Here is a 288,358-nt window from a genome sequence, read left to right as displayed (position 1 = left end):
GCTGGCGGCGAGGGGGGGGGGGGCCGCTCCCCTCTCCCCTCCCCTCCCCTGCCCTCCCTCCCTCCCTCCCCTCCCCTCCCCGCCCCTCCCCTCCCCGCCCGGCCGGGCCCGGTGCCGCCGCTCTCCGGGGAGGAGGCCGGAGCCGGCTGGCGCGGCGGGGCCGGCACGCGAGGGGCCTTATAGCGACATCCCCGGGCGCGTGCCAGTGACCGCCGCCGGCAGCCAATCAGCGCCGCGCGGGGGAGACGCCCCCCCCCCCTTGTCCCCCCCCCTCCTTCCCCTCCCGTCCCTCCCCGTCGGGGCTGGAGCCGCCGGGGACGCGGGGACCCGTCGGGGCTGCCCGCGGGAGAGGGGCGGCGCCGTCGGGAGCGCCGAGGGGGCGGGCGGAGGTGGGGGGACCCTGCTGCAGCCCCCCTCCAACAGCCCGGCTCCCGCAGCCCCGGGGCTGAGCGGGGGTGCGGGAGCCCCGACGGCGCCCCCCGCGCGTCGAGGGAGCGGCCCCGCGGCGCCCCGCGGTCCCCCAGCGGGCGGCCGGGCACGGAGCGGCTCCCGAATGAATCCCCCCGGCTCCTGCAGCCCCGGCGCGGAGGCTTTCGCCTTTTCCCCCCCGCTCCGATCGCCCCCCTCGGAACTCGGAGCTCGTTCGGCGGCGGCTCGGTTAATAATTCCCCGAGCGACTCTCACTGATGAAAGCGCTGCAAATTCTCACCGGGGTGAAATGGATTACCCGGCAGATTAGGGGAGGATTATCTCTGGCATTAGCGCCGCGATATTCCGCCCGGTAAAGGCTGTCGAGGTTGATCGAAAGCGACTTCCCAGCGCTCTACCAGCGCGGGCAGAGATCAAACCCCGAAGGGAAAGGCACCCCGCTCTATCAGCAGAGCAAGACAGGGCCAGCTCCGCAAAAATAATAAATGACCCGACTTCAAAGCGCCTGACAGCACCGTGATAACGCCGGGGAAAACGTGTGAGTCACAGGGGGGGAACAAAGAGCTTTGCACGGCGACTTCTTGGAAAGCCCTGCCGTCCGACGGGCCGCGCTAAAAAACCGGGCCGGGAGGGAGGAAACCTCCCCGAGAAGCCGGGGCATCCCCCGAGAGAGGGGCCGGGCAGTGGGCAGCCTTCGTGCTCGCCTGGAGGCAGCCTCGACCCCGCGGAGGGAGGCTGGGACCCCGCGGGAGACGCCCGGCTCCGTGCCCCGACGGGGCGCACCCGGGCTCCGGAGCCCCCGGGACAAAGCTCCGGGGGATTTCCTGGCCACGCCGCTGGCGCCGGGCCCTCTGCCCCGCGGCCCCGCGGGTGGCGAGCCTTCGGGTCGGTCTTTGAACTGAAGAAGCGTTCAAGGTCGTGGAGCAAACGACTTCGAGTGGCCCCTGTCACCGCACACTCCTGAGCTGATTCACGTCTTGCAGCGCGCTCCGTGTCCTGCTGCACGTCACGCAGCCCGGGATCCAGAGCGGGGCCAATCCCCAGAAACAGGCTTTTTTTTCCTCCTTTTTCCCCTTTTTTTCCCTTTTCCCCCTTTTTCCCCTTTTTTCCCCTTTCTTCCCCCTTTTCCTCCTGCCACCAGCCTTCTCCCAGCGCTCTGTCCCTGTCCCCTGCCGGGACATTTCTCCTTGACGCGGTGGCGAAGCATCTTCCCGACAGCCCAGCCCGGCGGCTGCGGGAGGTGATGGAGAAGGAGGAAAAAAGCAGGGTGGCCGCCGCTGCCCGGCGCGGTCCCGGTGCGCGGGGGCTGCTCGCGTCCCCCCGGTGCGCGGCCGCAGGTGGCCGGGGTGACCCCGCCACGCTGGGCACTGACTGTCGTCGCACCGTGATCGTTGCACGACACCAGAGGGACATAAAACGTAGGTGGGGTGCTGGAGAGACCCTGTAGGGCCGCTCCGTCGGGAAAGGAGGGCATTTTGGGGAGGCAGTGGGTGTCCCAAAGCCACTCCGGGGCCCTCGGGGCGAGCAGAGGGATATTTTGGAAACGCGCTGAGCTGCCAGCATTGAGAGCACCCGAGTCCAGCACTCACGGGCTGCCAGGGAAAAGGTTTTCGGGGACTATCGCTGGAAGGCAAACTGCCGGGGACTCCCCAAACCTCCAGCACCCAGCAGATCTCTGCCCACAGCGGTGCCCCGGGGGCGCTGGGGGACGCGTGGTGCCGCTGCCTCCTCTCCCTCGCCGGGACACCTGCGTGTGCAGGGCCCGGTGAGGGGACGAAACCTCTGTCCCTGGGGGCTCAGCTCGGGGACAGCGGCACCCGGGGCCGCGCCGAGCTCAGCCGTGCCCGCGGGGCGCTGCGGGGGCAGCTCCGTGCAGCAAGGACCCAGCCGCATCCCCAGCGAGCAGCCTGACGCGGGGACCTCTCCCCTCGGGTTGCCCAAGACTTTACGAGAAGGAAACTCGCGAAAAAGCAGGAGGGAGAGGCAGCAGCAGCGCGGCCCCGGCCGGGCCGATGCACCTGGGCGAGCACCGCCGGTGTGGCAAACGCCGCGTCCCAGCCGTCGCCCACCGTCGGGACACCGGGGCGGCAGCGAGGCTGCCCGGCATGGCCCTGCGGCAAAGAAATTGTTCGACGGGCGCCCAGCACTCCACTATTTCTATTCCTCGGGTGCAGGAAGGGGCGAGGGGTTCCCAAAGGGCCACGCTTGCTCCCCTTCAAAAGGCAAGGAGCACAAGAGGAGCCCGCCCGGCAGCCCCCCCGACGGGGCTGGCCAAGTGACCAGGAGGTCTTGGGGTGGGGCTGGGACAGGGGACAGGGACAAGGGACAGGGAGAAGGGCCTCGGAGGAGGGAAGCAGCACCGCTCGCCCTCGCTGCCTCTCGCCGGAGGCTCCCCGAGGATGCTGCGCGCTCCCCGAGCTCCCCCCGCAGCTTCGACTTCAGCCCCCAGCTGCGCGCCCACCGTGGGACCGCTTTGGGCACTGTTGTGTCCCGAGGGGCTGGGAGACCTGTCCCGACTGCGGGTACCCGTTTTGGAACCACAGGTGGAATGGGGCGAGCGGCAGCGAAGCCCAAAGGGCAGCAGAACCACAAGTGTCGGGGCCAGGTCCGTGGCCCGTCCACTGCCTTTTGGTCCAGAGCCTTCTGAAGCACTTCCAAACCCGTGTGATATTCCAGGATAACGAACCCTCTTGTCTGGAGCTAAGGTAAGGCCCCAGGCGTCCTAAGAGATGTCTGTGGGGTTACCCATCCAGCTCCTACTCCTGTTACCCGCACGTGTTTCTGACTCCCATCGCAAACCCAAAGCCACCAGGCCAGGGCCGTGGCAAGACCAGCGGGGGCAGTTCCCCCTTCTCTCGTGCAGGCTCTGCCTCATTTCCTTCTGCAGACCTTCACCCTGCCAGACCCTGCTTAGCTCAGAGGTCCGGAGGCCACAGAGACGCAATGGGGCAAACACAGAGTATGACTTTTTTTTTTTTTTTCTTTTTCACTAGATTATAAAACTCACCGGCTCCTATTGTGATTCCTTGGGCTCTTTCAGTGGTACACTTTGTGATGCAGAAGGGAAGCAGGGGTCTTTTAAAGGACTAACCCAAAGCTGCCCCAACACCTGTACGAATGGCATTTTGGCAGGAAAGGGTAACGCAAAGCAATCCCTGATTTCAAGCGGCACTTGGGCTAATTGAAAACACAGCATCTCCCCCGTCCCCTTTCCCCTTAAAACAGCGATTTACCGCAGCGCACCACCGGGGGGGCTGCCTGCCTCCTGCCGCTACACTTTAATACCCCCCCCTTCCCCCGTCCCGAGGGGGAGGCGAGCGGCCCCACGGCCACCAGCGCAGCCCTCCCCGTCCACGCGTGGCCGCCGGCCCCGGCAGGGCGCAGAGGCTGCCGAGCCCTCCGCCGCTGCCTGGCCGAGAGACGAAGGCTGCGGGGAGCCCGCCCCGTCCCCCTCCACCGCGGGAGGGCCATAAATAAGGCGGGGACGAGGCGCTCCCCCCTCGGCGCCGCTCGTGGGGGCGAGCGCTGCGCCGTGGGGAGGAGAGGAGGCACCTGCAGCCGGGGTCGGGCTCCCCTCGGCGCTGGTACCTGGGCGCCTGGCTGGTAATGCAGCGTAAAGAGCCTCCTTTCAGGCTCTTTCAAGGCGAGATCGCGGAGGTCAGCGAGCCTACAAACCCCCCTCTGTCGGCCGCACGGCCCGGGGTGCCAGCGCGGCAAGCTGGAGAGCAGGCGCAGCCCATGGGAATCCCAACACTTGTGCCGGCGGCGGGCGGCGGGCGGGGGGCGGAGGGAGGGCTCCCCCGGCCCGCCTTTCCCCCCCGCTCCCCCGCCCCGAGGAGCCGCTGAATGTAACAAATGAGCTGCAATCGATCTGCGGGCACGGGGGAAAATCAAATTATATGGTGCGGCCGGCGAGGTGCGGCCGGGCGGCTCGCTCCCCGCCGGCTGCCGCTGCTCCGCTCCAGCATCCCCCGGCTTTCCTCCTCTCCATCCTCCTGCCTTCCTCCTCTCCATCCTCCAGCCTTCCTCCTCTCCATCCTCCTGCCTTCCTCCTCTCCATCCTCCTGCCTTCCTCCTCTCCATCCTCCAGCCTTCCTCCTCTCCATCCTCCAGCCTTCCTCCTCTCCATCCCCGGCCTTCCTCCTCCCCACCCCCGCACTCCCTCCTCCCCAACCCCTCGGCGCGGCCGCGGTGCCCACCCTTGCCCTGCTCCCCCTGGGGTGGCTCCGGGACCACCTGCCCGTGCCCGGCCGGGGGTGGCTGTCGCGGCTCCCCGAGTCCCCGGGAAACCCATCTCAGTCCCCTCGGAGCCTCCCGGCCCCGGGCCGCCCCTCAGCCCCCGCCGTCGCTGCGAGCACCCCCGCCCCGTCGGGCAGCCGGGGGCGCCGCGCCCGCCGCCGCCTGGGAGGGCAGCACCTGCCGGGGCGGCGAGAGGAGGGGGCTTGGCAGCGAGCTCGTACCTGAGCCCCCCCCCCTTTTTTTTTTTCTTTTTCTGCCCCCAGACGTGCGAGTCGGGCCCGAGCAGCCCGTCCCGCTTGGGAAAAAACCTCGGCCGAGCCCGGCGTTTGTCTGCGGCAAAGCTGCCGTCCATGGGAATCTCGCCACTTGTGCCGCCCGCAGCCGGGAGGGGGCTGTGCTGCCTTTACAAAAAGAGACACAATTAAGCAAAATGCTCAATGAACATTATAAATGATGTGCAATCGCCTCGCAGATTGCTTAGCAAATCAAATTATATGGTTGCCCACGGATGATTTCCATGCGCTTTAAAACGCAAACAGGTACTTTCTGATTTTGTTTTCTGCCTCTTTTTTTTTTTTTTTTTTTGGACCAAAAAAAAAAGTGCTTTAAACATTGCGGAGAAATGCCACACGCTGAAAGGCGGCTGTGTGAATATTCACGTTCTCCTTTGTTCGCCCCTGGATTTCACAATAGCCTGGGGAGGGCACGTCCACTGCGCTCTTGTAAATTTACCAACCCCTGACTAAAACCGCCAGGCACCTGCTTGGCAGAGCACAAAGCTGCCCTACGTTTCCACCAACAATTTACTGTTTCGTCGGCTTCTAAATCGGCCTGACAACAGAGGGGCGCAACGCTAGTTTCATCTAAAGCAGGGGGGGCGGCCGAGCTCGGGGACATTTCGATAAGGAGCCCCGCGCACGGTAGCGCTCCAGAGGGGGAAAGGGTCCCCGCGGCAGACCCCGGCCGCACTCCCCTCTCCTCTCCTCTCCTTTCCTCTCCTTCTGCAGGATCCCCCAGCTGAGGACCTGCACAGGACCGCTGTCGTGCCTGCAGGAGGGTTTGCTGACGACAAAGCAAAGCAGGTGACGGCTGAAAATGCGAAGCCGGTGACAAGGGGAAGCGCAAGCTCCGTGCTGTAGCGTGTTCAGTAGCGGGTAGCGAGGCTCCCTGGCATCAGCTGGAAGGAGGCACGGTGCATGGGCTTCACTTTTCCTATTCCTGACGATTTCTCCAGGCTGAGCCCTGTCCCAATGGATGATAGGACATTTTTCCATTCCTGTAAACAACCACTGTCATTTCCACAAGTATATCAAGCACTAAATTAAATAGAATTAAGTTTTTCCTCTCATCGCTCCTCTTTGTGTGCCAGAGACTCTTTCTGTTCTCTAATTTCCTCCCTCATTTATGATCATTTGTTCTTGTGCAAGTGTGGGTTCCCATTAAGAAACCCATACTCTGCGCCCACAGGACGTCCCTTAGGTTTATTTACAGTTTCTTCCTGGCTCTCATCTTGACAAGGTAAGCAAAGCATACTCGGTATTAGACAGATTTAAATCACCTTTCCCTGACCTTTCCTAAGATCTTCTGGGACAACCAGATCTGTAGTTTTACGCATTTGTCCATGAGAGTCCTCACAGCTCCTTGGAGAATGCCGTCAGCCCTTGCTTTTCTGCCAACAGCCCTCATGTACCACGAGGGTAATATTTACTCTTGCCATGGCCATGTTCCTTCAGTGGCTTATAGCCACTTGGTCATTAACTAGTGCCCCAAGGTCTTTTTTTTCTTCTCTGCCTGGCAAGGACTACAGACACCACAGCCCTCGTACGTGTTCTTATCACACTCCCAGAGTGCATGACCTCAGTACTGGATTTACTTTCTTCTTTGTCATTCTGCTACTCGCAGCCGTAGACTTCCTCCTGATGATTTTTTCAAGACTCCTCAGCGCTGAGATGCCCTTCCTGCTCTGTGACTTTGTTAGATGTTGTTAGCAGATTCCTTCTTTTGTTCTGAAAGTGTTCAAGAAAATTTTCCGTTGACTCCATAAGAACAAAGAGGTGACTACCCTGGGCCATGGCATGGGTCCATCCAGTTCCCTCACCCCTCTGAGACAGTGGTAAGAGCTCGGGGACTTCTTTTGCAGAGACTGCTTCTGTGTGACTAAGAGCTCTTAACAGATCTCTCTCCCTTCTGTGAATTTGTCTAATGGCTGTTAGAACTTAAGCAGCAAGTAGTTTTATTAAAATTATTAGGACCTATTCGATAGAGTTGAGTTTTGAATGGATGATTCCAGTTTTGGAAACGGGTACAAGACTTAGAGGTGCAGGAAAAGCCTGAAAAGGCCTAAAAGCACCTGAGGGGTTCATATTCCTCTGGATTCTCTCATCAGCTAATGTTGCACCCCACCAGTGTTGCTCCTGAGGAAGCATCCTACACAGGTGGTGTTTTGTTGAATAGTCACGGCTGTAACAAGACATGGAAACTCTCCTGATGACTTTTAGCTACGAAGACCTGCCTTGGTCGTTGAGTTCAAGGAAAGGATTTCCAGTGGAGATCCCTCAGTCTCCACTTCTAGGTGCAGTGAGGCTCTTCTCCAGCCCAGAGTTAGGTGCCTTCAAACCCCTGGCTCCTTGCTAAGCCCGCTGGCTCTCTCTTGCATTCTTTGTTGATCACCTGCCTCTCACCATCTCGGGAGCCTTGGGGCTGGGTGCCCAGCACCTACAATTCAGGCATTGCAAAACCACATCTCGGCATCCATTTAGCCCTGAGGCTTTTATCGCTGTGGCCAATTATTAACCAAGCCAGGGACATGAAAAACATCTACACGAGGAGATGCTGCATTTTCTTTGGAAGTTGTCCACACATGAATTGTGCTGTTTACCTCGCCTGGCACCTCTTCTCCTCTGCCCACCTTCTGCTAGGCACAGGAGAACATTGTTCACTCCTCTCTCGAAGCACCTTTCTCATCATGAGGATTGCTATCCTGTCACCTCGCAACAATCTCTTCCTGAGACGAAGCAAGACCCCTTCCCTTCAGAGTGTGCTTTTTAAACATCTGAACATTTTTTGCTGTTCTCTGCTGTTTTCCCCTAGTTTTTCTTCAAATGTAGTGCCCACAACTGGACACTGTACTTAAGCTAAGCCTCAGCAGTGCCAAGTAGAGCAGAATAATTACCTCAGTGTTTTACCCAAGACGCTGCTGCTAATATATCCCCAAACAACATTTGTTTTTCTGCATGAGTTTTATCTAGCTTTACTTACTGGGTGGCTCACAACAGCCAGTCAACCCATCCCGGCAGTATTGCTGCCTTACCAGTTATTCCCCATTTCACAACCCATGCATTTGGTCTGTCTTTTGTCTTAAAACTGTATTTCGCATTTGTCTTTATAACACTCAGGCTTATTGATTTCAGACAAGCTCTCCAATCTGTGAAGATCAATTCGAGTCCTGATCCCGTTCTCCAAATCAACCTTTCCCGGCCTGTCCCAGCCAACGCTCCCAGGAGTTGCATTATGTACTCCCTTTTCCAGCAATTTACTGTCGAAAACATTGGGGCCACAACAGATGCGTGCAGGACCCCACTTGGTATGTCCAGCTTTGACTGTGAGCCACGGATCAGTGCTTCCGTATGATTCAAACATGATGTGCTCATTCTAATCCCTATTTCATTTAGATCTCATTACACAATTTTGTTTATAAGAAGAGCAAGTCTTTTGACGCTAACAAAGTCAACACACATCACGTCTACCCCTTTACACACTTGGCTAGTTAGTCCTTCAAATAAGGACACTGAATTAATTTGAAGTGATATGTTCTTGATTAATCCCTTTTGATATGTGTTACTGCCTTCTTATCGCTTTTGTGCTTACAAATTGATTAATAATTGACTCTCATTATCATGGTTATGCTGATAGATTTACACTTCCCAGGATCCTCTTCTTTGCTCTTTTTTGGGATTGTAAACACATGCTTCTGGCATCAATGTCCTGTGGGACCTCAAGCAAGTGACTTAGGTTTGGAGTCATTATTGCCTATAACTTCAGTCACTCAAAAGCTGGACACGAATTAGGAGACAGATTCAGGTCCTTACACACAGGAATATGACACACGCGGTCCATCATCATGTTAAGTACTATACAGCATCCAAGACACCTCCCGAGGCTCACAGATATGACACAGGACCCACAGGAGACTTGCACCTTTCTGGACGCTCAGCTGGAGACCATGCATACCTTGAGAGCATTAAGAATGGGATAGGACAACTGTGTTAAAATAAGTGAATCCCTAAGTTGTTCATTACAAGTCAAGGAAAAAAAAAAAAAAAAAGAAGGTTGTAACAAAACATCTTCAGTCAGGAACTTTCTTTAGATGGAGTCATTTGGGCTTTGGAGATGCCACTTCCTTTTCCTAGGCAATACAAGGAACCAAAAATTTTTAGCTTCAGGTTAGAGGTCTCATCTTTAGCCAGCTGCATGTTTTACAAGGCATTGTGACATTTAAAGGTTCAAATGCCTAGTAAAAGCTTTGTAGTATGTAAGTGCCTAGCTTGCAGACTGGCCCATGTTTATTCTCTCTGATTTTCAGTACTACTCAAGGCGCACAAGGTAGAAAGTTAATTGCTCCAAAGCCTACTGAAATCTGGAGTACCTTCTTTACACACTTATCGCTCTCTAAAAGTTACCAGGAGAACCTGCACTGATTAAACTTTAGTTTGGGTGTTTCTGTTCATTGAGAAGAATCCAGATTTATAATTCAGCCCTACCTATTAAGTGCAGAGAACAGACTTTTGACTCACAGGGTGTTGTGAAGTAACCACATGAAAGCTTGCAAGGCACTCAGATCTGTGGTAACACAACCATGTGTACCCAAGACAGAAGGTTTTGATGTACCCCTTAGTACAGAATGCAAAACTGGAAACTCCCCCGTGCTGCCCACAGCCTCAAAATGTATTATGACCTTCCACGAGATCTACAGATAGGTCACTGATGTCCATGGGCTCATAAGAGCCCATAAAACATCAAATTGGATAACAGCTGCCTCCTATTTGTTACTGAGATACTCAAGATCTCTTCTAGATATCATGAGTCCCAAAGGTTCATGACCACCATAAACCCATGGGTTTGAGCTGCATGCATACACTCATGTTCATCTCACGTGCAAGATCTCTATGATCAATTATAACTAAACAAAAAAGTGTTTGTGCCTTTATCTGCAAGCTGTCCGAAATTTGCAGGAATAATTCCACTGCCAGTTACATATGGGCTGTTTGATTTAATCCATGCCTCCATCGGCTTCCACATCAGTAGAGCCACAAGGAGTTATCATGTAATAGTTCAGATCCAAATGAGCTGCTGCAGTTTCCCACCCCAGCATGAGGACTGAACCCGAATTACCCTAGGCCACCTGTCCCTGCTCACCACTGCAATGTACAGTAGAGGGATTTAGCCCTTATTTGTAATCTTTTGTCTGCAGCGTTGTTGTTTGGGTGGGGCTGCACCTGTTCGTGGGGAGTGGGAATCTCTTAATTAATGCTGTGGGGCTGGGTAGCAAGAGCTGGCCCTGTGCACTGGCACACAAAGGCTTAGGGGAACGCGTGTGAATTCAGTGCCCTCTTTATGCCATGCCAACATTCATTTCAAATCCTCTGCCTGCCTTTATGGCTCAGCTCCTGCATTCCCAGGACTTTTTCCTGGTATTTCACACAATGGATTTTCCATCATTTAGACGGTAGAGATGCTGCCTCCCTGTATTTTGGATTCTAGGGGTCTGCAATTGTTTGGGAATAGCTGTTGAAGGACAATAATACATTTTAGGATGTACTTTTGTCTATGGCATCACCGGTTCTTCCCTGCTACCAAAAGCAAATTGAGTTCATTTGGTGAGCATATCTCCAATGCTTTGAAGTGTCATGTTAGCAAACAGCCTGAGCCATAAACTTCATCCAGGTTATACACGCTACTGAATGCTCCCAGATAATGCAGCCCCAATTTCTTCCCTCACTAATCCCAGTTACCTACTAAACTTCTCATCCATGTCACTTTATTTTGGTGACCCCTCATTCCCTCCCTCACCTGTCTTAGACTCCTCTCTGCCCTTGACACTCAACCTCCCAGTGCCCAGAGCTGCCATCTCCTTTTGCTAGCCATGCTGTTCCCTCCTCTCTCTCCTTACTCAGGCTCTGCCTTTCAAATCAAATGTTGTCTTCTACCATCAAAATGCCAGCAGATAAAATGCAGAGGGTGTGGGAAGTCTCCACCTTTTACCTCCAGAGGCCAAGTCCAGAGACTTCTGAAGATGGGAAAACAGACTGTAAGTAAATTCATGCCTAAAACTTGCAGTCCTGTGCTAACTGGTACTCTGTTCAGAAGGAAACCATGGTGTACTTGGCTGGCAAACTCTAGCAAGCTTCTGTTACGTGTGAATAGAGACATACCCAAACCTCACAATGCACCCAGTTTATTCTAGCCATCTTATTAAATGTACTCTTTTTCCTGGACAGCTCTCTGCCTGCCACTTTTGGTGATTCCTTGGAAACTGAGTCTTTGCTTCTAAGGTGCAGAGTAGAAGGGAGCACGCCAATTTTCAAGTGGTCAGTAAACATCACATTGTATTTGGGAGACCTATAAAAGATGCTTTTGCTTCACGTCCCTTCCTCAGGGGATGGAAGCCAGGCAGGTTTTCCAGCCGAAGTCCATGGAGCCCTGAGGATCTTCTCTTGTGCTAAAGGGAATGTATGAGCAGCAGACCTGTGAGGCAGTTCAGCCACATGTAAACCTGCTATTATATATATATATAATATATAAACACTTATTATATATATATATAAACACTTATTTTCCTGACATTTTCCGCCCCCATCGGCCAAAGCTCCTGCCCCTGGGCGCAGGCCTCTTGGCTGTGCCGCTGGTCGCCCTCAGGAAATGGCGCGTTTCTGGCGGGCAGCCAGGGAAGTGTGGAAAATGTGGCCGAGGTTCTGGCCACGAACCCCGTGTTTTGGTCCCGGGACGTGCCACGGCACCGGGTTCCCTGAAAATCGCCCTGCTGCCCTACCGGCCCGGCGGCGCTCGCCCCGTTACCGGCCCCGGCAGCGCCGCGGCCCGGGCTCGGTTCTCTGCCGCCATCTCGCGACGCCGAGCGGAACGGCGGCGGGCTGGGATGGCGCTCGGCCCCGCCGCCCGGCCGGCTCCTGGGGGGCCCTCGGGAGGTGCTGAGGTTCCCTGTGAGGGCCCGGAGGGGTTGGCAGTGCGGTGGGGACAGCAGCAGGGTGTCCCCCGGTGCTGCCCGGGTGCTGCCACCTGCCATCGCCCTGACAGGCGGGGTGCGCCGGAGGGAGCCTGCCCCACCGTCCCCGTGCTGCCCCTCGGGGAACGGCCACCCTCGGCCTTTCCAGCTCACTGCTGTCACTAAAAGCGCCCTGAAAAGAGCCCACATCAGCTCTCCCTCCAGTCGTCCCAGCCCCAAGGCTGCACCCAGGACCGGTCAGCTGCACCAGCAAGCGAATGCTGAGCCCTACAACAAATCATTCCTCTTGAGCAGGGTGACACGGGCGCTTAGCTGGTGCCCTGGGCGTGCTACCTTTGCTCCTTGCATCAGGACATACCACCTGTACTCCCCTCTCCGAACTCATCCCAAATTGCATTGTCCGCCCTTGGCAGCATGCGAATGAGGATCTGACACCCATACCTTCTTTGAACCCATCCTAATAACCATGAAGATAAACAGGGTTGAGAGCCAGCTGTAGGGAGTTTATGTGGCAAATGAGAGGTTCAGATATAAGACTGATAGCAATTAGATTGCCACCTGCTATCTCTTTAATCCGTATCCTGGATTTTTAATTGGGGGGGAAGGGTGGGCTGTCGACACATGAATACATAAGGACTATCTTAAAAGGCACAAAACATTAGGATTGCATCCCTGTCATCACAAGTGGGGCTGCCCCAGTTTTTAGTTTTAGCTTGTACTGTGAATTTTGGCCTGCTTTTTCTACAGTTTTGCCTTGAGCTTTCTAGGATTTTTGTACTCTAGACTCCCATACATAAGTTTATTTATTTACTTATGTATTTTGCAAATGCAGATGATTTCATTTTAGGTTTGGCCAGCTCTTTCCCAGTTTGGCTTCCTGACAACCTTCTGCTGTCAAGTGGCCTGCATTCATTTGCATTGTGTGTGATTTTCAGCAGGTCCCTATCTGAGGCCTATTCCTTCTGGCTGTTACCCAGGTGAGCAGTCCTACTGCAGTCAGTGTGATAATAGCTTCCAGTAATTGGTACTTCCACAGGTTTGCAGGGTCAGGGCTTGCTTCTTCCCCCGCTTTGGATAGCTCTAATCTGCTTTCAAGTCATGCTTCATCAGAAAAAGGGAATGCCAAGAATTTTGAAAGGTTTGCTATCAGGTTCCACAAAGGGATATGCTTGGGAGAAACATGTTGATTTTGTTGGAGAGATACACAAAATAGACTATGATTTGCATAAGGAGCTACTGAGAGAGGGGAACTGAATGAGGGGCTGAGGGAAAGGTTTTCATTGACTTCAAAGAGTATTGGATCAGATCCACACCGAGCATCTGCAACTTCCTTTGATGCAACAACAAACTGTAGATAACAAATCTCTTCTCTCCATACGTGCCCTACCTAAGGAATTATGTGGAGAAAGACTTCAAGACTGGCAATGGTACCAGTGAGTTTCAGAAGAGAAAGTAGGTATGTATAATCTACTTGGGAGAAGCTGTTGTTTCTAAGTGATCTAGGGTTGCAGCAGGTCTCAAAGCAAACATACCCTAGAGGTCACTGCAGAGCAGCTATCAGTGTCACTGCGTTCTGAGAGAAAATTGTCAGATTATTCTGGAATATAAAAATAAATTTAAAAAAAAATGTATTTTCAGGTAACCCTGAGTAGTCACTGTTCATCCCTCTCCAAAACTATCTAACTATATGCTATACCTCCACAGAGCAGGATCACAAAACCTTACCCCATTGTCTTTCTCATTGAGAATACCACCTTCTTCGTGTTACACCCTCCACCTCATACTCACACTTACTCCCTGTACAGCACCTCACCCCATAAGGTCTTCCTGCTGTGGTGCAACCCAGCCTCATCATCATGCTTGTATCACATCTCCCCAGCACCCAAAAGCTGCTGCTCCACCGCAGTCCCAACAAATGGTTTCATTTGTCCTTTTCCAGCCAGTAGGTTAGTTTTGATAGCAGACAGGTCCCTGCAGCCACCGCTGTGGGTGCTGCAGGCTGGGAAGTCATCACAGGCAGAGCTGAACCCTTCTACTTGGCTGTAGTTACCTCTGAGGGGGTGGTTAATGGCTTAGTTAAATTCCACTGCAAAGTGGAGGAGTTTTGCTATGTCTCTTTGGAGTGGTTCATTTGCCGTCTCTGTTGTACGCAACACTTTTACCAGCACTTTCTGCCTATTCTTGAGGCAGGTGTAGAGCAATAAGGTGAAACCTTGCAGAAAAGAAGATAAACTGGGGCAGGGGTGACAGAAATAAGAACAGCAATGGGGCCAAAGTAATAAGCCATCACAAACATTTCTACATGCCTTTTCAGCTGTGGATTTCAAACAATTTGCAAGAGTTGAAAGAATAAGCCTCTCAGCAGTGCTCATAAGTCCAAAATACATGCCGTTTCTTTCACCTACTGCTTAACTGCTGTCACCCCTGAATTCTGTGTCCTGAATTAGGACACAGAAGCTGTTCATTGCTCAAGGCAATGACGCCTGGCAATTTAGGGTGTGAGAGGCTAACTCAAACTGTAAGACAAGGCAGCATTTAGAGTCTAGAGTTGGCCAGGCCACTGCCTTACAAAAAGAGCCATGGATCTTTAAAACCAAGTGGTCAGGCCCTCAGTTTGACGTCCTAGCTGATAAAACAGGAAAGGTGAAAGCAGGGGCAGAACCAATCTTTTAACAGCTGGCTATAGGAGAAGACAAATTTGTAAACTGAAAGAGGGACAAAGAAAAAACATTTACCCCCTGCTTTTAATAGAGATTCATTCATAAAAGTAAAGCGAAAGCTACAAGGTCATAGAAAGTTACATGTGATCAGTTTTTGGAAAATGCTCGTCTTACAGACCAAGCCCAGAGGCAGCGGCTATTTGGACTATTGCCAAGGAGAAGTGTCATGGAGGCCCTTTTTTTTTCCTTCTCTGGGGGGCTAAGGAAACTCCAGCTAGACATATTGTACATGACAAGGTTTAATGACCTTTGTTCGTAATGGACCCAAGCGTGAATACCCAAGTGCATTCAGGAGAGGCCCAGGACTAAGAGGTAATGTAAAGCCTAAAATAGGGAGGGAAGATTTTCTGGATTGGGAATAGGGTCATTCCTGGGGCAGTGGATGTGTGAGGGTTCATTTTGCACCTGGTATTCTGATTAACAGTGCGGTCAATCTCCTAAATTTCTTAAGCTTGAACACCTGCTTCTAGTTCTGCTCAGATCCTGGCCCGTCACAAGGCTTTCTCCTTCAGCAATCCAAGAAAATGCATTGGTATCCCATGGCTCCATCAGAACTGTCCCCAAGAGACTGCCACCTCAGGGAGGATAGATCTCGGCTCACCCATTCCTGAGAGCTCACTGTGACCTCTTTGGCTGCCATCTTCTGTACACTTTCAGTCCACTAGCTATATCCTCATCCTTTAGCACTGACTCCTGGAAAGAAAAGCAGTGATGCTGACAAACCGTGTGTGCAGGGAAGGCAAGCTGGGTGAGCACACCAGATGCTGCTTCCCCAAAGCCTTCAGGCCAGGTCCCCACAGCCACCCCCAGCACATGCAGGTAGCTGCTGACTCAGGTGTGGGCACACGGCTGGTGTCTGATCGTCTCTCTGGCACCAGGAGGGGCAGACTGGGGAAACCAAGAGGGCTCAGGCACAAGGCAAGTGCAGTCTGGAAAGCCAGCATCAGGGGGATATTACAAAGGGATTTCTGGGGAGGAGAGAGGAAGGATACCACAGAGCAAAGGGAAGCTGGAGGGAGGGTGAGGGGGGAGGAGAGGGAGAGAGAAGACAGTATAAGGGAGGATAATAATGAGCATGAGTTTCTCTTTCTTCTGCCCAGTGGCAAGCTGCCAATCCCTTCCACACACATTCCTCTGCGCTACTAAAACCAATCCCCATGGACACACCTGCCTTGAGACAAATTCTTTCAGTCTTGAAAAAATCTGGGCACTTCTTCAATAAAGAGCTTTGCTTTTAAACTACTTTGCCTTTGTGAATTTTGGCAGCAGCTCACACTTGGAGAGCTTTTGAGAACCCTTTCTGTAATCAGATTTCCCTGCCCTGCCGCGGGGACTGCGGGCGAGTCACTTCCCACAGCTGTCCCTCAGCTTCCTATTCTGTGACATGTGGCTCACCACTGCCTCAAAGGGCTGTGGCGAGGCATCATTTGTGTGTAAAGAGCTGTGAAATCCATGAGGCTGATGGCTGATGGGGTGCTGAGCATTACACGGCATGCTGTGAGTGTAGCGTTACCACAGCTCGTGGCTTGGGTACAGCAGGAGGTGGGACAGGCACAGGAGTATGGCTGGAAAACACTTGGCTGCCCAGTGCAAAAAGTCACTAAGTGAATGGAGCGAGAGACAGTTCGGTTGTGTGCTGGCAGGACTCATTTATTCTACACAGTAGGGCCAAGGTTGAAGACCAGGACATACCAGAACATGAGTACTAAGCCCTCACCATCTTGCTTGAAACCACAAAACAGAGCAAAACCCAAACAGAGGCTTTCTTGGTTCCTTCCCAGGCACCACCTACAGACTGCCTCCTGAGCCACCTCATGCTGGGATGTTTGTTCTGGGCTGGCAAAATGCTATGTTTGCTCTGAGAAAAGTCTTCCTTCTTCTGCAGTTCTGACCAGAAACAGACCAGGTTGTCAACAAGCTTGAAGGACAAGCCAAATGATTTGCAGCATGGTGCCACAGGAAAGAGCGTCCCTACAGTCCTGTGGGTACATGGCTAAAGTAATGGACATCTCTGGTGAAAGGAGGGTGAAGCTGCTAGTAATACATGAGTAACTTGCTCCTTCCCTCCCAGTCTTCTCTCTGTGCTCACAAAGAAAGCCATTCTGCCTCTCAAACAAAGAAGTTACTGTTAGCAAGCTGTTTTGCACCATATCTATCTAAAGCTGGCTTGGAACATAAGAACATCAGTTCATTTTAGGCTGCATGGCAATACAGAGCACAGCCAGAGGCTACAACCGCCCATTTCCTAACCAAGCCTGTGCCACCTTTGCTCTGAAAAAGAGGGCAAGCATTGCTCTTTATGTGCCAACATTGCCCTACTTGGCTCAGCTCTGGTTTTAATACCATAGCTTGAAAAATGTGTGCTAATTTTACCTCCTCTCTTTCAATAATCCACCCCTCAAAAAATTACCAAAAGAAGTTTTAGAAAAAGTAGGGTCTGAAAAGTCTAATTCTGGCTTGGCTGCAAATTTAATTTGTAGTCTTGAGCAAGTCAATTAAATTATACTTATTGAGTCTTCCCTCAGCAAAATGGAGAATAATTGCTTGTAGAGATGTTACAAAGACCATGAGAGGCTTGGAATAGTTTATTTAAGATGTTAAAATCTCCTCAGAATTATGTAGAAACATAAATTAGGGTATGCAAAAAGGTTATTTAAAACACAATGGGAGAAAAATTATCATCGTTGAAACTAATTAACGAAATAGCAATGTTGAAAGACTTCTCACATGTAGAGAATGGAACACTGACTTAAAATCACCTGGTAGAGTATATTCATGTCAGAGAAGCAACTGTTCTTTATTTGCTATGGTGGAACAAAGTCTGCAGATGCACAAGGCAACTCTTGTAGCCTATGACACTGTTTAATAGCATCTTCCATTATTATCATTCATTCATGCTATCAAAACACTTTGGGTCTTTAGCTGGGTCTGTCCTGCTGTGGTCGGTACCACAAGCACAGAAGAAAATTAAGTTCTCACCCCAAAGAGCTTGGGGTCAGAGATCTTGAAAGTCCAACGGTTGACATCACATGGGGATGAGACCATTAAGGCCAACAGCTCTGTTCATAGACATAAAATTAGTTTGTGTAAATATGTCTTTGTGGGAAATAAGCTCAAATACATGATGATAAATATCACATGGATTCCCCTGGCAGATGCATGAAGCAACAGGTAACAGTGGGACCATTATGGCTGGTGTAATCCCATCGGTCAGAGTACACCAGTTGCTTAGATGTGCTGTGTGTGCATACTGAGAGATGTAAATTTTAGAGAGGAGGCCAGAGAGAGGCAGGGTAATCCAGTGGCCATGCAGATTCTTGAATGGATCTCCTTTTTAGTTTTGGCAGCCCAAGATAAAATAAAAATATATTTGAATAAAAATTGGCCTTAGACTTACAGAAGCAGATGTTAGTGGAAGAGCGTAGGCCAGTACCTAATTTAGCCTAACAATACTGCTCTGCTTAAATGAATTGTCCTGTACCTAAGAGAACATGGTCACTCATCCTGCTCTGCAAGAGAAACAACAGAAAACAAGGTTGTCAAATAGGACACGCAGGAGGAAAGGGATGCCATCCAGAGCGACCTGAGAGGTGAGCCCCTGAGAACCTCATGATGTTCAACCAGGCCAAGCAAAAGGTCCTGCATCTGGGTCAGGGCAATCCCAAGCACAAATGCAGGCTGGGTGGAGAATGGATTGAGAGCAGCCCTGAGGAGAAGGACCTGGGGGTGTTGGTTGACGAGAAGTTCAACATGAGCCGGCAACATGCGCTTGCAGCCCAGAAAGCCAGCCAGATCCTGGGCTGCACCAAAAGCAGCGTGGCCAGCAGGGTGAGGGAGGGGATTCTGCCCCTCTGCTCTGCTCTCGTGAGACCCCATCTGGAGTGCTGCGTTCAGCTCTGGGGCCCCCAGCACAAGAGGGATGTGGAGCTGTTAGAGCAGGTCCAGAGGAGGGCCACAAGGATGATCAGAGGGCTGGAGCACCTCTCCTACAAAGACAGGCTGAGAGAGTTGGGGTTGTTCAGCCTGGAGAAGAGAAGGCCCCAGGGAGACCTTATAGCGGCCTGCCAGTGCCTGAAGGGGGCCTACAGGAAAGCTGAGGAGGGACTCTGTGTCAGGGAGTGGAGCGATAGGACAAGGGTAATGGTTTTAAATTAAAAGAGGAGAGATTTAGATTAGATTTTGGGAAGAAATTCTTTACTCAGAGAGTTGTGAGAAGCCCTGGAACAGGCTGCCCAGAGAAGCTGTGGATGCCCCATCCCTGGAGGTGCCCAAGGCCAGGCTGGATGGGGCTTTGGGCAACCCGGTCTGGTGGGAGGTGTCCCTGCCCATGGCAGGGGGTTGGAACAGGGTGATCTTTAAGGCCCCTTCCAACCCAAACCATTCTGTGATTCTATGACATTTTATAAAGGACTAGTGAAGAGTAATCCATTTGATCCAGATCATTTTTTGCAAGTGATAATGTAACAAAAAGGCGGATCTTTTAAGAGATCCCTTTCTTATGTCCAGAGCACTACTCAAGATCGCTGTGCAACCAGTTCCAACCACTGATATAGCAGGGGATGTAAGAGTCAGACATTGCCAAAGAAAAACAAAATAAAACAAAACAAAAAAAGAAAACCACACACACACACACACAAAAATAAATAACAGCATCAACAACAAGTCAGGAGCGCTAATTCAAGAACATTGTACTCATTTCATCCACTCATTCCTCCCTCACTTACCGCCTCCATTTTTCTCTGCTGAATCCTGCATCATTTATTTGTATGGATGTGGTTTAATAGGTGACCCTCCTTACAAAGAAAAAGTATTTTCCCTGTTCCTTTACTGATATATACACATGGATACATGCAGACATCTAAACACATTTAGAGGTACGGTGAAGCATAAAGGGTGAGGTATTCAAATACTTCTTAGTGTAGCTCCTCCAAACTGCAAGACACGGCCACACTAAAAGGTGATGTGCCATTACTCCTATACACATAGTGGAAGTGAAAACATTTTTTTTTCCCCACTATTTCCACATGAATAAGCAGAATAAGGTATCTTCCTGGGGCAGTAGAATTATGCTTTATGCTCCTTGTTTGGTGACATACCAAAATACTGCAGGCCAGGTGCTCTTCTTGAAGATATGGTTTGTGCACGTACTTACATAACTGCAGTTAAGGATGCACAGTCAAAACCCAAGCCTTACAGGACTCTTTCCTCATTTTTTGGCCATTTAGCTGTATGGGAGAGGAGGCACCAGCTGCCTAGCTCAAACAGCCAGTTGCCTACCATGATGTTCGGAGGTGAAAGCTAAGTGCTCTCTGGGCTCAGGCAAGCTTCTCCACGCAGTAATAGTTACTAACTTGTCTGCTCACTGGGAGGTGGTCTCTGCCAACCGTTCACATCCCAGGTGCTAAACCGAGTGCAGTTTGCATGCAAGTCTGTGGCATTCGCTCTTTCATCCTCAGAAGGTGTCAGTGAGATCTAGTATCTGCGAAGATGGGTAAGAAATATTTATTTTGCCAGTTCCCATTCTACTTACGTTGATCTGAAAAAGAACCCTTTTCTTCACAAAATGACTGTGCATGTCTTAAGGAAAGCGTAGGGACATTTAAAACCACTGTCACCACCCTGATGTAAACCTACCCAGATGAAGTGAAACTCCACATTGACAAGCGACAGCAGGTATCCAGCTCCACTCCAAGCTGCTATCTGCAGACACAAAGAGCACTCTAGCTTGGTATCCCACCCAAAATCTCCACACTTGGGCAGGTACTGTCTGGTCTACCAGCACCTGGCTGAACACAGGAGTCCAGCTAGCTCTGATGACAACGTAACCCTCACCGTCTCCAACACTACATCAGACCAGTAGCAGCATCTATTTGCACTGCTTCACACCTCTGAGGACCTCTGTGCAATTCTGTTTTAGGCTGGCTGTGGTTATAACAGTGCCCATATGATGTTCGTATTAGAGTTATGAAATTGTAGAGTTCTCCCCTAGAAAGCACCAGGAGAATGAAAAACTGCAAAGCTCTGAGACACAAGATTAAGAGCAAAAGTAATAGAGCTCTGCTTTCTAAAGACATTGAACACTTTTAAGAATACACTGGGCCACAGAAGTCTAAGTAAATGAACACACCCTTTTTATTACTGAGGCAACCGAACCAGGGAGAATGGAAACAGCCTGTTATAGGTGAAGCCAAATGAGATGTTGCCTGGTAACTCTCAGCAGGGAGGCATTTAAACCCAGCCGGTTTCATGAAGCTGATGTTCTGACTCGGAGATTATTTTCTCTGAAAAATAAATAAATAAATCTGAAAGCAGGAAAGCTCATTTTAACAAATATATGATTTATTTTCCTGTTACAGAAAACCATGGTGATAATGCTTGGAGGAATTCAAAAGTATTTACAAACTCGTACAAGGAAGACCAGGCATGTTTTCAACAAAAGGATCACTTTACTGAACATGTTTTTTGATGTTGCTTTTTTCCCCCAAATACAGAAAACTTCACATTATTATTTTTTTTTATTTATTTTCGGATTCTGAAATACCCAAGTGATAACAGAAGTCTGGAGATATTACACAGATCATTATATTATTATAGTATTATTTCTGTAAAAGGAAGTCCCTAGACCAAAGTCTACTTCATCTCTGCTATTGGACAGAGAATCAAAGTCATTGATTTAAAAGAAGAAAGACTCCATGTCTCCACTGGTTCCATTTCCCGGAACAGTTTTAATTAGGGTCTCCTTTAGGACTTTGGCTTTTATGGGTTCCCAGAAAAGTCATTGACTTGGGTAAAGGTCTCTTGCATCAAGGGAAAATAAGCCTCAAAACTGATTTGGATGTTCATGTTATTTTTGTTCTATTTAGGAAGATTTAATGATTTTATAGAAGTAAAAGCTCTGGCATGATCTGTCGTGTTCCTGGGTGCCACAACTACAGTTTAGCATAGGCAAAGTACAGTTTAGGAAAGCATTTCACTTGAACCTTCTCCAGACAGTTAATGATGATATTTATGAATGTGAACTATTGCATAGTATTTTTTTAATAAAAAAAATACAATAAACAGATCAATGCTTACATCACACTAACCATGAAAAGGCAGGCTGCCAAAGAGCTGTCATAAAAATGTGTATTTTATAACCCCCAATAGTAGCTAGAAAGCAAAGTTGCAACAGCATAGCTACAAAAATTTGAGTTCTGTGTTAAAAGCATGTTTTTCACAATCCTGTTGTATGAGCAGTGACAAGAATATCTATGAGCCACAGAGATCCACTTCTTACTGACCTGAGCTCAGTCTGAAGCTTAATGAAACACTGTTGGTACAGATCCTCTGATGTGTGACCATCACCAAAGACATGGCCTAGATGGCCATCGCACTGCAAGAGAAACAACCATCTTCAGCTTCCCAGGCACACATCTCCCTCCAGCCTCAAGAAGACGGTGTTGTAGTTTCTACGGAGGTGCTCCATGATCAAGGCTGAGCACTGGAGGTGGAAGGGGGAGAGAGCCAGCTCCTTCACCTCTCCTCGTCAGCCATACAAACATTCCCAAAAGGACCTCCTTCTTTCAGAGGATGAATTCACAACCAGAGTATGACTCACAGGAAAAACCCTCAGTTCACAGATCGCAGTGACAGGATGATCTAAGAAGGAGAGCAAAGCAGATACGGAGAGTGTCTGAAGGTCTTTCTCTGTAAGATGGACACTGAACATATAAGTAGACTGGAAAGGATGGGAAAGATAAACCCCTTGGGGGATGGGTCGGTTTGTGATCAATTCAAAGATCTGTATGCAGTTAATCAAAGCATGCTCTCAGGACCTAAAAGTGTATCTTTTTAGAGTAATATTCATGTCAGTGCACCTGAAGGAGGTGAGGAGCATGGCTTATTAACAGGCAGGCAGTGGACAGCATGGGTAATGGAGACCTACACAAAGACCTCTGGCACCGAACACAGGAGGTAGACAGACCAGAAATGCCCATGAGGAGCATTTAAAGATAAGGCAGCATGAACCAAATGTGTGGTATTAACGACGGTGTGGAGCCCGATCATGGACACCACATAAAACACAGAGGCTAACACATGAGAAGGTAAAGGATAGATACACAACTGGAGATGATAACGTGTAAGGGAACACACAACACAATACAAGGAACTGGTTACATGTTTATAAAGGAGGGCTGTAGTATCATTTGTTACACTTGGTAGCAATGATACTTCAGACAGTCACTTGAACGTAGTGTTATGCTGGTACCTACTGTGCTGTCCTGGATGAAGATGAATCCACTGGCGAGATGGGTGGGTGGGAGAGTCTTTGGGAGAGGTAAGACTAGAAATACATTCAGAAGTAATCACTTGTGGCCAGCGGGTAAATGTCGGACCCCAAACAAACATATCCCAGAAGACAAATTCAAAATATTTTAATGCCAGAAAGTATAGGAAAAAAATGGGAGGATCTAAAAGTCTCAATATATAATGAAAATTACAAGTTAATTGAGACAGTTGCTGTAGTTGCCTCTCACAGGTCAACTGAGGATCCCCCCCACCCTTCTGCCAAAATTATCGATGGGAAAAAAAAATCAGACCCCGAATAGCTGTCAGGGGTTCATTATAAAGTTGGAAGGTTGTCTGATGTTTGATGCAATTCATTAAACGCAATTGCATATGTTTACACCTTAACAGAAGTGATAAAGAGTGGAGATTTAGTATTGGGAAGAAATGGCTGGGGTGTCAGTTCTTTAGAAAAGCATCTGGATGTTACAGCAGGTCACAATACAAGTGTGGGTCATGGGCTGTGAAAAGGTGAAGTGCGTAAGACAGGAACATTAGACACAACCTCTAATCGCTCAGGCAGCTTAGGCCCAGCTGCTGCACGATGTCCAGCTTTGTGCTTTACTTTAGGAGACAGGATTGATTGGAAGGAGTGCAAAAAAGAGCTGCTAGAGGATCAGCCCTTGAAAACAAACAAACAAACAAACAAAAAAAACACCACATAAATGGGAATGACTGAAGGGACTGGCCATTTCTAGTCTAGGAGAGGGATGACTGAGGGAGTCAAAGCAGTGGCCATGGAAGGGAAACTTCTCTGAAGGAAGAGAACCCCTGGAAGGCAGCTTGCGAGGATGCAGGGAGCACCACTGCTGTTCAGGGTAAATAGTCGTAAGCTCACACTGCTGCAAAGCAAACCTAGTTTTTTTCCCCAGTGCCTGACCAGCAGTAGGAAGACCTGAGCATTGCACCTCATTACCCAGTGGGGATGTGGAGTCTCCATCACTGCGGAATTTATGAATGGCTTAAGGAAACATTCAGTAGGTCTGAATTAGGAAGCAGTGACCCTGTGACTGGGCGAATGGGTGGACTAAATCTCAGAGTACCTTCTGTTGTCTGTTGGCACACACTGCAGTTCACTTGAGGGCCTCTGAATAAATTATCTGTCCAAATTCCAGCCCTTAGCTATAATGGAATAACTACACTCTCCCCAGTCACATCATTTTCTTCATCCAAAACCATCTATATGTACTTGTTACCTAGAACTCTACTCATGTATTTCATACCAAGAAGTGAGACTGAAGGTTTCCAATGATACCGCAATTCTCTGTATTTAGGTAGATTCATACATTGACGCAAAGAAAACCTATCTGTTAAGATTTGGGTCCCTGGGTATCACCACCAAAATTAACATACCTGATTGCAAACATCTCCAGTTCTAGCTGATTTCAGTGAGCTATCTGGTCATCTCATGGTATTGGTATTACTTTCGTCTTTGTCTCAAGTACCATAAGCCTTGGAAAACGATGGCCCTCCAGTCCCAGAACCATACTTCTTTTCTGAACCATAGCGGAAAACAGATCTTTATGTTAATTAAGAACAGAGATATAACAAAAACATCTGTTTTTAATAAGAACACCAGCTTCTTTCCTCATCCTTCTCTTGTAGTACTATTAATAATATTTGGCACTGTAGACATTTTCTCACTGGCACCAAACTGTGCTAGAACCTCTTTCCCAAAGGGAATTCTTGATCTGCCCACAATGGGAGCTTTTGCCTCCCCATTTCTATTTCACCAATAGTCTGGCACTTTATAAAGCTTGTAAAAAAAGTGGTTTCCACTAACTAGACACATTGATAGCTAAACTACACCTGTAAAGCTATAGTTTAAGGCCTGGCACAATACAACACAACCTCAGAGAGCAGAGTTTACAAGAAGAAATTAAATGTAAGACAAAACCAGAGTGAGTATGGAAAAGGGCTGAGTTGGCCCACCAAAGCAGCTTCTTGGGTGATGGTGGCTTCTGCATGCAGTCAGCAAAGCCCCACAGTCAGCCAAGCAGGCTGGTAAATCAACCAGAGAGAGCCTCGCTCAAAACTTCAATCAACCAATGAAAAATTAACGACAGCACAAAGATCTGCTTTTCCCAAGAGATGATCACAGCCGTCACAAAAAGTACGATAGGTTGTTCCCTTGTGGGTGCCTCCTCTTAATACACAGGATTACCAGCACTCCTTAGTTGCATAAAACCTAGAGCGTGTTGTAAATAGGATCAGAAAATATTTTGGGGTTTTAACACATAGAAATGTGAACATCCCAGGAATTACAAGTGAAGAATTCTTCTTCACTTCTCACTAGCATAGGGTGACTTAGACTGACTCTGAGACAGAAATGAAGGCAGACTTGCATGTGGGTCCTTTCCAACTCGGGATATACCATGATTCTATTCAGTGCGGTATTATAAAGTTTAAAAACCTCACAGTACAGGGCTTTCTGGTTATGTGATGCTTTCCTTGTTACTATTAGGATAAACCAGGTTGCCCACGTTCAGCCTCCGTCCCCCTTTCACAAACGCAAGGCTCTTACTGGCACCTAGTGGTGGACGGGGGCACCGACACCAGCCATGAGCCTTGCCGTCATTAAGGCGATGATTATATTATTCGATGTATGATTTAAAGCAAAATATCTAGTGAAAAGAGCCATGTGTATTTTGGTGCGATATTAATACCATGAAGAAAAATCTGAGAATCTTTCTTGCCATACATTTTAGAGAGACATGATAAACAAGATGGCCCAAAAGCTTAAATAAAAAAAATCCAACCTGAAAATCAGTATTACAGCTTCAGAATATATTTTATAATTAACTGTACGTGGCTTTCTTGGAGCAGTGTAACTATGGAGACAAAAGAGGATTTGCAAACAGAGAATGACCAAAGGCTAGTGTTTGCGTGGGCTGTTGCTCCGTCTGTTACGTTAATCCATGAAGACAGGTGAGAAATGCTCTCCTACCTCCTCCCCCTCCATAAAACCAGGGAGAAATAGGACACAGAGGCAGGCAGCACCAAAGCAAACACACCCTGCGGATTGTACTTTCTCATGAGAGGGTACCTAGAGGTCCAGGCCAGTTTCTTTTCAGCTCTCTGCCATCCATGCCACAAAACCTCTCAAACACCATTCCTGCCAGGCACATGCCCCCAGAGAGTCACCTGGGTGAGCACAAATGCCCATAGAGCACTTCTGAATGTCCCTGACATATACCTGTGCAATCTCCTTTCTATTTTCAACAGATTTCAACAGGAATTCTTTGTTTACAGACACGAGGATCCTTCTGCTCATCCAGACATGGGGAAGACGTACCAGGTTCCTCCCTGAAACTCCGCAGAGCCAGGAGGGGTCTTTCTACTGTAACACTGTGTGGGTTTTGCTTCTGACCCTGACTGACTCTGTCCCTTACATGCCGCCCACAATACTTGAATTTAATGTAGATGTTTTCCACTGCTAAAGGATCAATCTTCTGAGCTGTTAAACCAGCTCTCCACAGAAATGGTCTCTGTGTGGTTTTACTAACGGTAATATCACTTAGATTCCCTAATAGAAACATTTTAGTACCCCAAAATATTGCTGTTCAAGATCATATTTGTCCTTTGAAGTATTTCACCACTTAATTTATGGATAAATGGACTTTCCCTAAACATATGCATTAGATTAGCCTTCGACACACCATTCCGCCAGCACATGTCATTTACTTTGATCCCTATTTCAGTCGTCCTGGATGGAATCCAGATAATTCTAAAAAGTGCTTTTTGCTGTATGAATCTCAGCTGTAGGTTTATGGTTCGCTGAGGGTTTAAGATTTCATTAAACCACCACAATTTGCTATCTATAATGGTTAGGGGTTTGTTGCATGTATTTCTAACTCTTTCAAATGAATATTTGGTAGCAGACGGTAATAAATTATGGCATAAATATATACACAACCATGTATACTTTGAAAGAGAGGAGGAAATGCCTTACATTTACCTGTAGCTAATGACCTAATGCATTTGAAAAAGAGAGGACATTTTTAATGCACTGGGAAATAAATGTGATGAATGAATCTCTTATCAAACACCTTTTTATTTTTTTCCTCTGTGATTGTTAGTGTCCTTCACAACATAATACATTCATGGAAAAAAGTATTTTCTGACCATTTTGCACATTTAATCATTTTCCATTTCCTTAAAAGGTTTTTTTCTTTCTTTTTTTTTCTTTTTTTTTGTTGTTGTTGCTTTTTTGTTGCTTCCTACACCCCCCCCCCCCCCCCAGTATCAGTCTTTAAGGGTTTGCATTATTTTATGCTTTAAACAAAAGTACCTATATTCTCTGAGAGCTGGATATTACAAAAAGCAGCATGACTGTTTGGTTATATTGTTGTTTTGTTATTAGTTTAGCAGCAGAAGCAATTCCCTTCAGCACTCACCTCTCTTCATGTCTGCCTGTCAATATCCATTGTCTAACACAAAGAATGCTTAAATTGAAGGAACATTTGAAGGTATTGAAGGAACTCTTCCACAGCTGAATAATTTTAAATTTCTCTAATTAATCTGAATTTTCCACAGGTATTTTTTGGTTTTGTATTTCTCCTTAGAATATTCTGCAATGCTGCACCAGCTTCTGAAATCAAAAAAAAAAAAATGTTTATTACCAAGCTTCTAAAGAAAAACAGACATTACAGCAAATATTCATATGTATAACAACGGTTTTCTGTGCTCGACCAAAGGAAAACTAACTGTTTACAGTTATCTCCAATTTTACCAATTAATTGCTTAGTTTAAGTTTATTTTTTAATACAGCCATTTTAATACAGTTTCCCCCCCTCTTATTTTCCAGGTATCTTGTCCCTCAGCGTTCCACTTGAAATTCTGATCTGTGATGCATCCTTTAAAGTATTCATAAAAAAGATCACACACACAAAAAAAAGGTGAATCAGCCGTATTCCGTTGGACTCTCAGTTGGAAAGGTATAAAGGCTATTTTCTAGATCAAAAATGAGGAACTGTCCTTTCTGGTTCGGTTACAGAGAACAGAACACCGTCTGCATGTCCTACTCTGAGGCACTCTATTTCCTTTTACTCAGACTTCAATGAAGTTGCAGAATATATAGTATTGTAAAGAGCACAGAGGTTAATGGCAGAGTTATTCGCAGCCAGGGTTTTAAAAGTAGAGGAAGCTAAAAAGGCAAAAATAGTGGAATTTAATTTAGGGAACAAGAAGGGAGTGGGGGCGGAGAGGGGGGTCTCAGCTCCAGCACGAGGGACCTGGCAATGAGACCATGACAAGAGCTGTGCTGGGGCAGACCAACGGCTGGTGGTGTTCTGCATGCCAGGAGATGGCTACAGAAGAGCGCCAGACCAGAGCAAGCACACGGTGATACTCAGCACAAAGTATTTTGTGGCAACCCATGCCTTAAGGACTTCTTAAACGGATAATTATTGTCAACCAGAGAGAAATGCAGACCCAAATGCAACAGCTCTGCTGGCCACTGGAGACCTTAAATGCTCAAGAAGAAGGCATGGCAGGTACCTATAGCACTACAAGTGTCCTGGAAGGGCCACACAAAGCACTCCCACTCCAGCACCAAAGAACTGTTCTTCTCTCCTAACTGAGCTTTGCATTCCTCCCAAACAGACGCTGCACCTCCTGGCACAGTCGGGATGTTTTTCGGGATGCTGTGAAATCTGAAGGACATTACCTGAACAGGGGGTAGCACACACAGCAGTACCTTCCTGGTTCTGCATTGTTCAGATAGATCCCACTAAATGGCTTCTAAAAAGGGATGAAAAAAGGGAAGTTAATATTGTAGGTCTTTAAAAGCTCACCATCTGGAACAAGCATGTAGGAATCAGATTCAAAACAGGAGAAAAACCATAAAAAGAAGGCTTCACAGGGGGGCTTTGAAGAACAAACATTAGAAGCCCAAAGAAACGAAGGGGAGGATGCCTTTGGATTAATAGCAAAGACTACTCCCTGCCCCCAGAAACTTCGAGAGCAGTCAGACACATAAATCACCCAGGTACCAGCGCTGGAGTCACGACCTCCGAGGAACTTGCAAAACGCACAGGATCCCAAAGGGTGAGCCTTCGGTACGGGGCTCCACAACTTCAAAGTTGCTCCGCAGAGGGACCTTGTCCTCCCTGCACGGTCTGGAATGAGGATCCTTGCTGTTGAGATAAGGACCTGGGCGCAGCTCGCATGGTTTCATCCCACGGTGCACACTTTCTGTGCAGAGCTGCAGGCTCCGGGCTGCAGAAGGCCTGCACTCCCCCAGGGCCGCACTGGAGAGCAAGAGGAGGTGAGCGGGGCGCTGCTAGACGAGGGATAACCCGCATCCTGAACACGGCATGCCTAACCTGCATATGGTTAAAGAAAAGGACAACAGTACAGTCTTCCTTCCCTCTGGAAGGGCCTACCATATCCCCAGGAAGAAAAAAAAAATAGTAATGAAAAAATCATAGAATCACAGAATGGTTTGGGTTGGAAGGGGCCTTAAAGATCAACCGGCTCCAACCCCCTGCAATGGCAGGGACACCTCCCACCAGACCAGGCTGCCCAAAGCCCCATCCAGCCTGGCCTTGGGCACCTCCAGGGATGGGGCATCCACAGCTGCTCTGGGCAGCCTGTGCCAGCGCCTCACCACGCTCTCCCCTCTTTTAATATAAAACCACTACCCCCTGTCCTAACCCTACACCCCCCTGACACAGAGTCCCTCCCCAGCTTTCCTGTAGGCCCTTTAGGTACTGGCAGGCCGCTATAAGGTCTCCCTGGGGCCTTCTCTTCTCCAGGCTGAACAACCCCAACTCCCTCAGCCTGTCTTCAGAGGAGAGGTGCTCCAGCCCTCTGATCATCCTTGTGGTCCTCCTCTGGACCTGCTCTAACAGCTCCAGAGAGGGAAGAACATGCTACTTCCGAACCCACCGGGCTGAGAACCAGGCACACCTGTGTCAGTGCCACACGTCTCACTCCCAGCCCCAGGACGGCAGAGGAAAGCCTGTGAAGAAACCGCATGACAGCAACTCCCCGAAACAAGTTTTTCTGTGGTCCTCACCAGCTGTGCTTTGGTTACTAGCTCTGTTCCCTTTTCTCTTGTAACACAGAAACGTTCTGGAGTCAGTTTATTTATTGATTTTTTTCCCCAGCCTGTAGCAGCAGTTGCTCCAGCTTGTTTCATCAGAGACCCCACATCTTCAATCAGATAAAGAACGAGAATATTTATCGTGGGGTCTGGCAGTTTACCCCTTGGAAGCCCTCACAATTAATTTAGGGGCTATCAAAGACCAGCAGCTTCTGCAGGCCTCAGGGGTGGCAGGGGCACAGTGGGAGAGCAGCAGCCACAGCCCTAGGGAAAGGGGGACACGGTTACACGGGGGGACACGCAGCAGCCTGGCAGAGGTTACCCACCACAGCACAAACCTCCAGCAACACCTGCTATCGGTCTGTACACACCAAGCAGCGGATTCATGATCCGCCAAGAATTATTGGATTGGCTGAAAAACAATGAATGGAATAAATTGGTTTCACAGATTCTTTAACCAGGTGTGTGCTAGAAGACTGAGGCTTACCTCCATGCTCATCCGCCATCAGCACAGCCTAAACCTTGGGGAAAAAGCTCCCGTGTTGTGCCAGAGGTGGGGTGTTCAAAACAACGAGCCTGGCAGGTGTCAATCGCTTCTCACTGCCACGGGTTTCAAATTGAATTAGCACTGCGGCCAGAAACTGCAGCGCGTACGCTAATTTGTGCAAGGGAAAAAGAAATCCTGCCGAGGCGTTTATCCGTGGCTGTTATGGATTGTTCTTAAGGAGAGCAAGGCCAGTATTTGCATGCAGAAACACTCGTGTTTCTTCTCTCCTAAATGCATGTTACATGCATTACTCTTAGTTGTATCGATTGAGTAATTGCAAGGGTGATGTGCTATCTGGACATCTAAGTGGCTGCTTGTTTACAGGGCGAGATTTGCAGCCGCAGCTGCTTTGCCTTTCACTATAAATACACCTGTAGCAGTACCCACAGTTTAATTTGGCCTCCAGTCCTTAAAAGGTAGACCCAAATACAAGTGCTTTTGCCAGTTTAAGCCTTGATGCCGTTGTCTGCTTTTTCTGATAGCTTCATTTCTGGTTAGGTAGTTAATACTGTATGATACAGAACGAAATATTCTGGTTGCGGGGTAACAAAGCCAATAATATCATTTAATACAAGGTAACTTTGTTTTTAGTCTAATTCTTCTAGCACGAATTCTAAACCAAAGACAAAAAATATTGTGTGATCGGCCCTGTGCGTGCACACCCTTTTCATTGCAGCAGCCGCGTGTCTAAGGCGCTGAGCTCAGCGGCAGCCGAGGACATCCAGCGCACGGCGTGGGCAGCGCCACGGCTGTCATCGAGCACCCTGCTCAGCCCCGTGACGCCGCGCACCGCGAGATGGATGGCAGGAAGGCTCCGGGATGATCACCTCTGCTGTCTGCAGCGGCAGGGAGGGGGACACGCAGGTGATTAATGGCTTTGTTCTGTATAATAAGACACGGTGCAGTGAAGCCAGAGTACCGTGATAAAAATGCTGGAGATGTGACGCCTGCAAGTCCTAGGACAACAATTCCAGGCTGGGGGGAAAGTGCTGCTGGACACGGAGGAGAGGCTGAGCCCTAGGGGCTGGCAGGGCACAGCGCCTCTCTCCCCCTCTCCTGGGCAACATTTTGCCACTTGGGGAAGATCTCTCCAAACCCTTCCAGTTAATCCCTGCCGCAGTAATTTAGTTGAGGAGGGAACTGGAACATGGTAGGGAGGCTTTGGAGGTGGGGCACCCAATGTGATGGTCCCCAAATGGCCTGGGGACAAGGAGCATTGGCAGGCACTGGTGCTGCTGCCGGGCCGGCCGCGTCCCTAGGCTATGCCTGCTGCTGAGGCAGAGCAGGTAATCAATGCAGCTCTCCCTTAAGTATCCAGAAAATGAAGAACAGTAAGAGAAAGAGATTAGTCCTGCAACTTGCATGTTTTAATGTAATTGACATTGATTTAACTGCTGGTTGTTGTGTTTTTTTTTTTTTTTTAAAGACAAAATTCAATAAAAAATGGACTGTGAATATCTTCCTTACAGCCGTCTGTCGCTGTTGCTACTCCAAAACGCAGCAATTTTGAGGCAGCGAGAGACGAAACCAGGTGGAGCAGTCGCTCTGTCCTCTTCCGTAGAGGCGCGCTGTGCATGGGGCATGCAGGCAGGGCAGCAGCAGGAGCAGAAAGCTTTGGGTTCATCAGCCATAGACGCCTCCTCTACCTCATTGCCCATCTCGTTGCAAGCTGCTCCTTGACTGCAAAAAGCACAGGAGTGGGACAGGCAAATCCAGCTGACACCAACGTCTGTAGCCCACGTTTGAGGGCTCACACTTAATGCTGAGTTACCCTCTGCCATGGCGTGGCGTTCCTGACCCCCGAGCAGGGATGCTGCAGGCCACTGCGCTGCTGCACCTCGATGCCCCCCAGCTGCTTTTGGCACACGTGGGGTGCAGGTGTGCAGAGGCAGCAGCAGGCCAGCTCCTCGGCCACCTCACCAGCCCCGTGCCTCCAACAAAAGCCCGACCTGCCATCCTCCCAGCCTCTGCGACAAGTCTTCCTCGAGTGGAAAACAGCCCCCTCCCTCCCCGGTTGGAGGTGTTTCATTTTTCTGATCTTCAGTGCTGAAAAACAAAATCATTGTCCTGTCATGCCTGTAATATTGCCTCCCATGGTTACAGCACATACCAAGCTTCGTAGCTAGGCAGAGAACAGGCCTGCATTTCTCCCCATAGACTGTTATAAAAGCCAATTAGGCTGTTACTTAATTTTCCTCCTTTTTTCCCCCCCTCCCTGTATGCACAAGGGGAAGCAGTTGAAAGTCTCCCCTAGCTACAGTATGCAAATTTTAAAGTAAATTCTCCCCGAATTGTAATTCGGCTGGTTTATTGTTAAAAAATGTCATCGGCAGGAGCTGCACACGGGGAAGGGTCGCTGCTCCGAGCAGAGCTCCTTGCCAGAGGAGTGCAGGGGGAGCAGCCCCCTCCCTGCCTTCCCTGCAGTCACCCCGTGCATGAAGCCCCAGCACCGCGTGTGTAGGCGGGCGGAGGCGCGGGTGGGAGGGAAGCGGTCACGGTCCAGGCTATTCTGCTAATATTTATTCAGGCTCTCACCATTTCCCAGCCCAGGCTCTGCCTTGACTGACAGCTCTGGGGACAGGCAGAGCATCACATCGTGCCTACGCCGGCAGATACTGAGCAGTCAGGCAGGAAGCGGTGAGGTGCGGAAATCAAATGAGCCCTTCTCGAATTCAAACCTCTGTTTAGGCAGCTTGTGTTAATAAAGCCTCTCGATGTTACTACATATGGAAAAAATACTGAAATGGCGGCGTTTTTATTTTATATGTCTGTATGTACTCAGTTTTCCTCTGCTCATCTTATCATACCTAATGCACGTTCCCTCCTAGGGGACATTCCCATTGAAAGCTTTGGGAGCTCGGCATACAAGGATGTGGCTTGGACCTGTCACTGGTAGTGGTGCTGCACGCCCAGCTCCCAGGAGAAGGAAGAAGACGGACCAGCGTGAGTATTCGGTGGGTAGGCTCTATCTGTGCCTGCCTCTGGCTTCCCCACAGAAATCCTCCCTGCTTTTGCAGGAGGTGGCCAGAGGAGCTCCACATCCATCCTCAGTAGTCTTGCATTTCCCCTAACAGCCTTGCTACAACTCCACAGCGTGCCTCTACCTGCTCAGATGACATAAACTGAGCTCCTGGTACATGCAGGTGCTGTTTCCACACACAAATGCTCTCCAAAGACACGCGGTAATGTTCCAGTGCTGGCTTCCAATGCTGGAAAGGGATTTCAGCAAAAAATATTTTGGAGTTGCTTTGTGCATCTTTACCCTGGGCTCCAGCTGGGCCCAGCAGCAGAAGTGCTGAAGCATCATGGAAAAGGTAACGCCGGTTGCTGGAGGCACGGAGACTTACACAGATACAAAACCCCCTGAAGCTGACCCATGGATCCTGCTGAGCTTCTTCTGCAGAGCAGCCTGAAGTGATTTAGGTCAACGCCATCATCAGAAACACACAACTGCTCTGCCTATTTGGTTTGCAGCTTAATATATCTTTTTGCTCATCACATGCTAAAGCATACCTAATTATTCTGACCTCCGTTTTTAGAGAAAAAAAAATAGTTCTTACCTGTGGAGAAGCTTAAGGAGGAGCCTTCTGCTGGAGTCTGAGGCTGGAATTTGGCCCACCATGACAAATGCTTGGGCTGGCTTTGACCAAGTGCTCTCCAGAGGTCCTGCCCAGCCGAGGTTATTCAAGGATGTTAAATGCAGTGAGAAGTTTCTTGCAAAATGAGTGAGGACGTGAATTCAAAGTGCAATGGATATTTTGGAGCTATTCCTTGCAGTAAGGCCCCCTGTTCAGCCAAACTTCATCCTCTCTGAAAGCAGACGTGCCCTATGCCAGGCATCAGCTGGGAAGCAACAACTCCAGGCCATTTCCCTGGGCTTCCCCTTGCATGCCCCGTATCATATCATGAGAGTTGCTTGAGTCACGTGGACAGAAATAACACATTCCCCAAACCTGTCTGTGTTATTTCTTATCCCCTGTACCTCAAGGCAGCGAAGAACTGTGGCAGCTCTCCTTCTACCCAGCGCCCAGAGCCTGAACAAAGCATCGAACGAGCAATTATTTGGCAGCAACCGCCGCCGCGGCAGCTTCCTGTAGGTTATCTGAATGGATTTATCACCCTGAACTAAGCCCTGACCATCTGTTCTACCCTCTAATCACAAATGCAGAAAGAGCTAATTCACGGTTGCATCATAAAAAAGTAAAATATAAATGATTTAGGAGTGGGGTACGTTATGCTCCACACTCCGGCGGGGGGAATGGCTCTCCCTTCAGTAGCTTTCCCCAACAACAGTTTGCCTCCTTCCCAGCAAGTGGGAGGTCCTGAGGAACTGGGCTTACCAGAGCAGGTTTGGTTCCAGCTCATTCGTCTTAGGTATATCGAAAATCTGGGATTCACGAAAGTGCAGTCACGAACCTTCTTTCTTTCTCTCTCAGATGGGCCCCTAAAGGTGTGGTTTTAATGCATTTTCTGATCAGGAGAAGCCTAAAAATCTCCTAAAATTCTGCATTTCCTCCATCTCAGTGCACAAACAGCCCTTTTGCTCTGGCGAAGGCATGTCTGGCAGAGTCATCCGCCAGTTTAGTGCCGGCAGCTCATCTCATGTAATGCTGCCGGGCTGGAGGAGAGGCAGAAAGTGGGGCCGAGTGTTCATCACCAAGAGTTACCCGCAACCCTGTCGTAGTGCTGCTGCAAGCAGGCAGCAGTGGTAATGCTTTAGCTGTGAGCTCAATTCTGGCAGTGTCTGTCTTCCTTTGCCCTCTGGAAATCTACGGAAAAAATTGATGCAATTGAACAGCTCAAGGGGCAGCGTGGTGATGCCTTGGTCCCCCATCTCCTATAGGGCTCATCCTGCTGCCACCAGACCCGCTTCCCAGAGTGACACAGTCTGCCCTGGGTCTGCAGCAGCTCGAGCAGCCCTGGGAGCTGTCAGCGGCCCACAGGGGAATGTGATGGAGCACTTGAATGAGCTCTCAGCTGGGTACCTTGGCCCTGAGGCTGGGCAAAGGCTGGGGTCCCTCACTGCCCCACTGGAGTGAGAGCTATGGAGCAGTGAATGGGGCCATCGTAGAGTAGATGGGCAGTGGGGAGGGGGAGAGGTGGGGGGAAGTATGTCAGAATGGATCATTTGGCACCTGGGGTTTTGGAGGCTTTTTATTTGTTTATTTATTCATTCATTCATTCCCCAGTTATCTAAAACCAGATTGCAATTTTCTCAAATGCATATGTTATTTGAGAAATAAGGAACGTTGCAGGGTGGGAGCAGTGCAAGAGGTCACTCTAATTAGAAGGATTGCCTGAGGGATTCACAGACGTACAGCATGCAGGGCTGGCCTGCCTACTGCGATTTGCTTTCCTTAAGCTTATTCTTTCGGCAGTACGTTGAGATTTTATTATCATCTTTGGTCTCCAAAATGTTCACCAGGTATTTGTTGGTAAAAACTATCCTTCTGTCCTCCAGGAACGAGCTGTTTTTCCATTTCACGACCTTTTAACTTAAATTTTAGGATATAAATTATTATTACTTATTCAAAGTTGCTATACGTAAATATGCTGCTAATGTGATGCTCCCGTGGCAAACAAACATAAAGGAAAGGGAACCCAATGCTGGGGAATGTGTCGAACAAAGTTTGGCTGTGGAGTTTTATTGGAGCACCTCCTCAGCTCTAATTGCTATCATGAAAATGGGTGAAATTAAAAATACCTCCTGATATCTCGTTACCCCCAAGATAAGAGTCACAGCCCTTTCCTGCTGGCAGGGCTTGCAGCTGATGCTATGGGGACTTTAAGCTCCAGCTTGGTAGAGCCTTTTAAAAGGCAGAGTGTACTGAGCTGGTGGTGCTGCTGGAAATGTTCTGGCCCATATTTGTTATGTAGGGGTAGGGTAGGAAGGGCAGAGCAGGCTCCAGAAGGCCTTACACAGACCTTTCCACACCATGCTGTTGCCAATCCAGCAGCGCAGGCCAGGAAAAGTACTAGCAGGTCGGGCAGCACCGGCATGTTCATTGGCATGCGTTGCTTTAATTTTCGAGTGGCAAGCAGAGACACCTTTCAAGCATACCTAGTGTTCAGAGGCATATCAGTACCAAAAATGAGCAGGAATCTGGCTTGTGTTTGCTAGTGTATTTCCCCTGTGGCAGCAGCACGCTGAATTGTGGTGGCCCCTTTCTTGTCCCTCCCCTGCCCCACAGTAACCAAAGCTGCAGGCTGACCCCGAGTGAACGACCACAGATTTCTGGCTCAGAGGTCTGGCTGTGATGAGGGCGCCCCACACCTGAGCACACCCCGTATGTTGTGTTACCTCTGCTTTTGAAGCATACCACATGCTACACGAGCATGGGGCTTGTGCAAAGTGCCATGAGCTATTAGCACTCAACGCAACATTTGGGCCAGCGCTGCAAAGCCTCAGCCCCAGTTAATTCCTTATACTCAGCTGTCCTGTTTGGAATTCCCAAAGGGATTTAATATCTGAATATCTCTAAGCTCACCCAATCTCTAGTATTATGGCCCCTGACTTGTTTTTTTATACCCAAAGGCCAACCTGGAGACCTCTAACTCTCTTTTTGGTACCACAGCTCCTATTCATAGCAAGCAGATCTAGGATTAAACTCATTTATATCGGAAGTCAACAGCAAAAAGTGTAATGGAAAGAAATCAGGACTCGGTGCGTGATTCTTCTGCACAGCAGCAGCACAGATATACTATGTGTCAACATGCTTATTCGTCAGAGCTTACTCTAGTTTTCCAACTGTAGATGTCATTACCAAAATCTCCGACATCTTGGGACATGGAGCAGAACTACATCTATATCCTCTCATAATTTGTTCCCTAATGCCAATTAAAATTAATGACTTGACATTTCGAAAATCCTTTTGACTCCTGAATATCCTTTTGGCCTTTAAGGCCTCATCTTTCAAAATCAGTCACTAAAATCATCTTGTTTAGAGAAGTTGAAATTAAAAAGTTGAAATTAATACACCTCACAGTGATAATACTTTTTGTTCCTTCCCCTCTCCCCCCAGTACTTTTATAAGTAGGAAGTGCCGCTGACCTGCAGAAGGACAGGGATTAACACAAGAAATTAATATCAGAAAACAGCGAGACAATCTAAGGCCATCTCCTTTTGTTGTTTCTTGGCCTAGATTAGGCCTTTGGCCAGCGTGGCCCAGCTCAGGGAGGTAAGATTTTCCAGCCTGCTACCTGTCTTAAATACACTGGCAAGATCACAGAATCACAGAATTGTAGGGGTTGGAAGGGACCTCCAGAGATCATCGGGTCCAACCCCCCTGCCAAAGCAGGTTCCCTAGAGCAGGCTGCCCAGGTAGGCGTCCAGACGGGCCTTGAATATCTCCAGAGAAGGAGACCCCACAACCTCTCTGGGCAGCCTGTTCCAGAGCTCCGTCACCCTCACTTTGAAGAAGTTCTTCTGCATGTTGGTGCAGAGCTTCCTGTGATCCATTTTGTGGCCATTGCCCCTTGTCCTGTCCCCACAAACCACCGAAAAGAGGTTGGCCAAATCCCTCTGTCTCCCACACTTAAGATATTTGTAAACATTGATAAGATCCATTCTCAGTCTTCTCCTCTCAAGGCTGAACAGACCCAGGTGTCTCAGCCTTTCCTCACAGGGAAGATGCTCCAGGCCATGTATCACCTTTGTGGCCCTCCGCTGGACTCTTTCCAGGAGATCCCCGTCTTTTTTGTACCGGGGAGCCCAGATCTGGACACAGTACTCCAGGTGAGGCCTGACCAGGGCAGAGTAGAGGGGGAGGATCACCTCCCTTGACCTGCTGGCCACGCTCCTTTTTATGCACGCCAGGATCCCATTGGCCTTCTTGGCCACCAGGGCACGCTGCTGGCTCATCCAGCACAGACCACGCGTGAGGGTTGCTGGAAGACGGGGTGAAAACAGCCCCTGCTGGGCGCTCCGCGAGGCAGGGCCCAAAGGAGGAGAGCTGCTTGTGAGGGGCAGTCGGGTCGGTGGGGATAGCTCGGGTGGAGGCTGCGTGAGCCCCAGGATCTGTTGCACGCTTTGATATGATGGCTTTTCTCATCTCCCTGCATTTCCCTCAACGTTTAGCCAACTTCAAGCAAGAACTGGCTTCAATTATGCTTTGCACGTGGTTTCCATAGATGACATCTCAGCATGTCAGTGAAACATCAATGAGCTGGAAGAACAAGCTGGTTAATTAGCATGCAAATAAGCTCACTCCTTAATGAGAGAAAAGCTTTTTCTAGCTCACTGTGTCTCCAACACGCTAGTTTCTGCTATGTCCTACAAATAACATGTTTATAGGTCAAAGACACATAGGTGTGTGCATTTTCCCCCTACATTTCTGGCATTTCTGCATGTAATCTGCCTGTGCCTGAAGCCTAAATTCTGCCTGGGTGACAGTGGACAAGGAAGGCCAGGTGAAGTTATCCCAATATGCCTGATATCTTTCAATGTCAGAGGCAGCATTTGTATAATAGAAAAATAATTAGCTCATTAAGAGGGCTAAAGAGCTTTTCATTTATCTGCAAAGTTCTGCTCTAATAGCTGTACTGGTAAAGAGTGAAAAAACCATGCCCTGTGTCCACACAGCTATATTGCAAAGCCCTTGGAAAAATGCTGGAGCCCTTTGGCCTTCCTCTTTGCAGCACCTGGGTGAGGTGCAGCTGGGGTCCTGCTCCCTGGCACAGGAGGAGATGCGTCAGCACAGCCCCAGCGGTAGAGGCTCTGCTCTCTGGACACCCAGTGGGTGTTTGTACCTGTGCCTCTGTGCTGTGTTATGTGTTCCCATCCCCGTGTAGTGCTTCTTCCGGGTGTTTTGGACGCATTGATGGGCACTCAGCAGTTGGCACATTTCTGCTGACCACTGATTTTCCCCAGGGCAGCCACTGCCTCCAAGGGCACGGCCAGCCCACCACCCAGCACTTGGGTGGCGGCACCGGCCTTTAGGAATCCCCAGCTCTTGCCACAGAGCAATGCTTTATATTTTCTAAGGGTAAATATACCAAATCGTTTTACCAGTTCAAATCAGTTGTCATAAAACCCACCCCGTGGCGTGTGGTGTCATTATTACGAGGATTAATTTTGTTTTGCACCTCATTCCTCCGTGACAGCTGCCACCAAACAGGACGTGCTGGTGACTTGGTTGTATCTCAGAGCAGAGCCTGGCCTCGTGTCCCCTTCTGCAGCTCGGGAACTGGCCACGGCCCCATGCCTGCTGTGCAGCGGTGCCACGTAAACCACATTTAGCGCTGTCCCCCCACGAGAGCAGACAGTTTAGGAAATACCTCTATGGATGAACGTGCCAGGTGGCCCCAGGCGAGGCTGGTCAGGGCCATTAATGCCTATTGCTTCACTCAGTGCCCGACAATTGGTCATTAGAGCAGGATTTTGTAGCCTTTATCTCATCCCGTAGTTCCAAATAGCCCAGGGATCCAAACCCGCTCTTGCTGCCTGAACCATCATCTCCCCTCTGGCTACAGCTGTCACGTCCACTGCGATCCATTGTTGCGGGGAAAAGATGGCTTATGAGGAATTAAATCCTTTGTAGTACAAAATCAATTGATCTGAATGACTAAATCAATACAGGCTGCTTTGCCGACTGCTCATTTTCATATACCATTGAAATTCTGGAGCTTTTAAATGAAGCTGCCACTGAACCTTCATTCTGGAAGTGCAGTTCTGCAGCACCAAGAGCTGTGGCACAGGATTAGAGACCCCCTTTTCTCTGTCTTTGAGGGCAGAGAAGGAATAATAACTGGAGAACACCTTCTGGAGCTAGTGGGACCCTACAGACCAAAATATTGAAGACTTCCATGGAAGACTCTCCCATTTTGTCCAGCTAGCCAGTCCTTACTCCACGGGAATGAAAACATGGGATTGAAGGAAAGAAGCTTTCCACATGTGTTCTTCTAGTTAATCAAGGAACATACCACAAGCAAAAGAGCTGTGTATTTATTGTTTAACTTGAAGTTTGGACTTGTCTTTATTGGATAAGTCCTATTCTTCAGACTCTTTCCTCTAAGATCAGAACAGAGCAAATACACGAAATGGGAGTCCGTTTTTGAGTCCATGGACTCAAAAAGGGTTTTCCTGGAAATCTGCGCTTTCTAGCTAGTGGAGCATAACAGCTGTCATTTACGGTTGTAACACAGGATGGCACAAAGGCATCGTTATATAAGGAAGTTGTGTATTTTGAAGGCCTGGAGAATGAACCACAACACCATGTAGACGGTAACATTTCCAGGACAATCTTTTTTTCTGCTCGATGATGAGCCAACTTAGTACCTCCTAGTTGTTCACCTTGCACATGGCAATGGTATCTGTCAGGGAGTCATAAAGAAACCTTGAGTCATGTTCGGGCTCAAGAAGAGCATGGAGCTAGACAGAATATCCTGAGCTCTAGGATACTGATACAGTTTAGGATTAGGTTAGTCAGTGATAACCACTGCTTTTGCAGCTAATCTGAAGAACTTTAAAGACATCTCATTAGACCTTGCACAGCATGTTTCTTGAAATGAGCTCTACCTACTCCTCCATATCATTTCATTCAAGGAAACTGTGTAGCTAAATGATCAGTAATTATCTCTTGTAAATGGTTTGTTAGGAACTATTAGGAAAAAACAAACCTCTAGAATGCATCACAAACTCTTGAATATTACATGCAGATTACATTACATCTATTCTCCTCTCTAAAAGTATTGTATAAATAAAAGAGATACAAATATGGAACATCATAATGACCAAAGGCATGGATGGGAATCCACACAAGGTGGAATTAAATATACCCTGCAGCCCAGAGAGCGTGCTGAGAGATGACAGGATACAAACCCACAAGATCACAAGCCCTGTAGTGAAACTAAGTAAGAAATGAATGTCCACTGCCTCTTCTACTAGAAAGAATAGGACATATGAAATGAAACCAGCAAATGACAAGTTCAGAATAAATAAAAGGAGATGCTTTTTTGCACAACTGTAGTGAAGATAGAAAATCTGATGAGCTACTATGTACACAGAAACATAGAAACTCCCTGAACTGCAAACTGGTCTGGAAATGTAAAAATGTATTTGTGCCACATTCTTAACCTTTGTTATATTAACCATTGGTGGAGATGGGCTGCTTGGGTAGACAGACTCTTGGCTTGAGCCTATACCTCCACTCTTATGCTTTATTCTGCTACTTTGCTGTGATGGTATATACAAGGGTTTGAATATATGCAGGCTTTGGGCTTTGTGTTGCCTGGGAAATTTTTTGCTTATTTTCATTCTTCTGAAGAAAAACAGGTACTGCCAGTGAGTTGTGGGGGAGAAGACTCTTTTACAAACCAGCAAGAGAGCTATGAATACAGTGAATGTATCAATGCAGCTTTCTATTTGAACTAAGTGGGCATGTTAGCCAATAAAAGCCTGCTGCCTCTGCACAGTCTCCATTTTGACACTGTGTTTGGGGATGTTCAGCCTGGAGAAGAGAAGGCTCCGGGGAGACCTTATTGTGGTCTTTCAGTACTTAAAGGAAGCTTATAAAAAAATGGAAAGTGACTTTTTATACAGAAAGATAGTGATAGGACAAGGGAGAATGGTTTTAAAATAAATGGGAAGATTTAGATTAGATATTAGGAGGAAATTCTTTACTTAGAAGGTGGTGAGGCACTGGCACAGGCTGCCCAGAGAAGCTGTGGATGCCCCATCCCTGGAGGTGTTCAGGACCAGGTTGGATGGGGCCCTGGGCAACCTGGTCTGGTGGGAGGTGTCCCTGCCCATGGCAGGGGGTTGGAACTGGGTGATCTTTAAGGTCCCTTCCAACCCAATCCATTCTATGATTCTGTTTTTCTAAGATAGTGAGCTGGATTTGTGGAGAAATGAGTCATGTAGTAGAAGAGGTGCAGATTCATGCAATGGAGCTATGGATGAAATAATACATCACCATCCAACATCCATATTCACTAATAAAAGACTTTCTTGTTTGTTTTTCTCTGAAGCCAAGCTTGATGTCAAAAAAAAAAAAAAAAGTTCCTCTTGGATCTGAAAAGCAGCACCTGTTTTGCTCCAAGACCCTTGGATCCTTCTCAGGACTGGTAACAGATTTACTGGAGAAAGAGTTCATTTCAATTATTTCTACTGTGCAAGGGAGTACACAGTTTGAGGGAGTGACATACTGGCAGCCTTCTGCTGTTGCTGTAGTGTAGCAATGGGAAATCAGAATCTATCTGAAATGTATTCATTCCATAAATTACACAGCAGTTGTTCCTTGCTAACATAAAGATAAAACAAGTGGAAGTTAACCTGGATGCTCCCACTGATCAGGGATCAAGGGCAACAGAGGGGAAGCATGGAAGTGTAGGTACTGCTGCTGCCAGCAATCTTTACTGCCTCTGCACCTGCTTTGGGGAAAAAATGAAGAATCCATTTCTGTAGCTAGAGGTTTATCTGAGCCAGCAAACTGGTCTGAAAAGTCTGGAATTATTCATTTAGGACCCTATTAGTTGTGATGGTCTAAACACATGAACACCAAGTAAATGCAGAGTAGTGTGCGGGGTCAAAGCATTAGACCTTCTCATACCAAAAGCTCTATTGCAACTCAAAATCACATTGACAGCATCACCAATTTCAGTCCGCTGCTTTGCTGGGTCACATTCATTACGAAGGTTGAAACCATGTCTGACCTTTCATCAACACAATCCAGTTTTGTATTTCTTGATATGAAGATGTGCTGTAAATTAAACATGGTGTTTTTCAATTCCAAATCAAAGGCAATTCTTTTTTATGAAAATGAATAGCAGTTGTGTGCATGCATGCACGAGTGTGTATGAGGTGTGCCTTGGAACAGACTCTGCAGTAAGCAGCACGCTGAGCAGGATGCTACCTAAGTTCGGCAGAAGCAGTTTGAAGCTGGCTATTTGCAGTGAACTGGAGGAACCAAGACTACAATGTCTTTGTCCTAGCTTCTCTCAGAAGCACAGACATCACAATAAGGATGACTTAGAGGTGCCTCTTTCAAATCAGGATCTGCAGTCCACAGCACTGTCCTGGGATAATCATCTATATACTCTTTGTCTGTCGTGAAGCTGCACAAGTCTCATTTGGTTTTCAGTCTGTACAACTGCTGGTCATGATGCTTTCATGTAATTGCCCAGTGGTTACAGCTATGGAGGAATGAACCTAGTTTCACTTGCTGTCTTTGCTTAGGACAGACTTTTACATTGCAGGGCAGTGCCTAACCAGGACAGTGTTGGTTGAGGTAGGGTACAGTTTCTAAGTGTTACAGTTGACACTCAGTAAACTGTAAGAACACTTCTGGCAGCAGGCACTCGAGACAAGGACCCTCTTCTCCCAAGTAATACTGTTACCCCTAATAACACATTGAAGAACCCCTAGCAGCGCAGGGAAATGGGGGCTGAATGTCAGTCCATGACGCTTTGTCTCCACCGTTCCCTCACGGTCCCTCTCTGCCCCTGCTCCCCATGGGGTCCCTCCCACGGGATGCCATCCTTCCCGAACTGAGCCTGCGGGGGCTGCCCACAGGTAGCAGCTCTTCAAGAACTGCTCCCACACGGCTCCGTACCACGGGGTCCATCCCCCAGGAGCAAACTGCTCCAGCACGGGTCCCCCACGGGCGGCAGCTCCCCCCAGACCCTGCTCCTGCGTGGGCTCCTCTCCACGGGCTGCAGCTCCGGCCCGGGGCCTGCTCCTGCGGGGGCTCTCCATGGGCCGCAGCCTCCTCCAGGCCACATCCACCTGCTCCACCGGGGGCTCCGCCACGGGCTGCAGCGTGGAGATCTGCTCCGTGTGGGACCCATGGGCTGCAGGGGGACAGCCTGCTCCACCAGGGGCCTCTCCACAGGCCGCAGGGGAACTTCGGCTCTGGTGCCTGGAGCACCTCCTGCCCTCCTGCTGCACTGACCTTGGGGGGTGCACGGCTGGTTCTCACTCCCCTCTCCCAGCTGCTGTTGTACAGCCGTTTGTTTTTTCCCCTTCCTTCAATCTGTTCTCCCAGAGGCCCACCCAGTGTAGCTCCCTGGCTCGGCTCTGGGCAGCAGCAGGTCCCTTCTGAAGCCGGCTCTGATCTGACATGGGGCAGCTGCTGGGCTCTGCTCACAGAGGCCACCCTTGCAGCCCTTGCTACCAGACCCTTGCCACATAAGCTCTATAAGTCTATATAGTCTATTATTCTATTAATCCTGCATTATTTTCTATGATAGCAGAGCTTCAACAAGAGAGATAAAGAATATATATATGTATATACTAATAATTCATTAATATAATAACACTATTAATAGTAATAATAATATACACTACTACTACTATTACACTAAGCAGTGGCTAGAATATAACCTGGCAATTAGGTAGCTGCAGACTGTTTTGCTCATCCTTAGGACGGCATCAAGCCTGATTCCTTCCATTTCCTGAGTGACCCATCTGCCTCCTGAACTATTATGTAGAAGGAAATATGAGGTCCTTCCCCCTCTGCTCCTTAAAATACGTTGAGCCATCACTCCACTTATGCATGGCCCAAGCCAAATAGTGTGCTCTGGGCATGTTCTGGGAGTATTTACCCAGCTGAGCAATGCAAAAATTTTTGAATATTTTGTTGTCTGATTCAACTCTGGAATGAGTGTGATGGACTGCTTTTGTCAAGGCTGGGGGAATTCTTGACTAGATAGTGTGGGCATACTACAGGTCTCTGAGAGGCATCAGATAAAAAAGTGTGGCATCGCTTGATTTACGTGACAACTGAACTCCAGTTTTTTCAAAACAACAATTTTGGGGATTTAAATATTTACTTTCTACCTAGATCTCGTTTCTGACACCCAAGTCAGAAATGAAGTGACAGAAACTCAGCTAATACAAAGCTAAAAACTGTGCAAGGCATAAACCTACCCCCATCCGATATTTTTGGATCAAAGTCTGCAGTATACAAGGTTGTGCAGTATTCTTTTCATTTCGCTAGCTAACCATTTTACATAAAGTAAGCGTATGTATCTAGAATGGATGTTTCACACTTATTTTGAATAACTTACTTTTTAAATTGACTTCTATTAGAAACAACTGAAATTGCTTTGTTTTTCAAGACCTTCTCAAACAAAGAGAATGTCGCAATTTAATGCTATAGTTCCAACACATAATAATGAAATTCTAATGTAGGAAATCTATACAAAATGATAGGTAATAGGAAATGAATTCTCTGCCATTTACTGCACTCTCAAAGTTGCACATTTCTATATCCAATCATGTCTGTCAGTGAGAGCGTATCACTTTTCATCAGTCTCCTGCCAGCACCATAGCAATGATAAGAAGCACATCCTCACCTTCCACTCGGCTCTGCTAGTATATTCTATGTTTTGTTTCCAGAGTTCTTTCATTCTGATTTCTGCATTACTGCTGAACACAAGGTAAAAATTGTACATAACATAAATGTGAATTTACAACAAAAAGGTAAATTTTTCCCCAAAAGGCTAAAAGGCTACCAAAAAATTATGCTGCTTGTCAATGGAAGAAGGAGGGAGTATTGTGGCATCATACTCATAAACAGTATTGAATATGACAGGTATAAACCTCCTTAAACCAAAATAGACTATACAAGTGACTGGGCTTACACAAACATCAAAAAAACTAAACAAACACAGACTGCAAATTTATCTTTCTTTTTTTTTTTTTTTTGATGGTCACGAAGTAGGTCAGGAAGTAAATGCCTCGTTGTCATTCTCTTCTGAAATTCAGTTTTGCACAATATTGTCTGCATTGGCATAACTTTTGTACAGGGCTTTTTGTCACTTTCCTACAATCAAGTAAACTCATTTGAATGATGCTCCTTTAAATACTACAGTACATTCCTGACTACTTCACCAGAAAGTGTTTACTGGAGTGTTCTAAGCAGTGTTTTACCTCTGTTAGGTGCAGCATCACACTTCGGCAACACCACGTTACCCAAGGCTGTTAGAAATACAAATTCTCCACCCAGAACTGCTCCCTTCTCATAGTCCATTTTATCTTCAAGTGAAAAATGAAGAATTTAAAGGGAGATTGAATGCAGTAACTTATCAGTCATCTGTCTTCGATGTGTCAGGACGAATAGTATTTATGTTCATCCAGACTATGTTTCTATCCATAATTATTAACTCTGGCAAGTTCCAAGAAATATAAATGGGGTATTTATATTTTAGCCTCTTCAGAGGTTGAAAGTACACTGTTATCCTAATTCTTCTAATTCTCAGTTCTTGGGTTATTTCACACTGTTGTGGTTTAACCCAGCCGGCAGCTAAACACCACACAGCCGTTCACTCACCCTCCCCCCTCCCTCTCTGGGATGGGGGAGAGAAACGGGAAAGTGAAGCCTGTGAGTGGAGATAAAGACAGTTTATTAAGACAGGAAAATAATAATAACAATAATAATAATAATAATGATAATAGTATTACTAATAATAATGTGTACGAAACAAGTGATGCACAATGCAATTGCTCACCACCCGCTGACCGATGCCCAGCCTATCCCCGAGCAGCCAGCCCCCCCACCCCGGCCAGCCACCCCTATATATTGTTTAGCATGACGCCAGATGGTATGGAATACCCCTTTGGCCAGTTTGGGTCAGCTGTCCTGGGTCTGTCCCCTCCCAGCTCCTGCTGCACCCCCAGCCTGCTCGCTGGCAGGACAGAGCGAGAAGCTGAGAAGTCCTTGGCTTGGTGTAAGCACTGCTCTGCAACAATTAAAACATCAGCATGCTATCAGCACTCTTCTCATCCTAATCCAAAACACAGCACCCTAACAGCTACTAGGAGGAAAATTAACTCTGTCCTAACTGAAACCAGGACACACACACACAAAAATGTGCAATTGTTTTTAGACGACTTGTTATTTCACCAGACATCACATTTTCTTGCTTCATGAACACATAATTCATGTAATTGTGCATGGGGGTTGAAGGAATGTAAGAAACAAACAAAAGAATATACTGTATTTTGGAAATAATTTAAACCTATTTAATAAGTAGTATAATGTTAACACATATCAAATATTCTTGATCTACCAAATTTTAATCTATAGTTTTACAATTTCATCTTAAAATAGTGCCACCTCCCACACCCAAGTCTCCACAAATATCTAAGAATTGAGATTGGCTATGTAAAGTATGTTTAATTCAATGCTTAGGACAATATACCAGATGCAGATATCTGAAGTGAGTTCTCAGAAAAAAGAACATCTTTCAGCAAATGACTATAGAAACATATGCTTCTTTTTGATAACCGGATGGCAAGCCCCTTTTGTTTCATAAGAAATAACATTGCAATCATCTTTAAAATGCTTATTTTGGAGAAATCTGGGGATGATTAAATACGTTTGTACCGATCTGCCTCTGCACTTCCCTGTTTCATCAAAAAGCCTGGCTCAAACATTAGATCTACAATATACTCTTGAGGAGGAAGCAGAAGCCCAGTTACTCCTTGTGGAGAGTCATCAACCAATTTAACTTCATTCCAAGCTCTGTTATACTCGCCACGAACTAAACTACAGCCAATGCCAATTCTGTCTGCTATCACCTAAAAAGGAAAGAAAAAGGTGTTAATCACACTTAGCTTGTGCAATATACAGCAAGTGATGCTTAAAAAGAAAAGAAATACTTCAAAGGCCAAGAGCTTTCTTGATACAGACTGTGTAAATCTCTAAGGTGTTTTGAACTACAGATCTTTACTGTTGGTTCTGCTTAGACAGTGCAGGCTTATAAATACTATTTCTACCATATTCTATGCACAACATAAAAAAAATATATTTTTTCTCTTTTCTGACATCAGGAAAGATATCAGGCAGTCCTTCAGATCTCAAACGAAGTGCAGTACCCATAGTCCCCACAATGTATTCTTCTATCTGGAAGACTCGGTTCTGCACGACATTCTGAAGAACTGTCTACACAAGCAATGAGGTGTAGGTACCTTGCACACATATACTCAGTGCAAATAATTAAGGGTAAAAATGTAACATTTTTATCAGTGTAAGTTTAGGATTACTGCTTCTCCTTGAAGTACACTTCTTGCTTTTGAGCCCCATGAACATGGAAACCAATGAAATGCGAGGCGAGCGCTAGCTGGATGGGACGCCTGCACTGCCTCAATGCTGTACCATCCCCGAGAGCGCTGTGATGGCTTCCAGATACAAAACTGCTTTCTCAGAATGCATCCACTGTGAAGAAATGAAATCCTGAAAGATTTTTACATTTTTACAAATGGACACAGATATCCTGTGCTTAGACTGATGTGTCTCTAAGAGAGATGATCTGTCCCTACAAAGGTTTCTTTGTAAACATCACAGTAAGAGAACAGTGGAGAGTAAGAGAACACCAGTGCTGCTTCAGCACAATTAATTTATTCCCCCAGACCTCCACAAAATACGTCAGGAATGCTCTCTCCCCATGTATACCATAAATTTCAGATTGTACTCTTTCTCCCAGGCTTAGTGTCCTAGGCCTTTGTTTCTCTTCTCCTTTCCATGCAAGAAGGAGTAAAGTCCAGTTAACCAGCAGCCAAGGAAGGAGGATTGGACAGATAAGCAGGCATACATAAAGTCAGAAGAAGAAGTGAAGCTTCCCAGTCCATGAAACTAGAGCATAAAAGCTGTTACGTTCTGTCACAGAATACTGGACAGATACTGAATAGAAATTGTCCCGAGAAGCTTACATTTACAGCATGGGAAAAAAAAATCAGGAAACTGCATAATTCAATATTTTACAGTTTACAGAAAATGTAAAATGTTTTGACTACCATTCAAATAACTTGGCTTTTTGCCATTTATCAAGTATTCTGCTGATATCACTTAAGACAATTTAATGACAACAAGAATGTTTACAGAATGAAGCGATGCTGGCTTTCATTCACTGGGAAATCAACTTTGCCAGTAAAAAATGACTTAAATATATACACAAGATTTTACATTAATATAAATATTATATTATACTGATGCAAGTATACTTTAGTTTATAATATACATTTAGCAGAAATAACTCTATGTTGTAAAATAAATGTTAATGTACCTTGAAAAGTAAAGCCCTGTGGTAAAATGTCCCTTTTTTAACTTTCCCAATAGGCACAACATTGGATTTCAGTTCATATTCTATTTCACTTATATGAAGTTCCCAGCTGAAGTCATGTAGTTTGTCTCTTTCAATTGCACCACCCATCTTGTCTGCAACAAACCTGCAACAAATTTACAATTACAACAATTAAATCTATAATGTCTCTTGAACTTATTACAAAAACGTATCAGCAAAATGAAAGGTACAGAAGCAGTAAGACAATGATATATAAAACTTTAAGACTGTCTACGTGTGCTTTAATTGTTCAATTCAGTAGCTGATATTTTACATATGCTCACTATTAAATCCAGATAAACCTAACTCAGGTCATTCACATTTGTCACAGACCTAAGCCAAGGTGCAGCAGCTGCCAGCAGCAATTCTAGAAATGTCTAATGTAGGAACCAGCTACTCAGAGAAAATCATCAATAAAAGTGAAATTACTGAGGAAGTAGTTCAGAAACTAATGTTCATCTTCACAGCTGCTGGATTATGTGAGCTATATATTACAATCCTTAACCCTAGCATTCATTTGAAATAATAATAAAGACATGAGAATATATATGACAAAAATAAAGCCATAGGTAATGATCCCAACTGAGGAAAGCAATGATATCCAGAAAGGGTACTTCGACCTCTACATGTGTTTTCTTACATCAAAGCCAACATCTGGGGGCAGGGGGCTGTCTTTATCCATAAAAGAGAATAGCTCCATCAAAGAAAGAGAATATCAGAATCCACAATCTGTGCAAACACTGCCCAAACCATGCCTTTGGGGTGATCGTGCACAGATAGGATCAACCCCCAGTTGTCGCTAGCTCCTCTTGCACACACCTTCACCCCCTCCTGCACAGCCCCTGTATGTACAGACCTTTGTTCCTCACAGTGTCCTCAGCCAAAGGCACGGGCACTACTGAGGGCTGCGACTCCAGACAGGGTGTCGCAGAGCTGACACAGGAATCACAAGCCACTGCCTCAGACTGGGAGAAAACCTGCACCATCACATCTCCATTATAAACTCTCTGTGAGCAGGTTCTGGCCTCAGTAAATGTGAGGCACTAGCAGGGGCCTTATTTCTGAAAATCTAGGGCCTACGGAGGTGCTGGTACCAACAGCATGGGCACAGGGAGTTATCGCTGAGCAGACTGGATGTGGTATCCTGAAGCTAGGGATTACTGGGTGAGCCTGAGGAAGCGAGGGGCTCCAAGCACTCATTTGCACTGCTCGTGCCTGCAGCCAGCCCTCAATAAAGGGAGCAAAGCTTCCCGAGCCTGCATGCACACCACTCCCATGCATGCACAACGATGTACTGCGTTTGTTTAAGAGGACACAGCCAGCACCACAGCGTGTCCCCTAATCCACGCCAGCTCCCTCCTGGCAAGTACAGCAGGAGCCCTGCCCAAGCTGCCGGGGGCTCGTCAGCTGCCTCCTCCTGCCCTTCCCATTCAGCACACGCCACCCAGGCAGCCACCGAAAATGCCACATGCGTATAAAAATCCCCACAGAAAATATACTACTTCGGTTCCTGATGATTTTTTCACTGGGTTGTGTATCTGCAAATATTTCATTGGTGTGTGTGAAGAGCGGATTTGAAAGAGTATTTTACAGATTCCACCTTGACAAAGGCAGCATAATTTATACACAGCTGGATAGTTAAGGATGAATACCTGTCTTGTCAAATTTTGCAATCAACGGAAAAGTCATTCCTCATATCATAGCGGACCACTTCATTAAAAATGAAGGTTAGTAGAAGAAACAAATTTTGTGAGACTCAGCGGGATCTGACGCCAAACTCTCCAGATTCAGGAGGCAGCCAGGAAACTGGTAAGATAGTAAAGGTTAAACTAAGGAGAAGATGAAAGCAGCCACACTGCTTGGAGATGACAGTGATTGGTGCCCAGGCCGAGCAGTCGGGGTAACTAATGAATCACACATTGATAACAACACTCTGTACACACATCAGTGCAATGTTCTTGCGCTACTTAACCACCAGGATGTTCATTACAGCAGCACCTAAAAATTATATTTAAAAATGTCTTGTACTTTTGGGTTTACAGAAAAAAAAAAAAAAGAAGAAAGAAAACAAAAAAAAAAAAAAAAAAGAGAGTTTTGTCACGAGCCCCAGCTGGGCCCAAGCCCCAGGAGAGCCAGGCCCTCCATCCTCTGCCCACCACGGGCTACAGCAAGGCAGGCACATTCCCCAGATGTGAACGGCTGCTGTGCTGTCTCGGCTACTGGGAAGGCCTACATATGCTGCTGTGAAGTGCCTGTGAAGGTATAGGAAGGAAGAAATGGAGAGGAAAAGAGCTGTCTGGGGAAGGTCCAGCAGAAGGTCACGAAGGCCTCTCAACACCTGACAATCATATGGCTGACTAAAAGTAAATGCAAACTGTACAAAGTTCCAGGTGCAAGGAACTAAAAGGACATCTCCTGGGAATCTGGACTTTCTCCTGCATAGTACTGAATTTTTGCATTTTGGTCAGTTTTTCAATCCTTATCCAAAACTCATTGGAGTCAACAAAAATGCTCTGGCACTCCTGTTTGGGCTGGGCCATACCCAAGTAGCAGTGACAAAAGAATGGCTTTATGTGCTTCCTTCTAGTTCTTTGCTTTAAAATTCAGGGCGTGGGGGGAAAGCATTAATTACCAATGTCTGATTGCTGTTCAGCAATGTTCAGGGCATTATCACAGCCAAGATCACAACCAAGAATAAAGGCAATCTGAATTATCACAAAATAGGTGGAATGTGAGGAGGAATGGAAGTGGACTTAGTTCATGAAACAAGCTCTCTAATAACACTGGGCCAAAGCTGATTCCAAGTAAAGATGAGAAAAATAAAAAAGTTGTCCTGTGATGAGAAAGCTAGTATTTTACCAAATGAACTTATCAGCATTACTTATGGAAATATAATTTGGTACTCACTGTGCAAGAGCCACAACCTGTTCCCGCGTAGTAGTGAGTGGTAGGATTGTTTTAGAAGCATCATTAATATAATCCAGTAAAATGAAGTCAGGTGGTGGTTGCCATTGTGCATTTTCTTGATTTATTTCATCCTGGACTTTGGATATAATCTGAGTACCATCTATCATTTTTTCCTCTTCTTTTTTCCCCTTCCCTTTTCTTATATAGAAAACAACGTACATTTATTTAGAGTACTGTAACCTCTGAAGTCCAAATCCTGAACAGGTACCATAACCAAATAGCAGAAGTACAAATTAAATGCTTGTTTTGCTTAGATAAAATACTGTTCATTTCACAACTTTCATAGCAACTACAAAATCAGTGTCTTACCAGGAGTATTGTTAAGATCTATACAATTAGATTAGGATTTTTCATTTCTGGGAACATGTAGAACTTGTGTTTTGTAAGCATCATGTCGTTTTTCAACATGGGTCTTGAGTAATTCTACTGGGAAATCTGACATAATTTCTTCTATTTCTTTAACGGGACTGGCTTTTTTAAAGAAAAAAAAATACAGAATATTTCCAGTATTCTTGGAAGGAAAAAGAAAAGAAATAAAGGGCCACCAGAGAGTAGTGTGCTTGAGGGCACAATATCATTATTGTATGGTCTTCAAATTATTCTTGATTTTTTTACAATGAACAGCACTCTTAAGAAGGTATTGTACAAAGCAGAAAGGCATATACCATTATCAGTAGTCTAATTCAAGCAATTTGTCTTCAGACTACTTTTCAAACTTTTCTTTTACCTATTGAGATTCATCATATTCACAAAAAGACCTTTTCATAGATTTTATAATGCACATTTTTTAGAAGGACAACCAATTAAGATTTAATCTTCAAATTATAGAAAATTCACCACCCTGTTAAATAAACTGTTCTGGTTATTAATTACACGTATGCTTAAAAAAGCAGACAAACTGTTTTCCTTATCTAATTTGACTCTAGCTAACTATAGCTACGGAACCTTATAATGGCAGATTAAACCACTACCTACTTGTCCGCTTAAAGAGTTAGGCATAATGCTTGAGAATAACCTGTTAAAAACAACAACAAAATTAACTACTCCCACCTCTCTGATGTCTGATTTAATAAGTTTTCAAAATAACAGACTTCTATAGACAGTATAATTCTTGTTCCTTGACCATCTCGTCTCTTTCTCCCCTGCTCTTCCCTTTTGTAGACCCAATATTTTATCTTCCCTATGAAAACTGCACTGCTAAGTGATTGCACTCTTTGCAAATGCAGAGGAGCATAGAAAAGGAGAACTAATGGCAATTAATAGTCTCCAAGCTGTTAGGATTCCTGCGGTAAGTTCAGTACAAATGTCCTGCGACACCAGAGAACCAGTGTGAGGAAGACGGCAGCCAATGCACCATCCTACCACCAAAAGACAGCCATGACACCTATTTTCTTCCCTTTCTTGCATAATTTAATCTCTCATCTCTCTTTCAAAATGGAGTAAACGAGCATTGGAAAGTATTTCCTTAAATGCTCTACGAGAACATAGCGTGGAAGAAATACATATATATCAGTCTACATTAAAGATAACATTTTAGCCCAGTCATTGTGTATATCAGATACACAACTGTTTGATCAAAAATGTTGCTATCTGTCTATGCAAATACATGTCAAACTATCAACTAGGCACTTCCTCTACATCTAATTCAAACACTTCCAGCAGACAATTATAACTCTCCTTTCTCTTAGCTTTCAACTACAGTTTATATAAACTAGTATCACTTTTCAAAAACAATGGTTTTAAGCTGTGTTCGGTGGTACTTTGCAAAATAATGATGAACAGAAATGTATGATCAAAGGAAAAAAGTATCTAGAAAAAAGTCTAAGCATGTTTGAGACTTGGAGTCAGCTATTGACCTTCAAGTAACTCCCATATATCTCACAAATTAATAGTAATAATGGTGTATGAATTATGGATTCAAAATGAATGACAATGGGGTTATAAATCATACAACTTGATCATGACATTCAAAAGCAATTATTTCATACTTGAAGAAAGAAGGCTTTGTATCCCTGCAAGTTTACTATGGGGAAATGGAGCCAGGCATTTGTTTTTTCCTATTTTTTTTCTTGCTTTCTGGAACAGTTATGATCGCTAACAATGCAGTCACTTACTGTGTAATTGACATAAATTACATTAAAAAGCAACTATCTAAGGGTATCCTCACCTTACACAATAATAAACAAACACATGATCTTGTCAGAACAGGTCTATGTACTTTGAGACTATGCAAAATGGTCTAAGTCTCTAGAGCATCTTCTGAAACGAAGAAATCCCCCACAAGTACACAGCAAATATCATTGGCTTGATATCTCCCCATCTCTCCTGCTGTATTTAAGTAAACTGGCATATGCTTAGTGTGTCATGGCCAAAACATGCTGAGCATCAGGAGGACCTTCCGAATGAGCAGAAGTTAGAATAGGCCCAGTTAGACACTCAAGATGCAGAATTTATTCTTTTGCATCCCGAAACAGGAACCTTCCACAATGTGATTCATTTCAGGTATTTAATAAGAAATTGTTTAAACTGAATTCCAGAAGTGCTTGCAGCACAAATAACCAGCCAAACGTAAATGTCTGTCCTGTAACTCAGTAACTTTTGGCTAGATTAATCTCACAGTTTGGATCCTGGTTCAAAGTCAGAACCTCAACTCTTCACCTTCAGTAGCTATTACCTGTCAAAAATTTGTATTGCAGTTCTAAATGAACCTATACATACACAATTCAGAATGTAATACCTTAAGCCTTTTTCTTTACTGCTGCTTTTACTGAACGAAGATCTCCTTCCAGGTGGCTCCTGCTTTTCCTCTACTGGGGACACCATTAAGCTATTCAGAACACAAAGCAAGGTCAGTTCCTATTTTCTCTCATCTTTCTTATTGCAGATTTCATCTCTCAAGCACACACATATATACATATACAGAAATATATAAGCAGTGTAAGAAATCAACAATTATCTCTATTAATTAAAGGTCTGTATAAACAATAGCGTATCATAGTTCGTAGATGAGCTTCAAGCTGAAAATTGCAAACATAGTACCTCAGTTCCTATGACAGACATTCTTTATTCAAACCCTGCAGCAGATAGCATTTTGTAATGCCATCACTCTGTAGAATTCACAGCCCTGAGGTATAGCCAAGAACCCCTGTACCACAAAACAAGGAGAATTTGGAAGTCAGGACTGGGTCCCACAGAAACCAGCATGATGCATGGTTGGCTCCCTAAGTGAGCTAACAGGAAACCTGAGTAGAGTTGTAGGCTGCATCACATTACTATCAAGGATTAGATACCATCCCTTTGTTTGCAAGGAGGCTGTATTTGGACTGGTTTTGCTATCCTGAACAATCCTCTGGAACTAGGTGTGTACTCCTGCCTTCTCTGAAAGGCACCCTTGCAGTGGTGACTGTGCTGCTGTTTTACATAGAGCTCACCGGTTCAGTTGGAAGACCATGGTTCAGTTTTCTTTTCCAGAGGAACAAGGTCAGGGTTAAGTATTTTATATTAAAAGTCATTAAGATTGGGACTACAACTTTGGTCTCAGCTCTGTCAGATAAATGCCCGAACAGCTGAAGTAGAAAGCTCTGTTCATTATGCTTCGTCATTAGTGAAGCTACAACGAAACAGAGACTGCTAAACCCCAAGTACGCTATGATCAAGTGTGTGCAGGTGGGAGGTGTAGGCTCAAATCCTCTTTCTGTACAGGAAGGAAATTAAATTTACCACAACATTAGAGATTCAGATCTATTTGGTACCAGCAGACATGCCCACCAGATCAGTCCCACAAAAAAGCCTGCTAGGACTGTACCTACTGAATTGTATGGATCAGAGGGAGCCTTGCAACTGTGAGGCATTTTTAGCCTCACTGCTGTCAAAACTGGGACAGTATTGAACACATCCTTTTCTGCTTTTAGTCATCCGTGGAATTTCACTGGAAGACATTTTACCTAGAAATAAGGTTGGATGTAGGCAGTATAGGAAATTTTTGTAGATGTAGGTTCTAAATTGAGAAAGAACTACCCTCGTTTCCCTGTGTCCTGGCTGTCAAGCTGTAACATATTTGCATTTCACTGTCTCTTAAGGATATTGAAAGGAAAAAACAGCCAAATAAATGGGAGATGTTCTAATACAGTATGGGGAGGACAAGTAACTACTAAGATAGACAAAGGAAGATTAGTGCAATTAGGATGTGAAAGAAAGACTCTAAAAACATATTTAACATTGTATTTGAGCTATTGTACTCTGTTAGGAAACTGTTTATCACTATTTTCAATCAGAATTCCATTTCCAATCGTAGCACAATAATAGAACATTGACAACTAGTAAATCTTAAGACCAAACCTTGATTTTTCTCTACTGCTTTTTCTTGAAACTGAAGGTGACAAGGTAGTCTGTTCATAAGATGAATTTTGTGGCTTTTCCTCTACTGCAAGGACACTGAAATGGAGCAAGATGTTTTTGCATATTATTTGTAGAGATTGTATAGCATGTTAAGCTACGAAAATAGAGCTTTGATTTTAAAGGACGGTAAATATATTCATAAGAAATATATAACTGGAAGGAATAACATAGCAACTAATAAACCTGATATTGATTCAGGGATCAGAAATGAAATATGGGATACCAATGATAGACACAAAAGTAACTGGATAGTAAGATTGCTGCCAAGGTGCAAAGGCAATAAGCTGTATCAAGTCAAAGAAAGAAAACCTGATAGTTAAAGACAAGCTTAGGGATCAACAAAGAGCATGGAAGGTTAATTTGTCATAGATATTCTCAGACATCTTTATGGTGTCATATACAGGCTTAAAAGGAAAGCTAATGATACTGTAAACCAAATATGTGATGTGTTGACAGAGAAGATGATTTTGGACTTGCAAAATACTGGTAGAGCATTCTTTGATCTCTGAGACTGTTTATAGGAAATGACTCCCAGTTAAACAAGCTCAATACCAACTTCCTGCATTCAAATCTAAGAAGATTTGTTAGGTTGGCTTCAACTTAAACACAGAAGGAATAGACATAGGTTCTCTATCAATCCTGAAAGCTTTGTGCGGCCTCTTCGGATGTTGCGCTTAAAATTCCATGCATTTGTCTGTACAAGACCATTAAATCATAGATTTCATTGCTGTTTTTTGACATTCAGCTTCAATGACATAATTATTACAGCAGATGACAAGCTTTGTTATAACTAATAAAATAACTGGTGTCCCATCATCAGAAATCAAAGGGTGTTAAATGAATGAGTCTTCATGGCTAAGTTTTCTGACGAAAAATAGACCGACTCGAGTGAATCTTTTCTATCTAGAGGGAAGAAAAGTTATTTTCCAAAAACTTATTTTATAAAATACAAATCTTTTGTCTTTTAGGACATGTAGCACAGTGCTAGGATTAAAACATATCTCTCACAATACCAACTATATCGTAGTTTCATACTGGAAACAGTGGAAATGATAGAAAAATGATAGAAAAATGAGTTATTGCAATAAATGTTGGTAGATCAAACATGACTTACTCTTCTTGCGGTTTAGCATTAACGAAGATTATGGCCCTACGGTCAGTAAGTTCTTGCATACTCAGTTCCTCCAAAGATAAAAGTTTAATTCCAGGTTTTATCTACAAGAAAATTAAAATAAAAGACAAGGTGTTCTGCTCAGTTAATGATGAAGACAAAAAATATCTTAAAAGGTATCTAAAGAGTCAATCTTTAACAGAAGAGTTACATGAGAATTTATAAAACCTGTTCAAAATATATGAAATCATATATTCACATTTACTTCATCAATTTTCTTAGAAAAGATTGCTAACTTGTAATTTAACTTGTAATTATTGTCATTACATCATTGTAAAATTTAGGGTAAGGAAATACTCCTGCCTCTGAAGACTTTACAATTTACGATGGAATTTTCAAAAGCAACCCAGTGCTTTAGAAGCATGCCTTTCACTGATTTTCAATAATACTAGTATTTCTAATTCATCTGGGCATTTTGAAAAGTATTTCTCTGATTTAAACTGAATAGAGCAGTAATTGGGGATACAGAGTGGGGTCAGTCTTTATACATAAACAGTGCTTTGTGAAAGAAAGGGTCATGACCAAGGTGAAAATATGAACCCTTCTTCATGTAAAAATAAATAACCAAAAAGTCTACAGGGTCATTCAGTGTCAGGTTAGTATTAAGTGACTGCAGTGAAAGAGACCAGAAGAACTAAGGTCTGAGAAAGGCTCTGTAAAGGAACTAGGAGGAAAACAGCTTACACAGGATTGGGAAGAAGATTGCAACTGGGGAATAGCATGAAGATGATGAGATTTCACCCATGAGGAAAGATAATCAGAAGAAATTAGTATAAAAGCTGGAAAACTGCTGGACAAGAAAACACACCAAGGTATTTTAGGTAGACAGACTCTGGCTTTTGCTACAGTCCTCTTACTTTTGATAAATTGAGAAGACAATTTTACTCTTCCTAAGTAGAGTAATTTAAAGTAGCTTACCTGACCATAATCATAGAATCCATCAGTAATGACATTACTTGATGATAAATAACCCATCTGGCTGTACTTTTGGGAAAGATTGTTATCAAGCAGTTTTTCCAAAGCAGCTTCACTAAACTTATTTTTGCGCCCTGTTGACAGATTAATTTCTTCTAGGATGTCTAAAGCACTGTTAAACAAAATACAATAGCTCATCATTAAGTAACAATTAATTGCTATTACACAGTTCTGAGTTAGTTTTCAGCATTACTAAGGCTAAGGTACAGATTCATTTCCAACTGCTAGCCTGGTGCACTCTGGGCCAGCAAAGAGCTGGCTGTGCTACACTGAATTCTTCCTCTGGAGGAGAAAAACGCCTTGTGGTGCCCAAAAGCAAAAGGGATTCCTTTTGGCAGTTAAACAGTTACATAAAGAAATGATGACAGGATGCCACAACCTTTTATCGGAAAGATGCTGGGTACCACAGAGAACTGGAAAAAAAAGAAAAATGTCAAAGCAGAGTAAAAGGAATAATATTCAGAGCTGACCATACAGTAAATTGGCAGATTCCAGTTCAGTATTATGCAAGGAGTGAATCCTGGTTTAGGGCTGTTCCTGTGCCTGGGGAAGGGGAAGCAGGCAGAGATGTGCTGAACTCAGTATAGCATGTGAGCACAAGCAGTTGTGTCAGCACAACCAGGCTGGCAGTGCTTTTGCAGCATGGGAATAGAAACAAATAATCACGGGGGGATGCTGGAGGACAGCGATTCATTCCTTGGTGCTGAAACCCACAGACTGATAGCTTCTGACCTGAGAAACTTAGGAAAAGCTCACTAGGAAGGTAAAGGAAGCTGAATCAGGAGAAAATAACATAGTGCAGTTTTGGAAGTATTTAGGAAAAAATAATGGAGGAAAGAGGGAGATATATTCACATGTATGCACTTACTCAAACTTCTATGCATGTGCCTATATGCACATGCAGACATTCTTCATATCCAAAGGAATAAATTTTATATAAAATGAACTCCACATTTAGACTGCTCATTTCTCTCTCTGAACTACACAGCTCAGCTGTAGATGTTTTACAAGGCAGACTTCTGAAGGTATGTCAAAAGATATCCAGAGATAAGTTTTGTAGACAAAGCAAGTGACAACCGTCTGTTTTAGAAGAAAGCACTGGGAGAAAACCGTGGAACAACCATCCAGGCTATTTGTCATAAAACAAATTTCAACAAGATCAGGTAATCAGCAAGTAGGATAATGCAGGGAAGAAATTTCAAGTGGAAAAAGGGTAAAGAAAAGTCTAATGAGTACAGCAGTGTCTAAGACATGACCTTAGAGACACATTTGCACATTAGCCTCATCTGGAGGAAAGAGAAGACAAAAAGGGACAAGCATAGAAGCACCAAAAATTCTGTGACAATCTGAAAACCAAAAAAGGACTCATGCAGAAATGGAAACATGGACACTTCCAACGGGGAAGAAAAAGTAAGGTGCAAAACCAAAAAACCCGCAGGCAAATTGAGATACAACTATTCAGGGACCCGAAACAAAAATAAATGGTTCATATGCTACGAGTCAGAGAGGAAAATGTAGGCTTATTACTCAATGTGGGAAGAAAACTCATAACAGATGGCACAGAAAAGATTGAAGTGTCTGCTGCCTTTTTTGCTTCAGTTTTGATATAATGGTTGCAAGCAGATGCCTAGCAGCAATATTAACAAGGAGGTAAAAACAGTGGGCTTAGCATGTCTAGAGTAAGCCGGAGAAGACAAAGCTGGTAGTGTGGGAGAAGACTTACCCCATAGTACACTATGAAATAGCAAAAGCAAGCTCTGAGCTCTTTATAATTATCTCTGAAAATTTAGGGAGGACAGGCTAGGTGCCAGAAGAGTGGAGAAGGGCAAAGACACTACCTAGATTTAAAAATGAAGACCAAGGAAATGATGGAGATCATTCAGCCAAATTTCAGTCTCCAGAGGACACCATATCAAATTATTAAATAATCAGTTTGCAAGCATGCAAGAGATAAGGTGTTAAGAAATAGCCATTATGTATTTGTCAAGAACAAATCATGTAAAGTCAATCTAATCCTTTCTGTGACGGGGTAACTGACTCAATGTATAGGCACAAGACGTAGATGCAAGATATGTCTTGACTTTGAGATATGTTTTGACTTTAATAAGTCTTTTCAAATATTCCTGTTTGAATACTCATGAGCAAGTCAGGGAAATATGATCTACATGAAAATAACATGAAGTAGTGCCTGACTGGTTGAAAAACTATGCTTAATGTATTATTATCAATAATATGCTGTCAAACTGGAAGGACACATAAATTAGAGTCCTACTCTGATACTGTCACAAAGAAAGGATTAAATAAGAACAGTGCTCTACGCAAGATAGGGAAAATAATTACTGAGTTTTATTTGATGGTGGTATGACCTCAGCTGAAGTACCTCATCCAGGCTGGGAGACAGCACTTCAACATGGCATAAATAAATGAGGGAAATTCAGAGATGTGTGACAAAATGATACCAGATTTCAAAACAACGTTCAATGTTTTTACTTTGTCATGAAAAGGAAATTGAGAAAGGGCCATGGAACATGAGAAAATTCAGTAAGTTAAAAAAGCAAACAAACTGCTATAAAAAGGTGGCTATTCAATCCCACTGAAATTAGGACAAGATGCAATTGGATGGAATTACCGTAAGGGACATTCAGAATTTGAAAAACCTTTCTAATTGTAAGGATACTTCAGCACCCAAACAGGTTACCTCAGGAAGTTGTGAAACCCCTTCACAATTGGTATTTACAGTCACACTGAACGAGCAAAAATATGCCGGTGCACCTGACTCAGTTACAGGGGGCACACAGAGAATATCCCCTTTGAGGTCCCCTCCAAACCTGCATTTTTAAGGTGAATGCAGAATTCCCTGATGGATGGGTTGCAAGGATCTGTGCCGTAACCAGAGGAGTGTCCAGCAGAGGGAGCAGGGCAATTACATATATTTAACAATAAAAGAGTCACCCTGTATAAGAGACCTGTGACAATTCTTACAGCTAAAACAGCTTTTCTAATTCAGATATTAATATATTGAATATATTCCAATATATGGAATATATTGGAGTTTCTAAGAAGGAATATAACATATTCTCTTTTACATGACAGTTCAGCAAGCCAGCAGCTAACCAGTGCTCACAAACAAAATTTAGCCCTCACGTAGTGAGTACAATTCGCTGTGCACTGAACTTAGCCTGAAACCTTAATTCCCATTTCATATATATGAGGCACTTGTAGTCCCTAATTTTGACGGATATAAGCACATCTTTGATATAAAGCCTAACTCAGTTACAGGAACAATAAACATTCTTATAATTCCAGATGGTTCTTTCTTCAGACTTGCATTTTTTCTTAAGATTCCTCTTACTTTAAATCAGTGCCGTTTCACCTGTAACATCAGTAGAACAAAAGTAGTTTCTGCTTACCAAAAAGCATAGCTTAACTTTGTTGTTCTGCTATAAATGCATAAAGACCAACTTAACAGAGTTTTCTCATTAAAATCTTCCCTCTGTCCCTTGATACTATTTCTACTCACCCTAGCCTGCACAGTTCGACAGCGGTGAGTTCATCACTTGCACAGACCATAACAGCCCAACAGGCATTTCTTCTGACTTCTTCGTTTTTGGAATGCAGCAGGTCAACAAGTGGTCCCAGTCCACCTGCATTTCGTAACTATAAAAACACGAAGACATTGCTGCTGACACAACTCATCTATTCCATCCCAGCAAGAAGAGCCTATGAAATTCTCCATCCAAAGCACTCAAGCCTTGTAGACAAGCGAGGTTGGGCTGGCAGAAAGACATTTATGGGGATTCTCTGCTTCTGTGAACTTTGTGCAGGCTGGAGCTGAAGAGAGCTTCGGAGTGGTTCAAGACACATCTCTTCTGGCTCTGGCTTGCTTTTCAGTTATTAGGTTGAGGTGCAGAAACTGAAAAGACTGTGCAACCCAAGACTGCCATGGAGAGTTATCCAGCTCTTTTCTGCATTCTGCTGCCTCCTAGCAACTAATTTACATCACAAAATATTTGAATTTGTATTGTATTGTGCGCATGACAATCTGATTAACATCCTATTCTCTTGTGTGCTACAGTATCTTTCCTATACATGCTGGAGGAAATATTGCTCATTTGGATTTCTGAAGAGAAAAACATTTTAAGAACAGTGAAAGAGGTAGATTGATTATTTATGCCCTTTATTCATGTCCTAATTAACGGCTTTGACCCTTGAGAAATCTCTAGCTTATGATCTATGAATGCACACAGCACCATCCTTATTTATGAAAAGAAAATAATATGACCACTGATAAACAGTGAAAAGTTCAACTTGCTGGATGCTACTGATCAAGGGATTAATTATATTTTGAATTTTGTTTGTATTACATTTACTTCACGCGCATCCAGTATCTCATAAATCAAAGTCAGGCATTGCCATTTGGGCCTTGAAAGCGGACAGCAATAAAACACTGAGAGAGAGTAAAGAGAACTTCTCATCTTCAAAATACAGCCGGCAGTTGCAGCTGAAAGAAACCTTAATGTTTAATGCTCATAGATTAAAATATAGCCATGGCTGAAGCTCCACTGGAAAGCTGTATGGCATGAATTTATGCAAGCTTGGTAAGTACGACACAAACCTCAGGATTCAGAACTGTTATAAACAACCATGGCCTTGAAGAGGAGTTTTACCTCAGCTCTGGCATCAGCATCACAACCCAAGGCAGCCACGGCGAGCGCTGCTCTGCTTTGCACTGGGCTGCTGGTCGAGCGCAGCGGCTCCGTGAGTGCACTCATGGCCCCGTGGCTCTGAACGCTTAGGCGTAAGGGTTCCTGCGTGGCCATGTTTGTCAGCACTGCAGCAGCATTAGCAACGGCTCCATCCCTCTGAGCGTTCAAGGTTTTTACTAGTGGCTCAATTCCTTCCGCCTCAGCAACAGCACTAGTAAAATAAAGAAGAAAAAGATGTTGGTTATTTTAGGACCGTTTTTTCCTCTTATTGTGTTACGTGTACCAACTAAATTAGCCTTACGTGTCAAGAAGAACTTAAATTTTTGCTTACCTGCAATAAATTGAAAGAGTGATGTTTATATCTAAATTACAATCTGAAATTGAAACTAAAAACTGAATTGTGAAAGCCCTCCTTCTGACGCCTTCCCTAGATCTGACCCATAGTGTGAAGCTCAAGAGGCACAACCTAGGCAGGCAAACCAAGTCACACACTTATGGATTCTTTAACTTATCAGGACATGGATTCTTTCTGAGGTTTTGAATAAAGGAAATAAATCTTGCATCTTTTCAAAGATGTTGAAATTCTCTATCTTTAGTTCCAGCCAAATGCCTCTTCAGAGTCTTACCAGCCTTCCTTATCACAATTCTAGCACATTTTCTAATGAGGATTTTAGTGCACAGAGTATCACATTGCTGTTCTTTTTGGTGTGTCCTTAAATTTCCAGGGTAGGATGTGTGGGTGGCATAAACACAGCATAGCAAGCTTCTGCCACTCATACTGAGTAGGTCTACGTGGTGCAGTTCAGTGCAATGTAGAAATTACTGAGCTGGCTTTATACAAGCTGATTTAGACAGGAGTACAGCAGACACGTTAGCACCAAGCTGAGGGCTGGCTATGACTGTGGTTCCACATCACCAGGAGACCCAACTGAAATATTCCCTCTGCTCCCAGATGACCACAGAGGCCCGTGGCTGAAGGCTGCTTTCGCAGCCACATTTTAAGCAGCAAATAAAACAGGGGGAAGAATGCTGGTTTTTTTTGTAAGGACCCCTTCATAGAGCTAGGTTAGAGAAGAGCCAGGTTGAAGCAGCAGTAGTGAGGAAGTGGTACCTTTAGGCAGGAGGCAGCAGAAGGTGCAGGCAGCTGCACTACTGGAAGACACGTCTGGAGGACTTAAATGTGCTGTGCTGCAGAACTAATTGTCATGTGTGGCTACAGCTCAGCCCAGCAGAGGGAACTGGCCTATAAGCACCTCATCTTTACACTGATATTCTGCTTCTGGCAGCCACCTGAATGGTGCCTTGTTTTAAAAAAAGAAAATCAACTTCATATTTAATACCCAGGATAAAGACTATATTCGAAAGCAGCTGGTGGCGTGGCTTATAATGACAGTAAATTCTTGACTACAACTGATGCAGAGCCTGAAGAGAGAACCCAGATTTGACTGAGGGGAAACTAGCATGCTCTGACAAATCTGCATCTCCCATGCTGAACAGGCACACGCTCCTGTTACCACCTCATTATGTATTCCTTGGATTCCCTGCCATAGGCAAGAGAGACTACTGATACAAATAGAGTTTACTTTCTTCAAACACTGTAAGATATTCCATAAATTCAGACTCTTGTTAACCTTCTTGCCAAGGCTTTGCTTTCTGCTAAAGAAAAGGCACTTACTTCTTTGTCTGTGTCATCTTACATCTATATCATCTTACGTTCATTTCAGGGGTATTTTTTCCAATGTCACTATAAACCAGCATGCTACAAAAATTGAATTGTCTTCCTTCTGGGTTTGTATATAAAATTTGATCAAATGATTTGAGGCATATGTTGAATTTACTGTCTGCTCTTAGTAATTTTACATTGGGCTCATCTGTTTGTTAAACAAAAGTTGGCAATATTGTTAGCAAAGGAAATGCACAGATGGCAATTTGAATTTTCCTTGCAACTGCTTTTTTTATACCACCTCTTTAGTTCATTTCTTCTATATCAAAAACTTAACAAACTCTCCCACCTCTATCCAAGCATATCTGAGCACTTGAAGCACAGAAGAGCACGCAGTCTTTATAAGCTTTGCTGACTTCCTGGCAACACATTAAGAGGAGAAATCTGGATGTGAAAAATCGTACTTTTACTGGAACAGCCTCTTACCAAAAATCTAATTAATCTTTTGGTAAATTTTACAATTACAAAGTAAACACAAGCTTAAAAGTATAGCATAAGCAAGAAACAGTTACACTCTCAAAGACCGTCAAAGCATTGGTAAAACAAAAACACCTCAGGGATGCTGATGGTCACTCACTTCTGCAAAGGAGATACAAAGCAGAATACATGGCAAGCCCTGCCATATAATCGCATTACATGGCAACATAATGCAGATCTTACTGTGAACTGATCTTAGGGTGAGTATCTCCAAACCACGCTTGCAGAGAGGGGGGATGCAAATACTCCTGCACAGACCTGGAATGAATCAGTACAGATCAGCAGGGTTTGTCGGGCTGATCTCTGAGCCTTGGCTACAAGGTGGTGGCAGCTGCAGGCAGGGCTCGAGGGCGTGTGTAAGGAAGGCTGTCAGGCAAGTGGCAGTACCCAGTTTGAAAAATATGCAAAAAGCAGAAATCCAGGGACTGACAGTGAGTAGGATTATTAGCTGGGGTGCAGCATAAAGGTATATGGCCAGTCTGGTGTTGGCTAACTAATCCTCCTGGAGCACCAGTAACTTTAATGCAAGCACTTCAGGATCTGGTCAGAAGCGAATCCCACGTTTTCAGATGCGCTCTGCACTCCTCAGAGCATTCATAGTTAGCTGGATTGCCGCTTATCTGGGTGCCCTCCCTCTCGTTCCCTAATTGACCAGATAAGAAGAGCTGAAAATACACATTTTTTTACTTAGGTAAGGCCACAGCATTTCTAGTTTTTCCTGTTATTACGTATTGTCTTTTCTTCCCCCAAAATATTTTATCCAGATTTCCAGCTCCAGTAGTTCTGCAGCTCTATCCAGGCTGCTTTATATGAAGAAATCCTGTACATGATTGCATGTAAGGATCAGCTATACAGCACATGGACCACAGGTTTTCAGGAAAATATCACATTTGGAGCATGTGTATCAGTGACATGATGTATGCACCAGCAAAGTGATGGAGAGACTCACCATACATGCACGCAGCCATAAGCTATCGTACTTACAGCATTGCACAGTATATACACGCATACCTTATCCAGAAAACAAGCGAACAAACAGTTTTTCCTGTACGGCGGATGCACAGAAATTGCAGTACTTCCAGGATGCATGGGACAGAGGCGCTGCTCATGAATTGCAGCCTTACATCTCACAGGTGTAACACATCCAGCACTCCTCCAAAGGCTCAACCTACTATTCCTGCACCACACCCAAGAGCACATGGATTCTCCCACAGGAAATCCTACTGAGCACGCAGTGCCTATCACACTGCTTCCAGGATGACACCCAGAATGGGGCCGTGCAGCCGATCACATTAGAAGCAGATTTACTACAATCTGCATAAAGCCCGCGAGTACACAGGTACTTAACAAAAGAGCAAGGTGCCAGCCCCTTGCGCGTTCAGAGCTGACCTCAGCGAGGTACAGAGCACAGCCAATTTTCTCAAGTGCCACTCAACTTCAGAAAGATTGAGAAGCACTGCTTCCGAAGATCATACATATTTATTTCAATCCTGCATTCTACCTCCGCGCAGATTCATTCTGAATCACAGCTTCGTGGCTGCAGTTTAATCAAGTAGCACAGTGGATCACACGGCAACAAGAATTCCTGTTAGAAGTGACAACAGCAGGTAATAAGATGGGAAAGTAACCAATACCTTTGGCGATATGATTTAAAGAGAGGCTGGAACACCTGAGGGAAACACTGGGTCACCGCCACCCATGGCCACGGAGCTCCAGCTGCTAAAGAGACAGCAGTGCCTGACCTCCAAAGGGAACCGAACAAATTAACATAAATAAGTTTTTAAGGTGCTGAAACACTACAACATTAAGACCAAAGTATGGAGGTTGTTCCCTTCCATCTTGGCAGTTACGCACTGTGTAGTTTTTTTATTACAAGGAAAGAAAAGTCAGAGCAAGAAGCTTCTACCAGCACTGGCTTTGCCTAACATAGGTAGTGGTAGCCTCTCCCTGCCCGCAAAACACATTCCTTCTGCTTCACACAGATCCTGCTGGCACGGCGCACTTCATCAGTGCTACCAGTACAGGACTACATCTTCAAAGGATGAAGTGAGCAATGGTTCAGCTGAAAAAAATAAATGTGCTTATTATATAAATTATATAGAAAGTATTCTACTATACCAATGGAATTCTTTCTGATGTGAAAAAGAGTAAATTATATAAATCCTCAGTTTTGTTTTTTTTTTCTTCCGCATGGTGTAGAGACCCAAAATACATCACATTTCCTAATCATGGAAAAGAAAAGAAGACAGTGACAAGGGAAAAAAAAAGGATGTCGCATTTGCAACATCAGTTTCTTTGAAAAGTGGAAGGTGACTATCTGAATCGCAAACAAGAAACCCAGACAAGATAGGTCTAGGGTTAAATTAAAGTTAAAATAATTTGAATGTTATGATACAGAAATACATGGTTATGATCATTAGGGTGCCTAACCTAACAGGGTTAGGCATTAACCTGAACCAGGGTGTACAGTACAATTCTGATTACATTTGGATTGTTTCAAATGACTACATACAAGAATAGCTAAAATATTTTTCTCACATGGTATTGGAAAGGCAAACATTATATACTCAGATACTAAAAATTTAACTTAAATGATTATTTTTAATATACATCATAGCATGAGTTATTAATATATTTACTTGAAAATTCTCTAAAAGATCTCTCAGGACTCAAAGAATAAATGCTGAGAGTTTGAGAAAAGCAAATGTTTTGTTCACTGTTTTTACTGCAAAATTAAATTCAAAGTAGACAATAATATTGTTACCAAAAGGTTCACAATACAAACTGTTTTTAAACAGTTAAGCTGTAGATGCATATTAATTTCACTTAACTGAATATTTCATTGTTTTAATTGTCTGGGGTGCAATAGGAAAGCTCAGGCATTGGTAGAGGGTTGTGTAAACAACCAGTAAAAATCAGACTAAAACTCCAGATTTTTTTAGGACAGCAAGCTCTCTGGGGCAAGAACCACCTCTTTGTTAGCATCACATCAAGCCTAATAGCTCTGCTCCCCGATTAAGCCTCCCAGCCATGGCAAGAAAGGTAACAGATTATTGACTTCCTCAGTGCACAGGGACGGGTCAGCCAGCTTTTCTTCCTGAAGAGAAGGTTCAGCATAACGGAGAGAGAATAATGTTCAAAGAACCGACAGAAACCACCAAGACCGCCCCTCCAAACCCTAAAGTAGGCAACCTCACATGGAGCAGAGACAGAGGGGAAGAGATGTGGTGCAGCTTCACATCACTGTTTGCTCTGGGTTGTGCTTAATTAACACTTGTGAGATTGACAAGTCATAAAAACGATAAAGTGTGTTCATGTCTGCTCCTTCTACCACTATTGAACATAAATTGGTTTCTACTAAATTTTATTTTTGATTCTGTTCTATTCCTTTCCCCCTTTCTTGACTGAAGAAGGATTTAATAGAATTTTTGCTCAGAAAAGAATTAAATTTTTCCTCCTCACAAAAGCCATTGGACTCCTTATGGACTTCATTTTCCGAATACATTTGCAACTGCATGTTTAATTTCTGTGCAAAATTACTGTGATTGTGTGTGAGGTGCTTAGCTAGCCATTTATGCATGTGCATATCTCATTTTCATACATAATTGCATGTAAATTATGCATAAGAATTATGCATCTAATTACACACACATTTTTTTAAATCAACTCTGTGTTAAATCGCATGACTTCTTTTTCACACAAGACATTTTTGATCCAGCTCTATTACATAATTTCTGACTGTAAAGCAACTTCAGAGGCTGAAAAAGAACATGACAACCAGAAGTTGAAAAAAACTCAAGAAATACATTCCTTTTTGTTCCTTAAACATATTAGTTTGTTAATTCTTTATTTACCTTCTTATGCCATCAGAATAATCACATACAGTAAATGTCTTCTGCATTTACCAAAAATTTCACTTTGCAATTTAGATATTTTCAAAAGCAGTCGACTGTTTTATATAGTCACTCTTATTTTATTTAATGACTATCATTACTTCTGCTTTCTTCACTATTCAAGGGAAACTAATGTCAGTATGTTTATTCCAAGTAAGAGAATCTAGCACATGGGAATCTTATCTACAATTTGGGGACCCTTTGTACTACAATGAAAATATTGATTATATCAGCAAACAATATTCATTTTTCATTTCAGGAACAGAGCCCTCCATTCCTATGTTTTAATGGCAAGTACCTTGTTAAAATATCAACAAACCTAAAACTCAATAAACCTCATGGTCTGGAAGCAATCAAACCTTAAACTGCCTGGGCTAGCAGAGGCTGTGATATCTGACTCTCATTGAGAGAGACACCGATATTTTCTAAAGTCTGTTGTTGAATTCAGCTGACAGAGTTATTAAGATCTCACTTCCAAAACTCCAGTATACCTAATTTGGATTTGAAACATTACAGGGGCATTAGATAACATGCCACAGTCAGTGCACAGGTTAAATTCACAGCAACACAGAAGTTTGCATGATCAGACCTGCTACTTCCTTGATTGATCCTCGATTCCATGATTTCACACTAGACTAAAATAAGTTAAAACATATACTTTAATAATTCGTATTTAATTAGATTTGTAATATATAAACAGCTACAAAGAAAATGTGTATGCAAAACCATCAGTAGACTTTCCAGAAATGTACTCAAATGTAAGATAACCCTTGTCACCTTTAATTCATAAAAAGTATAATTCATCTCAGTGTGTACTACTGAATGTCATCGTAGGGGTACACACTCAAGAGAAATCAGCATACTTGCACCACATCATAAAACATAGGTTGTTTTTTTTTTGTTTTGTTTTGGTTTGTTTTCCCTAGGCTTAGGAGTCTCCATCCAGGAGGGATCCAGTCTCATTTGATCCCACAGAAATCTACCCTGTGAAGTTACAGGTGAAAACACACATGCTCTGAAGGAAACTCCAAACTTCCGCAGCTAAGACAAAATGGATCACATTGCAAGGCTTTGAGGGTAGAAGAATATAAACAGCCTCAAAGATTTTGTTCTATTCCACAAGGTAGAACTTCTATTTAGTTACTGCAATTTAGAAGTGTTCTATTTACTATCTGAAACCGATACCTCGTAAGCCTCAGGATGATGTGACATGAGATTTGTGTTAGAGACGAACACTCCACATTGGTCTCTGTTTTCAATATAACCCCTGATAGCAACACAGTTAAAAATAAAACAAGAGTCGTGCCAGGAACAAAATGCAGTGTCTGAGTCTTCAGAGGAACGTTACACATATACCCACACCTTCACAAATCTACGAGAGAACAGCAGCTGGCTGAGTGAAACACCTGTCAGCGGGGGATGATTTAGGGTACTATCCACAAGTTGTGCATCAGTCATCTGATGCGTTTCTGCATGACATCGCAGCATCAGGCATTGATTCAGCTTTTATGCTAAGGGAGAAATCTACCATAAAACACTTGCAGTTTTCAATCAAGTCAGTACGTAGCTTGTAAGGAGAAGCTTGTGAGATCTTGGGTAATGACCATGCTGTCTTTTCTGTTTAGAAAGTACCTATCACACTATGGATATATGGTAAGAGAAAGTCAAACCAGGAATCTATTCATGGCATGAGTTAACTGGATGTATTTGTATAGGGCTCTGCAGAACGGGTGCTAATGTAAAAACAACAACGCAAACCACAAAACCCAACAAAATCCCTTTTCATTAGTAGCTCAAAAATGTAATTCTGTCACTAGGGGTCAGTATTAAAACATATTACCTTTATTCAATACAGTTAAGAGGAATTCCATTGTTGATTTCCTCCTTCAGGAACACAAACTTACGTTGAACCATAAAAAAGACAAAACCTCTATTATGGATTATTATCTATTTCTGTTTTTAAATTTAACACTCACATGCTAGAAATTTTATATATTCTCATAAATTAACACATTCATGAAATACTGACTCTTCAATTTTCATCCACTTTTGTTAATTAGGTTCCAATGACAGTCTTGAAAAAGAAAATTGATAATTAAGTTTTCCATTTTCTAATAGGCAAGATTACTGCCTAATGATATTACTACTTAACAGTAATAATCATTACTTTTTAATGATAATATCAACATCTGAAATGTAAGGAAACTGGACAGTCTTTACATTTAGTCCTTGACAGCCAGACCCTTCTCAAAAATAATAAAAAATCTCTTGTGGATAATGAAAATCTCCCTCTAACAAGGTGAGAGACTCTCACTACAGGTGAGCCCTATCCGCTCATAAGAGACTAAGGATGTATTTTGGGTCATTAGATCAGGATAGGAATTTCAGTTTGGAATAGATGCAAAACCCACTGAAATCAAGGGAGAAACTCATTTTCTCCTTACTGGGCACTGCCCCTAAGCAATGAGTTCCCAACCTATGTTCCTGTTCCAAGCCTACTCCAAATCCTGGAAATCTTCATACATCTCACAAAGCACACATTCAGATGCTATAATAATGCCTATAAATGCCTATACGGACATAATTTTCCTGCTGTAAACAGGTCCAGAGATTCCTCTGAAGAATTCAAGAATTAGAAAATTAAGAAACATCAAGCTTGCTGACTTTGCAATTTTTGGGATGATATTTTATTATCTTGAGTCCGGATAGGATTCTTAGAAATATGTAACATGACACTAATTATAAACCCCAGGAGAAATATTCTGTCAGATCGTCAGTCTGTCGGGTACCACAATTTCCTGCAGTACTGAGTACAGATGAACAAAATTCATCCCTTTCCTTCTTCCCCTAGACCAAACTAGCTGAATGCTATCAATTTTGCACTTAAAATAAGCAATTTAAGACAAATATTATTGAGGCTGATAATTAATTTTCATGTTCATTATAAAGCTGCAAATTTTCATATGTTTTTCTTTAGGGGTAACTCCAGTAGATGCCCACAATTCAGACACTGCCAAATTTATGAAGCCAGGTACTAGAAATGGCATTTGTGCTAAGACATACTGAAGAAAATGGTTGGCCAAATTAACTAATGCCTAACTAGTATATTTGAGATCTTATTTCTATGTGTTACTTCTAACCAACATCATATTTATATTTAACACGATTAGCTTACCCCAAATACACGGTGAGCAAAAATAATTGGTTATACTTTAAACAGGAAAATATCGGCAGAGGAAAAAGTAAAACATTTGTTCTGTAGCTAGTTGCGTAACAGAGAACAACTTGTTTTTCTGTCCAATAGATGGCACTGCTGTTTCTTTATTTAATTCTTCAATTTGTGCATAATGCACATTACTGGAGTGACTGTGCCTACATTTCCTGATGCCTGGACATATCAAAAATGGACAGATTTCATAGACTATAAAATGGCATTCAGCCATCCAAATAACTGTATACAGTTTTCAACAATGCAAGTTAGTGTTCTGGATTTAAAAAATGTAAAGTGGATGCAAATACCTAGCTGAATATAATTCTTTTCTTCCCAGAAGCAGGCAAACAGAAACAAATTCTAGCACATATCTGAAGGATGGCCTCGGAGCTATGTGCATAGTAACATCCCCAAACCATTTCTTTACCATCCGTTAGAATAAGTACACAGGATTCTAAACTGCAGCATACTTCACAATTTTATTTTTATTTACCCAAGTATTTTCAGGTTAACACTTTATTATCAGTATACAGAACAACTTCAATTCTCTCATACTTTATGATAAAATTCAAATAAAAGCATCATCAGGGGGTATTTTACTACTATATTTTTTTCTATGTGCTGCTGAAGCATGACCACATCAGTTATGCAACAAAAGCTTAAATGATTGAATATTTTAAAAGTTATTTGCAGTAATTTTTATGTATTCTGGTAGAGATCATATAGAAAATCCATGTTTTCCAGTAAACCTGAAAACTCAAATTGTTGGTATTGGATTCATATTCTCTTCTGCTCTAGACCTTTAGTTAAAATACTGCGAGGGCTGGAGTCATTGATTAATTTATTTACTTTTGCCAAATAACAGTTGCTTGGGGACTGGTGTGAAATGACAAGCTGGTCTCTGTCCCGTACATTGTGAACAGGTGTTCTAATTACAAAACCTCCACCATATTTGACACCTTTATTAGCTGTCTCAGTTGAGAAACAAAGGATTGATTGGGCAAGGGTACAGAACTAGCCTTTCATTGCTGTGGGGAAGCACCTAGAGGTCAAGGTCAATATACGTTAGTGGGGGGCAGTATTGCCCATTGCCTGTGCTGTTCTTGTGTTATTAATCAATGGAAGACTTTATCCTAATGAACTGGCTGTTCTGGGAGCCTTAATTACACGTTTCTTTTAACCTGTATTTTCTTCCATATTATATGAAAAGCAAGCAACATTACTTGATCAAATATTCCTAAGAACAACAAATCTCCAGCAAAAATAGCAGTTTTGTCCCGTTTACATTCTGTAATATATACTGTGCACAATGAAAGGGCAAGCTACTCATCCTTCAATCAATATAACACATGCAAAAACAGGCACAAAATGAAATATTGCAGAACACATATGAGTTCAACAAGATTGAATTTTGTGTTCTGGCTGGCTGGTAAATAGTGAAAACATATTTATAGTAAATAAGTCTTCCCCTCTACTATAGCCATTTTCTTGTTCTTGCCATATAAGGCCTTCCTCATACTACTAACTTTATGATTTAATATTCTTGGAGGGTTTATAACAAGAATCTAATACATAGCCAATAAAAGGGCACTAGTCTCATTAGTCCCATTTGGGACCAGAATATTGTCAACATAATTACACAGCAAGGTCACATCATTATAAAAGTATATCAGCATCTTCATTATATATACACTTATTTTCAGTGGTTTACAAGGCATACACACAAAATACTCCAAAATGAAATATGATTATGGTAACTCAATCTGGGATTCATTTTTTCCAAACTAATTTTTTTTTCTTAATTACACAAATGTAGAATACATATGGGCCAGATAGTCAGTCAGTGGGCTGGAACTATACCAATTTGTATCAGCCGAGGGTCCAATTCTATATATTCATTTGTAGATCCTAGTCACACTTGGAGCCATCTATGACTTATTAATGGTTTTGATTTAGAAATGAAGCTTTGAAGTAATTATATAGTCACATGGCATTCATCCAATATACATATTTAATGTAAATTATTGCTTCCTGATTTTCGCAGAAGACCTGTGATTAGATTATCTTGTGCTTCCATATTGTAGTTGGAGCTGGATTGCAAAGACAGAGAAGTATATGCAAGCCACCTTTACAATTTCCTGACTCTGTCTAGCAAAAAACAAATACGGCCTCCATTATAATTCGGAGGAACAGAGACAGCTATTTCCCTGCCTGAGGTCTCAGAGAATTGTTCTAGCAGTTGAGCTAAACAATGTCCTGACTATCTCCTTGGCAAAAGAAACTGAATGAGTTGGCATAAGCTGCTATACCAACTCAAAACTCTCCAGAGACTCCCTTTTCACAATGCAAAACCTCAAAGGGCTGCGCTACGAAAACCAGCTGTAGCGGGGCTGAGAGTCTGACCCCTAGACTCCAGTACTGTGCTCTTTTTATGTGTGTATGACTCCCACTGACACCAAATGGAGAGTCATGCACATGAGGAGAGCAGAAAATCAGACAAAAAAAAATCTCCTATGAGAATCTGAGAACAGAGTATTATTCTCTTGTGTCAAATTATGGCTCCATCTGGTAACATTAAGTGAATACTGGTGACTATTAGAGCTGGATCAATAAATTGAAACAAATAATTTATTTGGTGAGTTATTTTACTTTTTCACTTCAAAGAATGCTTGTGAATGGATTACAACTTCCTTGAGTATATTCCAGGAAACTTTTAAGGAATTTTATTTTATGGTTTGTTAGTTACATGTGATTGCTCATATACGTCAGACTGCTCTGTTTCTTTTCCTTGAACAGAACTTTTAATAGAGTTGGGATAGCAGAACTCTCCAACTGACAGTAGAATTTAGTTGGTACAATTATTTTGGAACTTACAGTCAGCTAACCAACCTTTGCTAATTACTCTGGATACTGAAGTTACATTTCTTTTCTTTTAGAGAATGCACTATGAGTATTCTCTATTACTTGGGAAACAAAAAGAGAAAGAAGGACGGTGCTGATATTTAGAAAATATGAGTATTAAATGTCTCAAATCAGTCAAAAAAAAAAAGCTGCAGGAACCATCAAATTTTAAAGGATACCTTGCTGATTTTGAATTTTCAAAAAATACATATATTTAAAAATCCCACATCGAATGTCTTAGATTATGAGGCATATTTTCCTCATATGTTCTCTTCAAAACATGATTTGTACCTCTGCTTTCATTACGTCCGCTTCATACCTTTCCCCGATAGAGCAAATGTTAGTGGAGATAGTGTAACTCTTGTAACACTAATGAGAACCAACCTATTCCAGCTGACTCATAAGCACCAAAAAGAGCTTACAGACACATTGAAATAGATCCTTGTATGATAAGGACAAGATGAGGCACTCATTAAAAATCAAAACATTATCACCTGTGTTCAGATTAGTGTTTTAAATAATCATTTAATTATTACAGACTCACCTGGAATTACTAGGACTGGCTGTTGTCAAATTAGCTAATGCTATGACTGCAGCTTCTTTTACCTCTTCATTGTTACTGCTTAGCAACTCTACCAGCTGGGGAATCCCTTTAAAACAAACAGTTGTATACATGAACCTTCAAATAAACCACGACAATCTGCAAAATTGTAACATGTTCCTTACAGAAGGAAAAGCACAGACTGTCAGTTCGTTCCTTCCCACCTTACTTACCCTGGAGTCCAAACGCACGTTTGCTAGATAAATCCTCACACATGGCAGAAATCGCTTGGGAAGCAGCAACTTTAACTCCATCGTTATCAATTTCCAAAAGGTTTATGAGGCAGTTCTCAACCTCTTCCTTGTTTAATATTTTTCTATTTTCAGCTTTAAACAAAAAAGAACAATAGCATTAATCTGCATTTGTTTTCCAAATCAGTGAAAGGACATGAATTTGATTTTATATACTTGTTTCTAACGTAACACTTGCTTTTGATACCATGGAAATGAAAACATTTTGCTAGGAGGCACCAGCAATTAAGAAATGTGCACAAAGGACCTGATCCAAAGCCCATTAGACTTCACTGAGCTCTGAATCAAGCCCAAAAGATGCCTATTAAATACAGCTTTAAACACACATAGCTCAACAGAATGCACTTTAAAACTTAAATTCGCATAATGTCGACAGACATGATGAAAAGAGATTTTTCCATTCAGTAGATCATACTCAGGACCAGATTTACTCCAGTTTATGCTAACAAAGTTCAAATTTATAAAATTGAAGAACATACTAGTAAATGTATAACTAAATTTAGTGGAACACCAGTTAGCATACTCTCATAGCCAAAAAAAGGCAGGGGGAGTTAAAATCGAATTTTAAATTCTGTATAGCTTGCAGTCCTTCATTAGAGCACACTGTGCAGAGAATTTCAATTTCGTATTTTTACCTGGTCACGCAGGGTTCACTGATGACCAACTATATGCAGCAGCTGAGAAACGCTACAGATGTTCCTCTACATAAGTAACAACAGAGAGTCTCTGCAAAGTACCTACAGGAGTCTGACAAGTATGCTTACAACTTCACTTAGGCCCAAATGGATTAGATCAGAAGTCTGGAGGATGTGTCCAAACTCTCTCCTCTCCCAGTGTGCAGGTATTTGTTAGAAACTGCTCTAAGTCAAACTTTCTTAGCCAGAAAGACACTGCACAGCATATAAACTGTACAGTTAAGAGTCAAGCAAAATGAATTTAACTATATGCATAATTTGAAGTGGATTAGTTACGTTTGAATTTATATCTACATGGTAAAACTTTCAAATGTATCAAAGAAATTCGGGAACCAAGAAGTCCGCAAGACTTTGGCACGTTTGGAAATTTTACTAATACTTGCTAATGCTTTCATGGATCAATGCCTTATGTGGTCAGTTGTCTAATCAATTAAAAAAGAAAGAAAGAAAGAAAAGAAAAACAGTGCAAGTATCATTTTAAATAAAACTGAATCTATGGTGAATAGAAGTAAAGAAATGTAAGTCCACAAAGCCAAAGAAAAGACAATTTGATTGAAAACCTAGGCATGACCAAAAAAAAAAGACAAAAAAAAAAAAAAGGACTCAATGCATATACACAAGAAGCTAGTTGTTTTGTCCTCGCTAGCTCAGTTTTAACTGCTTTTATAATCATGTGAGATACGCAACTGAAATCTGAAAGTAAAACACGCACCAGATAAAACAGGGAGGATTTTAAGCATCAGCAGAACCTTGGCCACAACCTTGACGTGTATCAGCCAGCTCTCAAGAGAAGGCCTTAATTGGGATTACAGACCGTTTTGACAAGTAATCAAGTATGCCCCTGGCCTGTTGCTTGCCAAAGTAGTCCATAATCCCTAATAATGATCTCTAGAGGTTCTTCATGCCTCAGTAATTTGGTTCTTATACAGCAAGTTACTTAGTACTATATGGATTTTCTTTAAAATTGTTCTTGTTTTTAAAGACAGTTATGATGATAAACATTGTTTACACTGTCATTTTAAAGATAATTTAAAAGATAATTTATGCCTGTATGAAGTCAGAATAATCATTATAATAATATGAATAATTTTTGAATGAGTAAAAATAGTGATTTAAAGTATCTTAAACAGAATGAAGAATTTTTCAATAATGTGGAAAAACAGATTTTGAATCTACTGTAAGCAGTATGCACCTATATATAGCTAGCTAGATAAACAGAAAATTATTAACATTTTAAGATCCAGGTACCAATTCTATTTAAGGGAGGAATATTTTCTGCTAATCCTTTCTATGTTTGTACAAGTTGTTCCCTTTGGTTTTTACAAAGAAAAGAAAGAATTCAGAGTTGAAAAGCTTCCTTTGTGTTAAAGCAATTCTCATGTTCAGTGCCAACACCATATTTACAGTGATGAATTTCTTGACCCCTAAGTCATTTGAATACATTGATTTAACACTAAGTAAGATACTCAGGTTGGATAAAATACCCAACCAAAAGAGTCTGGAGTACTAACACTTCTGTCCAGTGTTTCATGAATTGGCACCACCACAAGCTAACCTTTGTTTTTCAGTGTGTTTTCCTGTTTCGCCTTCTTACCCTAAAATTGTGATCAAAGAGTTCTACTGATCATACATTCAGCTCATTGATGTCAGTTTATGGAATTATTTATACCAATTTCAAATGAAAAAAATGTTATAGCTAAATAGTATCATAAACTTCCACTGATCTTGAGATAACCCAAGTAAATAAAAACTTGTATTGTAAAAAAGCAGATGTTAATCAAGTTACAGAGCATATTTAGTATGCTCTCTTTTGAAAAGATTTGCATTTAGATACATGTAAAGAACTCAGAGAGCTTGAATCCAGAATTTTGGCAGAGCGAAGCCAAACTTGAGTGAGCATGATCATCACTTTCTCCATATACATTCCATTCCACAGCATTTTGCTGTTGTGGTGCATCTAGTATTGGCAGAGGAAAGTCAGGCCCTCCTTAAACAACAGTCAGGATAATCCACTCACAGATATTCAAAAATTGACAGCTTTAAATTATATTTTGCATTCTGAGGTGATTGCATTACTTGCTGTGCAAGGAAGGAATCACAATAAAATTCAACACTAATAGAACTACTGATAGATTAATATATTAAATTCAAAATTATGTTACAGAACAAAACAGATTTCCAGTGTCAAAAGGATAATGATTACAGAAATTTGATCAATTTTAACTTACTTGAATAGAGTAGCATCCTGAAGATGCTATTTAAAATTGAATATAGTGTTTGTGCCACACAAGTTATTCTGATATTGAGAATAGCTCTTAAGGGTTAAGTTTGTCTTATAACATAAAACAACAACAAAAAGTTACTGGAGTCCTTTCTAAAGGGCTCAGAGGGGCATAAAACAAAACTGTTTGTCATGATAACATCACGAAAAAAAACAGTAATCATTTCAAAAACAGACACTGCAGTATACCTGCCTAACAGGATTAAAAAAGACATACACGTTCTATCATAGCAGAAGTAGAATATTTCATTTAAGGAAATACAATACTTTTTTCCTATGCATGCAGGAAATGTTCATAAAATACAACCATGATTATCAAACCTGACGAATGTGGGCGACCTTATGGCTATTGCAAATTTAATGAAAAGCCATATAAGAACTTCAGGCTGTGTTGTGTTATATTGGACTTACACAGAGTCAGGTATTGGCATAGTAAGCATTAGAGTTGCAGTTTGGACAGGATTACTGGTCTGGCTGGGATGGAGTTAACTTTCCCTGCAGTAGCTTGTAGCTAGAACAGCACTGATACCACAGCAATGTTGTGTCTATTGCTGCACAATACTGGCACAGCATCAGGACTCCCTCCAAACCCCCAAAAACCAGTAGGCTGGGGGTGGGCAAGAGCTGGGGAGGGGACATCACCAGGGCAGCTGACCTAAACTGATCGAAGGGATATACGGTGTCACACTCAACAATAAAAGGTGGGAAAAGGGGGGCTCTCATTATGAAGACGTCTGTCCTCCCAAACAGCCAGTCCACATACCGAGACCCTGCTTCCCAGCACATGCCTGAATATTGCTCATTGATGGGAAGTAGAGAATATTTTTTCCCCTCTCTCTGTGCTTCTATATGGCCTTTGCTTTTTTTTTCTACCCCCCCCCCCTTCCTTTTCCCTTTAATTAAATTATCCTTATCTCAACCCATGAGCCTTTTCTTTTCTTCCCAGTGTACTTTCTTCTCCTCCTCTTCTTCCAAGGAGGGGGAGTGAGAGAGCAGTTGTGGTGGAGCTCAGAGGCCCAGCTGGATAAAACCACCACAACAGGCTGTTTGGTGTATTTACAACCAGGATCCAAACAGAACAAAACAAAACAAAACAAAAAACAACAACAACAACTGCATGTCGTGGCAAATATTTCTGTTATCTCATTGCCTTTGGACTATTCCTTAAAATGGCCCCAACGCCACTTCTCTTTCCACTGGAAGCCTGACTTTAGACCAGTAGCTCTTGGTATGTGTAATAAATTCAGTACTTCTGGGGGCCATGCTGAGCAGCACCTGGACTGTGTTTCTACTGCACCACAACAACACGTTGCCCTTTATCTAACTGGTTGTCACCAAAATTCTACAGCTTGGGAGCAAATATTTTAAATCTTCTGATCTATTTTCCCCATCTTGCTCCATCCATACCAACTGTCATAGGCTGAAGAAGAGAGCAAACCTTTATAATGAAACCACATTGACTCCATTTGTAAAGATATATGACAAGAAGATGCATCTTCACTGATGGTAACATTCAATGATATAAGATCATATGCCGTACTGCAATATATTACGTGTACTTCTTGCCACCGCGCTTTACAAATGTTGTGTTCAGACATGCTTCTACTAACAGCTGCTAAAATATTAGGTCACAAAACTGAAAAAAGGAGTGAAAGAGGGAAAGCAGGCTATGCTTATTTGAAAATAAATATGAAAAAGGATGAAGATGCAATAGAAAGTAGTAGGAGCAAATATAAATCTACTTAGCATACTACTTACAAGCCTGTCACAGGACTATAAAAATGATACTGACAGTCCTAAGTAGCATAATAAAATAACAATGCAGGAAAAATACACAAAGAAAACACTGGCATAAGAAGGTTCCTTCCAGCTCTGATATCTAAACATAAATGAAAATAATTTTCTGTGATTTGCAAAGCTTCCAACACAGAATGATAAAAGCATACAGAAACACAGAATACTAGGAAAGGTAGATTCTATTATTTTAATATATCATTTACAAACAAAATAATTACAAATAGAAAGTCAAACTAAGGAAGTGAGAAAAGAAGTAGAAAGATAAAACGGGGAAAGAAGAAAGGAGGTCTGAAATACTGTAGGAAGGATAGATTGTTTTAGCCATGCATTAAATTAGACAGCATATTTGTAAAATAAACCTAAATTAAAGACATGACTCAACCATGAGATGACAGAAATATGAACAAAATATTTAAGCTCTGCTGTCATAGTTACTGTCATCAAAACCCCTCAACAGAATCAAAATCTTCTATAGACAGAAGTATATTATTTCTTACATTGCATTTGGTTATATAGCAGTACTAGGCATATGTTGCAACTCAGAAACCAATGTATGGAAGGAATTTCAAATGTAGATTTATTTAAAGATCATCCTCGTGGGCAAAAGTGATGAGTATGTTCTGCCTAATTCAGAATTCCTTGGTGAATTATAGAAAAGTCTATAAAAAGAACCATAGGATGAATAATTATAAAAAGATGACAATGAAACTATTTAACTCCACTGGGAATATTAATCTGCAAGCCATTTGAAAGGCTTTTTTCATGTCCCTGTTAAAGGAATTTGTATTTGAAATTGCCTGACATTTAGATGAGCAGTTGTATGCAAAAGGAACTAAGCTTCTGATTAAGTCTTAACTGATATTGATGAGAAATTGTGCCAGCAGAGGTGACAGTTTAAGATGGTAGTTACCTGGCATCAATAAACAAAATTAAAAGGTCATATTTTCAGAGGGCTGTTTTTCTTCAGGAAGTCAGCATTTTGTAAGAATCTATTATATTTAAAAATAAGTTAAGGCAAAATCTTAAACTATTCATATACATGTATTTCCCAATTGTGCTCTGATTGCCAAGATTCATCATTGTAATTCTTTCTTGCCAATGTTTTCCTCAACACAAGTACTATCCTCAACCAGATAAGACAGCCTCATTCTGGATGAAAATTTACTTCACAAACAAATTCACATACACAGATTTTTAAAAAGTCACATACAATCATAAGCTGCTTTGGCAATTGCCTTTGCTGCATTCTTCTGAATATCAGGAACAGTAGAGTCTCCTACAAATGAAAGTAGCTTTTTAAGGCCTCCTGTCTGCTGAATCAATTGCATAGCATGCACATCTTCAAGACAATTTCCCAACACAGCAAGAGCTTCCACATGTAGATCGTTAAATTCCTAAAAAGGAAAAAAGCCCATACAAAAACAACCTTAAAATCGGGATTAAAATATCTCAGGCTTTTAACTTTGTAGGATAATGGTTATAACTTTCTTTAGGACATTTTGTTTATATTACAAAATACATATTTTCATATTTATATTAGTCGCATACTTTCCTTGATGTGCCTTAGGACTGAACACAACTTACTAAAAACAATTAAAAAAAGAAAAAAATAAAGTGTCTCATTTATATCTGAATGTGTTAGGCAGGTATTCAGAAAGGACCTGTCATCTTAGAATTTCAAAAATATCACAAATTTCTCTATGCATTATATTTCCCTAGGTGACATCTGAAGTCAAGAAGCACTAAAGTGAGTCTCATAATAACATAAACAATGAAATTCCCAAGGTAGGAAATTATATTTAAAGCCATGAATATCAAAGGAAATTCAGAAAACAAGATCAGTATTCAAACTGTGAACCAGTACCAGAGTTCACCATCTAATAAAAATTTTTGGGAAAACATAATATAAAAAGATACATGGTGAATGTTTCTTACATTTACAGTAGTTTGAGAAATGGACGGCAAATGCAAAACAATATGGTGACAATGCAATAAAACAAATGTAAACATTTGATTTTAATCCCTTTGCTACCTCTTCTGCTGAATTAGGTATCCTAGCTTATCCTGTTTCTATCAGAGTTAGCTCCAAGTAAGGAGCTATTTCTTCTGTTACCACTCTTCTATAACACAAACAATATTTCTCATTAGTCATACAAACATTAGCGGCAAGAACGAAAAATTCTTAAGGCAAGTAAACTGTACATTGGTTTCCAGTATCTTCAGAAGACAATCTAAGCCTTGATTTTCTCCCAGTATTATCCTGGTTCCTCTGTCTCTGCTAATTACTTCCAAGGTTTTAAGGGCTAACAACTGAATAACTGGATATTCAGATTTCAGTAGTTCCAGCAAGGGTGGAATTACATTCAGTTCGCAAACTGCAGCACGGCTTTGAAAATCCTGTAGCAAAACATTCGACAAAGAATGTTAGTGATAGAAAATACAGCAGTACAGCAATTCCTAACTTTACAGAAAGAACACCAAAAATCTGATTTCAAACATACAAAAATGAGCCAATACACAGGAACATCAATTTCTGAAGATTTCATTTTTCTTAGCTAAGAATCAAACTGAGTATGATCAACCTCCCCCCTAACCTTAAAATACAAATTTTTTGCATTAGTGAGGTATACCCTACAGTATCTAGCTCTGGTTAAAGAAGTCTGTTTACTCTTGGTTTTGCCATGTTTGTCTCAATACACACATTTTTTGAGAAAGTTTTAAAAATTTTGTTTCATCATTTTTACTCATCTCAGTGGGGGAGAAAATAGTTTTAACAGCACACCGTGGTTGCCTGGTTACTTCTTCTTTTGTTTCAGTAATTATAAAATAATGATTAAAATTTTCAACTTTAAACAATGTATATACTGCTTAATAAAAAGACAGTAGTAGATTATATTAAAATAGAAAAAAATATAAATAAATTACAATTTGCTTTTAAATAGCTTATTGCACATGTGCAGCATGCAATTATCCTTATCAATATAAGCAAGCACCAGGTGCAGTTATCCAGATATACCCTGCAACAAAGACAGCGAGATAGTAAAAGAGGAGAAAGAGTAAAATGTGATTCTGAATAGACATGCTCTGATGCCCCAAAAGAGATAGAGTTATAAACTGAATTCATTACTGAATTGATTCGCTTAAGCCTTGGAAGAGAACTGACATACAAATGCACCATTCTTTTGCTAAGCAGCATATGGATGACAATAGTGCTTAGTGTGAAAGTAGCCAATAACAAATCTATTCCTTCAGTATGGAAAGTAGCTGTTGACAGCAGTCACCTATCATTAGGAAGACGGTCAAAAACTGGGACTATGGACTTGCTGGCCAAGACAAGGCACAATGCAATTACTACTATAGTTCTAGAATTATTCCAGCCTTTTAGATACACAGGTTATAACTCTCATTACCAAGACTAATATTTTCCAAATAAGAAAACATATTCCTACTTAATTTAAAACGCATCTGAATCCAATTCTGGTCTCACACTGCCGTACCGCACGGATAATTGCATTAAGTTGAATAGAAGTACAGTCAACTCAGCGATATTCAGTTAATCATAGAATTATGGAATGGTTTGGGTTGGAAGGGATCTTTAGGAACATCCAGTCCCAACCCCCTGCCATGGGCAGGGACACCTCCCACCAGACCAGGTTGCCCAAAGCCCCATCCAGCCTGGCCTTGAACACCTCCAGGGATGGGGCATCCACAGCTTCTCTGGGCAATCTGTTCCAGGTGTGACATCTAATGTTTTCAAATACATTGATAAGTGCTGAAGAGTAAAGGAAGCAAATATTTTAAAATTATTAACCCCATTGAGAATGTTTATCTGTCTCTGTAATTTAAAACAAGAGTAAACTTCACCTGTACCAGGAGATAGATACATTCAACTGAATTCTTCTTAACATCAGGATCAGGACTATCTAGTAGTCTGATAAGTGGTTCTAATCCACCTTGCTCAAATATTTGTACTTTAGTAGTATATTCAACAGCCATTTGTGCCAGACACAGAGTAGCAAATTCATGAATAACCACATCTTCTATAGGAGAAAAAAAAAGAAGAAATATTTTGATCAAGTTTATTCAGCACAGTATATGCTCACTAATCTGGTGGTTTAAAACATTTTTGAAAGTAAATAAACATTAGCTGTTAATCATACCTTATTTCTTCATAAACATGTTGCTCCATCTGTACAGCATAAAACATTACTCAGTGAAAAAATGAGCTATACAAGTGATTACCTATTTAACATATATTATGAAAAATCATAAGTTACACGAAGGGTTTTATTAAATTGTCTGATCAAATGACAATAGAAAATTATTTTTGAGAGTATTTTTGCACAAGGAATATTGTAAGCTACCTTCTGGCACCAGGTGGGATAAAAGTGCATTTGTGACATCCAGTTCTCTCAGTAACTTCTTGACATCATCTACAATGAAATAAATGCACACATGAAGTCTTTTATTTGGCAAGCTGGACTGGGTAAAGAAACAGATTCTGCTCCAAGGGGAATGTACTTAAGGTTACTCTCTGAGTGCCAAAAAGAATTGACTAAGTTATACCAAGATCATAACGGGCCCAGAAAATGTACAGAAGATTTTCAAGTACAAGACAACATTCTTTGCCATTTCATAAATAGAAATTTTCTCTATACTTCATTGAAACTTCATTCAAAATACTTGTCTCTAGTAGGTTCTTATTGCATGTTGCACAGTTTTAGTTGTCAAAGAAGTCATACTCCAACTGTTAAAACTATTTGTACTTAAAATAATCAAACTAAAACCAATCCTCCCTTTATTTAATTTTCAAGCCTTCACTTTCTAATTTTCTGATAACAGAGCCCACTTTGCAAATTGAAAACATTAATTATACAGGTCTTATTAAAATCACAAGAAAGACTTTCAGAAGCATTTTTCTTGTTAATGGCAAACTAGCCAAACTACAACCACTAGACAGAACAAACAAAAAACATTTGGGACAGACTTCATGTGATCTTACAGAGCTGTGTTGTTACTATCAACACATTGCAGTGCTGAAATGTAAGAGAAATGGTACATGAAAAATGTACTTATAAAAAAAAAATATATATATATGTGAATATAAGTGGAAGATCTTCAGCCATGCAAATCCATGTTTGTGCAGGAAGCCAAGGTCTGAAGGGAATAACTGTAGGTTAGCATGGAGTTGAAAGTAAGTTAAAGAGCATAAGATCTAATGCAACATGAAAAGCAGATAGCAGTTGGTAAAAGATATAAATAGTGGTTAGGATATCATCATGAAAGACAACTGGGCAGATCATCTTCCAAAATAAGACCTGATTCATTATATTGATTGGGTATAAGTTTACAAAGCGATGCTAAAATAACTGCCACTGAAACTCAACCTTATGTCACTTAGGTTTTCATCTTCTTCAGGTATGCTTACACTCTGCTTACTGAGGCTTGATCATCTGGCACTCAGCTACCCAGCACGGATGTCATACATACTCACTTTAGAAAAAGGTACAAGAAAATCTGCATATACTGTGGTTAACTCATCTAACATTGGTAATGGCTACACAAGATACACTGGCTTGCCATGACTGAAATGTCTCTGAGAGATATTCAGGATAGGTTGAATATCACTAGCTCAGATACAAGTAACAAATACCTACACAGCAGCACTGACCTGCCAAAGAAGCTGTGTAAATGTGCATAAACTGATATTTAACCACACCTTTTTTCATGTACATGATATATACCACTTTATCCTTCTCTTCCAATTTTTGTAAAAGAGGAGAGTGTGTCATTTCAACATTTGTTGGGCATCTTATGTAGTCCGGCTTTCTCTGATAGAGAATTCCAGTACTAAACTCTTTCAATTTGTCCCTGTCAAAACAAAACTAATGACTGGAGGAAAATTCACTTCTCTTGTATTCTTTTTTTTCCCCAAATCAGTTGAGTTCTCTCTAGCAAAACTAGTTCCTTTGTTTTGAGTCACTAATATACCAAAAAAAAATAAATCACGAGCCACCTATTGCTTTGACGACCACAACCACACACACTGAAAAATGTTAAAAAATTGAGACTCTTACGATTAGAAGCCATGATACCAAATACCATGATGGCATTTCTGCGTACAATTGGATCTTCATGTGAGATGAGTTTATACAGACGTTCCACTGCTCCAAGACCAAGAAGTGTCACTTTGTTTTCATCACCTAAAGAGTAATTAGGTTAAAAGTAAGAAATGTAACAAGCTCATAGTTCTAATATAACAAAGTAAAATAGCTACCATTTTTTACCAGACCACAGAAACAAAGGAAAAAAAAAAGACTGGACAGGACCCTGGGAACTCCTGTTCAAGACAGAGCAGGAAAAAGCCTTGCTCTTACCATCACGGGACCTGTTCTGCTCTCCTTGCTCAGGCAGCGTGGGGCTGTGCTCTTGCCCCTGAGGTCATGGTCCCTCACCTGCTCTGCTGTCACCCTGACTGCTGGTTCCCATCCCTTGTGGAGCAGTTGGCCCTTGGTGCTACCTGGGAACACGAACTTACCTGGGAACCAGGTAAGAGATGTGGTGACACCCACTGCTAACTGAGTTTACAGATAATCCAAAACAATTGCCCTGAAAGGTAGGCATTTCACTGGCACGGTAACTGTATGGATAACATATTACTACACAACAGATCACCAGGGGAAAGGATGATCCCATACGCCTCTGAAGAGAAGTAAGGAAGAACCTGTCAGTCCTGTGCCAAGTGGTGGGGAAGGATATAGGCTGATTTGTCATCATCATGTTATCAAGGGTCATTGATTCTTTTAACTTGTTTTTGGATATGTCTCTGATATGTCTTTTAAACTGTTTTTGGATAAAGCTACTGGTTACAACAGGGTTCATCTCAATCTATATATTATATATATATATACATATATATACACACACACACGATAAAAATAATTACTTTAAGAAACGTTAAAAAAAGAAAAAGTATTCAGAAGCCAGAAGTTCCAGTACTAAAGTTGACTATTCAAACTAAAGTATGCCTTCTTAATGTGCACAGTGGCTAGTCTTTAACAACATTACACATTAACATTTCCTTAGGATTTGTGTATCAGTTCTCTAGGATTAATTAGTATTTTTAAAGCAAAGGATGCTTCTGTCTGTTGGACAGCCAACTCATTTATTAGAGACTACCACAATAGTACAAAGGATAGCTTCCTATTTGGTTAAGTACAGGTGACTGATATTGTTATGAACCTCATTTTATTTTCCTGTTTTCTTGCATCCTAAATTTACTTTCCTAAAGCAACTACCAGGATTTGGCTCATTAAATCTAACCTGAGATTTTTACCAACAGGCATGTTTTGTATGATTACAGCCTTCTGTTCCCTGCTCAAAAAAACAAAACAAAACAAAACAACAACAAACCCTACTCCTATTTTCAGTTCCCACACTACTTTTGTAATTAATTTTACAATGAACTGTGGGAAAAGCTGCCTATCCTTCCTGGCTACAAGACAGCAGTGTGAGAAGAAACTGGAGAACTGTGCTCATTCTCAAGCCAAAACACAATTAAAACACAAGAACTAACTTTTATTGAGGGATGGAACTTAAATTACTAACATGATTTAAGAAATAAACTAATTTCAATGTGAAAACAACCCTTCTTTTTTGCCACATTGGAAAATTATGGTCAAGTCTTCACAAAGAATACAATAATTTCTACATGAACAATTGAAATGACTGTTCATTTAGAAGACACAGAAAAATTAAATTTCCATCCTCTTGCAGCATACCATAGGTTACTGTGGACAGCAGGGAAGAAGCCAGCAAGCGTTTATGGTACGCAGTTCGTAGCTGCTTCCCAACATTTCAAATTCTCTCTTTACATACTAAAAATTTGGTTGCATGTCCTCAGCCAAGTTTGCCACTGTCGGCTGAATGTAAACATCTTCCAAAATCTAGGGATTCCTAACCAACTGTCAGAGCCTTCAGATTTCCTCTCATAAATTCAGCTGTGTTGATAATTGCCATCACCACAATAATCAGCATATGAATACATTTTTTAAGAAAATAAAATAAATGGAAACTTATATATAAAGAAGATTAACTATACCAAAAATTCTACCAATGTATACCGATTTGAGTGGCTGGCATTGCATGAGTAGGCAACTTCGGAAATGATGAACAAGTAGGAAACTCAGCAAATTATGTGCTACATCATTTTGAACCTTTCTTAAACAGTTGTCTACTGGGCACCCAGAATATGATGCTTGGTTATATATAATGCAAGGACCTTTGGAACATGTGGAATCTTGGAGGCTTGTTAGATTCCCAATACATACAGAAATAAGCTTGATAAAGGAGGCTGAGAGATCTCCAGTAAATCATCTGTCCCAGTACTGTCATATGGATATATGCAAAAGTAACAGAAGCAGGCTAAAAAGTAATTTTCATTCACAGTAGACAGCTCACTGAGATATAAGAGCCTTGAAACAAGGAATCTTTTCCCAGATGCACGTCTGTTGCTCCTAACGAAACAGGTACGGGTTATATCTAAACCAAGCTCTATTGAAAAGATAATATAATTTTCTACAATAAAATGCTAAAAATCTACATGTAAATCAAAGGAGTTTTTTATAACTTCAAATACAGGAGTGACAGATATTTCAGGAAAAAAAAACACAACACAAAATCTTGACAGAGGTTTTTTTAAATGAAATGAAGACTTTATTGCTAGGAAACTAAAAAATTCTGAACGACTATCAAAACATAAGCAAGTCAAAGGAAAGCTTATTGCAAAAGGACTAACCTTTTGATGCAAATTTATATATAGCATCACATGCTTTGGCCAAAACTTCCTCTTCAGGTGAACTAAGCATTAGCACGACCGTTGCTGCTGTTTTGCTTTCAATCAATAGAGGATCAAACTAGGAAAAAAAAAAAAAAAAAAGGAAGAAAAGCTTATTTATACTGAGCCTTACTGTGCGCTGCAATAGACTCCCATACTACATTTAAAAAAACAAAAAACAAAAAAAAACCACAAATTTGAGATCTACAATGAATTAGAAATATTAACAAGTTGTTATTTACTTGAAGAAATTCAGTTTTCAATAACAATTTGAGATGTTGAAAAGTAAGAAAGAATAATTGACTTAATACAATCATGATTTCATCTAGTATGAAGATTTTGGAAAAAACTTGACAGTTCACTGTACATCCAGGAAGTTTTGAAGGCAACAGACTATTTAACTCTGTTACACGTGAAAGAGCATCCTGCAGCTTCCGAATCAAACATGGGATGAGATATTTTATGAGCTGCTGTGCACAGAAACTATGAACTTGTATGTTGTATAAGGAATAGGATTTGGTTATTCCGTGGCACTACCATTTGATGGGATTTTTAAAAAATAAATGACCCTTCCTTTGCCTTCAGCAACTCAGTTCACTTGTCAAACACTAGTTTATCACGATCCTGTATACTAGCTGAAGTATTTCTATGATAATCCATGCTCAGTGAGCTAGAAATGATGCAGTGTTCATTTCCATTTCTGATCTCTCTCATACAAAAAAAAAAAATCCAACAAATCTGTCTGCTTTCACCTTCTTGATAGACTTTAGGAATAACATCTCTTGAGAAAAGGAACTCTTCTGAAAAAGCTTTTTGTTCTTTAGCACAACTCAAGCATTTCCAAGAAATTTACCCATTAAAAAGTTTTAAGCTAATTTGGATTTAAAATACAGATTTATATATGCAAAAACTCTCATATGTCCCAATGCTTTAGACCTATAGAATATCTGTTTTGCATACAGAAGCTACTAGATACTGGAGTGCAGAATCACTCAATATCAGTGTATCTATCTTTAAAATACAGCTCATCAATCATTTAGGATAGCAATATACTATTACAATGTATATTTATGTTGTGTGTATCTTAAAATGTCTATAATTTGTTTTACTTCATTTTAAAACATTTTAATAGCTACATTAGAAGCACATGTTGCTGAATATCAAGGGCATGGATATATATACATGTCACTTGTCAATCAAGGAAATTGTTTGGAGCAAATCTTCAACAAAGTTATGAGTGTGCTAGAAGGAAAATGAAGAAAAATGAAGGTTTTTTTCAGCTCACCCAGACTTGTTCCGAAATAAGGCAAAATATGATATGGACTTCTAAATCCTTATTTTTGGTAGGTTCTTAAATCCAAATATTTTCATCCTCTTCTACAAGGCACATCACACAAATTAAGTCTGCAAGATCAAGATCCAGGTTTCCCTAACAGCTCAGAGGTTGCTTGGCTAATGTGTTTAACTGCTCTCCCTACCTTCAAGCAGGTCTGAAAACCTGAAGACCTGTCCAACTTCATGCTTGTTGAGACAAGCTGGAGGCAAGGGACAACTTGTGGAACAAAGCTCCTTTTCTATAATCATCTTATTGCACCAGAAGTCATTGTACTCAGTAATGACTTGGCAACAAGATTTAAACCAAACAGTGGCACGGTGGTCCAAGTTACATCTTAATGATGGGCCTAAAACAAAGGAATGTATTTGGGAATCTTCTTTTTACATTGTAAGGAGGCAAAAAGTTCGGGTTATTCCAACAACTTTCTTTACTGATTCACCCTAGCCATATGAGAGGCATATAGGAGAATTAACAGATGCCTGGAACTCCCTTCAGCCAGCCTCACACATCTCTACTTCTGCACACGTGTTCCTTGGAGGAAGAGAACATGATCCTTCAGGTAAGCACTAGGATGTAAGCAGAGACATAACACTTTTCTGGGAAAAAAGGTGTTTGAGTCCATTCTAGCCTATTACTGAACCCACTCCTTTGAAACAATGACAAATAGAAGAGATGTTATTCAAAATACATATTTGTACTTCAGCTTGTAAACAGGTCATGATGCTTCAGGTAACAAGTTCAGATTCTTACATACTGTAAATTTAAATGATTACCATTAGTATTATATGAATACTAACAGATGTGGCAGAGTCATTAACCAAACCCAGATGTACACATGCTACCTTCCAAATCTTTTGCAAATTGAGGACTTTTAGTATATAGCACACAGCAAGATAGATAAAAAAAAAATAAAAGACTTTGGCAGGGAGAAAAGGAAACCATTTATGACCGACCGTTCCTTATGGGCTGCAGCCAGCATGCACCTCCCTTCGTGAGCAGGTAGCTCTGCTCTTCTGTACAAAAGGGGGAAAATTGTGTCGACACATCTAGATTGAAATTGTGCATTTAGATTTTTCATTAGTAGAGAAAATTTGGATGATGTCTAAACTCTTACTGCTTTATCAGTATGGGTACACTCTACCTGTAAATTGCAGCTCACATGGATATTGTTAAACCTGTGGAACAGAACTTCCTTCTGACACAAGAAAACAGCTAAAAGAGACCAAACAGATGATAACCCTTTGATGCTAAAGTCATGTTTGTTCAGCTTGGCTGATTACTCCTCTATGACCAACAAAGATACATTGTCAATAATCCTTATGTAGGTATGGAATATAAGCTTGTTAGAGCACTTTTTTATTCTAGTGAAAGGTTTTTCCTGACTACAATTTTCCGTTTCCTTGCAGCTGCTCCACAGGGGTACACCTCTGGTACAGCCCACCTCGTGTTCTGAAGCAATGACCTGGACATCCACAAAAGACCCTGCAGCAGATCAGAACACTTTCCACACCTCCTATGTCCTCCTTCCACACAACCCTGAAAATGTTCTTTATCCCTATTGGCTGTAGGGCTCCATCAATAATACATTCTGCTATAAGGTAAAAATATAAATAATAAAAGAATAAATTACAATCTACATTTTCTCTACAGCAATTCAAAATGGATTCCTAATAGCTGTCCCAAGCAATTGCAGACATTTTAATTACATTAGGCTTTGAATGAAAGGTGATATATAGAGAGGCAGAGTCAAATCCAACCCTGTAGAAACTTCATTGGCATCTGCAGGGCTGAGTCTGGCCAAACACGTGGCAATGGGATGAAACAGTAATTTTTAGTAAAGGACGTTAGTGCTTCAGAGAAACATAAATCAAACACGGAGATTGATCTCAGATAAAGGTTAATAAGAAATGAAATATGAAATAAGAGTTTTAAACCTCAGTTATTTATTTACATTGATCTAATAACAAAAATGCTATTATGTTGCTCCATTTTCTTTGCCTCTCATGTTCACAGGTAATTGTATAAACTACAATTCACTGATAATTCCTAGACTTTAATCACAAGTTAGCTTATGAGCAGAGTGAAATTGGTCTAATCTCTACCCATTTCTATACATACTTGATTTACTACTACTCTGTGAAATATGCAACAGGCACCTTCCTGTTCGAATCACTTTTGGCTGAAAACACAATAAGAAGAGTCACCAATATTTATATACATTTAAGAAGTCAGCAGCCTGAGCAGGCCAGTGATTTGCTGGAAGTAACATTCTCAGTCAAAAACATCATAGAAATGGATGTGACCTTTCCTTATCATAATGGCAGCATAGCTAGAGTTCCCTTTTTTGCTATCACAACTTGCTCCTAAATCTTCATACATCATTGCAGGCTCTTTCTTGAATGACACATACAGGACAACCTAAATGCTAGAACAATATGCCTGAAGTGACATATGACATTGAATTAAATAAACACACGTATCTGGATTATAAGCAACAACATTCCCAGCACTTGATTTGTACTGAGAAAAAAGCAAATGAAAGGGAGAAAAAAATGCTGTAATTCAAAAACTGTAGCTCTGATCATGGTGTTTGTGTGCATTTGACTTTGAAGCCATTAGAAATTGCAGAGTGGTTTTTTTCCTTCCATCAACTTCACTCAGTTGAAATGCTAAATTGAAGGCAATATAATATTTGTTTTCAGTCAGACTAAAGGTCCATCTAGCCCAGCATCCTGTCTCTGAGACAGGCTTATAACACATGGGCAAGCAGACTATTAAACTTTACTTACATTCCCCCCCAGATTCCAGCACTCTGTAATCTAGAGAGAGCTGGTGAGCTAGTGATTTTATCTATCTGTGTCCAAAAAGTCAAAGAAAAATTTTCCACCAGTTTATCTGGTAAATTGTTTTGAAGCCATTTGTATTTAGGCCACCCTTAATACTCTGAGACACAAGTATCAGAGTTTAAGTCTTAGACAAATAGTTGTGCCTTTTCTTTGTTTTAAAAATATCATCTGACAGCTTTATTTGTCCTCCACAATTCATTCACTGTGGAGGAACAATGAAATGAATAACACCCCTCTCTGTATGTTCACATTTTTGTAAGCATCTATGATATTCATCTTTAGAGTCATTTCCTTTTAGGAATGAAGAAACCTACTCTCTTTGATCTTTCCTGATACAGAAGTCACTCTGATTATTCTTGTCGTCTTTTTCAGTACTTTTAGAGTTCAACTGTACCTTTCTTGATATGGAAAAATCAGAACTGTTAATGGCACTCAACATACACAGGTATCATGCATTTGTTAGTCATATGGTGTTTTGCCTTTTATTTTCTGTAATTTGAAATACCGTATTTATTCATTTTTCACCTACTTAGTACTGGCTGCCATTTTCATGAAAGAATCCATGTGAATGCTGAGAGGCTGGATGGCACAGATTGCAGAACAAAACCCGATGACAGTCCACTGGCAACTTCTTTCATTAAGAAACCAGAACAGTGTTTTGTTTTCTAACCTTAGCTTTCTATTTTGTTAACCAGATGTTGTAGCCAGGGAAGGACTTTCTTTTTACCTGTCAGTGTTTATGTGAATAAAAAAATCTAAATAACTGTGTCAACCAGACCACCATGATCCACTTGCACACTGACTCCTCCCTCTACAGAATTCAAATAGATTTCTGAGACAAAGCTTTCCTCTACACAAGCAATATGGGTTCCCATTACTATCATATTTACCCATGCAACTATATAGATATATATATATAATTTTTTTCTGAGGGGGGGGGCAATCTGTTCTACTAACTAACCCTGTGTGGTAGACAAACTTTCTGCCCTGTAATTACTAATGTATTTCTTTCTGAAAATGAATTTTCCTGCTCTCCACTCCTCTAGTACAAAGGGTACACATTAAATACCATAAGAAAGAGGACCTCAATTTCATATTCTAGTCATTTTACAGTTAGAACAATTCATTCACATTAATTTCAGTTATTTGCTGCACAGCTTTTTTTTCTTGACAAAGAATTACTTTTTCTTTTTGTTTATGACTTTAATCACCCAGTAGTCCCCCTCTAAGAAGCTTCTTGCGATTTTGGAAAAGCTTTACTGCGAGGTTTTGTATGGATCTCTCCCAAAATATTTTGGTGCATCGTGTCATTGTGCTTTTGCTTTTCATTTGTGAGCTTAAGTTTCTTCTGTTTTGCTTTCCCATTTAGATGCAAATCCCACTTTTTGAAGGATGTATCTATCTCCTATTATTCTATTGTTTAATCATTCTATTGTTTTTTTAAAGATCCTTTAAAAGCCCCTTCTGAACTAAATGACTAAAGGTCTGCTTTATCCTTACAGCTTTCACAGACTCTTTAGAAGAATTACTAATATCTTTCATAATCCTCAATCCCTTATCTTTTGCCTAGAAAAAAATGGAGTTAACATATACCTGCTCATGCTATCTATTTCACTTCTGTCCAAGTATAATCTCCAATACTAACGATACAAAACTGACATATTCCATTGAATCATTGAATAGTTGACAACGACATGCACCTCTGGAGATCATCTAGCTCAAAGCAGGGTCAACTAGAGCTCAGGACTAGGCACAGTCTGATTTTGAATACCTCCATGGATGAAGACTCCATTCACAACCTCGCTGGGGAACCCATGTTCCATCATCTGTCAGCAAAAGAATTTTTTTTTCTCCACTTATGTTTAAATGGAACCTCCTGTGTTGCGGTTTGTACCTCTTGCCTCTCATATGTTCATTGGGCACCACTGAGAAGTCTGGCTCTGACTTCTTCACTCTCTCCCACCAGGTATTTGTACACATTGACAAGACCCCTCCGAGCCTTCTCTCAGGAGTGAACAGACTCTTCAGCTCTCAGCCTCTCCTCACATGACAAATGTTCTAAGTCTTTTGGCATCTTTGTGGCCCTTTGCCAGACTCACTCCAGCGAGTCCACGTCTCTCTTCTTCTGGGGAACCCAGAATTGGACATCGCACTCCAGATTTGGTCTCACCAAAGTTGAGTGAAAGACTTTAGTCATCTCACTGAAACTGCTGTGGCAACACTGTTTAATGTGCCCTGGGATGTTGTTGGCCTCCTTTGCCACAAGTGGACACTGCTAGTGCATATTCAACTTACTGTACACTCAGACCACCAGGTCATTTCTTGCAAAGCTGCTTTCTGGCTGGTCATCAACCAGTCTGTACTGGTTATTACTCACCCAGGTGCAGGACTTTGCACTTCCCCTTAATGAACTTATCGAAATTCATATTTTCTCCATTTCCCTAGTCTGTCAAAGTCCCTTTGAATGGCAGCACAACCATTCGGTGTAACAACCACTCCTTGCAATTTCGTACCGTCTGTGAACTTGCTGAGGATGCACTCTGTCCCATCAGTCAGGTCACTAATGAAGAGGTTAACCCCTGGGCACAATAGTAGTGACTGGCCTCCAGCTGGGCTTCATGCTGCTGATCACAACTCTTTGAGCCCAGCAGCTCAGCTCGTTTTCAATTCACCTCGTTGTCTATTTATCTTATCCATACTTCATCCGTTTGTCTATCAGGATGTAATGAAAGACAGTGTTGAAAGCCTTACTGAAGTCAAATTAATATTTAGGTTGCTTATCGATTGCTCAAAAGAAGGTGTTTCTGTGGAGTCTGAATTTCAGGAGTTGACAGTGCCACTTCTGTTCCTCGGAACTTTCACTTGTAACATGACTGTTGTGAGTGAAGCCATTTTCAAAAATACTCAGGGACTACGGCTTTCTTTCATGCATAATGACTCAGTACTTTCTCCAGTGGTAACGTTAAGCTTCCCTTCTAATGCCTGTGTCCTAACTGATGACCAAACAGTAATATTGTCCAGACCAAACTTAGGGAAGATATCATACGAAAAGTTCCTATTGACCTATGTCAAAGCTAACATACTTTATCTGCCTGAAATATACTCTTAAGGTAATCCATATAGAGAAAGAAACTCAAATGAGTATTTTTTTTCTGGAGAAGACCAGCCCTCAGAACATATAATAGTTAAAAATTAAATAAATAATGGACGTTGGTGAAAACAGGGTCCTCAGGAATACTCTCTGAAGCATATAAACTGTGGCTGGTCTAGGATATGTGTTTTCCACCTGTTCCTAGAAAACTATAAAAAAACAGTGGTCATCTGCACTATCATATATTCTCAGAGAATTCCACATGCACAAAAGCCCTCTTATATGAATCTGTCCACATTATCTCAAGGCTTCTTTTCTTGGACTTGACATTTTCATAAGCAGCTTATCAATCAGAAGATAAAAGCTAATATATCAGGTATTTTGTCTGCATCTCATTTCCTGCCATCTGAAATATCCAGGTGAAATTTAAAGGTTTGAAAATTGATTTTACATGATCAGTGTTAACAATATTCTCACAGCTAGAAGATTTTCTTGGTTGATAGTAAGAACTAATCAAGGATCTATTTTCATATTTAATACTGTTTTGCTATGCAACATTCCGTTATTTTTTCCTGATAGGGCTGCTAGAAGAGATATGCTAGCCTGAAGTACAATAAGGGTAAGTGTCTAAGCCAAAAACCGCAGATGCCATCTGGAGTTCACTCTTTCCAATGTTTTTGGTTTTAATTATTTTATTAACCTCTTTCATAAGTTTATTTTTTTCAAACGTTGATTATTTTGTCTGACATTATTCACAGTTTATTGTAGTAGGTAGAAGGCTATACTATACTTTTCTCCAGAAACTCAAATGGTGGCTTCTGAATCTAGAAACTGTGATGCTGTTTAAATTGATTTTCTAGATATTTACTAAAATAGTCTCTTATTACTTTGGAGGGGGTTAGCTTATCTGTTTGCCATAAATCTATTATTGTGTCTTTTCATTTTTTTCTTAGATTGCAAAATTTTAATTCTTCAGGTCTGTTTTAGTCTGATTCACATGTACCTTCTTTGTGTCTCCTCCTTGTTGTTTGGGTTATTCCAATTAGAAATGTCTTTATATCGGTTAACTCTCTCATGTTAAAGTTTTATCTCAAGTCTCCTTTTATAATGATTTATTATTGATTGTAGCTTTTCAATTACATTTGTAATATTCACCTTTCCAAAGAACAGTTGTGCAAGAAGTGACAACTGCTAAGCCTCAGTGACATCATGGCGTTGGGTATGTGAGTTCAGCCATAATGACTTCTGTCATTGTCTTCGTTAAAATTATTTATGTTTATCTAAAATAATGAAATCATGATGTAAATTTTGCTGATCGACTTTTCTATGACCTTTGAAAAAGATCTTGCAGTACCGTTGCTCTTAACAGACATAAAACCTTTTAAAAAAAACCAACATAGTAAACTTTGAATTTAATTTTGTGTTCTTTCTGGGATTAGCTGAGGTCCCAATTCTTCATTAACTTACTCATTATCTGTTGCAGAATTTGTATTATACTTTGTTTAGCGTTTCAGTCTTATTTCTTCTACTTCTTTCTGAATAAACCAGTAGGATTTTAAACCTGTATCTTGAACCTTTTTTTTTTTTACAGAAAATCTCAAAAAGTGTGTATAAGCTACTGTCAGACTTATAAACTCCACTTATTTATTTATTTATTTTCAAGAGTTGAATACTCTTGGCTCAAAAGAGCTAATTATTCCATATTTGGCTTCAGCTGTAGTACTTCTCACTGTTGCACTTCCAATGATACCAGAAAAACTTAAACTGCTGCTAGAGACTGTATATCTTTGCAAAAGATCTAGAACACATAGTACTGTAATTCAAAATATCTGTAAAACTTTTGTATTCAGTAAAAAACTCCACAGATTCATCTAGGCTTTTAACTCTTTCATCCTAGGCAATGTCTCCACAGTTCAAAAGAGGGGCAGATTTCAGGTCTCTGCTGCTTTGTCCTTTGATTTTTACAAATGGAAAGCTAATATAGCTCTTCAAACAAAAAGAAGCCTGGATTGTTTCATACATTACTACTTGCGCAGCTTGCCAAAGACAACAATCTTCACAAAGAACTACACATGCCCAGTCACTCTGGTTTGTATGCTGTCCAAAAAAAGCAGAAACAGAATCATCTTTAAAAGACATTTTTAGAATAATGTGTGTGAGTTCCATAGTAAGGAACTATGTAAGGATGGTAGAGCTGGGTCTATAATTGTGTAATGTTTATTTTATAGCACATAGCAGTTTATAAACTTACCACATCCTTGGGTGGAGGCTCTACTTCCTTCTTCACTTTTTTACCCATTCTGAAAATAAAAACAAAAAATAAAAGCAGACAAACAAACTCCCTTCTATGTCTTAAGAATCAGCTTACCAGTGATTTAGGAAAGCTTTTAGGACAGATGTTAGCATTCATTTGATGCATCTAATCAATTTGAGGAATTCTTTGACATCATAATTCCTACGCACGAAGACATCCATTTTAAACAGTAAGGTTTCTTTTGTTCCAAAACAACAAGCTTTTTAACACTTGAATGCATTTGGTAAAATACATCCATCAACTAAACATAACTAAGAAGAGAGATGCAAGACATCACAGGCTCAAGCTGTAATGTGGTACAAATACATATGGCATGCACTTTCGTAAGTTAGTTTTGTCTACATCTACAAATTGTACGTGAACATGAAGGTCCTGCTAGGGGACCTATTTCTCCATGTTCATCTATATATGGTGGCAAACATTCTATACAGCTGCAGAACGTACAAATAAGTTCTGCCTTAAAAATGGGGTTCAAATTCAATTCAAATTCTCTGCCCATATTTTACAGAAGACAAAAATCAGGTCTGCAGTTATTGAGAAACAGTTTTGCACAGTAAAAATTTCACTGATTATTTAAAAGTTACATTATTTACACCAAGTCCAACTTCTGTCTTCTGCTTTTCTTTTTTTTTTTGTATTAGCACATGTGCAAGTGAACCTGGAAGACCTTCTCAGCTGCATCTAATAGCAGCTTCTGAAGCATATGGATGTAATAACCCCATGTGGACCTAATTTCACATGGCTTGCAAAACTTCAGCTGAGAGCCTTTCAGTTAAGCTACGGGCAAAAAGTAAAGAACAACATGACCCACTAGCACTAGCTATGCACAGAACATAGACCAAGTTATGCCAAACTTAGGTTTGTTTTAACACTCTGTAAAAGTAAAATGTGCACACAGTACCCCCTAGTAACTCCCTGGTTAGTTCTCAAGGGGAAACCACACCTTCACCCTCAGCCAAGACTACCCTGACAGCTTTCCTGTGGTATATGAGATTATTATCTCTTGCAATACAAGCTGTAGCCTGGCTGATTACAAAACACTGCTATAATTTATTACGTTCACTAAAAATCTGGAGCTTTTCTTGAATCCTCTGAACTTTTTCAGGTATTGTTCCTTTACTAGCCTCCCAAATAAACTACAACACAGCAGTAGCGATACCAGCTGATAAGCACGTCCGAAAATTCTGAAATTTAGAACTGAATTTAGAAATCTGAAATTTAGAACTGAATTTAGAAATCTGAAATTTAGAACTTCATAGGCAGGTCACGAATTATGGCTTTGAGAGGAAGATCCATATAACCAAAGATTCTTCAGCTCCAACCTGCTTTACCCTTGTGCATATATACAGGCACATGTATGAATACACACACTACAATTCAGTGTTTCAAAGAGCACAGCTTTGGTTAGGGACCAATTAACATATAATTGTGCACCACTTTCTTTTAATGTTCACAGATTCAAATAATTATGTGTAGTCCAACACTGTGAATAACTAAAGCTTTTAGTTGTAAATATTTCTTCACACTTATATAAATGTATATAACGTCCAAGAACATTTTCAGGGAACTTGAGTTTTTCTCCATGTTCGGAAACATTTGGTTCCTTGTAAATATTAAAAAAGTGGTATCATCTGCAGCAAAAATCACAGAGAATTAGATAATTACCGTGGATTATGCCCTTCAGTCTGTTTCTTACTGCAATTTTTATTCTGGATTTCAATGCATTCTGCCATCAGATGTTGGTGTTAGCTTGGTCCCTATAAAGCTCTCTCTATCCTGCCTCGAGTCGGAGAATAACGCTATGATGCACGTGGAACTCTTTGACTTACTGAAAATTAAAAATGTGTCTTCTGGATTCAATTTTTATTATCTCAAACAATCAATGAGTTCAGGTATTGAAAAGCTACTGGCCCATAACTCAACTTCTTACTCAAAACTCCTCTCTCTCCATAACTGTGTATTGTCTTCTTCTAAGTAGACCTACAGAATGTGTATCTTTGATTCTCAGTTTAGTATTCTAAATATTCTGAATTTAGACAAATTTTTAATGGGATTTATATTTTTCAATGTAATTAAATGCTGGGTCTATGCTACCTGAAAATCTTATTTTAAAAACTAAAACTCTATTCACTAGTGATTAAATGTAATTAAATCTTTATGACAAAGAAGATTCTTATTTAAGTGATATTTTCTACTTTGTGTTTTTTAAGTTTCTAGAAGGATCGTAATTCTTCACATATGTCTTGAGATTAAAGGGTTGATTGCTTAAATCACGTAGAGCTAGAGGTAATAAAGGACTTTGACAAAACAGATGTAGCCAATGCATGGTCAAGCAATCTATGAAGTTATCATTCTATGCTACTTCCTGTCCTCCACCTGGAATTTACTGATTTCTGTGGTAGATAAATTAGCCTGTTTTACGCTGCTCCCTCCCAGTTCCAGTGGGGTGATATGATCAGGTGTTGTCCCCCAGCCAGAAGGACAGTTGTTAGGTCTAACTACATCCTCATTCATACATAAACTACAGCCCCCAAAGCTCTCCCTCAGCTGTGGCATTTCCCTCTTTCACCCTGAACTTCATAAGGACCTCCTGGTTTTCTATGGGACCAGAACTACCCCAGCCTGAGCAACCCGTTCCGCTTAAGTTCATTCAGTATCCAGAAACTCTGGGATCAAGCATCGGTACTTAAATTAGTCACTCTCCTTTACAGTCAGTGGAAGTCAACTCAGTATGTTCAACAGTTTTAAGGCAGCTCAACCCAAAGTATGTATCTAAAACTGATCAGGTGAATTGCACCTTGAAAAATGACCATTTTTTCCTCTGGCCAAAACCAGAGTCTAGAGTTGCTAGCTCATACATTGACTAAAATTAGTGACATAAATATATTACCCTGTTTCTCCACATGAATCCACGTGCCAGGCTATGTCTGGCTGATGCTATCACAGCAGACTGAGCATTAGCAGGACTAAGCGCATGACCTAACACAGCCACCTTGTCTTTTTTAAGGGGGCTGAAGGAACAGGCCCATCTCCAGTAACACCTCCGTGACTAGAACATTTTGCCTGTAAATGGAAAATGACTTTAAAGAAGGTCACGAATGTGGACTTTTTAGTTCAAAAGTAGAACTCTCTAACCTTTCGGCTGTTGTATCATGACCTGGCATTATTGCAACTCCAAATAAAATAAGAAAAATGTATTTAGTTTATGAAAGATTTCTTGCAGATGCCTGCCCAGTGGAGCAGATTCTAAGCACTAGATCTGCAGATAATGATGGCCATGATTCCTTTACTTATTTTATCGGTTTGCTCTAGAAACTTCTCTGCAGTGTGAACCAGTTCCTACATTGCAAATCTGAGATAGCCACATATTTCTAGCCAGTATACCAAAATAAATAAATAAATCAGGCTTTCGACCTCACTGGTTAGAAGCTGGGAGACATTAAATATTGTTGCTTTTAACTATAGATGACTAAATGCTTTATTGGTTTAGCCAAGTATTAGTTTTATGTTCTATGACAGCCTACTTTTTTAAATTTAAAAAAAAAAACAAACTATCACCAGATTTTCAACATCTTTTTCGGCAATACACTTGCTCACTAACGAGTGTGCACAGAGTTTATTATTACTATTTTTTAAATATAAGATAATGGCTAGCAAATGAGCATTAATTTTAAAAAAGATAATTAACAAAATATGTATTTTATAATATAAATGAGGAAAGTTTTATGGTGGTTGTACTGGTCAAAATACTGAGATTTTATAAATACTTCCTTTACAGTATGGACTGTATATTGACACTATCAGAGTCCTGTTGCATACACTTAGAGGCCATACTATTTTGTTTTTAATTTATACAATGCATTTACAAAATAACTACCTGTTCCATTTGCATCTTCTGTTTTCTAAACCCTTAAATAACTGACACGATAACCTAAGACCCTGCACATACTGAATGTTAGTGAGACATGAGGTAACGTGCAAGTGTAAGTCAAAGACACAGACAACTGTAGAACTTACCTCTATGTCAAGGACTCAGAAGTCCCTCCCGAGAACAATTATTCCTATGGAAAAGCAGGGCAAAGAAGGATTTAAGAAAGGCTTCTAATAAGTTACTTATTACAAAATCCCCTTTGGGATCTGACAGTATCATGCTGTAAGAAAGTCTGAAGCTGTGTTATTACAACCTGACCATGATCACAGAATCATAGCGCAGCTAAGGTTGGAAGGGACCTCTGGAGGCCATCTGGTCCAACCCCCTGCTAGCAGAGCCACCTACGTCTGGTTGCCTGGGATCATCTCCAGGCAGCTTTTGAAGATCTCCGCAACGTCTCTGCGAAACCTGTGCCAGTGCTCTGTCACTCGCACAGTAAAGAAGTGCTTTCTGACCTCCAGACAGGACCTCCTGTGTTTCAGTTTGTGCCCACTGCCCCTTGTCCCATCACTGGGCACCACTGAAAAGTTCCTGGGTCTGTCTTGTTTGCACCCCCCCCCCTCAGGTATTTATACATGGAGAATCTTTACCGATAAGATCCTTGCTGAGCCTTCTCTTCCATGAAGAGTCCCAGCTCTCTCTGCCTTTCCTCATAGGAGACACACTCCAGTCCCTTCATCATCTTCATGGCCCTACAACACTCGACTCCTTCCAGTATGTCCATGTCTCCCTTGTACTGCCAAGGCCAGAACTGGACACATTACTCCAGGTGTGGTCTCATCGGTGCCAAAGAGAGGAGAAGGACCGCATCCCTCCACCTACTGGCAATACTTGGCATAAAGCAGCCCAGGACAGAGGTAGCCTTCTTTGCTGCAACGACACATTGCTAGCTCATGATTGTCAATTTCCTCCCCAAGAATGATGAACATGCAAGACTCTTTAGAACAACCAAGGGATAATTAACTTATGTCAATTTGTCTAGCCACTGTAAGGGAAGTCTTGCTGTTTTTTCTTGTCTCAGACATTCAAATCTTTTTCTTTGCTAACAGTGGAAACCGCCTACAAACTGGTCCACCTCATTGATTATTTCAATTGATTTCTGTGTGGACATGCTAGATCTGCTGCCTTCCGGTGCAATCAAAAGCAAGATGATAAATTTATAATCACAGCATTAGCAGACAATCTCACTCCTTTCCTGAATCCATGAACTACATACAAACGTCTTCTGTGTTCTAGCTTAAACATCTTCATCTTCCTCATCATTCTCTGCCAACTTTGTCACCATTACATATTGTTATGTAATTATCTTGAAATTTGCATACTTCTTTCTCCCAAATTCTTCTTCTGGCTTCCATCTGTCCTACTCCTACTTCTTCCTACTCCTTAATTATGGACCAAAAGATTCCCCTTTCTCCTTATCCAAACTACCCAGCGTTCTGTTCTTCTATAAAGTCTACAAACATCAATACATTGGGGAAACTTGGCTTCAGAGAAGAAGAGTTAAAGAGAGATACCAGGTCAAATTTAATATTCGGTTCCAGAAGATACATTACATATGAGACCGATTAAGCCAACACCTTTGAATCCACTTGCTGTTTTATCTGTGCCTACACGTATATTAGGCAAGAAATGATTGGGATCAAGAGAAGAATTAGCTACCATGCAACAGATGTTAACTAGGCCAACTTAACTAGAATCTGTTCGTAGATACAAGATAGTATCTTTCATTTTGATTCAGCTGAAAAAAGTCAATCGACCCCAGAAAAAAAAAAAAAAAAAAAGAATAAATACGCTCTGGTCATTCTGAGAGTTCACTTATAGATTCCTTTTTTTTTTTTTTTAATGATCTGTTTCTAAACTATACACAGAGCAAAGGAATCACAAAACAATTAACGTGAGAGATGCAGCGTGGAGTACTCCATAGGCATACCCTTAAACACAAAATGAGTTTGCAGTTAGGTATCAGGTTGACCAAATAGCTGAGAGAAAGAAGGGGGGAGGGAGAGAAGGGAGATTTTAGGTGAGCTAAAGAATAATACAATTACTTATTTAAAACCTCAGAACTTTCAGGATGTAATAGTACTTCTTATTCGCATTTTGGTATCATATTAACATTCAGCTGAGTGTTACTTTCAAAATTCCAAAGGTAGATGCTTAGATTTTGAACATAAGCCAAGATTATCAGATATTTATTTGATTCCATGAAAAGATGTTGTAAAAATATGCAAAATTTGCAATAAAATTTTGATACAATAGTTTCTGGTAGCAGCGCCTCTTTCATGCTGCCCAAGGACCACACTTCACTGTTTTCTGAAGCTGAACTTCTTGGCACACCTAGTAAGAGGTGCACTAACTAAGGAGCATCTCACTCCTTAAACTAAGATTCTAAGCTATAGAGACACACTTTACTTTCCAATTTGTACAGTATGAAAGAAGGTGTATGAACGTTCCTAAAATGAACAGGAATTAACAAACACGACAGCATTCTTTACAAACTACAGAGCAACTGAGAGGCCTCAGCTCAGAAAACCCTCCTCCACTGAATAAGAACAGTCTTCCATGGCAGACTGGTATCCTGCCTCCGGTGATAAGAGACAAATGCTTCTGATAAATGCATGAAACCAATCCCAAAAGTCAGTTTTCCTCCATCTGTTACAGGTTTTTTATTTCCCTGAAGTACAGAGGTTTAGATCTCTTGAAGTTTTTATGTTCTTTCTCACAATAGTAGCTATTTTTACTGTCCACATAAATGCTTAATCCCTTTACTCTTCATTCTATGACACGTTATGGCACAGGTCCAATTGTCAAGTGTACTTTACAAGCAACTAATCCTTAGATTTAAAAAATATGTAAACAGTTTATTCAATTCAATACAACATTCCCTTGTTCTTGTACTACAAATTTAGTTAAAAGATACCCTGACTTGATCCTTTCTACTTTCTTTAATAATTTCCTGTACATTCTGATTTATCACCTTTCTAAATGGTCTTAATTATTTTTTCCATATAGCTTTTCCAGACATATATGTTTCTTGTCTCAGAGCCCCTCTGTGACTGTTAAATCTTTCTCAGATATGAATAACCTAACCCTGAATACCATAATCAGTTCTAGAGCACTACTGATTTATTACAGTGACATTACATCTTTTGGAGGATTAATTTTTAGCCAATTTCTTCAGCGAAGATTTTCACTAAGCCATCCACATATGGTAAACAGGTCATTTCCCCAGTAGGTTACAGTTAACTCAGGTTCACTACTGAAGAGTACAGTGTTCCAAATATTCCCGGGAGCGTAAACTATATTCCATTCACCACCAATTAATTTTATTTATCACGGTCTTACCAGATACACCATGATAGCAGAATCAGGATAGCTCTCAGATGTTTCTAACAATCTTCTTTAGTCTTAATTAATACAAACTATTTCATCTCAGTAGAAAATTCTGATTTCTCTATGTTATTGTTCATTTCCAAATTATAATGAATATATTAAATAACATCAAACCTAGGATCTATCCTTGGAGAATCCAGGCTGTGACAATCCAAATGAAGACGATTTTTAGAAATTATGTGTGTGATTTTAAATGTCTCACTGAGACACAGTGAAAACCCACCTCCCATGAGAAAGAGTCTAAGAAAAATTGGCTTAATCTAAAAAAAACAGAGAGAGAGAGAGAGAGAGAAGTTTTGCAACCTTTTCCTGAAGAATAATAGCAGGACATTTCTCATATAGAATTCAAAGCTGGTCTGCCTTAGGAAGAAGCACATTTTAAAGACAAGTAAAAATTAAAGACGTACTGAAGTTTTTAAGCAGTTATGCCAATGTACGTGTCTCAAAATGAATGCTTCCATCTGCCAGCTTTGTAAGGACATGGGGCTGAACGTGACGTTCTGAATGATCAGATTCATTCCTGCCTGTCACATGCACCACGTCCCATTAATCCCACCAGATAACTCTAATGCTCTACCTTAAAAAAAACACAAAACAGTAGGTATTCTGTTTCCACTCCTCTCACTGAAAAGCTGTTGCATGAGCTGATTGCTCAGACAACCAGAGACCTTTTTTTAATTTTCAGCGTCCATTTATTCATGACCAGTTTATTGTATTCGTATTGTGTTTGAGCTTTTGTCAATTACTTTGTCAATTACTCCTTTACCGGCACATGTCAAAATATATTACTTACACTAAATATTTATACTATTGGAAACACCTCAAGTGTGTCACTATCACATTCATGATTGTTATGGTTACAAGGGTAGACCTATTATTTAACTCCTCATTTATTAGCCTTTAATATGTTCACAATTAAAAAAAAAAAAGTTACGGTGTAGGATAAAAGTACAGATAGCAGGTTTGCAGACAGAAATAGGAACTAAAGGTCATTGAAGCCCATCTTAGTATTCACTGTGGCAGCACATCAGATAATCAGAAAATGGCAACAATGATGAAAATCCTAAAAATTGTTAAGATAATAAAGTATTGGAGTATGTTATATAGATGACCAATTCAGGTTAGTAATAAGACTACAAAAGAATAGTTCGGCTCTGCAGATGATGCTCCTCTGCCAGCAAACCCATATTTTGTGTTGAAATCCCTGCCTGCAGACGTCCCCAACCTTTGAAACATCAAAAATTCGGTGAGATTTGCTCCCTCGCAGCCCAACCACCTGTTAGTGGTATTTAGGGCAAAACTTCTGTATTTAAGGCTTTATCCTCTCTCTCATTTTTTCCCCTCTCGTCTATTATCTACACAGCTTTAGGTCTCGTACCTCTCACGTTACTATTCCACATAAACTCTGCAGATAAATCTCACAGCTTTATTATAACCTTGAGACTGCACCGCTTTCCTTACTGGTGTAGACGCTGCTACCGCGCAGGCAGTAAGGCGCTCGCTGGGCTGGCTGCGGCTGAAGGAAACTTTAAGAAATAAAACGCAAACTGGGCGTTATTCCCCCACCACCGGCTCTCCCCTCAGCCCCCCGGCCCCGCTCCCCGACCCGCCCGGGGGCGATGGCGCCGCTGTTTCCCTGTTGCTAGGTGGCGGCTGCGGCGCATGCGCGGGGCGGCGGGCGGGAAGGTGGCGCCCGCGGTCGGGCCCCGCTGAGGGGAGCCCGGGATGGCGGCCGCTGCGCCTTCCCTCAGCTCCCTCAGCCGCCCGGCGGCGGGTCCAAGCGGGCTCCCCGGGGCCCTGCCGCCGCCTGGAGCCCTCCCCGTGTCACTACAGGGCGCTGTGCTGTCCCCTTCTCCCCGCCAGGCCGCGCCCCGCCTGTTGGAAACGCGGCTTTTTGCTTGTTTTTGGCCGCAGTGTGGCGGGGCAGGAGTTCAGGGAGGGATTTGGAGGGGGGAGCTGAGGGTACAGGGCAGAGGGAAGTGGGGCAGGGACAGCGGGAGGGGAAGCTGAGATCCTGCTCCTTGCCCTAGGTTTTGCTGTAAGCAGCCATGGGAGAGGGGAAAATGGCAAATAATGGTACACGCTTGAATACGCTTTGCAATTTATCCCCACTCAGGAGTGCAAGTGGCAATCCTTTTAGGGGAGGACTAAGTCTTTAATACAGGTGGGCTGGGGTACTGATGAAAAACTAAACTATAACTTACTTAAATGAAAGAAAAATGCCAGTTCCTCATGCAAGTAATACTGAATATGTATGAGAATTAATAAATATATACCATGTGTTTAAAAAATAAAAGTTGCCCTGTGCATCCTTCCATCATATTCTTTCTTTCTTCCTTCCTTCCTTTCTTTTTTGGCTCATGTTATTCTTGTTTCAATGTCAGCAGAGCATTTGTGGGAAAAGAAGAAGCCACCGATTCTTGGGAGCAAGCAGATAAAACAGTTATGCAACGCAGAGCAAGGCACAGGCAAATCTCTGTTAGAGCATCATGTGTTGTGGCCCCGCAGTTAAGACATCATCAGAGAGCTTTGGTAGAGGACCAGAAGAGTTATCTCCTTTCTATTATCAGCTTTGGGCTGATGATGGAGAAAGCCATGCCAGATAGTTGTGCTATTTTCAGAACAAGAATTCATTGTCGTATTCTCTTTTGCCAGCTAAGGCTGTTTTGGAGTGAATACTAAGCCAAATTCTGAAATCGAATAACATTTTCTAACTTCAAATTGCAGTTTAATTGCCATCAGTAACTGCAGAAGCAAATGGGAACAGGCAAATATAATCATTTTTGGACCTCAAAGTCAGGTAATAATAGGTAAAGACATTACAGCTACTATTAACTCTCTCCTGTGATCTCTCTTTTATCACAAATCTCATTGCTTTCTCCCCAGATTTTTTATTACATTGCACTGCAAGTATAAATTCAGTTCTATTTTTATAAGCCATATCAATCTGTAGAGATTGTAGCACAAATAGGTCCAGTCCTTGTTGGTTTATTCTGTGATAAATGTGATTACAGTTGTAGCAGGTGGGTCATTTTTAGTTGTAAACAAGCCCCATACGTGATGGTGTCTCATTCCACTTTTACCATCACCACTCCCGTAGAAAATGTATATGGATTTACGATCACCTTCACTAGAAACAGCTGCGATAACAAGTCAGAGCCATTTATACTGATCCGTATCTAACTGGAGAAATCACACTGAAGTTCTAAGGCCAGTCTCAGACTGACTGACTCTCCATGAAGTCTTGCTGATCTTTTATAGTTACAATGGATATTAAAGACAGGGAAAGAAGGGGAAAAAAAATGTAGCTGCTTGATAGAGAGAGGCAAGTCACCTGCTTCACAAACTTCTTGTGGGTCTTTATTTTTCGAAACAGGCACTGCAGATGACAAATGTAAGGAGAGATGAATGTAACTACTGAAGGCAAAGATTTTGGTTTAAACCCTGCGCTGGGTCTGGCTGAGACGGAGCTAGCTTTCTTCACGGCCGCTAGTACGTTGCTGTGTTGTAGATCTGTGGCTAAAACACTGCTGATAACACCCCCGTGTTTCAGCTGTTGCTGTGCAGTGCTTGCACAGCATGAAGGCCTTCTCTTTCTCACACTGCCCCCACAGTGAGGAGGCTGGGGGTGGGCAAGAGGCTGGGCTGGGACAGCTGACCCCAACTGACCAAGGGGTTTTTCTATACTGAATTAGGTCAGGCTCAGCAATAAAAACTGGGGGGTAGTCTCACCAAAGTAGCCTTTGCCTGGAAACTGGCCGGGTGTCGGTCTGCTTGTCAGAGATGGTGTCTTTACATCACTTATTTTCCCTTTTTCGTCCTTCACTTATTGCGCTATCTTTATCTTGACCCACATTTTGTTTTCTCGCTTTTACTTTTCCAATTCTTTCTCCCATCCCACTGGGTGTGAATAGTGAGCAAGTAGCTGGTGGATGCATAGTTGCTGGCTGGGATAAACTGACCAGAAACTCAATGGTCTCCATGACAATAGCTTTTCTTTTACATATCTTCAGTGGTGATTGTTCTTATGGCTATTTCAAACATAATTCTAGCCAATCTCCACTTAGTTACATCTTTTCTTTATTTCCATATAAACTGTCCCATAAACTTTTGACGATGCAGAATCCAGGTGAAAGAGGGATGTGGTAATCAGGTGCACGATCACAGTGTGTTTCAAGACAGTCCTGGAACGAAGGGTTTAGTTACCTGAAGATTAAAGTGCTTCATGCAGATCGGAAACAGTCAGCACGGTCTCACAAACTCTATGAAGAGCATGCATCATTATTGTGAAGTAGAAAGGCGTACAGACAACAGCAAGAACAACAACAGATGACCTGGAGAAAGACGAGCATGCTTTTTTTCTCCTCAGCTCTGTTATTCATGCCATGTTTATGGGTCTAACCTCCAGGACCCTGAAGAACCTCCAGGTGTGTGATCTTGTGGCATTTTGACTCCACGCCAGGTAAGATTTGAGCATATCCCTTCTGTGTTCCTTAGTCCAGTGTTGATTTCTATTCAGTTGTGTGACTGGAAGTTAAAGACTATGAACACATTGCGGGCACTTTACCTACTCCACAGTCTAAATAAATGTGGTATTGTCGTGCCATGGAAATGAATTTTGCAGAGGTTATCTTTTCTGTCTTTATTTCTATCTGTGTTTACCATGGGTAGAGGCAATCAAGCACTGCATGACAGCCATATAATTGCAGTATTTTTATTATGTTTTGTCACAATTCTGCAAATATATCAAGGAAAACATTTTTTAATTTAATGTTGTGAAAATATTCCGACAGTGTCATTTAGTAACAACATACTAATAAGGAAGCAAAGGAAGACAACTAATGAGAACTGTTACAAAATGTCATGAGAATTCACAACTTTGACCGATATTCACAAATGACAGAAATGTTTTATTGAAATATAATTTGTTCTAGCACTAAAAAATATACACAAAAGAGGATAATACAAATTGCATTTGATAGGAGATTATGAAATTAAAGAGTTTTCTAGAAACTAAATACCTAATAGAGTGAATAAGGACTTTATTAACTACACATTTTAATGAAATTTCTTCTGATGATTTAGCTTATGACAAAACCACTATAGAGTTTGTCTGCTTTCCTATGAAGGAACAGCGCCAAATGTCCTATCAATTTGATTAAATTAAGGCTTCTGCAAAAATAAAGTGTGGATTAAAAACATATTTGAAAGAATATTATGGAACAACATTTTTAATATTTAATTTCATAAGGGCTTTAAGCACATAAGCTACTGCTAAATCAAAGTATTTTTTGAATTTAAGTGTTGGAAATTTGCATGTTGAGGTGTTTCAAATTATCTTTCTAGTGTTACTGAAAGCACCACTGGGGGAGTTGTTTCTCATTTCCTGAAACATCAGAAGTGGAATTATTATTTGCTGGATTGCTTGTCTGAAATAATTCTTTTTTCCATTTAAAACAAAAAAAAAATCACTCATATTTTATGCTTTGAGAAATGCATGATGACATACAGTACATACAGTCTTGTCATATAGCTTGCTTTATATCAGTCTCAGAAGACACTTAAAAGGAGCTTTCCTTCTCTGACAAGAAGCAGCTGGCTTTGGGAATAATGAATTTACAACATATCATCTTCTCATTTCAGTTTGGTATATTACTTCTCACATTAAAATACCCAATATCAATGTAAATTGACCTCTTTCTCTAGGAAAAAAAAAAAAAAAAGGAAATCAAAAAAATGAACAAGCCTTTCATTCTTTTGGCTTGCAAGTGAGATTTGTAAGTCTTCATTTTCTGCAGGCACCCTGCCTTCACCAAGTGTATGGATTGGGACTACTGAAAAATGCCCTCCCACTGCAGTAGTATTTTCTGGTAGGTTTTCCTTCGATACGACATTCCAGGTGGTTCAGCAGTGAAACTTTTCATCTTGGAGCTGAGACCTCAGCTCTGCCATAGACTTCCTGTATGACCCTGAATAAGCTCATAAAGTGAAACCAATTTGCTTGTTTAACTGAAATTACTAAATACATTTGAAAATACCTTAGCATTTCTATAGTTGAAATTCTGGCTATGAAACAGGACAAGTGTCCTGAGTGACAGGACACTATCATGCAGAGTGTTTTGAGCTGAAGTTCATTAATGTCCTCAAATACAGTTGCTGCAGCACAGAAGCAATACAAAATTAGGAAGGGTATGCCTCAGTGATATCTGGTGAATCAGTAGGTGGCACACTTGTTTCTTAGGGCATATGTATCTTGAGAAAATGAGACTGTGTTTTAAGTCACCTTGCCGATCATATTTTTTTGTTTATAAAACCCAATAGGTTAGCTGACATAAATGGACATGTAGAAGTCTGCTATGTAAGGTGGTGTTTGAAAACTGTGTATGTTGTCGGAGATGTTAAGTGATGACTGTAAGGAATGATTGAAGGAAGGGATGACAGAAGGAATCACCTTTTTGACCATACGTCTAAAACATCAGATAATTCTGCCTAAATGTTTTCACAGCATGTTAGCAAAGGTATTTTAAAGCGTCACTTGTTTTCAAATACATAGATCCTTTTTAAGGCTAAACTGAATCAATTCTCCGGCATACTGCTAAGTGTCATCCTGGACATCCTAGGATTGACATCAGGTGTTCTCAGAGGCCTTTATCTCTTGTCCTGATGAAGGAATATAGAGACTATGTTTTACTAAAGAGTTTTTTTTTTTGCCCAAATTTCAGTTTACAACTTGAGCCTTCAGAAATAAAGCACTCTAGTATCCTCAGGACAAATTATGCCGTATCATTTCCATTCTTATAACAGCACTGTTCCCGGTAAGCCTTGCCAAAGGCTGTGTTTCGACAAGGAATGACAACTCTGTTCTTATCTTGGCTTTGAAGGCTAGACTTGCAAAATATAGAAGATAGTTTAATGAATATTTTTAACTTGTTTCACTACTGTAGTATTCAAAACAGAAAATTTTCTTGGTCAAAGTCTGCTCTTTTAATTATAGATTTAGAATTCTCATTTCTCATTCATCATTTTGATGTTTTGCTTCTTTTGTGTTCCTCCCTTTGTTTCTTGTTTGGAGGGGAAATTGAGCAATTTTTATTTTTTTTTTTTGCTTTTCTTTAGTTCCTCTTCATTAATCTACTCTGTAATTTACATAACTTTCTCAACTCCGAAAACAGTCTAGAGTACAGAATGCCATTTTAATTTTCCTTTTGCTTACTATGTAACTTTTATAAAGTTGAGGCAAAATAGGTCTGCAGCTGAGGGAGGGACAACAAGTCTTTCATGTGGGAATTTTTCTTCTGAGTTTGGAAATCCAAAAAGAATCAAACATTTCTAAGTTTGAAGTTATGCAAAGAAAAGTTATACAAATAATGTTTGCTGAAAAAGGTTGTAGTTTCAATGAAAGCTGTGGTTTTATTCACTGTAAATGCTCTTTAGGTTTAGAAAATTAGTTCAGAGATTAAAAAATCTCTGGTTATTGAGATTATTACTTCATATATAAATTATGTTAAATATTATTTATCACATTCCTTAATTTTAGCTGGGATACCTCTATCTCTTGTGCTATCTGATGTTTAGCTGTAAGAGTGTGTAAACCTCATGTTATTTCTGAAATATTTTTAAGTCAGATACACATATTTAGAGATATCAAAGTATCTTCAAACTGTTTTCCTCTCTTTCCCCTTCATAGTCAGGAATTTTTGTAAAAGTCAGAGCATCTACTTACTCCCACACCCAACTAATCTTTAAGGAAACACTTGTTTTGGAGTGTTTTTGCCAGACTCAGCCTGGAGATGAGAATCCAGCATCTTCCTGGCCAACCACTTAATGAGCCCATGGGTAACTTGAAAGATGCCAGCAGTGCTGTCTCCAAAGCCTGTTTGTGGTGCCAGGTCCTATTGTCAGAATAATGTAATTCACAGCTTGAATATAGATTTAGACTAGCCAAGCTTTTATATTTTTGCTCCTATAAAAGCTAAGCAAAGCGAAAGATGAGGGCATGAAGGGAAACTAGCTGTGCTTTAGGACAGTCACCCCGAAACCGTGTGGCACTGAGGCTCTTGTTTTAACTTTACATTATTTTTAATTTCATCCACATTTCCTAGCTTGATTACTATCCAATTCTTTTTTTTTTTTTTTTTTGGCATTGTTTGTATTGAAAACTCTCTTGGCATGTTGTCAGCCTACCAAAATGTTACCTATTTCTGGATATTAAAAATTTGGTCATCAGCCCAGTCATTTGAGGTATTTGGCAGAGTGCATTCAGGAGCATTTGCTAGGGCATCTGCACTGAATGTTACAGAGCTGTGTTTAGTTTAGGATGCTGAACAACTAACATGTTGTGCAACACAGCCCTCCTTTGTCTTCTGCTTTTTCTGTTCCAGTAGAGCTTGTTGGATCTTGCACTCCCTTTGCCTTTAGTGTAAGTACACATTCTGTACTTGCCTAGTCCTGATTTCTGAGTCGATACATACTCAGAAACCATAGCTTAGCATTTTTCACTAAGCTTAAATCAGAATGAGACTACATGTTGTGTGGTTTTGCAAAATCATTGATGTCCAGAGTAGTAAAAATTTGTGTTCTGTTGCCTTATATTGACAGATAATACGAACACAGAAAAAACTTTCCAGACATGGACAGACCCCTGGACAGCAACATCAAGGCATGGTTTCTAATGCAGAGGGTATTGAAACAGGCTTTTAGAGTATATAATGGTGTTTTGGTTCCCTTCCTTATAATTAGGTAAACACACGAATGACTGTACTCAGACTGAATGAGAGCTGCTTTTGTGTACCCTGGGATCTTGTTTTCTTCACTGTCCAGATTCAGGGACCTTCTTGCAGAAACCAAAGCGGGGGATGAAAAGAGGAAAGATGCAAACTGGAGAGCTCATAGGTTTTGGTCTCTGATACAGGATGCGTGCAGCTGAGCACATGAAAACCAGCAGCCCTGGACCCACAGTTTACAGCTAGTGCAGGTTTGCTTCTTGTCGGATTCCCAAGACTTTTGTTCTGGAGAGTTTGGTGTCGGGCAGCTTTCTTTTACAGTAATACACATCAGGATCTGAAAAGTTACCTCCTAACTTCATGTCTCTGTGTTTTGGTGATCATTTAAAACAATTTCTTTTACATGACATTTACATTACATCTCTTAATAGATTGGCCTTTACAGGTAATGCATTGCAGTACACAACACGATGTCATGGCATTGCATCTCAGCCTGTAAGCTTTTGCAAGTTATCTGAGATAAATAAAAAAGATAATTGTGGTAACTGTATATATTTCCATAATATATGGAACCTCATGTCTTCACTAACCAATCTAGGAAGCCACCAGCAAGTGGTGCATCTAAAAGCTTTTTTTTTAGGCCAGATGGTACTGTCTCCTTTTTCATTGTGGTTACCCTGAAGTCAGAGACACTATCACAGACAATGTAGAATTGCTAAGCAGTGTTTAAATACCTGTTTTGTATATTGTTTGTATACTTTCTGTATGTTCTTCCCTTGTAACATGCGCAATTAGCTAATTGTGAGGCTCTGTAGTCTGGAATTAAGCTAGAGACACACCATTAAAATACAATCGTGTTTATTTAGAGATAATTTAAGTAATGTCCTCTTTGCACATCCACAGACGTTTGCTCATAGTTCCAAGCCTCTTTCCAGACAGCCCTCTCCCGAAAACTGTTGATGCCAAGCCTACATTACTACTTGCTGCGTGTTGCATATCCCCTGGGGTTGGCACCGACTTCCAGGTCCCAGTGCCAGGTTCTCACCTAGCTCAGTCACGGGTAGGATCTAACTGCACCCTGAATTTTGGGGAGCGGCTCTTACTGTTTCTTGGTTTTTGAAAGCCACTTAGACCAAAAAAAGGGGGACTTCTTACATGCATGCTGAAAAGATCACCGCTGTCATGCCCGTGTGCTTACATGAATGAGTTTTAGCAAGCTCTCTTCACAATGTTTTAGTTTCTTCAGTGATTTATTCGTTTATTAATGGTGTAAGTGCAATGTAACAAGAGCAAAAGGTAATGGTAAAGGTAAAAAGTGAAAGGATAGAATATAAGAGAGAAGCAAACCAATAATAGTAGTAAAAGAGCGCTGTGAGTAAATAGCATTGGGGTCAGCACTGGGGCTCAGAGGAATTCAGCCTGCTGCTGAGCACCACAAGATGCAGCATGCATCTGTTTGAGTTTATCCATGTAGCTGCACCCATCTACCTCTCTGCAGACTGCGCCAGCAACAGCCTCGATAATGCGGAGTCTTTTCGACTCTGGGATTTACTTGGCTGTTGGCACAGCAGCTCAGCACTGCATGGGCAATCCAGGCAGGCTCTAATAAAACAGGAGCACATGAGTGCCGGGTAGAAAGGTAGGATAAGCTGAGCTTTTACTGGAGGTATTTGTAGGCTCTCTTCACTTAGCTGAGTGGAGGAGCCAGCTCTGATTCTGAAATAAATACTCTTTATGTTTACAATCACAATTGTTTTTTAATATCTCCCTAAATTACATTCTGTCAATTCTAATGTGCGCTGCTACCTCAGAAAATGTTGCTTGTATATAATTTTGCTGTTGATGATCAGGGCGGTGTGATGTGTTTAACAGACCTATATCTTAAACCTCTATCTCATTTGATATTACAGGAAGTCATTGTGATGATTGCTTGGTTTTGTTGGGTTGTTGTTTGTTTTTTTTTTTCCATTCACTGTGCCAGGATTTAACATGAGACTGATAGAACCAAATTTTATTTCAAGTTCTTTTTATAAGATGCCTGATTTGAAGATATGCTGGATTTGTGACTGTTTACTTTCTAAACATTTAAATCTATATGCTAAAACTGTGTTTTTCGCTGCTTGCTGGTTGATTGTAGTTACGTGTTAAATTTGGTTACAGAGGAGAGGAGCTTGCTTCCTTGCAGAGGAAAACCAGTTTTTAAAGCTGGCTAGTTTCTTCTTGCAGTCCTTCCAAAGTGTTAATTTTTACCTTCATCAAGTCCTGTTGGACATCTTCTAGACTCCTTATATGAAAGCATGCACTTAATAGCTTCTCAGATAAAAGTAGCCAAGAAAACTTTTTTTTCTTTTTTTTTTCTTTATTAGACCAAGCTTTAAGACACGTATTTCAGTTGCAAGAGCTGGTCGTGCAGCCCATGGATCTAAGCAAAGGGTTAACTGTTTCTCTCCTTGTGTCAGTTCCTCAGTTGGTATGGATTAGCATAGCTGACTTCAGCAGAACCAGCTCTATTTTCAGCAGCTCAGAATATTGTCTCTTGGGCTGTTTTAGTATTAAACAAACTTGTTCAATTAGCAACAATTACTTTTGACAGTGAAAGGATAACAGAGGATTCTGCTCGCAGGTGTCCGTCTTTGATCTTAGCCCATTGAAGCATTTAATGGTTTTGTTTGGCTTGGTGCTGCAAGCTATCAACTAGACAAAACAATTTTTTAAAAATTAGTTCTCTAATTTCCAAAGGCCTTCGTCATTAAATGTTCGTGCCAAGATCTCCGTGTGCATGACTGGGGAGGCGGCAGAAGCAAGAAGAACTGCAATGAGAAAGAGCAGAAATAAAAAGGATGCGGGGTGCACAGATGAGGCTGAAATGGATCACTTGATGACAAAGCTGAAGCATAAGCAGTCAGAGAAACAAATCAAAGGACAGTATTGCTTATTCTGTTGGATTTCCCTGTATTCATGAAGGAGGCAGGGACATATGCTTAGGATTAAAGCTAATGTGCCTTTCAGACAAAAAAATCATTCTCTGGGGCTTATGCTTTCTGTTCTCAGACCTCTTGAAGTTAACATTGAAGTCATTAGCAATTATACAGGAGAAGATTCAGCTAAATATCCCTTCAGGTCTCCCTGGCTGGACCTAATGAATCTGGATGCAGCATTTCCCCAGCTGACAGTTTGATAACACTTCGTATCTCTAGCTAGCTCAGCTCTGCTGCACAGTGTTACAGCAGAGTTCCTTCTCTTTTGTAAAGTGTTTGTGAATTTATACACGAAAAAGGGCTCAGAGTAACATCGGTACTGCAGACCAACACAGAAATACTGATGTGCTTTAGAACAAATATTACTTCATACTTGGCAGGCCTATAGATAACCAAAACTTTTTTTTTTCCATTTTCAGGAGTGCTCCATGCCAGTTTCTGTTTGCTTACTTCACTACTGAGAGCAGTAAATCAGTGCAAGTAAGTCGTAGTGAATCATGCTTATTAGCAATTAATACCTGATAAGATTTCAAGAGTGTTAGTAAACTGAAATGACTGGCAAGGATTTATACATTTTTATAAATTACATTTAGAGTGTTATTCACAATATTCACTTCTATTGATCTCAGAATAATGTGGAAACCCTATCACAATTATTAACTATACATATTTCTCTTATTATTCTGACAGGTTTATCAGAACAGCATATTTCAGATTTCTGTAAGCTATAACAAGATATGACAGGCAGGCTAGATAAGAAAGGGTACATATCTTCATGAGTAAAACCTGGAATAATTATATACTGTACTTGGTAAGACAGGAATCTTGTTGGAACGAAAGATGAAGAAAGAAATTATAACAATTTCAAAGCTGTAGTCAATTTTAACTGAAGATTCTACTTATTTTTCCACTTGGCAACTATTATATTAGCTATAGCGTAGGGAGATCAAATAGAAATAGAAAACAGGAGGCTTTTTCACACTGCAGGCAACTGTAATGGGTTCTACCAATTTTTATTTGTCCCTTTCATTGTGGTAATGAGACTCTCTCAGTTATAAAGGGTTTCACTTGGCTATTGAACTTTCTGCCAGTCTAGGAATTGGCTAGTGCTATATAGCTGTATTGTATGCTTTAGCACCTGTTGTTATGGTCATTACTCAGGGATAGTGACAATTGCCCTTTGGTCTTTTGTACATGCTGTTCTTTCCAGCTTCTCTATGGCTTATTGTTTCTCGTGCTCTGAACCTGTCATCTTCCCAGTCTGAATAATTTTCTCACTATAGGACAGTTAGTGTCTCATCAGTCAAATACTTCACTGTGGAAGTGATTTATTCAGAGCTGTGGGGTTTTACAAATCAAGATCACTTTCCCGAATGACACAAATGATACCATTACTAAATATAATACTGGGGATTTATTGCACGGTCTGCTTTATTCTAAACTCCAAGTTCTGTGCATTGTATGGCATCAGGTATCAGTGCTCTCAGGTCCTGTTTATTTTGGTACCTGTGAGAATGCTGTGCTAGGTCAGGGGACAGAGGGAGCACTGAGTGGTGGACTAACACGGAGCAGGGCTGCATCCAGAGAGTGCACCCCTCAGCAAGACCTCTGCGAGCAGAAGGCTCTTTTAGGACACCATGGGCATGCAACAGCTTCATTCCTGCTCCGTGATTTCATGCACCAAAGCAAAAGATCTGTGTAAATGCTGAATAAATGTGTGTGTTGGATCCCCAGCTGCAAGAAAATGCCAGGCGGGAGCTAACTGCGTGAGCCCTGCAAGCAGTGTGAAATACTTGGCAGGTCTGAAGTCTAAATTCAGTGATGCTGCAAACCCGATTGCCACAGTCACATCCTGCACAATCACTCAGATCTCTCAGATGGAAAAGATAGAAGGCTATACCCACACTGTGCTTCCCGGAGCAACAGATAGCAAGAAAACAAGTCAGATATTTTCAAATTCTCTACTGAAGAAGGACAGAATATTGTAATAACATTAAAGCAAAAATACCGACTGTTATAACAAATGATCTAAAAACAGAAAAGAAGCCTTTATTATAAGTACGGTCATGGGTTGAACTTTATTTTGGAGTGCTTTTATAAGCTGGTCATGGCTGTCAAGTTCAAACTGTAATTAATATGTTGTGCTAAATAATGATGATGTGGATGCATTGGGGGTATTCTGGTGAGCTCAGTACACAAATGTTTGGACTGATATAGACAGTATTATTTAAGATTTTGCCAGTGGTTATATTCACAGTTTTTTATAATTTAATGCAGTTATTTATAATCTAGCACCTCGTAATCTTCCAGAAGGCAAAGTTTTCTATAATTTTGATGTACACTGATTTCATTTTTTTCAAACACATTCCACAGAAATTTTAGCACCAAGTTAGCATTCATATCCTTCCTCCTATTTCTTTTTTTGAATTTTCCACTAAAGATTTTCAAGCCCAAAATGAACTAAGATATAGGAAGTGACCAGTGTTTACTTCTTTTGAAATTAGAACCAAATCCTCATCTCAGTTCTAGTCAGTGAGTTTAATATCTGTTGACTGTGTAGCCTGGAGTCCAGCCACAGACGTTTCTGATGTCCCATTACACAGACAATCCAGTACAAAGCTAATTTACTGGTTATGTAACTACTCTTTCCTTACTGTATCTTTATTTGTCAGACCACTTTGAAAAAGAGTAATTTTCTGTGTTGATATATCAGTAGGGAATTTATTTCTTCCCTTTTTGGTTTGGCATAAGATAGACCGAAACATCAGGTTTTATACAGATGATTGTTAGTCCAAAATGGACAGAGGTAGTGAAAGGATGATATCATTATTTGCAGTTTTTATTCTGAAGACATGAAAAATGCAGAGTTTTTGTCTAGTAAGTGCTTCTGCTTTCTCTAACAAAGTTGTGGACAGATAGTTGAAAACAGATACCCTGTAATTTGCAGCTTGATATCCAGCTTGAGTGATATCATGGTCTAAACATGTTCCAAAATAATGGAAAGAGCACGAGAAACAATCAAAGTGTGGGTCTTTCCAGTGAAATGCACCGCATATGTCTGACTATCACATATTTCTGGGAGCTACAACTGATTAACACATTTGGTTGTTACTTGGAAGAGCAGTAGGTGATATCTGCTCAAGGACAGAACTTGTGTTTTTGGAGAGTATCACGGGATGTTGTGCCAAAGGTGGCAGGAACTGGACTCACTAATCCTGGAAGCCCTTTCCGCTCCCGTGTGCCAAGTACTGATTCACCTAATGTATGAAATTGAATTCCTGGTGACAATTTCTTTTTCATTCCTCTGGATTTCTTACAATTTTCTTTTAATCATTTCAGTGTATTTTATATATTGGTTAATTTTTTTATTGTTAACATATTAATTTAAAAGATATGTATAAGCCAGGGACTTAGTTTCCTGCACAGAAAGGTACCACATGTCTTTTCAGACATCATAGGCCTCTCCCAACACAGCCGCCTTTGGCCACGCGTGGGCCACTCCATCACAGAGGCTTGCTGAGGTCACAGTGGCCACCACTGCCCCGCCTTTGCCCCGGGCCCTATAAAAGAGGACCCCTGCAGCTGGCCCACCACTTGCTCAGCTACTCGGTCCTCTGAGAGCCAGTTTGTATGGCAGGAAGAAGGCCAGAAAGAGCAAGGCGAGCGGCAGCCCTTCTCGGTGTGAGGACAGCGATGAGGTCCGAGGAAGCACCGAGAAGGATGGCAGCTAATGAGAAGAAGATGTGTCATGGGCAGAGGGACAGCGCCTGCGGCACAAAAGACACCAGTGCCCGGGGGACGTCTGGTGCCCAGCCCACAGACACGTATCAGCGGTGTCATTGGCACCGCAGCGATGCGGGGAACAGGCCGGCCCCTCAAACATACAGCTACAGGGGGCCTGGGCCTAACCGGTGGTGCAGTGGTGGCGTGGAGCGAAGGCGGGAGCATGAGGCAGACAGCCGTGGGGAGCAGAGGCGTGCCTATAGGCCAGAACGCAGCGTGGGACCCAGCCATGGCCATAAAACAGACGGCAGCGTCAAACCCATGCATAAAAATCAAGCGGAGAGTGGCATGGGACCAAGGCATGGAACTGGACGACCCCCTGGTTCAGCACCCTGGCCTGAAAATATTCCTGATGGAAGGCATCCTGTGTGGGCAGTCCCGGGCAAGGACTGGCTTGTCCTCCTGCCTAACACCGTGGAGCCCATGGAGCTGGGTCCACAAGAAGAGGCGGAAGAGCCAATGGAAGTGGATCCACCTTGGCCACATCAGACCTGGGACTACCCCGGCATGTCTTTGCTCTGTGCCATCAGAGAACACCAACAGCTTCGCAGCAGGGCCTGTAGAGCTCCCTACTCGTTGTCGCTCAGGGTCCATCCCAAGCATTAGCTTGGAGCCACCAAACACCACGGACACACTGCAGGCTCACCTGCAGGATGTCCCAGCAATAAAGAACTCTTGCTGATTCTCAGGGGTTGCGAGAGTGCTTCTTTCCCATCCGCCAGCCCTTGTGTGGGAGGTGGCATCCCTTCTGCACAGAGCCTCGAGGATGAGCACAAGAGAGGACCCAGCTCCCTTCGGGCTGCTGCATTGGGGTGACAGGAGGAGTCCCCGAGGGCCACCATGCGCCTTTAACATTTGTTAAAATAGACTGAGGGGTGAAAATACTAACGTGTGAGTGATTATAGGTGGCTGATTTCTTAGAGTAAGTTTCTATAGCTGAGTAATTGGTAACGACAGACGTGGAGAAGGCTGAGGTACTCAGCAACTTCTTTGCCTCCATCTGCACTGGTAGACAGGCTTCTCAAGTCTTTCATTTCCCTGAACCCATAGATGGAGGCTGGGGGAGCAAAGTCCTACTCACTGTAAGTGAAGAGCAGGTTTGAGACCACATGGTGAATGTAAACAGATACAGGTCTATGGGACCTGATGACATGAATCCCAGGGTCCTGAGGGAACTGGCTGATGGAGTTGCCAAGCCTCTCTCCATCATAGCTGAAAAGTCCTGGCAGTCAGGTGATGTCCCTGGTGAGTGGAAAAATTGAAACGTCATGCCCCTACTCTTCAACAATTAAAACAATTAGGAGACATTTCTTCTCAGAAAGAGCTGTCAGGCATTGGGACAGGTTGCCCAGGGAGGTGGTGGAGTCACCGTCCCTGGGGGTGTTCAAGGAAAGGTTGGACGTGGTGCTTAGGGACATGATTTAGTGGGTGACTGGTGGTAGGGGGATGGTTGGACCAGATGATCATGAAGGTCTTTTCCAACCTTAATGTTTCTATGATTCTATGATTGAGAACCTGAGACACCTTCAGGTAGCTGCCAAATGTGTCTTAAGACCAGTTCTCTTTTTGTAGTGACCTGCTGGAGACCATGGGAGGTACACAGGACGCTAGGGCATCTCAGATGCAACCACAGGTACCTGTGTATGCGAATCAGACCTTTGGGAATGACCTGTGTTAGCAGATTTATGTGTCTACACAGAGCAATCTGCACGTGTTACTGTACTCAGCGGAGTTATACTCGGTGGCAATCTAGCCTGTACACCGAGTGGAAGCTAGAACAAAACTGAGCTCATGCCAGCACAAACACCTAGAGCCAATTCACGTCCCCTGATAGAGGTATCTAGCATCATCTGAGACGCCCTGCAGTATTCACCTACGGCCGGCAGATCTGAAGCCAGATTTGTGGGAGACCAGTGTTTTTCTGGAACGGCAGCAGGAGGCCAGAACAACACCCTGTGTCATCCGTCATGCTGCCAGGTGAATCCGTCCAGCAGCACGATGCAGGTGTAAACAATCGTACATGCCTGTTTACTCAGTTGGCACAGTTTTACAGACTCCATGGCTGGAGTGACTGTAATACCATGACAAAATGGGAGCTTAGGCACCTGAATAACATGTGGATATTTACATGCATATACTCAAATTTATGTGTATTGATATGCAGGCTGAGTTTCACCCTTGTGTTCATGGTCTATTTCTAGTCCTTTCAGTACTTATAGGGGAGCTTATAAAAAAGATGGAAAGAGACTTTACGAGGACCTGTAGTGACAGGACAAGGAGAAACAGTTTTAAACTAGGAGAGGGTATATTTAGGTTGAATATAAGGAATAAATTCTTCAGTTAGAGCCTGATGAGGCACCGGCACAGGCTACCCAGAGAAGCTGTGGATGCCCCATCCCTGGAGGTGTTCAAGGCCAGGCTGGATGGGGCTTTGGGCAACCTGCCATGGCAGGGGGGTTGGAACTGGATGGTCTTTGGTGTCCCTGCCCGTGGCAGGGGGGTTGGAACTGGGTGATCTTGAAGGTCCCTTCCAACCCAAACCATTCTGTGATTCTGTGACATCAGGGGACACTACAAAGATCTACAGTTTGGCTCCTGCTCTGAAATGCCCAGTGGAGGAACCTGTCTCTGTCACTGTCCCTAGCTGGGGCTTGGGAAGCTGTGTGATACAAATTATTTTTTAAGTCTGTCCCTGAAATGCAGCTTCTTACAGTGATAAGGGATTCCCATACTCACTAAACCTTAGGGGGCCTAATGGATTTAACCTCCATCCCACTCGAGACAAGACAGCTACACAACGGCTCCATTTCTAATATCAAAGCCATGGCAGGGCAGTCTGGTGAAAATAAGCATACAGTCCTGTGATGATTACACCTGCTTGGCTATGTTTGTATATGTTGTATACATGCAATTTACTTGTATTTTCAAGGTGTAGTTTGTTGTTTGTTTCAAGGCTTGTTTTGTTAGGAATTAATTCACCCCCACTACTCACAACTGCTCCTGGTTACTTCCCAGTTTACTGCTGCCCTTCTGCAGTGTGTTCTCTTCCACTTCAACTACAGATTTCCACTGCAGTTGAACATACATCAAAGAAACAGTCAGGAGCATAAAAACAGCCTGTATAAATTTCAGAAGTTTCTTTTCTGTTTTCACTTTAATTTTCATATTCAGAGGAAACCCTAAGGAATACTGGACTGTAAAACAGCTTGGAGATCAATCACGATCCTTTGCAGTATTTTTATTGTTGCTATTGTTCTTGTGTCATGTTGTGAACCAAATTTTCAAGACTTGCATAGCTAAATCTGCAGCCTTCTGCCTGGTGGGACTTTGAAAAATACCTAGGCAGGATAAATATGCTGAAAAAGGGCACACCTGCCTCTCTCTGGTATTTCTGGAAATGAGGCATTTACCCTGATTAGGCATTTATTAAAAAAACATGTCCCTTAGAGTCTTTGGGAATCTATGTACTCTGGAAAACTGCTCTAATTATTTAACAGAAGGTGAATAATTTCTGAGGTTTGCTAAGAAATTGAAGACATACCACACTGAAAGTATTGAGGAACGCGTAGAATATGCAATCATTTTAAAGAAAGAGATTGACAGACACCGTGACCCTTCTCGGTAGACATCATCTGACAGCTTCTTGGGAAAAAATCGCAGTAAATGAACTCTGTGTGGGAGAAGGGGAAGGCTGGAAGGTGTTTATGCACCAGCTCAGAAGCAGTAGTCACGGTGTGTGATTTGCCGTGCGGATCTGCCAACACAGGCAGATCCCGGTGGCAGAATCTGACAAATTGGCAAACAAATCCACCGCGCTGTGGGGGGAGATAAGCGGTGGTGTGATGAGACACAAAAAGGCAGTAACATCAAAATTGTGGTCAGGGAATATCATAGCCACTGTATTTTGTATATACTCGGTTGAGGGGGGGATATGCATAACAGATGGCCTGAAAACAGCAGTTTTGAATTAATCAGGATGCAAGATTATGAGGATACAGATGACAGATTTAGTGTATTGATGGTGAGAAACTAGATAGGAGAAGTATTACAGTGGAAGGAGTAGCAACCCATGCACATAGGCTTGGAATTTACTTGGAAGGGACTTCTGGAGGTTATCAAATCCATCCCCTTGCTCAAGGCAGGGCAGAGCTTTTAAGTTGCGGTGGGCCTTGTCGACATGAATTCTGAGTGTCTTCAAGGATGGATCCCTATGCCCTTGGGGCAACCTGTTTCTGTGCTTAAACACCTTCAGAGAGGACTTTTTTTTTCTTTCTTTCTGCGTTCACTCAGAAAGTCCTTTGTTGCAGCCTGACTCTTGCCAGTTTACCCTGTGCAGCTCTGAGGTAAGTCTGGCTGCAGCCTGTCCATAAGCCCTGACCAGGCAGTTCAAAGCAGCAGCTGGCTTCCAACTTAGCCGCCTCTTCTCCAGGCCGACCAGCCCCAGGTACCTCACCTTCTCCGTGTGTGTTAGGTGCTCTGGTCCCTTAGACACCCTGACAGCTGTCTGCCAGACTCGCTCCGGTACGTCCATGTCTTCCTTGTGCTGGGGCTGCCAAAACTGGCCGTGAGCGCCGAAGTGAGGGGAGTAGTCGCTTCTGTCAGCCAGCTGGCTACGCTGCGGCTAGTGCAGCCCAGCGTGCAGCTAATGCTGCTGCTGCTGCGATTTCCAGAGCCAGGGAGTCTGCGGGGAAGTGGTCTTTTAACTCCAAATTCTAGGAATCGTTAAAAAATCCCAAATCCCTCTAGGGCCCTTCTGGGTCTATCATGAAGTCGGATAACTCATTTAAACCGACAACTGTGAGTTCTCCTAGCATGGGTGAGTGGCTGAAATTGTTTGGAGGAACACGCAACTGCAGTGCTCAAGGATAGCATGTGGTTATTCATCAAGATTTTATTTGCTAACAAAAATAATGAATTCACTGAGGACGTTGTGAAATCAGAATGGTGAGAGGAAAGTTATACAACACCAACAAAAACATTGTGCATGAATTTCATATGCAGCGCATAAATAACAAGCTGTATGCATTTTAAATCCAGTTTATCTGAAGTCTAGTATAGGAAAATTAAGTAGATCCATGCACGGCTAGAAGGAAGCAAATGCATTCTTTTCATAAAATTCTCCATAAATATAGTTGTGTAACAGAAATTTGTCAGTGAGTATCATGATTGAAGTTTATTCTGTGTAACTTACAGAATACGTGTGTAAAATATGAGTAGCGCAATATAAGTAATGGTGATGATTTTTACAGGATGCAGGCAAGAATCATGTACATTAGGGATGTTTTTTATTTACAGTGTTATCATAGAATCATTGACTGTCTCTTGAAAGATGCTGAGGACCTTCAGTTTCCCATGTAGGACTTTGTCTTTAATTTCAGTATATATTTTAAAGGAGTATGTGAGCTCTTAAGATTCTTACTGTAATAAATGTGCCTTAAGTATTAGTCTTTTTCGATACAAAACAGATGGTACAGAACCATGATATATACAGGGAACTTAATCTAAAACAGCCTTGATCTGTATCTGTAGTCCTGCCACAATTTATTTTCTTTTGTAGGTTAATTCTATTGCAGGCTGAAATCGCAAGGCAGAAGTTAGAGATACGTGGAAACCTTCATTTCCACTTTTTAAATTCTGATCAATAACACTTGGTCAAATCTTTCATGTTCCCTTTTCACAAGGACCATGGAGGATATATCTTGGGCTTTGCATTAGATTAATTTTAGGCTCTATCACGATATACTCTTTCGTGTAGTATTTACAATCTGCAACAGCAGAAGTTGCTGTGCAGTTGGCTGCCTACCTTCTGATACCATCTATCAAGTGCACTAATACAAACTCTGCAACTAAATGGCTCTGATATTTTTGGTGATTTTAGTTCTGATTAATGCTAGCATGAAATCAGAATCAGACCCAGCAGAATTATGGTGGATTTGAGTTCACTTATGTATTTATTTATATTTCAGTGAGCCTACTTCTAATGCTAGGTGATATGCAGAGATAAAAAAATATATATATACAAAATTTAATCGGATGTAGAGTACATTAATAGAATAAAACTGCATTTGCAGGATTTAAATAAACCATCAGTAAGAGCTGTATGATGGAATTTAAATCTTCACTGAGCAGAACAATGAAAGCCAGCAGCTCTTCTCAGCCCATTGCAGGATCTTCGTGGTGGCACGTACCTAACCTCTCCCTGCTTGCAGCCTCAGTAATGCCACAGAGTAAAAGCGTCCGAGAGATGAGCATAAATGTTCAGGTGTCAAAATGTGGTAAAACTATATTTTTTTAAAGGGGCTAGAATATCCGTTTTCTGCTCGGCATGCCTCAGCATCAGAGGTCACTGTCTGAAGGCAAAGAGCAGTAGGCTGTACCCACACTGGCAAACGATTTGGTGCAACAAAATCACCAGTCAGTGCAGTAATCAGTACTGAGGCCTGCACGTCTACATTCTGTGCAGGGGCTTTATTTTGGACTGGGTTTAATTTGGTCCCCTGAACCACCACCATCACCGCTGCACATGTGGTTTGAAGCTATCTGAGGCTGTGTTTAGGTTAGCAAGTGGTGGGCTGGGAGGAAAACAGATCTGCAGAGCGAAACAGCTGGTGCTGAGAACCTAACGTCCACAATGTGTGCTTCAGAAGGTTTACTGCAAATTAGAGCTTGGCCTACGTGCTCAGTGTCCATTACTAACTGCGGCACATTCGGAGGAACTCTTGGAAAGCATTTTCCAGTTTAGTTTCACCTGCTCCAGTTCAGGCTCCCTGAGACTTCTCTGCAGTGTGAACCGAGGAGCAGGTCAGGCAGCCAGGAGATAGGCTTCAAATGCCCGTTTGTGATCTGAGCTGACGAGCAGTAATGTAGACATACCCTGAAGCAGCAAGCGCTGTCACAGGCCCACGTGTCCCCATACGGGACTGAAATGCAATTGGTGGCCATATGGAGCACAGACATCAGGTTAGGTTCCTCGGAAAGGAAACCTAGTTAGTGCCTGCGAGCACTGCTCCGCAGACTGCACCGATCTGCAGTAAATGAGGACTGCTGGGATTTGCATTGCCTCAAAACAAAACGCTAATATAGACGTAGCTGTAGTCTGGATTTTGTGGCAGAACATTCGGTTCTGCTTGGCATCCAAAATGGGGCTGAAGCAGACCGAGCCTCCGCACTGCGTCTCGGGAGGCAACAATGAATATTAGATAGGATGGTTTGAAAATTAATCTGTGCGCAGACATGGCAATCCAAGTGTCACTGACAATCCCATTCCCTTACACAGCCCAAGGCATTTAAAAATATCATAACCCAAGCACATTTGTCCTCTGTAGAACACCTCTGGCAGAAGAACTTCCCTGGGCTCCTGAGCCAGCGTTACCCTTGCCAGCCTGGAAGAAGAGGTCAAAAAGGGGGGCAGTGCTTCATTACAGAGTCTTAGGGCTGTTTCTTTCTTTCTTTTTTCTTTTCTTTTTTTTTTTTTTCTTTTTTGACTGCACAGTTGCCATTAGGTAGTGTCCTTTCCAAGGATGTTCGGCAGCTCATGGGAGAAGGTCACAGGTGTTTAATGGCCTACAGCTGTAGTTTTAAACACGTGGTTTGGGGTTTAAGAAAGGCTGTTACAGATGTTATTGACAAGACAGGAGACTTATAAAATCTGTTTCTTAGAAATTCTAAAAAAGTCATAAATTAAACTTTTGTTGTAATGTGGCAGGGAAATTGGGAAGGATCTCTGACTGTTTTTCAAATATTCATCTATCATTCTTTACACGATAAGTTTGTTCCACCAAAATATAAATGGCCCCAAGAACAAGTCTAACTAAATAAGAGGAGTATTGCTCTCACAAGCACAATAAATACTTTGCCTGGAACTAGAATAAATATTAATGTTTAACTCATTATGACATTTAGCTCAGGAAAGTCACAGGTACATGAGAATGCGTTCATATTCTAGGCCTTATTCTAGGTAAGAGTGATTGGGACTATCACATAGAAAACCATGTGTAAATATAGACAGCAATGGGCAGAGACAACAGCAATAGTGTCAGTAATGATTAGTAAGTCTTTTTGATTTTATTTAATTACATTTTTTTGAATTCCAGGTTGTTTGCTGAAGCTCTACGCTTTGAATACCTCTAATAAAATCCTACAGATCATATTCCCAGTGATTCCACTGAAACCAAGCTAGAAAAACATAGTTTATTTAACTTTTTTAAAATCTAAAATTCTATACTGTATTAGCAGTCTGTAATACCCATTTTTAAAATATATTGATTTTGGTCCATGCTGCTTTTGATCCAAAGAGTTTAGATACACTTTATTTTACAAATTTGCTCAAGAGAACTTTTTACTTTTTAACTTTTAACAGTTTTAACTGTGAAAATGTCACTCAAACAAGATTTTGCAATAGCTAATGCCACCTTTTGAAGCATTTTGCTTTGTTTTGTACTAATCTGCATTTCTGCCCCAATATTTGCTCTGTAATAATTCCATTTTCTTCCATAGTAGTATATATCCGTCCCATCAAACAGTCATGAGACTTCATTCACTGTTAGAAATGGAGCAAATGATTGTGCACAGCTACTCAGTGGAGAAAGAACAGATAGAAATGCTGAAGTCAGAAACTAAAGCTTCTTCAGAACTGGACTCATACAGAGCCCTGATTTGTTCGCGTAGAGTGTTATGTAAAATGTTTTTCATAGAGATCCTGATATTTCTTCTGTGGAAATTAATGGCAGAACATCTGTTGATTTAAAGAAATCCATGATTAGATCTAGGTGCTGAGATAATTATAACAAACATATCGATTTAAAGCAAAACAAAGAAAATTCTAGTCTGTTTATTGATACTCTGTGGCAAGTGTTTAACCAGCTCACTTACTAATGGCTGTCAGCTAATAAACACCACTCTAAGTGGCTTAATCAAACACATTATTCAGAGTGGTGATAGCTGAACCTGTAAGTGTGCTGTACAAGGTGAGTGTGCTAGAGCCTTCCTAAACACCCTGAGCGTGAGCATGGTCAAGCCAAACAGACCTTAAAAGTATGAAGTATTTGCTCTATTGTTACTTCCCCCGTGCTCTCAGAGAGTTGAACCTTGCACGGTGTGTTTGTGAACTTGTCCAATAACTTCTTAAAAGAAAAAATGTGCTATGACTGTGTAATGTAGAGACTGGTCTCTTTAGAGAGCTATATACTTCGCATACCGTGAATGCCAAGGAATGGTCAGGATTTGTATATATTACAATGGAAATCATGATGGCATGCATACAAAACAGCGTACAGCGTGCTGTTAGGGCAGATATTTTCAGGAGGGCTGCATGACTGTGCCAAGCGATGTGAGAGCATGTGCTGCACATGCTGCTCTGATGGTGTAGGAAGGAAGGAAGCAGGAGTAATCTGCACTTAAAACAATGTGACAGAGACAAAAGAAAACAATGTTTGGGATCGCCAGCATAGGATGAATTTCAGAAGCTTTTATCTTTAATGAAATGTTGCTTTAATTGCTTGTGTTTGGAATGTGTCTCATTTCTGGTGGCTGTTTGTGTGGAGAAGGAACAGTGTTCAACACTTAATGCATTGGATTGAGAGATCTGGGATTTATCTGTCTCTGATTCCCTGTGTGACCTCCAGCTAATTGTTTCCACTCCCTGTCTTGGTTTCCTTATCTGTAAAGTGGAGTTAATAATCCTTTCTATCTCACAGAGCGTAGTGAAGTTGGACAATTCAATTAATAGTTATAAAACTCATTTAGCTTCTGGAGTAGAAAGTGATAAAAAACTGTAAGGAATTATTCATAAATGTGGTAAGCCATCACTGTCCAAATCTGAACAAACTGAGTCTAAGTCTGAAGTTGAGACCCACCGAGCTATTGGGTGAATTTGGCTTAGTCTTTGGAGGTGGTTTATTTATTTTTTAAAACCAAATAAAATATTATCAGACCATGGACTACAAGGCTTCATATTGTTAGCAATTTACTTTGATTTTGCGTTATGATAAACATACGTCCTAAGGACTACCAGAGTGATGCTTTTAAACAAACCATGCATGAATTAAAGCTTTCCATTTACGAGCTAGTTGTGCGGCCTTCTGTAGAAGTAGACAAAAGTCCATTGTGTCTTTAGATGACTGCTTCTCCACATGCAGTCATGTCTACGGGAGGAGGGCTAAAAGCGAGTACAGTGTTCTGTTAGCTCTGTGGTTCTGATATGCAGGTTGCAATAAACACTAGCACATGGCAAACTGGTGGAAACAGAGTTTTCTTGAAAATAGAGGCTTTACAAAAAGACTACGTGAGCTAATGCAGGGATGTGAAGGACAAGAACAAGTTAGAAAAAATCTCTTCAGAAAACTAGGAGAATAAAGTTGGGAATTTTTGATGAAAGGCATTATTGAAAGGTTAATTTGTTTGTTTTTCCCCAGAAGACATTATCAACTATTAGTTGTAATTTTTTTCCTCAAGATGAACGCATTATGTTGCTTCAATATATCAGCAGAAACACCAGCACAGCCTATTTGTGTCTACATTTCTCATTAGTGCTCTAGGAGGCCCAAGTGACCTAGGTTGTGGGTTGCTGTATTTGGTGAAGCTCCTTGGTTTCGAGGCTGATGCCGTTTCAGCCCCAGCCTCAGCAGATGGTGCTTCGCAGGAGCACAGAGCTAGGTGTCACATCCCAGCAGCCAGACAGGCCGGGATGCAAAACCACTTTGACCAGATCTTGTGCCTTGTATGTCACAAACTCAAGGATGGGGCTTGGTGCCTTAAGTCCCCGATAAAATGAATTTGTGTCGTTCCTGAGCTTTGAGTGACCGGAGTGGTTTGAAGGGAGATCCCAGGGGGTGGCAGGTGGAAATCAAGCTCATTTTGTGCTCATACAGCATGCATAGTGTCAAGAGAAGGAAGTCGAGTCATCCGTGTTCCTAGTGTAGCGGTAGACTGTTGGTTTTGTCTATAGCAAACGTACAATATTTTAAATACCTGTGGGAACACACGGGTATCTAATTCATTGTGCTACAGGTACTGTGCCTGTAAGTCGGTAGGTGACTGTGAGTTAGGGTAGAGAACAGTACTGTTATTAGGTTCAGCTGATAATTTCCATTAAAGATTTTTTTTTCCAGTTATTTTAGCTATGCATATCTTTGGCAATCAAGGCTGAAACTGTCCGTCTTGCACAGATGAAAAGATTCAGCTAGTCATTTTTTCCCTCTTATAAGACTGAGCAATCTGCGATTGCTCATGCTCAGCAGGGAAATTTGCATTTTAAAACTAAAAATGTGAAGATTCTACTTTCCCTTGCGTGCTTGAGTCTCTGACAGTTCCTAGGATTGCCAAGACTTCACAAGAGCTATCTCCACAAAATAAGTGAGCAACTTCTTTCCAACCTGAGGATGCAGGGATAAAGCTGAACTTTCCTTGTCACGGCTGATGCGCACTTTGGATGGAGGTGAGGCTGACCCTGAAGCTGATCCTGTCCTATGTGAAACCCACTGACACCTAATAAATAAGAAGACAGCTGGATTTCTAGGCTGCAAAGCACAGAGTGCTAGGAGTATTTTATTGGGAAGCAAACCCACAAGTTTGCCTCGTGCATACCAGGCACTTGTCCCGCAGATAATGAAAGGCACAGTGTCACAAAAATTTAATGGAGAAAGACCTTCTGAAGCCTGCAGAGCAGTGACTTGTAGAGGTGTATGAGATGGTGATGGGCCAGAAGTGGAGAGGAGGGCTGGGGTAAGAACAGGCAGAAGGGACTGTAGGAAAGGGTTCAGGCCTGAGAGCAATAGGGAGAAGAATCTGTTTCAGTTAAGTGACACTTCCTTTTCAGAGACCAGAAACGAATAAAAGATTTTCAATCTCAAGGACTTATTTCTGTCTGGGTATTTCTGGTAGGATAAGGCAGTTTCTTTGGGACAAACTAAGGTACAAGAAGAACAAAGGTGGCTACATAAAAGCATCTTTATTCCAGTATAGCCATCCAAATTGGGCTGGGGGTGCTCCCCTGAATTCTGTGCCAATAAAGACTATTCTATAGAATGACAGTATGGACCAAAATACCAATTAAGCTTTCAGTTTACCAAAATGCCTTGGGGTTTCTTTCCTCCTGAGCAAACACTCTAGATAGCACTTTAGTTACCAGTCTAGAGAGGTGCACGATCATCCACTGAAGTATAAAAATGAAGTGTGTATTTTCAAAGTCATAAAATGAAAGCATTTGAAACAGAAGCAATTAAGAAGACAGCCAGTACAGTTCCTGTAAGGAAATTAATTTCTCTTGGTTGTAGTGTTGACCTGTCCTTACCGTTCCCTGGAATAGGAACCAAATGCCAGATGCCTGATAGCATTGCTGTTTCTGGGCCACCTCATCAGAACCAAATACTTCCCCGTGTATTTTTTAAGCAGGCCGATCTTTCCTCATATCACCAGCTGACAGTTTTCAGTGGCTTTATCACAACTCATGTTCAGGTAGGGACTTCGTGTGGGGTTCATCTCCCCCAGCCTTGAATGGCCACAGCAGGAGCTGTCTGGCAGACCGACTCATCCCAGGCTCCTTTTATCTTCAGCTGAGAGGAAGCGGACACCTTCAGGTCATGGTTCGCCCGTCCTGATCCAGGATGTGGCGACTGGCTGTTCGATGCTTAGAAGGGAGTCCAGATGACTAGTTCAGGTGAAAAAGACAACCCTTATGAGTTGAAAAGAACTTTTCTGAGATGAAGATCTCCCCGTTCCTTGCAATTCTACAGATTTTAGAAACTATTTGCTTCTAAGCACAAAAGTTTTTAGGGAACTAAAATCTTCCAAATTTAAAAAAAAAAAAAAAAAAAAAAAAGAGAAACCAAAAGGAAACCTCGAGGCAAGTACTGAAGAGATATCCAGTTTCTTTGAACTGTCAAAAGTGATTGCATTTCTTTAAAGATCGTAACAGTAAGTGATACGTTTAGCTTTCAACACTTCCAAAGGGGTATGTGTGGGGATATCTCTGAATAAACATTCTTAAGAGTACAGATGTACAGATGTAACAAGCTGTACTGCTGATGTTAGCCATGTTATAACAAGAGAAAGAATGAGTGACAGCAACTCATTAAAGTGATGTGTTTTAATTTTCCATGTCAGGACATGCTTAAAATGATACTAGCAGAGTAAGTTCTATTTGAAATTGTAACGCTAATAGGAAATATCAATGAAATTATGTATTTCAAGATATGAAATATGAAGATATAACTCACAGAGCATTTACTTTCCACATTCAACAAAACGTAATAATGCGGAATAATTGGCATCAATTTCTGAATATCTTGGGAAACTGAAATTGCATTAAAAAATCCTGAAATGAGAGCTTAGATAATTGGTTTGAGAATTCAAAAAAAAAAAAAAGTTAAACTTTGTGGGGTTTTTTTTGATACTATTTCATAATAGTTATCTGTCAAAATCTTTTCCATTTCAACCAATCTCTCGAAAATGGCAATTCACTGAATTCATCCAATCTGAAGAAAGGACGATTTAGTGTGGAAGCAGAGAAACCAGAGAACTTTACTGTAAGCTATTCAGAAATGCTAGTGGGGTGAAGAACAAGATACCCCCATTCTGTAAGAAGTGAATGGTGAGCCCAGGTGCACCAATTCTGCAGTGCTTTTATATGAGTTTTCCTTGCTCATTTTTGCTTTTGTAATATCCATTTTTCAGTCAAGATCTAAACAGACCACAAAACTACTTAGAATCAAACTTTCGTAGCAATTCCTAACATAAGTGTAAATTGAAGATGTGCTTCAGGTGTTTGGGTTCGATCTCAGCTATCATCAGCTGATTATTCAGGTTCATTAGTGAGTCAAATTGCAGAAATGTCACTGAAGGCACCTTATAAATGCCTCTGTTCAGTCAAGCTGAATCTGAAATGGTGACATTCCTGAAATGCTCTGTATGAGGGTGCTTTTGGTCATAATAAAAATTGTTTCCATTCATTGAGACAGCCGCAACTCAATGGTGCATAATTTTACATATGCAGAGGAATAGGAAGGATGCCTTCTGCGTTAAAGGTTGCAGAAGAAACAGCTCTATGAATCTCAGTATGAAGATTTTATGTAGAACCTCTTCAGCCTTTCAAGTTGCACACTTAAAAATAATTATTTTATATGTACCTTAATATTATGGTTGTGACTTTTGATGAAATGAGATCAATATGTTTATATTCTAAACTCAGCATTTCTTTTTATAGTTCAGTGCAACCCCTAATTTGGGGATGAGGGGGTTAATTCTACCCTAATTACCTAATTGTCTACCCATGCTGAAACGAGCAAAGCAGCAGCACTGCACTTGACTGTAAAGTGGTGGAGATTTTGACTCTGCTGGCACATTGGAAGGCTTTTGGACCATTGTGCAAATTATAGTATAATGCAATACTCTAGCAGAAGTAATTATACCCAGCCTCTATAAGCCCGGAATTGCACAGAATAAAGTTGGGCTTTTTAATTTGGTCACATATAATGTACGAAACGCAGTTCTTCTGAAGCTAATGGAACCAGAGGGAGCATTATGATTATGACTCTCTTAATATATTTTTCCATTTAAAAACTGGGGTCAGACTTGAATAGAGCAAAAGGATGAAGTATGATTTAAGTGCTGGAGACTGGCGTAGAGGATAATACGAAGGCAAAAACACAGTTAGTGTGTGAGTAACTCCCCAGTGCCGTTGCTTGTCTGAATATCTGCTCTGCAAACTGCCATTTCAATAGCAATACGCATTGCTGGCAGGGCAGTTAGTTCTGGATTGTTCACTGTTGGCTTTTTTTGTTTGTTTCTTTGTTTTTGCAAAATGTTCAGAAAGGGTAAAGCATTTAATGGTAACACTATTAATATTACTGTGTGTGTGGTGGGGAAGGGGGTATTTGTGGTTCTCTATTCCATTTAAAACAAGACATAAAAAGCTACTTTGTGCTGTTGTGGGTAAGGGCAATTCCGATTAGCTATGTACCAGCACAATTCTTGGTTTTCTGGGTATCTTTTATTTTGACATCTTTGTAGCCAACACTGCAGCAGGCTCCTCTGTTCAAAGAACTGGGGGCTATCTTCTCTTTCATTTACCAATAACCAGTAGTGTCTTATCTAGGCATTTTGATTTTAATAGCAATAAATTACTCCTCTTTTGGAGAGGGAGGAGTCAAAGTTTGGCTCTTTGCAGGGGAGGGATGCATTCAAGCCTCCCTCTGAAAGTGAAAAAGAAAAAAAAAAAGCAGCACTGTTTCAAATATGTGTGAGACAGGCAGAGCAGCTCAGTGGCCACTGAAACTAAAAATAGGGGGGTATTTTCATGGTGTACATGGCATCTATAAGATACCAGTGATCCCAAAATGTGGCTGAAATTTCCACGAGGTAAGAACACTTTTGTGATGTGTAATTTTCAGTTAGTGAAACTAGAATAAAATAAGCACAAATTTCAATTACTAAGACAAAATAAGGGAAGAACCAGAACTCTGCACTTCACAGGAGGGGCAGTCTCAAGCAGAACTGAGGTTATTCCATTTCATTCTTACAGATGCTGAGAAAGAGATCCATGTCTTTATCACAGCACAATGATAAATACCAGGAGGCAGAGAAATATAGCATTCCTAGAGAAAAAGAAGGTTCTTTGAAGCTCTCCATATGTCCGGGGCAACCAGAAAACCTCCAAGTGGAATACAGGTATCCTGCAAGGGCACCCACACATAAGGACAGCGTTTCAGAGGCATGTGCTGATGAGTTGGCTCCTGGTTACTGTGGCCAAAAGATACTTCAAAGCATGCCTAAGGCTGTGATTCCCAGATAGATTAAACCTAATTTGGCTCTGCGTCAGGCTTGCCTTCACTCCCCTATCTTCTGCTGGCATTTGTGCTCATCTGATCCACAGCATATCAGTTTGTGGGCTTAAACAAGCAAAAAAAATGTTATTTTCTTGAACTGGATCACCCTGGGTTGAGACATGCACCAGTGGCAGCACAAGGGAGGGAAAGAGGAACAGGCAGGGAGGGCTGAAAGGTGAAAAGCAAGTGAAGTGTGATGAAACCACAGCATAAGCAAAAGCTGAGACAAAGGATCGGTAGTGGTATATTTTATACTTGCAAATGGCTTTTCTTTTGTAATTATATCAAGAATAAAATTGTTATTTTCATTTTAAGCTTTCTAGTGGTAAACCAAACTCATGTGAAGCAACATACGTATGGTAAGTTGCTTCCCAGAAAAGGATGAGTATGGCCAACTGGTCTTAAGAGAAATGCTTCCCAGTACTCCAGTTTCAGTTCAGTAAATGTTTCTGAGGATCTAGATTATAACCCAGACATAGATGCTCAGGCACCCTAAATCAAGTCCTTCTCTACCACCAGCAACTGTCCCTGTAGGTGCAATTAATCCCTGCTGTTGGCAGGGCAGAAATGAAGCCCAAGGGGCCGACCTGGCAGAACAGCAGCCCTCCTAGGAGGTGGGATAAGTCGCAGAGCTGTCACCCACAGACATCGATGAAGCGAGCCTCTCTACAGAGTAGGGGAGTGCCCCAGAGAGGGTTTCGTAAACTCTTCTTAAAGGCTGTGCATCATTCACAGAGATGTGCAAAATTAATTCTCTGATTCCTGACTGAAAGTGGAAGAGTTGACAGTTTTTAACAAAAGTACGGCAGACCAGGTCATAGATTCTAAACTACTGCAGAAGTTTGTATTGAACTTCTGTTGTCCATCATACCTGGAATGCCTGACTGAAATTCAGAGACCTCAAAAAATAAGTAATTTGAATCACATAGATCATCTCGTAAATTGGATGACTTTTTAGAAAGTGACTAAAAGGGTTGAGGATTAAAATGCCTAACGGCTAATTGTAAGCCTAATTGCTGTGGACCGAGTCTGCAAGACTTGACAATGACATGAAGAAAGATGCTTGAACTTAAGCCATGAAAAGCCAACAGTTATAGCTTTTCTGTGCATGAAAAATAGAGTCCTTCACTGCGGAAAGAGGGCTGGGGCAGGACAGTGACTATGGCTAGACCATGTTACATCACGCCAACATGAGGGATCTCCTGGCAGGCCTTACACAGTGCCTCTGGCAGGAGGCAAACGTGGGGAGAGAGAGCACATGATACCAGATAAGCCCATATTGTCACAGTGGCACAGTTGGCAAAGATTCGTGCCCTGTTTGCCAGGAGATACTGATTCATGTTCCTGACTGCCATTAACTCGTAAGGCCAATTTATTCTAGCCTCTCAATGTCTGTGTTTCCCCATCTGCTGAAAATCAGTTAATTAACAAGTCAACTGTAATTTGTTCTGTGCTTTAAAAAGCTCGTATGATATATAAGTGTCAGATAATACCAGGAACTTCCTTTGGGATACTTCATAAAACTTCTCCTGAAATAACACTTTCTGCCTAGAAAAGGAAATATGTGTCCTCTTAGCTAAAACTTCAGATTTCTCTCAGCATTGCACGGTCCTGGAGAAAAAATGTCCAATTTGGAAAAGGCCAAAGATGTTGGAAATTTTGTCCTACCAAGGAGCTAAGAATGCCCCAAACAGTAGTTTTTAGGCTTAGCTTATCTGAGGTGCACAGATCTGCTGAGCCCCGAGGTCCAGCTCTGCCTGGCTCCATACTGGTTCCTGGACTCCCTTCCTTCTGGGCCTTTCCTTTATACAATTCATCTTCATTTCCAAGCCAAAAATGTTTTTAGCAAGGCCTGTATAGGCAGATCCCAACTCACCCAAGCAGTCTCATGCTTCTTTAAGTGAAATTCTCTTCAATAAGTTGTGCTCCTGAATGGAAATCCAAAGAAGCAGCCCTCAGTTATAAGTAGTTGTTCACACTTTCTTCTCTCTAGACACCAGCTGGAAGCAGTTTTACTGTAGGACAGCTACTTTGCAGGTAGTTCTTTTTATCTGAATGTTTTCCAAGTGTACTTCTAATCTGGTGATAAATATATCCTTTCCTACTCCTTAACTCCTGGCTTTGTGTGTATGCTTGGCACAGTGACTCTTTACTCAAGTGCTTAAAATATGGTTGCAGTGCTTCACTACTACCTGTGCTGCAGAGCTGATCTTTCTGAAGGACTCCGTGTGTGGCCACAACTCTTTGCTGAAGTCCAACCCAGTCAGGTGTCCAAGTGAAATCAATGAGCCTATCATTTATGCTGCTGAACTTTTAGCACCAAAGATGATAGGTGAAAAATAAAAATAAAGAAAGAAAAACCCTCAGATTCAAGGCTAAATCCTGAGATTGATCATTATTTGTAAATTTGACAAATTTCATCTGGAAGTCATAGAAAAAAAGGACTGCATATTTGTGGACAATTTTCAGGGTGAGATTTTAAAACCCAAAATGTAGTCACTGTGCGCCTGTGGAAATCAGTTCTGGAGCACTCCAGGCCCAGTAAAACTGGAGCTATTAGTAGGTTCAGCCACCAACCTTAAACCACTTATCTTCATGTGTTAGAATATAATAGATGGCTGCAAATTTTCACCTACATCCTATATTCATCTTATATTAATTCATCTATCCACTTTGCTAGTCTGTTGCCTCAAATTGTTAAGGCATGGTTCTTAAAACAGTTATATATAACAATAATCTCTGAGTTGCAGTACAGCAAAATTGCTTCCTTTTTCCTATAAACTGCTAACTGCATTTGTAAGGATTTTTATTGTTATTTTCAATATTACTATATTAGTAATTATTATTGAAGTATGACTGCTATTGTTAATTAACAAGTGGTATGCTAGTTGGAAGAACATTAAGAACTTAATGGAATATAATTTTCTTGTGTACCAGCTGGGACAGTCTAAAGCCAGGCAGCAGGGATGGTGCCTTGGGGATGATGCCTGCGATACTCCTAAAATATGGTGAAGAGATGATCAGTGTAGCTTTCCATGCATGGGAGGGGGCGGGGACTGCATTTCCCTGTCCAGTTTGTTAGGGCTAACCACAACACAGTCCATTACTTTACCATATCCAGTGCACTCTGGTACTCAAATATTATTGATTAATATACAAAAAATGATTAATATAATTAATTATTAATATACAGATTAATATATCAAGAAAAAATTACACATTTTTAAATGGTTCCTCGTGCAAAAGTTACTTAGATTTGGCTTTTTTTCCTACTTTCCTTAGAGGCTGTTAGAAGCAACAATATTTCAGACTTACTGGAATGCCTAGAGAATTACATCTTTCTCCTTGAGAGATTTGTTTCAGGCTAATAGTGTTTTCTGCCAAGGAACATGACTAAAGACAGAGCTGAGAGAAGCCTGGTAACTGACAGAAAACATCCCAGCAATGGATGAAGAAGCAAACGAATAAAATAATGAAGTGATAAGTCATACAAATTGTTTCTTTGCTCTGAGTGAAAGGGGAAACATGACAGTATCTGACAGAGCAGGTCACTTTGATGGCAGTCTTCCTGAGACCTGCTGTCCCAGCAGAAGCTATTTGATTTCATTTATAAGGAAATGTTTGTTTCAAAAGATCAGTCTCATTCAAGCTTTCTCTGCCATTCCTTTTTAAACATCTATCTGATGTCTGAACCCACAAGTAATTTTCTTGTCACAAAGACTATGCAGAAGAGGAAAGAAAACCCCTGCTGCTTCCTCCCTTCCTTTTCATTCGATTATTTACTTGTTTCTCAGACTCTCTTCTCCATTTCCATTTTTGTCAGCTCTTTTCTGTGCCAGTCCCTCTTCTTTCTGGCTGGTGCATCTGTGTATGCAGGTCTGCATATTTGCACAACCAGTAAGGGACAAGGAATAATATTTTCATATATATATATATGTATATATGTACACACATATATTTAATGCTGTCTTCATGCTATTTTTTGGTAGCCAGATAGCGATGCTAAAAAGTCGGTTCTGTCTGTCAGTTAGACGAAAGAACCGACCTGTTTGCCACATGTAAGAATGGCTAAACTCTCTGCTTTGCAATAATCAGCACCCAAAATAATAGGGAAAAGCGCACACAAATACCAGATTATGCGGTTGTGTTTACTGCAGTTTTCTCTGCTTTGGAAACAGAGGAGCCCCGCGATGTGCCACAGGTTTTCTTTCCTCACCCACGCTCCCCGCAGGAACCCGAACAGAAACCCTGTGGTCTGCAAGCTGGGAGCAGCATGGAGATGGTTTCCTTCCCCCTCATACATCTTTAAGTGTGTCTGGGTTTTATTTTTGTGTTGCCGCTTTTCTGTGAGTAAATACTGGTTCTGAACTGAAAAGCGGGGCCTGTAACAGTCAGCCTGGTGTTGGTTCAGAGCCACCAACACTTTGACTCTATCCAGCACAGCCTCTAGGTCTTGAAGCCCTTTCCCACTGTGCAGTAGAAGTTTAAGACATTCTTAAGCTCAAACTCAACGCGGAATATAGATGTTCAAGGAACTAAAAAGCACACTGGAACACATGAATATTTCATTCACAAAGAGTCTTTATTCATCTTTGCTTCAAAGAAGAGCAAAACTTCTTGGCTTTCTTGCTTTATTCTTCCACATAGAATGGAAACTCTTAATTTCTGTGGGACCGTGCTGTACCTACCATCAAAGAATTGCCGTTTACATCAACACGAAAGCTCTTGCTCCGCTGCGCTTACTCTGCAGTCTGCAAGCTGCTAAGCAGCCCTTTCTGCCTGCCTGGCAGAGCAAACATGGTAGCAACTTCATTTGCAAATGTAGAAACGGTGACAGCGTCAAAAAGCTATGGTTTTGCAGTATTTCTTCTTGTGCTTCAATTTTCCGCCACACTTATTCTGCACACCTCACACATGTGAAACTGTACACTGTAGGGAGCTTCGGGCGTATATCAATCGTTTATCTATTATTTTTGTCCTTTTTTTTTCTCATTAATGAATTAATCTCCAAGCTTACTTTATATATAATCACAGACAAGATGTTCTCCTGATGTTAACTTGTATACATTTTTTGATTTTAAAAGAACTGTGCCTGTTAGCTGGAACTAGCTGGGGCTAAGGTGTTTTGTGCTTGGAAAGGGCATACAGTAAGTCATCTTCCTGCCTATAGTAACTCACATGGATAACTCTATACCCTGCCTTCATCCGTGTTGTGCCAATCATTCCCTGCTGGATTTTGTTCTTGTTCAAAATAAATATGAACTGAATTTTTTGAACATTTCTTACTTGTTTTCAAACAAAAAGTAGATAAAAAAAAAGTAGAATACACCAATAACCTATTAGTTCATTTAACACCTAGAATGGCTCTTTTTTCACTGTGGGACCATTGGATTTCTCCAAAGTTGAATTCCTAGAAATGCTCACGCTTCCCTAGTGAAAGTGAGAGAGCCTCGAGCCTGCTGGCTCTGACAACAAGCCTGGGAGATGTGTTGCTGAAGGCTGCCATAACGTTTTCAGCGGCAGTATATAATGATCAAAGCTTTGTCTGCCCACAGGTCAGATTGTTTTAACAACACTGATGATCCCTGGCAACTCATTTTGTACCAGGACTCTGGTCCCTGGCACCAGACCACCTGTGCAGAGGCAGCAGCACCCTGTCACCCCCAGGATCACCAGGAAACGCCACCCCCATGCGGGCCAAGGAGGAAGGTTTGGGCGAAGAGGCCCCTCCTCACACCTGGAATAGCTACGGTTGCTTTGCTTAGCCTACTTTTCAACACCAGAGTAGGCAAAGCACTGCTATCTCTTATGGCTGGAGGATGTCGTTGTGCGTGCTCTCGTGGCGTGGCTTCTCCTACGAACAGGAAATAACCCACCCGGGCTGGTACGGCCATTTACTGTAAGCACCTCCGCACTTGTATAACTATTTCTGTTTAAAATTACCGCCCTCATTTACTTACATGAACGAAAAACTGTGTAGATCAGGCCTCAAGCGCGTGTATTTTGAAACAGACATGCCCGAGAGGAAAGAGCCTTAGTACACCAAGCCCCACCACGAGCGCTGCCTCCCGTGAAATGGTGGTGCTCTAGGGGCTTGCGGCCACGTCAGCCTGTCAGAGATGGGGCCTGTCAGGGGTTTAGAACACGTTACCACACACTCAAAGCCTATCTCGTTATCCATCTCTACAACACTTTATGCTGTTGCTTGGAGATTTCACTAGAATCTCTTTTGGTCTTGTGTCTAACCAGCTTCTACGGCATTTTCACTTCTGCTCTCGTGGGAGCTGAGTTTCGTTTTCTCTTCAGCTCCTTGAAGTTTCACACAGTAATTACAAAGTAATTAAGACGTGCACATTTTTCTTCCTATCATTTTCTCCTTTCTTATTCTGCTGTTTGTCATGCTGATTATTTGCATTTATTTTATACAAAATAAAAACTTTACGTATCTGTTGACATCAAGAAAGTTTTTCAGTATTTAAAATAGGTTTAAGGAAGTGAATTTTTCCCATTTCCATTTTTTTATAGAATATTTCTTGGAAAACATGTATTTGTTATGTAAATCAAAAGAACTCGAGGTGAGATTGGTTTTGTCTAGGATAAAAACTTCTTTAGCAGAAACATATAATTTACTGAAAACCTAAATATTGCAAGTTATTTACATTAGAAATATAAAATATCCTTAAAAGGATAGATGTGATAGACTATAACCTTCTAATAGCATATTTGGGTCTCACTGTCAATTACATATTGATTGAAATAATAATATATTACAACTGAGCCATAAAGAAGAAACGATGTAAACTCATGTCCATCTTGAAGACGGACAAAAAGGAGAATCTGGGGAAATACAGGCCAGACAGCTTAACCGCACTCCCTGGAAGGGTTATGGACTGAATTCTCCTCTAAGCCATTTCCAAGCACAAGAAGGATAAGAAGGTGATTGGGAATAGCCAGCAGAGAATTATCAAGGGCAAATTATGCCTGAGCAACCTGATTGCCTTCTGTGATGAGATGACTTGCTCTGTCATGGAGGGAGGAGCACTGACTGTCGTATGCTTTGATTCCAGCAAGGCCTTTGATACAGTCTCCCATTATCTCCTTAGAGCCAAATTAGTGAGGTATGGACTGTGTAAGTGGATGATAACATGGGCAGAAAATCAGCTGAGCCACTGGGCTCGAAGGGTGGTAATCAACAATATGAAGCAGAACTGGCGACCGGTTGTACAAGTGGCATCCCTCAAGGATTCATAGCGGAGATAATACCGTTTAATATCTTTATTCATGACCTGGATGATGGGATGGAGCGTACTCTCAGCAAGTTTGTAGACAATATGCCATTGGAGGGAGCAGCTGTTACGCTAGGAGAACAGGGCTGCTGTGCACAGGCACCTGGACAGACTGGGGTTGTGGTCTGACAGAAACCTCCTGAAGTCCAGCAAAGGCAAGTGGGATCTAGGATCTTGCATTTGAGACAGAATAAATGAGCTGTATTAGCAAGAGTATAGCTGGCTGGTTGAGAAAAGTGTTTATCCGCCTCTATTCACTTCTAAGCCTGTACCTGGAGTGCTGAGTCCAGTTTTGGGGTACCCAGGCCAAGAAAGGCATTGCCATACTGGAGCAAGCCCTGTGGAGGACCACCAGGATAGCTTTGGGGCTGGACCACATCCTACATGAGAACAGCCTGGGAGACCTGGTTTTGTTCCGCAGTAAGAAGTGAAGGCAACGAGGCGGGCTTACTGCTGCCTCCAGATAACTAACAGAAGAGCACAAAAAAGACAGAATCAGGCTCTTCTCGAAGGTGTCCAGTGATAAGGCAAGAATCAACAGACACAAGCTGGAGCATGGAGAATTCCCAGTGGACATATAGAAAAAAATGTGGAGGTGGCAAAATGCTGGAAAAGTCACAGGATTTCCTTCCTTGGAGAATTCAGAACATGAACGGACATGGTCTGGAGCAAGCCGATGTGTGGTGAAATGCTTGTAAAAGCCATTGTAAATTCTTTAAATGCAGGTAAGGCCAGATTTTTTAAAAACATTACTTTATTTAGATACCACGCATGAGAGACCTGCTTCTCACAAGTGCTGTACCACTGCAGCTTCAGGATTCAGTTGGTGTTGTCAGTGCTCAGGTTCTTGGTATCTGGTGTTTTCTGTCCAAAAGAGAGGCATCCAGTATTAAAGGTGTTTTTTTTTTTTTTTTGGAATTTGAGCTTTGAAAGCTACGTACTCTACTTTTCCATGAGTTTCACAAGGACTTTTTTAAGGGCTATTTCTCCACTATTGGCATTAGTGGAGCTTTTCAATGTCTCCAGAAGAAAAACGCTAGAGAGTTGTTTAGGAACTTTGAAAGAGCACAAACAACCTTCTCTTAAAACAAAATCCTTAGTAACAGTGGCAACCATCTAAATTAGAGCATGCAGGAACTACTGCAGCTCTTTAACAGTTCATCAGCTACAGTAGTTCCTGTGATTAACCACAGCAAGCGAGAAACTCTGAAATGGTACACGCTAAGGAAGCTGTATTTCTGGGCTAGAAATCGAAAAGGTTGCTCGCGTGCTGTAGCAGGAAGGAAAATTCTTCAGAAACAATTATGAAAAATAGAGCTAGATGAAAATGGAACTTACTGGCTTTACCAAGTAAGATGAGCTCTGCACCAAGCAGTTTCTATTACAGTATGTGCAATTATAGGAAGTAAATGCTACATTTTATTTCTTAGACTATTTTTAAAGTGTGTAATTTTGTTTAATTACCTTTAAAAACAGATAGAGGAAGCTCAAAATCTTTTCAATCAGAAAAAGAGTATATTTTGAAAGAAATCAGGTTTTAGACAGACACAAACATGATTAATGGATTATTCAAAGTGACATTTATCATCTGATGTTGATCAGATACCTTGCAGGTTGAAGAACAAACAAGAAGCATATACAGAATGTTCTTATTGAACTTACATGTTTTTGATACCGTTCATTAGATACCACAATTTTAGTAGTGAAATCTATCAATTTAGATCATTTTGCTGAAACAAAACAAAACGACCCAAAGGTTTATATGTTGTTTAAGGTTTAGATTCTCTACCCCCAAGCTGGAGCAACAGTACCCAGGAGCAAGTCTGCAACTCCGTAGCTGACTACACCTGATAAAAAAGGAGCTTGGATCAGTAAAGAGACACCAGAAAATCCCAGGAAGCTGCATGTAAACAACTCACCAGCTGAACTGTAGTCACTGTGAACCTAGAAAGGGTTAAAACCCTTTGCTTCAGAAGAAGGAAGAGGTTAGCCCTTAAAGACTATATAAGCTGCAAAACCTGGCAGTTGTGGCTTGTTAAACTGCTGGGAGGTGGAACTGACAGCTGTGCTGCCTAAGTGGGGGAAGTCATAAAAGGGAAGCAGAGGGCCCCTGAGGGAGTGGGATAGCTGGGCTTCTAGTGTTTCTCTGGCTAGGGGGAATTTTACTTTGTTTGAACTAAAATGGACATGGCTACTGTGAGACACCGATCATAGTAAGGCTTTCAGTTGGTTTGTTTATGGAGAGTTGAACAAGGTGAGAAGAAGCTGTCCTGGCTTCCATTGCACTTAGGGAGGTGGCCAAAGGAGCTACCCCTGGCTGTAATAATTTCCTAAGCCTAGGCTGAAGTAGGTTGTCTATTTTTTTCACCATAAGTAAAAAGAAAGTAAAGCATCACTTGGGATAGATGCCTGACTTCTAATTGAGGCTGATAGCCCCCTTCATAGGTCCTTGGTTATGTGCTATGCTTTGTGTTGGGGAACAAAAGGAAATTGGTAATGCTTAAAATGAAATGTAAGACTCCTTTGTGCTTAAGGAATTGCTGCATTGATCTCTGTAAATTAATTTTAATAATTCTCGTTTTGCATTTTAAATTATGTTCCAGAGTTTGTTTGAAATCCTCTGCAATGATGTGAAATTCTGTGAACCCGGCGGCTCTTGATGGCACATCTGACGACTGGCAGGCGATGCTTTCTGCCTGTAAACATATATAGCCAGTAATCATTTCCACACACAAATTGCATTTGTTCTTCTGAAAGCAGAGCAATTAAGGAGCCTGCATTTAAAAGAAGTTTATACTTACTGGTTTTCTATTTCTGTTTTTCAGTTTTACAAATGAAGGAAATGCTTTGTCTTCAAAATATTTGGACTGTTCTTTCTGTATTTCCAATAAATTGGTAAATAACTTGACATCCTTGTGGGTTTTATGCTCTTGTAGAAGGTTAATTTATTTCAGGTATTTATTTTCATCATGTCTTTAAGATGAATTCTTTTAAAAAACAGCAATATTTTAGAACTATGGGCTGGATTTAAAGTAACCCAGCTTGGCTTGAAGTGACATGTACCCAGACCAATTTATAGAGTAATGGAACAATTTATGAGTCTGCCCTAGCTGAAATTAGTTTCTATGGCAGTTGGCCCAGGGATACTCTGTGGGCCTTCTGTTCTTTGCAGCTGCAGAAAATAATTGTAAAGGGCAGTATTACCTTCCAGTAGCTAGGCAAAGCTTCACTTACAAAGTGTATGATATCCCTTTTCTCAAAAGTAGAGACCCTAACTCACCAGAATTGCTCTCGATGATCAGTGAAACAAAAAGCAAGTCATTCCTATATGTGCTGGGATAAAGTATTACCTTAGAAAGTGTTATGTTTAAATAGTAAGCCTAAGCAAAACTTTGCTGCAAGCATCAATTAGAGCAAAGGGACTTTAATGGTGGGCTTGCTAGTCCCAGGCTTTACTTAAATAATGCCAAGGTGAGAGCCTGCACCCTGGTTTTAATTTATGCAAAGTATTGATGAAGTCAGTCAAGGGCAACCAGTCATTAGCGCAGTCTTGCTAGCTTATTCTCTCCCTCCTTCAACCCTCTCCACCAGCTCCCAACTGAGCATCTTGTACAGACACAGGAAGGAACAGAAAAATTTTAGTACCAATGACAGAAAAAAAATTGATGCAGATATGACAAAACAAAATAGTTTCATCTCCCCTGGAGCTTCTAAATACTGTTTGGTGCTAATAAGGATAGTAAACTACTTCATCAGAGACTGAGCACGTTCTGACCAGCTTAGTCCACTGGTGATATCACACACTTAATAAAGTTCCCAAGCACTGTGAATTGACCCTGGCCGTGCCCTCCTATTCAGTCCTCAGGCAGTTCAAAAGCTTTATATTCAGCCATCAAAAAGTTCTGGATGCTCTAAAGGAGTCTCTAACACTTGTAAATCCACGGGGGGTGGATTTCTTTAAAGTCAAGTAGGAAGTGCCACTCCATTGTTGGAATGTGCGGTAACTCAGAGCATGAATCTCCTATTCCCAAAAACTGTTCTTACCAACACTGGAAGATACAGATCCCAAACAGTCTTCTAAAAGCCAGCTAAAGACCAACCGCTACCTCAGAAGAGGTTGTACTGTCATAATTCAGCCCTTCAGTCTTCTGTCAGTTCCTGGGCCATCATCTCAACATTTACGTTAGCTTGCTCACAGGTTATCTGCGAAGTGAAACAAGCTGTTTCGCTTACAATGGCTCACGAATGCTCTTGTGGAGATACGCCGAGCAAGAAATATGTCCCCACAGGCACTACAGGCAGTGTTGTACCAGGTTTGGGTTTAGCTCTGAAGTTTTTCAATCCTCTCCCAGAAGGCCTTCCAATACTTCCTCTTCCAATTCTGTATATGCACCACAAACTCTGATCAGCAACTCTGATCAGTGTCATGCTATAAAAAAATCTATCAATGGACCGAAGTACAAGTGTTGTACCAGGCAGTATGTGTAAAAACCACCTCACACATGCACAAAAACGTCCGTAAGCCACAAGGGAACAAAGAGCAGACCTGGGCTGCAGGCTCTCTCTCCCCAGAGACAGTCAGCCTGTGCTAGGGTGGGGAGAACTCCCCAGAGGCTGCCAAGGTGACACGGCTACGGAGAGAGCTTTCTGGTGTCAGTGCTGGAAGGGGCCCGTGTCCAAGGCTCAGCCTCCAGCAAGCATCAGGACTATGGTTAGGGTCAGGGACAAGAGCCTACTGCTGCAGGTGGATTGGGGTTGGAAAGGAGTTTCAGAAAGAAACAGTGGGGTGCAGAGAAAACTTGGAAGGGGAGAATGTTTGGCGGGGGCACTTGCTGGGTGTCTTGGTCTGAGGTTCACCCTGTGGTCATGGTTAGGGATGAGGAAAAGAGAAAGCCAAGAGCCCCAGTTGCAGGGAAATGGGAAAGAGGCTGCCAGAGGAAATGGTGGGCTGCAAAGAGAACATGTCTAAGAGAAATTTGGTGTGGGCATTGGCTGGGAGGCCTGGTCAATGGGTCAGCATACAGTTGGACTTAAAGCCAGGGTTACGCTCGAGAGAGATGAGAGCTCCAGCTGCAGAGGGACTGGGAAGGAACTGGTAATGGGAAGAGTAGGCTGCAAGAATACGGTTGCCAGAACATTTTGGTTTGGCCTGGTGTGTTCTAGTGCAAGGCTTGGCTTTTGTTTGAGTTTATTGATATGGCTAGGGTTAGTATTAGGGCTGAGAGAAAAAGATAACCTACAGCTGCAGTGGGACTGGGGTAGAAAGGACTTGCCCAAAGAAAGGGTGGGATGCAGGAAGAACTTGTCTGGGAGATCCTTCTGGTGTGGGCACCAAAATGGGGGCAGTGGCAAGGCTCGGCTTATGGTTAGGTTTATTTCAGAGTTAGAGGTAGGGCTGGAAGAAAGAGAGAGACAGCTCCAGCTGAAGGGGAGCTACAAAGGGGCTTTGAAGGGGAACTTTAGGCTGCAAGGAGAATGTGGCAGGGCTGCTTGGTCTGAGGCTCAGCCTCCTCCTAGGGTTGGAGTTAGGGTTAGATTTGTCAGCAAGAGAGAGCCTGATGCTGCAATTAGAATGGGCCTAGGAAGCGCTGGGTGCAGGAAGATCTTGGTTGCTTTTACTGTTGTGTTTTTGTTTTACTGCTTGGCGTCCTGGTCTGAGGCTCAGCATACAGCTAGTGTGAGGGTTAGCATTAACTTTGGGAGAAAGAGAGAGCCCAGAGCTCCAGCTGCAGGAGGGATTGAAAGCAGTTGTTAGACGAAAGGCTGGGACACAAAGATAACTCGTCTGTAAGATCTTTTAGGTGTGTGCACTGGCTGTGGGCTTGGTCTAAGGCTCAGTACTGTCAGGCGTAGGGATAGGTCTGAGGTTACGGCTGACAGAGAGAGCCAAGAGCTGCAGCTGGCTCAGGGCTAGAAAGTGGCTGTCACAGAGAAGTGTAGGCCATGTAGGCCGCAAGGAGAACTCGGCTGCAAGAACTTCCTGGTGTGGGCACTGGACAAGGGCCATGCCCAAAGCACATGGTCTGAGCAAGCATTAAGATTAGGGCTGAGAGAAAGAGAGAGCTTGGAGCTGCAGCTGGACTGGAGCTAGAGAGGAGCTCTGAAGAAAAAACGGTGTAGAGAAAATGTGGCCAAAAAAAAAAAAAATGTGGGCAGTGGCTGGGAGTCCTGGTCTAAGGATCTGCATTAAGGTTAATATCTGGGCAGAGACAGCCTAAAGCTGCAGCTGGAGGGGAACATGAAAGAGAACATGCCAAAGGAAAGGTGGGCTGCAAAGAAAACATGCCTTTGAGAAGGTTTTGGTGTGGGCACTGGCTGGGGCCCCTGGGCTGAGGCTTAGCATAAGACTAGGGTTACTCTCAGGGTTAGAGCTTGGAGAAAGAGAGAGCCCAGAGCTCCAGCTGGAGGGGAGCTAAAAAGGGTTTAAAGAGAAGTCTAGGCTGCAAGAACTTGGCAGGGGGAAAATTTTGCCTTAGGAATTGGCTGGGTAATCCAGTGCCAGGCTCAGCCTCTGGCTAGGTTTATTTTAAGAGATAAGGTTAGGGTTACAGTTGAAGGAAAGAAAGAGACTGGAGCTCTAGCTGATGCACAGCCAGAAAGAGATGCAAAAGAAAAGCGTAGGCTGCAAGTGAGACTGGGTTTTACCTCTTCAAGTGATGCCCGTGTCCAGCTCCAGGTATATCATGGCACAGGTGGTGGACCTGTGTCATCCCAACAAGACAGACGGGTGCAAGTAACCATCCTGTTCTTGGCGCCTGAAACTGGAGAATACAAACTTGTGCCTTAGGCCTCATCTAAGTAGTCCAGGCACTTGATTTATCCAAATTCTGATGTAAAGATTATGGTCAACATCTTTTGTTCCTCTGATAACACACAACCTTCCTTGGTAAGGATTCACATCTGCAGGAAGGAGCTCTTCAGAATCTAGGCCAAGATGACAGGAAAGTCTCCTGGAAAAAGAAGAAAAAAAAAAAGAAAAAAAAAAACTTCCTTCCCCAGCCTTTCCTTTCCTATAATAAACCTAACAAAATGTTTGTTGTATATTACACGCTTAAAAACCAAAATGCTTCACTGTATGGATTTTATGGATTTATTCTGGAAAGAAGATGAAAGACAAATATGTGACAGATGTTAGTCACGTTGATGTGTGCAGCATTGCACAATGCTCAGATGTCATGTTCTAAGCAAAATGTAAGGAATAAAATGGGTACTGAACTCTTTTAAAAATCTGACTTCAAATCTATATTTAGGCATCTAAGTAACCTGCTTTTATTCAGAGGTGCTGACTATTCAACTGCTTCCATTGACTGCAGTAGAAACATCAGGGATTTTTGCTGTTGTAAGATTTTTTTTCAAGAAATTTTAGAATTTGGAATCCATCTGTAATTCCTAATAACTTTTTACTCTTAAATAATAATAACAATAATGAAATATAGCATCTCTGTTCTCTCCTACCCTCAATAAGATGCAGAAAAGAGGCCATATAATAATCCCCAGTAACTGTTTCAATGCTGGGGAGAGATAAAATTATTTGCTTGGATAACTTTGCTATTGAGATCACAAAGGCAAAAGAGAAATGGAAAGGATGAGACACTTGACCAACTGAGTTTGGGGCAACGAGGTTTTAAATTTATGAGCACCTGTGTAAGTCAGTCCCATGAACACACCTGTAGACCTTAACGGCCCTGAACAGCCTCAGCTGGGAGGTCCACCCCCACCCTCTGCCGAGGACCTCTATTTAAGTTCAGGGATGAGCAGGAGTTGGGTTTTTGCCTGAGCTATGCTGTAGGTATGTTTGTCTATAGTCTTGCCTTCTGGATATGCCTTGGGGCTATACCAGTGGTAGCTTGCCTCCAAGCCTCTGGCTCCTTCTAGCCTGGCCTCCTGGATGGACCTTGTGCCTATGCTGAGCCTTCCCAGGTGGACCTGGCTTCTCTGGGACTGCTGCCGCATACTGGGCCCCACTGGTGAGGGTGCTGCCTGAACTGGGACAACCCTTGGCTCCTGGTTTGTCCACCCCATGGGGCAGCCGTGCTATCGCTGTTCCCTGTGGACCTGGTGACCTTGCTGAACAAGCAGCCAATGCACAAAGTGGGACCTGCAATGGGCACATCCCTCTGTGTGCCTTGGAAGTCAATGGGTGGCTTAGCCTAAGTGTGCTGGATGTGCTGGCCCTTGGGAAGGGGCAGTGCTGCCAGGAGGACTTCCATTGTGCAAGGAAGGAAAGCGTATTTTGTGTACAACACTTCTGAGTTGGGCAGCTGTGCCTTTGCAGGATGTCATCTACCATTGACCACATCCTCTGTGGTCACAGAGGGAGTTTAGAAACACTTTTTAAACATTTTTTAACACTTTTGCTGTGAGTACGATTGGGTAAGCGCATGTTACAGGGGTGCAGTGCCTTCACGGCACAGTGAAACCCCTGCGTGGTGCCTGCAGGAGGCTGTTCCTTGGTGTTTGCTGTATGCTGGCTGTGACAGCTCCGCTCACAGGCAGGAGCTAGGTCAGGAGAGGGCTGGCGGTGTCGTCCTGTCCAAGGAGGACATCGGTCAGTGTCCCCTTGCCCAAGGTGTCTCCTCAGGTGTGTTTATTTGGAGGGGAGAGGGGGGAGCGAACATGAGAACCGCGCAGAGCGGCGCGTATTTAGCTGTCTTGGTGCGATTTGGGTTCGCTTCACCACCGGGGGAGCGGTCCCCCGCCCCTCAGGGCACCCACCCGCCTCTCCCCCCTTCCCCTCAGCCGGCCGCCCGGCCGCCATGACGCCTGCGCGCGCGCCCGCGGGGCATGCGCGCTGCGGCGGCAGGAACCGAAACTCCCGCGCCGGCTTGGAACGGGGGGGGGGGGGGGCGCGGTGGCGGCGGCAGCTTCCCCCCCCCCCCCCGCTGCGGGGCGGGCAGAGGGGGCGTGGCCGCGGCGCGCGAGCGGGGCCATTTCGGCGCGCGGCTGCAGGCCGGGATGCGCGCGGCGCCCCGCGGCGCCCTGCCCGCCCCGCCGCCCGCCCGGCCGCGGCGCTGAGCACCGCCGCCTCTCCTCCTCCTCCTCCTCCATCCCTCCTTCCTTCCCTCCCTCCCTGCCTCCCGCCCCTCCCGCCGGCCGCTGCCGCCGCGCCATGGCGGCCCCCAGCACCATCGCCCCCGCCCTGGCGAGTAAAACCAAGACGAAGAAGAAGCACTTCGTGGCGCAGAAAGTGAAGTTGTTCCGGGCCAGCGACCCGCTGCTCAGCGTCCTCATGTGGGGGGTCAACCACTCGGTAAGCGGCGGGGAGGAAGAGGAGGAGGAGGGAGGGACGGTCGGCCGCTGTGCCCCCCCCCCCTCCCCCGGCACCAACCCCACGGCCCCGAGTAGGGTCGTGTGTCCCCCCCCCCCCACCGCAGCGCTGCGAGGACGTGCCGCGGTGCCCCCTGCTTCCATCCTTTGGGGGGGGGGGGGGAGGCGATAAAAAGCCCCCAAAAGCTCTGCTCTTAGAGCCGAGCTGCTCAAGTTCACGGCTGCCTCCTGCGCCGTTTGCATCGGGGGTGCCGGTGCCGGGCGTTTAAACCGAGCAGCCTGCCGAGGAGGCTGTCACATGGCCGGGCGTTACGGGGCTCAGGGCGCAGCTTTGCAGCTTTAAATAGCCGCCGCGGCGGGTTGCGAGCACGGCACCCACCCAAAGATCACCAAAAAAAAATAAAAATATAAAAAAAAATCAGCCGTCGGGGCCGCTGGGCCGAAAACTCCTGCTGCCTCCCTGGCGCGGTGCCGCCGCTCCCGGTGCTGCTCGCTGCCGGCGGTCAGCGGGCGGCTTTGCAGCAGGCTTGTAAAGGTTGTCCCTTTGTTTCCCGCACATCCGAACCCGTGTCGTTTCCTTTGTGTGTGGTTTACCAGCTCGGGCACGAAGCTGGGCATCCCACAGGGGTGGCGGGGATGTGCTGGGGACCCCTGGGTGCCGGCGAGGCACGGAGGGCGGGAGGGGAGCGGGGTGAGGCCGAACGGTCCCCGGAGGGTGGCCCTGCGAGCCGGCAGGAGCTGGTGGTGAAGGGCTTCGAGCTGTCCCTCGGTCGGCTGTGAGCAGTGACACCCTACATCACGAACCGATCAGGAACTAGATAGCTGTCTGCTCAGCAAAAAACCCTCTGGTTGTGGAAGTGCGCAGCGTGCCGCTTGCCAGAATTAGGCTTACGTGCACGAGTTGCTCTCGCTCCTAGTGGCTATCTTTTTGTACAGCTCCGAGGCAGGCAGCGCCAAGGAAAGCAGGCAAGCTGGTGGTGGTGGGGTGAGTGAGGCACTTCTGGGGTCTCCCTGGGCAAGAGCAGAGACCTGGCCGTAGTTGTTGCTACACGTGTCTGTTCTGGAAATACCAGTGCTTTCAGAGGCTCTGCCCTCCCCAGTGCCGTGCCGAATAGCAAAGTAAATAGCGACAAACACAATAGTGTACATGACTCCTACCATCATGTGCTACCAGGGAGCGCGTAGCTGTGCCAAGTGGAAGAAGCAATAGGGGCGTACTGCTTCGTGCATGCAAAGCTAAAAACTGCAAATTGGAATCCTTTAGCCGGGGAGGGTGGGCGCAAAGAGCAAGCTCGGGAATACGGCAAACTTGGAGAAGTGCACCCCTGTGCTTGTGAGAAGGCATGGCTGTGGGCTTGAGCATCTGCCGTGTGCTGCAGATATTCTGGTTCCTCACCCTGCTGCAAGGCGTAATCGTGAATAATACTTTGGGCCCCGTGGAAAGAAAATCCTTCTAAGTTAGAGTATGAAAAATAATTTGTGTCCAAATCTAAATATCTCTTCTTAGCCAAGAACGTAGCATCGAAGCGTTGCAGGATCCTCTGTTGTTAGATGCTCACCCCGTTGGTTTGTACCGCCTGATGTGGCTTAGTCTGACAAGTGAAAATGAGTCTTTAGTGTGATTGGAGCAGGCTCTGTTATCACAAATAAGAATTTCTTGCAGACAAAATACAGAGTACCTATGTGGGTTCATTAGAAACAGGAATTAAGGATACTTAAGTTTCTTAGCAAAACAAACAGAAACCCATAATAAAAGGTTAGTCTAGGAAATGAGCATAATTCATAGTTTATGATGATAGTAATTAAATAAACTTAGAACATATTACTCATCTGAAAAATCTTACTTAAGACTTGCTTCCACTGCTGTGCGTAGCAATTAATGGGACAGTAACAGTCCCCGTGTCTTATAACAGATTTGGGAGGAAGGATGCATTGAAGTGGTGCGTCTGAGATGCAGTTCCCCTGTTTCTGACAGAATGTGGTACACGCTGGAAGGAAGCACTTGGTGAAGATAAAATGTGAAAAATGGGCTTTTCTGTAGGCTTTTCAACTTGGAGTGTAGGCCCAGAGTACTGCTATAATGTGACAACTGAGTTTTGAGGGATCCTTGGATTTTAAATTGAATGTGTAAAGGTGACCCGTATGAAGAGAAAGTTACAAGATCTGTTTTCTTAACTCTCCTATCCTAGAAGGAAATACGGCTCTAAAAAGGGAGGTGTAGTGCATCAGCATCACAAAGCAACGGGGCTAATAGCGAATGTGTGAATTCCTAATCAGGAAAAAACCTGCAGGGAGGTGCCTGTTACCTAAGGCTCTTAAAACAAGCGAAAACTTCTTCCCTCCTCAAGCTGTTAGAAAATTGTTTCGGCGGCCCAGGTTGTTGTTTAGGTAGAGAGATACCAAATGCGAAATCCTAATTGGGAACGCAGTCAAATTCAGTAATTTAGAAGGGCACGTGGGGGAAAACGATGTGTAAACAGTACCCAAAGATCTTAATAGCATGGAAATGTGCTCGCATTCAGAGCGATAAATTCACTTTTTGGTGTGCTGAAATATGCTGTTGAATGAAACTTTCCACCACGTGAAAAGGAAAGCAGCCCTGTCCCAGTCCGTAGGAGCGATTGTGATACTGGCGGCTGTTGTAGCATCAAAGGCTAATTGTTGGTGTGCTCGGATCTTCCGGGCATCTGCATCATTAAGAATTGATCTTATCTTGGTCTTTTACGTTGTGTCAAAGATAATCTGGCTGCACTGCTGAAACAGTTGTTTAAACTCAGCAGTTAATATGACTTAGAGCTACATTTCTAACTAGTATAGTTGTAAGAAAATTTCATTTACCAGTGGCGTAGTAAATGACATTCTCACCTTCATACTGTCACCACTGGCAGACTTCCAGCAACCGGGGGAGGGAGCAGGAAGGTGGCACGTAAGTTTTTGTCCAATGCTTTGGGAAGTCATGCTTCCCTTCTTTCATTCTGTGCCAAATATGGAAGGCAGGCGTACATATTCTGCTTTTTCTGCAGGATATTACAGTTGTCCGGGCCCAGTCATGGTGAGTCTGCTCTCTCCTGTGTTGGCTGTCTGCTTCTGTCGGAAGCTTGTTAGGAAGGCTGGGAATTTGTAGGGGACTGGGCCTAGGTCCTCCACAAATACAGAAGATCACAGAAGTGGATTTTTTTTGTAACTGATTTTGAGGTGAAGAATGGAATGCTGGAGACCTCGCTTCTGACTGCATTTAATGGTTAACACAGAAGAGAATGAATGCCTAATGAAGTTCCTGAGCATAATGTTGAGTTTATAGAGGGGAAAAAAAAGCCCTCAGCCCCTAGAATCTGTAATCGCCATCTGTTTCGGGATGATTACAAGCTGATCTAAAAATTTACCAGTGCCTGACTTCACAGTGGCATTAGCTGCCTGATAAGCGAGTGAAACAATACGAATGCATGGATCAAATGCCTTTTTTTTCTCCTCCAGCGTATTTACAGAGTACATCAGAAAGCGTGTACTTCCTATGGGTGAAGAATTCAACAGATAATAAACTCCAGAATCGCCTTGGGCTGGTTACATGAGGCATTGCGAGGCCTGATGCTACTGTTGCACTCTCAGCTGTAATCTGGCTTGATCTTTTTAAGAAAAGTGGAACAACAACACAAGGACAGCGTAATAAAAGGGTGAAAGCTATGGAACTCTGTCTGCCAGTGCAGTGTCTTCACCACTATAGTTAGACGTGGGGAGAAGAAAGCCAGTGGGACAAGTAAATACAGCTTTCCCCCTTGTGTATACTGGGATATATTTGATCGCGTTAGGAAACCTTCTGTAGTTCTACAGAAATACAGAATAATTAAAGCTTGGTTAAGCCCTCTGGAGTAAAAACTATTGGCTTATGTTTATCAGCAGTTTCTTAATAAAAAAAGGCAGCACTTACTACTAGCAGTACATGTTCATAAGTTACAGGACTTGATAACTTCTGGGTCCATATTTTTATGTACTTTTAAATGATAGTGAGACTAGTTAAACCCTGAGGATATGGAACTATAGTGTTGATTCATGGCATCAGCTGTCAGCACAGCAGACTGGTGGGAAATTGAGAAGGGCAGGGCTGCTCATCAGTTATATTGTCAGCTGTGTTGCTAGTGTTTATGTTAATGCAGAGCATCACTACTGCAAATGTGCTCCAATAGGGCTTTTTCAAAGTAAAATGCAAGTTATTGGTTTTAGAATGAACTCCAGATTTGTAAGTGTGAGCTTGGAGAAAAACCCTCCTTATTAATTGTTTAATGGCAATGGTGGTAGATTGCATGGGAGAAGGCTCTTTCGAAGAAGCAGGAAGCAACAACGTATTAAAAAGCATTGATTACAGCATAACAGATAATAAAGCAATTAAAACTATTTTTGAAAGTTATCTGGGCACTCAGCCCAGATGTTTGTATGTAGAAGGAAGTAGAACAGGAAAAGCTATTTACTGAAAACTTGGTTCTTTTTTGGGTGTCAAGCTCTGTGTTGCTGCAGAAATTCACTTGATAATGCTTTTGCATCTCAGTGGACACACTCTAGTACAAATAGACATTGCAAATGTTTACTGTGGTTGGCATAAAGGTAGTAAATGTTCTTACATGAAATAAAATTGGGAGTGATGTCTCATGTGGGTGTTCTTCTTTGAACTATCGAAAGGAAATGTACAATAGCTTCTGTTGGGGATGAGACAGGAAGAGCTATGAACAAAAATCTCACAGCAGTCGCAAAGCTACTTTCTGTTTCTTCCCCTCTACAGAATACAGTGCTGCAAAGGCTAGGTTATTTTGCCTATAGGGTTTTGAAACTGAATTTCATTAACCGCAGCAGGGAGGGCTGGACAGTGTTCAGCGAAGCGAACAGGCAACGTAAATTTGTTTTTCTGAATCAACTTTGTCATCTTATTTGAGTATCCTGCACCAGATGCCTTAAAAGAAATTCTGTAGTGGATTATTTTAAAACTCCTTGGTCAATAATGCAGACGCTTACATTATGCCCGTTGGCTAGAGACTGGTAGTTGTTTTTTTTGAGCCCAATTCTATAATTACAAGCTTTGTTTAGTATAACTGTCCCACCCCATTATGCCTCTCCTGGTGAATGATCCTGGTCTCTGCTCTTCTGGGAGAACGCCTCGTGGCGTTCTCACTTCCATAGGCTCTCCATGTGTCATGCAGCTTCGTCAGACCCTTGGAGTAAGATGGAACTACCTATTATTTATTGATCTTCAGTTTAATCTTGCCTAAGCACTCAATTAGAGTTGTAGGCATGTTGGCTGAAAGGTATCTTGACTTGTTGAAAGGTTAGTCTTTGTTGTTGAATGATGACATTTTAAAGAGTTGAAAGAAGTAAGCATTCATCTTCATTTTCTTCTGAACTCCAGGTGATTGAGTGCTGTTGTGGAAAACAGTCTCAGTGCGAATTTACTAATTTATGTTTACTCCTAGGTCCTATTTCCATGTTTTTTGGCTTCACTTGATGCTTGCTATTTAGATGTCTTAACAGCTCCTGGCTTCTCTTCCCTTCTCACTGACAGCGAAACACATCTTACCTTGCAAAAGGGCTGCACCAGTCTTAAGAAAATTGCTGCCTCTCTGGGATGGTAATGACAAACCTTGGTAGCTTCCACGGACTGCAGCCAGGTGCTGTGGTGAAACGGGCTGGTTTTGAGTTGTTGGGATGGTAACCTCAGGTATGTGGCTTGCTCTGTGAACATCTGTTTTATGATCTCCCTGTAGAGCCTGGGTTCTACAATAAGTTAATTAGTTTTGTGCTGAGATGGGTTGATAGCGATGTTGTGAAAATTGTTTGAAGTAGCTGAATGCTGCAGTGATGGATTTCACAAACTGAAAAGAAAACATTAGCTTTATCTTCAAAGAGCAGGTCTGAATCACTTGCAGTACAAATACATACGGCCATACACCTTTTAGAGTACTTATTTTTCATCAGACTTGGTGAACTACCACCTCGTGTACTGAGACAAGGTAATTAGACTAATCCAGCTCTTTTGAGTTCATTTTAAGTTCCCAAGGCAACCTTAATATCGTGAATGTGGCTGTGAGTATATGCGTGGTCCTTTTAGATTCTAAGAAAAAACAGGAAAAAAAGCAAATTTCTTTCTGAAGCATTATTAGAAAGCCTGTGGAGCTGCTCGGTGAGGCTGGGATTGCAGAACCACCTTGCTGCCACCTATGCTAACTGGTTTAATCCCTCACTTTTCCCAGTGACCCTCTGCAGTTATGTGCTGTACCACCTCTTGCAGGTCTGCTGTTCTGTGTTTGCATCTTATCAATCGAGTCTTTGCCATTCCAGTCTTTCTGGTTAACAAACTCAGCCGTATCTGCTTTTCCTGATCAGTAATTACCCAGCCCCAAACTAATAATCCAGCAGAACTAATATGCTCTGAATTTTTGGATGTACCACAGCTCACTGGTGTTCCTCATCCAGCCACAGAGACAGGTGTGCTAGCACAAAAATGGGGAAAAGCAGAGAAGGTGGGGCAAAACAGCTTCTGTGTAAGGAGGTGCCAGTTTATACCAGCATAAAGTTAGTCACACCACAACCTCTGTAACACTTGAGCCAGCCAAAGTGAGGGCTGCTGGGCTTGTTTCCTCCCTTTTTTTCTGGTACAAAACTGATCCAGTGGTGACTTCTCTTGGGGAGATGCAAAATTTAGGGGAGGGAAGAGGCTGGCATGATGTGCTACAAGGTACATTTTTATGGCTGCTTAGGACAGTTAGAGGGACTGTGTTAGCTCTGGTTTGTGCTCTTCAGCTGATGAGTGGTTTCCTGTCGGCAGTTTGATTTCACATTTGGAGTTGAACTGTTGCCCCTTGTAAAAATAAAAAATAAAAAAATGAGAGCTCTTAGAGCAGAGGCCTTTCCAATTATTTTAACCTTTTGAAATAGGCACGTATTTTGTATGAGGCACAGCTGTCTGTTATACCTGCCAGTTTCCTGTCATCTCTCCCACCGTGGCCTTGAGGAAGATGCTAAAACATTTAACCTTTTAGTTTGCATATCCGGGTAGAAGATGGGTGTCTTCAGAAGAGTTGCAGTGGCTTCCTATGGGCTGCAACTTTTGAAGTTGCTCTTAAAAGTAAGTGGCAACGTTTGGGAGACCACCTAAACAATATTTCTGGAGTCCTGCCTTAAAGGTTCTCCTGTAGAATATCAAGCCTGTGGTTATAGCAGTCAGGGACTTTTTCTGGAGGGGAGAGAGGAAAATATCCAACTTGGTTAACGTGAGACCAGTCAGAAGAAAACAGCTTAATAAGAATTTTATTATACAGAGCTGAAACCGAGCAATATCTGATTAGCTTGGTGCCAAGCCTCACTAATTCTGTTACCAAACTAGTAATTATGCTGTGGTGCCCTTCGTCTGCGGGAGGCATGTCCTGGTGCGAGGTAGGCTCAAAGCTGTTCTGCAGAGTTTGAGTTCTTGCTTTGATCATGTTGCCCAGCGCATCGTAGATCCTTGCTAGATCATTTAGGTACCAAAACATTGTTTAGCTGCTGGCTGTGTTTCTGTTTGTTCTGCATACTGTTTTTCACTCCCAACGCTGCAAGCTGTCTGTAGTTAGAGGGGATTTATTGGTATTCTGCTGTAGCATGGGCTCATGGGCTGGGTCCTGGATGATGATGACAGAAAACTTCCTAGAGGAGCTCAGTGTTCATTAGGTATGCAATTGTTAGGGCACTTCATGGTGTGCAAATCTGACATAGTATAGTTGCATGTAGCTGAGCAAAAATCAGTAGATTTGCATAACAAAAGCAGGGTTGCTAAATTCTAAGCTTCTTGCTTCAGTCTAACTTCCCGTATTTTCATCTAAATCTTCAGCCAGTTCTGAAAGACCAAGTTGTAAAATAACAAAAACTGAGAGGGCAATTGGATGAGGAATGGGACTTTCTTTAAAGACTTTGAAGTTGTGATCCTAATAATTCCTTTTTTTTGTAAATGCCTAATGGTGAGCAAGGTTACTTTTTGGCTTCTGTATAGTTTTGAGAACAGCAGAACAAACACTTGCGTTCAGGGTGTTGGTTGTAAAAACTTATGACTCATTAATAAACATCCCCTTTTTCATGAAGTATTGTGTGATTTTTCTTCTGCAAATGATAAAAAAAAAAAAAAATCACTCAGATCCTGTCCAGGTAAATTCCTTCTCTGGAGTTTCTGCTTGTCATGTGCTGTTCTGTTTCTAGGGGTTTTCTGTGCCTTTCCCAATTGTGAAAGAAAATCATGTCATCTATTCCAGACTTGCTTAAGAAGCCTATATAAAGATGTACAACTTCAGTTTTTAAGATGGTATGCAAATCAGTTCTCGATGTGTAAGATGTATAGACTGTCTGGTACAAGAAGTGACAGCATTTAAAAGCTTGCACTTGAAATTAAATTTTTACGGTAAGGCTTCTGGGAGGAAGTACTTATTAAACCTATTCTCAGTTGGCTATTCAAAAGACTTGGTCGTATTTCTGGGAAAGATAGCAGCCAAAAACACTCTGACTTCACTGGAAAAGCCCATACCCGGCCTCCTCCTCCTCAGCCACCGCAGACTTCCCATGGAGGCCGAAGAGATGACTGACGGGGCCGAGGGGCAGCAGCTGGTGGCCCCTGTGGATGGGGGCTTGCTGCTCCCGATGCTCGCTGCTTTTTACCCCTCTCGTGGTGGTAAGGCTGGGGGAGAGCTGAAGAGATTCTCTGGCCTAGCTGTGCTTTCTGGGCCTAAGCAGAATGATCAAATCGGTGAGTTTTTGGTCTGACTCATGCTGCACTTGCAGTCTGTGGTAAGCAAGCCAGCCTGCTGCTCTTGCACAGTGGGCAGGACCAAATTAACAACAAAAAAAACCAACACTTTCTGGATATTACCACTTGTCTTCTATAAACTGGGGGGAAAAATAATTTACGGGAACAAAATCTTGGTATGTTGACACACGCACGCACACACAAAGCCTCGTGACCTGTTCTCAGAAGCCTTTGCCCATTCCTATAGGTGCCTGAGTTCCTGATGTAGCAGTTTCCCCAGCTGTTATTTTGGTCTTCAGCTGATTCAACAATGCTGCTTTCTCTTTCCTACCTACAGCTGCAGGCAGTTGTAGCTGGTTATTTCATTGGAATGAGCTATGCCCTCAGGCTGCGTTGGCTTGGGGATGTTAATAGGGTTCAGATGTCTCTTGGCTAGCGGAGTCCTGCACTCTTCCCTCTTCAGTGCTCCACTGCTGCATGTCAAAGCAAAACAGTATCGGGATCTTGAATCTTGGAGTGCTCCAAGCCTTTTTTCCTGGTGGGAATAGGAAGGATTTTTTTTTCCTTTTCTGCCACTTTTTTGCCCCCCAGGTACAGCAGTCACCTGTGTTTAATAGATATGGTGGATTTGCAGATCAAATTATTTGAAAAGAGTTAACTTGGGAGATTAATTTGTTTCTGACATGGCAAGCACAAAAATACCAACATAGGCTATTTAAAGTAAGGATATAGATTTGGTTGCATATTTTTCAAGATGAAAGTTGTATAACTACTCACCTGGACAAGTTTTTTTCACTGCAACACCTTTTCTGCTTTTCTTTTCCTGTTGCTGAAAACCAGTTCAAATGTTGATGCTAGTTCGTCACTTGGAAGAAATTTAGTACTACACCTTCGGGTAGGTGGAACAAGTAACAGGACTGAGTTAGTAAAGCGTCAAGCTACAAGTTCTCCATTATTTACCATTACCTTCCTAGCTGACAAGTTTGTCTGAGCTCAGAATTGGCTTGTCAGATTCCTTCCAGCTGTTTGGTCGTCTTCTCTATTTGATAGACTAAAGAATTGAACCCTAACTTAATTTTTTTATGTCCATTTCTCAAAGTATGTTGAAGTCTTGGCAGCTTCATTCTCCAAATACTTTGAAGAAAGCTTTAAGAGTTTTGCATGTGCTATTGTAAAGATCCCTCAAGAACCTTGCCATCCCAAGAACAGCATTGGTAATCGGGCAAAGTGTGTAAGGAAATAATACCAAGGATCTAATCCTAACAAGTAAAGAGGGAAAACATTCTGTTAGAAATGGAAGTCTTGTTTGACTCTTATGAAAAATGTCATTTAAACTGTTAAAGTGAGCTGGGCCTGTAAACAGAAATTAGGGAAAGGGGAAAAACCTTACTGTAATTCTGCAATTTACTTGTCCAAAAACATATTTCTGGACTTCTAAAAAGTCTGTTCAGGTATTCCATAAATAACAATGTGAACCTGGAAGGCTAGGTAGAAATTCTACAGAAGATGGACTCTATGATCAAGATACTGCCACAGCTGCCTTCTCCCACAGCTTTCTATTCTGCATTTTATTTGTGTTGGGATTGACACGCTCGTTAGAGGCTGATCAGTCCATAATACCCACACCCCAAGCATGCAAGTCTCCTGACACAAACTTCCTCCACTATTTCTCTGCTAACTCATGTATTTATGAAATGCTGATGAAAACTTTCCCATTTTTATAATCCCATTTCATTGAACAGAAAAACAAAGTTTGCCTCAGAATGAAGCTTGATATTGTATCTCACTTTCCAGGCACCACAGCGAATATCCAGAGCTTTGTGCTGTGCTTCTGGTGCACCCCATTTTTCTTACCAGGCTCAAATGTGGGCTGATGGCATTTGCCCAGGTAGTCATTTTTTTCCCTCTCCTTGTGTGCTTGATGTGCCAAATGTTTTATTTAAAGTTCTACAGGCTGTAACCATATAGGTTAGTTATATATAGGCTGTAACCTTATATACTTAGTTGATGAAAATGATCTCTTGCTTGCTGAAATGCGTTCAGGAAAGCTAAACCTGCCCTAGAGCTGTTGATGCAGTTGTGCCATACAGTCTGCTGGTAAGATTTGTGCCAAACTTCTCGATCAGGCTTCTGTAAGAGATGTGAATGTTTTTAAAACTCCTGCCAGTATTGGACAAGTTTTCAGACATACACAGCAGCCTAGAGCTCAGGGTAGGGTGGACAGGAGCATACAGTCTCACCTCCCGTGTTGGACATGGTTTGGGAGCTGTGTCACTGCAGTGGCTCTTCATGACTGAGGCTTCAGAGATTTATTTATTTTTTTTACAGCAACCCTGACAAACCAGGAACAGAAATGCTCGGCTTTTAGACTCCTTAAGCATAAAATAAACAATGTGCTATGAGTCACAGCACTGCCACTGCATAACTGAGGGCAGCTTGCAATTTTCTGTTTCTTTTTTTTTTTTAGAAACGGACTAGTCAAAAGGTTGGTATTGTTGAATTTTGCTATGACTTCCAGGACAGAACAGCTGATTTTCTGCCTGATTAACCTACCACTTTGTGAAGTGTTTCCTGAAGCCTTGATCCAGTCCGTTCACATATATTTGCCCCTCTCTGAGCAGGCAGCTCTGCAGCTGTGCTGGAAAGGAAAGGTGTGTTAGATGACACTGTGCTAGATAAGCAACCAAACCCAGTGGAGATCTCCCCACCTAGGCATGTCACGCTGGCTCGGGTTCAGGGCAGTGAAATCCACTCTGAAGTGTACGAGGTGATTAATTAGATGCTTTAGGTAGATGTCTTGAGTTTTTGGATTAAAGATTGCATCAAAGCTGAGTTAAGCTAACAATACAAATTCTCCGCAGCATCGTTAATCATCTTTAACTATCCAGGCTATGATTGCAGAGTAGTTGCATTGCTTTATTGGAAATATAAAATACTTCCTGTGTGAATATAAACAATTTACATAACAGTGACATTTTCCTTGTCATTTAACTCCAGCACTGTGAAACTGAAGGCATTTAATTAATCTTGTTAACTTTGCATGGTGATTTACTAATGAACTGCTTCAATTATTTATCTTTTTTTTTCCTCCAAGGAGTGCTTAAGTTCAGGAAGCACAAAATAACTAACCTGAAGCCAGTAAAGCTGCAGTGCAATCACTTTGCTCCAAGAGACTTCCAGCTGCTTAAAGCTGGCACTGCATCTCCCCTGTCCTTGTTGGGAAGGGGGCATAACCTAGGGTGGAGGAGCTGCGTTTGGGGCCTTGTGTTTTGGGACAGTCGTGCTTCTCCAGTTTCTGGCTGAGATGTGCAGTAAAGGCATGGTTTTGTAGTCCTGGTGAGACAAAGTGAGAGGAAAGGGGTACTACCAGCTAAAACCCAGCGCTGTCACCTCAGCGGTGCCCCATGGAAAATTAACTTTGTGTGGGGGGAGCAGGGAGGACAAGGATGTGATGTGAGTTGCTTTAATCTAAAATAACTACCAAAATTACTTAATTCTCCTCGTGGCCTTTTTAAGCACTGGTGGTAGCAATTAGTGGGTGGGAGAACATGCTGAGAGTTGGGCTGTGTTACTCCTTTCTGCAGAAGGTTTTTTTCTTCGCTGCAAATGCCAACCAAACTAAAGTGTAGAGGAAATGGAGGTGCAGTCTCTTATTTTTAAATTGGAGTACAGACAGTCCAAATCCATAGTAACTTTTTTTGGATCTTGGAAACACTTCTGCTTGTACCAGTGAGAGACACCAACACCAAGCCTAAGGCTATTGTTGAACCTAGAAATTAATGTGTTAGACTTCGTCCATTTTAGAATTTGGCTTTTAATGCTGTGGGCTTTTTTTCTGCAGCAAGTAGTACAGAAACCTTTGCCTGTTCGCCAGCATCCTTGTCCAGAAATTGTAAAATGCTTCCATTTTTTCAGTTAGTCCTCTGATCTGAGACTCCTTCCTGACATTCTGTAAGGAGGTCTTCAGTACAGAAAAGAAATCACATACTTCCTCCGTGCTTATAGGATCTCTTGCCTTCTAGTTTTGAATGTGCATTGCTTCCATTTCTGTGCCTGTCCCCCTTTCTGTCTGTGACTGTCTTAGTAAATCCCTCCTGTGAGGACAGTTCATGCTTACGCCGAGGAGCAATTTGCCAGATCAACAAATAACTTGCATCTACGTGTGCTGTGAGAATCTGAGTGCATATAGGAGTCCTGGAGTGGGTAACTTTAACTTGTGGTTCAGCTGTGATATGTTGCTTCACTTTTACTTCCTACCAGCAGCATGAGTTGTTGCTCTTAGCCCTATTTTTTGTCACCCTTAACTTACTGTTAGCTTGGCTGTTCAAATGATTCAACAGGAAAAAACCTTTTGAGAAGGAGGAGTTACTTTTAGGAAAACAAGTGATTATTTCTGGTGGGGTCTGGCAAGTAGCAGGGCCCAAGGCAGGGGCAGGATTGCCCCATGGGCTGCAAGGGGTGGCTGCAGTCTGGTCTGTCCCCCTCACGAGGGGAGCAGGTGCTTGGCTCAGGGTCGTGTGTCCCTTCAGCCTTGTTCTTTGAGATTTTAACCTCACTCATATTGTACTTGAAAAATCTCATGGCAGTATTACTTTATAGTTGTCTCAAGCAAGCATGTGTAATATTTACATGGGCAAAAAGTGTAAGAGGACTTTGCTTGAAATGACATTTTTCTGTGAAGTTGCCACGCATTACCATGGGCTTTATGAGAGGTAACTAGCTTACTGAAAACTTTATCTATTGCTGTCCAACACAACATTTTAAGATGTATTTTTGAGACTCTCTTCAGTCTCTTCTCTCTGCCACTCCAACAAAAGACATGCTTCAAATTCAAGAGACTTCTCTCCCGAGAGAGCTGTTTGTAGCTAGCCTTTTCTTAGGCAGTCTTTGTACTAAACCACATCCAGTCCATACAAGTCACATCCGATCAGTAGCACTACCTGTGGTATAAGGTAAAGGGATGAATGATTCTGGTCAAGCCCTTCCCAGCTGCATCTGGTTTTAATAACAGGAGGCCCAGTGCCTCCTGCTTAGTTTATGCTGGCTCTAGTATTTGTCTGATCATCCAGTAAATCAATTCAGCTTGCTAAAAGACCAGAAATTTGGCTTTTTTTTTTTTTTTTCCTTCTTGCTTTTCCTGGGATCATAGATTGGACCAGCTTGCCTTCTTATAAAATGGTGTTAGTGGAGAGGGGGGCAGGGGAAGGAAGGCTGCTCCCACTTGCCAAGTGGCAAGCTGTGTGATTCAGCTCAGCCATGAAGCAAAAGGCTGCAAAACCACAGCCTAAGCTGATCTAACTGCTGGCTGCTGCTCAGGTCAGTCTCCACTAACTGAGCTCAACAAAAGGCACGTCAAATGCCAGGGGGTAGGAGTGCTGGATCCAGTGCTTGCGCTGGCATAGATGGCTGTGGAGCTGCAGCCAGAGCAGTGGATGAACAAAATGAACTCTGTAGTACTGTGCTGTATGGTAAAGTCTTCTGAGTTTGTCGTTCTTCTGATGATGAATTGGTCTGACAATGAGCATTTTCAATTTCTTACTCTCTTAGGCTTCCATACGTCAGATCTGATACTTGGCAATACTTAAGGTGTTAGTGTGCTTTCAACACCAGATTTCAGGCTGTGCATGAGTTATGATGCATCCGCCTTGTGCAAGTGTTCTAGCTCTTCCTTTTTTAGTGACAGCAAGCCCTACTTTGGGCCTGAGGAATCTTCTGAGCTGAAGTAACTCTGAATAAGTCTTGTGCATTGAATACTTCTAAAGTATTCAGGACCAGGATGCTGTTTTTTGTTTGTTTGTTTGTTGTTGGTTTTTTGTTTGTTTGTTTCTGCTAATTTTCTACTGTTCTTATACGAGCTATATGAGTCATGGCTGTCTACCTTTAGAATATTTTGTATCCTGGATATTCTCTGATATCTTAAATCAATAATGCTGTTGTCTGAAGGTATCCAGAAAGAATTGTGACTGCATGCATATGCAGATATTCTTAGGAGGTGTAATACTCCCCAGTGTTCTTGGGACATGGACAAGCTACCTTAGCTCATTTTGATGATGTATTGTAAAGACTTTGTTAGTGTGATTGCTTTCCATGCTTCCTCCCCTTTTCAGCATTTTCTGCACAATGCTATTGTAAGAGCTATCTGTTGCTGCATACCCTGACCGTGCTTAGCAGTGAACTTGAGTGAGGCTTTTGAACCAGGAATTTTGATGCTTGGCTCTAGCATACTTGTAGAAAACACTGCCCAATGCTTGAACTATAGTTTTGTCTCCATAGATCATGTTTCATACATGGATTCAAATCTTGGTGCTAGCTATAGTTTGTTCGTGTAAGCTGTCACTAGTTCCTTGCTTTCCTATGGCTGAAGAAACTTGGAAGTGTAATGGTTAGTATCTGCTTGATGAAATGAACCAAACATATCTGAAATCTAGGTGACACCAAGTATGTCTGGCTGTGTCTGTAAAGTGGAAATGAAATATTGTTAGCTACTTTTTATGTGTACAACAAAAAAACTGTAAATACCTTACCAAAAGTGGAGAATGGCATACTGAAATACATCCTTGTAATTTCAGCAGACTTAAAATGTAATCAGCTGTCTTGGCAGATGGCCAAGGACACAGAAGGCTCCTGGAAAATTTCCAGGTGCTAATAGTGTATTTTGATTAAATTTAACTATGGACATTGAATCTCGGTCTTCATATTTCTGTATGTGTTAAAATGAATGTTCTAAATATTATTTCATTTAAAAATCTGTTTTAATACTCAAATGATCAGGTATCCGGTATCCTCATGACATAGTTCTTCCCTATGTCAAGCACAATAAGGGCTGAAATATCAGTGTTATGGGAGTATGTAGTCCACTGCGCTACATTTCCTAGGGTTCCATACACACACAAAAAAAATGCCTTGGCATTTCAAAAACTTCAAAATATTTGTCAGCAGCCTCAGATCCTCCCAAGAAACATTGCTGCATTTGTTATGAAGTCTGTTTTATTGCTGGTGTAATGAACTATTTAAACAAAAAAATCCACTGTAGCAGAATTGTGGTGTAGTGGATGGGGCCTTTGACAAGGCTTCAGGCTTGTAGGTTGGCCACAGGCCTGCTGGATCAGTTATCTGCCTGTCCATTCTTCTATTGGTGAAATGGTTGCAAATCACAGAATCATTTAGGTTGGAAAAGACCTCCAAGATCATCAAGTGCAACCATTAACCTAGCACTGCCAAGTCTACCACAAAGCCATGTCCCTAAGCACCACATCTAAACATCTGAGTACCTCCAGGGATGGTGACTCAACCACTGGACAGCGTGCTCCAATGCTGCACAACCCCTTCAGTGGATAAATCTTTCCTAATATCCAAATTAAACCTCTCATTGAGGCCATTTCCTTTTGTATCTACTCTTGCTTGGGAGAAGAGACCGACTCCCACCCTGCTGCAACCTCCTTTGTGGTAACTGTAAAGTACAAGGAGGTCTCCCCTGAGCCTCCTCTTCCCCAGACTAAACACCCCCAGCTCCCTCAGCTGCTCCTCACAGGACTTGTGCTCCAGGCCCTTCACCAGCTTCGTGGCCCTTCTCTGGACACGCTCCAGGGCCTCAGTGACTTTCTTGTAGGGAGGGGCCCAAAGCTGAACACAGCACTCGAGGTGCGGCCTCACCAGAGCAGAGTACAGGGGAACGATCACCTCCCTGGTCCAAAGAAATGGAATGATAGGACAAACCGTCATGCTTCGGGATGTGTCAGTGTAGGGAAGAACATATTAAAGCGAGGTGGCAGAATGAGGTGGTTCTTTTCATTTAATTTCGAAAAATTTGAAAATTTCTCAAATTTCAGACCCTGAAGAATAAATATGTAAGATTTGCTAGGCTGGTATCAAAGATAAAGGTAGCTATACGAGTGGATTCCTGTTAAAACACTTACAAATCTATGTATCTTTGATGCTGTAACTAGCTTGGGAGAAGGGGGAAGTAGATTACTGTAGTATTTGCAGGAGTGCTGGTGTGATCATGGGAGCAGGTGACTGGATGTGGGATTAGTTCAGCTCTTCTCTGTAGAAGTGTATTAGGAGTTGCTTGCATTAAGGGATTGTCAGGTCAAGAAGTCAGTCTAATTGAATTCAGGAGCAAGAAAAGTGAAATAACGCTTTCCCCGGAAAATATTCTGGACAACTGATGCAAACTGTAACTGCGTGTTTACCAAGTGAATGAGTGTGCATCAGTAAACTTCTTGTAAAGACAGGTGTTTGAGAAGCCTCAGATAAGGTGTCTTCAAAAGAAATAAAGGTTGCCTAACTGAAGGAGTTGAGAAGTTATTTAGGTTCTTAATCCTCGCTAAGTTGGTTTTTGTTCCCAGTTACTAGTATATAATTGCATTGTCACTGCAGTTATGTCACTGTATTATATAGAGACGTTTCTAACATCATTGAACTGCCCTTGTCATACCATCAGTCTTAAATTCTGCAATAAAATTTGCAGTGTCTTAGTGCACCATTAGATATGCTACGATATCTTATTGTAGAGGTCTGATCTTTAAATCATGACTTCTTTTATTCATTAAAAAGGTCTGATTCGTTATTGCATTTTTCTTCTGATCCTTGCGCTGGTTAGTAAAATTAATTTTCAAGTTGGATTGCAAATAATGTTGTACTTGAATAGGCAGGTGTTTGTGTAGCCAGGCTTCTCAGCTCATGCTAAGCTTCACCATGTATCTGATAAGACTGCAGCAATATTTAGCACATCTTTAAACAAGACTCCTGTGTCTTTGCTCAGCATTTTTGATGTTGTAGAGATGAATCAAGGCTGTATAATGACGGGAGGCTATTGTGTGCAAAACAACATGCTGGCTGTTAAAGAAATGGGAATGTATATTGTGCAGAGGGGTTAGAAAAATTATCTGGAGGCTAAAGCTAAGGGAGGTAAAACTAGGGAGCTTCATTCTATCCATCACTGAAAAACATACAGCTAAGTGACTACGTTACGCTGATGTGCTGGGCATGATATATATGTTTATTTCAGTATGTTTTAAAGACTAAAGAAATATTGGGTACTTGGAAGCCAAGCATGCGTTTTGTTTGTATATTATATGTGCCAATTATTAAAAATCTTATTTTAAGCACTTTTTTTTCTGGGAGAGAAGACTGAAAACTCATGTTTGTTTTGAGTATTTGCAAATCTTTTGTGCACTGTGGGTAAAGCAGTGCCCTGCCTTTAAACTCTGAATCTCTAAGAAACTGTTCTGAAATGTGCTATCCTTATAGTAAGTATTCTAGAAACTGATGAGAAAATTAATTCTATAGCTAGTGCAAGTATAACTTACTCTGTGACATTACATATTTATATCTGTTTTGTTTAGGAACTGATGCACAGTCTTTAACTATTACTCAGTGCACGTTTTTTGGTTTGAATGTAACTTTATAGTTTTCCTTCCTCCTGTAGGAGCCTCTGTACGAAAGGTGACAGTAAGTTGTTGCTACAAGGTGGTTGCATGATACATATGAAGAAATACCTGATACAGGGTGGGAAGAACAATTGTTCCTGTATGTAGCTGCTGTGTAGTTTTTAGAGGGGAATTTCTCCTATATGTCAACACAGGACCCATCTCCTTAAAGCTATTTTGATGTGTTGGAAGAACCCAGCAGGTCATAGAGTGGATAGCACAAAGCACTTCTGTGCCAAGCTGGTGTTGTGAAGGAGCAGCAAGCGTGTATTTAGGGTCATCTGGTGCTTTATAACCCAGTACAGCTTCTTAATGTATATCTGATAGTTAGGATGGTATTTTTTCTGGTTTTGAAATTCTGGATTTAACTAATGTTTCTCAGGAGTTAAAATACGTGTTTTATTTTTGATAACTTTTTATTTTGATGAAGTGCACCACCTATATCCACTACATTTAGTTCCTGTCATGCACATCCAGTCATTCAGTGCAAGTATCTGACCAAACCAAAGAAGTTAAATAACGTGCATTTCCTCAACTTAAGTTGTAAGTAAACAAGATGAGGCTGTTTTAAATTACTGATTTACGTAACTGTTTCAAACTTATGAAGTAATCCATTTTTAGTGTTCTTAGCAAAAGTTCCCGAGGTGCATGAGGGCCTCAACTGCAAAATTGTGTAAGGGGAGCACTCCATATTAAAGGATCAGGTTAAAGATGAGCAGTTACTAATTCCTGTAGGAAATGCTTCAGTTCAAAATCTGTATAAATCTGATCTTCAGAGTTAAATACGGCAAATGTCTGCTGGAAATGATCTTAGGCTGCTCCCCCCAGATTTCTCATGTTTTCTCATATTTCTCAGGATCCTGAATTGACTTTTTTTTTTTTTTTAAAGACCAATTACCTGCTGTTGTACAATGCGGAGTCTTCTCTGTTTGAGGCTCGGCTAATGAATGCATGGCTGCAAAATAAAGAACAGTGCTGCCCTTTCGGGATGTGTGGCACTGATCAGTGGTAGGAATGACATTAAGAGCTAGACTGATCTTGGAAGGAAAATGAGATTCTCATAGTGGCAGAGAGCTGATCTGGGTCTTGGGAACTGCAGTGTGCTGGGCGTGGTGGTTAATGGAAGCAGCTCACCTAAGCTTGAGGTGCTGTGCACTGACAGCTTCTAGTGCAAGCTGTTGGTTTAGCACGAGCTCAGATGTCTGCATGCTGTGTTGCAGCCTGCGGGGCTTTTTTTGTTTCCTGTGGTATTGTATGTGTGTTGTTTTTTTGTTTCTAACTGGTGTTCAGATGCAGCAGTTCTCAGAAAGGGTGATGGAGGTATTTTTCACGTCTACGTTTCAGAAGGTGGGAGAGAACGGCTCTGTTCACCTGCTTTTTCACTGCATTTCTCAGAAATCTTTAATTGTACTTTAAAGCTCTTCTGGCTATGCAGGAACTTTTCCCGAAGGCAGAAAATAAGCAAGAGCCTGACTGCAGCCTCCCCACCCCTAAGCCACATACTTTCTATCTGTGAAACTCTGTACATGAGGACAGATCCTCAGTGGCTTTGTTCCTGTCCAGGCTCTGCTTCTGCTGGGGAGCCAAGCATTGGCAAGTGGCATCTTTAATGAAAATAGGTGGCTTGATTGCTTGCCTAGGGAGCAACCGATGGGATTAACGTAAAACCTGACCTGTTCCTCTTTGTTGCACATCGGAGTGCAGCACCCTGTGTTTCTGAACTGCTAACCTACCTGTATGCTCTTCCAGATGAATCCCTTCACTTCCCCGCAAAGGGATTCCATCTCCCCTTGTCCCTAAACTCCTGCGCTGCTATAGATCCGAGTCATTAAATGAGAACAGATGGTGGTGTTTCTATAGCTTATCCCACAAGTGTAATGTACCAGTATGTGAAAAGACATGTAGTTAGCCCATCTGCAAGCAACATAAATGTGATATAGCAGTGAGCTACATGGGTAATGCTAATGATTGCAACTAATCACGTCTGTGAGCGTAAATGTACTGTTTTTACACGTCATCTCATTTGAAAACGTGTTTCCCAGATTAATCTTGTTTCTGTATAAACCCTTTTGAAGCCTTCTATACCTGGAGTTACTGGTGCAGTATGTGTGGCTGGTGTAAAGGCACTCTGCTGAGAGTAGTTCACAAGTAGCAAGCTGCTGCTGTGCAGTTGTTTTGTGGTAGTAGTTTGGGTTTATAAACAAAATACGGTGAGTTTGTTTGTGAATGAGTTTGTGTAGTTTGTCAAAAAATCTGCACGGACCCTGCCTATCAGAGTACATCAGTCTCTGAATGGACTGACTTCCAGCGAGCTGCTGCACTGTCTAGATGATGAAGCTTCTGGGGAGGGGGGGTAAGGTGTTTTTAAATTCAAATGTAAACTACTTATGTGGAAGCTGTTTTTTTTTGCAGCGAGAGGAGGAGCTGGCCAACAAATGTTCAGCTAGCACTTAAATCGCTGCCAGATATTATGATTTTTTGAGAGAAACAGACGTAAATCTAACTTTATCAAGTCCATGCTTCTGTCTCTGGATTTTTTTAACCCCTTTTTTTAAAGGAGCTGAGGGGCTTTAAGGATCACTGGAAGTGTCTGCTTGTGTCACAACAGTCTTGTGGACCAGTTGTGCTTACTAGGTATTTGTCATCAGAGAGAATGGCTCAAATAAATGGTAGGTGAGAGTATACTACATTGATTTTTTTTTTAAAGAAAGATTTAAGCATTTCTAATGTGTACATCATCAAATACAATATCAAATACAATACCAAAGTCTATCTCATTCAAATAGATGCTGTTAAAAAATGGAGGTGGAAAAAAAAAGTAAACCACTTTATGAAGAAAATAACTAGACAGCTCATAAGACCTAGATCTCTCAGTGTGACAAGGAGACAGATATAGGACATGAAGATTGTATCAAAGCTGACCATAACCATTCAGAAGTGAGATCTTGGTGTTATGCCACCATGCGATGGGAATCCAACAAGCAATTGTTGTGAATTACTAGAAGAGGAACAAAGAGTAAACCAGACAAGGTTGCCATGGCACTGTGTAAATCTAGCTTGCAGCCACATCCTGAACGCTACAGTCCTCTCCTCCTGCCAAGAAATATAGTAGAGCTTAAAGCTCAGATGATGGCAACAGCAATGGTCAAAAACTTGGAACAGCTCTGAAGAAAAAAAAAACACCTCTATAATAAGTCAAGACTCTTTTGCTTGGAAAAAGATGACTGATGGATATGTAATAAGTCTTAAAAATCAAGAGTTAAGCTGAGGATTGGGTAAGAAGCAACTTCTGCCTTTTGCCATGCAAGATATGGAAGCCAGGTTCAAATTGCAAATAAGTGGTGGTTCTTGCAGCAAGGAGTCAAACTCGTTGCTAAAGCATATTGTGGATGCTAAAACTTTACGTGGGTCATAGTGGATGAGTTTTTATAAAACTAAGACATTGAGTCTTGCTAAATAGAAACTACATTCTGTGCTATGTGGAAGCCAGGGAAAATTTCATGTGTGTTCACTTCTTATACTGTTCTCCGGGGTATTTATTTATAGGTGCTGTCATGGAGAAGACTGGGCTGGGTGGGCTTTCAGTTGCAAAGCATCTGCTCAGGTGCTGTTGTTGCACTGTGACCTTGTGCTATATCTCAGACAGGGCTGCTAGGGATACCTGGGGGTCATGTCTTTGAAAGTCCAGTAGTTTAAGGTTGTTATTTTGATGGTTTTGCTTCACTTTAAAAGGTGGATGCAGAAGAATTTTTATGGAATTTTGTGCCTTTGCATTACATATCCTAAGTTTGTCTAAAACTTATCTATTAAATATGATGCTATTCCTATGGTTTTAAGATAGTTGCAAATTTGAGGTGTTAGATAATATAAGCTATCTTTAATCTTTGATCACAAATCACTGTGATATACTGTAGGCTTCATTGCTGTCTACATTGAAAGAAGAGCACTGAATTTTAAGCTGTCAAGGTGACGGACATCTGCTTTGTCAGTGACAAGTTATTGTTACTCCAGTTCATAATTTATGTATATTTTCTGTATTATTTCTTAAACTTTTTTCAGCACAGTAGAAACTTAATTGAATTCTAATGATCTTGCTGTAGTAAATTTGAAGCTTAAAATACTAGTACTGCGGTTTTTTTGTTTTGTTTTTTGCTTGCTCTGAAGGCTTGCTGGCAAATTCTCTGAAGTTTGGTTATGTATTTCATATATGTTACTAAAATAGTCTAAATAAAAATGTTTCCGATCAGGAGATGTTGCAATGTGTAGTTACTGGTATGAGCTCACACAGGAGGTGCTGCTCTGATACAACTTAACGTTCCCTTCATTGGTTTAACCTGGGAGACTTCAATCAATTTTATGTTAGATACTGTACAAAAGGTTCATAAGTGTGGGTAAGGGAGGCAGCTGATAATCACCACCTGTGTTTGGTTCTTGCTTTACCATCTAATCTTCGTGCTTTCAGTTGCCCACCTAGATAATCGAAATGCTGAACCTTACTTTCCCTTGTAAAAGGACGGGTAGAGGGAAAGCTCTGCTGAGTAGTTTATTGTAAGAAGTAAATCTTGCCCTTGTCCTCAATGCACCACCTCAGCTAAAATTAAAGATTGCTTCCTTGATTCAAGTAATAGCAGCAGCAGCTAGGTTAATAGCTTTTTTCAAACACAGGAATTTTACGGTCAAGTTTCAAGCCTTTACCTCAAGTGCTGCATCATCCAGCAGTGACTGAGTGCTTGTTTTTATGGACCACTGGCTTCCATTGGCATAAATTTATTTCTGGTGCTGTGTTAGTTCCCTCTCACTTTTTTCTGAAATGGTAACTAAAGTCTAGTCTTGCATGGAATAATACCACCATCGTTTGCTTTGTGTTAAGAGATGGCTGAGAATGAGCTGCTATTTTATTTTTTTTTCCTAAAACTTTTAGCTGAGGAGATGAATAAAGTACAAAGTTATGAGACGTGACCTTTTATCAAAGTCCAAAGCCGCCGCTTGTTCCATTTGAGACTTAATGGAAAAAATGTAAGGCTGAAGTGAAATAAAGGAATTACAACGAATGGTCAGAGATGGACACTGTGTAATCTCTTTACAGTATCTAACAAAAACAATAAAACTGCTTTGATGCTTTGCTTGGGCTTTAACAGGATCTGGGCAGAGTTACTAATCTGATTTTTGTGACATAAACATCAAAGCATTAAACGAAAGTAACGATTACTTCTGTGTAATGTGTAATATGTGCAGTTAAAGGCTTCCTGGTTAGCGTGCTCGTATTATTTATATGAAAGTTTTTATTATAAAGTATTTTAATAATCAAAATAGAATCTCTTATGACAGCATAAAGGTTACATGGTTTATATTCAGCATAACGTTTTCTGGTGGACTTGAGGCATCCAGGTTGTTTGTGACCAGGTTCTGTTGCGCTCTGTGCCATAAAGCACATCTTACACGCTCCGTGAGACTTCGTCCTTAAAGCTGCTCAGTCAAATTGAGCTTATGGGAAAAGATGACTTGAAAAACATTAAAGATATACTTTCCAGTATAAAACCTCTTAAACCTCCCTACTATTTCCATATGTGGTACCAGTAATAAATAACCTTCCGTGTAAGTCAGTCACTAGTTGCTATGCTTGGGAGAGGATGGAAATATGTTTTGTTTTCCTGTGTGTGCTAACTTCTCCCTCTTCCTGTGTTTCTTAGGGCAATGAATATTTGACCTTGTTCACTTTAAGGGGTTGTTAAGCATCGGTCTGTAACACCTTTAAAAAGAAGGTAGCATTTGTTGCACAGCTTAACTCAGTTATTCTTGAATTAAGACTGTAATGGTCACTCTCAAAACCTGAGAGATCTGTATATCACTGAGTCTGATGGAGGAAAACCTTTTCTGGGAGAGATGGGGCAGTTAACTCTCATCTTTTGAGTCTCTTTTGAGGATGTGCTGTGAAGCCAGTGGTGGCTGGAGCTGGCTGTGCAGTAACACTGAAGGGAAGCCAGGCTGTCTTCACCCTTGGGTGCCAGTAGGTGCAGGAGAGCAGGCCGAAACCAGTAAGCACTGATATCCCAGCCTACCCTCCTACCCGTATTTGTCTTTTGCTCTAATATGGAATACCTCTTACCCTTTTCTTTTTTAACCTCTGATTGTTTCTTGTCCACATACACATTCCGCTAGTGATCCCCCAAATTGTGAATGCGTATAGCTTTATTTTTCTGTCTTGAGTCTTGTACTCAAAATTACATCATAGTAAATCTTAATTTTTAAAAGACATCAGACAGTGGTATTTTAATAAAATGTCTTAATGTTTTTCTTAAGCTTCTCTTAAGGCTAAGAGGAATCTGTTGGGACTTTCCACACACAGAAGTATATTTAGACTTCACTGTCGATGTTTTTGTCATGGAAGTAATCTGCAAACTGATAGGCAGAATACCTCAATACTGCAACATCCACTGTATGGGAGCACACAAGTGATTTCAGGCTGGATTGTACTTAAAAGGGATCCCATAAGTTGATTTAACTCCTTATCATAGCGGAAAACTGTCCTGTTCCTCCTCCCCCTTTGCAAGTTGCAGGGAGCAGGCTTGTGTGGGAGGGAGCAAGATCGTCCCCTTTGGGCACTCTTTGAGCTGTTATATAGGCTCCATAAAATGCAATGAGCCATGCTCTTCAAATCCACGTGGATTTTAAGGAATTTGGCACCTTCTGAAGTCTGAACTTAAACTGTTGCTAAAATTCAGAAACAGACACCCATCTTTAAAATAAAGATGGGGACGTTTCCCTGAATGTTTTGCAGCCTAAACAGAGCAGTAATAGCTGGAAGTGACCCCCAGAAAGAAAAACACTTACACTTTGATGAGACGGAAAAACTAAGTCTACAGAAATAAAACAAAATGTAAGAGCTTGGTAATGCCTTGGAACTTTTAATTCTTAATAATTCTATTAATTTATAAAGTTAGATAAATTTTCTTTCTCAAACTCACTTTTGCCTTCAGCCTCCGAGAAAGCCAACTCTTGTGGCAGAGATGGGAAATTGCTGCTAATGGGAGTTTAGACTTCAAAACAGTATCAGTATTCTGTTTTGAGTGGTATTTTGAGTTGAGTGGTGAAATAGCAGTGATAGGTCCTTCCACAGCTCACGGATACATGTGAATGCAAGCTACCACAAAGTTGCAAAGGCACTGTGCTCTCATCCTAATAAATGCTAAATGCTATTTTGTTTCAGCACAGCCCTGTAAACTAATGCAAGTGGGGTGTTTCGGGGAGCAGGAGGGGGATGGCTGCCTTACCCCTTCTGTTGGAACTGGGAACAGCACAGTTTCAAGGTACATCAGCTCCCCTGTCCAGGGCAGACAAACTTTTGGCACTGCAGTTGTTTGCCATTTTGTTCTCTCTAGCTATTCACTGAAATACCTATAATAAGTAGTAAGTACTAAATATGCCACTAAAATATTTTTTTTAATTGGAATATTTGTATTTTACAGATTTTAATGCAGCAAGCAAACCGAAGTGTGAAGAAAATACCAGCATTTTTAAAAAAACCAATGCTTTCCAGTGCCGTGTCCCAGTAAGAACAATGTAGTGCCTACCTGTGTGAACCAGGTTGCTTAGCCCATTTTTAGTGAAAAATTATACTGCCAGTAGAAAGAGTTGAAGAGAGATTGTGTAAATAAATAAATTTACTCTTGGTTGCTAGCATTAACCTCTTACTGTCCCCGTCACTTGGATGTTGGGTATGGAAGCCATTTTTGTGTTGAAAAGAAACAAAATGCTCATCAATTGTATTTGATTGGCTCTAGCGGATAAGTGGATTAAGTCAAGCAATTTAGATTGTATTTACGGATTTGGAGCATGCAACGCTCACAATAAAGCTCTGGTTCAGCTCCCTCTGCCCTTTTTGCTGTTTTTTGTTGTTTGCTCTCAGTGTGTTGTGAGTTTTTTTCATTTCTGCTACGTAAAGTTGTCTGATGCTCCTTCTGCATCTGAGAGGCTGCTGCAGGAACCAGGTGGCTGCTGGTACACGTACCTCAGTGCTACCCGAGGAGCTCGTTTAAAGGCCAGCCTCGCAAGCTCTCGAAGAGCAGGTTCTGGGTTCCACACCTCTTACCTGACCAGAACGTGCCCGTTCCATTTTCTGGATGGATTGGGCATTCAGATAGTTCATTTCAGTTTTTGGAGGTCATATGCAATACGTTTAGGAAACGTTTATGTAGTCGCAATGTTCATAGCATAGAGGTTTTAAGTATATAGAATGAGGAAATACATTCAAAGGTCTCATCTGCCCCGTGCTGCTTGTAGCCACACAAGGAGTTGCCCAGCAGAAGTGTTGGCTGATTTAAAAGCCAGCAAGCCAGACGCCTTCCTTTCTCCTGCCCTTTGCTTCCTCCTCCCTGCTCTCCTTAAACAAACAAAACCAACCCAGTCCCCCTGCCCGACGTATTTCTGAGGAGTGATTTGAAGAACCATGAGTGATTTCTCATGAAGCTGCATGGGGCTGGGGGTTTCTCTTGCAGACATCCCTAAAACTAGAAAGTAGTAAACCTATTCATACCTACTTGTGTTGTTTTAAGGATCAAACTTAATCCTGTTGTATCCAGCAAATTATTGAAAGCACAAGGCAAATGTGGCCTGAGGCTTAGATCGCTGGGAAAGGCTAGGTTGCAAAGATAAAAGGGGCTGTTTGAAAAGTTAAATGGGCCATTTTAAGCAAGTGATGCCTTAAAACATGGGAGAAAATCATCATCCTATTCACTTCAGGTTCTTACTACCTATGAAGCAGCCTCGACTGCCTGGTTCACTCTGAAAAATCTGAAAACTAAACATCAGTATGAGCAACATACGTGTTCCCAGACACATGAAAATAAGACATGGGGAAAAAATTAAAAACTCATTCACAGATTATTTTTGTTAGCTTCAGGCCTCTATGGATTATATGCCTGGATTTCTGTCTGCAAATGTGTGGGCTAGATGTTTTTAACTTTGCTCTGATATAAAAACAGACGCTAACAGTGATTCTGGAAACAGGGACTTTCCTTTACAATAAGACTTCTTGTGAAATAGCACAAGTTAGTAACTTTAAACCAGTGTTTCTGCTTTAAAATTCAGTAGTAACAGTTCTTCATACCTTGTTGGAGTAAAAAAGGATTTTATGGAGTATGTGTAACAATTGTTGGTTCTTTCTTTAGATTTCTGTAACAGTAGTAGTAGTTTATTTTGTCATCCTGAAGGGAAAAAAAGAAGTCATTCTTTCCTTCCCATGGTGTAACTCTTTTCAATTCTTGCAATATACCATTTTAGCTACCTGTGTGTCAAGAGACAATTGCATGAAACAGATGGTGGGGGCAGCACTCACTGTAAAACAACAGGGCAGTGAAATGCAGCAAGCCATTGCTGTCTTCCGTGCATGCTGGAGCTGACCAGGGTTGGTGCATGTGTGCATTGGCCCAATTTGTGCTGCTGCCCTGTGTCTTTCTAGCAAGTCACCAACAGCTTCAAAGTGCAGCTCAAGGATCTAAGCCCGTAGTAATAAAGGTGTGATATCGAGACTGAAACGTTCTTGAGTATGTAAATGGTCGTGTGTCTTCATGTTTGAGCAGGAGAGTGAAAAGCGTTGTTAGAACATAAGTATGTCTTGCTTTCTCTGATAAAGTTAGGCTCCCATTTGACACGTGTTCACCATTACTGGATGTAAATACAGGCACGAGGTTTTCTTGCAGTACTGCAGGAGGTGAAGTGTATGGCTGAATTAGAAAGCAACAGATTTTGCTTTAAAAATACTGAATTTTGGAGGAGTCAGACACTTCCTCGGAAGGAGATGCCAATGCAGGCATCACCTAATGCCTTCACCCATGTCAGTCACTCAAGCAGGCAGTCATCTCCCACACAGTACGGTTAAAAATCCATTTTAAACAGTTTTTTTTTAGTGATTGTCTTAGTAGGCAGCATCGGCACTGCCTTTTTTCTGAAACAGGAAGTGTTAGTGCTGGTAGCTACAGTAGTTGTAATTTGAAAGTATTATATATTTGTTTCCTTAAATTTTAAAAATCGTGGTAGTCAACTGGAAGAAGAGCTCACCTACAATAAATCTTTTGATCCAAACTTTAGACTGATAGTTTTGCCTGGCAGAAGCCCATTTTGTAGGTATTAAGAGGACCTTTTTATAATTTAAGCTGATTCAACAAGTTAAAGTTTAGTTTTCTTTTCCTTTCTTGCTTCATATATGTATAAAAATGAGGTATGAGACAGTAAAGTGTATTATCTCAAAAGTCTTGAGAGATAGTGAGTTAAAAGTAATTGTATCGGATAGCAAAGGACAGGTAACTTGAGCAAAGCTTATTTTTCTGTCACTAAAGTACAGTCAAATCTGTTTAAGGTGTTATCTTTAGTTGGTACCCACTTTTAAACTATGTAATGCTTCAGTATTATTCAATTCTGAATTAAAAAAAATCTTCTTTGTAAATAATCATCAGCTGTTGTTTTCTAATATTCTAAAAAGCCAAGGAAGTCTTTAATTTCCTTGTGCTTCCTAAGTTTATGCGTGTGTCTGCATGCGCCCTATTATACAGAAAAAAAAATCTTTAACTTAGTGGAGAGTATATTTAGCTGCGGGTAAATGAAAATAACAGTTAAAGTTCAAACATCAAGTAAGATGAATATGTGTTGTGTAAATGAAGGGATTTTTTACATCGGTGATGCATCCCTTCATGTTACGCTTGTGATCCGTTTTATTGTTTGTTTTATTTTTTATATCTGTTTTATTGTTTTATTTGTTTATTTAAATTTTGCCCACCCTGTCTCCTGTTCTGAGACAGGTTCATCTTCTGGTATGTTATTCTTTACCAATCCCCAGTAAGTTTTTCAGATTGAAGTAGTGTGTATATACTGTGGGGGATTTAGAGGCAGAGGCGAGAGGATAAAAACCAAGGTGTTTTGTTTTCTATCCCCTTCCTATAGCAAAGAACTAGACTAGATAAAAGCTTGAAGATATCTTAGGGTCTTAAGCCTTTAAGCTCATCTAGGTATGAACTCTTTAATCATTTGAAAAAGCTGTGGAATTGTGGAGATCTGTAACAGAAATCCTGCGATTGATACAAATGCAGTATGAACAGAAATGTGTGGTAAGGACGGAGAAAACAGCAGAACAAAGGGTTAAAAGCTGGGCTGTGTTGATAACCAAGAGCACCATTCCTAGCTGTAAAAGCCGAGGAATGCGTTGTTTATGTCAGGACCAAAAGGCTAAAAGGAAGGCTCTGACGACTGGTTGCCAGCAGACTGCATCCTAACACCCGGAGAATTGTAATGAAGTGGCAGCGTATCCCCTGTGCTGTTCATTTCCCGTTGGCTCTGGGGGAAAACAAACGTATATTGCAAATGAGGAAAAACAGATAATTGTCATACAACCTGACCTAACACTTAACGGAAACTGAAATCAAAGGGATTTTAAGACAAAGGACCACCCCGTATCAATTACTAACTCCTAAAGGATGTAAGAGATCCGTCTAAAAATTCAGGTTTTTATCACCAACCAAAACCCCAGCAATGTCAGGAAGCCAAGAGAGGCAGGTTTCTCCCTGTTGGCAAAGCTGTGTTGGATGCAACATCATGGTACTCGGGTACGTGGGAGTGAGTGAGTGTAATCCCAGAGTGGGGAGCCGTAAAATCAACTTGCTGATGTGTATAGAGAGAGATTTCTTTTTGTAGCACACTGGTTTCCCTACAAAAGCTTTCTTGAGGATGGTGAATATGTAACTTGCTTCCGTTTTATTATTGTTGACAGCTGACGTAGTCAGGGAAATTTGTTTGTTAAAAGTAGGTCGAGACCCCCATCCTTGTGAAGAGAAAAACAGTATCAAGTCTCTACTTACGAAACCAACTTTCTGCAAGCAGGGAGGTAGGCATACAGGAGGGTATATAAGAACTCTGTGGACTTTATTACACAAAAAAGGAAATGATCTTACATTTTGGGTTCTTTGTCATGCTGATAGTACTTATTGCAGGGAAGTGTGTCCTGTAGGAGAGGCTGGCATTTCCTCTGGGACTTAAGTTACTCCTGCTGATAACATTGAGTATTCATGACCCTCATCCTTCATGTCACACCATCTCTGCTCTCCTCATCTAGGGATGGGCTATTCTGATGCTCCTGGTGAATCTTGTTAAACTTTCAGAATTTCTCCTAGCAGCACTTACGATGATAAGCTGAGGTTAAGAGCATCTCGGCTCTTGCCTGAATTTGCTGGTTCTGAAAGATCTCTGGAGAACAATTTGCAGTAAAGCATTTCAGGGCTCTTGCATCGTCTTTAAGTGGTATACTTTGGCCCTTGTGGTTGTAGCATTACACGAGCCTGCTAAAAGCAATTAGCAGCACTGTGTGGTGTAACAGGCGTACCAGGTGTATTGGTGTGTGAAGCCGACACATTAAACTCAAGTAGTTAAACACAGGACTTTTAAAACCTTCAATTTCCAAAAGTGCTTCGATTTGTGGGAGAAGAGGAAGAGATGTTCTTGATGGGCTAGTGAACAAACACAAACTGTGGGCCTGCATTTCTAGTGTAAGGACATTGGAATATGGGCAAAAACAGGGAGAAAAGAAAGCTGTATTTCTTTCTAGGCAGTAACCTTTTCTTCTTGCTGAAAGGGACTGCATTAAGTCAAATCTACATCAGCACTGACCAATATTTGGTACTTCTGTGGAACCAAAAATGCTCATCTTAAAACAGCAGGATAGTAAGTATCTTAAGCTAGTTTCTGAACTCTAAGAAAAAATTTGCAGCCAAGTATAGGAGGGCTCTTCCATCTTCTCAGAAATATTTTCTCATTTTCTGCAGAAAATCAGAAATATTGATAGGCACAGCTAATTCTTATTTTTATATCAACTTTATGACTGAGAAAGGAAGGGAGAAATAGCCAAACTTCTCTAACAAAACAATTGAACATTGTTCTGTAATACCCCAGGGTAGCTGATTAGAAAATTTATTCATAAATTAATAAAGTATTGTAAAAAAAAAAATCTGAGAGACCCCAGGGCTGGTTCATCGAACTACCTGCAACAGGCTTAAGACTTGCTACCTCCGTGGAAAGAGAACTCATGCTAATGCTTGCTCCGTACAAATGTGTGGTCTAAAGGTGAAGCTGGACTTCTGCTAACCAGCTCAGGGGCTGCTGCAGGAGCCTTGGTTAGCCCCTTGTACTCTGCCTAGGGGGAAGGAACTTCTCCCTTGGTGCAGGCTGCTTAGTGGTGATGGAGTCAGGATCTTAACTTCCTACAAGCCGTATGTTTGAATCTACATGGATTAGAACCCAAAAAGGTGTAAGTCATTTTGGCAGCTCTCACGGACCAGGTGTTTCTGAGTAGAAACCTTACACTATAACACCAGCATCAAATTCTGTTTTATTTTCTCAGCTGAGTCCTACTGCAAAATTCTTCCCCGGGCAGGATAGTTCTTAAGACAGCTTCTGACTCAACGTTTGGGTTGGCTTTTTTTCCTGTAAGTAAAAAGGGGTCAGACTGTACCGTGGTTGTGTTTACGATTGTAATCACTTTACACTGGAATTTGCCATTTTGGACTGGAGGATTACAGTTCTGTATGTGTGCCCGTAAAGCATTTTAGTCTAAATTTGTTACTGTTTGTTTATAGTACATGTTTTCGAGCCATTTTTCTTACAGTGGACAATGCCATGGGGAATAAATAACACCTTCAACAAATTCCTTGTGCCTCGTTTTTAAGTGCTTTTTGCAAGTGATTAATATTTTGGAAAATATCCTTCTGTAATAGGACTGGAAGACATCTAGTTTACAGAGCAGCACTTAAATATTTTAACACCTAAATTAGCCCAGATCCCAGAGTTGCTTCTGTAATGATGGAAAAAGCAGGAGCTGGACAAGCAAGACTGTGTTTCTGCAGCCTCAGAGTGCTGTGTGTGACATCTAATGACACCGTGTTCCTCCTGAGACGGCAATGGCTAGTACAGATCCCGTTACAATGAAAAAACATCCTTGTGTGAGGAGGCAATTGAAGCTTTTCATTAAGGAGTTCAAATTGACAATAATTTCCATTGAAATCTCGTTTCAAACCCTAAATATTGAAGCCACAGAGGGAACAATAACGAGCCAGCTGTAGCGTAATCTTTACTCAGTAAGTTAATTGTTTTTTTCAAATATAATGATTTGTTCACAAGTTTCTGTGGAAACTTAAACCCGGAGACATAGGGAATGCAGACTTTGGAGTTAAATAGCTTGTGGAGACTTGGAGTCTCCAAGGAGCTGGAGAGGACACCACTTACTGTCTGGTTAGAGACTGGATTTTGTCCTCAAGGGGATCTGTTTCTGTAGTAAATAGCACGGATGCTTGCGGCAGGAATTGATACTGCTATGACAGCATGTATGGGAGTGCAGGTAAAGACTTCTTCTTTGTGCGAGATGCGATCACATCAGTTTCCCTGCCCCATCTGGCCCTTCAAACACCCCCAGAAACAAACTGTTGCCAGATGAGAAACTTGCTGTGCAAACCTTCCTTTATCAAATAGTCCTTGCTTACACGACATGTCCCAGTGCGTAAGTAAGTGTGCAGTCCTGGTTCGTGCTAGTAACGGATTGAGTTTATGCTCACCCTCCTAAATATCTATTCTTATTTTAAAAATTAGAATAATAAAGGATGTTAATAATTGCTCTGATACCTGGTTGTGGCTATCTCTTAGCTTCTGAACTACCTCTATGATGAATTACCTCTACAAGGAGGTTTTCTCACACTTTTTTAAGCACCTCCTTCTTGGAAAAAGAGATCATATAGCAACAAACACCTGAGAGAAACTTACTGCTTGAAAAGGCATGCAATTCCCATTTTTACTGCTTCCTTAAGGGTTAAAAGTGTTAATAACTCAGATAGTATGTTGCAATAATGACGTTATCTGTGCTGGTTTTTTCCTTCCTTATAAAGCTTTATCAGTGAGGAGTGTAACAGTTTTTCCTTTTTGTGTGATGTCAGAAAAGAAATTCAGTCCATTAACCTGTTTGACTGAATTTTACTGCTGTGCTAACAATAGTTTGTATCAGAAGAAGCATAACTGATGGGTCTCCTTCCTTCTGTAAATACCTTTTCTTTCTTCATTTCCTCCTTACTCACCACATCTCACCAGCTAGATAATAAAACGTGGGATGCAATGAGGGATAGAGGAGTGTGTTCACCACGCTTCCCCCTTTTAATTCCTTCCCTGCATTACTTATATACTTCCGTGGCTTCAGTGCCCCCTTCCATTTTCTTAACACTTTTTGATTGGTTTGCATTCACAGGTATAAAATAGATGTTACTTTATATTGGCTTGAAAAGTTGGAAAAAGTTGGAAAAGTTATTTGGAAAAAAAAAAAAAGTTATATGGAATAGTTGGACAGTTATTTATGAACCTTCAAGTTCTGTGAGCCCAATTAAGTTAGGTCTTAGCATCAGTGCAGTAGCTGTGTTGAAGGAGTAAAGGCGCTTCAGAGCTTCCACAAGAAAGCTGCCAGATCTCAGAGACACATTTAGTCAACTGTTCTGCCTAAAAATAATGAGAAAGAAGACGTGAATGGAATAGGATACCTTTCCCATTACTAGCAGTAGCTGTTTTAGGAGTGAGTGGGCTTTCCTGAGAAGGAACTAGGTAAGGGTAGTCTGTGTTTCGGTAGGAGGTGTTCCATTGCCCCACAGCCAAATCTTTATACCTTCACCTGATTAATCCTCTGTAAGGTTTCTCCTTCTTTGTACTCTATGAAGCGTTTGAGATAACATGGAGTTATAACTCAAAGCAGGTATAGCTCAGGAGGTTCAGCCCTCAGTTGCTTGTCATCTGCTGTGTAGTCTGCCATACGCTTGCATTGCAGTCTATAAAACTTGGCTTCTTTATATGATCCAAAGAGCCAGTAAAGAGATTTCTGCAGTCATCTGGTTGTAGAGCATCAGCAGAGCATCCTCAGTGTAGGCAGAACACTGGCCCACAAGGACCCTGTTGTCAGACCGCTGCTATAAAGTTTTAAGGAAAAACAGGCAAGACTCCTCAAAATGGTAGTTCTGCACTTTTCTATAGAACTGTTTGGTAAATTTGGTGGTTTGATCAAGCGTCAGATCACACAGAATACACCTTCGTCTTTGTGGGCTGCAAGCCAAACGTGGAACAATAATAGCGATTTCAGTAGCATTAATGAAAAAGTGCTCTGCAAGCACCATCATCGTCCCAAGAAATATCAAGTCATTCCTGTTGTGTTATCTTTGTCTCTTAAATTATGCACACCCTTGTTGGAGAAGCATCTACATCTGATCTGACAAGTGGTTAGCAATTAAATGGCTCCTTTGGTTTCTGTCTTGTGGTCGGGTGGTGATGGCTGGCGTGAGGCAGAGCCGGGATTTCTGCGGTGCTGTGTGATCCCGGCAGCGAGGGGCAGAGAAGCGTCCTTTGTCCTGGCGTCCTGCAGCACCCGATCGTAGCAGGCCTGCAGCACAGGCTGCTTCCATTAGCCCGTGCCGATCACTGGTGCTTTACAAAAAATAACCATTGCTTACAGTGAAACTGGGCTCCTACACATCCAGCTCGTGTGTCATGCTTTGTGGGAGCTTCCAGCAAGTGCGGGCTCCAGGGTACCCGCCTGGGACACGCACCAGGGCACGGAGTGCACTGAGGAGGTAGGGAAGGGATTTCCTCCGCGTGGAAGCTGTTATCGGAACAAACAGCCGTCCTTCTCCTTCTGATGTGCCTGGTTTTCTGTATCAGGCAGAAACGGTACAGAGTTTCATAAGCTGCGTTACTTTATTCAACAGGTACTTGGTAGGACGGGACAAAAATGGGTCTGGTAGTTTGCTATATTGCCTGCTCTGAATTTCATACGCTGCACTCTGCTGTGAAGATATTAAAGGCTGTAAAATACAGGTTTTCTAGATTTTCTGTTTCCTGTTTATCGGGCCCTGGTTTGGAAGAGAATAGTAAGTGAAACACAGTCAGCCTCCCCTTCCTCACCTATAGCTACTCTGGTCCCCATCTGCAGGCAAGGACACAGGAAGAATATTTTCTGGTGAGATTTTACTGCTTATATTTTTAGATCTTTGTAACTTTGAAACCTTCAGGATAATTAACAAAGCTTGGCATTTGTTCTTTTCTAAGAAAAAGCCTTTAAACCTTTAATTCAGTCGTGGCAGATGTTTTGCTGCAGCACCTGTAGTTCTCTAAACCCACAGTAGGGATGCTGAAAGTCAGGATTTGGCACAGCGTGTACCAAAGTGCTCCATAGTCTTTCACAACCACAAAGGAGATTGTTATCTTCTTTAGCAATTCTGCAAAAATGTTGGTCTTGAATTCAGGCTACTTTGTCCATGGATCTCCAAAGAATTTGATAGTATTTGTATCCACGGAAACCTCCTATCGAAAAGGCAAAGCAAGGTTGAGAATAAAAGGAACTTGTTAGAAAAACCCACTGCAAGTTTCTAATAGCCGTATGCAGTGATAAATATGTATGATGAGAGCAAAAATTCTGTGCACCTTCAAGTTCTTGAGGCGTTTGGATTTATGATTTGCTGAAGTCATGAGACACCGGTATTTTTGTCCTGATGCTTTCGCTTTGATCACCCCGGCAGCAGAAGGTGGCTTCCAGCCTGACGGCTGCTTGCTCGGATGGGGGATTCTGGCACCGTCCTGGGCGTGGGTGCCTCTCTCTCCTGGTTGTCACTTGGGCTGGTCTAGCAGCCGTGGGCTGGGGCAGCTGCAGGAGCAGCACGGACCTGCGTGCGTGCCGGGAGAGGAGAGCAAGGCGTGCAGGCGCTCAGTGGGCAGCGCTCGCTGCTCTGCGCGCCTCGCCTGATTGCATGTGCCTGTGTGGGCTCCTCTTGGAGCTGTCTAGACACAAGCAAAACCTCAGGTCTGATAACGTCAGGTTTGCCTCTCTGTTCTCAGCTGTGTGACTTGCTTCCCAAGTACCGGAGGAAACCTGAAAAACTTGCCTTGCCTTCTCGTGTCTCGTCGAAGACCTGCTTTGGTTGATTTATGGGATCCGACCCAGCTGGGGGGGCTTTTAAAGCATTTTATATTTCCAGGTTTTGGGGGCTGTTATTTCTAAATGCATCCATTAGTTTTCAGGAAGATTAGCACTCTAATTGAATCCCTATGTTTTTCGTGAGACTCCCTGCTTTCATTGTATTCTCCAGGGAAATAGGGGTGGCTTGCCTCTACAGAGTTTGCAGTGCCGTACTGCTGGTGTTTTGCTATCTTAAAAAGCAGTACTTCCTATCAGGCACTGAGACATAACTGTGTAATAAAATGTGGTTTTCCTAGTACTAACCATGCATTATAGTTATCTTGTAGGTAGCATAATGGGAGCCTCTATGTGAGCTTAGTGCCAGCCAGCAAATGTGGTGGTTCACAGCATTTTTATTTTACAGCTTTTCAAATAAACATAACTTATACAGAGAGGTAAAACAAAAAGTTGAATGTATCCCATCGAGAACACTAAATACCCCTCTTTAAGCAGGTTATAGAATGATTTGGTACAAACACATATTTTTTGTTTCTTTTTAAAATTTGTTTATTTGGAGGGAAAGCATCCCTGCATTTCCTGGTTAACCAAAGATATCCCAGAATAAATCAGATACGAGAACCTACTGCCAGTGTTCTTTTCCAGCTGAGATTTTCAGGATTGTATGAGAAGGATTAGCTTTGTGCATCCAGTGTTTGAAACCTAGAAGTAGATCACAGCAAACTTCTGGAGCTTCAGAAAATTATGTGGAGTATGTTGTGTCATTTCTTTTTTTTTATAGCCGTAGTGCTACAAGTCAAACTGTTCCAGTCCTGTCCCATCGGTCTCCTGAGAGTCCCCTTAAATTTGAGGCAAGACGCTGCTTGTTTAGATCCAGTTGGTGGCTTCGTGCCATCAACTGATGGCACCAGAAATAAATAAACGAAAAGTCTTGATGTGGGAAGAAGGATTACCGTAGCCATGGTGCGGGCTGCTGGGGATGAAATACTGTGTGACAGGGCAGTGTTCGATCCACCTGGCTCGCTGCTTGCTGCCGTGCCCTGCATCCCCCCTCCTGCTGCCTCGTGCTGGCCCGGGGATGAGCCATTTCGGAGTGCTAACTCGCTGCAAGGAGAGCTGCGAACCACCATAGTGTTCCCTGTGGTTCAGCAGGAGCAAGCACACGCTGGGGACTGGCTGGGGGTGAGGGGAAAGGAAGGGGAGAGGCAAAGATGGGGATGCAGCGGAACGGAGGCTGTCTGGGATGGCCCACTGCAGTCAGCATCGGACCCAAATATCCATCAGTAATGAGTGTAACAAACCACTTACACGTAAAGTGGTTTTCAGGAGAATAGGAAAGGCCATTGCGAGGGCCCTTTGCCATTTCTTCATGCTCGGGGTTTAGGATTTTTGTTGTTCGGTTTATAGAAAAGCAGTTAAATTTAATTCAGAAAGCAGCTGACTTAGCTGTTCCTTGCAATAACAAGATTTAGGTCAGAAAAGATTGGAACAAGAATAGTGTTCTTTTCTGTTGAATTTGCACTGCTTTATTTACAATCCAGAATTGTCATTTTGCCCGTATTGTTGCTCAGTCTCCTTTTGTTTCCTTTCCAAATCGCTGTGTGTGAAAGGCCAGGTAAGCTTTTTCTATTTATTTATTTAGAAACGTGTACAACTGCAAAGATACTTGGGCAGATGTGGTGCCCAGAACAACTTGTAACTCCAAAAATAGATGTTTTAGATTGAGTGTCACGCTGATACCTTGTTTTTTTGCCTGGATTGCTTTTTGGCTAGCTTCCTTCCTATTGCTGAGTTTCTCTCTCCTTCATTTAGCTTCTTCCTACAGTTCTTGACTTTTCTTTCAGTTAACCTGTCAAAGTCAGTAGGAATTGCCATTAAATTACAGTAGTTTGAATACTGCAGCCCAGGCCCTATTCTTTTGGATACAGGGAAGATAAACAGAGCCGGTCTGACTCACCATTTTATTTCAGTGGTTTTATAAAGGAGCTCCATAGACGTTAGCACAGATATTTTTGATTCATGGCCTTCCGAGTGAGAGGACAGTCAAGCTCTGTGAATCTCAGCAGAAGCTTATAGCATAATGACTGTGCATCCTGCGTGCTATCAGGAGACGTGGCAAACCTTTCCATGTCCTTCACCTCTTGTAGTCCACCTTCTTATTTCATGTAGCCCTTTTCTCCATGGGTGTAGGTTGTTGGCTGCATACCAAATAGATCGTCCAACTTCTGTGTTTCTGCCTGCTCCAAAATCATTCCTATCATATTCCCCTGTGTTGTAAGAGGTTGTCATTTAAAAGGTTTTAAAATTCTTTTCAGTGTACACTTTGTTTTTCGCATTTCCATGAGAAAACATTAGATAAAAGACAGCATAAAGGCTTTGCAGATCACTTGAGGATCGACTTTGAGAATTGTTTATGAAGAAGTACTGTTATGGTAGCATAGCTGATGTTTAAAATACTTCCTCACCTGTTCAAAGGACACAATAGTCTGCTACATTTTGGTCGAGACACTTGTGGGTGTAGTTACTTCACATTCAGAAACACCACAGGGGCCTTCATCACTGTCGCATGCCTCAGTACCTCACATCAGATTCCGTCCAAAGGCACCTTCACGTGGAAATTCCTGTCTTTATAATAACATGCCGTGCATTGTACGTCTTGCATGGTACTGGTTTGTCTTGAAATTGAATGTTGAAATCAGCATCAATTCTGTTGTGCAAAAAAACGGTCATTTTCTGATAGATAATATACATTGTTTTCTTATTTTCTTACTGCTCTAACAGCTCTGGCTTCTTTTTTTTTTTTTATCTTAAATTCGACATCTTAGGGTGGCGTGTAAGAGAGAGGGAAAGGCCGCCCACAAAGAAGCTGTTGTGACGCTTGTTTAATTTGTTCTGCTTCTCTTGATTATTGTTAGTTCAGCGGAAAACCGAGAGATTATTTCAGAAGACACTGACACACATTTGAAAAAGACACCATCGAGATTAGTCACCATTCTTGAATGTCAGAAAGTGTCTGTGAGGAACCCTTCTTCTGACTGTAGACTTGTGCGTGCTTTCCATAGTGTTGCTCTGATCTCGATTATGCCCACAACCACAAAGTTTCACATCACACCCAGTCCACTACAACTCCCAGGACACAATCTGGGAGGCAGCAGGAGAAGGAAATCGAAGTATCTGCACCTGAATCCTACTTTGTCCAAGGGCAGCCACCTTTTCTGGAGCTGTGATGCTGTGAGATGAGTGCCCATGCGCTAGGATCGGGAGCAGGGATTGCTCCTGACTTTTCAAAGAGCAAATCCAACACTTAACCAGTTAATTACTTACATACATATAGAACCAATTTTTCAGACTTTATCATTGTTACATGCTTTCTTTTCTGTTAAGGTACCCTGCTCCAGAAAAGGAAAAGGTTGGTTGTTTTTAGCACAAGTCTGCTTTCCAGTTTGCTGTTCATCACCTTGTTGCTAAACAGTTCCTCATGAATGTGGCAGCAGGTTCTTGCCTCTCTGCTCTTAGAGTATGTGTGTGTTGCTTTTTGCAAGAGTTGACCTAAGTCCTGTCAAATTCTCCGTAAAGATATTGTTAAGCTCCTTCAGTTCACTCACCGTCTTTTATGGGTAGTGCTCCTGCTACAAACAAATATTTTCATCCAGACTGTGGCAGATAAGAAAACCAAATGAACACAAAATCTCACTAAATCAAACTTGATGATGTGCTTCTAGGTTAAATAATGCATCCAAGATTTTATTTTTAAATATTTCTGAGCTTTCTAAAATTACAGTAGAAGTAGGTTTGAATTAGTGCATGAAACAGAAAAGATTTTATATTTCATGAAAAACATTTTTCATGTTGAAGTGTGTTAACAGATAAGTGCTTATGTATGAAAGTTGCCTGCAGTGAGTGTTGCTACTGGTTCACCTCGCTTGCATAGGTTTAGTTCTCACAAAACGAGCAGCTGCTCACAGGTCTTCTGCTTACTGTGTGTATTTCCAGCATTGCTGGGTGGTTTTTGTGCTTCCAGCGCCTTTACACATGCTATTTGATAGCTGCTCGTGTGCCTGTCTGTATTTATATCCTCTGCTAGGTAGAAAGTATTTTGCTTAGAAGTCAACGGTCTTTATCCTTCAGTCTCCAAAAACTGTTCCTACTACATAATAGTTCTCAGTAAGTAGGTACTTTGCAAATATTTGGTGAGTGGAGTAGTGAAAGAATTGTAAGTGAAGTCAACCCTGCCTGTACAGTAACAGGCATCTAGAACTGAACTGGGCACCCCAGGCTGCATTTGGAACTAATGGAGAGAAAAAGGTGCTTTAAGGGCATTATCTTACAACCTGTTTTAAACACTTGACCATGACAGAACTGATCTGGACTCCTCACTGAAGATAAGCCCAGCTGAGCCTTATGCCTCAGCTCACAACTTGTCGGTAGTCAGTTGAATTCTGCTTTGTGCATTGCTGCTCTGGTGTGTTATTAATAGTTGCAAAAGCTATTTACAGCTTTGATGATTGCATTAAATCTTAATGCAGCCTAAAGCTGGATTCTTCAGTGGATGTAATTTCTGCATGGGGAAGACCAAATTTGGAGGAAAGAAAGTGGAGGAGGTGAGAACAGACTTAGGTGTCTACCTGTCTCCTGCAAACTGGGACTTGCTAAAGGCTCATTTTGGCAGAAATGGGTTAAGAAGAGAGGAGGCGAAGAGACTAGCGATGGCTCAGTAAGAAAACTTGAGGTGCTTCTGGTAACTGAGCTGCTAAGAGACTCCAGTGTTTTGGATCCTGGTTGTTATTTACCAGTCTGCTTGTGATTGGGAATTGGGAGCTGTTTGATAGCAGCTGAAACAGCAACCAACTTGAGAGGTAGGTAGATGCCAGCTTCCACGTCTCCTTGTTGTCTGGTAGTGTTTTGTTGTTGTTGTTGTTTGTTTTTTTGTGTTTTTTTGGTTTTTTTTTTTTTTTTTTTTTTTTAGTAAAAACACACAAGGTAACTGTTTTGGAAGTCCCCTGCTCACCAACCCCATCACATGCAGTGAATGCCAGGTTTGATTTTGGTTTTATTGCTTGCCCGGAGACAATAATGTAAGCAGGATACTGAAGCATACGGTTCAAAAGTATTTTGTTGCCAAATTCAGGCTGCTGTTCAGATACATCAGTAGCCTAAGGCAAGAAGGCAAGCTGTAATTAGTAGTAAGGTAAGAAAGAATGTTGCAAGTGATGTAAATTTGTTTGTCGTAACGATTTGCTTAATGTCTCAGATATTTTTCCTCTTTATTGCACCAAACGCTTTCACTATACTTTTAAGGTGTTAACAATGGAGTGGATGTTTTAAGAATAATTACGCTTGTAATTGTCCCTAGCTTTTATAAAGCAATCAATGCAGTAATTTATGAACTCTGAAACATTTTTCCTTTAAGCACTCTCCTTTCAAAGAATCTATTAAAAAATAATTAATGACCAGTTTTTATAAAGACAGCATAGATGCTGTTAAAGAGTCACATACGTATTTCAGTAATTTCACTGCAAATACATTTCTTCTCTTTTTCTGAGTGGCACATTAAGTCTTTCTCGTGGTCTGGACTTTTCACTTCCTGCAGAGTACTCATTAAACCAGAGTTCAAATGTCTGGTTTGCTGAGATGGTCTCATAAACTGAACGAGAGATTATTGTAGTGATGTCAGTTTTAGCAAATTGTTCCCTTTTTCAGAAAAAATAAAACTTGCAGCTGGTGGCAGTTTGTGGGTTAGAGGTTCTGAAAGGAAAATTGGGCAACAGTGTTTTTAATGTAATTATTCTGCTATCTTCAGCATTTGTTCTAGCAGAAGATTCCTTAAATATCAATATTCGTGCTTTCATAAAGCATTAAAGCCAGTTTTCTGTCACTGACTTTTTAATACTTTTCTTTGGCTGTAAATCTTTGACCTGTATGTTTTATGTGAAAATAAGATTGTTGGCTTACAGGGTACCACTAGACAACAACAAATTCACCACTTAATGCTAACTTACTTGCATAAGTCTTTGGCTAGTACATCTGTTGTGGATTCTTATTTTTACTGTAACTGACAGAGTTTGCATGGGGAAGAGGTCTCAACAGCAAATAATGCTACTTCAGTTTGAAAACTTTGTCCTAAATAAATCTCCAGCGGTGGCTGTGGTGATGTTTGCCTTCCTATTCAAGCCCCAGTCAGAAACATCTTCTGACTAGCTCTTGGAGTATAGGCTTCCCACACTGAACAGAAGTCAGTGGGAACAGCGTTGGGCACTTCTGAAAATCGGACCAGGAGCACTTTAAAGTGAGCACCCAAAAATCAGTGCAAGGTTGGGTGCTGAAGTCACAAGTGTGAAGCCATGCTTCTAAAGGGAACTGATTTCTGACAGGCACGGTTGATAAGCCAGGATAAAGACAGGTTGATGAAACACTGCTGCGTGTTTTCAGTGTGCTTACAAAACCGTGCTCTTTCCAAAACAGCTTGTGCAAGCGTCTCTGGCTCACAAGAGATGAAGTAAGCTACAATGGCAAAAGTGCAAATTTTTCCTGGCACATATTTGTCCTAAGTTGTGGTTTAATGGTGATACTTTTCATGTGCGAAGCAAGCTTCTAACTTCATTATAACCTGAATAAAACTAATGATTTCCAGATAACAAAGTGAAATATGAGAATACAGCATTCTGTATATAGCATGCTCACGTGTACTAAAGCCTGAAAAGAAATATCTCAGATGTCTTTCTTGGGTGATACTTGTCCTTAACTCCACCACACTGTTGAGGAAACTTGGCTACTTTCCATGTGAGATTCTTCTGAGTTTGTTACATTCAGTTCTCCTGGAAATATTTTGCTTCATCAATGAGAAACAAAACTGCTTCTACAGAAAGGGATAAATTATCTCAGTTCTTTGTGTGTACCTGAAAGCTGGTACATCTTTAGCTTATGCCTGTTTGCACAGCAGGTGATGCGTGGCGGTCCTTGCCTTGAAAGAAAGGGAGGACCTTTCCTCTCCTCGGTGGTGTACAGACGTGAAACAAAATACTAATTCTGGCTTCTAGATCTTTCAGTCCTGGGTATTGGCACATTCACTGCTGAGGTTACAGTTACAACAGCATTTGTTTATCCATCAGTCAGTATTTTATCAGAGATTAATGTGAGGCCATTTTTAGCACTGACGGGTAGATGGTATGGGATTTTAGAATGTGTATTTATTTAGATTTTTCTTTAATGGCGTCTGTGTTAGTATTTGAGGTCACTTCAACCAGCCAGGGCCATATGAGTCATCTTTATCCCATTGAGTTTACACACTGTGGTCTAAAGCATTTCTTTTTACCTCGTTTTTTTTTCTTTTTTTTTTTTTTCCTGGAGTATGACCCTAGAAAAACAACATATTCCTCGTGTTGTGCCAAGTGCACCTCTCCTGAAAATTGGCTTTCGTTGATCTGCCTTACCTTCTGGGCTTATCTACTACTAGGCAGTAGAAGTGGGAGGGAGACAATACAGAAGGCCTGGAGACAAGAAGAAATTAGCACACTGCTGGCAGGCTTCCTGTGTTTGAAGCCTGCAAAGAAGTCTTTTGTCTAAGGAAGGAAAACAGAGATGAGCATTGGAAAGATAATCCTAACCAGAATTTCAGCAGGGCTTTTAGTTTCATTGCTACTTGAATTCAAGTTTTGGAGTTTGCAGTCTAAAGGACTGGCTGATAAAGAGCTTACTGATGATCTGAAGGTCATACCTAACTGCAAGTGGAAGCGTAGGCAGAGGTAGAGTGCACTTCAAAATGGATTGCTTCCAACTTCGAAATTCTACAACCCTAGTATTAAATGGTTTGGTTTTTTCTATATATACTTGGAGTCACTGAACTGTTTGTGGGTTTTTTTTGTGTTTTTTCTTTTTTTTCTTATATCTTTGTGTCCAAACAGGATACTTCTGTTTTGAATTTGATTTAACAGGTTGCCCAGAAAAGGACGGGGCTTTGGGCAACCTGGTCTGGTGGGAGGTGTCCCTGCCCATGGCAGGGGGGTTAGAACTGGATGATCTTTAAGGTCCCTTCCAACCCAAACTATTCCGTGGTTCTGTGATAACTAATACAAAACTTGGTATGAGTGTTCCTTTCTGTTGAGGCAGTAAATATGCTTGGGAAGAGTGTGTAACATTTTTAGAGTGTGTGGTACACGGAATTGGAGAATGACAGTATTTTAAGACATAAAAAGAAATCTAATTGCTTTTCTTTTTTAGGATATATACTTCTTCACTCTTGCTCAGGCTTAGTCATGGCAATTCCTAGCCAAGTATTTGGGATTATTTAGGCTTTTTTCAGTACTGCTTAGCAGTTGTATGTATTCTTGCTGTGAATAGATAAAATTATGTTTCCTTGGGAATTAAAGAAATCTTGATCTTCAAGACCAAAAGGTAGCATAAGACAATATTATGTCAAAGCTCTCTTTATGTGAATCTGTAGAGCTGAGCCTGAATTCTCTAGTGAATTTTAAGGCAGACTTTTGGATCAGAATTAAAAAATGCAATCCTAAATTGAAGTACTTACATGCATGTGTTTGGTGGATGGTGGGTTGCTGTGTGCTTTTTCTTTTTGGTGTTTGCTTGTCTGATTGATTTTGTTGTGTTTGTTTTTTTTTTTTTTATAGTTCACTGAACTTGAATCTCCATTTTTGGTAATCTGTGAAAGCAGAAGATAAATCTGCTTACATCTGTTTCCAAATTCTACTTCTACATTTCAAACTATGAATTTGGATGTAATGATTTAAATAGAAATGTCATTTAAGTGATAATTTAAATTAATAGACAAGAAGCTGATTTTAATTCTGTTTTGCATTTGTAATTAATGAAGTGATTATTGTCTTTCTGAGTAGAAAGAACAATGTATCCCCATCTCCTCTGAAGATTCTTGATAGTAGGGTGGCAGGCAAAGTTTATTTTTTCACAAAAGGATCCTCTTGTAAATCACTTTTGTCAAACTCTGATAAATTGAGAATCAATGCACTTGCATTGAAACAGTCATTCTTTTTCCTAAGTTAAATAAAGCAGTCTTAAAATATTCTGGGTACATAAAGTGGAAAATAATTTAATCAAAGGAAGTTGTATACTTGACACAGTAGTATTTTTTAAGCAAGTCAGGTATTATCTGGAGACTATAATCAATTCAACTCGCAACTGTGCCTCAGTATTTCAAAACCAGATCTCATCTTCTGTAACATTTTTATTACTGGAACAGAAAAAAAAAAACAAACAACCAAGTCTTCTTGCCTTTTTGACTCCCAGTTGGTTCTTCAAGTCTGAAGGACCTATCCATTCAGCAAATGTTAGTTGAATGAACAGAAACGAATAAAATATTTTGCCTGCACCTAAAAAGGAAGTTAGTTACCCAAAGCTGGTTTTGTAGTTCAGCAATCTCTGGTTATTGTTTTTTTTGTTTGTTTTTAATGCACTTAAATGCTAGCAGCAAAGGCTAATATCAAAGTTGCTTTGTGTGCAGTAAGTCCAGTCATTAGTGCAGGTTACTGTTATTTTGCAGTACTTTTTACAAAGTATTGAGGTTAAAACTTATTTAAATTTCAAAAATACATTTTATGATGATTCCTTATTCACCTTTTAATAATTAAATCTAGAACTGCACACAGCACTTCCAACTTAAGGTTTTTTAGCTTGTAGTCTGAATATTTTAAGCCAACAACTTGAAGAAAGAAACATATTTGTCCTCTCGTGTGACCTCAGAGTGGGCGATATTGGCAAACTGACCCAAATGAGAAAAAATTCTTGGTAGCAGGTTTGTTTACAGCTGTGTTGGTTTTTAGCTTGGGTTCATCACTTGACAACCCCATACCGTGTATGTCAGAAGAGAAGTGATGGTGCAAAAGCAGGTGAAACTGGGGAGGATTGGAAGTGCAGCTTCAGGCGGTGCTGTTGGTAACGCTGACTTGTTTAAAGCAGAGGCCTTCGTGTGTTGTGAAAACATCTGTGGTTCACTCAACCTACTTTCTTCTCAAGATCTTTCTTGCAGCTAGGCAGAGGCATCCCTTCTAGCTTCCCTGAAAACTGCTCTGGTCTTAATTGTGCATTTTAGGTCAAAAGTTGTATAAGATCATACATGATTACATAAATAATTGGGAAAAATATTTACAAGAAAAAAGGCCTGAGCTTTCAAGCTTGAAGTAAATACTCTCAATCCACCCTAATTTTCATATCTTTCCTGATGGTGGAAGAACGACAAGCACATTTCTTCACTTGTTCTGTGCATGCTTCCCTCTGATTCCTGTGGCTTGGAGGGCCACCAACTTACCCTTCAGCCACTTTTCTCCCACTGGGAACAGCAGAAATTAATGTCTGTCTCTAACAACAGCAGCTTTTGGTCTCAGCCTCCCTGAGGTAAAATATATGATGGTGGTATATTTTACTGCAAAGTTCTCTGAAAAAAAAATCTTTTTTTCAGTTCTTTTGGTTTATATTCAAATTATTACTAAGGCTGGCGTTTCCTTTTTAACATAGTTTTTCAAAAATATTTTTTATGTAAGACTGAAGATGGAAAAGTGAGTGTGTGCGCAGAGAGGAATGCGGAGGGCACACGAGTGCACATTCCTGAGCGCTGCCGCTGGTGCGGCGATGCCGAGCAGCTGGGAGCCACGTTAACCGGCCCGTGCCCCTGATGCCTCTGCTCCCAAACGTAGTGCTTGGCTTGATACTGCCTGGCTTCAAATCTTCAGAAATGCGGTGTTTTGCTTTCTGTGGGTGCATTACTCAAAACTCTTAAATGATTGTGCTGTTGTGTTTTTTTAATTTGTGTTGGAGAATTCTGTATGCTACGATTAGCACTAATGGTTGAAATGTGTGTTGGTAGCTCAGTAGCCACTCAGTAGCTTTTTTCTTTTTTTTTGCTTTTTTAATTTATATGTATATTTGTGTGTATAAAATATGTATATCTGTATATGAAATTCTTGCTTAGGGGATAAATTAAATCTGTTAAATGTTTTTAATTTTGATTTTCAAGTACGGAGTTAATCAAAAAGATAGCCAGATTTCCTTTCTCAGAATGTTCATCAGCAATACATAACCTTAAATGAATGTCAGTGATGAGAGAGCATTTTTGTAGGCTATTTTGTAGTCTTAGAAATGTGATCCTGAAGTTCAGGATTAGGAATGAGTGGGGGCTGATCAAATAGTAGCATCAACCATGAAATCAAGGGAAAGTGTTTTTGACTGGGTTTGAAGCAACCCAGTCAGTGCTGCCATGGATAGTGTAGTAGAAACCAACGTGCTGCTGTCATCGTCATCTTAATTAATTCAGAGTATACCCAGTCTATGAACCAAATAACTTTCACCAAAAGTAAAAATTTTCATCTAACTTCTCCGCGCGCTTGTTAGTAGTGTGTTGTGTACTTTGTGTCTAACAAGTGTGTGTTCCCAGCACATGGAAGGCACCTGGGGTTCTGGCTACCAAAGAAGTTTCCATACAGTTTTTTATTTGGTTCTCTGTCATTAAATCCACTTCTCTGGCAATTTTTCAGGGCCATACCCTGGTAGTTACACAGTGGGTGTACCTTGCTGTGGCTGGATGATGGCTAAGGCCTGGCCTATGGGACAGAGCTGGGCCTTCTGTGTGCCAGGCTCTGGCGCTCAGTGAAGGGGCTCAGCTGTGAAGTACGATGCTTAAAATACCGTATCTTTACAGTGCATCTTTGTCTTTAGCTTTATGGCAAAAGTAATGTTTTGTTGTTGCTGTGCTTGCTGAATGACAAAGTTTGGGCGTTTCTGTCTGATCGCCCTTCAAAGAAGCACTGCAACACCAGTGCGTGTTCAGATAAACAGCACTAAAACCACTGGAGTTGCTTTTTATTTATGGACTGTGACTAATAGAAATCGAAAGAGGATTTATATCCTCTTGCCTATTGAATGTGTCCTGTTGTGCCCATAAGCTCGTGAAATCTTCAGGTAACGAAAGTCTGACCTGTAAACTGAGGAAAAAGGTCATGCAATTATATTGCTTTTAACAAATTTTACCTTGCTTCATATCAAGGGATAAAAATATGTTTGCCTTGAGTTTAAGCATTTCAATTTCCAGCTTAATCAGAATTGCAGAGTGATGGGGCTTGTGATCGGTGAGTCCCAAGCTGTGCCTCAGTGCCCATCAACTCCTCCGAACCGCCCCACGGGCCTGCGGCTCTGCGGGCCGGGGAGGCTTTCTCCAGTCATGAAACACCATATCGTGATGTACACACTCGGCCTGCAGCAAAATGAACTCTGTGGTGGTTAATATCCAATAAGAAATGACAATAAATCTGTGAAATTTTGTATATAGCGTTACTGCCAAAATAAACTGGAATTCAGTGTGGAAAAAGGATATCTAGAGGAGAAGTAAAACCCAGTTCATTGTGTTCCAGTAAACGCAACAGGACACTGTTCTTTCCCAAATCCTAAACAACCGGCACGTAAAATCATGGCTTCTGTAGCAAGAAGCTGCAGAGTATACATATGAGCGACCGTGTATTTTTAATTTATCGTGCCGTTAGCCTGACCTCAACTGTTGGCAAGGCATTACAATACTTAGAAGTAAAAACAATGTAAATTCAGGAGGAATACTGTGCAACCAAGATGCCTCAGGGAGATAAATTAAGGGTTTTCTGTACACAGAGAAAATGCAGTGCTTCTCATCCATTTGGACTTATAGTACAGGTTTTTGTCTGGTGCTGCACAGATAAATGTTACTTTGACTGGAGGATACTGGTCGAGTGCTAACAAAAAGTTGTAGCTGTAGTCTCTTGTCTCTGGTGTCACTCATGTTCAGTTATTTTGCTTCATAAATTAGATGCTTCTGGTTTTCTGAAAATTTGCTTCAGCCTTCACCTGATCAATAGCCAGAAATGACCAAAAGGAATTATGTTTTAATGTCATCTTTCCACAAGTCAAAAATTTCCTTAATAACAGCATATTTATGAGGATGGTATGTGTGACAGCATGTTAAAGTGTGTTACCAATCCTCCCTAAAAAGAAAATAATGATAATGATAATAATAATAATAATAATATGCAGTACATAAGCTCCTTTATGGCATTGTAAATATATATATATATGTATATGGCTTTTCTACATTTGTTACTGCTTCTGGACAGTAATGGTGCCCATCTGACACAACAGAGTGTTGCTTTATGGTCTTCGTTCTGCAGCCGCTCCATCCTGTCATTCTGAGGCAGGATGCTCTTGAAACCTTCCTCTTGAATAAGCAGCTGAGTTGTATGTGTTATATGTGAAATGGTTCCTTAAGTTTCTTTTCCCATTACAATTTGCTTTTCTCTGTTGAATAGATTTTTTTTTCTCTTGAATTTCATTCTGTGGTTATTGTACTCAGGTAAGACTACAGCATCTCCATATCTGTTCAGTGGTTTACTGGAATATTACATTTAACTGCATGAACTCATTTTTCCTGTTCAGAAAAGTTATACTTGACAAATATGATCTTAAAATCTGTTATGAGAGATGATCGTTATTTAATAGACTCTTTTAAGCCTGGTTTGTTTGGTTGTTGTTTTTTTTGGTTTGTTTGTTTTCCAAATCTGAGTAACGTGATTCATGGAATATAAGTGTAATTTTATTTCATTTTGTTCCTGCATGTTGAATTCTTCTTCCAGAATCCACAATAGATCATTTAGGAAATCAGCAGAACATTTATCTGAGTTGTGTATCACTTCATATATAGAATTCAACCTTTTTTTTACATCTGTGGTATAAATAAATGATTGCTGCCTCATAGCATCCTCCTCCTTTTAGATATTCTCTTGTGAAGCTTTGAGAACACAGCCAAGTGAAGTAAAGTTTATCCCTTGCCAAATAAGAGTTTTGTTCTTTAATTAGAAAAATACAAACCAGATTGCTATCAGTCCTTCTGACAAGTATGTCTATTTTAAATCAGTATTTCAAAAAACAGCTGAAGATTCCTGTTCTGTCAAAGATTATATTAAACTGCATCAACTTCCCAACACACAAGTTGAAGTTCAAGAAAGATTACTTGAGATATTTCTGCTCAAAAAATAAAATATTATTGTATCAATTTTGTGCTAAGCCCACTGGCTAGTATCTTGCAAATTGCTGTCTGAGCTGTATGCCTTGTCTTGTTTTCCTTCTGACTGTGGCATTAGCAAACAAGGATGAGCTCATCTGTATTGTGTGAAGCACATCTCATCCAGATCTGAAGGACTTTCATTGCTTTACAGTTTCCTTTTGGACCAAGACTGCATTTTATTTTTGTATGCCATTTGCTGCTCAAACTGTTCTGTGTGACAAAATCACCACTCTAACTCACATTCCCATTACTTTATTTTCCATTTAATTGATGTACAGTAGTATCTTTGTACACAATTGCATTTCTCCTAGTTTTTTAGGAATATGGGGGGGGTTATCATGACAGTCACTATATCTGAGCTTCTTAATTCAAACTAGGTCTTTGATTATTTGGCACATTATAAGGTGTTAATTTTTGCACTCCTTGAAAGGTGTAAGCAGATGCACAGGAAGTTTAACCAAATCTGTAGAAATATGGCTTTGCACTTGTCTGACAGTATACAGCAGATGTTCTGGATTCTCTGCACTGTGGAAATGTCCAAGAGACTTGAAAGACTTACACTCTCTTTACAAATGTTTTGATGCAAGATTTTGTGATTTTGACGCTTTTGCTGTAGGCTCTTTAAACACTATCTGAACATGAGTGATAACCAAGCTATGAAATCCTCTGTTTGAATTTTGCGCCTTGGTTTTCCAAATTTAAAGATAAACACCAAGAAATAAATGCTCTTCTAAACCATTTTTTCTTCTGCTTTGGGACTTTCTTCAGTATGTCACAATATCTTCTTTGGGGCTTTCTCAGGTATGTCATGATATTCTGTTTTCCAGTGGATGCATGAACATACATCCCTGCCCAACGATAGCATTGTAACATTGAGAACAACAACTAAAGTTTCATGAAAACATCTGTGTTTTCCTATGAAACTTTGTTTTTTATTTGTTTTAATTCAAAGACCATAAGACTTCAGAAAAGTCATTTTTTTATAAAAAAGAAATCATCTTTAATTGAAATGTTCATTTCTCAGAATTTCTAAATGCATAAAGTGTATTTAATGGTTTTGCTAAGTAATTCAAATATTCTGTGTTTTAGTTCTTAGGGGAAAGTATGTCTTTCTGCATTAAGACAATTTGAAAAACATTTGGCTCAACTGGGTCTGCTTTTCCAGCACTAGATTATTCAGTTGCATTGAAAGCCAAAAATCTAATGACAGGTATCACCTCAACTGTAAAAACATGAAGCTGCTCTATAGTAATTACTGGTAGATGTTTTGAGACATGTAAAACTTCAACACATATTTCTCTGGCAGCTGGCTGGGCTTTTATATTGGTTCGGTTTGTTTTTTTCCCTTCATATACATGAAATGAAAATGATCCTAAAGATTCACAGAAAATTAAATACTTTACCCTGTGTTTTTCTCTTAATCATATCATTGGTTTAATTTCAGGACTTGTTTCTGAATAAGTAACTAGAAATTACTTATATTGGAGAAGTCTCCTATGGCATTTAAACTCCTAGTACATTGTGTAGTTAATAAAAAATGTCTGGGTAGATACTTTTTACCCTGTGCTTTTAGGAAAAAAAAGAAAGATGGATTTGTGTGATTGAAATGATGAAAACCTCATTTAAAACAAATTAAGGAGTATTTTGCCGAACTGATTTATTTCTCTACAGCAGAACTTAGCTTAACCTTTTATTTCTCTTGCAAGAATGGCTTTGAGTGTAATTTAAACTGTCAAATGACATTTATCAAATGATGATTTTGCCCTGTAACAGGCAAATGTCTTCCACAAAATTGATTAGCTGCTGACCTCCTCCACCCTTTTCAGACCCTTCAAGGTAGATTTCAAAGAGCCGTAAAGTAATCACTTCAGGTTCAGTTTATACTTCGGCAGAAGGCGGTTACTGTCCCGGTAGCGATGCTGCAGCGTGCTCCCATCTGGCAGGGGGCTGCTCAAAAGCCTGCCTGCCCGCGCCCGACACCACGGGGCCCATTGTGCCTCTAGCCAGGCTGCAGCAAGACAGGAGCAGCTTTAGAAATGGCTTTTTGCAGGATAATCGGATGAATTACGTTACGAATCCGTATCTTCTGGATGAGTACGCTCTAGTAAGCAGGAAAATGCTCTGTTTCCTAAGACCTGTAGAGTGTTCAGTTATCAAAAAGGTGCCAGAAGAAAGATGAGTCTCCTAAACATAACATTTTAGGCCCTCAGCTGGTTTCCCCTGCTGCATTCTTACTCTCCAGCTCTGTAGCCTTGCTTGGTAAGGGCAACTCCAATGAGCTTGCTCTTGTAAACATTCTCCTCCAAGTAAATGAATTAACTGCACCTTTGAAGAAGTGTGCCTGGATTGATGCATCAAAATGGTGGCCCTGTAACTTAACGAAAACTGCCGCCTAACATTTTTATTTTCAGAGCTCTGTACGAGTTTCCTTGCCAGAGAAGAAACTGAAATGCAGAAAGAAAAAAATATGATGAACATCAAAATCCCAGAACTGCTGCTGGTGTTAAAAGTTCAATTCTATTTTTAGACCTCAATGATTTCTTTCTTCCAAACTCTCTTCCACTCCCACTTCTTCCAAAATCTGTGTTTAAAAATACATAAATTAGAGAAAAATGCACTTGACTTTATCTCAGACTAACAAAGCAATTGTAGCTTGTTCGTCTCAGTAGATCAGACTGCCCGGAGTTGGGTTTCAATTGAGAAAGCGAGTTGGGAGATGAACAGAGAAGAGGGAAGGAGAAGCTTCCACAACTTCAGCCACATGCATCATCGGAAGGAGCGGGGGGGTTTCCATTTGTGAAACTGTCAAAAGCCAGAACTGTGATTAAGGTGTTTTATCAAGCTGTTGGGTGTGGAAATACCTAATCCTTCCATAGGTTCATCTTAAGTCTGGTTGGCTGATACATTAAATTAAAAGGAAGCAGTGTATGTGCTGTGTGTTAAAGCTGAGATATTAAATACAATAAACCACATACAGAATAAAGGCTTTACAAAGGAAGAGAGTTTCAGAAGCAGCCATTAGGCACTGCTAAGTAGCCCGCATGTGATTTGTGAAATGCTTGGAATGAAATTTTGGGCAGGGGTGTACCTTGCTTATTCCAATTTCTTTTTTACCAATAACACCAGCTGTGGTGTGTTACACAGGTTTCTCACTGCAGCATCGTACTGATAGGCATCAGACCGTGTCTGCTGGAGAACAGGATCATTGTTCTGGCTCCTCCAGCTAAACATGCAATATATGCTGTAAATTGCCTTTATTGTATGCTGCTTAAATATCTCATTGTCTGCTTTGCATACAAGCAATTTATTGCTGCTTATGTTCTGACAGGATGAAAACTAATGTTTAATTATGCATTGCCCTAGTAATGTGGTGTTTAGGGTGAATGTATCTGAATTAAATAAGGGTCATTAATAATGCCTAACAATTTATGATATATTCATTGCTTGATTTCAAATCATGTAAATTAGAGAAGCTTATTTGAAATGTCACCAATATAAGATGGCTTTCTGGGAACACCTCTCTGTGTGCTAATTTCAGAATCATTACCAGCTGAGTCTTACTATTTATTCAATGTCCAGTAGCTTTTATTATTCCCTTATTTGCAGTTTAATTACAACCTCTGTTTTCCTGACAGTGTGAATTCAATCCTGAACCTGCAGGAGCAAAATGAGTTGCAATCAGTAGGTTTTTGCCTGAAAGCCTCCTTCCCCTTCGCCCCCTCCCACCTGCCATCGCTGAACCACGGGGCTGAGCAGATCCCTACAGCCAGATACATTTTTTTTTGTACCGAATATTTAAAGGGACAATGCCGTCTAAAGCTTTTAAAAGTGTGTTCTTTAAAGCTTGGTAGTCATGGGGGATGTCTCTGTCTCACATAACCAGCAGGTTTTGTACCGATATCACAGAAGATATTTGAATAAATTACTTAAAGAGAGGTTTCCGGGTCACTTATTAGTATCTTGTGTTCATGAATTTGCACATGTTATTAATAGACATGAGGTATTTCCACATAATATGCGTGGTTACTGTGCAGCTAAAATCCTAGTCATTCATCTTTTAAAATAATCTATTCTCCAAGGCTATTATATGGGATTTAAATTCCTCAAAGATGTAGTAAGCAGTCTGTTGCAAATAACATGAGGAACCACAGCAAAATTTTGCATTGGCAAAAAAAAGAAAAGAAAAAAAAACCACAGCGCAGTTAAAGGATGTAAGTGGCAGAACTAGAACTATTTTACAAAAATACTGTCTGAGATGAGTTGGAAGGCTGAAAGTGTCCTCCATGTGTTTCAGATTTGGTCTGTTTCAAGCGTGGCTGTTTCTTTACACAGGGATAGCAAAGTGCAGGATCGGTCCCTCTGACCTTTCCCTCTCCTTTCAGTTTCCCAAGGCCCGTTTCTGGGGGAGTTCTGGATCTTGTTTCTTTCCCCCAGTGTGGTTCCAGTTTGCACCAAGATGTAATGTCACAGCTATTCCTTCCTCTGTGGTGTTCACTTTCAATGTGGCCTCATCCAATCCATCCGAAAAATGCACTACTGCACAAAGAAGCAGACCTTATTATACTTGAAGGGTTTAAATTAATTAATGGCCTGTGCCACTGGGACATGCCATTACTCAGCTGGTGTGCTATACCAAAGGTCACTTCTACTGTATGTTCATCACCTGCTTTTTCTTCTCTCCTGCTAGAGAGGAATTCCCTAAAATATTAGAGAAATTGTATTTATGGACCTCAGAGTTAGTGAATCTCCTTTAAAGCAAGAATTTCAGGGGAAAATAAAAAAAAAAGTAACCCTGTGTTAAACTGCGTTTTGTTTCTTTGTTTCTGTGAGGAGGGCACGTATGTACATTCACATCTTGTAGAGAACTTCCTGGGAGAACTGTTTTGGAATTCCTGGTTAGAATACAACAAGCTCTGAAGTATGCAAATAGAATTACACGTGGCTGCGTTATTCCGCTATGGAGATGATGTTTGTAAGGCCTACAGGCACAATTAAAACTGTGCCGCTATAGCACAAATTTAAATCTGTGCAGCATGAAAGCGAGTCTATAAATGTATTCAGAAACACTGTACGTTAGCAAATTAAGAAAGTGAATGCATGTGAAAATTTGATTGATGCAATTTTGATAATCTAAACCCCCTAATTTGCAAGTGAACTTGCTGTTGTTTTAGATGGGTCATTTTAAGATGTGTGAATTCAGCGTATTTAATGGTATTCAACTGAAAATGGTCGCGGGATCACTTTTGGCTGGCATGGAGGTCTCTGTTATCCCATTTTCAAGCACGGTATTTGTTGTACAACCTGGCAATCTAAGAGAGTAGCTAATTTTTTATAAGCAAACCTAAAGTTTCATTACTGAGTATAATCTATCTCCTCGTCCCTAGTTTTATTTGTACAAGGGCTAGACTAGTTCTGCAGGCTCGTGAAGCTGCCCTGTGGTTTCAGGGTGAGATTGATGTGCAGCGATATCAAGTGTAGTAAAGAGCTTGTATGGTAGATGTTGCGATGTTCCATCAATGTGCTGTTATTTTATGTCATAGCTAATGAGGTGTCAGCATGATTTATTAGGTTTGCACAGCTGTGTTTTCAAAAATTTACTAGAGTTTCTTCTTTCTCCCACTTTGGAAGGAGGAAAGAACATTCTCCTTGGGACTCCAAGGAGCAGCTGACGTTCACCCATCCCAGACACCTTTCCATTTCTTTGCTCCGCTCTGCAACTATGGTGCCTCGATCTATAGCGTTTCAGGGCTTTCCAAGGAAGCATGCTGTAAAGTAAATTCAGCTGATATTTATCAGTTTTCCTGTGGGCTGCAGGGGTCTGTATAATGAAAATGAGACATGGCAAGACACATTACCGTGACTTAAAAAGACCGAAGAGTGATGAGGCTGTCTGACCTGCCTGATTGCATTGGTTTCTTTCCTCTGTTTAAGAGCAAAAAGGGTCCTCACTGCTTTCACGTTTTGTTTAAGTTCAGTTCTGCAGGAGGTTATACTTGCAGTGAGTGTTTTTTATCCTCCAGTATTTATAACCCACGGCTGCTTCAGTGAAGGCTTCTCAGAAAGCCTCAGAAAGCAGGATAGCATCTACAGGGAACTAACAGCTTCCCAGTTGGAAAACATTTTTGGATAAGCAAAACCAATGCTAAGAGCACAGGTCACCCCTATTTTGTTACATCCACCTCTACTGAGTGTTTGTACTATCATATAAAGAGTTCTCCCCCTACACTCCGTAGAAAGCTGCTGAAGCAAAATGTACTGTGCAGAAAGATTTGATCATGGAGATGGAAAGTTATTTTGTTAATGATTTGAAAGAGCTGTTGCAAGTTAACAATATTCTGTTATGTTTACCATGCTTTTATTTGAAATTTATTATAATAACAGTAGATTAATACATGCAATTATAAAAACATGCCTACAAACTAAGTAACTGTGAAGTTGTCTACATTTTATCATAAAGATATGGCCAGAAGTTGATATTTCTGAAATTCCAAATATATAGGAATATTACATATTAAATACTCAGTATATGATAGTGAGGAGACTGGCAATATTTATTGCAAAACTAGAAAGAGCAGGTGGTACCCATAAGTATAATAAAATAAGGAAAACCTTAGAACTTCTCCATCTATTTCTAAGCCCAAATTTGAATATTTAAGTAGTTTGTCAAACTTGAGTAATCAAAAACATGCCTGAATGCTGTAACTGCAAAAACTTGGCTGGGGTCTGCACTATTGTACTAAACAAGCCGCTTCTTACTGAGTCCAAAGTGTGCGCCTTCATATGTAAGTAAAATTTGGGGATTTTTTTCAAGACGTAGACGGGTAAGACTAGTTCATAAGCTGCAAAGACAAATAGTCATTTGAAATAAAAAATTTGAATTATCTTTGGAAAATGTAGCTCAGTTGGATAAACAAGAACAGTGTGTTAGCATTAAAGACTATTTTGCTGGCATCCTCACTGACCTTCCTTAAAGAGCACACTCCAGGTGTGCTTTGAAGCACTTTTTTTCTACAACTAGTATAAATATGGAATGCTCTTTCTTCTTTTCCAAAGTGTCTACCTTGTCAATGCATTTAATCTGGAAAGAATAAATCTGGTTTTGCATTTTTCTTTCACTTATTTTCATTCCCAGGATACATACACAAGAAACCATAGGCCAAATAACTTTTTTTTTTTTTTTAATTAAGACATATGCAGAATCTTTGCAAAGATATCAGCAACTAAATGTATTCTTTTTCCTCTAGATCAATGAACTGAGCCACGTTCAAATCCCTGTTATGTTGATGCCAGATGATTTCAAAGCATACTCGAAGATTAAGGTGGACAATCACCTTTTCAACAAGTAAGTACAAGTAACAATTCTTTGTAGAGGGGGATAGTGGCAGTGATATTTTATGAAGTACTATGAACTCTGTTATTTTTCAGTTGATGTGACTGAAGTTTTGATGATTAAGTTAATCCTGTGATAAACATAACCATCTGTGCTGTTCCAAAAAGTAACAGCAGGGGCTGCTGGGTAGTATTCTTCTTCCATATGGTTTATTATTGCCTTATGGATATCTTATATATTGAAGATGATCCTCTCTCGGTGTGTTTATTTATGGCTGATATAAACATTGATTTGAGTATTTTTTAAAACATAAATTTAGGTGCATATGCATTTAGTATTTTAAATTAAATATTTGAATGAGAATTTAAAACATATTTCAAAGCTTAATAATGTGCAACTTTTAATAATTCATAATAGGATATTATATCAATCAAAGTTCCAAACGTATTAAGATCATTTAATGTAATATCCACATCTCTTAAAAATGATGCTACATGAACAGGATGTGCATACATACAAAACTATTAATGATGCTTTGTGTACAACCCATTTAAGAATATTTGGAAAAAGGAATAATTCTGCTATTTTGGGTCATTTTTACTCTGTGACAAAGTTCAAAGTTGCTTTTCTCAAGTATAAGTATGAAATGAACAACTGAATATTAAAACTAGCTCTGTACTCAGTAAGTCCAATTTTCTTGAAGTTTGGCATTGTCAGTATTTCCTAGTGTCACCAAAGGTATATTAATTCTTGTATAATGCAATCTAAGGTTTCACTTTTGAAATAATTTAAGGGCAATGACAAAACATTCTTTTCTGCTTTTGAGTCCAGGTTCAGCTTGTTAGAGACAAATATATATAAATTTATTAAACATGGTAAAGGAAAGAACATGATGAGACCAAATCTTGTTCAAAAAGAGAAGGCTCTAGAGGGGAGATTGTAAATCTCCTTATTTCCTGCTTTGCATGAACAGAATACTCTCGAGTTACTTAATTACATATGCAGGTGAATGAAGTTGATTTGGTTTTGTATTCTTTCAGAGAAAACATGCCAAGTCATTTCAAATTTAAGGAATATTGTCCAATGGTTTTCCGTAATCTAAGAGAGAGGTTTGGAATTGATGATCAAGACTTTCAGGTAAGTTCACTTTCAAAACTCTTAAATCAGGGATATATACAGGGTTTAAAGGTTCATAAAGCTGCAGTTGCTAACAGGACGAAGTGCTGAAACACTTTGGAGAAAAACTAAGAGAAAAAGAATATTCCTCTCTATTCCTCCCCCCACCTGCAGCCAGAACATTTCTGGCTTATTTGTTTGCCTCCCCTGGCTGTCTTCTGGCAGCCTTCTGCTATCTTCCGCCCTCCTTGTTTCCCGGTATCTCCGAGTCATTAAAACTGAGGGGTGATACCTCTTGCAGGAGGAAGAAGAAACAATCTCTGGACGCTGCTGGCAAGAGATGCTGTATTCAGCTGAGTCACTCTGATAACAGTCGCGTTAGGGATATGTGTATGTGAGATGTGGTTTCAGAAACCACCATGTCTGTTTCCTTCATGCTTTTTTTTTTGTTGTTGTTTAGAAAAGGGTGATCTGTGGCCAGGCAATTTCATACTGCTTCATTACACTTCATTTTTCCCTTTTTTAAAAGGGTCTGGAAACAAATAGCTTGCTAAGAGCAGATGGAGCAAAACAAGAAATTGCTCTACATTTGGCAGCGTTGTTTCTTGCAGTCAAAGCCTCTTTCAGTCTTTGCAAAGGAAAGTTCTTGAACTCTGCTTCAGTCAGATTTGCCAATACTCACTGACATTCCCTTTTCCATTAACTGTTCCTAATGCACATCATTTCCGTCATAGGGATAATTCCTTCTGCAATCACACTGCTAGACAGCCTGTCCTACATAGCACTCGCAGTGTGACCCACTGTCTGCTTCTTGTCCTGTTCTTTTGCTCTTTTAAGCTATTTTGTTATGGGTTACAGTTGTCTCTTAGCCTGTCACTAAGATATTTGAGAAGATATTTAATAAATAATAAATTTTATAAAAGGTTTTGAGCAGCTAAAAAATTTGTAAAAATTCCATTTGTGATAACACTCCCATTCATGCTACATAGAGCAGACTGAATGCTGCAGCCCAAATCTCTATCTAATTCTTTCAGCTGTCCTCTTCACTGATTTTCCCCTTTCTCAATATGAAGCACTGTGTTAAAATGCATACATTGGTCAATATATGCTTGCACAAATGCAGGTAGAAATTAGGGTATGAATCTCACTATATAACCACTAACTTTGCCAGCAGGTGGAGAAGGGGGGTTCTTTTCTCTTTCCTTTCCTTTCCTTTCCTTTCCTTTCCTTTCCTTTCCTTTCCTTTCCTTTCCTTTCCTTTCCTTTCCTTTCCTTTCCTTTCCTTTCCTTTCCTTTCCTTTCCTTTCCTTTCCTTTCCTTTCCTTTCCTTTCCTTTCCTTTCCTTTCCTTTCCTTTCCTTTCCTTTTCCTTTTCCTTTTCCTTTTCCTTTTCCTTTTCCTTTTCCTTTTCCTTTTCCTTTTCCTTTTCCTTTTCCTTTTCCTTTTCCTTTTCCTTTTCCTTTTCCTTTTCCTTTTCCTTTTCCTTTTCCTTTTCCTTTTCCTTTTCCTTTTCCTTTTCCTTTTCCTTTTCCTTTTCCTTTTCCTTTTCCTTTTCCTTTTCCTTTTCCTTTTCCTTTTCCTTTTCCTTTTCCTTTTCCTTTTCCTTTTCCTTTTCCTTTTCCATTTCCATTTCCATTTCCATTTTCTTTTCTTTTCTTTTCTTTTCTTTTGGTAAAGCTGTCATGAGCCTATTGCATGATTCCTCACTGTCCTGTTCACTGAAGAACTGCTTAAGGGAAAATACACCAAGACTTGGCCAACAGCTGAAACAGCTGGGGCTATTGCAAAAATATCAGGTTGCATTCCTGGTACAATTTTCCTGGTGGACCAAAGAGATGTGCTTTGTTAGGGAAGATACGATCCTTTTATATGAAGGTTTTCCTTTTTCTTGATAAAGGGCAAGGATCAGTGTGTCAGAGAGGATGATGTGATTGGTCCTAACCTTGAAATTATGATGTCAGCTCATGCTTGGTACCTTTGAGAAGATGGGCTAATGACAGTAGGCAAAGTTATATTTCAGTAAATATATATTAATATTTCAGTAAATATTTATTAGAAGATGCTGTCATTAGTTAAAGCTAGTAAAATTAGCATAATAAAAAATTGTGCATACCACAGTATTGTGGGCTGTTTTCATCTCTAGTACTATTCTAGCCAAATCCGGAATTCCTGTGTTGTAACTACTACTGATTGGATTTATTAATTGTAACTAAATAAAATGTCCTAATTTTCAGATTAAAAATAAAGTATTTTTTAGTTATGTGTTTTGAGTTTTTATGACAATGTAGCCAAACAACAATACAAAAGAAGAAAGTACAACCACATCCTGTTTTTTGATTCAACACTTATGTGTTAGTTGCAAAAAACATCTTCAGTGCTATTTAGTATTTCAAGTACATCTAGCATAAAAGAGAAGATTAGTTAATATAATTTTGACCAAAGGGAAAACAATATCTGCATTCACTATTCTTTTTTTTTTTGTTTCTCAACCCAAGCAGTTTATCACTGAATTTTCATTCTACTGGACTGTTCCAATAAAATAAAAATACTCAGAGTAATAATATGTTTTGAACACATTTTTAAACTTAAATTATTTTTACAGGAATACACATAAATGAAAATTCATGTCACCCTGGCCTTGTATGTAAAAAAGGGATTACCCCCATTAAAAGTAGAAGTTGCTTTCATTTTAATGCTACATTTCCTGTGATATAGAAAAGGAATCTAATTTGACAAAGGGAGCTGACTGTATATGTATATATATATTTTCAGATAATATTTGTGTTCAGGAAGTTATTCCAATGAATGTTGATTAAAATGATTGACTTATACTCAGAAACCAAACATGGTATGGAAGAACACAATATTGAACTGAGAGGTAGTTTAGGGAAGAGATAGCACATAACTTTCTCTACATAGTGTGTTTCTTACAAAATGATTTCAGGAAAGGAGTCTCAATCAATTATGAACAATGTCATTCCCGTTATTGAGCAAGACAGGACTGGTGTAGATAAATAAAGCCATTTACCATCTTCATTAATCAGACACATCAGTATAAATTAGGCAGAACACTCCTTTTAAACCTTTTTGTTTTCGAAGTGTTCTGCAGATCTCCTTGATGAGTTGTTCCAGGGGGCAGATAGTGCTAACTCATAAGGAAAGATTAACAACTACAACAACAACAAAAACCCTACCTCATGAAAAGAATTTGTTAGTGTATGATCTAGTTATTAGGCCATACTCATTTTAATTCTTGACATTGTGTTATTTACTTTGTACAGTAGTTTGGTGGAATGCTTAACACACAGACAGACTTCGTTCAAATTCAGAGTGATTAATACAGAGATTTCCCCGCAGAGATCTCTTAACCCTGAAGAGGGATTTAAGTCTTATCAAGTACAGTTTTTTCCCTGCATTCAATCCAACTTCAGAGTCAGGAGAACTAACATAGTTCCTGCCCTGCAGGAAGCCATTTCTAGTCATGACGATTACAGTTCCTGTAATGGGCTCCCACCTTTCACATGATGAAAAGCTACTCCTTTTGTTGAAGCATCTTTGGTAACCTATCCTACATCTGTCTGCCTTTCATAGCTAGTTGGGCATCTCTGAGAGATGTTTTGATTAGTACTGAGGTAGGATTAGTTTCCTAGAGACACGTGTGATTCATTCTTTATTATGGACAGCAATGTGGAGAATATAGTACGGAGTTAAACATTGGGTTTTATTCAAAGTTTGCCTTTGTTATGACAGATTACAAACTTTTTAAGACATATTACATCCTTAACCTAAGCTAAGAAACTTTGTTCGTATGTCAAAAATTGCTTTATTGGACCATGACCTTCCTTTTTGTTGATCACCTCTTACTAGGGTATTTATTGCATCAAATAAAAATTGTCTGGCTGTTTTTCTTGTAAAAGGGAACACAGGCAATGATTAGTTAGTGTGAATCAAAATTGCGTTTGAGTACTGTAAAACCTTTAAAACCATTTTAACCACTTATATAGACGATAAATTATCAAAGTGAAGGAGATTTTGTGCTGTTGTGTGATTTAGATCTCATACTGAAGATAATTTCTAAGTGTCAAAGAAATTCCACAACCCAGAGCATTAAATAGTGGCAAATTTTGCCTTGATAGGGTAAATTATCTTGAGCTATTGTTTTTGTTAGTGTCTTCTATTTCATTGAAGAGGAATCCATAACTCTAAAGATTGTCATAACATTGACAGGAAAATATTTGAGAACATTAACTGTTCCTAGCAGGGGAAAAAAAAAATCAGTAAAGGAAATCACTCACTACGGTCCTAAATTAATTTCTAATTTCTGCATTCCCCCTTATCTTCAGATATTGGTTTTGCAAAAGTTATTGTACAAAAATGCCTTTTTCCCAAAATGTATGGAGTCACTGAGGTAACCTTGGAGTTTATTTTCAACTTGTTTGACATAATTTCTTACCTAACAAAATCCATTAAAACAATTCTGTCAAGAATTGTAGGACTGGCTTCTGGAAACTGTAAAATTATGACAGATAAGCAAGCTAGCAGCTAACTGACACCTCCTCCAACCAACTCCAGAAAAAGAGGGTCTACTACTGTTGCAAGTGTTTCTGCTTCTGTTGCTTTTTAAAAAAAAAAAAAAAACAATGTACTGTCCTCTCACACATCTGTTCTTGTTTAAAGTTCTTGCTGAATCCTACATCTGGATTCCACTAGGCAAAAGAGGGTTCTTGCCCTATAAAATAGAATTTCTCATACCAGAGGGCACTGATGTCCTGCTGTACCTAATGATCCTTCTGCTGGGGATGGGGGAGAGGGCAACTGATTTTCCTTAAAGTTTTATTGCTTAGTGTAATAGGAGACATGTTCACTTCTCGCTTTGCCTGTCTGCAGGAGCAATTTGTAGAGGCTGTCTGTGCAAGATAAACAATTCATAAAGCACTTGTAGATGGTCCATAAGTTCATTTTAGTGTAGAGCTCCTTGTTATTTCTGCATGTGCATTTTTTCATATAAAAGCTTAAAATCCAAAAATGAAAATTGAGATTGCCTTAATAATAAAAACCATATGAACTCAGTATCCTTCACTTCTCCTGATGTGAATCTCTCCTTAAGTTTCAGTATCTCTCACAGCTTTCTATACAGAGGAATTTCTTGAAGTAGTTTGTAGTCGAGACTGTAGCATGGCATCAGGTATATACTGCAAATTCTAGGTTAATTTTTCAGAAGTTATCCTTTAATTTCATTTCCTTCTGAGGTACTTAAATTTCAAATCACCAAGATTCTTGTCAACCCATGAACATTTTTGCTCATTTTGTGTGACTTATCCAATTCCAAGATAACATATTAGGAGTTTACAAACTATTTTACAGTCTAATATGATGTGTTTGTTGGAACAAAAACATATCCACCAGCGGTGGTGCACCTTTTTGGAACAGGATAGTGGCTTGCTGGTCTGGCTGAGATGGATTTAACTTTCTTCATAGCAGCGTGTATGGTGCTGTGTTTGGATCTGCTCTCGACCATAAGTGAGCGGCTGTGTGGGTGCTTGGCTGCTGGTCAGGGTCAACCTGCCACATCTGTCTGCAGAGGTTCCCTTTCAGCACATGGCTGTGTGCTCAATGCAGAGAAAGCCAGGCTGTTCTGAGCAGTGATGGCTGTTGAGGCAGTGTCCTCAGCCAGCTGCTCACCACAGATGAAGGCATAAAGGAGAGTTTTGGTTTCTTTAGACTCCCCACGGCTATTAATGGTTCTCTGAAGTGTCTGTGCTCCCCAGTCCTTGAAAGGGAGGCACAACTTACCTATTACAGTTAGGAAAAGTGAATTATTAATATTCATCTGTTGTAACTACAGTCTTTAATTAAATGTATTTAAAAAAAAATCCATGCAAAAGTTGTGCATATAATCCTCTTATAGAGACCTACCCCTCAACAGAAGTGTCAGCCCCTATGTCGTAAGTAATTTGAGATTCCTCGCAACACCTCTGGATGATGTGTACAGCTGGTGCCATCAGTGATTAAGTGTTACTCAGTAGTGCCACTGTTTTAATCAGCTGCTGTTTTTTCAAAACAAAATGCACAGTGAGGAGTGATCTTAAATGTCTCCCACTCATGAAAATGAGCTGTGAAAGTCTTGCTAGGTCTTAGATGGCTAGATTGATGAGGAAGGTGACCTTCAGAGACCCCTTCCAACCTCAGCCATTCTGTGACTCTATGATTGAATCAGCTGGGAGTGTCCAAGGTACATTTTAGTAATTTCGTATTTCTCCTGCATGAGAGAGGGGGGCTGTAAATGGCAAAATGATCCAGACGAATGCGTGTCTTTTAGGTTTCCCATGTCCAATTCATTTCCTTAGAAGGCTTAAAATAGAGCTTTGTGCTCATGCATCTGCACTGAAATTCCTTCATTTATCAGCCCTTGGTTTGGGAAGGGACAAGATGCCTCTAACATCAAACTACAGGCAACAAGGTCAGCAATAAATGTCTTTGCAACAACTATGTTTAGAGTCGGATCTTGTTCCTAAGACAATATCCTTTCACTGACTATTTAATAAAATGCATAAATAGTCCTGGAAGCAAGAACCTTCTGAAAGAAAATTTCTGTGCTGGTCATTTTAGCATGCTAAATCTGTGCATGGAAAGTTCTTGAGTTCATCTGCCAAATGAGGGACCTGCAGCAGAGCATCAGTCTGTGTATCCAAAACTGACATTGGCACTAAGACGGTCAGAGCTGCCGACATCTTGTTTGACATGGGCATGTGTGGTAGTGGTAGTAAGGTGTTGAGCCAGTTGTACTAACAAAAGCTGTGGTGTTTGTAGTCTTTCTAGCATGTAAAAAAGTACGCAATGTGAATATGATGTTCTAGGATTTGGTGCCTCAAGTGTGAGTCCAAATAGAGATTTAGGGACTATGGGACTGAACATTAGTAGGTATGACAACTCTACAGATATTTTAACCTCTGCTTTCTCTTAGTCTTCCCTGGAGCAAACAATTATATTGCCTTGTCTTCAGCAGTGTCTTGCCTAAACTAAATATCATTCACAACTAGGTATTCAAATTAGAAAAAAAGTAATTTAGCATGTGTGGGCAACATCAAAAAATAGAGCAAAAAATAGGAGCACCCTGAGCAATTATAGAGGCAGCCCTTGAAAATGAGGCACCAAGCCAAGCTTTGCAGGGCTGAAGGAGAAAGGCTCATAAATAAAGATCCCTAACCCTTTCCAAAGCAAGTGCATGCCTTAAACTGGCAGCTCCATATCCAGACAGTCTGAATAGGGTAACTTGATTTAGGAAAGAATCTCGTATTTTGTTGATTATGCTCTCATTAGACCAAGTCAAAGAACCCATGACCTTGCTCACAAAGGAATAGCTCAGTGCTAAAAAGAAGAAAAAGTTTGTGTTTCACCTTTGTCTGTTCAAGATTTTCATGTCTTTCACCACAGTAATGACTCCCTGAATGCAATTTGCTTTTGAATGTTCATAGATGTTCAGAACGTGTACATCCACATCTGAATGAGACCATATAAGGTACTTGATATTTTTGACACATGAATCTAGGACCAGAGTGGCTTGTTTTTCTCTTTCGGAGCCTCCATGACATTCACCATAGCTCTTCGGAGCCCTGCTTTTGAGCTGACAAGAAATCGTAGTGTAGTGTTATCTATACATCAGCCAAAGGCAAGGGGAGGTCAAACACACTGAGTCTGTTTGCAGGATATGTTAGTGGTCAGGTATACATTGCTACATGCTAGACTTCTTAGACATATGTCGGTGTCAGAGATCAGTGTTTCTTGATAGACTGACGGACAGATTCAACCTGCAGATATAATGGAATGTCCTTTCCAGAAAATTTATCAGCACAGGCTCTAGCAAAAGCAATTTTCCCACCTCCTAACATGACAACTTATATGTTAGGAGAGAAATGTCTTCCTTTAAAGCTATTCTTCTAAAGGAAAAAAAAAAGAATTTACTGTGAAGTATTTTCCATTGTACTATCCTACTGCAGATATGAATGTGCTCAACAGCAATGGTAGAATGCGTGGTGCCAACACTCAAAGTAAACCCCAAAGTCTTCCCTACCCTTCGTTGTGTGACAAAACCATACACCTCTGGGTTTGATGCTTCTGGTGTTATAACTCAAATTACAACTCAAATTACGAGCCTCGGAGGCTCTACATCCAGTTGCATGACGCTGTTTCTGTCTGATATGCTTCTTAATCAGTAATCCAGGTCTAATTCATCCACATCAATGATTCCCAAGGTCTTTTAAAAATGAAATGAAGAAAGTTTGGGGAAAGCTGCGAGCTTGTCTTCGTAAGAACCTGGGCATGGCTCAGGCAGTGTCACAGAAGAACAGCCAGATCCTGTGTATGTAATTCCCCAAACAGCAGCGAACCCCTGCCAGGCTTTCCCACTGACCTATGATTTCAGTCATCACAGAGCATCATCTGTGCACTTGTTTTTGCCTATTCGTTCATGCAAAGCTTGCCCAGAGGCGCTCGTAAATAGCTTGGGATTTGATCTGATTTGTCTTTGGGGTATGTGGTTGAAATAGTAGGGGAATGTCTTGTGACGCTTGTTTTAGCATCCCACGACTTCTGAATGAGATCACAGTACCAGAAGCTGTTGTTTTCCTTTTGTCCAGACGTCGCAAGATGGGAAAGATTTAAATCAATGAGAAGCTGTTAAGCCAGTCAGTTAGAAAAATTGCTGTTCCTCTAAATCTCTCCAAGCTTTATCACCAGAATTTTCCTATTGCCCTTTTTCTCATTTTATGAAAAGCTCTGTCTCAATGACGATTTCTATTAGGCTCTCTTTTTAGATTAGTTACATGAAGTATTTGTATTACATCCGAAACATAGTTCACACGTTCAAAGTTTCTAAAATATAATCTCGTCTGCTAAAGCAGTAGTTAAAAAACAATGACATTTCCATTAGATGTGTAAAAGATTAGAATGAGCTAATTAAATTGACCTTTAAATCTCCCCACCCTCTCAGAGGCCATGGCTAATCCTTGGCCTCCCACTGTGGAGATAAATATCCTTGCTGTGAACGCTTCAAGCAAAGTGGGCAGAGGAGGAAGAGCCTCACCAGCAGTTCGTCTTTGAAGATGGGGGCACTGCTTTGCCAGTTATAAATACAGCTTGCAATTATGGACGGGGAGGCAAACCTTTCCTGTAATCCAGTGGCAGGGCCTATGGCTCTGCCCTACGTGCTTTCTCACAAAAATTGTTTCATTTGGAACATACAGCTCCAAGCAGCTTTACTTGCTGCTGATAGAAGCAACCAACATCTCTGTAAATCGGGCTACCTTTTTTGCTGCTTAGTGTTGGTATAACCAGCATTATCAATTACACATTAATTTCTTAGTTACAGTAGGCTGCTATTTTTATTGACCAATGTGCAAGGTAAAAGTAGACTGAGGATGCCTCTTACAAAGTGTTTGGCTTGATATTTTGTGACTTGGTTATTTTCTAAAATGCTAATTATTTGGGGGGGGAGTTGTAATCAAAAAGTAAAAATTACGTGAATAATAGATGATTAAATGACAACAATCAAAATTTAATTGTCAATGAGCAATTGACATTTCATGTAGTGAAAACCTGAAGAAGACGCAAAATCTGTCCAAATGGCAAAGCGTGATAAAGACAAGGATTTCATACAAAACAACTTGGATCACCGGGCATTCTGAGCCTGTCCAAACGTTATGCCTTTTAATACAGTCAGATGAATAATTATACGAATAAAAGGGAAAGCAGAACTACAGAGGGGAAGGCTGCATTTGAGGAGGTAGTAGCTCTGAAAACGAACAAAAGGTCAAAGAGGACAAGAATTTAGCACTAGTATGAGCTCCTGATGAGAAGGAATAACTGCTCCCTTGGGTGGATATACTGGAGGATGTAAAATAAGACCAGGAAGCACTATAACTTTCTTGAACATCTATTTGTTTTATTCTTGAAGTTAATACTGTATATAGTTTTGGTGCTAGTCATCTAAAAAAAAAGAATGTTGACATTTTGGATATAAAAGAAATATGGGAAAATGGCATCAAAGGAATTTAAGAACATAGAGAATGCCTTGTGATGGGAGTGACAGAGCTTGACCTGCCTCATTTGTAAAAATGAGAGAGAAGTTAGTAGCATGTGAGTATACTTGCAGAGAAACAATTCTAGATACTAGATAAGTAAGAATGACTGGAACTGAAAATCATTCAAATTCAGAATTAAACTCATCTTTTCAGCAATATAAATGATTAAGTACTAGAACAACTGTAGTGGTGAATCTTTGCCTTTTGAAGTTGGAAAATCAAGACTGTCTTTCTCGAAGTTGTGCTTTGACCAAAAGCCGAGATTGGAGTTCAATTTAAGAGAAGCTGGGTGATATGAAATGGCTTGTGATGTGTAGCATTTGTGTTGGATTCTAGTTTGTGAAATTCTGTGGAAGGCTCCAGAGGAGCTCCTCTGAGCTTCAAAGGATTTTGGATCAGGTGCCAAGAGCACCTCTAGAAAACCCATTTTCCTTAACTAATGCACTTTCACTGTAGCAAATAAGATAAAATTCTACGCTGACAGAGATGCTGAGGGAAGAGAAGGGATCTATAGTAAAAAGAAATGAACTTTTAATTAACTCGTTAAAGAATAAGCTGTTCTTAGGTGGAATTATGATATAATTTAGGTGTGCTGAGTAACTTTCTGTATCAAGAACTCTTTGGGAAATGACATACTAGTAAGTGGTGTAGCTCTTATTTATTTATATATTCATATATTTAAAGCTGTACTTAGATTATTTCATCAGAAATTAATTCTGTGATACGGGACAAGGTCTTTGTTATTTGTAGCCTGTTAGTACTACTGGAAGACCAGATGAATATTTCTGGTTGCCTGCTATTCAGTGCAATATAGCTGATACTTTTTATATTGATTTATGTAAGGGCAGTGAGACTTTCAGGCAGTTGTTTCTCAGAGGGAAACTATCTGGGAGAGAGGGGGAGGTACGCAAAAGAGAAATGTATCTGCTAGAGGTATCTCTGAGCTTGGCACGCTGAATGTGTCTTCAGTTGTATAAGTAATTACACAAGTAATTTAGCGTAGTCTTTAAATGACCTCATAAAAGTATTCACACTTCAGAAGTACAAAACCTTTCCATTCTCCTGAGACCAAAAGCCAGCAGGCACAAGATTAAAACTTCACAAATTAGAGGTGAATGGGGAATTGGCAGAGCACCGCCACTCAGAGCAGTAGGCTTCAGGAGAGCTGCTAAGTGAAGCTGTTAAGTGGAGCAGGGCACGTGTGGCTGGCAGATGTTGGAGTCGTGAGGGCGAGGACCGAGGCACGCTGAGGCAGAGGCTGAGACAGCTGAGAAAACATGAACAGGGGACTGTGACACTGTTTTCTCTGAGTTTTCTGCTCACTGAAGATATAGTGTAAGCAGGTGATTTTTATTACCTTGTTCTGACTAGTGCTCAGGTATTGTACGGCTACTCCTCTGTCTCCTCACGCAGTATGCAAGTGTTAGGTAGGTAGCAGCAGTGAGTGATGGTAAAAGGGTTGTTAGGACGTCGAACCTGTACCTTTAGAGGATGAAACTCAGAAGGTTTTTTTCCTATGTCTGAAGGTTATCCTCCCTGTTCTCTTTGCGGCTCACAGATCTGTTCTAAGTGAGGAGAGGCCCCTGTCCTATCTGCTCATATTCCGCTTGGTCTTCCCCTAATTAAGAAGCAGAGCCTGAGGGAACTCAGTCTGGCATTAACCATCATCTGTCTCTTCCTGCTTCTCCTTCCCCCTCCCTCCCTCAGACCTGCTCCTATTTTCCATTTGGAAAAAGGAGATGCTTAACTTACTATTTTACTCTTCTCTTCTCTTCTCTTCTCTTCTCTTCTCTTCTCTTCTCTTCTCTTCTCTTCTCTTCTCTTCTCTTCTCTTCTCTTCTCTTCTCTTCTCTTTTCTCTTCTGCTCTGCTCTGCTCTACTGTTATGTCCTCATCTAGATATGTCTTTTGGGGTAATATGTAATTTTAAATGAGAAAATTCCACAAACTTTCCACGCTTTGTGTGGTAGACTGTGCATGTTAGACACCACACGGGGTATTACTGATATTTCTGTCAGGGATGTCTTACCAGTTTCGGCTTTACGAGTGTCTGTGCATGAAAGAGACTTTAGCAGGACCTCCCTGGACACTTTATGTGCTAACTTAGAAGAGACTTTGTATTTTCCGGCAAAGAATCTCTTCCATGTCTAATATATGTACTATTTATTTGTTGGTGTAGTATAGCAGATTTGTTTGTCAGGGTTGAGTGGGGTGCAAAATGCTTTGATTTACACTTAACAGTTTTGGGTCAAACAGGTAAATTAAATACACTTACCTCAAAATTGGAGGATCTTAGTGTTATAGAATCATAGAATGGTTTGGGTCGGAAGGGACCTTAAAGATCATCTAATTCCAACCTCCTGCCATTGGCAGGGACACCTCCCACTAAATCAGGTTGCTCAAAGCCCCATTCAACCTGGGTGTTTTTAAGATATTTTTACGTAGCCATATTGTTTCCACTTTGTTCATTGATTTACTTGCTAATAATGATTTGTCAAGTGCAAACCAATTTTTGTGATTTTTTTTAAAGATACATTGTTGCAATGATCATGCAACAATGACATGTATTTTACTGAAGACTGATTTCTAATTATAAAGGAACATAATCAATATATTTGAAAGGTAGGAAATTTTGCACTGATTTTTAGTTATAAAGGAATATGATCAGTATATTTGAAAGGTAGGATATTTTGCATGGTACATAGCAGCTTTAGAGGAATTAGAACTTTTCTCTGTTCACAGAAGTGAGTGTGAAACATGACAAGGAAAACTGTCCACAGACAATGCTGAGCCATGCATAATCAGCAGAGGAAAGTGATAATACAATGACTAGTAATAAGCCCAATATGATGGCATTAGTTTTAATTTTTCATCTTTTTAAAACATACTTATTAATTAAACTTACACAAGTATCAAAAGAAAGCACAGCAGTTATCATTGATCTTAAATATCCTTCATTTTCCACCTCCTTTCAGTGTTCAAAGGAGCTGTAGTCTGCCTCTGAAGAGAGCATTGTATTGAAAGAGTTATTACAGGAATGGAGAGTTAGTAAAAACAAAGTGTCAACAATTTAATTAGAGGGGTTTTCTTATCTTCAACATGTTTAATGTTTAAACATCTGATCTTTAATTTATTACTAGAGTCAGAGTATTGTAGAGAAGGCAGTCAGGTTACCTGTGCTTGTATATAGTGGTGCTGCTTAGCACAATGTTGTTTGGTTTATTCTAATAAATTAATTATGTACGTGGTAAAATGATAGTTACATGCATTCTTAATTAAACTTGATATAGATAACTAATAATAAAATAGCCATCTACTCAAAAATAAATGCCTCGCCATTTCTAATCTATTAAAACATTAAGAAGCAGTAAATTCTACGCTAAATAATTATCTACAGATGTATTATATTCTATTGTTAGAAATGTGTTCGGTATGATAGTTGTATTTGCAAATTAACTTGTCATTGCAGTTAGCAATCAGGCGGAATTCATTTCCATTAGAAAAAACAGCTATTGCAGGAGAAGACAAGAATCAGTGAAAACTAAGTGACTTAATGAGGTTTTGTCCAGTTGATTTAGAATATGACTAAATTTATTAATTTCTATTTGAATCTGACTAGTTTCTATTTTTTATGTCTGGCTTGAATTGTAATGAAAGAAGCATGATAAAAGGAATAGTAGATAATTCATTCTCTTATTTTTACGGCTGTCACTCTTTTTAAGTTAGAATGTCTTACTGCTTACACTGTCTGCATTTTTAAATGTGTTGAGTACCATATTCCAACAGGAAATATTAAAAAATAATAAGAGTGAGAATATATATGTGTTGGTTTTGATGGGTTGATACATAAATATATACTATATATTCCTGGTTAATAATGATATGAAAGGAGGTTGTGTTTGCAGGAACACTGTACCTGAAAAGCAGGAAGAACTATTTTAAGGCCTAACACTTTGAAGAGTGCAATTAGTGCTTGTGAAGACCAAAGGTGACAGATTCTAAAGGAGTGAAGGGTTATAGGAATAGCAGTGAGGTGGTTTGTAGTAAAAATGGTTTATTTTTGTCCCATTCTGGGCACAGAATTGTTGACTGAGCTTCAGCAGTTGAAAAGTCCAGAGAAGCAGCATCTTCTGTGGGCTGCATCTCAGCCACGATGTTACCAGCAGTACTGAGATTCAGAGAGACTTTTGGATGCAGGGTGCCTCTACTCATAATGAAACCACTCCTTTTTTCCTCTCATAGTGAGTACTCCCAGATCTTTCTTTCACTCAAATCTGACATGCTTTTTGGTGAAGAATGTTGGAATATACCTTAAGAGTACTTGAAATTTTGGACAATAATGCTAGTCCATGTTCTCCTTATTGTCTTCCCTCTTTCCCTCCTCCTTCTGAGGTTCCTTGGCAGACTGGCAGGTATACTATTTTGCAACTTTTTATAGCAAAACAACTTAAGGCTCCCCCTAGGTTAATTGCTTTCAAGATTTATACCACATGGCTTACAGTTTAAAGGGTAGGATTCTCTGGGAGCAATACGTTCAGAAAACTGTGGTTACTGACAAGTAGTTTAGCTTTATTGCAACAGTTAACCTCAGAATAATGCACCTTTTTCTTCTGGGAACAATAACAAATAATTACCCAGTAGCCTTTATTATTGCTAACTGAATTATAGCCTAATAATTTAGCAGTAGTTCAATTCATTATATACGCTGATGATTACCCATGCTTTAGCTTTTTTCAAAACTAAGAATAATTATTATGTTTCATCGTATTTTCCAGAGTTGGTGATGAAAGTAACTGTATTTGCATAGTATTTGAAAAAAAACACCACTATTATCAATTTGACATTTAAAACAATTAAATATAAGCCCTGGAAATAAAGCCAAGTTCTGACTCCAGAACATAGAAGGTTTCAACAGAGGGTGGTTTCTAAGACTAGCTCGATTTATGATTCAATTTTAAAATTAATGGAGTACTGACATCAAGTGTAGTACTAAGAAAATTCAGTCAATTTATAGTACGTGTTCTCTTGAGTAGACATTGTCTGTACATAAAAACATTTCAGTGATGGAGTGGTGGGAAATGAATTTGAATAAGGAACATCTGAAAGCAGGTATGGAAAACTACAGTAATGCTTAAATTCCCATATCTAGTATCTTCAGTGTATCAGGGCTTGCATCTGTTGAAAGAGGCTATCAAAGGCCAGTGCAGAGCACGAACTGAGTCTTCAGTGGTTGTCCCAAAAGCTCTGTTCAGTTTAGAGAAATTGTTTATTTATAATAAGCATTAGGGAAGCATTAACATACTTTTCTTCTTTAGTGGACAGAGAGGGTTACAGAGGAAAGCATCACGTTTTGTCACAGATATTAGTAATGACTAATTCATTGAGCAAGTCTAGAAGTATGAAGGGAGAAGTATGCAAAGATTTATTTCTCCTACGTGTCATAACGAAGCTTTTCATTTTCATAAGGCCTCATAGAGCTGTGTGCTTTTAGGTGATTTAATGTTATTCCTACTACTCCTGAGTATTTCAGTTGAACAAAGTAAGCTTGTGGGAAAATGTTCTTACCTCATGTTAAATTGATTTAAGAAAGCATCCCACATTTGGGACAGGACTTAAATATTCTGAAGGCCTATTGAGGCCAATGGGATTCCTGTACACAATTAGAAATACGGAGTTGTAATTGCGTGTGTTCAAGTGCCTACTTAAATTGGGGCTATAGTTGCCCTCATCTCACGGTTGAGGTTACTACTTAATAATAATTGGCACCTGTGCTGACCTCCTGGCACTGTGGTTGGACACTTTTGCATGTGCAGCTCCTGCTGAAGCTCCTAGAGCTCATGATCGCGGATTCCTGCATTGCTGGAATGAAAGCATAAATCTTCCTTCCAAAGAAGATACAGCTCCTATAATAAAAAAACTCTGGTGGTTTGGGTGCCAGGTGGTGGTGGAGAGAGACTATTTGTAATTACTTTGTAAGTATTTTGTGACTTGATTCACGGTGCCTTATCAAACCCCAAGAACATGTAGTGTTCTGTAGCTGCTGGAATTGAAATTCTGATATTTAGGAATCTGTAAAATCTGTTGCAAAGTTTCCACTTGCATACAAAATTTAATTACATCCTCTTTCTGCGAAAATGGCTTTTCTTCTTGGAGGGAAAACATTATTTCATCTGAGTGTGGAAGGTGGGAAGTGTGTTTCAGTTTAGCAACAGCTGTTGGTGCAGTGTGGTACAATGAGAAATGATAGCAGGAACTGGATTTTCTTTTTACCAGGAGTGATATACCAAATGGGCTTACTGCAGGTATATTGCATAAGCATAGAAATACTACAGTCCCTGGCTATATTCCAGCAGGCTGTAATTAACTTGTTTAATCTTTACAGAGTATGGGCCATGTTTATGGAAATACACGTAGGGTGTAAGCATGTGTTTTCTCATGGCTGTGCTACTGCTCTTACTACTTATTTTTTTTAATATTGTGATTTTTAATTATAAAAATTCTGATCTGAATACTGCTTACTTTCTGAAAAAAAAATGCAGCAGATTTTGCTGCTGTTGAAGCACACGTAGTCTCAAGCTTCAGTCCAAAAATGGTCACTAACCTCCAACTGTCTTTTCTTCTGACTGCTATACACAGTCATTAACTGATCTTCCCCTCCTGAGCCTGTGGGAAGATGGATGTGTCTATTTTGCCAAAAGAAGAAAAATACAATAATATCGCTTGCTTAATACTAGTTAGGAAATCATTGGAATAGCTCTGTTACTAGAACTTGGAAATCTAACTCTTGTTATGTACCAGATCGCACTGGCTCAAGAACAGGTCCTGCTCGGTTGTAAAATGATCGTGTTATTAGAGATGAATCCTCTGTATATACTTACTATGGTGTAGTAAAGTGGTTCTTTTGGATTTTAAGGAGTATATGTTTTCTTCCAAAATGTTAATAACATATCCATAACAAAGGGCAGTAAATTTTCATTGACTTCTAAATTGGTGATGGTCAGTACATTTCCCCAAACACTCTTGTTCTCAAAATATTTTTAAAATGATTTGTCAAGGTAATGCAATATAATTACATGCTTTGCCGAATTCAGCTTGATGCATATTGAAAAAGATTTTAAAATAAATATAAATGTTTTATATTTCATTTAAAACTTGCATATTTTTGTCTGATTATGTGTGTTTTTTAATCAATTGACAGAACTCATTGACAAGAAGTGCACCGCTTGCCAATGATTCCCAAGCACGCAGTGGTGCCCGGTTTCATACATCCTATGACAAAAGATATATCATCAAAACTATAACAAGTGAAGATGTAGCAGAAATGCACAACATACTGAAGAAATACCATCAGGTAATACACTATTTATTGTCAGGGTGTGTGAACTCTTCTTATATATTACAATGCCAATCTTTTTTTTAGAGTGTTAATAGTTTTAAATGAGTAAGCTCCTTTTCCTTACTAGGAAGATGCTCTTTCTTTGCGTTCCAGTCTTGAAGCTACTTTATTCTGGGCTAGCTTGGAGGTCTCTGTGTAGAAGTGTATGAATGCTGCAGATGACTTCTTTCTTCCTGGTCTAATCACTGAATGTGTTACACTAACACCAGATGTCAAATAATAAATGTTATATTGTATGAGAAATTAAAAACGGTATAATTAATGTAAAATTATTGCTATTAAAAAAAAAACAGGTTTTGCCAATGTGCGTTTCTATAAATCGCTTTAAAGTGAGGAGATCCCTCAAATCACCACAGGTGGTTTTGGTACTGTGCCAGTGTATGATTTCTGTGGATGGTACAGAAGGGAGCAAAAGTTGGGAAACAGAAGAAGACTTAATAAAAATCAGTACTAACATACTTAGTCCCAGATCTGTTTGAGTAAGCTCTAAAGCTGCATAAACCAGGAAAGACACTAAAAATCATATAAACTATCATATAAACCTACAAAAGGAGGTGTTTTTTTTCCCTTCTTTCCACTTTCCTGCTCACTTCCGTGGGTTGGGATTCCAGGTAAAGACTTAAGGACAATCAGTTTTTTTGTTGTTTTTTCTTAGCTTGTCTTGTGGTGATGTTCAGTCATTTTCTGATAGTTTCAGCAACTGTAATAGAAATCACAAACTCCATTTTGAATGCAACACTGAGTGAATATAAAGTACCCAGCTTGACTATTTTTTATACTGTTACTCGTGTAAAACCAGTTTTAAAGCCATCTTTTGAGGAAGAAGAGAGAAAAAGGCATGATTTTGGGGTGCTAGGAATTCAAGGAATTGCTAGCCATCCTTGCAGTGCTTCTTCCGTCTGCCTCCCTCTCCACTTTTGTTGTGTTCAAGTAAGATCTGTGAGTCCCATGCAAGCCCAGAGTGGCTGTGAAGCCTTCAGTGAGATAGATGTTAACTCCTTCTTCTCTGCATGTTGTTATTCTCTTTTAAATAAAATGTAAGACAAGCATGTGTTTATTTTAACAGACAAATATTGTCTCTATCAGAAATCTTCAGAAGACCATCTTTTAATTACAATTTTACTAACCAGAAATGTAAACTATTATTTAATTGTAATTTTGGGGTTATTGACTATTTGAATGTTCAAAGTTACAATTTTAGCTTTAATCAAAAACATTTTATCACTTCTGAAGCAGTGCGGGAAATTTAAAAGTTTTAGTCCATTTCATGTTTGGCATTAGTAACTAATAGTAATGATCCAGATTTTTGAGACCGTTAATCCAGCTGAGAAGTCATATTACTTTTCAAAACAGTCACATCCTTTCAAGAGTGTGTCTATGAAGACAGTGCTAACGTGAATTAACCATTATTGTAATATTTATTCATTAATGCTTTCAAAACATCAGGGTTCATAATAGGCTAGGTTACAAGTAATGATGATTTGCAAGTTATCTGTACCAGGCATCTGATTTGATTTTTTACTGGCAAACGTCCATATATGAATGGAAGCATATGCTTATGTAGTATTAGTAACATCTTACACATCATTATGTATCTTAAATAGCTTGAGTCTGAAAGCTTTCAGTGTTGCCTCCAAAAGATTCATAAAGATACAACTGATATTTCTTTTTGTCTCAGAACTTGAGAGCACTTTACAAATGCCAAGGAACTCAAGTACAGAGGCAATTTAATAATTGGACTTTTAATGAAATAAATTAATTTCAATGTCTTCAGTAATGTGCTGTTAAAAGAACAAAATTGTTCTAATTAATTAAAGAAAATCTAAATTAAATCCCACTGATTCTGGTGAGGTGACTGATACCATGTCCTGTGTTTTGCTGCTGGTAATTACAAGCTCGGTATCATTAGGTACAGCATCTTGTCCACTCATTTCTCTACACATTTTTCAGACAAGGGGAGTATAACTTAGCATGCTTGACAAAATCCAGAGAACCCATTGTCCTGGTGAGCAGGTCTTCAAATAGTTGTGGCTGACCAAGTCATCCAACACAGGTGGGCCTTAGGCTGCTTCTGTACTAGCAAACTATTCAGTGGTGTTAACTTAGGCCAGTTGCTATTCCTACTTTGGAGTTTGAACATGGCCATTCTGTTTTAGGGAAGGATTTCATTATTTGGATGCAAGTTCTTCCATCCCAGCTAGAATCGATTCCAGAGCGCAGTCCATGGTCTGTCCATTTCTCACGGGGACAGATGGATGTATCTTCAGGTTCTGTCAGATGGCTTCGTTGCAGTAGTGCAGGACGCTTCACATACTGCGCTGCTACCCTTGTGGAAATCCTTGTCAATAAAACAAGTTCTCTTGAGCTCCGTTTTATTTTGACCTACTCTCTTCTGCCAGTAGAGTAAATATATATATATATATATAATCTACTGATTTACATACTTACTGCCCAGTATCTTCCTGAACTGTAATCATTGCTACAGCTGAAGAGGCTAATTGTAATTGCAACCAAAAGTATCCCATTTTTAGGGAAAAGTCTGCTCGTTAGCTTTCCTCCATTTTCAGTTCACTGATTGCCAGCAACACTCACCTCTTATGTGAAAATTTCTGACCCAGTTTGCTCCACAGCCCAAGTGTGATGTGGCATGGCCTCACACGAGACCCCGTGCCAGGTGGCTCTCAGAGCAGAGCTGTGTTTGGACACTCAGTCTTCCTAGGAGAGGAGCATGCAGACATGTTGAGACCCAGTTATGTAGTGCAGGGATTCTCCCGGGAGGAGTAATCTTTCTTGGGTGCATGAAGACTAGGGAGGTGATTCATGTGAATTTCATGATTCAGGTGGATGTTTTCCATGTTCCCAAGTCTCTCATGTCATATTGGTACCTCCAAGGGGCCTGACGTTAGGTCATCTGTCCATTATGAACAGTAACTTTTAAACACTTTGTGTCTTGCACCCTCTTCCACCTGTCCAGGAAGGCAGTAATTATTTTCCAGTTACTTCTGACATGATTGTGATTGAAATGCATACTATTTGTGACAGATCATCTCTTTCCTATCTCTTTTTCAGTCCTTTTTTTCCCACCTCTGTGGACTCACTTCAGGTTTCTTCCACAGGTTGAAACTCTGAATGAGTTTCATGTAAACCATAACATTTACTCATCTGTTTTCTTATTCGTGCTAACAGCTCCAAGCTGACAGAATCGTTCTAGGCCTTGGAAGTAATGCCATCCTTGCTTAGAACCAAATAAGCCTTACCAAATGGTTTCCAAGATTTCCTGAATTTCTGAAAAATAAATACAGTTGGGTAGCTATCTTTAACCAAAGAGAACTAGGGAGTGGATTATGTCAAGGTAAGTCAAGAGGTGTGAGAGACTGTATATGTTCTTCATTCATGAAAATAGTCGTTATCCCTGGCGCTTACAAAATAGCTGTCATTCCACTTGTACCTTTTTGAATTACTGAGCTACCAGTGAGGTATCTGGGAGATAGTGGGGTCAGCAGAGAAGTGCAGCAGGGCAGTTTTCCCATGAACATCTCTGAAATCCACCTCCAACTAACAGTGATTTTTTTTTAATCACCAAAAGATCAAAAATAGACATGTAGACTGCCACTATCCAGTGTAGAGTGCCTGGTATTTAATGAACCAAAATTATAACCGACACGACTGGACAACTTAGAGAAATTGGGCTATTTCCATGAAACAGAATGGCTAGTGACTTGTTAAGAGTGAAAATAAAATATGTGAGTTTGAGTTAACAGCTTTCTCCTTTCTGGGTAGAGGCTCTAATGCAATGTTGGGTGGTGTTTTTCAAAAGTAGTCAAGTTAGATGCCTCCCAAGTTACAGTATTGCTACTACTATTATTTAAAATTTAAAATAATAATAATAAAAACTTTAACAATATTAAAAATGAAATGATTGAACTCCAAGCCTAAGGCTACATACTAGAAATTGGTAAATAACTAAAACTGAACCAGGCTTGAAGGGGTATCAGGAGAAGTTACTATAGAAACAGCATATAAGTATATATGGCAAACCCAAATTAAAACTGTTGAATTGTAAATAATAGTTCTTACAATTTTAAATTATAGTTACTGTCCAGAATTGTGAGTTGCATTCATATGTTCACCCTATCTGACATGACGCCTGGTGTTTTGTTAGTGGCAGTCAGGCCTACAACCTCAGACAGATGGTGAACACTTCAGTCTAAACACACTTACTGTCTACTCATCAGATGAGTCTGATGCTTTCAGCACTGAGTCAGAACACTAGAGCTCATTATTTTTTTTCTTGCAAATCTGAAAAAAGAAAATCCAGGGGAAAAAATAAACAACTAAGCCCACCACTTCTGGCCTAAACAAATAGGGGGATTAAAGCCTTTCTCTATGCTTGAAGTTGCAAAAGATGCTGACATTTATAATGAGTGTAAAGTCCACGTCCAGCTTTCCATCTACATTTAGAAACCAAGTGGCCTAGACTGTGAACCAGCTAGATTTCTAAGCACAATGGTAAATGTAGACATGTATCACATGTTAAGTTCTTCTGCTATGAATTTCCTTGCTAGCCAGTTTTTAACTACTATAGTATTTTCTGACACATAGTGTGAAATACTGCTTTTAGTCGTATTTAGTTTGGGCTGCTTAGAATATTGGTATGCTATCAGTTATTAGTAGAACTCTCCTAGCTGCTCTTCAGGCACTATTTCAGCTGAACATCACTTACCTGTCAAATATGCTAGAACCATTGTAATATGGTCAAGTGGGTCAGACTTCGACATACTGGAAAAGTCCTCGCTGTGTGGGTCTTATTTACATTTAGTGGTTCAACAACTTAAAATTGTGTAAGTTCATCAAGCATGTTAATGTTAAATACTTAAATAGTTTTTGAGGGCAAAAACAAATATTCATTTGAAATGCCTTCAAAGCTAGTGATGTTTTGTTTAAAACCTATGCTTCAGACGCCAAAAGCACAGATCAGAAAACTGGAGTTTAGCATACAGCTCCTTTTGTCACTGTTAAAGGAGAGCTCAGCAAAGTCTGCTGTGATAAGTGCATTGCCAGGATTTCAACCTGTGTATAAGAACAGGTATATCCTGTATCTTCCTTAAAGAAAAAAATTAATTTCAGTACACATTCGAGCTATGTTTATATGTTTCCTTTGGATGTATTGCCCTGTGCAAAAAAATTATCAAGTCATTTACGTAAAATACAGAATATGCTAGTGTAGATATTTTATAAACTACAAATATTTTCAAAGACAATCAGTGCCAGTTGAACAAAATTCCATAGAAAGATGTTGTTTTTGAACTGTCTGAATCAAGACATGCTGTCCTTCCCAGCAAGCTAAACTTGCTTTAAAGATTAAATTGGTGTAAATCAATGTCCTCTTCAAGAATAGATGAAGGACAGGATGGATATTTTTAAAAATAAAATGAAAACAAGTTAGGTTGTTTATCATAAAAACCAACACCTTTTGCACACCTTTTTTCATTAAAACGGACTTCAGAAGGGATGCACTATTCCTCACTGCTGACACCCAGATGATTTAACTGTTTTTGCAAGGAAAAAGAAATTGAGAAGCCATCTCAAACCAAGTGAACAAGAGGTCATTGTTAGCATACAATCTTCTGAGTATAAAACTAATAACGAGTGTAGGTATCCTTCAGGTTTTCCATAGCTGGCTGCTGACTGCATGTTCTCTTCCATGCACAGGTAATTGCATGCAGAACTGATACCTATTGCACTGCCTGCCTGTTTCTATGGCAACCTGCAGAAGTGAATAGTAGATGCAGCACACTGGTAAAGGAGAGAAAGTGCCCGTTTACTGGAGGCAGGGAACAGGGGAGTGATCTGGAAGTGAATGAAAAGAAAGGAGAGGATCGAAGGAGCTAAAAGGGAAAGACAACAGCATAAAGGAGAAAACAAAAGCAGAAAAAATACGACCTTAACTTCTGCAGAGGAAAAAATGTGAAAGAAACAGGAAAAAAATTGAAAGGAAAAATCATAGACAATAATGTGAAAAACGGGGAAAATGTACCAAGAGTGCATGGTTCAGGGCTGCTCACAAATCGAGGAATAGCGCAAGGTTATTGAGTGGGAGGTAAGTGAAAACATGATAATCATAAATAGATGGAGAATCATTACTGCAGGCTAAAAGCAGTTTTGTCACGAAAGTGGTGACAGCCTAGGCTGGGGAATATCCCAGAAAAGCAGGTAGGGACCAGGTGTTTAGTAATTCATGCTGAGGTAACCTAGCATCAAGCCAGTAGCTTGCTAAGGCAGAGCTATGTTTAAGTTTGTGTCATCCTCCATCCATGTCATTACTTGCATGGGTTGTCAATGGCTAGGGTTTTCTTTTTCCTCCCTTTTTCTTCCTGAGTTACATCTGTATGTATGACAAAAAGAAGGGGAAGAGTCAGTAAAAAGGCAAAGCAATGTGATATAATGTGCTATTATTTAAATGCAAACCTTCATGAAGAAGGATACGTTCCATCTAACAGTGACCCTGACTCTATGTGTCCCCCAGTGTAGTAAGAGGGTAGGGTTTATGGGGGTTTTGCTTAAAAGCATGCTTTGGAAAAGCCATTCTGCTAGCTCTTGATGTGAATCAAGAAGCTGCATGGAACATGGTCTTCTGCCCTGTGACACGATAACCATCTTATAAAGCAGCTTTGATACAAAAAACCAGGAGAAGCATAAAAAATAGAGATAGGAATAGAAATGTTTTCATCCAAACAGACTACATTTCACCTCCATCACTAGGCCCACCGTTTCCTATAGTAGAAGTGACCACAAAGGTAAGAAATTTGTTAGCAAGGGCATTGGATGGAATTCAACCTATGCAAATGGGCCAGACCACCATGGACTGGAATTGTTACTGAAAAACACCTCACTGAAAGATGGGATATTTCATAGGTAGATATCCCATCTTTCAGTGAGGTTTTTCAACTGTCTCTGTTGAGGCCCGGATTTCACCAGCAGCTGTTCCTTATATATTCAGTATATTTAGTATTCTGCTCTTGATGCTGTGCAGAGCACTTTCAGAAGACACCAGCAATTGACTCGTTTGATCATAGCATTATCAAGACTAATGTTCCTGGTAGCGGATATACAGCCTAGATAATCACAGGTGTTGGTCATGTTCAGATTACGTTGCACTTGACAGTAAATTAAACTCTGGGCCGAGTCTGAATCAACATGAAATATAAGGCTGTGAATCATAGGGCTTGTATGCTAAAACTTGTTTATTTATTGAACACTTCCTGAAATAAAATTACTTTCTTAGATAATTTACTAGAGTAAAACAAGTTTATATATTGTGAAAATCTACATCTAATGTCGTTATTACTTCCTGTTGTGTGTTGTAATTCACCTAATTAATTCTTTCAGTGGGTGACATATGTACCCAATGCATAAGTTTCTGTGAAATTAGCAGGGTTCAAGTAAATAGCAATAATCTGAATATTCTGAAACTTGATATAACTCTTTGGACAACTCTTCAACCTCCTTTCTGGGAGCTGATCCCACATGCAGATGCATGTACACACAACATATTGCTGGAAGATATTTTCTGATTGTGGGCAAGAGGATGTGAAAGTTGAGCCCAAAAAAGGAGTATTGTCTTTCAGTGTCCAAAACATTTGTAAATAGTTACGTATTGCTTACCATTCAGTTCAATTAATGAAAGTGTCCTAGTGAATTTATAGACTTGTCATCTAAGTAGTTGATAAGCGCAGTGTTCCCTTTATCAAGTTGTGGGAAATCTTGAAGATAATGCATAAAGGGGTAACAGAGAATGAGCGTGTTGTATGTTTCTGAATTAACGTTTCCAGATAGCTACCTGTCAGAAACAGCAATGTTGATTTTTCACATAAGAAATGAGATAGCTCTACTTCAGGAGTTAGTCCTCACTGATGTCAAGCTCATTCCCCAGATTATTTTCAAGGAGAAGAGGAGAAATAGCAAAAACGGGAATTTTACCCTTTTTTTTTTTTAAGAGCCAAAAATGGCATAGTATATTTGCCAATACAATTATGTGCACCATGTTATCTTTTAGTCTTCCTGATAGCTTTCTAGCATTACCAAGGGGAAGTAAGAAGCTAAGAGTCGTATTTTTCATGTAAAATGAGATAGGATAAGTTCTGTTCTTATTAAGGAATTTTGAGGCTGTATTTATACAAAGAATAATGAGGATATAAGGTCATAAAGAATTTCTTACTCATTTTCAGCTTTAAGCATGGGATTCAAGAGAGCTCAGAAAATTACATATTTAAAAACTATATGCTGCACAGCTGATAAAATGTGTCAACATGCTGATCATACTTTATTTTGTTAATGGTAATACTGTCTTCATGCTGTGCAGAAAAATGAAAATTGTCTGAATTAATAAGAAAAAATGATAGGGTGTTTATTGTAACACTCTTTAAAAAATGGATTTTGTTACTACATAGAAGGACTTGTAAATGTATTAGCTAAGTGTTATAGAATTGTTTAGCAAGGGTGCTTGATAGAATTGTTTTAATGTTCTTTTTGGAAAGAATTAACAAAAAGGAGTGAAGGTCTTTTCTTTCACTGAAATTTAGCAGTCCTGTTAAGCATGTACTGGCTTATTTTCTAGGCTCACTTTTATTCCAGCTGTGAGTGGGAAACTTCAGGAAATCATTCCTAAAAAGCACCTTGGGGTGACTAAATTGCTACTTCATTTATATCAAGATGGACAAATTGAAAATCTACCAACCACAGTCACCAGTGCAAGTCCTGCTGGACTCCCACCCAAACAGATGACACGTTTTGCCTCCTCTGTGATGCAGATATGGGGGATTGATAGTTTCAAAGGTAGGAAGTTCTAGACCAACCTTGTAGATTCTGGAAGCGAGCAGCATTCCTCCCTCTTTCCTTTGTCTCCCCATCAGGATAAGAAATGCTGTCATGGAAAGCACTGAAATAATTTTAGGGGCTTTTCTTTAACTTGCAGTGGCACAAGTCTGCACAGTCAACAGCAAGTAGGAAACAATGGTTGCAGTACCTGATCTGTTTTGGGAAGGAAGTTCTCCTAGCAGTCCACAGTCATACAGCCAAATCCCTTTTTATCAGATGTCCTGTGCTCCATGCTAGTGACATGGGCTTTTCAGAAGACATGTTAGCAAAATATTAAAATGAAACAACCACGTTAGCAAATGTATTAAAATGAAACGACCACGTTAGCAAATGACTGACTCCAACTTTCAAGTAGGACTTAAGCTACTCTCATTAGTTGCCTTTTCCCATGGCACATAACACAGAACAGTTTGGGAGATGGCTGTATACTGCCAACCAAAGGGTTTATTTTATGCTGTTACGGCGGGTATTTTGTACGTGTTCTGTGTTAATGGCATTGCTGTTTTACAGATGGGGACTCTCAGGGCCAGAAAGGTTAAAATCAGAGAGTTGGCGATAGCTGGGGTTGAAGAGATGATTTAAATGTGTCAAAACTGTGCCCTGGCAGCTGGAGGAAAGGCAACAGGGGAGACAGGGATTAGCCTGGTACTTGACGTGTCCCGGTCCGTTTGTTCGAGAGGCACAAACTCCCTGTTTCCTCTGCATCTCAGTTCCCCTTCTGGAAAACTGGAATAATAGTGTTTCTTTTACAGCATGGGAACTCAAACTTTCTAAAGTAAGAGCTGTAATATTAGAAATGGATGGATCCTTTATGCAGTTGAGTGGCCTGAAATTCAGTGGCACGGAGCTCTTCTTGGAAGCTAGATTTGTCGCAGAAACTAAAGATCTTATAGAAGGAATCATCCAGTGAATGTTGCTGTGAGAACAATCCTTCCCACCTTTTAAAGGATTAGAAAGACATTTGCCTTTAGAATATATACCATGTACTTGATGTTTATAACAGCATAATCAATGCAGCCTGAATAACAGGAATTACTGTTTTAAATAGGTTTTCTGTAACCTTAGCGTTAATAGTTGTAATTTCACTTTATGATCAGATCTTTAGGAGAAATTGCTGACAGTCAAAATGAGCTATGTGTCCTGGAACACGTTGTAACTGCTTTGTGAGGTTGATAACAGTCCTGTGAGCAAAAAGCCTTTAATTCAACAACTTCGCTTCCACATCTGGTAAAACCAGAAGCGCTTCTCAGATGCAAAGCGATCAATCTTTGTGCACTCTTCAGTACTGAAATTGCCTTTGTGGCCTTTTGGCTGCCAAGCTGCTTACATTCGGGGGGGATACGTCTTTCTTTACTGAGGTTCTGATTTGCTTTTGCTGAGACTCTGTTGTGGCTTAGGGTGTTTTGCCCATTCATAGGCAGTTTGAGCTTAAAATGCTAGACTGGAGCATGTGTGGCATCTCTGTGGTGTTGCAACCTCCAGTAAAGCTGCAGGGCAGACAGAAAATGTCACAGCCTAAACAGTTGTAGCCTCAAGAGCTTGTGTGTCAGAGTTGTTAGCCAAAATTTTGTTCAATACACCATCAACAGTTTCAGGCTTTTGTGTTCATTCACTTTGGTTCATGGCGGATAGGATTGTTTTCAGGATTCTTAAATCTTTATTAAAAGCTATTTTTGATTTTGTCATTTAAAAAAGGAGAGTCTGTATTTGGCATGCGCAGATTCCAGAATAAAGTTAGTGAAATTCCTTAAAACTAGCACAGCCAAAAATTACAGTCAGATAAATTACAAAAAATTACATCTTCATAGTTCCAAGAGCTCTGTTAGATAATTTGTCATCAAGCAAAATATCTTTGTTAAACAATTCAAATCGCTTATTCTGTCAATTTGTTCTGAAGTCTCTTGTGTTTTAATGTGTTTCTAATAACCAGGTCACTTTGGCACAAAAGAAACAGAGGTTTCACTATTCAACAAATATTTAAAATCTGGTGGGCTTTGAAAGCTGACTGTTGGTTAGTTTTCTTGCTTCCTATTAAGAAAATTATTTTTGAATTTTCTCCAAGTTCCTCTGTTTGAGACTTGGTAATAACAGAAAGAACAAAGCTGTTGATTGCTTTTGGGTTCTGCATCATTGTGACTTAACAGTGGATATATGCAAGTTGGTTTTAGGATTAATATAGTATGGACATTCCTACTGTAGGAATAAATATTCATCCTTAAATAGTTCTCATCATCAATGTAGTCTGTACTTTTTCTGCTTCCTCCAGTGAGTACTGTGAACTAATATTTGTAAGGCAGGTGATTTAAATAAATATCTATAGATATATATATTAAGTCGGGCTTCAGGTACAGTTGACCAAACTTTCCAATATTGGTAGCACATTTGTATTTCAATATGGCAACCTTAAGGGTGTGAAATGATTCTTAAAAAAATAAAAAAAGAATACAGAGATCTTTCATTTCTCTGCTCAACTCTATTAACCCTGAAATGCAGCCATCACGTGGGAACTGCAGATAGCTGCTGATAATAAATGATACGCCTTGCTGGTGACAGCACTGTAAATGGTCATCATAATAAGCAAATACTAAGAACAGAGAAATATACAAATTAAATAGGGGACAACACAGTACAAAATACAGCATTGTGATGTTTGAAAAGTATTTCTGTTTTGTGATGTCACTACCAGATATGCTATCTTCATTAGGTGCACTTTTGGACCATAAAAGTGGACAGATCTGCCACATGGAGCCTGCTCTTTCAATAACATCATCTGTAAAAGTTGAGAGTTATGAGTTTAACTTGTAACTTGCAGTTCAAGATTTTATTTTTTAAACACTGGCTTAAAAGCAGAATAGCCTCCTGCTGAAGTGTTTGTTTCTGGCATGAGTTTTCAAAGGTTTGTCTCCACACAAATATGTATTCAGTAAATAGATATATTCTTTCTTGTTGTTTCATCTTTAAAAATGTGTAAATATATATTTATATAAAGTATACCCATCCTCATTCCTGTTTTTTATTTTGCTTCTGCAGTTTATTGTGGAGTGTCATGGGAATACACTTCTTCCCCAGTTTTTGGGCATGTACCGGCTCACTGTCGATGGAGTTGAAATATATATGATTGTTACAAGAAATGTGTTCAGCCATCGTTTATCTGTTTATAGAAAATATGATCTAAAGGTGAGACATAACTGCTGATAATATAACTGACAAAGTGTCTGAAAACCTTTAATATAAATACTATATTCTGCTGATGCTTGAAGATTGCTCAAAATTGTAATTAATTTTAAACTGTGTTACGTTACACCCAGCATTTGCTGGTTTATTTCTGTATCTAAGTTTAGAAAAGCTGAAAAATGATTTCATAGAAATTGTAAAAATTTATCTGTACTGTGTATGTTTTAAATGGAGCAATTTACCCAAATATGTTTGTTAAATATAACTAAATGTCTACGGGTAAAACACTTTACACAAGTAAAATAACAATTCTGCTTACTATAGGCTTTTATCAACATTATGGAAAGCCACAGCTGATTCTGCAGAAGACTTATAAAATGAATGCGTAATGTCATAATGTTATTAATAAACCAACTACTAAAAAAGTAGTTATGCTACTAAGTACGTCACTACTATGGAAGCTTCATATTTCATTTTGTGTTTTAAAAATAATTCAAGTAAAAAGAGAATGGTTCTTAGTACGGAATTTCTGTTGCTTTTCTCATAAGGTGTGTTTTAGTTTTGCTCCACAATGTAATTTTTCTCAATATTTAATATAAGGCCCTTAAAATGAATGCCCAAAAAATTGTCTTAGTCTTCCTGTCTCTAAGGGATTGGTTTTTTATTTCCACCATACAGTTTCCCTGAGAAATCTACTTCTTTCTAATGCATTTAATTTCTGTGTTGAACCACTAAGTGCATCTGCAAAGTTATTTTAAGATATTTTCTCAGCATTGTGTATTAAGAGACATATTGCACCATCCTTCCTTACTGTCAGGTATTTACCTAGAAATTGGTTAGATAGTTGACTGAACCTGGTTTGCAAGAACTGATATCCTGACTGTTGACTTTTTGGTTTTCAGTGTTCAGCAGAGCTTACCAGAGAAAGATATTTTTCATTTTGTTTTTGCTCTTTTTTTAATTTACCCTCACAGACTTAAGCAGTTTTTCATTTGAAATTAACCAGTTGATGAGTGACATGACTAGTAGAGGGGCAGAAATCAACTATTCAGTCATAACTTGGCTTCTTTTGGAGGATTTTCTTCAAAAGTGCCACTAAGAAGGAGTGACCGATCTCATACTTGAATTGGAGATGAGTAACTTCCAAAAATTTGAGAGAACTGCATGTGTTTTAGAGCATCATAATGTCCAGAGGCATTAAAAAACTAGGACAAAAGCACAACAAAAAGAAATATAAATAGCATTCTTAACATTTGACAACCTCCATAATTTCTACTATTGTAAATCCTCTTTTTTTCTCCAGTTTGGTTTTCTGCTCACCTTTGTCCAGGCCCAATAGTTATGCAGGTGGAGCACAGAACACAATGTAAAAGATGTATCATCACTAAACCAAAATATCATAGACTTTCACTAGTTTTTTGTTTGTTTGTTTTGTTTTATCAGATAAATATATAATGAAATGAAATCCCTGCTTGCTGGTCCATACAAAATACTGAGGGTGTACTGTCATATTTATCTTTTCTCTCCATCCTTTCTGAGTTTTCTAAGTTTGTCTCTGCAAACAGAACAAGCAGGGTATGAAAAGGTGTGGTTGGGAATCCTCACATTCTTTAAACTAGTGCAACTCCACTCCAGCATTTCTTTACACAGTGCATACTTTCCAACAAGAGAGAGCTGATCTACCCATCTTTCAATATCCAATGGTTATCATGTTACTGTGTTAATGAAGATATAACTATAGTTATTATTTCTTGCACTGCTATTATGATAGATAAACTCTGGGTACTTAAAGGTGTGGTCCTGCTCCAAAAAAATTGAGGAAATATATACAGCCATTTTTTGGTCACTTAAAGCTTATTCATAAAGCGCCATATAACTTACATAATTTTTTAATGATTATAACTAGTATTTTTAAATATCCAAGATGCCATTGGCAAACACTGTAAATCTTGTGAAACCACGGTTGATCTCATCTCTTCTTTTGACTTCATATCGCACTGAGGTACATTGTTCTTGTTTGTACTTTATGATCTTTTTAAATATTTGTATGTATTTATATTGTGACATCCTTTTCAAATGTGTATTACATATGTCCAAGTAGTTATATAAAATAGGCTATTCCACAGCTATACAGCTAAATTGGCACAAAAAGATCAGAAGTCTGCAAGCCAACTGAACTTCCAAAGTTGTCTCAAAATTAGGATGAGAGGTGAGGAAGAAAACCCAACAGTCAGGGGAACAATAGATGTAGAGCATTTGAGGGTTTAATCCATCTTTCTTCTCTCATGATACATCTTCTTCAAGTGATGGCAGAAGTTCAGTGCTATGGACATTCTACCTCCTGTATCACCTTTCTTTAAAACAGCTCTCAAGTTCAGAAGATGCAGTTCATCCACTTTTTGACCTGTTATCGTAACGATTTCAAATTAGTTTCTGACATATGCACATTTTTAGATCCATTTTTTCTGTTTCAGGGCTCTACTGTGGCTCGAGAAGCCAGTGACAAAGAAAAGGTATGGTGCATTTCTGTTTACTATTCAGTTATCTAAACTGCTAGCTAGTGTCAGGACAAGCATAATCAGTGCTGTTCTGCCCCTTTTCTGTTTTCTGTCATATTCTCCCCTCTTGAGTTCTACCTTATTCCCTCCTTTATCTTTCCCATATTTACTGCAGACCTTTGACTATTGGTTTGCAATGGTGTTGAAATTTCAGAGGTAAGTGAGCCACTCCTCTACCTCCTCCTTTTCCTTTTTTCTCTTCTCTTCTTAGTTTCTTCAGGGCCTGCCCTGTGGTAGGAAAACATCAAGAACTTCATTCTCTTTCTTCTTGCTTCTTCATCTTCTTTTTCTTGCTCTTTAATGTAGAGATTTATGGACACTCCATGTCACTTAATGGAAAGATGTGACATGGCACCACTTCTAATGTGAATGCAAAGTTGAATCAAACCTTGAATTGTGAGAACCATTTGGTATATAAAGGTCGTATAAACAAGCCAACAACTGACAGACTTAGATGTATATGTATCTATAATGAGAGCAATTCTCCTTCAAATTCTGTAGCTGGAACTTTGCTCTAAAAGGAAGTTGGTCGCCTTGTTTGTCTCCATCTCCAACTTCAGCTCATTTGGAAAATTGAACATTCTCAAAATAGACATTTATCTGAGGTTCCAGTGAAATACACCAATGGCACTTGAGGAGAGGTTTGTCTAAAGATTCTGCAGATAATTGAAGGTGGGATATAGTCCCTGTTCTGTAAGACTTCTTAGATTTCCAAATTTTGAGTGAAGTCTAGGAACCCATACCACTAGTTTTCTTAAGTTTTCCATATTCCGTCTGAATTATGCTGTTGCATAAGATCATTCAGCAGTTTGCTTAAAAGACTTCATTTTGGTTTGTCCCAAAATTCATTCTGATCACTTGTTTTTATCCTAAGCATTAGTCATACCATACCAGCCTCTTTAACTCTTCTGTGAATCACACAACTACAGAAAGGGGTAAGGGGCATGCAATAGCTGTCAGTGCTGCAGTTCTAGCTGCAAGAAAAACTCTGTGTGCTAAGTTTTTCCACTTCCTCCTAAGGTATGACTCAACACTTAAATTCTTCTTCCAGCATTACGCAACTAACATGTGCCAAATGCCAATTGCAGTTGCAGTAATCTGCATTAGGTCTCCTTTGCTGTACTAGGCCCTCAAGATCATGTCTTGAATGGTCTTCATTCTTTTCTTGTGGTCTGTTTTTGTTCTTGTTTAATAGCACAACTCCAGTGTTTTTGAAGCAAAGAGATTAACCCTTCAGTGTCTTGCAAGTGATACCTACTGTCATTGAAAACCTCTGCTGGTAGTACTAAAATAATCCGGTATAAATGAGGAGGGCAAATTATTTGGATGGGACTACTTCAGATTATAATTAATACTTGGAATAATAATGTAAAATTTAACAATATTACACATTTTCAGCTATACAAGAGGTGATACTGTACAGATATTTTGAGGAGTTTTAGGAATATGTCTCATAATCATAAATAATAATACACAGATATTATATAGTAATACTAAGTGATATAATGTCACTTAGTAAACTGAGTGAGAACCTGAAAGAAACACTGCCTTAAGTCTGTTTCCATTCAAGTCCATGGCAAAATTACTATTGGAGTTGATAGCAAAGTTGAAACTAAGCTGTATAGTTTTGTATAACTATACAGAAAAATTATTCTCCATATGTAATATGAAATTCTAACTTTAGTGAGGTCAGTGACAAAATTCCTATGAAATTCAATATGTCTAGAGCCTCCTCTTCCATTTTGCATATTTGTATGAAAGATATATCAAAAATTGCTCCCCCAAAATTCTCCAGATAGTTTAAGTTTCAGACATCATTTTCTTTTCAAAGGAATTTGATTTCTTGGAGGCAGAAGTATGTTAAGCCTATCAAAGCTGTAAGCAAACAGTCTCAGGCTGCTAGAACAGATTTTTATTACTCATTATTCCCCTCAAATGTCAATACAGCGCAGCAAGAAGGAGACAAGCTACCGATCAGAACAAACATTTCAGAGCAAGAGAATGAACTGGGCAGACTGCTAACATCATAGGGGGAACAAAATTTTACAAATACATTCAGAAAGAATCTTGCAGATTATTCCAAGCAAAGGAAAAATTAATATTTTGCTCATTACATGTTTTCTGTGTAAATTTTTGAATCTATCTTTTGATCTAGAAAGGGTGAGAAGAATGCACCATCAAGTGTCTTCATTGTAGATGTTTGGAACAGTCATTATCATTGTGATCTGAATCTCTCCTGCAATAGGCACTAGTTTACTCACATAAACTACTTCAAGTATTTCTAAAGAGCAGTTTTTAAGATTAAATAAAAAAGTTTTTGTTTAGTGATATGAACAGACAAAGAAAGCTTGGTTTTTGAAGCTATAAAGCAGTGCTAAGACCTGCTATCAGGAGATGTGTTTTTGCGTGTCACTACATTGAAGACTTTGAGGATTGTGTTGAAATCTCCTAAGTTGGAAGAAACTGCTCTTCAATTGTTCTTCTAGAAAAAAAAATTCTCAAATATCTATCTGGTGTAGCAGCTTATTAGCAAACTTTTAGCCAGAGGCAAATTAAATCATCAATTTATTAATATTGCCCTGAAATGACATAAATAACAATAGAAATCCAATTAATGGCAGCATTAATTAATTACATATTATAAAGATAGCCATTGCTCTTCACATCTGAATAACAAAAAAGTAATAAAAGACAGGAAGCTTTTGGTGCTAAAATATAGGGCTAAAAATGTCTGCCAATGCTGTAGTTTTTAATGGGCTCTTAAGTAATTTGAAATACCAGTATTCAAGTAATCAAAAGGTTTTCAGAATATTGAGTATAGTAAGTTGGCTTCCTTTACAGCTGTGCAATGCAGTCTTTCAGTCATTTTCTAACAGATAGCAAATTTTAAATAAATTACTTTGAAAAGGCTAAAATTTTGATGTTCTCGAATCTTTTTCCCATCAAGCTACTCTTTGTTACTTAGTTAATAAATATGAGGCGGTCAATTACGCAGAAAAAAATAATGGACCATAAAGTAAGCAATCAGAAAAAAAAAAAATATTTCTCTATTTTAGTTTTGTAGCGTAAAATAGGTATTAAGATTCAAACATTTTAATCAGTTTTTAGGAAGAAAAGCTGACTGGAATGACTCTGAGAATGTTACTTTCGGTCCTGTTCTCAGTTTATCCTCTTTTTGACTGCTTTCAACTGTTTAACATTCCAACATATTGATGATAAACTCTGAAACTGTCATTTCAATATTTTATGATAATCAGTGTGGAGACAAGCTCCATCCCCAAGATTTCACCTTAACACATGATTCCTCTCATTTGCATTATAAGTGATATTTTTAATAATAAAGGCATCACTTTCTTGGCAACAAGTATCATAACATGCACTTACAGATGTCTTGAATTTAAAAAGAACAGTATGCTTCAACAGTTGTCAAGTTCTGACAGCTGCTCCTTTATTTTTTTAGTCTTTAGTTGTCTCTCTCACTCTTTTTTTTTTTTTTTTAGTAGTGGGCATTTTCTATTCATTCCTGGGACAATTTTGCCCTCTTAAGTGAAACAAGGATAATGCAGATCTCCCCTGGTGGTCTGTCCATAATTATGCTGCACTTTCAGTATGACATCAAATTAGCAGTTACAGCTGAGTATACTTGTACTTACAAAGAACTTTAGGATGTTGCTAGTGAGTGAGCAAGTCAGAAGAAAAGTTGAATAAGAAAAATAAAACCTAACTGATGTGAAGCCTACCCTATTTCATCTTTCTTGGTGAATGTCATAGACTGGTAATTGTATGTCTTTAAATTAATGTAAAATTGGTTGCATTGCCACCTCTGTGGTATATTTTTTCATAACACATAAATGCATAAAAATGACAGAAAATATATCTGAACAAAGAATTTTCTAATTAAGTTTCCTTTTGGAAAAAAATGCTATAGTTAACAGCTATTATGTTACGTTTTAGTTGAATTGTATGCAAAATACATAGTTTTGGTAATTAGATTGGGAGATGCTGCTAGATGAAACAAGCCACTTCTTATCTTAACTTTGTATCTTAACATTACAACATATTGTACTTAACTTACCTGATTTCTGAGAGGACAATTTTTGGCACAGGAGCATAGCAACAAGTTTACTTGTTTACAAGCTTACCCTTTTTCTTCTGATGTCAATAGGTAAAACTTGATCCAAGGTAGATCATACTCAAAACTGAGCTTTTTTTTTTCGTGCTAATTTAAAATTTGCTAATGCCAGAACAGCATTTTTTACTTACTTCTTTTAATGATTTCAATCTGCTTCATATGCCAATCTCACACAACAGGCGTGAAGCATGTCTTCTCTGTGAAATGAATCTAAAGTGGGCATATACAGAGTTTATAACTTCACACTGCAATACATTGCAAAGACAGCAATAAACATTCAGAGTTCAGATTCCTTTTTCAGTGTTCAGCCTTCACATGACACTAACCCTTGCTGTTTTTCAAAACAAGTCATTATTTTCCCTTTGTTAGGTTGGTTTTGGGGTTTTGTTTGTTTATTTTTTTAAAAGTCTGTTTTCCATATATTAAAAAAAAATAAAATAAAATAAAAACAACAGATTTGTCTTGCATTATATGTTGCATGTTTGTTTTGCAGTAGGAAAACATTAACTTTAGGGATAATTGTGCATGCATTTTCCTGAGCATTTAAAAGCTGTATAGCTACTATTCTGGTACATGCTTGAATTCCTAATCCAACTTCTTGCACAATCTTTTGTCCTACAAAAACCTCTCTGGTAGCTTTTAAAACTATTCCAGTGTTCCCTCTCAAATCCCATTTTTGGGGTTACATCTCTATTTCCTTTGCCGTTTGCAATCCCGTGATGCCAAATGCTGCAAACTTCCATAGGAGGCTCTAGTTATTCTTCTTGCGGATCTGGTGACCTCAGACTTTTGTCTCAGTTCAAAACTACCTGTGCCAAACTATTGCAAACTATATGTACCATAATATCCTTTTTAAAATGCTGTGTATGCTGGTAAGCACGGTAAATTTAAAGTTAATCTAACTTACTAAATATAAAATATTTTTTTTAAGTGCATGGGAGCCATTCACTGTGAAAGGAAGCCTAGGGTGTGGAACATCGCTCCTGGCAGATGTTCTATACCACTTCCAAAAGTTATAAACTATCAGCCCAATTTTGTCAGTTATTACCTCTGTGAATAGCTTAGCTGGCGACTAGTTCCAAACAAAAAGGATTGCCATGCAACATTTCTCCTGTAATCTAATCTTTGCTTTTGCTAGGTGAGGAATTGCTGCCAGGTTGTGAAGTTAGTCTTTTCTTCTTCTCCAGTCAAAGACTCTCAAACTTAGCTGTCCCACAGCTATTTTAGCAAACTTCTTCCAAAATACCAGCATTAATACTAGCCAGGATCATTATTCGAGGTCATGATGTACAAAAATCCCTTTGGAAAAAAAAATCTTCATTTTAATATTGGGATATTAATATTTAATATGCTGAATTGAGACCTATAAGAAATCTGCAAAAACTAGATCCTTGTTCACACTGAAATTAAACCTTACCTCTGGTTCTTACCTTTCAATATTTTTTTTTACAAAAACATAAAGTCAGTGGACTGTTTCACAGTAATTTTAGTTTTTGTATCTGGCTTTACATATTCTGTCTTCTTAGTCAAGTAAACCTTTATTGCTTTTCAGCCTTTTGAAAGACAGTAAAACTTTCCTGTCATTAAAACTGTCTGTGACCATGGCAAACTTTAGAATGCAAACCTGAAGTGTGTTGGTAGCATGCTTTTTTAGTAAATAAATACTTTGTATTTGTAAAATCTATGTTTGTCTATGTATGCCTTCCTTGCATCTTTAAGTAGGGGATTAAAAATGATGGAGGTGGTTCAGAAAGAAAATCTATTATTAATTTAGTGGAAGTAGTTAGATGTTCATCTCCTGTGCAGCTCTTAAAATATTTAGTTCTTTAATGATAGTAATATGTTCATTATAATGAATTACATTCTAGGAGAATCTTTTTCCAACAAGGATTTTGCTTCATTGGAAATATTTGAGACTTCATTAAAAATTGATCATATCAATTATTTCATTAAAGCAAAGTCTCAGTTTTTTCGTTCAGATAGTGTTTCAAACTGCCACAATGTGGTTTTCTTTGTATTTATTCAAGTGCATAAGAGGAAAATGTCCGTGTTCGAATTTTTCAGTAAGAATACATACATTAAGAATTTTAAATAACTACTAGAGCCCCTCCTGGTTGCATATTTCATGGGCGTTAATTCCTAAATTCACAAATTAACTTTAAGCCATTAATTTCAGCATAAGTGCTACTAGAATTGCTACATGTGCTGGCTGTCAGGAGTACTATTTGGTATTGCAACAGTACCCTAGGGCTATTAAGGTTTAAGTAAATGTGGAGTTATATTGCCTAGCACAGGAAAAAAAAGAGAAAGAAAAAGAGAAAGAAAAAGAGAAAGAAAAAGAAAAAGAGAAAGAAAAAGAAAAAGAAAAAGAAAAAGAAAAAGAAAAAGAAAAAGAAAAAGAAAAAGAAAAAGAAAAAGAAAAAGAAAAAGAAAAAGAAAAAAAAAATCTTTGTCTAGTAAAGGAATAGACCAGGCTGGGAGGCATCATACAAGTGACGTGGTGAGAGAGCATCCACCGACACATAGCTTTTTAGCTCCTGTTTCTTATGTTGTACCTGCTGCTTTTACTTCCTCCCTTTTGTTTCCATGCATCAGTTTTGGCTTTTTGATTTCTTCTGGTCCGTATTTGCCAAGTCTTCACTGCTCTGGGCATTTGAAGAATGAAGGTGAAGAAACATGACCTCAGATAAAAATCCTCAGGGCGATTACTGAGGACGGGGGAGGCTACAAGGCTGGTAAGAGTCCAGCTTTTGGGAGAGCTGATTCACTGCCCTGAACGTCCTTGGGAGCACCCCTTGCCTTGTGATGACAGGCAAAAGATGCAGCTGTGTCAGATTTGGTAGCTCAGTTTTATTAAAAATAGCTTACTGGCAAGGTGAGGGTGGCGTGTGGTACCTGCGCTACCGGATCATAATATCTTCCCAAAACGCTGTTTGCAATTTAGGTTTATTTTTACTGAAGGCAGGCCTGCCCTCAGAGGAAAAGCACGCCTCCCCTCCCACCCCAGCAGGGTCTCATCAGCTGCTCCGGCGTTGTGCAGGAAGTCTGCGGCAGGGCCTGGCGCTGAACCTACATGTCAGTGTCTTAACCACAGGCACATCCTTCCTCCTTGCCTCCCCCAGTTTTAAACAGCATTAATAGGGTTTTTTTCAGAATCAATGGGCTTGTTTCACTTTAACCTCTGCCTAGTGGGATATACTAGGTGCAAAGATAATCTAAGATAAGGACGTTTCAGTGATTTTGGTGCTAAAAGGGAAGGGCGCTTGGTTTCCTGCATTCTTTTCATTATTGTTCCAGCCTAAATTAATTCATCCAAATCTCCTCTCCATTCTTAAGCGTCCCACGCGTTGGATTCCATCCCCTGGCCTTGGCAGCATCCCTGGATCCTCAGCCCCGCCTCTGCGGAGTTAGCCCTCATCTGTGGGGCAGTTTGCTCAGTCGCGTCTGATAATCCCTGCAGCTGCCAGTCCAGAATGCTTATCTGATATTTCCCCCACTCTTCTTCGTCCTAAACCACTTACTGTGTAGGCCAGAAGGAAAATCGATGCCCACCGTGCTGTCGTAGAGCAGTAAACAATCCGCTGTTTGCTTTAAGGAGCACCTAACGGTGCCTGCGAGCAAAGCAGCCGCGTGCTTCAGAACGACTCGTGCAGGGAAGCCGTGTGGGCTGGACGCACGGCTGTGCTTCCATCTCAGCTGCCTGAGGCGGGGTTTTCCTCTTATTTTTCAGCTAAAATAGACGGAGTCTCTGGAGCAACACTAGAGGGTATTCTAATACATCATAAAATTCCTGACGCGACGCGGTAACGAGTCAGAGCAGTGAGGCACGGACCTTAGTTTTTTGCAAAGTTCGTAGGTGCAATGGATTTAACGTGGATTCATAACTACTAAAATCTTATGCAACTGTTTAAATGTTTGGGGCAGTTATTGAAAGAGAAGCGTCACTTCTCTAAACAAATGGAGTATGGTGGGATCTTCAGCAATTCATGAATTCCAGGTCCAAGAAAATAATTTCGGACAGTCAGGGAACTGAGCCACCTGTGTGCACAGCCCAACAGCAGAAGGAACTTTTACCCATTAGGAAGATGCAGAAGGGCATTGCAGGGTCTGCTCTCATACTCACATTTTAAGGCAGTGCAATCCAAGACATATGTTTGGGAGAAAAGTACCTTGGTGATGCTTTTCCTTACTGCGTTGTAGAAAGAAAATAAACTTATAAAGAAAAATTATTGTCCATGTTAAATTTACAAGCAGTGTCTTACTGATTAAACTCCTGGAGGCCATTCCAGCAGGCTGCTGCTAGCTGCCTTCCATTCCTAGTGGAAAGACTTGCATATGAAGACTAACGCTCAGGTGTTCTGCAACATTTCCTGCGTAAACCAACCCTTTTCTTCTCTAAAGCTTATTAAAGGTGAGGGCAGGGAGAAAGGCTGTTCATCAGTCTTAATGGGCAAATTTTTTCAAGGCTCTGATTGCAGAAGTTACTATTACTTCTGGGTTGCTTGACCAAATACCCCAGAGAAACTGGGTTTTTCCTTGTTATGTTGGTTTGCTGTTTCTTGAAAGTGAGCTTTCAGTCATTGCCCTCTGAAAACAGAGCCCACTTGAGGGTCTTAGTGCTAAAACCAGTGGTTACTGTATCTGCAGTGCTCATGTGAGAGTTTCTGGCTTTCCTTAATGCTGTTGCAAATCGCTTCGTGGGAGAGTTAAAGATGAAGATATTCAACTAATGCTCCCATCACAAGAATATTTAATTACATATTTAAAAGGCAGCGATCTTCTCTGACATTCACCACTTCTAAGCAGCATTACATAATTCATGTTCACTTGATACTTTATAAACAGTTATTTGGTATTAGGCACTTACAAACGTTGAGGTGGCTACATAAAATGTAATCCAATCCGGCTAAATCTATAAGATCTGGTGCAGAAGTGCTTTGTTATGAGGTACAGATTGTGTTTCGACTTCACTTATTGTCAGTCACTTTGACAAATGACATCTTGGAAGAAGCATGGACTTGAAGGTTAGATGCAAATGAAGTGCTGAGTTTGATATTTTGTCTCACTAAAATTTACATCATTCCCAGTAAACATACACCTTCTAGGCTATTCATGGCATTGATAAACCAAGGAAATGGGTTTCTGTTTGCAGTTATGAACAGCTGCATGCAGTGGAGGTGTGTTTGCTTCAACTGCAGAAGCAGTGGTGGGGCCTTCAGCTGTGACAGCTCGCTAATGCCCTCTTTTGGGCCTTGGAGAGCCTTTTGAACTTTGGAAGGCTTGAAGGTTTAGCTCTGGTGGGGTTGGGGAAGCTTTTGCTCTGTACCCATGCTGAACCAGCAACTTCAATGTGCTTCTGTTTGCGTTCTGACTCTTACAGTAGTTTTTGTTTATTTTAGGCCAAAGAGTTGCCGACATTCAAAGACAATGATTTTATTAATGATGGCCAAAAGATTCACATTGATGAAAATAACAAAAAGATGTTCCTTGAGAAGCTCAAAAAGGACGTTGAGGTAAGAGTACACCTGTTCATATGTAGTAAAAATACGTGCCAAATTACAGCTAGCCCAGGAAACCATACCTGTAATTCATAAATGAAAGCTCTTGTTTGCAAGACTATAAGCACTGACTGTTTAAAATGAAACATAATTTAAACTTTCAGGAGTTGATCACTACTTTTGCTGATGTGATAAATGGCTTGATGGCATAGCTGATGGCCATACTTTGTCCCTGCCTTGATGATGCGATGTTAAACTGATGGTACTACTTGGTACATAAGTGCTTTACAAGCATAGTACCTCCAAATGCCCCTGGTGAGTATTGCTGGTTGTATTTTACGGGTGGAGGTACACCAAGACTACCTGACTTAAGCTGGATCCATAAATGGACTGTAGTCTGTAGCAGAGAATGTAGCTTCCCCTGCTTACAGTTGTGATGCTCTATTTGCTTTATATTAGTAATCCAGTTTTAAATCTTCTTTTATATCACCAGAACAGAGTGCCTCAGAAGTTTGTGTACAGCAGGTGGACTCATTATCATAGTGCAGTCATATCATAAATTTGTAATTGGCTGAATGTAGTCAGTAGTTAATAGAAAAGTGTTACTATATGAATTTAATGTAATATTTATTATAACTGATTTAGCTACTCAGCAAGTAAACTAAATTTTGGGTTGTCTACTTCATATAACTTGGCTTCAGTTTCCGTAAGTCAAAATATTATCACTAAGCACAGTGTTTTGCAGTCCCTATACTCAAAGCCTAAGATCTGTTTGCCTTGTTGGAAGAGACCTGATAGTAAGATGTTTCTGTGACTTAATAATGCTTTCAGCTGTTTTTATCAGAACGGCTCTGTGAATTGACTGGTGTAGTTCTTCAGATCTGTGTCTGAGTGTTGTTAAAAGCTCAATAGTTGAACACAATACTGGAACTTTAGAATTCACAATCATTTGCTTTTGAAGAAATCTGATTTCCCATTATCATAATGATGAGAAATGTATGATGATGATAATTATGAAAACGTAAGTATTTTGTGAAATATCGATATGTGCTTATTTTATATTTGGAGCATTGCACTAGAAAACTGCTGTCAATGTCACAGCTCTAGAGATAGGTATATTTGAGCTAAACTTTTGTGCCCTTTTAACGTCCTGCAGTTGCTGACTAAAGCTTTTACATTAAGCAGGTTGCAGACAAGATCTTAAACATGTGCAAGGAATAGAGAAGATACTTCATTGTTGCAGAATGTGGACTGTGTGTGCTATCTTCTACATCATTTACTGGATTGTAAATACAATGGCAGATTCCAGATAATGTCTTGAGAGGCTGTGTTTTATGGTTTTGAAATTTATACAGAGTATAGTTAAACATAATGTGCACCACTAGTGTGAAGTGATCTGACACCTGATTTTAACAACAGCAACCTATTCCTCAGCCTTGTTTTGCTTTTACTGGTCCTTCTGCCCTTGCTAGACAACTAATAGCATGCACTTTGTACCTAATATTAGGCACTCAGATTTTACCACAATGAAAAAAAAATGCACAACACTTAGCATATGAGTATCTTATGGACCACTATTTCCTGTTAAACATACTATGGAGTAGTTTTTTTAAGTATATGACTTTGTATCCATTCTTTTTTGTCATTAAATATTTTTGTTGTACTGTATTTCTCTCATAATCGATTCTTACATCTCTTTCTTGTGTTCAAACAGGCACATTGCTGCTGTTTTGATGGCTTCTTGTCCATGACTTTTCTCAGTTTGTTCCTGCTTCATTTTCCTGCTGTCTCATTCCACTGAAACTGTCCTGAGAAAAAGCACATCAGGGTATTTTTTCCACTTTAAATCAGATGATCTTTTCTTTGTGCTGATCTTCCTAAATCTTTTTGCTGTCATCAGCAGCACACTTTTTTTTTTTCCCGAAGACCCATTTTCTTCTAATTTGCAGTTCACTCTTCTTCCCAAGGGTCTGTTCTCTTTCATGCTATTTTTTATGGTTATTGGTAGATTTTTCTCCTCTCTCTCTTGATATTTATCAAGTACCTAATGATGTGCCTGGAGTCTTTCCACTCCTTCACTTTCCACTCCATCGCCTTTGGCCAATCTCATCTGTTCTTCTTGTATATCATTGTATATCATCTCTTCCAGCTCAGATCTCTTCTAGTCTTGTGAACAATCTTCTGCATTATTATACTGAAATGGTTAGAAACCAATTTCTTCTTTCTTCTTAAAACCTCTTCTCAATCTCACTCTTTGTAATGTATTTCTGGCACTTGAATTCAGAGTCACGTTGTTATCTCTGATTCCTCTCTCCTCAGAATCAGGATTTTGACTGTCGTTTCTTATTTCCCCATGTTTTTATACTCATTTATCCTTGCTGCTATTCCAAAGTCTGGCTTAAATCCCTTCTCCTCTGGTCTGCTCTAACTTCTGTTTTGTAGCCCTTTAGAGCTTCTAAAAGCTGAATCAATTTGTATTTTCAGGCTCTCTTTGTGCATATCGTAAGCAGAGGCTCCACGGGTCATCCTATGGCAAGTTCAAAATCCCAGGATCGCTTTGAAGCTGCAGCACGGCGCTGCCCTGCCTGCCCCTCACCCCTTGAACTGTTTATCCCTTCTTCTTGCTTTTATACATCTCTTATTTCCATCTCCCTCTCTTAACTTCCTGCCTTACTCTGTTCCAGTCGATTGAAATAACAATTTGTCTATATGGCAACTGTATTCATTTTCCAGTTTTCTTCAAACTCACCTTTATTCAAAAATACCCTTTCATTCACATTCACATTTTGCTTATGTGACTTACACTGGGAGCCTTTCATTCTGAAGAGAATATAGCACTGCTCCGTTTCTTCTTGATGTAAACCTTCACTACATTTCCAGTGCAGGAATATTTAAACATTTTCGCTTGATTCTTTAACAAGGCTGGAAAGGGAGTGAGGAGGCAGACGTAGCACCAGCTCTAGCAGCCCATGAGCCTGATGCATGGAGGCTGGTGTGGCACCGAGCGGTTAGCAGAGTAGCCCTAATTAAAACGCCAGACTGGAATGACAGACACTGGTCTTCTCCACACGAAAAATTACTTTTCCCTGAGGATTTTGGGAGAGTGTCCTACAGCTGTTTTCAATATAAGTTGCAAGTGACCTGTGTGCTGTTAGTATATCTTAATAAATTCAAGTATCTTTTTACTAGCTTTATCACTTAATCCTCCATTTTGCTCCTCTCAGAAGCATTGATGTCCTCGACTGATGGCATTGTGTAACTTCTCGTATTTGAAAGCTGATCTTACGTTTTTCTGTGATATTGATAAATTGCTTATTATCACTTCCTAGTTCCTTGCTCAGCTAAAACTCATGGACTACAGCTTGCTGGTTGGAATTCATGATGTTGAAAGAGCTGAACAAGAAGAAGTAGAGTGTGAAGAGAACGATGGAGAAGACGAAGGTGAAAGTGATGGGACCCACCCTATTGGAACTCCTCCGGACAGCCCAGGAAATACGCTGAACAGCTCGTTGCCTTTGGCTCCAGGGGAGTTTGATCCAGCTATTGATGTTTATGGAATAAAATCCCATGAAAGTAAGCAGTAATAAACATTTGGATGTTAAGATATTTTGATTCTTGCACCAGAATCCTAACATCTCACAACCACGTAAAAGCAAAGTTACATTGCACAATATAAATTCACTCTGTAGGAGAGGAAATTGATAGCTGTTTGGTGTAAGCAAACACCGAACTTTTTCACCAAGCTGTTTGGTGAAAGCAGAAGACATCTGTAATGCTCAGCTTTGATACTGAACGTATTTCTTAGATATTGTGATGTGTGGGGATGCAGTCAAGTAGTTCACCTACTGCACAATCAACCCATATACTGGCTTACCTATTCAGACACTGCAGTTCTCAGCAGCTGTTCAAGACAGGAAAGTTGTTTATTTTTTCATCAGCATCTGATAAATACGTGTTCTTATTTATAAATAAAGTGAGCAATAATTCCTATTTCTGTATGCTGTTGTTTTATTTTGCACTCATTTGGGGGGGGGGGGGGGGGTTGGATCATATTCGAGTGCAGTTAAAGTCTCAGTTAAGAACATCTTGAGCCTGTGGTCTTTATAAAACTGTGATTCTGACTGACATTAACCTGCCTGAGCTGCTGACTGATCTTTAACAAGTCTCCTTTGTTAGAAGGAGGACTCATGACTAAGATGTCTCAAAAGTCATTCTTACTGTCACGTACTTGCCCTTTGCAGATGCACCTAGGAAGGAAATATACTTTATGGCCATTATTGACATTCTTACTCATTATGATGCAAAAAAGAAAGCTGCTCATGCTGCAAAAACGGTAAAGCATGGGGTAAGTATCTGTTGTTATATTTTTTGTCTGGTACCATTTATAGTTCTGCATTTTTGTTGTTTAGTACACAGTCCAGGAGATCTGTGGAAAAGGGAAATTGTTTATTCCTGGTTTCATAAGTAATACAAAAGTACAGAGTAACTGCTACACATCACATACTACAAGTAAAAGTCCCATTTCAGCTGTACACATATTTCTTACCAACAATGAAGACTAATGAGATGCTGCCTATTTAGGGCCTTGTACTATATTTGTGTGATGCACCTTATTATTGCAATCAAAGCTGTTCACCAGGCACTTGTAGTAGTATACAGTTCTGTGAAAGCTGTTGTGAATCTTATTCTAGATGCAGTTCCCTAGTGATGGTTTCATTATTGGGTATAGCCTGCTGAAAGTTAATTCCTCAGCATATAATGTGGCTCACTTTACAAGGTTTCATTAAAAATATATATTTAAAATATATTTTAAAAAGTCCACTTTGCAAAATTAAGTATAAAATGTACATATCAAATACTTGGATACTATTCAATGAAGGCTCCTGTTTGACTACCATTAATTTATTTTTGACTGAAATTGCTGTCCAGCAGCAGACACCAAAGAATCGTGGTGAAGCAGCCCAGTCTTACAGAATTAAGATTGGTATCTTCCATTATCACCATATAGTGATTTAATGTTCAAATTTCATAAACTCTTTAAAAAGAACTTTATCATCTATGAGGCCAAAGCCCCTCTGTCTAAGTATCTAAGGATCAGGGCATTGTGGGGGGGTTTAACCAAAGAGTTCAGAGCTTTTCGGTTTCCAGCAGAAGGTGATTTAGAACACTTAGCAATAAGCCCTGGACAGGCTTGCAGAAGGTGTTTTTTGTCTCTCCAAAACAATGTGTTCATTAATCTCTGTGCTCTCAAAGCAGATGAAAGTTGACACAGACCATTATCTGGCAATTACTAATTAACGTTGAATGTAGCAGACTTAAAAAATCATGCTTCTGGCTTAAATAAAGGATAAAGTAATATTGTAAATAGCAGCTATGATCGTGGAAGCTGACTGTGATTAGAACTTACTACAGAACATTACTTTCGTGTAAACATTTTGTTTCTTTCACTGTCTACATCCTCAGCCACCTGACACTGAAGTTTGTTCAGTAATTGCATGCATGCATTTTTTCCCTTTTGTAAAATGAGGAACTATAAATATAAAGGACTAATGACTAATATAAATGACTAATTCTCTGAAAATGTCCAATAAAAAATATGAATGAAATTATGACCTCATTGAAGTAGCAATTGTACAGCTTCTTCAGGGAGTGCAGGTTTAGATTAATATATGTTAAAAAAAAAAAAAAGTTACTTGTTGTTACCATGTATTCCAAAGCAGGTAAATTAGTATTCAGATAGCAATACACATTAAGCAAGTAGTGACACACCAGATCTGACTACAGTAGTTCAGTCTTCTCACCATGAAGACACCGCTGCTCAAGAGACCAGAATCTGTGGATAACGTGGTTAAATGAGTGTGGTAGAAATTATGTAGGAGACTGAAGTACAGTGAAAATAAAGAGGAGCAAAGAATGCTATTCAGAAATGGGAGGTGGATATTGTAGGGTTATGGTGGTGAGCACCAACCACCATACTAGCGTCCCTGTCCTGGCATGGAGCCTGGAGAGCATCCTTAAGATTCTGCTTGCAGGGGTTATTAGATTTTGTATGTGTAGTACCTGGTTCTGAGACTGCAAATGAAGTGCGTTAAGTAACACTGTCCGTGACAAAGCATCAAATAAAACACTTGTTCTTCCTTCCCAATTCTCTTCCCTCCCAATTCTCCGCGTAGGCTGGTGCAGAAATTTCAACCGTTAATCCTGAACAGTATTCAAAGCGCTTCTTGGACTTTATTGCTAACATCTTGACGTAACCTATCATGTTACATGGGACAGACACAAGACCTGGGGACAACAGCAGTGGCTACAAGTGTACGGAAAAAAGGAGCTCAGAGAAGTGCTCATCTTGCAGAAAGCAACCCCTTTGTTTACATCTGCTGGCAAAGATGACTGAAGTGGGGTGGAATACTCGCTTTAACAGCTGCCTGATATTCCCAGCATAGTTCTAGCTATTTCTGACTCTTTTGTGTGTGCAAAAAAAAAAATAATAATAATAATTAAATTAAATAAATAGAACAGCTTACTCAGAGTGCACTGTGACAGTCATACTCTGATGCTACCAGCTGAAACGGAATAAATGAGCAAAGAGGTGTGGGGTGGGGGTGGGGAAGAGTAAATGCATGTTAAATCTACAATATTGATATCAAATTGTAAACTGTGGATCAGTTTATTTTTTGAACTAAAAGATACATGACAGTATTCATGATGATGATGATAATAATAAAAACCTTACTGCGAATGTTACACTTACACCATGCACACTGGCACTCCTTAAAAAACAGCTGCAACAGTAAGCCCTTGGTGCCGGAGGCTTTTCCCATCAGGTTCACTGCAGTTGGATTTTTTCTTTTTTTTTTTTTTCTTTTTTTTTTCCCTCTGTCTCCCTTTTTTTTCCCTTTTTTTTTCAGCACATTGCATCAGGAAGTTCAGGCTTTCAGACACCTGAGAGCTGATGTCTCTTATCTTACGAAGAGCTAACATGTAATTCTTGCTGTGTGTACATTTTTGCTACAGTAAACTTATGTTAAGGGAAAAACCTTGCTTCTTTTACTTTGTTACCTGAAGTTTTCATTTGTTTTATATTCTTGCAATATAGGAACTAATAATGTTACAAGTGGAAAAAAGCTTATTTGAAGAAGCGCATAGTTTTGGGCAATAGTAGCTACATCTTTCACCCACGAGAGATGTGCATACTGATAGAAACTCCATTCTCTTGTAATTTAATGGGAATTTGAAGTTTAAATGCTTATGTTGTACTGTTTAAACAGTGGTATTTTATTATAGATTATCCCTCTAAAAAATAACCCTGAATTTTACTGTTTACATTATTAGGAAAGCAGGGATATTTCTGAATTTCAGACTTGTGTACAATATATGATTTTTGAGTTTACATGTAAAGTTATTTTGCAGTACAAATGAAGTAATGTTTGTCATCTTCCAAGGTGTAACGTGCAGTAGTGTACTAAAGTGAATGTTTCGCTCACTTCCGTGATAGACTCTTTTACAATAAAAAGAGAAAGGTTATTGCAGAGGGATTCTTCCCAAGGTCGTCTTTCGTCAACAAAATGGCCTGTCCTACCATCTACTCAAATTTGATTGTATAGTACGTTGCCTAAAACTGTGCTGATCATGTTTAACTTGTTTAAAATTTTTAAAACACGACATTGTATTTCTTCTCTTGTATTTTTCCCTGAAAGACTCCATGCTTGAAAGACAAATTTACATATGCTTAAAGTTTATCTACTTATACACTGTGCTAAAGCTGTGCCTTTGAAATTTCTTTATTGAAATTGTTAGATTTTATAGGCAATTTAAAAGAAGTCAAACCCTCCCCATCATCATTTCTAACTCAAATCAGGAGTGCCAGCATGCCTTCTCCATAACTAATGTCAGTGCTGTTAAGCCTGCAACTGTGCATAATGTATGTAGTGTTTTACTGCAGAGGAGCCTATACAATAGCAACCCATTACACTCTCTTCAGTGGCCAAAGGCAATACTATCCCTGTTGCTGTGTACTAATTTTATTCTCCTTTCCCCTACCTTTCCTTCAGGATTTTTTTTTGTTTTGTTACATTTGACTTAGTGATGTCTGCAGCACTGTAATGTATGTGTATACTTTTGTATTGTATGTATTTAAATAAGTTGGTACTGTGGCTTGGTATTTTTTTTGTTCTCTCCCTGTACACCCCGGTTGTCTACATTTATCACCCGTGTTTCATTTCCTGAAGTACGCTGCGGCTTCTTAAAGCGTGAGGCCACAGCGAGACCCTGAACTAAAAATGAGGTACACGTACTTTGAGTAAATATTTAATTGCGGCCAATTAGTGTACATTTTTAGACAATTTTAGAAATTTACAACAAAGCATTCTTTTTGTCTGTGTAGCAGTTTTGTCACTCATTATTGTTGATAAACTGTTTATTTGGACAGGGCAAAGAAGACTCATTATTGTATGTTAGTGCTTAGATTACACTCCAAACATGAGCAAGGCTTTATAAAATAAAGCACTCTGATGACTCACTAGGTAAATCTTCTGTTCTTGTGTTTCAACTACATTTCTGATCACTTACAGATGAACTTGGGATGTTAAAATGAGCGTGTAGACTATATCATAAAGAAAACGTAAGAAGACACTATAAACTTTTGCATTACATTTTACCTTGCTCCTTCCATGCTTACTTAAGTGGCTTGAAATGTTTAGCCTCTGCTTTTTTGTGTTTAGGCTGTGCTCCACGAACAAATACAGAGGTTTGTGAGTGACGGTGTGATGCATTAAATCCTAGCATTGCTACAGAAAAAGGAAGATGGCCCACAACAGTTAATTGATATAAAGATTGGCAGAACTTTGCTAATGTGTGTAAGACCTTAAGCTAAACAAATTATTTAAAAAATACTTGGGAACAAGCCTGGATAATTCACAGGGAGGAAGGAGGGCTTTATGTCTGGGCATTTCAGGGCTTTGCTTGTCAGGGCTTCTGGCACATGATGCAGCCTGCACCGCACAGCCCAGGCAAATGGCAGAAAAGTGCCTTTTTTCTTTATCCTGACTGACTTTTAATTCTCTTAATGCATTTCTCATTTTTTACTTCTTCTTGGTTTATGGCACAGACGTAGCAAGACAATATTTTCAGAAATACTTTTACCTATAAAATACACCTGACGGACTTAGTGATAAAGCTGATGTTCCCCACAGGGAAGGCTGTTGAGGAGCTATTCTATTAAAAGCGGGTGAAGAGATAGGGAGGGGAGAGAATCTTCTTAATTACTCATTTAATGATGTCTCCAGTATTAATCTAAGCCTGCACATCACACAGCTGTTCTAGCTGTTTAGGCTTCAGTATGACCATGGTGCTCAAGGACTGCTGCGCGCATTACTTGGATGTGCTAGAGGTGGATAGCAAGCTCCCAGGCCAGTTCCCTGTGTTTGTCACTTAAAAACCTGCAGTATCCTCTGACCAGGCTGCCACACTCCTGTGCTGGTTTTATAATATGGATGCTCATACAATAAAAGTTTCTAATATACAAACCCAGCACAGTGGGATAGAACGTGCTCCAGCCGTGCTCCAACAAACTGCTCAGCAGCTGAGGTGTTACTGCTTGTTTACAGCATGTCGAGCTCTCCTCTTTTTTTTTCCTAAGACTTCTGGACATGCTTAAATTTCACTTTGCAGTAAGTACATTTAAATTTTAAGCTAGCCCATCCTTTGAAGCGATGGTTCTTAGTGAGGAACTGCTCCTGTTGGTACAGCACTGTCCCCTTGCTGACACTCGGTTGTCTCCGTGTGGTTACAGAGCTGAGATTCACAAGGCTGCAGCTATCTGTGGCCATCCTGCCCATCCCATCCCAGCCTCCCAGCACAGGGGCATCCCCCTCCTGCCTGGTCTGCCTCACCAGGGGTGACTGATTGCTAATCTCTTCAGGGGAGGTTGTCACAGGGCAAGCAGTGTTTGACAGGGGCTGCTGGCTCCAGCAAGCAGTTGAAGGCCCTTGTCTTCAGGAAAGGTGTGCATATGACAACACATAGGAAGAGAATAGCTTTTCTGATGAAATGTTTCCTCTCTCACCTGAAGAAAACCTGAAAGCACTGATGATATTCAAGGTATGAGAGCCAACCGTCACGTTAATGCAGGGACTGCAGCAAAAGAGATGTTTAAATTAAAATTTCATGGAAACAATTTTTCTGGATAAACTATATAATGTAAACGTATAATCTGAACTTCCAGCTTACTCCCTTGTGCTTACCTCTCCTTTCCCAGTGCAGTACAGGTTAGCAAGTACCGCAGCACAGGGAATCGTGTCATTCTGATGTTCTTGTGCTCCGTTACTCAGTGTCTGTTCTGTGTGTGCTGTCCCCTGCTTCTTGGTTTCTTTCAAACTTTCACACTTCTCACGTAATGGGAACAGAAACAAAAACAAAGCAGTTAACTTAGAGAACAAATCTGCTTCACTCCTTCCTTTCCATCTTAATTTCTCTGTGCCAGCTGTTGTTTCAGGAAACCAGCACACCCCCTACAATGCGGTGCCGTAGCAAAGAGCAGGCGCTGCGCAGCTGCAGCAGTGCTGGCTCCGGGCTCGTGCGGCCAGTAATGGTAGGCTGCTGCACGAGGGATCAGAGATCCAGTGCCGTGCTACAAGGGAATGTGCATGGACGAGTGATAGAAAGAGCTTGAGAGCCGCAGCTTCAAGTGGTGAAGATGGTTTGTGTGAGATTAAGAATCACAATCTAACAGTAACCTTATTAAAAGCATTGGAAATTAGGACCGGCAAGGACTTGAAGAGTTATGGTCTGTCCCAGAGCAGTCCAGCTGCAGATAAACAATAGCAAGAAGTGGTTTAATCTTTACCAGTGAGGGCAGGTCCATGGCTTCCCTCTGCTAGCCTTTCCCAGGCCTCACTAGCTATAACATTAGATAGACTTCTTTCTAATATCTTTCCTGACTCTACATTACTACAATTTAAGCCCATTAATATTTGTTCTATCTACAGCAGGCCCTGAGAACAGTTTATTCTCTTCCTCTTTCAGTCTCTCTTAATACGATCCTGCCTTTATATACTGAACAATGTAAATATTAGCTTTGGCACATATTAAATTGAATATTTCCTTTCCTTATTTAACAAAATAATCAAAATAGTTTGAGCCAGACAGAATGACCTATTCCGTCTTAATGCCCAATTAAAAATAAATAAATAAATAAAATGGTGCTTCTCAATTGTCAGTCACATTTTATAAATAGATTTACAAATATGTATTTTGAGATTTTCCTAGTAATCCATGTACTGTCTAATCCCAAAACTGTGATGATTGCTGTTTGAACAGAACACAATCTCAAAAGGAGCACACAGATACTGCTTGGCTGTAGCTGTTGCTACAACTGCAATAAAATACCAACTACTTCCTTTTTTACCAAAGCAAATGATACCACGATCTTTGTTTTCCTAATGATATTCCCCATTCTCCAAGCTTCTAGTCTCATCTCTGTCAGTGATACGATATGAAATAATTATCTGGTCATAGATAATTAAGATATGAAAAATACTTCTTTGTGAGCTGGCATAAATTTACACTTGCCCAGTGCTCAGACTAATTTTTGGACATTTTAGTTATTGCCCAGTGTGCCTTGAGTTTATATAAAGGGTTCCTGCTTTGCTCCCAGTCAGCCTGATTAATTCATACTGGCTTGTTTTATGTAGCTGCGTGGTGTATCCTACTGGAGTAAATGGAGTTTGTGAAATCCTCGTGTTCTGCAGCAGTTTGACAACGCCATACAGGACGGGGACGTGATTTAACTCATTGCCTGTCTCCATTCCCACTCTTTCCCCTTGCCTCTGCGTAAGTAGCCCAAGGCCAAAGCTCTTTACTTTCTTTTCCTTTTTATGTACTTTTAAGTGGATCCGTAAAAAACATTTCATTATAAGAGAATCTCAGACACTCTTCTGTCCCCAGCCTATTTGGCATACAAAACCCAACACAAGGGCCAGCTGCCTTCTGTGCTGACAGAAATTAAGTTTGCATTCCCCCAGCTGTGGATGAAAGGCTCGTGTTGGACTCTGGCTGGGGAAAAGTCCCGTGCCCCCCGAGATGCACCTGCTTAGCCCAACTGCTAGGGCTCAAGTGGTGCCTGAGGATCCTTTCTGCCCCAGTAGGTGTGACTAATTAGTGCCAGCCTTAACTAGGCACATGGTGCTCAGATGGACTTCACGCTCTGGGCCCGGCCCTGTCTTCCTTTGTACCCTGTAACCACGTAACAGCAACAAAATATTCCCTGCCTTGAGGGGTTTCTCTGAGTGTTGCCACTAATTTCAGCTGTCAGCCGTTTCAATAAACCAAACGCGTCTGTGGAAGCACTGCTTATTTGGATGGGATTTTCTTCTGACAGACCAGAAACATGTCCTCATGCCTGCTGATCTACCCCCTTCTTGACCCTCCATCAAGCATGCTCCCCACAGCCACGCTTTTTGGCCTCACTCGGAGGACCAAAGTGTCCGGCCTAAAGCAGGTGATGGGTTCCACAGGCACGTTTTGGCAAGGTGGGGGGCTAATCCCTAAAGAAACGAGCTTTTCAGATTAGAAGATGGATGTGAAAGGATTGTCAGTCTCTTAAGGTCCACAATGAAGCATCCCATTCCTTCTCAGGCACTGGGATCCCCCTGACTGGCCTTCTTCTTGGGGGAGCGGCGTCAGCCACCTCACCAGGCCTCTAGATGCAACAACCGCCACTGCAGCGAGGGAGCAGGCCGCGGCTGGTGGCCGGGAAGTCACCCGACCTGGCCTCTATGTACCCAGGGCAAGCTCAGGCCTCGAACGTGTGGCTACTCTAGAAGATCAGAATACAAATGGTTTAAGCACAAAATGCTCCCCTGTGCTGGAGTCCCTGCACTCATGAACACCCAGAAAAGAGCCACTCTCCCTTATGTTCTCATGATTGGGGCTCATTATCCAAACCCTCTCCTTTAGCGCTCTGAATTACCTCTGAGCAACTGCAAGATTTATCAGCAAGAACACCAAGACAGCATTTGTTCGATTCCTGTCCAACAAGGCTCAAAAGAAGGAGGGAAAAAAGGTACAGAGCTGTTAGTAATCAAATCCCATCGCATACTAAAAATAAAAGAAGCTGTTTCAGCAAGGTGAGAGACAAAGCAAGTTGCACCCTAGTGAAGATGAGTGTTTGGTGCAAAAAGGTGGGAAACATTAAGCAAAGAGCCAACCACAGGTGCCCATAAGGTGAAAGCTGAAGATGCTCTTCAAACAGCCAAGCTTTGTTGCCATTACGTGCTTTAAAACCAAAACTATCAGTTCAAATTAATCCATGCTTTATGTGCAGCCAATGTGAGGAAAGCGGATGTCATAGGACAGCAGTAACACAGGGAGTCAGGGAGTCCCTGCACTCTGCAGAAGCTGTGACCAGGACAGACACCCTGCCGAAAGCCCTGCCAAGAGAAAATTAAACTCACTGAGCCTCGTGAGCACCAGGGCACGTGCAACTCCTGCAAGGTAGCCACAGACCAACAAAATAAAGACGGTGGCTGTGCTCTAGAATAAAACCCTACGAGCAGCATCTGAGATGTCAGGGGGGAAAGTAGTGGTCACAAGAGACTTAACCTGCTATCACGTTTCCAAAAAAATGCATTCTCTCATTACATGGAGCAACTAAAGAAGAGGGTCTGCACACTTAGAGGACTTTTCAGCAAGTAGAAAAAGTAATTTCACAGCCAGGCATAACTGGAGGGCTACATTTCACAGCCTATCCCAAAAATGAAAGGTGGAAAACTTCAATGAGTTCAAAGAAACTAGCCAGGCATCTAATACAAAGACATTTCTGGATACTTTCTGCATGTTCAACCAAAGTATGGTTTCAAGTCTTTCATATGATACAGATATTAACATGAAGTCACAGCCAGGAAATTAATTCTGGATGTTAGCAAGCAAACTGTTTTTAATCCTAATTGTTCCTTTTCTGCTAAACAAAGTGGTTTTAAACAGACCTCCCATGTAGCTTAATTTTGTGTTTAAGCCAGCTGCTCGCAATAAGTGCTTTCGCCTATTCTTGCTTCTCCCGCAACTTGTACTGTTACCTTTCCAAACCAATTCACAGCCCTGAGTGCACTGCTCTGGTCTTTAATCACTGTGGTAGTAGTTCTCACCTACTTCCCTTGCACTGACCACCCTATAGCCACAGCCAGGTTTTGCTTTAACTAACACCCTATAGCCAAGATTTGCAGTGTTAAGAGGTAAGTTGTACTATTTCTAAAGCTGGAAGTCCATTCTGCCATGTACAAGCCCTTCCTTCAAGCTATTGTTTACTTTATAACACATTTGACACATCAAAAGAAATCCAAAGGCACTTGAAATATCTTCTAACTTACAACTGCCTTTAGTTAGAAATTAAAATTTGATCCAAAGCCCAGGAAAGGCTCCCTCTAAATACAATAGGTATTGAACCAGATTCTTCAAGCATAACATTTTCATCATCAGTAACTCACAGCAATTTGTCCTTGCTAAACTAGGTGTTGCTGTTTTAACAATGCCGGCATAAACTCATATTTCCAGTTTCTCTTATTATGGATCCAGATACCTCATGGCGAAAGCACTGACATATTTCAATATCTATTTAGGATGCTTACTGAAGTGCAGCCTGCTTTGCACAGAATGAGTGCATCTTTTCTGGAGTTCCACAGCATAACTGCAGCTGCAAACGGAGAGTCAAAACTCACCAAAAGGTTTAATTGAGTATAACTATATTAAGTACAATCAGTTAGCAAGACAGATGTTTGGACAGACCTTCCCCTGAATGGTATCTTCAGTCCCATTTGTCTAATGCTCCCACAGTACTTAACAGCCAGCTCAAACATCCCTTGAACTGTAAAATAAATTCCCACAGACCAGATGAGAGCAGAACAAATCAGGCTCCAGCACACACATACAATATGTGCTAGATTTCCTATAGCATAATTAGTACCATACAGCTTCTCTATGCAACAGGATAACTCTTTATCCTAACCGAGGGCAAGGAAAGCGAGTTCATACAATCTGTGATAGACCTTCTCAATTCCAGAAGAAAGAGGCTTAAATATGTAATTTAAAACATAAGCACGAGCATTTCAACTTTGAATTGACTGAAGCAATGTAGTAAGAGGATGCATTTCAGCTTGGCTTGCTCCAAAACCTTCAATGAGGAGAAAGATAGAGCAGAAGCTTGGTTTAGAGCCAGACACAAAAGCTTTCATGAAATCAAAACATGGGAAGCATAATTCTTTCACAAACGTATAATGTAAAACCAGTTATGCTCAAAGCCTTTTCAATCTTACTCATTTTTGATTAAGAAATACAAAAAAAATCAGCTCAAAAGAATGTTATTGGGAAAAAAAAAAAACGGAGAGCAGATCTCAAACCTAACTGTATATGGCAGCTTGCACCGCTGAAGAACCGATTCCTTTGGTAAGTTTTTAACTGTTACAGACCCATGTCCGTGTGTTCCTCCTACAGATTACAGTAGCACAAAGCAAGTAAGAACCTGCCCAGGTGTTCTGCCAAATCCGTCCTGATGTCTTGCTCTGGTACAGATGGAGAACCAGCATAATAATAATTACACTTACATAAATGAAAATAAATTGGAACGAGAACCTTGGTAATTCGAAGCATTACATTTTTTAACGCACCAAGTTGCATCATGCAAATGACCAAAGTATGTGGGAGGTGAGCAGAAGAGAAACGAAGGGCGACAGCTGTTAATTTGCTCTGAGGACACACACCGAAGGGTGCTGTTGGAGGGGAGATCGGTGTCAGTTCACATTTTTGCAGCTATGGCACACCCCTTTATTCACGCAACACACGATACACAATTATCTTGCAGAGGTCACAGGAGTCAGCTCTCCCTTTCATCTCATTCACATCAATTAGAAAAATATGCCAAAGTTCACTGAGGTTGTTTTTTTTTTTTTTTTTTTTTTTGGCTTTTTAGGGCAGTTAAGGGATCGATCCTTGACTCAGAAGCTCGCAGCCTGGTCTCATGTCCTTGGGGTGGGGGAGCTGCAAACAGAAAGAAGTGGGCAGCTCATCTCGAAACAAAGTGAAAAAAAAAAATCTGAGATAACTTCTGTGCACGTGCCAAAGAAACATTATCAAGGATGTCTCGGGAAGTCACCATCATTCTAGAGAGAAATAGTAATCTCTATTCATTATTATTGTAATATTAACGGGAAGGAAACAGGACGGCAGAGGACCGACGTGACTGCAGGGCAGCAGTTCCACCACCCACGGCCAGCTGCGTGCAGGGCAGAAACCCCGACTGGGGGCAGGCACCAGCTATTGTGCAGGCACGTCCAGCCGCAGCAGCAGCATTAGCTGTCAGTGCGTATTTCCAAACGTGGTGACATTCCTTCTGCCCTCCTGCTTTTGTTTGTGCCTCAGTCTTGTAATTAGTGCCAATCTCCTTCAGTGGCTTGTTAGGAGTCCCTCCTCAGCATCCTCTGTGCTCTGCTGGGCAGTTTTTCCTAGTTTTTTCCCCGAGGTGCCCTTTATGCAGTATGTGTATTTCTCCATATTTAATAAGGTTCTGAAAACCTATAAACCTGAAGGACAGCATGAGATCAAGCATTTAATTAATAATTAACCATATAATTTGTAGTGTAATGTTCAGAATTGTATATACACACGTACGCAGAGAAGTGAGCACATCCTTAGATCTATAAAGTTCAGAATTTCTTTTCAAGCTTCCTTTTTCTGCCAGTAGGCTTGACGAAGCCGACTTTTCACAAAACAGAGGCTGTGAGTGAAAACATTTTGCACCAGATCTTCCTATGCCACTGCAGGTTATCACCTCATCAAGGGAGAACTCCTCTCAAAATTAAAAATAGCTTCCAGGTTCAAGACTGGGCAAAATAATTCCCAACCAGATAAAATAAATAAAACAAATTAAAATAATCAATTCCCAGCTGATTTATCAAAACAGGCGAAACTTTCTTTCTGACTTTCATGCGGCCTTGCCCCACGGTTTTCACTGTAGGGAACCACAAGCGTAAGACAAGCCCGAAGCATGCCGGTGGCTGGAAGGCACCGACTTGCTCTGCAAGAATCCCCCCAGCCGTGTCCCCTTCCTCCAGCTACTTGTCGTTTGGGAAGGCAAGGCATTGCCAAAGCTCTTGTCCAGATCATCTGTACGTGCACAGGCGCCAAGTCAGACACTGCCTGGAAGCTTCGGATTTGCCATTAATACGCCGCATGGCTGATTCACACATTCACAGCTAAGGCCAAAACACCCCCCGAGTGCCAAATTTATTGCACATTTACAGTAACTCCAATGCTTCCCAGCAGCCCCAGGCTCATCGCACATGCTCTGCGCTGTGCAAGTGTAGAGATTTCTGCCTGGGAAATCCCCTGCACACAAAAGATGTGGTGGTAGCCTTAAGTCAGCAGCCAAAATGAAACACGTAATGGCAGCTGCTTTGCTGATGGTGTTGGGCCTGGGAGAGACGAGGAGAACCACCCGTATTCTGTGTAACGTGGAGCACAACACGGAGCACTGCCTCCTTGCTCTCACTTCTCCAGGCTTTGTGCAGGAAGGGGCATTAATGGAAATCACTTTTCATGCGCAGTTGCAGCTTAACTTCAAGGAAAAATCCTTGCGGTGGAGTCCCGAATCGTGCTTTTCTCTGTATTCCCAGCTGTGTTCCTGGAGGAAAGGATTTACATCAACTGGCACAAAACTACTGACATTAAATATAGTTGTTTAATAGCCACTTGGCTATTGAGAATGATAGTCAATTATAAACATTTATTTAAAGACTTTTATAATATTAACATAAACGTTCAGACTGTTAATATAAATGTATCTCATCATAACTCCTGGTAACGGCACATCAGCAGGCAAGCGAGGGTTTGCTCACTTGTGTTTATCCACACAAGTTTACCATCAAGACTGACTGACTTTAATTAATAAAGGCTGATCTTTCAGCTTTTCTTTCCACTTCTGCAGTTATGAAAAATCTATTTTTGAAGGTGGACCCCTATGATAAATGGAGCATGTCAGTGAAACAGCTTATGATTTCAGTTTAAAAGAAATATATATAATTAAAGCAAAAAGTTTTTCTGCACAACAGAGACCGAAATTCCTACCATCTGGAAAATGTAAATACTCTCAATCATTAAGCTACAAAGTCTCAGCGTTTGCTAAAAATGATATAGATATTCAGTACTGTGCCGCATTTCTAAAGCCTCGGTGCAGTAATCTATGAAACGTGCTCTTCCCCCACTTTGTACATTAAGCAGTTTATTTCAGGTAGTATTTCCACTGCGCCTAAATTATTCTTGAAAGGGTATGTTTCAACAGAACTTAGCACGTGCAATAGTAAGTAGATTTTGGAAACGTCTGGCAATTAAATTTCTTAAGTCTTTGTTTTGTGAAAATAAATCAAAACTGGTTTAAAAGCTGAGCTATGATCTAGGATTATACTGTTTGCCCAGTAAGGAAATAATTTGCAATCTGCATCATCTAAAGAAATGCCTTAAGGACTACAACGGTGTTTCATTTTTTTTTCTCAAAATTTCTATTATTGGGGGAAAATAGAACACAGAGACAAAAATATTTTCATTGACTCCCACAAGTCTTTTATTAGACTCAAGAGGCAAAGAAAACATATAACACCTGGCTTTCTGATGGTAAGAGGAAACTAGAATTATTTTTATCTGTTTCCCCTCTACACCTCCACTGCATTTCTTCAGCCCCTCATTAAGTCATATGTCAACTCGGGACGATACTCTTTTTCTCCAAACTCCCCCTGACAACGCATTAATTCCCCGGCTCATTTCTGCAGCATAGCTTCCTTCTCTCACATTTAACCTTCCCCGAGAAGGACTTCACCTTTTTGCCCAAAGTAATATGTTCACACACACATGCCCCTTTGTTTTTTAATTCATCATTAAAATGGCATTCGGTGCTCCAACCAGGTTAATCTGAAGCGTGCACCACAGACATTACCTCATCTGTGTAGCACATGCAGTTCAGTACATGCAATCTCCTTTATGTGACAATCTCTTCAAGATTGCAAATTATCAGAAACATGAAAGCATTTTTCACATTATGAAGAGAACGATGGCACATAAAGGCACCGTCAAAACTTGCATTATCTTTAAAAGAGAATGAATACGGGTTAAAAAAACAACAACAGCACATGTTCGTGTATAGTCAACAATGGTGTGATTTGGTTTTATAAAGAAATTAATTTTTTTTGTGTACGTGTGCAGTTCCTTTTTTCTTTCATAAAATGTTAAAGCTCTAGACTTGTATCTGTGGCCTAGTTGATAGATATTCCATTAGACCTTAGGGGATAGTATAATTAATTGTTATAATTAAAAATATGTATATGCACACAGCAGTTGTTCAAACTCAGCTGCCTGGTCCAATACAAGAAAAGCCAAACCTGTATTGAAGAAATATTTTTAGTTCTTCATGTTTTGGCACAAATTATTTATGACTCAGGATAGCTAGAAAATGATTTCCATAAGCAGCTTGCTTTTCTTCTTTCTTTTCATCATTTTTCCTCTAAATACTGAAACTCACCATAACCCATATGTACACTCCTTTACTTGTTCTGCTAGCAATACTCGGTTCTCTTCTGTTACTGTATGGAAGTGTGACTACCTAAATTAATGTATTGCACATTGCTAATTTTTAAGCATTTAAGGCTCAATCCTACTCGTGTTGCTAAGACTCTACTAGATTTCCAAAAAGAACAGAAAAGGTCACTCAAAAAAGAACATTGTCTGCATTGCCTAAACCTGAAGCTATTATACTCTTTTATATATTATTTAGAGGAAGCTTCATAAAGGGCATAAACAGCTCGGCACAATTTATTTTCCGTATTTTGAGGAAGGAAAAAAACTAGTATGTTTACAATGTTCGTATACAATTTTGCCATCTAGAAAACAGCCACATGCTAAATAAAACCATCTTCAAACACAGATACAGAATACTTCAAAATCTTCTGATCTAACCAAGCAGTTTGCATTTAGAGGCCACATCTCCACTCACAACACAACTGCATCTGGACCATTACGTTTAATAGCCCTCGGTGGACCTACCCCTCCCTGAACCCTCTCATACCTTTGGCCTCCACAAGTGTTGCATCTATTCTAAATACTTTCCTCTCCCTGCAGCCCTAGAAGCCCAAATTAGCTGTACTGGCAGAAACCTCCAGGAGGTTTGAATAGTGTGTTTTGAGGATTAGAACCATCAATACCCCAGAGAAGAATAAAATGCCCCTCAAATAATAACAATAAATTTAAAAAAAAGAGAGAGAGAGAAGAAGAAATCACTACATTAAAAAGGGGGAAGGGGAGGAATTTTTTGTTTTTATAGTTTATATTAATGAGGCTTTTTATCATTTTAAATATAAATTGGGGGAAAAAAATCTGAAAAAAAATCCATGCCCCTTCCCATCTCACCGATTGTACCCTCTCCTTCCAACTATTCATGTCAAGCTCCAAAGGCAACAAAGAACTGACCTTCAGGCTGATCTCTGTCAAATGTCTTTTACGTTGCTTTTAAGTTTGACTACATCTAGATAGCATACAATATACAGCACCAAGGCTCAAGGAAAGGCAGACATTTCTACATTAAACACAGATAACACCTATATCACTCATTAGGAGACATGAACTACATCCCTGATGGCAAAAGATAACTCAGTATTTCCAGGACACGTTGACAAAGTCAATGGAAGAGTGTAAAATAGAAAACTGTTTCTTTAAATAGTAAAATTTAGATCCAAAGAGAGACTCACCCTGTGTGTAAGCCTTATTGCGCATTGATTCTCACATTTCACCAAGGACAAAGAGGCTGAGGGAGAGCAAGTAGAGGGGTACTGGGAGGTTAAGCAAAGAAATATCGAGGAATTGTGATAACGTTGCACTACTTTGTGCCCAACACACAGCTGCTTCCAAAACCTGTATTCGTCTGTCTGAGGGGAGCTGAATGCAGGCAAGAAATTTCTGTCAGTGCTGTTCAGATGTGCAGATGCAGTAAACATGCACGAGCAAAACAGAAACACGCAGGTAACTGTAACCAAGAGCTTTGTTAAGACAAATTCACTTCTGCAGAGCGTAAAATATTTATTATCACCACAGGTGGTGTAACAGTTTGTTTTGCAGACACTCGCAAACCTTTCCATTAAATCTATAAAAGGAACAGGTTTACCACCTTCACCTGAACCCAGAGCAATGGCTGAAACACAAAGCCCTTGGGGTAGACGAGAGTCCCCAGACCCCCTTTCCTTTGGAGGACTGTCCTTTGCCAAACTTCTCTAACTGCGGACAGCTGCCTCTGGGCATCAGCATTACCAGGAGGTCGATGAGAACTGCGAGGGATGTAAAACTCGTGGCTGTGACTGTTGCAACTGGAGTTGGTGCCGAAGAAATCCAGCTGTCCTTCTTCCAAGCCCTTGAATTAGCATTGTGCACAGCAGCATGCCCAGAGCAGAGCAGAGGCAGATATGCTGTGCAATACTTCGGGGCACCTACTCAAAATCACAAAGGCCAGATCTGATTGCAAAGGCCAAGGAGTACTAAATCAACCAACAAACAGAGCTCCAGCCCAGACTCAAGCCTCCAGATGCTCTTCCTCTTTTCATTTCCTCTCTGAATTGTTCACTAACATCTGTGTTTCCTTTTAAATACCATGCTACAATCCAAAAGCATTTGTAAAATTTGTTCGTTTGTACCAGAGTAGGCTGCTATTAGATAAAAGTGGCAGAATAGAGGGATTACGTGGAAGTATATACGGAAAGTATGGCAGAGCAAGCTTCCAGCAGGCAATGCCTCCTCTTAATGTTCTCTCTATGCAGCATCTCCCAGCTCATACACGTGCTCGCCACTGGTGAAAGTTTGCCTCAATTGTTGCTGCTTTCCTATTTTCCTTCCTTCAGCTGTAAGACAGCCTGGAGAGCAACACATCTGCTGAGGAAATCAGGTTTCTGAAAGCTCGCTGTTCTGTTATGTACTTTTTCACATCAAGTCCCCCCACCTTTAAATTCCTTTTTGGAGTCAATGAGCTTTCAATTGCGTGTTTACACAGCGCCGAGTCCTCAGAAGGCAGAATTAACCAGAAAGACAACCAGGGGCTGTCTCAGCCGCGTAACAGTTTGAAAAACCGAGCAGATATACAACAAGTCATAGAAGAGAGGGCACAAAAGCCCGCTGTTCCTGCCTGTAGCAGGATCTGCTCCTACTCCCAGCTCATTAATTGCTAGTTTTCCTGATTATAGAAACAGCTTTTTCTGCTGCGGAAATGTATGGCATCGTGTCATTTGCATATGCAAACTGACATGCGAACAATGAAGCAGTTGCACAGTTCCTTAGAGGGCAACAATGTAGAGGATTTACGATATGTATATGGCAACAGGCAGGGAGGGAGTACATGGAAATGGACACACAATGCCTGGTGATGTTCCTTACATTGTTTTCCTGATAAATAATCTTTCATGCTGTTTCCTGAAAAAAAAAAATAGTTGATATGTTAGTGGATTACTGCCACTGAATTTGGGAAAAAAATAGAACTAAATATCTGTACAATTTTGATTTGCCTCCAGAATCATAAATATTCATCAGATTTTCGTATATGATTTCTGGTTACACAATTGCACAGTGTTCTTCCACAAGATCTCTACATTACTCAGTGCAGATAAAACAGCGTTAATTTAATGAACAGAAGCTTAGCATTTTGTTTTCTTCCTGTTATTCAAGGTATAACCCAAAGCATTATTTTTACACGCTATTTAAACTCTACTATCAAGAAAGGAATCAGTCATTTCTTCATGAGCATTTATTGCTATATCGGAACATTTCTCTAATATGTTGCTATTTTTCTGTTGCATATTTTTATGGGAACCAGTACTATCACTCCCATTTTACAGAACATGAACTGAACTAGAGACAGATTCAGGGGAAAATATAAATAATAATTGGAGATGCCAGCAGCCTGCTTTTTCAAAGTATTTGATGTTACATAGGACTTCACAGATTCAAAGCACAGCTCTCATTAGGCCACCTTCACCTTTGAGTGTCTAGCACTCCCACAAGTCCTACTTCACAAACATGAAAACAGTGATTACCTGTAGATTTTGTTAAAATAATACGTCCAGGAAAATGAAGAGTCCTGCAGCAATGGCAAGGATGGACTCCAGTTCTCCAGAATATCATTCAACTGCCGTAATCATTAACAATGCTATTATCACCTCTATAACAAATGAAGAAATCAGACTATAGTCCATTGCCTATTTCAATGTGTGTCATTGAATACTCTCTACAGGAGGCACCTTGCTCAACGAGGATCCAGGAAAACATCATGAACGTGGAATCAAAATCCATACCCAGGGAATGACCCACAGGTGCCCAGTTAAAATCCTCCAGTTAGTCTCATTTCTGAGGTTACAGAATTTTTTCCATGGCTTGACACTGCACTTTTAGTAATAGTTTTTCATACATGCTTTACGCTTGATGTTTCTTAATTAAAAAATAAAAATTAAAAGAAAAAAATGATTGTATCACATGGACTCACGCTGATCCACAGGGCTCACCACTGAGGCTGACATCCTTAGATCCACCACAAACTAACCTAGGGTAAGAAAGTGACTGGCAGCAAGAGTAGGTTTTTATATCTGCATGGACCAACACTGGAAGGGAACGAAAGACACACCTCGCCAGAAACCTTCTCAGCTATTTGGTGAGAACAAAAATTTGGTTTGCAACAGAAGCATGAGACTGAGGAACCAGAGATCTACTGCTTTTTAATGTAGTCGGCAATGATCCACACAGTGATTTTGGTCAGCACATGGCACTAAGGGCTGCAGAGAGCAATGAAGGTAACATTACTATTCCAAGCTGTGCTGAGCGGCCATAGCCCAGCAGGATGTTCTGGAACAGCCACAGGGTGATCAGAAATGCAGGTGATGCTGGAAGGAGAGAACTACTTTGAGAATCAGCTTCTCAGAGCCAAGCAGAGGTCAGTTCAAACAAGTACCAGAACATAAGCTTGCAGCACAGGGTGAAAATGGAAATGCTGAGTGATAGGAATTAATTTGCTACAGTGCAATGCATTCCTGAGACCGCTGCTATGCTCAGTCCCGATGTCCACTTCTCAAAAACCTCTCATCTTCCTTACAGACAGCTCCATAAAAGTAATAAAAATTTGGAAAACAAGCTGTAAAAGCCCGAGCCAAGGAACAAATGCACAGCTAGGCTGGGCTGGATAGCCACTGTCCTGTCTGACCCTGGAATTTGTTTTCAGCCCAGCTCCTTTATGGACACTGGCCAGGTTCATAAGTTTTGCAGCTTTCCTCTAAGACAGCAATTCTTTTTTCAAGTTTTGTGTTCAAGCTTTCTGCCACTAAGTACAGGAGCCATAAAGGAAGGATTTCCCCACGCACACAGATGTAATAATTTGGCTTCTGATCTTAGGAAAAGATACGGATGTCATTTGCAGCTTCGTTTCCTAAGGAAGCAGAGATGTACAGGCACCATGTGTCTCTGTATGTGTACGAGCCGGTAATCATCCAAATCTTCTGGCCAGCTTTAACCAAATTTGACAGAGGAGTACAGATTACTTTCAGCTACAAAGTTGCTGCACATTTTCTTTGAAACAGGTGTTCAGGTAGAAAAGGGGGACTCCGTAAGCACCCCACACTAGGGGAAGCTGAAGTTCAAGCCTTCGAGATATTAGTCCCTAATAGGCAAGGCACAATAAGAATATCCTAATCACGGCAAAGCTTCACGCAGAGCTCGAAATCAATCACAAAACATAGATCTGCAGAAAGTGCTGGAGCTGGCGAAGTCAGATTAACGGAATTATTTGTTTTGGTTTGCCTCAGGAATACCAGAGATTGGCCCCAGCTGCAGAAAGGTGCTGACAGCACAGAACTGAGGTGGAACAAAGAATCCCCTCAGGTCTCTGCCTGGTGCAGCTGCTCAAACGCTTATGGTTACAATGCTTGCCCGAGCTGGGGTAAGGTATTTCTTTCAAGTCAGAGGGGAGAGACCTTGGGGAGGCTTGATCTCTAAATCCTAAACTGCAATTCACCTGCAGGAGTCAGCACCACATAGTTTCCCTAACCAGGTCCCTGTCATCCTGGGAGCCTCTCTGGTTTGAAACCAGATTCTCAGTCACTCCACCTATGAAAAGTACCCGGCAGTTTCTGCTCGATCTGACCAGTTTGCTATCTGAAAATGTAGTCACCTAAATATAGGTGGAATTTCTACCGACTGAAATGTATCCTTCTGTTGTAAACTAAACTATTACAGATGGGCAAGATAAATGCAAAAAAATCCCATTTTTTGGACTAGGAGGGTATACAATCCCAAGCACTGTGCTGGTACAAAATGGTACTATTTTTCAGATATTATTTAATGAACTTTCTTAATGAACTACCTTTGCAGAAAAGTATCTGAATAAATCGTGACATTCTCGGGATATTTATTTGACTGATAAGCTGCAAACAACACTAGTATCCAACAAAAAATAAGAAGTTAACTCTGCCTTTATATTTTTCTTAACATTTGTGTTGAAATGCTAACACGTATTACAACAAATTGTATGAAGCTATTAAGAGTGCTTCCCAGCAGCTCTGGAAACACCATTTCCCCAGTCTCTCTCTCTTTTCTTCTCTACGCCAAAGGATAAACATTAAGCTTACACAAGAGCACGCAATCCTTGTACTGTTATTCAAAACTGTTAGTGATTTTCTCTTGTTAACTTTCCTTTTCATAGAAACCTTTAAAAAAAAAAGTCTGTATTTTCTGTTCTGATCCCTTCAGACAATTATTAGTTAGAGGTGAAAGGTTGGCATAACCTAAAACCATCACAAGTGCATGGCAAAAGCAAGCTCTCAAGCAAAACCAAACTCTTTATTCACCTAGCTGTACTTCGCAGAGATAACCCGCCAAGAAGCCAGTGTTTCTAGAGGTAATTTATCAGTTTGAAGATCATAAAACAGTCTCTTAACACATATGTATTTAATGCCACATGATGATTTCCTATAAATAAAACAAATGTTTTTTGCTTGGACAATTATAACATTTTGAAGTAGTAAAGAGTTCTTTATCTACAGGCAAAACCTGCTGGATTTTAATTGTGGAAAAGTCTTTGTTAAATCTATGAAATTTAGAATTAGTATAATCTTACAATATTTCTGAAATATACCTATGTCACAGCAAGTACGTATTCCTTTAAATATTTTAAGTGGAAAAATCCTCCAGGGGAATAAGTAGGACAAACATGTTTACGATTATTCAGCACTGTAGATTGCTGAACTGGTGATGTCAGCTCTACAAGGCATTTCTGCAGGGAAAAAAAAAAAAAAAGAGGGAAAAAAAAACAAACATTTGAATGACCACATCTATGTCCACACAATGAAAGCATACTCAAATCCCTCATACTTCTCTACCAGAGCAGGTGAGAGGGATGTGATTCCCACAGCTGCATGTAAGAAGCAGGCACCCAAGGTAACATGGAATATATTCAGCTTCCAAACTAACATATTTCAAAGTATTGTTTATTAGCAGAAAGTATTACGATTAATAATATTTTTTTATATATTCAATGCAAAGTGCTTTTGACCATTCTGAAAAGGTGAAGTGCACCTATTCCCTCAAATCCCTCATGCTGGGTGTTCAGCAAATCCCTCTGCATCGCGTTCTCCTTCTGACGAGCCCAGAACAAATGCCGCGTTACAGGATGAGAGCAGCTCTGTCCCTGATGTGACACGGGGCTCCTCGACAGGCCGCACCGTCAGTTTGCGTTGGTGCCTGCGGAGCTGCCTCTTGGCTCCTCACCAGGCCCAGCTGCTGGAGGAACCGCGCCGTGCTGATTTAGCAGCGCTGTCTGCCCGCGCTGACCGCCGCTTCGAGGCCTGCTATGGTGCTGTAGCTGCGAGCACACCTGCAGTTGTACCACCTTGTGCTACACAGGGTGAGGTCAAAGGACTGCCTGGACAAACGAGCTCCTCGGATGACCTGCTGCTGCTGAAAGGGAAAAAGGTGTTCCAACAGGTATGGCTTTTTTGACTGGCGATGAGCTGAAGCACCAAACCAGCGTCAGATGTCGGCATCTGTATGACTCACCAAGCCCGGGACTTGATTTTCTGACACTAAACATCCCATGTTAGCTTTTTGTTAAGGAAGGCGAGATATCCTGGCCCAACGCAACTCCAGTAATGACACTGTGCCCCCTGCAGTTTCCAAGGGATACGGTCCCTCCCTGGCTTCCTGCTCTGAGCTGGTATGGTACAAGGCTTTGTTACAAAAATTGCTTTTTTTTTTTTCAACCCAAAGAAAGTCTGGGCTGAGACTTGGTGATGCTCATAAGCACAGCGAGTGAGGGCTGGATTCCGGCAATGAGCACAACGTGGGTGCTTGGGCAAAAAGCATCTCAGCACCTCGTTAACTGTTTTTCATTCCTTGTGAAGGTGCTCAGGGGAAAGTCATTATCAGTGCAAAACCGTGCTTTCAGGGAAAGCGTCCTCATTTCTCTGGAAGCTCACCCTCACTCCTTCCCCCACTGCCACGCAGGCCGGAGACACCTGCATGCCATTTACATGTCATTAGACCGCCTCCAGGCACCGCAGAGCCAGCACGGTTCCTCGAGGAGCCCTCCCGCCACGCTGCTCGCTGGGACATGATGCTGCTGCTGGGCCACAGCTCAGCTCGAGGGCAAGGCACAGCCAGGCTTTCTGACCAAGCTCCACGTGCTAATAAATGGTAGCTGCAAATAGCTGCAAAACACTATTCATAGATGCTATTCATCTGTCCGTCTTATATGGCCAGTACTATGAATAGTCATACCCACATTCCTAGTACTGGCCATGTAAGTAGCATCCCAAACCATTTTCCCCCACACAGTTAAGCACAAGCTTACAGCAATCCTAAATCATGAATATTGCAAACAACACGATTAATATTATTACAAATAATACACAAGGCAAATAAAATACAAAGCAAATCATTCTTCTGCAGGACTGAGAACTAGTGATAGTGTAAGCTTCAGTGGCTATACCTATTGTTAAAAGACTAAGATTTAACCTAAAAACAGTACCAAACTTTCCTACTAAACAAACTACGGTCCCTGTAACATAAACAAAATGCTTTTCTGGACCAAGCCTAAGCAACATGTTGATCCGTATACACAATCAGCTTCCTGCTCATAGGTGGCATTTATCACATCTGTGTTTTCTACTGAAATTGGAATTTAAAACAATTTGGTTTACTTAAAACATGGACAGTGTCTGCAGGCTTGAGAAAACAGCTTTCTGTAACGCTTGGGGCTCACCAAGTTTGCACTGACCTTGGCTTAATTTAAGGAAGCGAAGGAGTGGAACTTTTTTTTGCCCCGAGTGAAATGCTGACTCTCCTGGAGTCAGTGGAAAACTCCCGTTGACTTCCATGGGGCCAGATTGTCATCCCTGCCACTGCATCCTCCTCCAGCAAACCGAATATGGGGAGAGGGATGTAACAGACTACATACTGAAAAATATTCCTGTGTAGGATTATTTTAAACAGCCGACACTCCTAGTGGCTTTTGAAGGACCTCTCTTTAAGCAGTTTAGCTGGTCAAGAAAACAGCAAAGAGGGAAAAAAAAAAAAAAAAAGAAACACACAGTTCTTCATTCCCATGTGGTTGCTCTAAGATGAGACATGCTGTTACCATGCTCCTGCAGAGGCTCTCCAGCCCGCCATAGTCATTTCTCTGAGGGTCTTTGGTCTTCCCACCTTGCTAGCTCATTTCATTAGAAATACTGAAATATTTGCACTACATCACTATGAGGCAAGATGGCATTGTTCTCTTCTTGTACATACAAGACCTAGAAACACAAAATTTCAAGCCAAATCATTAGATTTCTCAAACAGTTTTTTGTCAGGGCGCAAGAAGGGCTGGTGGGGCTGGGAAGGGGGATGATAGGGCCAGCAGGGCAGGGACCTCACTGCAGGTGGCCAGCCCCACCGCCCCGAGAGAGGCATGCAGGGCAGCCCTGCCGTGGAGACAGGTTCAAACATGATCATCAGAAAATTCATGGTGATGAGCCAGGTAAAGCCAGGAGTGCAAGCCAGCAAATCCAGACCAGGCCTTATGAGGGTAACTGAGATCAACCGTTGCTGATCAGGCCCACAGAGGCGAGGCAGGTCTGGGAAGTCAGCCCACGGGTCCACAACCTGCCACATCCAGGCAGCACGGGGCTGTGGGGAGCTGGAGACCAGCATCCTACTGCAGCAGTGGGGCAGGGACTGATGGCCCCAGGCTGGGATCAGTTTTGGACCTTAGCACTGTAAGCTGGGCTCTTGTGAAGTCTCAATGTCCTGTAGGGCTTCGTGTGTTCAAGGAATAGCCCTCGACTACTTGGAAGCTAAGGTAGCCCCATACTTTTCCCAAATCAGACCCCCTTTGGGTCAGGTCTCAGGTGCCCCCTGAGCACCAGGACCAAGAACGACACGAAATGGCCATCTCAGGAGACTTCCCTGAAGGAACCTGCCCAGGTGACAGGCAGCAGAGACCTGCAGCTGCCTGCTAAGGAGCACTGCTCTGCTGCCCACAGTGCTGCTCCTCCCACGCCGCTCTGTCCTGCAAACCACACAACACTGCAGCCTGCAGGAACACCGGGCTTACAAGGACAGTGATTTAAGTACAGGCCGATTCACTTGAAGGACACGGTCTATCTTCAGCATTAATGACGGAGTCTTGTAGCAGAGATGATGTCAACTCTCAGAATCAAAGTGGACCAAAAGCTCGTTAGAGTAAGGCTGCATTAATTTGCACAGAAAAGCTTCATCCTGCATTCCCTAATTTCTGAATGCTTCTTTTTATACACTTATTCTTTTGACAGTATTTGAGAAAATAAGCTCTTTATTGATTATAATTCTACCTGTCCCATACTACATTTGCCTTGGGACATCAGAAGCTGCAGGTGGGTCGTGTGTGACCTCTGTTAATGAAGAGACGGTGCAGGGGTGTGCCTAGGAAAGAGGGGTGCACAATTTTCCAGTAGAATTCAGTTATTTGATTTGGCAGGAAAATTAGCAAACAGCCATAACAATTCTTCAGTCTGCATCACTCATGGCCAAACAGCTCCGTAAGCACGGCACAGCTGGCAGCACAAGGGCAGGAATGAATAAACCAGAGATAAGGGAAGAGCTCCTTACAAAGTCTTTCCACCAAAAGTGAGAGCAGACGCAGAGCGAGGGGCATCTCCTTTCTGGCTAGCAAAACGGTGTGCTCCCATGGCTCTTATATTTGGCACTGTGACAGATTGCTTCCCGAGGATGAATGTACGAACTAACCTTGTGTTTTCAAGCTTTTCCGATAGCTTGATGCCCCATTTCCCACTTAGAAACAACACACCACACAAAACACGAGTTCTCTCGCTTTCAGCCTGCATTAAGATCTCACAGACGGCAGCCTCAGCAGACTGCACCTCTGCACCTGGGCAGGCTCATTTGGTGTGAGAATCACTGCATGGAGGGCTGAGGTCTGGCTGGGGACAGCATCGCAGGCTCCCTCAGCTCTGGCAGAAGGTCCTCAGCATGGACTGCGCGCTCCCTTCTTGTTTCCCGTCTTACCAGCCTCACAAACCTGGTATCCCTTTAGAATCATAGAATCATTAAGGTCGGAAAAGACCTTCAGGATCATCTGGTCCAACCATCCCCGTAATACCAATGTCACCCACCAAACCATCTCCCTCACCCAGAGGGGTGCACCTCCTTCGGCAGCACCAGTGCCCTCCTTAGCCTGGGTCTGGCGAGGATGGGGCTTAATTCCATCAGCCTGAAGGAGGACCCAGAGCCCGGGTGCCCAATTCCTCATCAAGAGCTCTGGTTTTTGGGGAGCTGCCAAGGCGAGAAGCACAACTACCGTGGTTCTTCACACACCTCAGCACCACACTGGGCTGAGGTCAGCCTTGGCCACGCCTCAGCTACGCAGTATCTGACACCTCAAAGGATTTATGTAGGGGACTGAGTAATTCCCCTACCCCAAAATATTACAGAAAGCGGTCTGGAGAGCACCTGCAGGTGCCACTTTCCCTATCAGCGCTAAATGCCAGCCATGCTTCAACACCTCACGAAGGCACTGGTGCCTCTCCGGGCTGTCCCGGTGGGCTCGAAGGCCACCCTGCTCCCTCAATTTACACGGTGAGGACCTTCCCTCGCCACCTGGGCTGTCGGGGGGGGCTCCCCAACCCCTCCTCGGTCCTAAGCCTCCCCGCCACCCCGTCGCGGGGCCGAGCCCCGCCCGGCGGCCATGGCGGCCGTCGCCTGAGGGCGGCAGACAAAGGGGCGGGAGGCGGGAAGCGGGCCCCGAGCACACCGCCGGGGCTCCGGGCACACGCGGCGCCTCCTGCCCGGCTCCGGGGGCTCCGCGCCGCCGCCTCGGCGTGGGCTCGGCCCCCGGGTGGGCCCGGCCCCGCCGCCGTGTTCGGGGCGGGCGAACGGGAGCGAGGCGCCGCGGCGGGGCTCCGGGGATGGCCTCGCCGGGGCGCTGCTGCTCTCCCGGCCGGGCGGTCCCCGCCATGTCGCGGCGCCGGGCCCGTCGCTCGCTTCGGGCAGAGCCTGGGCCCGGGGGCGGCTTCGCCCGGCACGGCTCGGCTCGGCACGGCGTACGGCTCACCCCTTGCACCGCTGCACACAAGGACTCGCGCTCAGCGTCGGGATTCACTTGACATTAAAAATAAAAAAAAGAAAAAAGAAACCACCCTAATTACGATAATTTAGAGGTGCCTGAATGACAGCAGGCTCAATTTTTGGTTGCATTCGCAATTAGGGGGAGATAATTACGCCTCGCGCAGGGTATTAATATTTATGGGGCGGCCCCGAGGATGCGGCCGGGCGGGGCCGGAGCCCCGCGGTCGGCGGGAGGGGAAAGTTTGGAGCCCCATAAAACAGGAAGACCGCGGCTGCCTCCATAGCGCTGATGGAAAACAGACCCCGCCGGAGCAGGAAAAGATTTATACGGATCCTTTTATATATATTTATATCGCCCGAGATACGGATACTTCCTCTATAAACCTTTTACCATTCAGCAGGCACCTCCTTCACCTACTTCGTTTTTACTCCCGACTATCGATCCCCGGGGGTTTCCATGCCTCATTAACAGATTGGCGGCTAAATGAGTAGAATTAATTTTTAAAACCCTTTAATTTACTTTATTAATTACACAAACGCGCCTTTGACCGCCCCGCGCGCCCGGCTCCCCAGGCAGGCGGTGCGGTAGGGCGGCCGCCGCTTTGGGGTGGGGAGAGGGCTCGGGGGGGGGGGCAAGAAAGGGGCTTAAACCCCCCCCCTCGGGGCCGTCGGGGCTCCCCCTCGACCCCCCAACCCCGGCGGGCCCGGGGTCCGGTCCCCCTCCGTCGGCCGCCCGGGTAGCGGCTGCCGGCCCCGGGGAGCCCGGGTCGGGGTCTGCGGCGCCCCGCTCGTCCCCGCCGCCCCCTCGGTGCCCCTGGAGGGGGCTCCCCTCCGGCTCCCGAGACACCCCCCGGCACTGAAAGCGGGATATTGGGAGCCGGCAGCCGGAGTTTGTTTGCTTTTCCCTCTCTCGGGGCTCCCCTTTAGCCGCGGTGTAGGCTTCAAACAGTTAAATTCGCGTCCCGGGGTTCAGGCGGCAGTGAATCGAGGAAAACCGTCTTTATTTATTGATGCTTATCCTAGAAAGAATTCTCTTAAAGTCTCGGCTGATTTTGCAGCCATGTTGAATTCCTACCTACGTTTTATTTTC

General features: G+C 41.2%; 2 protein-coding genes and 3 long non-coding RNA genes across 14 annotated transcripts; 2 read left to right on the top strand and 3 right to left on the bottom strand.

Moving 5' to 3' along the window:
- Positions 1–46,296: 46,296 nt before the first annotated feature.
- ARMC3 (armadillo repeat containing 3) lies at positions 46,297–109,871 on the bottom strand. Of its 10 annotated transcripts, none has more exons than XM_083827602.1 (21): positions 108,780–109,870; positions 104,602–104,881; positions 104,098–104,141; positions 100,018–100,066; positions 90,455–90,572; positions 87,735–87,860; positions 86,022–86,090; positions 85,522–85,697; positions 83,860–84,054; positions 82,868–83,051; positions 76,807–76,959; positions 76,577–76,682; positions 63,789–64,038; positions 62,642–62,778; positions 59,065–59,233; positions 58,090–58,190; positions 56,916–57,011; positions 55,315–55,404; positions 52,518–52,715; positions 49,554–49,716; positions 46,299–48,069 (listed from the first exon to the last, which is right to left on the bottom strand). In XM_083827602.1, exons 4-21 carry the CDS (start codon positions 100,063–100,065, stop codon positions 47,860–47,862), a joined length of 2,589 nt encoding a protein of 862 aa, XP_083683728.1. In that variant the 5' UTR covers position 100,066; positions 104,098–104,141; positions 104,602–104,881; positions 108,780–109,870; the 3' UTR covers positions 46,299–47,859. The 10 variants fall into 10 exon arrangements, with proteins under 10 accessions (XP_083683726.1, XP_083683728.1, XP_083683729.1 ...); XM_083827603.1 differs by lacking the exon at positions 104,602–104,881 and adding an exon at positions 102,971–103,143; XM_083827608.1 differs by lacking the exon at positions 104,602–104,881 and having other exon boundaries at positions 85,522–85,694.
- A 1,028-nt stretch (positions 109,872–110,899) lies between these two features.
- On the top strand, positions 110,900–123,761 carry LOC310894716. The gene is made up of 3 exons (XR_014580112.1): positions 110,900–111,863; positions 119,522–119,582; positions 120,837–123,761. It is a non-coding gene; the product is annotated as an uncharacterized lncRNA (long non-coding RNA).
- Positions 123,762–145,149: 21,388 nt separating this feature from the next.
- LOC310894715 lies at positions 145,150–148,037 on the bottom strand. The gene is made up of 3 exons (XR_014580111.1): positions 147,912–148,037; positions 146,265–146,459; positions 145,150–146,165 (listed from the first exon to the last, which is right to left on the bottom strand). It is a non-coding gene; the product is annotated as an uncharacterized lncRNA (long non-coding RNA).
- Positions 148,038–152,828: 4,791 nt separating this feature from the next.
- On the bottom strand, positions 152,829–154,784 carry LOC310893985. The gene is made up of 2 exons (XR_014579460.1): positions 153,448–154,784; positions 152,829–152,942 (listed from the first exon to the last, which is right to left on the bottom strand). It is a non-coding gene; the product is annotated as an uncharacterized lncRNA (long non-coding RNA).
- A 92-nt stretch (positions 154,785–154,876) lies between these two features.
- Positions 154,877–264,137, top strand: PIP4K2A (phosphatidylinositol-5-phosphate 4-kinase type 2 alpha). The gene is made up of 10 exons (XM_083823609.1): positions 154,877–155,242; positions 212,705–212,802; positions 213,831–213,927; positions 231,182–231,334; positions 243,287–243,433; positions 245,905–245,943; positions 255,520–255,633; positions 258,948–259,191; positions 259,860–259,963; positions 261,792–264,137. The coding sequence occupies exons 1-10, from the start codon at positions 155,102–155,104 to the stop codon at positions 261,870–261,872; spliced, it is 1,218 nt and encodes a 405-aa protein (XP_083679735.1). The 5' UTR covers positions 154,877–155,101; the 3' UTR covers positions 261,873–264,137.
- The last annotated feature ends 24,221 nt before the right edge of the window (positions 264,138–288,358 follow it).

The sequence above is a fragment of the Anser anser genome, assembly GCF_964211835.1.
Source record: "Anser anser genome assembly, chromosome: 2".
NCBI lineage: Eukaryota > Metazoa > Chordata > Aves > Anseriformes > Anatidae > Anser > Anser anser.
Note: the sequence above shows the minus strand (reverse complement) of the source record. Positions and strands in the feature narration are given on the sequence as shown.

Coding starts and splice junctions, on each gene's coding strand:
- ARMC3 (XM_083827602.1), bottom strand. CDS start 100,065: ATGGGTAAAAAAGTGAAGAAGGAAGTAGAGCCTCCACCCAAGGATGTG. Junction 76,960..82,867: donor TGCCAAAGCAGCTTATGATT/GTATGTGACTTT, acceptor TTTTGTTTAAAG/CTGAAAATAGAAAAATATTA. Junction 48,070..49,553: donor ACAGGGCTTTACTTTTCAAG/GTACATTAACAT, acceptor TTTCCTTTTTAG/GTGATAGCAGACAGAATTGG.
- PIP4K2A (XM_083823609.1), top strand. CDS start 155,102: ATGGCGGCCCCCAGCACCATCGCCCCCGCCCTGGCGAGTAAAACCAAG. Junction 212,803..213,830: donor GACAATCACCTTTTCAACAA/GTAAGTACAAGT, acceptor GTATTCTTTCAG/AGAAAACATGCCAAGTCATT. Junction 245,944..255,519: donor AAGCCAGTGACAAAGAAAAG/GTATGGTGCATT, acceptor TGTTTATTTTAG/GCCAAAGAGTTGCCGACATT.